The following is a 288,358-nucleotide window of genomic DNA, read 5'->3' as shown; positions in this document are numbered from 1 at the left end:
AACAGTTCAATGAGCTTCTTGATCAGACATTGACCTCTGGCCTTGTAGGCCTCAGCTGGGATAGCATCAGCTCCTGTAGCTTTGCCACTAGACAGGAGTTTGACAGATTTGTCATATCTAATAGCGTGCGAGGGTCATCCATAGTATACTTGATGGTAACCTGTGGCAGCCTGTTGATTGCTTCTTCATTGATGGATGAAGGCTGATTGAGGATGTGGTTAAAGCACTCTGCCCAGCTTTCTAGAATTTGGGCTTTTTCTGTGAGCAGTTTTAACTCATCCGCATTCAGGATTGGTAATGAACCAGTAGACTGATGCACGTGGATAGATTTCAAACATTGTAGGATCTATTCCAGTCTTTGGATTGACATATGATTGAAGTTTGTCTGCTTTCTGATACAGCCAAGTGTCTTGCATCTCTCTGAGCTTGTATTGGACAGTCCTGCGGATGTTTTGATAGGTGTTGCGCTTAGATAGTGATGACTTGTCATTGAGGTAAACCCTGTAGAGATGATGCTTCTCTTCCAGTACTTTCTGGATCACCTTGTTCTTTTCGTCAAACCAATCTTGCTGCTTATAAGAGGTACTGACGAGGGCTTCTAGAGCTGTGGAGTACACTGTATCCCTGAAGTTCGCTTGGTCATCCTCAATGCAGTGGGTGTCCATTTTCACTGTACACAGGCAACTCCTAACTTTCTTTGAGAGAGATTCCTTCATGATTGCCTGCTTGAGCCTTAAGACATTGAAACACTTCTGGACCTTCATGTTTGGGGGCATTGTTGGTGATTAGGAGCTCATTCTTAGCACACGTCCTCAGCATGAGAAGACAATTGCTGTTACAACTGCCAACAGTGTTGTTTCCAATTACCCCTTCCCAAGCTTGGTGATCTGGAACGACTTTTGCATTGAAGTCACCAAGAATGATAAGCTTGTCTGACTCTGGTACATCGGCAATCAAGGAGTGGAGATCATCATGGTATTTACCTTTGACTTCATCAGGATTGATCATGGTAGGGGCATACACACTAATGCAAGTTGCTTGCCTTTTGCCATGCTGGTGAGTTTAAGCACCATCAGGTGATCTTTAGCACTCTTGGGAAGGCAGGTCAATATACTAATGTGATGGTCCACGACAGCAAAGCCTATGCTTGTTTGCACCATTCTTCTTTTCTATGGCTCCTCCATAGGCATGTGTAACCTGCATCCATTTCCTTGCTGTGACCTTCCTCAGGCAGATGAGTCTCACTGAGGGCGGGGATCTGGACATTGTACTCTCTGCCAACAAGAACAGCTCTTCACGCAGGTTTGACGGTTATGGTGTTGTTCATGCGTATGCTCAATGCACCAATGGTTACCAGTGCTTTATCGAGCTGAGACATAAAAACACAGTTCAAAGAACTCAACTCTATCTGACATAGAATACTACCTGATTAATAGCCTCTGTGAATTCTGAGTGCATTTCCAACTGTGCAACATTTGGATAGCTCACCTAACCTGCTATTACAATGATCTCACTGTTTATTCAATTGTTCAGCGTTTGATTGTGTATGTCTGCGTATTTGTGTCCATTGATTCTTCTCTGTTCTGTGTGCTGTTAGTCAAGCCTGTGGGTATGGTTAGAGAAAGAGAAACTGAAGCAAGAAGCTTTAAGTATGAGAGCAGACATTTTAAAAGCATTATAAATAAATCTTCTATTTAGACATAGAAACTGGTGTTATCTCTATGTCATGTCCATAAGACTTGAAAGAGATCACAAATGGTATAAATCAAACCTTACTTTCTGCTTATTTAAAAATAGACTTTGCTGGACCAAAACATGATTGCTACATTCAAGTGGGTTCAGCTGGTTGAAAGCAGGAGTTGCCAAATTCCTTCAAAGATGGGTGATGACGCAGAAACATGAAATTGGTATACCGAGACTTGGTCCACTCTACAGGCGATGGGAAGAATCTTCCAGAGAACCAGGCTTCAAAGAGGTTTAGACTTGAGGCAGGCTTTATTGTCAGCCTGGAGTCCTACTAAATAGCAGACTTCCCTGGGAATCCAGGAATGTAACATTAAAACTTTCCAAAATTCAGAGGAGCTTAGGTCATGTAGTGTTCCAGGTTAACAAACAGTTTCTATGCCTCTGGTCCAAATCCACTGTTCACCTTAGGAGTTACAACAATTGTAAAACTCTTTTCTCTCCTATCTCTTTCTTGTGTGCTTGAGTATGTGTATATAGAAGCTATGACCATTCCCCAGGTTTGAATGAATGAATAAACAATACTTCTGATTTAACCCTAAAGAGAGTTTGTTTAAAAATTGTCCCTTTAGCCCCTTTAATAGTCTCTTTAAAATTGACCTCACAAACTGAGGATTTGGGGGAAAACACGCCACTGTCTCTTCCAAAAGTTAAAACACGTCTACTTGTGGATAGACAGTGAGAAAAGTAGAACAGTTCAGTTTGTCTCTCTCCTCCATCCATAACATCTGCATATTTCTGAGTCATAAAACAAAACAATTAGTGAAGAGATGGAGAACAGTTTAAATTTACTAGCTCCAGCATCTTTCCTTTCTTCACCGGGAGATCCACCCATGCCATGGGATTGATGGATTTCGGAGTTCAAGAACACTTTCTCGCTAGAGGGATGGACAGTCTGGGTATAGCAGTGACTCGCAAGAAGGCAATACTTGTACATTGCCTTTGAGCAGAAGACCAGAGAATATTCGAATAGCTCAAGAATGACACGTCTACGTTTGATATAGCAATGTGTTCTCAAAAAATACTGGGGCCGAAGAAAAGTGTAATGATCAAATGACATTCATTCCACTAGAGATGCCAGGGAAATGGTGAGCCCATAAAACAATATGTGACAGCATTACTGCAGTGGCTTCCACATGTAAATTTGGCACACTAACCAACAACCTAATTTGTGACTTTCACAAATTAGGGAACATCTCAAGAGGATGATGATTTAACCTTTGGGTACTTGTCATGCTCCTTGTAATACATTAACTCTACCAATTTTACAAAATTTGAGATGCGATCCATGCTGAAGTATCATGGGAGCTGAAATGACTTGAAGCAGATGGTATCATTGAGTGAATCACTCAACACCATAAATATTGAACCTAGTCATTGCACAATGCAAAAATGATGAACTTAGACTGTACACTGACTTTAAGGCAGTCAACAAATCAATCACTCCAGACAACAATGTAATTCCTACAATCCAAGAACTATCAGCATTATTTCATGACCTCACAGTATTCGCAAAGCTTGACATGCAACAATGCTATCTTCAGATACCACCAGCACAGCAAAGCCATATCTTATAGCTTTGGTTATTCATGCAGATGTGTTTCAGTACCGCAGAATGTTCAACATCTAGCATGTTCCAGAAGATTATTTCTTCAGTCTTGTTAGACGTCGAGGGGATGCACAATCTGCTTGATAATGTCATTGTCAATGGAAGGGACAAAGCAGAACACAAACAGTAGTTATCAGCAGTGCTCACTTGACTCGCACAACACAATTTGGCACTCAACAAGGACAAAAGCATATTCGTTGCATCTGAGATTGATTTTCTAGGGTACAGAGTGACAGCAGCTGGACTAAAGCCTATACACGACAACATCAAAACCATTCATGCAGTTCTAACCCTGTCTAATGTGAAAGAGTTGGCATTGTTCCTCAGTGCTACCAACTTTTATCACAAATTTGTTCCTAAATATGCAGAGATCGCGGACTGTCTTTGAAAGATGCACATTGGGAATGGACAATCATACAGCAAACAGTATTTGACATGTTAAATGTGAAGATAGCGTTTCCTCCAGTCCTCATGCATTTTAACCCACATATGGAAATGTGGATGCATCAGGAAATACAATAGGAGTTGTGTTTTCACAATACGTTGGAGAAGCAGATGACCAATTGCTTACGCATCACGGTCATTGTCAGAAACCAAATGTAAATACTTTACTAGAGAGTGGAAGCACTAGCCTGCATCAATACTTGTGAACATTGGCACATATTTATCTATGGTAGAAAATTCACTCTACACTAATGAACAGGCGCTGACTATGTTGTTACACATCAGGATCTAGCCATCGACCCCTACATATCTAAAGATGGTCAGAACATCCTCATCAGTACAAGTTCAAGGCTGAGTATTGAAGATGCAGAAAATTTGGATTTATTTTGAAGTGCTTGCCAGGACCAGCAGCTAAGGCACCAAAGCATACACAGGCAATCACAGCCTTACAAGAAAGCTATAAACTTGTACAAAGGGCTCAGCTGTAAATTTGCAATTAGGAAATGGGAGATACACGGGCGGGGACACGGGATAACTTAATCAAGAAATGGGGAAGGCCATTTCGCACCATCTGATAGCCATCTTCAAAAAAGACAATGCTTAGTCTCTGCACTGCAATTACTGTACAAGAACACAATTATCAGCCCACCAGGGGGTCATTGTGCTGTGGCCTTTGTGTAACTAATACCATTAAGTTGTAACTGATAAGAAAAGATATATAAACTCTGCTCATTTGAACCTCAGTGGAGAAGCACCTGGATTGCCCAGTGTTTGCTCCCCGCATGCATAATAAAGGAACCACTTGAATATTGCATCTGGACTCCGAGCGTTGTAATTTTGTACCAGAGTATTCCTTGGGCCTTTCAATTGGCGCTGCGAGCAGGGTACAAAGGACGCAGGACACCGAATGGGAACCGGGACAAGTCACAGTGTGAGTACTTTTTTATTCATACTAAATCCAACTCCGTCTGGACCCCGGAAGTGTCAGGCGCCCCACGTATCCAAAACCTAGGCTCCAGGCAATATTTCAAGGGGTGGTAAGGGTGGGGTAGAAACGCTTGTATTATAGATTGTTATAATTACATCTGGTATAAGTCGCAAGTAACGAGTTCAGTCAGAAAGGACCCAGGAAAGAACCAGGAAAGCTGATGACAACTATACCCCGACTGTCTTACCCAGAGATGGCCAGTAGTGACAAACTCGAGAAGGGACTAAAGGGACCCCTGGCACAGCATTTAGCTGACAAAATAAGAAATTGATAGGCAAGATGATAAAGAACAATTGGAACTCATTTGACTCACCCACTGATCAGAGAAAATGGTGGGATAATTTAAAAAGAAGACAAAGATGATAAAGCATGGATCTTAATGTGAAGGCAACACATAGAGTTAAGTAAGAAAGTAAATAGAATGTTGGCCAAAATGAAGAGCTAGTACAGGCAAAAATTCTCATGTCAGTTTCACCAGCTTTAACACAGCTACCAACAGCTCCACAATACGCAGATAACGTAGATTGGAATGGGCTGGTGGAACAGACAGCAGGATATGAAGAACAACGGGAAGCAGGTTGGGAATCAGCACCCCCATATACCATGGCCCCAATCAAGATAGAGTATGTGCCACTGGTGCTTGGATAACCAGGTAGACCAGGCACAGCAGCAAGCCGATTTCCGAGCCTTTAGAGCAGAAATAGCACAAGCCTTAGGGCAAGCCCCAGTTAATTGGAATATAGTGACTGGTGTAAAACAAGAAAAGGGTGAGGATGCCCTTGAATATGGCAATTGGAAGTTTGAGGCATATTGTAACTATGGGGGTTTAGGTGCTGCACTGAACCGAGACGATGTACAGTTTATGCAATTGTACAAGGATGGCCTAAGCCTGACCCAACAGGCAATCCTAAACACCAGGCTAGTAGACAAGAACACATATGATGAGCTAGAAAGGTGGGCCACCGGGGTAGATAACCACATAGGGAAAACTAAGATAAAGGTGTTGACAATGGAGGTTACAGACCCCACTGAAATGGTGGCCAAGGCGACAGCTGTCCCTAAACCCGAGGTGTGCTTTAATTGTAAAAACCCAAACATAAAATACTTACAGTCTTAGATGTAGCCAATAGATTTTGGTCGATACCACTGGACCAGGGATCCCAAGATAAATTCCCTTTCACAGTGGGAGGGAGACAGTATACATGGGCGAGGCTCCCACAGGGATTCCACAACAACCTGAACATCTTCCATCAGGCCACGAGTGAGAAGCTGAGTCAATGCGACGTACAGTCTTACAACAGTACAATCTTATCATATGTAGATGATATCCTAATAGCGTCAGGATCAGAAAGGGGCCACATCGAAGTCCTCTAGGTAGTCTTAAGGACGCTGAAAAATGCTGGATTTAAGACAAGCCCCAAAAAGGCACAAGTAGGGCAAACACTGGTTAGATACTTAGGACACGAGATCAGTCAGAGAAACATGATTCTACCACAGGACAGGAAAATGGCCCCGAATTGTATACATTACATGCTGTTGAAACTGTATCACGAATCAGACCACAACGGAAGGGGCAGTATGCTCAGTAGACTGCTTCAGAACTGGTGGTGGACTGGCATTGGCAGGGATATAGCCAGTCAGAGATGTATCATTTGCACCGATCAAGGTCTTATCACTCCAGCTGCGCCCCAAGGGCCCATGGGAAAACCTACAGATAGATTTTCCCTTCCCGACAGCAGGGGAAAGAAATACTGCCTGGTCATAATTGACCAGTTCACTAGATGGGTGGAGGCTTTCCCCTTCAGGGACTGCAGCACCACCACAATTGCACAGATCCTCGCTTTTAAAGTAGTACCAAGGTGGGGAATCCCTTTACAGATGGATTCGGATCAAGGAACGCATTTTACAGGCAGTGTTATGAAAAGGACGTGTGAGCTGCTCAGGGTAAAACAGAAATTTCACACACCTTATCATCCACAAAGCTCAGGAATGATAGAACGTATGAGCCGCACATTAAGAAACGCTATTGGAAAGGCAATCACAGCAACTGGTAGGGGATGGGTGGATGTGCTCCCCTGCATATTGATATGACTGTGGGCTACCCCCAACAGGACAACTGGGTTAACCCTTTTATTAGTTAATGAACAGGAGGGCATAGCCACCGGAAGCAAGGATATGGGACCCATCGGAGATAAAATTAAAAACTATATTAAGCAATTGGATAGACAGCTAAAGGAATTACAACAGGAAGTGAAGGACCAACAGGCTATCAGGGATTTAGCAGAGAGACAAAAGGGGGACCCCCGGCACCACTGGCTGAGGTCAGAGACATGGTGTTTGTTCAAATCACCCCTAGCCAACCAGATTTTGCCCCTAAATGGATTGGGCCATACAAAATTATTTTGACCAGTGATTCATGTGCCTGCATCGATATGAAGGGAAAGGGTAGGTGGAAACACTGGTCCCACCTGAAAAGGTATGATGTAAGTAAGAAAGACTGAATTACCGGGCAGTGGGGGGAAAACGGGCAACGTGCAGTTCATACTGTGTTAGCCAAGTGGTTTAGGATTCATTCCCGATCTGGAGGATTGGCCATCCGAAAGGCAAAGGGGGATTCCTCAACTGCGGGGAGGGTGACCGTGGGCTGTGTACAAGGAGGGGTGAAAAGGTGAAAGCTGCCTCATATATACGACCTAACCCCTGGTGATCACCAGCAGTATACTTCATTACAGAAATAGCAATAACCGGGTAACCTCCATGCCAAGATTGAAAAAAGCTGGGGGTCGATGATCATTACCAGGGCCCTGGCTATCACAGCCACCGTAATGCAGAACATAAACCATGAAGCAGCGGCCGATATACTACAAGAATGTCAGCGACGGATATTGCGTGAAAGGAGGTGTGAATATCCCAACGGAAAGGTCAATGCTCTTCAAGTGTGGCACCTGGCTTATGCAACTATCCATTGGAATGGGCGATGGAGAGGGCCCAGGGCAGAGCTCGGACATGGGAATGGAATTCCGATGGAAAAATGAGGGCCCAACATGCTTCCAGATCAGCGATGGTTCGGACGGACCCTGGACATGTGTGAAGGGGGCACAGGTCCAGATACAATGTGTGAGGGATTTTTCGCAATTTACCTTCACATCCCGGGACAACAACAACTGGTGTCACTGCCCCGGGGTGGAGGACTTGGGAATGACAGATACCTGGCATTGGATCTTGAGGCCCAAACATGCAGAGTTGACTACAATGGCGGACCCTGGACCGACACCACCCCGCTATCACAGGACACAACGACACCACAAAGACTATCTTGCCCAGACATGACCCCTGGGCCACAGAATGGACTGGTACTGTATACGGACAGTGAACTATTGTATGATTAACGTTAAAAATGAAATTGTACCGGTAATTGTGAACCTGACAGGTATACAACTGCCTGAGTATTGCAGTAACCAAGTGCCCCTACGAAAACTATACAAATTACTGAGTAAGACTGTGATTAATCAGGCGGCCGATGCCACGGACGCCACTAGATTCAGGGGACATGCTGCTTTCCACAGCCAGAAGAGAGGGTTAGTTAACAATGTACTGACAGGGGTGAACACAGGGACTTCCCTAGTAAACTTTCTCGACATTCAAGGAATCAACTCCAAGGTCACGAATCTTAAAGGGATCATGAGGCAGTTGCTCATAAGAGCTGCGAGGGGCAGAGAAACGGCTGTGGCCCTAGGGGGCAAGACTGTGGCATCTCTATTGGAAAGCATACACATTATAGAGACCCATGCTAAAACCACCAACCAATTAATAGAAAGGGAGCAACGACAAGAGGACAGCACCCAAAAAAGCCAGCTGTGCCACACTTATGGCCAGTGGATGATCAGGCAATTAAGATACAATCTGGCTCAGATCCAAAGGGAGGAGTTACTGGGCTGGATCAACAGTATCCGGTTGCGGGGATGGTCAAGAACCTAGGCGTCATCGACGCCTGTACGTTGAAAGGAATAACCAGGGTGTATCTGGTGATTCAGAAGTGCACCACAAACCAAATGAACGTGATAGGCATGGTATTGGCAAGCCCCTCAGTCACAGCAGACATGGGCCCGTACCCCCAGTACCAAGTGGAGAACATTGGGTTAATCTGAGACAATGACTCCCTCCAGTACAACCCCATAGACATGCATGCCATATGCAAGAATGAGGGCATACACCGGATATCACTGAGTGGGTGCAGGATGAATGGTAGCCTCACGATTTGCCCCCATCCAGTCGGAACGGGGGGGCTGGACGAATGCGGGTACAACCGAACGGAGGGTTGTATGTTAGAAATTACCCACAGAGAAAACATCACACCTGCTCAGGACACAAGGGAATGGGGGAATACTGTGTAACAACTACTGAGCAGTCATACATGTACGGGAGCCTACATTGCAACATCACCACCCCCAACTCCTGCTTTAAACCCTGGCTCCCAGTTACTATTGGACACACGCGAATGGTGTACGTCCAACAAAGGGGTCAGGTCTCAGTCAATGCCTCCGACACACTCCACGATACCCTGGAACAGTATGAGGAACCTAATCAGGCCCCAATTCCCCACCTTTCTGAAAGTATGACAAAGATTAAAGGTGACTTACAAAAGGTGATGAAACAGTATTATGTGTTACAGGCGGTGTTTAAAACGCTAATCAATGATACTGAAGAGCAATTGAGAGATCTGACATGGTGGGAGCAAGTGTGGGACAGGGGGCTGAATGTGGATATACACACTTGGATAAGAATAATCTATCTTATACTCGTTGCTGTGCAGCTAGTGTTAGCATTGGTGTGGGGAATTGCAGCAAGTTGCACCTGTAAGAAGAAAGCCCTTAGACATAGGACAAAAAGTAATGTTAAAGGAGCAACAATGGCTGCTGGGACAGGACACAATATTAATGTCGTAGGGTCCCAGCCTCCCATCTTGGTGGCCGCACACTACCGGAAAGACAGGAGTCACGGACATTAGGAAGATCATCGGATGCAGATTAATTGGCTAGTTTAACTTAATGGTTATGCACCCAAAAGGGGGGACTGAAGATGCAGAAAATTTGGATTTATTTTAAAGTGCTAGCCAGAACCAGCAGCTAAGGCAACAAAGCATACACAGGCAATCACAGCCTTACAAGAAAGCTATAAACTTGTACAAAGGGCTCCGCTGTAAATTTGCAATTAGGAAATGGGAGACACACGGGCGGGGACATAGGATAACTTAATCAAGAAATGGGGAAGGCTATTTTGCACCGTCTGATAGCCATCTTCAAAAAAGACAATGCTTAGTCTCTGCACTACAATTACTGTACAAGAACACAATTATCAGCCCACCGGGGGGGAGGGGGGGGGGGGGGGGGGGGTCATTGTGCTGTGACCTTGTGTAACTAATACCATTAAGTTGTAACTGATAAGAAAAGATATATAAACTCTGCTCATTTGAACCTCGGTGGAGAAGCGCCTGGATTGCCCAGCATTTGCTCCCTGCATGCATAATAAAGGAACCACTTGACTATTGCACCTGGACTCCAAGTGTTGAAATTTTGTACCAGAGTATTCCTCGGACCTTTCAGTATCATGTAGGTTAACACAATCGTGTAGCTGACATGCTTAGCCACAATACTATTGCTGACAGCATTGGTGATAGCGATGACTATGTGACCACAGTGATCTCACACACAACTGCAAATCTTGTCATACAAGAGTTATTGAAGGCAGAATCTGTGACAGATAGTGTATTGCAGAAAGTAAGCCGGTACCTAAAAACTGAGTGGCTTCATGAAATATAGAAAGAACTGGTCCCGTACTATAGAGTATGCAATGAACTCACATCGTTCAGCGACAATTGTATCACATGTGGAACTTGAGCGGTTATTCCAAAAGTACTATAGCAACGTGTTTGCACCTTTCCCATGGAGGACATCTGGGTGTTGTTGAGATGAAACAACAATCTTGTGAAGCAGTCTTGTGATCATCAATAGATCACCACATAGAAGAGTCAATTAGAAACTGCGTAGCTTGTACACTCAAGTGAAAAATCTGTTGAACCATGTCCTGCACCTCTACAACTGACCCCACGGTCAACAAAACCATGGCGACAACTCCATGTAGATGTTTTTGGAGAAATGCAAGCAGCCTCTAGCAATCAACATTCTTTGCTTGATGTTCATGATCTTCATAGAAAATGGCCAGAAAAGCACTACAACACCATAACCACCACTTCAGTCATTGACACTTTAGACAAGTTGCTTGCAGGAGACCATCACTACAGACAATGGACCATAGTTTGTTTACAGTCAGTTCAAGGAGTTCCTTGCAAGCTATGGAATTCACCACATTGTGATACAACCTGCAATCGAATGGTGGCATTGAACGAATCAACAGGGTGATCAAGGAGAATCTGAGAGCTAATATGTCAGAGGAAAAAAATGTTTGAGCAATCCATTCATATCCTACTTCAAACATACTGATCCACCCATGCTCTCTGACCAGAAAGATACCGGCTGAACTTATGACTGGTTCTTACAACGTTACTATGAATGGTGCTTACCATTCTTAAGCCACCGCCACAATCCAACGAGAATGTCAGAGTGAAGATGGACGAAATTGCAAAGTGACAAGGTAAATTGAAAGCATATTTCAACCAGCAGACATGTGCAAGGGAACCACAATTTGATGTTGGAGATTGGATTTGCATCAAGCTGCCAAATTGTGACCTCAACCTTGCATCATCTGGATCAGGACCAAAGCAGATCAAGCGGTTGCTCGGTACCAACGCTTATCTGTTGGATGACAACACAAAGTGGAACATGAGACTCTTGATAGGGAGAAGAGCAGGATATTTTGAGGACAGCGATTATGAGAATATATTTCCTTTTCTAATGAGCTAGGTTGTATCCGATTGTTCACTCAAGTCCAACTGTCATACACTTTGGCCTCTAGTGCCATGTGGTCCTTAAGCTAATCACGCATTCACCTGCCTAGCCTAGCTGCACACTCGCACAATACCATGCCTGATGCCCACATGAAAGACAATCCCATGTCACCATGACACTTATTCAGGCAGATCGAAGGAGGTCATTGACCCTTTTCCAGCACTGTACCCATGATCTTCGGTTGGCACATGGTTGCCAACCTCCTCTGTGATCTCTGTCCAGGCTGCCTTGGTCAGGCAGGAGGGTCTCCTGTTGCCATCACACAGGAAGAGCACTTCCCATTGGAGGAGAATTTGCAGGGAGACATTGCCGAATCATGGGACCAGTCTACGTCTTTGCTCTGACATTTCCAAAGGGACGTGTAAGGGGCTTGTATATGATGGGGGTTGGAGTTCCAGGACAATAAAGATTAATTGGTGGGGGGGGGGGGTGGCAGTGATGGGGAGAAGTTTCAGAGGGGCTGAGGGGGATGAAGGGGTGCACAGAAATATGGCTCAGACTTCTGACAAAAAGGAGGTAGACAAGAAAGTTGGACCCTTGATGCAGAGCCTCCTGACTTGTCCAGGTGGCTCTTTTGTAACGTGCCCAGACCTCCTGAATTGTCACATGACAAAGAGATCCTCCAATGGAAAACTGCCCCTGTCATGCAACTGCATTTGTTTCACCTGCCCCACGCCATTCCCAATACAAAAGCAGAAGTGCCACCCACCTCTGTTTTCGCTATCAGGAATTGCACGTCACTAATGATATTCCGGCCCCAAGCAAGGAGCTATAACCATGAGAGCAGACATTGCAAAAGTATTGGGAATAAATCTCTTGTTTAGACATTGAAACTGGTGTCACCTGTGCATATTTCTGAGGCGTAAAGCACAACATGGGCAGAATCATCTGGTCCCGCTGGCGTCGGGCGTCATGGCGGGCGGGCTTTCAATGCAATGCCAGGACAAGGGCTCCAGTGCGGGTCAAGCCGGGGTTGGGGCGGTAGGGGCAAAGGAACATAGACTGAAGGAAGTACACAAGCACATGCTGAGGGATCGGGGGTAGGAGGCAGTGAGGGAAGCAGTCACGCACTTGGAAAAGCTTGCCAAAAGTGAGCATTCTTACGCAGCTGAGGCTTTCAGCTGCAGCTCCATTGACATGTTTGGAGTCAGGCCTCTGAAGCTATCTGCCTGCTCAGCCAATGCAAAAGCATGAAAGTGCCACCAAATGTTCTAGAACCTTCCCCCCTCAGGCACACACTGCAAATTAATGTGTATTTTATGGGGCAGCAGAGCAATTGGCTGACTGGGCAAGTTGTACAATCCGCTTGCGAAAGATGGCCGATGGCGCAGTCAGTGGTGGAGTCACTCACAGCCCCTTGCAATGTCTTTATTAAGGTTTGGGCCAGTATCCTTCATGGTTCAAGCAAACAGTGCAGCCTTGCAATGCAGGTTAGGAGAATGACTGTGCCTGAGCTGAGAGCACAGCATGCAGTCCAGTGGCCAAAACTGCCGCCAATTGGTCAAGTGGAGTGGGGCAGAGGTGGGTGGGGCTTCGGACAGCCATGAAGCACACTACACACTGGCCATCCAAGTGGTGGCCAGCAAGCTCCTGCATACATGAAGGGGCCTTCAAATTTAACCAAGAGAGATTCTTAAGACACCAATGCTAACTCACGCATCTCTCTCTTTGATCCTGCAGGAGGAGAATCATGGAGCCTGGTGATTTAGCAGCATGTCTCATGGCTTACAGGGAGCAGAGAAGAAGAAGAGAGTGGCAGAGGTGCCTGGCCCGGCAAAGGGAGGAGCACCACCCTCAAGGTGAAGGGGTGGCAGGACCTGTTGCACACACAGCTCATAGGTACCTCACTAGACCCAGGGTCCATAAACGCGTTCGCGGTTCCTGCAAATGACTTAGAACCAGAATTGCTGAAGACTGCACTTGTCTAGGGAACTGTTGGTCACATAGTCTAGCTGCTATAGGATTTGGTGCCACAGGGGCTGGAGGGCATCCACTGCCAGTGGCCGTGAAAGTGACTGTGGCACTCAATTTTTACACCAGTGGCTCCTTCCAGGGCTCCGCAGGTGACCTGTGCAGGATCTCATAAGCCTCCAGGCACAAGTGTATCCAGGAGGTCATGGACGCCATCTTCGCGAAGGCACAGAACTTTATACATTTTGCCTGGGATCAGGAAAGCCAGGAAGCAAGAGCGCTGGGATTTGCGCAGATCTCTGGTTTCCCACAGGTGCAGGGTGCCATTGACTGTACTCATGTGGTGCTTAGATCTCCGTGGTAACAAGCAGTCAACTATGTCAACCACAAGGGCTTCCAATCACTGAGTGTTCATCTGGTGCGCAACCACCACAAACATATCCTGCAGGAGTGTCCATGACTCCTACATCCTCAGCAGGTCTCAGATCCCTGACATCTTCCAGAGTCCTGAGAGACTGCAGGGTTGGCTTCTCAGGGACAAGGGCCACCCACAGAGCATGTGGCTGATGATGCTCGTACAGCGGCTTCAGACTGCAGCACGGCAACGGTACAACAAGTCTTATGCTGTGACCCAGTTTTTGATGGAGCCAACGATAGGCATTTTGAAAATGAGGTTCCATTGCCTCGACAGGTCCAGTGGAGCACTGCAAGACAGTCCACGAAGAGTGTCACGTATCATCATAGTTTGCTGCGCACTCCACAATCTGGCAGAGGAGGAGATGGAAGAGCTGCACGTCTCGTCCAATGAGAAGGATGTCAAGGGGGTGATGGCGATAAGATCCTCGAAGGGGAGGATGCCTGCGATGAAGCCATCGCAGTGGCCTTACGAGACAGGCGTGCTCAGGAGGTCCTCATACCCACAAGATTCATGGAGGTCGATGACAAAATGTAGTAAGGGCAGTCCTAACATCCTCACCTTGCATCTGTGAACATTTGACTCCTGTGTGGCTGATGGCAGCACATATACCCTCAGTGGTCAGGCCCTCATTGGAGGTCCTAATAGTCATCAGATTACAGGAGGTTGAGGACGACATGCGGAGAGGACACTCCATAGATCTTCACATTGCTTCTGTGGACATCTGACTCCTGTGTGGCTGAGGGCAGCTCACTTGTGCTCTGTGAACACAGTCATAAGATAGAAATGCAGTTGTGAAACTTTAAATATACCTGATCCTTTGTCACCTTCAGCACCTGTCCCCTTCAGAAGCACCAGCATCACTGGTACGGATGCTGAAGAGATGGGAACCAGCCCTACCTCAAGGATGCTGAGAGCACACAGAGAGAATGAGGAACTCTGTGCCACCAGCAGCAGGACATTTGGACAGCAACGACAAGCACCATCGAGGTGCAGGTATCACTAATGTGTCCAGTGAGTATGAATCCGGACCGTCATTTTGGTCTGCAGTTACACACTGCAGAGGGAAGAGGCCCAGTACTGAGACACCTGCCTTTGTCTTGTGCAGAATGGTTTCACATCTGAGTGACACAAACACTGCTCATCATAACAAGGAGCCATAGACAAGGAGACATTCTTGGGAGTTTATTTACAATGGCGAACATAATGAACAAGTGATTAAAACCCAGGCTGTGCAACTACATCTCCTTAACCTTCCTAGCCCTGCCGCTACATCTTGGTGCTCCCCCGACATCCACAGCAGAGGTGGAGGCATCCTGCTGTCTGCTGGCCCTATCTGTGATGACATTGGTGGGCGTCTGGAGAGTCCCGACCTGCATTGGGTATCCTGTTGCGGGCCAGCTTTGCCCTCATCAGCCTGTTGAGCTGGAGCTGCGGGGCCACAGGGAGAGGGAATTTGGATCAGCTGGACATTCCCAGAGTCACCGGGATGGATGGTCCGGGGTGTCAAACTGCTGGTCCTCCTCCCTATGGGTGCCTGATGGCACCTGGCTGACTCCTTGATGAGAAAAGGAAGCTGGAGTAAGATTGATCCACCCCGCACCCCTCTTGAGTTGACACTGTTGGAAGCCAACCAAGGTGTCAGCGATAGAGTTCAGCACGTGCAGCAGTGCAGGACCAGTGCCCTGGACCAAAGTCTCGATGGCGGTTGCCATCCTGCAGTGTTGACCTCAATGGGTTGGCATGCCAGCCCTATCATCTCAGCCTGAAAGCAGACAGACCCCTCCATCACACCTTGTACTCTAAGGAGTGCAGTGAACATCCCTTCCTGATGTTCCTGAGCTTGCCCTTACAGCTCCAACAACGGAGGTATGACCAAGTCCAAAGGCTCCTCATCTGACCCAGACTCAGCAGATTTCTGGCCTCCAGAAATCCTCCGAGTGCCAGAAACATGGGCAGTCCCTGCCGCTGCCTGCTGTGGATCAGACAGTGTGATGTGCTCACCAGATTGTAACCCCTAGGGTACTCTAGAACCAAGTCCCACCGAGGTGTGTGTCTCTGCGCTGGTAGAGGGTGGGGGTGAGCGCTGTGATGAGTCTTCATTTAGGGTGTTATCAGATTCTTCTTCGGAGGTGTATTCAGGACTTGGGTCAAGGACCAGGCTTGTGGATCCCCCTCGGCTGCTTCCCAGATATGCCTGCAATGGCAGGGGACTGTAGAACAGGGGAACTCATTCACAGCATGATTGTCTAATGGATGTTGCACTGCTGGACCCTCACTTTGTTGAGCACCGCTGACCTCATCATCAGCACAGAAAAGGCCCGGATCATTGCTGGCCAGCTGGCTGACTCAATTTTCAAAGTCTGTGAGGACCTTGATGTCAGGCTTTCCTCCGCCAGTTTGCGACCTCTCCTTTTTGTTCTGTGCCAGCTTGTCCTGCATGAACAGAAATGGAGAGAATGTAAGCTGGATGCTAGCTAGGCCAGGTGAAGGATGCCTGGCATATGGAAGTGGTGAGTGGCACCATGGACAGGGTGAGGACACAATCCACAGAACAGATGAAGGTGTGTGTGAGAGAGGGAATGGTGATGTCTCTTGAGCTGGCAGTGTGAGATCCCTGTGGATGTTTGATAGGTTTGTGAGTGTGTGATATGACAGTGATGAGGAGAGTGACTTACCCTGGCAGAACAGAAGAGATCGTTTATCCTCTTTCGGCACTGGATGGCTGTCCTCTTTTGAAGGGCGTTGACACTGACCACTGCTGCCACTACCTTCCACGCTGGATTGGTGACCTTGCTCCTTGGTTTTCACCCAGAAAGGGGTTAGAGAAATTCAGAGCAGGCCTCCAATGTATCCTGTAGGTGCCCAAGGGAGGCATCACTAAATTTGTGGGCAGCATGTTTCCTCCCTTTGGCAGCCATGATTTTCCGGCATCTTCCTTAGAGAATGCTGGCTCTGTGCAGGGGCGCCCTTTAAATATCACGCCTTGATTATTGAAGGCCTGAGATGATGGTGGGGTGGATGAATCAGAGGCTGCTCCACCAGCCATCTGCAGTGTTTCCTGTGAATGCATTATTAATGAGGCAGGATTCGCCGGGAATAGGACAATACAGCACGAAAACTTGCCATTGCGGCCGGCGAGTAAAACAACTCTTTTCATGTCCACTACTGCACTTGGTGCAACTCTGGAATGATTTCACCCTCAGCATCTTCAGCAGCCACCGTGCACCCACCCCCCCACCCACCCCCTTAAGAGATGAGGCTGGGTTGAGTGCTAGGCACTCAAGTTATTGGGTCCGTTGCTGATGTGTGTAGCCAATGATCATTGTGGGTAGCGCTGGTTATGTGCAGGAATCACTACAATGAGCATAGAGTTGGCATGTTGTCTGCATTCTACTGAGCAGGTTCCGGTTCATCACACATTTTGGTTCTGTGCCTGTTTTCAGGGGTTAACTAATTTAATCCTCATCAAATCCAAGATTAACATCAAATGAAACATCATAAAAAACTGAATAAGCAAAAATTGTGAAAACAAGAGCATTAGTACACCCTTAAATCAGATGTAGTGAAGCAAATACATCAACAACAAATACTTGTAAGTGCATAATGCTCCCATGTCAGAAAGACATCTCATCAAAAGAGAGCAGGAAATCACTGAAATGCAGTTCAACCCTTGCTGCAAGCCTAAGAATGTCTATCCCCATCCTCAACACCTGGATTCGCAAACATACACTGGTGTGGATCCTTTGCTGCTCTCTCACTCCAACGCAGCCTCCCCATTCTTGAGTAATTTCTCCGGAATAAGTGGGCAGTCATTAACACAAGTAGTTGATCCTGCTTTAATTCCCGTACACGGCACAATGGCTAGCTGGAAGTCCATGGATTACCAACACTTTGGAAAGGTGTGTCTGATAAGTCCTTTACTCTTGGGATTCTCTGATATTTTCAGCTCTTACTTAGTGAAGAGACTACAAGGGCCCTACTTTATGAACAGCAAAGCTAACAAAGATCCAACTGTTGGCTCAGAATGACTGCCAATAAATATAACTCCAAGCCAAATCCAACACCCAAATCTTCCCTGTTTATGAGCCATTTTATGAGCTTTTCATGAAGGAATCCAGTTTTCATTTGCCAGAAAATCTCATACCTGAAAAGCTAAGTAGTAAATTTAAGTAGTGAAAAAGAGATGCAAAAGAGAACATTAAAAAAAAGAGAAGGCAAGAAAACTGGGATAAAAAAGTCTATGCCTGATGGTCATTTATGACTACTATGGGATTTTAAAATTTCTTTCTTGGGATATTGGTGTTGCTCACAATGGTAGTATTTAATGCCCATCCCAAGTTGCCCTTGAGATGTTGGTGGTGAGCCTTCTTCTTAAACTTCTGCAGTTCATATATTGAAGGCACTCCCACACCACTGTTAATTAGGGCTTTCCAGGAATTTGACCAAGTGACAATGAAAAAATAGCAATATATTTTCCAAGTCAGGATGTTGTGTGACTTGCAAGGGAAATTGGAAGTGATGCTGCTCTCATGTACTTGCTGCCCTTGAGCTTCTAGGTGCTGGAGGTCATGAATTTGGGAGTTATCAAAGAAGCCGTGGTGAGTTGTTGCAGCCATCCTATAAGTAGTGCACACACGTTGTATTGGTTGTGGAAGGAGTGAATGTTTAAGATGGTAGATGCATTGCTTATTAAGTCCTGGATTGTGCTGAGCTTCTTGAGTGTTATTGCAGCTGCATTCAGCCATCTCACTCATGACTTGAGATCTGCAGGGATCTGCAATGTTAATGGTTCGATAATTAAATGTGTGCACTAGATGTTGGAAAGCTATAAAGTACCTTGACAACTGGCAGTCTGAAAATAACAACTTTAAACAACTTGGACCAGATCAGGAGGCAATTTCTCTTTTAATAAAAATAGGATGATGCAAGTTTCCACTGCAATAAAGATCTACATAAAACAGTTTTGAAACATTTAACTAAATTGGTGGAATTTTTAGCTATAGAGAAAAGGAATCCCTCCCTAACATGCAGAAAAACAAGAAAATACTAAGTCAATATTTAGTATACAAGTCTCTTTTGTATTTCACTTTAGGAGTATCCAGCCTCTATTTGTGCATTTACTTCTTTGGAGACTTATATTTATGATGCATAGAATTAATAAGCAATCCTGTGTGGAAGGGTCTTGTTTCAAACAAGATGCACAAAGCGGGGTGTTTCAGCATAGTGCTTGTACCCCTTTCCAACTTTCCCAACCATGACCTCACACAAGTGCTTGTTGTGTGAGATTGCTCTGCAAACACAATTGGGCAACTCATTTCTATTCATCAGCCATAAGGATAGAATTGAAATGTCAATGTGATGCCAGAGGCTTTTGCTGTTTGCTAGACTAAGCAACTGAAAAGGATGACATCATTAACAGATTTTGAAAAAAAAAATTCTGTACAGGCTTTTCTTCAAAAAGATTACCACAGAACTTTCCTCAGGTGATGAGGCGGATGTCATGCAAATGAGAAGCAGAAACAGCTGATGAGATGAGATCTGGAACTTTATCTGACGTGAATAATTGCCAGAAAATCACACGTCAGCCCCTACATTTCCTCTAAGTTCTCTCTCCACCCTCTTGATTCTAAGGATTACATTTTGTACAAAAATAGATGCATATAAATAGGGGTGCAAGGCCAGTTAAAAAAAATTGTGACAGACATTTGTCTGTACTGGTGCTCTAGTTTCCAGCTTAAAATAGGTTCAAAAAATAGGTAGAATGGGAGCTTTTTGCATGCTAAGGGTGAGTTAAAGAACAATCATGTGAAATATATGCAGGATTAACAGGGATGCAGGTATGAGGGGGATAAAAAAAAACTAAAATGATTATTGAACTCCAGGTCAAAACGGGTGTTAGTCAGCTAGGAATTATTTGGTCCATGGCTTGGGTGCAGGGGCTATTGTCAGGTATCAATAAGTGTAGTGGGAGAGGGTGGCCTGAGAGCTCAGGGGTCAAATGTGCCACGTTACTCCTATTGCAGACAGCCTTTGTGCCATAACAGAGTCAACTACCTGGGATGAAATGAGAATGGCAGGGCCAATGCAGAAGCTATGGCCAAAGTCATCTATCTGATCCATGGTGCCTTTCAGAGACACCATCTATCTGCACTGCTGTAGTGAAGGCTACTGCCCACAACCTTTACGCCAAAGGATCCTTCTAGACACTTATTAATGTCACTACAGAGCTTTAACTGCTTTTCTGTGTATAATATTCTATTATGAATGTAACTTGAGGCTCTGTTCCATCAAGCTCCAACTCTTATTTATTTCCACCGTGTCCAGCTGCAATAAAAGGGAAATAAGGAATTGGACTAATTTGGTTTCTCATCCAAAGTGCAGTGTATCATTGACTTAAGCACAAAGTGCGGAACTTTTAATTTCCACAGTGGCATAAATTGGGTGTAGTATGTCAGATAGTAAATTGGTGGTAGTGGGTCAGTTGGTAAGTTGGGTGGTAGTGGATTAGTCAGGAAGTGCGATAGTAGCGGTTGGTCGGTAAGTTGGATGGCAGTAGGTCAGTTGGTAAGTTCGATAGTAGTGGTTGGTCGGTAAATTGGATGGCAGTAGGTCACTTGGTAAGTTCGATGGTAGTGGTCAGTCAGTAAGTTGGATAGCAGTAGGTCAGTTGGTAAGTTTGATAGTAGTGGTTGGTCGGTAAGTTGGGTGGTAGTGGGGTCAGTCGGCATATTTCACACCCTGCTTGACTTTCCTTTCCAGTGAAGTCAATGATAAAATTTCTAGCAGCAGACTTTGATTTATTTACCAACAATCCTATAATATGGACATATAACCAAGGGCTATTATTATGTCAATGTATGTCATGTCTTCCCAAAACCATGTAATAATGCACATCAACTGATGCTTCTAACAGAATATGCCTGATATTTATATTCAACCTCCCCCTCATCCCACCATCTCTTCTTATTTACAAGCTGCTGATGGAGTAAGCTTGTACCTCTTGCTTTCCCTGCTTCCCTCACCACAACCCTACCTTTCTGACTTTCTCCTTTCAGATAGCTGAGAGCTGCTTGCTGGTCAGGCAGTGGTACAAGCACAAGAAGTGTGTTATAAAACCCACATTTAATATCAAGAATGACTTTATTTATTGAGTGAGTTGAAACCACCCGATAAGTAACAAAACAACAACAGCATTTCAAATGACTAAACAGCAGCTTCTAAGATGGCTGACCGTTTGCATAATTGTATCCTACAAATACCAAAGCCACTAGAATGAGATCAGGCTCTCTAGAGATAGCCCACCAGAGACAATCAACTTAGATGAGTGTGATTGACCCATCCCTTGACCCATTCACAAAACATTCAGGCATCACCTAGCTGTATTTAGCTGGGTATGGAACAAGCCATTAGACTCAATCATTTTGGACGATGGACCCTGGCTGAGAGAGTAACTGCTTTTCTCCAAGCTAGTCAGAAGAAGAAGAAAGACTGCCTGAGTGTGAGACCAAGTTGGCACTCTCTCTCCAGTGATCCTGCTAGCTCGTGCACTGTTTGTTGTTTGACCAGCCACATGCTATGGGCAGTATCTTCAAAAATCAACTCAGCAGCTGTTGACTCCAGAAGAAAAGATGAAATCAGCTGTCAACTTATTTGAATTGTCTCGATGCAGAGTTAATCAACTATCAACCCAAAATGCAAAACCCTGCTATTGGTTGTCGTATGCCTGGTGGCAAGGGCTGTGTATTTCTGTTGTCAAGGCTGTGCAGCATGGATGGATCTTGACATGCTCTTTGCCAAGTACTGGAGGACACTTCCAGAGCAGTCCAGGCACAGGGAGCATTATTGTCACATTTTGTGAGGCAGAATGGCTCTTGTTATATGCATGCTGCCAATTTGTGTGTGGTTTGTGAATCAGAATCATGCATCAGTAGATGACCCTTGTTGCCGATTCCTCTTTTGCAAGACAGAATGAAATGTATTCAACTCTTACAGAAAACAAAGCCTTGCAGTGACCTCCCTTACGCAACTGTGAATGGCAAACAGGGAGATGTTGCAAATATCACCAGCCTGGAAGAAGTCTGATGCATAAAAGGTCATGGCAATGAACAGATTCACAGCAATTGTTAATGATATCCTTGCCTCACTCTGAGGCTGCAGCTGGTGGCAGATTTCAGTGAGCATCTCCTTAGTGAAGTGGAGATATCTGGCAAACTGTTTCTCACTGAGGTTCTGGTAGGAACATTACTCCTTGAAGACTCTGGTTGCTGGCCTCCAGCTGCCAAACTTTCTCTCCTGACTCCTCCCTTAAGCAGTCACTTTTCCTGCTCTGCGCTGCCTCTGCTCATTTTCTCTGATGTACAATAGGCCAAGACATACTGCAACCATATCCAGAATTTTCCCGTTGGCATTTGGGGGCGGACCCCTCATGCCCACATGTTAAATGATGCATGGTGACGTTGGGCACCGCGCGCCATCGAGATATTTCGTTGGGCGGTCGCGCATTGATCTCCGATGCGCACCTACCATTAATTAACGAGCCACTTAAGGCCCTTGAGGTGCCAATCGACAGTGATTTTTCGGCGCCCATGTGATCTTTGAGTCGGCACGTGGGTGCAATGGACAGGCAGGTAGGACACATTTGCATAAACTTCATCCATGGATGGGATAAGAGGGCTCAGTGGGGTCGTGAGTGTACTCTGTCAAATATTGATTTTTCAAAATTACTGATACTTGCCTGTGTGATCTGCAATACTTCAGAATGCATACCAGCTGCTTGGTCTGGACCCACAACCTTCAGGTCAGCACCCTGCAGTGAGCAATCCTTTTTGGGCCTGCAGGTTTCAGGAAGCCTTCCCTTAGCCTGGGAATGGGAGCTGAACTCTCCACCTGAGACAGTTCCTCTGAGGAGGAAGGGAGGGCTAGAAGGGGGAGGAGACCAAGAGTGCACATTCAGCCTCCAGGGGAGCCACCTTTGGGAGGACAGGCACAGACTCAATGGGTGCAGGGCCAAGAGGTAGCCCAAGGTGGAAGAGGCTGCAGAAGATGCCACTATCCTGCTGCCAGGGTATACAGGCCGCGAAGCAGCTACCTCAATATGTCTGAGGTGCAGTGCCGAAGGAGGCTCCATCTCTCAAGGGAGACAGTCAACTATATCTGTCAGATGATTGGGCCTGACATCTCTGCTAACTGTGTGGGCGGACACCCCATGCCAGTGGCTCTGAAGGTCACAGCTGCCCTCAACTTCTACGCCTCTGGCTCCTTCCAGGGCTCGGTGGATGATCTTCGCGATGTCTCTCAATCAGCTTGTGTCAAGCCGGTTACAGACACTCTGTTCAGGCGTGCATTGACCTTCATCCACTACCGTTGGGATCAGGCCCGGTGGCTTCATCAACAGCAAGGGCTTCCACTCCATGTACGTGCAGATAGTGTGTGATCACAGGATGCAGATTCTACAAGTCTCTGCAAGGGACCCAGGCAGCTCCCACGACGCCTACATCCTCAGGCACTCCCAGGTGCCGGGGCTCCTCAGTACTCCAGCCCAGCTTGATGGATGGCTGCTGGGTGACAAGGGCTATCCCCTCAGAAGGTGGCTCATGATGCCTCTCCGCCATCCAAGATCAGAAGCTAAGCAGTGATACAATTGGAGCCACTTCACCACAAGGGCTGTGGTGGAGAGAGCTATCGGTCTTCTCAAGATGCGTTGCCAATGCCTGGACCGCTCAGGGCGCACACTCCAGTACCCCCACCAGATCGTGTGTCACTGATGGTGGTTGCATGCTGCGCTCTCCACAATCTTGCGCTGGAAAGGGGGTTTCCAGTGGATGATGAAGATGTCATCGCAGTGGCTGCGGCTGTACACAATGAGTCCAGCAGTGAGTCCGAGGATGAGCATGCACAGTGAAATGCTGAGGAGGACCCGGGCATACTCCAAGGAGGCAGGGCCACCCAGGAGGCTTTAATCCAACGAACCTTCAGCTAGCAGACTACATATGGACCTCCCGGACAAGCCTGAGCTATAGGCTCCATAGTCAATACCTAAGTGCAAAACCTGCCTGCATAGGAATATTAACTAAGGGCCTTGTTAATAAAGCTGAATGTCCCACAAATCACTCATAACACTTTTGAAAACCATCCACCTGCAGGAGAAAAGATGGTGACATGTCTGAATTTAATATTACAACCAAAGAAACTTAAGAAAACAAAATGACAAAGGTGCTAAAAATCACACCAACTCAAAGATCTCATTGTGGGCCAACACAAAAGCACCAGTGATAAACCCGTGGTGTGCCTAAGGTGCCTTTTGTTTACATTTTTGGGTGCTACGTCTAGGTGCCGCCCCATCGCTCGGAGTGGCTTATGAGACAGCCTGCTGACTCTGCTGTCCTGTTGGCCTCAATGACTTTGGCGGCCATCCTCTGGCCCATGGAGCCTGTGATGGCACCGCCTGGGAGGGAGCTGCCAGTTCCACAGCTGGCATCTCCCCAGATGTCATAGCCTCACTGGATGCAATGGTCACTGGAAGAGGGGCGGAGGAGCTGCCACCTTCGTCCGGAGCGCCCTGAGAGGAGCCCACAGAGACGACAGGGAGCTGTTGCGCCGACATGAGGTTGCTTCGGACCTCCCTGCTCACCGTGCATGGATGGGCACCGAGCTGGGAAACTTGGTGCCCAGACCATCTCCCACATTGGCAACGATCAGCTGAGGTCAATGCCGATGTGAGGGCTTACTAATCAGAGCACATCCCCAGGAAGTCCTGATTGGTCTCCTGAAGGAGCCTCTCCACGAGACTCGCCACTCTATCCATGGAGGATGCATGGCGCTCAGCCATAAGGCTCATTGCTTTGTCAATAGTCCACGCAGACTCCTCCAACATGGACATCAAACCAAGCATAGACTCATGTATCTCTACCAGGTGCTCCTGCACACCCGGCCACATTTCCTGCGTTTGCTGTGTCGCGGACGACTCCAGAGGCACATCATCAGGCACCAACTGAGCACGTGCCTGGTCCCCTGCAGTCCTCCGACTGCTGGCGCTATGGGCACTCTCTGTCTCCGCCAGCTTCTCCAGCGACTGTGAAGTGCCCTCACCACTGTGCCCCGGGACACTAGCCGATGTTCTAACTCTTGCCGAGGTGCTAGTATCTGCGCTGGTGCCTGCCTGACAGAGATGGTGTGACGCTGGTGAGTCCATGACTTCAGGGCCCTCAGGTGTGGGAGGGGAGACCTGCTGCTCCTCCTCTGATGCTGAAAGGAAGAACAAGGACATTGGATCAGTTAATATGGAGACGATATCAATGTGCATCTCTGTCCCCAGGATTGTTATGCGCTCATCCTTCCATAAGCAATGGTCAAGCAATATTGTAAACTTCAATCACTGAACACTCAGCACTGCCATGGCTGCTGGGAGAACAATGCTGACCTCACTGCTGGGCATACACACCTGCCCATGGCACCCAGCCTCACCGACACTGGTGGACCTGGGCACATGGCATCTCTCCAAATCTAGGGCCTCCTGCTCGAAACGGCTGAGAATCACCAACTGGGCCAGGCCGCCGTCAGTCCTCACCCGCTCGACGGCATAATGTGCATGCTTCTCCTGAAAAGGAGAGAAGAACATTGATTAGTGCTACTTGTATCCGGATTCTCTTCACGTCGGCCCACCCCAACCAGAGTGGGAGATTGCAGGGCCCCAGTGCCTCCTCACCCGGCTGCTGCCAAACACTCACACATAGATGCTAGGCCTGTCCCCAACCCCCCACCCCCTTGGCCAAATGTTGCCTACATCACATTAGGCACCACACTATCCAACCTTCCATAGCAAGGAGGCGCAAACACGTGGAGCGCAGAGGACAGCAGATCGATCGGTGCCATGCCACCCTGAAGCTCCCCTCCCAGCATGTCATCACCTTGACTTGGACATGTCCTGGAGTTCCAGCACTGCGCCTAGGTGCAGCTCCTCCAGGTTGCCCCCAAAACGGTAATGTGGGTCTCAGTGTACCACATGCTGCAGGTGCAGAACCCATCTCTTCACCACCCTCTCGGGGTGACCTCGTCATGGGCAATATCTGCTGGCCCACCCAGTGAAGGACACATGCCGTCAATGATTCGATGCAGTCACTACACTCAGTCTTGGGGGGCTGGTGGTGGTGGTGGGGGGAGGGGGGGGGGGGGGTTGTGGGAGGGAGGGGCAGGGGGGAAAGCCTACCTGCTGGGTTAAGTGACCAATGCCAACATGATACCCACCCTTCCCAAGCACCACAGGTCGTTGAAGCGCTTGTGGCACTGATTCCATGTGCGCTGCACCACGTCTCAGGAGCTCACTACCTCCGCCACATTCTCCCAAGCACATTTGGTCACGTGGGGGGCCTCCTCCTCCTGTCCTGGGGTACAAGGACCTCCCGCTGTGCTGCCATCTCCTCCCGGAGGTCAGCAAGGCAATCATCAGGAAAATGAGGGCACAGTGCCCCCCCCGCCCTACCCTCCTGTCTGGCCTGCTCACTAGTAGCGCTCTGGGGAGCCCTTTCACTGGCCATGATTCTCAGCCTTTGAATGGCTGCAGCAAATTATTAAAACAGACCTTCGGGCCACCATTGGACATTGACCCGGTGGTCATTGCAGTCCCGCTGGCGTCCGCCCACTCTCACTGTCTTCGGGAGCAGCGATTCACGCTGGGTGGGCCTAATTGGCCCGTCCACATAAAATGGCAGCGCGGACCCAATCACGGGCGGCGATCAGGTCCGTGCCTGCTCCCGCACTGCCCACCCGACAGGCAGAAAATTGTGCCCCATGTCTGGGTGCAAGTGATTTGTGCAGGATCCTTGAAATCAGGACAAAATCCTTCAGCATATGCCACACCACTCTCTGTAGAATTTAGCAAATTTAAACAACTCTAGAATCTTCTACAATCAAAGCAAGGATAAGCAGAAATCAGTCAGCAACTAACCTGAAATTAGTTAATGATCACTTTAAATAACGCTGGTGGGGGTTGAGTGGAGTGGTGATGGGGGTCCTTCCTGCTGCTGGATGCAGCTGTGAGAGAGGACATTAGCTAAAGTATTGAGGTCCAAAATATTTGCATTGGCTCCAAATCAGCATTACATGCTGAATGATGTCATGATCCAACTACTCTGCGTACTTCTGGCGAACTCTCCCTTTGTGTGCGCTAACACCCTCACCAAACTGGCATCAAGAGTGGCTAGTACGGGAACTATGCATGCGCACCACTTTGTAGGCATTGTGGCACCCATAATATTGAAAAACTGCCACCTGTAGAACCTAATTTTGTAACCTCTGTGTGTAAGCTGCTTTGTATTTTTAATGTGTAGTTTGAAACTTATATTTTGAACACTATGAACAGCTGTGGGATAAAGCATTACTCTTGTTAGTAACAAAATAAATGCATTCATAAGCAGCTCCTTCAGTCGGGATTTCTAGTAAAATCATACATCTTTTTGCTCATGGAATATCCAACTTGTATATCCTTGGACACAAAAATAATGGGCCAGATCTTGCTGGAAAAATAACAGCGGGCTAACTACATTTTGTAACTAATAAATCGGTCAGCATATTCAGTCAGATTAACATATAAATCTGAATTATGAATCTTCAGAACTTTCTGATTGATTTATGCCACTGTTGCTTTGCAAAAATAGCATCTCACCCTTAGCATCCCTGGGGCAGAATTTTCTGCTTGGTGTGTGGGCACGCGCCTGACACATTCAAGGGTGAAATAGCGTGTGATGACAACGGGCGAGCGTCCCATGTAAAATATGAAAGTTGGTTTGCCCACTGCCTTCCCAGCCATCCTTGACCCATCCTTGACATGTTCAGTGAGTGGGTGCTGAAATCAGCAGCCCTCTGATTAATGCTGCCCATGCTATAGGACAGTTGGTGTGAGTAGGTGTGAGAGCCTAAGACCTCACACTGTTCATTTTTCATGAAATATATATATAAATATATATCCCCATTGCTAGTTCTAAAATTTTAAAATCTGAACAAAGATCTTTAAAAGAGCTATGTCTGTCTGTGGCCCCTGAACAAAAGAATCCACATTGCCATTTCAGGGAAACTCATACCTTGTTAACTCTAAGAAGCGACTAATGACCATCTGTGGACTGCATAGCCCAACTTCAAAGGGAGCTACACAAAAGTGTTGTATTTGATAACCCAGGCTGGCCAGTGGAAATGGAACATCTACTAAAACAATGGCCTCTCAAGAAATACTTTTAACCCATAGTGACTGAGATGTTATCAGTCTGGAACACAAAGCCAATTTCTAGACAATGGATAAACATCCTTTGTTGAAGACATCATGGAGAGGTAAAGTCATGTGACATGGGCCTCTGGCTTATGGTACAAGTAATAATGCCTTGCTGAACTGCATATAGCTCAGCCTGCTGTTTAACATCTAACCAGCAGGCCGCATCGAAGGAGATCTGGCCCAGATTGGACATCTGGCCTCATCTACCCTGCTTCTGCTGGAAGTCTGTGCTATTGCCTACAAGACTGATTCATCTCTGCATGCCTATCTCACTGTGTGAAGTCAACACCACTGGAAAAGTGAATTATCCGGCATTGGTTTTCAACCCACCAACCTCCGTGAAGGAATACCTCATTGGGACTTTGATTCTGGACGCCAGATGAAACAATATTTATTTTCTCGATGGTCTCTGTACAGTATTTTTTTCTTTTCTCTATCCCTCTCGTTACTATCTGAATATGAAGGGGATGTTGCGAACTCTCTTTCACATCTTGAATGTGTGCAAATAAAAAACCCTTTGAATCCATCCTATCTCGAGTTTACTGTGGGGTTATTAATAGAAAATTGGATCACACCAAAACCAAGGGGTTGAGAAATACGCCACTGCTTATAAAGAGGAAAACAAATCAAAACATCTTTCTGTTTACATAAGAGTGGTAAGAAGAGAAATTAATGCTGTTTAAATTAATCCTCCACCCTCCAACCCCCACCCCGTCCAAAACAGTGGGCCATTTTTTAAAGAAAATTGTTACAAGGCGGGATTAAGGGGGCCTACATCCTTTGCGGGGTGCTGCATGCCTATTTGGGCACTCCCCTTCAAGCTGTTGCCCCCACTCTGCTCCTCCCCATCTGGCCTCCAAAATCTGCTTCCCACCCTCTGCCCCTCCCTAGGCTACCCGATTCCTCCCTGTCCAATATTCTCTTCATCCTGGGAACTACGTGCAGTCCCAGCAGCACCCACTACTGAGTTTTAGTGCTGCTGGGACTGCTAAAGCTGATGGCCAATCTGATTGGCCAGCAGTTCTTGACAGCGAGACCTCCTCCCACTAATGAGTGGAAGTCCCATTCTCACCTCATTCGTTCCACCAGCAGCGCTTTATTGCTGCAGGTCAGCCTCATCACATTGGACTGCAATGGTTCAAGAAGATGACTGACTCCACTTTCTCAAGGGCAATAAATGCTGGCCTTGCCAGTAGCGCCCATGTCCTGAAAATGAATTTTTAAAATCCCCTATCGTATTGGTTGATGGTTACAATTAGACATTAACATTCAGAGGTGGCAGCAGATATGAGGCTGATGGAACAACTGGAACAATACTTGAACAGACCATTGAAATCTCAACATCTTAATGTACTCCAATTGACTGCCACTTGCCTACAAAACAACAATGATGTGACTTCAAAAATGACAATTTGACTGTGAATTGCTTATGGTGTTTCTGATGGTGTGAAAGGTGCAAGTTTGTTCTTCATGTGCTAGCATGAAAATGGGCTGAAAAGATGAAAGTTCACTGTTATGACCCTAACAAACAGATTCATCTGAATTTCAACCTGTCAGGGCAGGTGGGTTTCTGTGCAGACAACAGTCTGAAACACTAGAAACTGCTGGTGACCTGTTAACTTCCACATTTAAGTTGAGCGTGTTTGTTCGTGCATAAGAAGCCCCCTTGGGAAGGCGGGTCTGATGTTTACATATGTTAAAAGGCAACTGAGTGGAGTTTTAACCCTGAATTCTGTCTTTAACTGAGTGCCTGGGTTTTTGGCCTTCCTGAATAAGGTGAGAGGACAGAGGGGATTAACGGTGCTGAACAGACAGGCAAGAAAGCCTTTAAATGTTGAGATCTGACAGCTGCTTCTTTGCCTACGTGAAAGGCCTTTGCTTGTAGGACTTGTTCTGACTGTACTTTCACTGCCTAGGAGGTATTTTCCCATATGTTGGAAGTCATTTCTGTTACCTTGGAGTTTTTGACTTTGATCTGCATGTCCTTGCTGTCAGTCCTCTCATCAGCTTGGGAGCAGCTTATGCAGCTGTACCTTGGACCTTAGCAGAGGAATAGAAGGAGCGGCATTAGGAATACCAGCAGTAGCTGCAGCAGCCTTCTCCTCAAACCTCCATGGGGGGATGAGCCAATGGAGCTTTCAAGCTTATGGTTAATAAACATTAAATTTGAAATGTAATAATGTAGCACAGTGGTTAGTGCAACTAAAAATTATTTTTCTTCCTTTTCTTATCACACCTATGTATGACAACACCTGTGGCTTCAGCAGCTAAAATCAGGCTGCTTGTTTCACCAGTTCAACTGCTCAGATGCTCTTGGCTAATGTCCTCTGGGTTTTGGAACCCATGACGGCCTCACCAAAGTCCACCCCACCTTTATGTGAGCAGGGGCAAATTCAGCCATCAGGATAATAAGCAGAATGTGCAGCTCAGACTGAGGAGGGAGTAAGGGATGAGGAGTGGAAACATCCTGAACAGAGGCCCCACTTTCAAGTGTCCTTTCATCATCTTCCTTCTCATGGCCCATCCACATTTCCCTGCTTAACCAAGAGCTGGAGAGCACTTTACTGCTGAATGGCTCAGTTGAGACTAAGGTGGCAGTGAGTGTGTAGGTTATTGGTGAGGGCCAACATGTGCAATGCCTCTGGAAAAGCTGACAGAACCTCACTTTTTTCATCGCTGCTCCATAATAGTCCTCTTTGTCAATGACTCCGGAGGATCAGCATCGGTGTCCAGTTTAGCAGTGCTTGAAGTGTCCTGAGCTCTCCGACTCTCCACAGCTGTACCTGACTCCACTGCTGTACCTGCTGCTGCTCACTTGTGTGATACAGCGTATGATAACCTGTATTAGAGGTCCCACCAAGGTGTGTGTACTTGAGCTGATGGAGCGTACACGTGAATCATGTGACAGTTCTTCTTCAAAGTGAGTGACCTTTGCTGAGCAATCTTCATCCTCCTTTGTGGCAGCTTCTTACAGACATTTGTGGGAGTTCTTTACAGCCTGCAGCATAATGTCCAAGGTATATCTAGAACCTTTGTACACTGAAACTTCATTTGCCCAGTTGCTGGCTCAGTTCTAGCACTTCTAGAATGTTCTCATTCTGACCCCGGAGAGTCCCTTTAAATAGCACAGCTGAAAGAGATTGCAGCGGGTCATCAGATCACACCTATCTGTTCTATTTGGTTGGGAAATCTAAATCAGATGCAAATACTGTGGCTGGGTTAAAAGGCCACTGGCAATTCAGCTGCTGAAACCTCCGAGTTCCCAATGTGCTGTCTGCCTCCCCAGTTGCAAACAGATCACAAAGTAAAAATTCATCCCATCATTACCACTCCTTGCAGCTCATTAGGACTGGTCATGGGCTAATGATTAGCGTGATAACCATCTATATAGTCCCAGTTAAGTACTGAAATCCTTGTGAAATGGTCCTATTAAGTCTATCTCTTTAAGGCACTGAAGTAGTTGTAGCTGCCACACCCAAAACCGCTACTGTCATTAGAAACTTCTGATGATTTGTTATTGCAGATATTTCCTGAACTGTAGAACTGAGCAGATGATTTTCACAGCCTGGCATGCTTCCTGCATAGAGCTGCAGATGTAGGAACTTACTCTTTCAATTTATCCACCAACCACATCTCAACTGGCAACAATTTCCACAGACTGTAAATGAAATCAATACTCACTTATCATAATTTTAAAAATTCTTTCATGAGATGTGAACATCGTTGGCAAGGCCAGCATTTGTTGCCCATCCCTAATTGTCCTTGAGAAGGTGGTGGCTCACCATCACCTCCTTGAACTGCTGCAGTCCATGTGGTGTTGGTACACACACAGTGGAAGCGAGTTCCAGGATTTTGACCCAGCAACAGTGAAGGAATGGCTATATAGACCCAAATCAGGATGGTGCGTGGCTTGGAGGGGAACTTGCAGGTAGTGGTGTTCCTATGCATCTGCTGCCCTTGTCCTTCTAAGTGATAGAGGTCACGAGTTTAGAAGGTGCTTTTGAAGGAGCCTTGGCGAGTTGCTGCGGTGCACCTTATAGATGATGCACACTATTGCCACTGTGTCGTTGGTGGAAGGAGTGGATGTTAAACACGGTGGTTAGGGACCTGCCAAGCAGGCTGCTTTGTCCTGTATGTGTTGCGCTCCTGGAAGATTTGGTCCTGAAAATCTGGGTTCCTACAATTCCTAATATGATGATTGTCCACAGGAGCAATGACTTTCCAATAAAGCTTAGCATTTCTTTCAAAATAACTAAAATTGAACTAAAGAAATGGCCAACAATCTACAGATTATATCGCAACCTGAGTAGCTGCTAAGCACATTCCTGTCAATCAGCAAGACCATTAACAATTAGTCCATTCCTTTAAAGAATTCACTGGTTCTTTCTTAAGATTGGTAATTGTAATAATTGCTGTCACTCAAAGAGGAATGCATTGCAGCTTGTTACAGTTAGTAGAAACATTTACTCAGTCATGTGTGAGGACAAGATTGTTGAAGTTTCCATCTAGTGTGATACTTCAATGTTGAATCATGGGTAATGAGCTATGTTTCCTCTCACTGTGGCAAATGTGTACAAGATATCATTTCATGAATCTGAAATGCTAGCCAGACAACTTAGACCTGATTATAATTTGTTTATGGGCAATAACTTCAAGTCTTCTTTGAAGCTAATTGCTAATGTAAGAGAACATTGTTTAATGCTTCAACTGCAATTCTAAGGCAAAAGAAGTTATTTGCAAAGTACGGCAACAGCATTTCATTAAATATTTACAATACCTGGCCGAGCTGAAAGTTCATATGGTGTTATAAGATATATTTTACGAAGTTTCATGCTATATTGATTTCCCAATTGTTACAAGAAAGATTTTTTAAAATCTGTATTAGACTTTCTACTGGTTCTTTTTTATGCTGTCCACAATATAACTACAGGGTTCATATGGTTTCTGTGAACTACAGGAATACACATTACAATCTTGACAGAAAGAGGATCAATTCAGATGCAGAGGATGTCATAGTTCAATTTGATCAGTGAACAGACAGTGGGAGAGATGTCTTTGTACTTGAATGGTGGCCTGTTTAAGAACAGGCTTTATTATGTTAGCATGTTTAAATGGACAAACTATTTAGTTCATGTTTACTGATTCACAGGAGACCTAGTCTTGGTCCACAGTATTGTCTGTACTTGACGCTTGAAGATATAGGTTAATCTAATGTATTTATGAAGCATACAGTACTTTAACATTCTATCGTTTCTGTGTATTTTAAAGGAATTTGAATGGCTGACTTGTATGCCACATGATTTGAAATACAGTAGCAATATTTCCCTATTTAATTCCTTGATCTTGCTACACTTTATTCAATAGTGCACAAATGAAAACACACTATACAGGACATAAGGTCCACTTACTGGTGGTTACTGATACCGAATTAAATTGAATATTGAAGCTCCAAAATGTATAATCTACACTAACCTTGAATGAGACTCCAATGACAATGTGGAACCTTGCAAAATTCAGCCCAAAATAATACACAAATCTTATAACATGAAATTGATGGAGCTCCGAATCCATCACAATGACACCATTATTACTTTTACATAGGAGACTGAACTTGGTAAAGAAAGATGTCAGCCCTAAGTAAAATGATATGAGGGAAATAATCAGAATGCCACTGACAGAAGATGTAAAATCTTACCTAAAAATTGGCCAGAGAAAAAAGGTGAGCTGTGGCTTGGATTGAGAGTGCTGTAGGCAAATAAATTTCGTAAAGCCTTGAACATATTTGAAAAGTTGATTAAGAGAGAATGCAGATTCCAAATGAATCACAACATGTTGAGAATTGGGGTCTTATGCCAACTAATTTATATTAAGGTTCCAATGAAAAGCACCCTTGACCTCATAAGATACATGATGGTAGCAGCATATGATTTGTTGGATTGACATTAGTCTTGGGTAAGTTGAATGAAGTACCTAAGGAAAAACACTTGCTGAAGAGAAATGCTGACTGCTTCTACCTGAGGTATCTGCAGGTACACGCCTTAGAAAGTCTTCATGTCTTACTCTTAAAACCACAACTTTGACAGAATAGAAAAGGACATGGAAGAACATTGAAGAAAACCAGTAGGGAATGGGAAAGAATTTGATTGTTAAAGTTTTATGTGCACAAAACCTTTTATTTAGAAGATTAAAAAATATAAAGAAAAGAACTAATAATGCATTCTTCTTCTAAGCTTGTTAATAATTTAAGCGGCTGTAGGTTAAGATCCAATTGTTGCAATATGCTTTGATAGCAAATGGTAAGGAGGAGATCAGGTCAATATTTTGTGATGTTAGTAGTTCAATATTTTGTTTGTAGCATATAAAACCTATGTGTGCACAGAGATTAAGGTCAGGTTTTGGAGGTAAAAAAATCTTATTCCTTGAATGTTGACAAATTTTGGATGTTTCTGACCAATTGATGAATGGAATTTCAAAAAGCTCAACTCAAACATTTGCCTTTGATAAATTGAATACTTCAACATTTTGGGAAATACTTGAAATTATTAATCATGGGGGTCTTGTCTGGTTATTTTAGACGCCATAGAACAAAATAAAGCATTTAGACCCTCAAGCATAGTCCTACAGGTCATGTGCAATACTAAATGCATTTAATTTACTGATGAAAAGTTCTACAAAACTCATTAAGCAAAACATCAGAATATTTATCGATCCTCACAGGTCCACTATTCATGTCCCATTGTCACCCCGGACAAAGTTCCCACCACCCCTGTCCCTGGCAGCAAAGTATTATTGTGTCACTCAGAGCATTTGACCATCTCGGTCTGTCCCTATTATGTTCAGCCTCATTCCCAATCAGGTATTTATTTTTCTGCTTCTTGAACAAGTTAATTAATATACTGACAACTGATTTTGCTGGAAGTTAGTTCCTCAAAAAAGAGCTGCTTAGCTGTCATGTTTATAACAACAACCATGAAGTGAAATGTTCTTTGACTCTCATTGTGCCCCTGTTTTAATTTTTAGGAGGACTGATTGCAGCAGTTAACAATTAAGGGAAATAACAGTATACCTGTAACATATATGTGAACCACATGGAACACGTTGATTGTGCTGTGATTGACTTTATATTGTCATGACGATGTGATGTGTGAATGTGGAATATTAATCTTTAATTTCATTGACTGGTCAGATATATATTGAACTTCTTTAACAGGACTTTTTTGTCAAACAAAGATGCTGACTTTAAAATGGCTGCAGAAGTCACCTGACCCACAAATTGGCCAGGTCTGGAAGCTTCTGAACATGGATTTGCCAGTAGAATAACTATAGGCAATTCCCCTGATGGACTTCAGACTTGCCATTGTCTAAAATCTCTACAAAACATAAGGGCAGTGGGCCTCTAGACTTTATGACTATGGAAACTACCAGGAACAGTGAAGGACTAACAAAGCTATTATGCAAGGACGGTGCTGAGAACCCCTATCTGCTTCGATGGCATCATGATAGCTTTGACAATGGGAGATCAAAGCTCTTTCGTTAACATGGGTCACCCTCCATTGTGTATCAATAGCAACTGTCACATGACTGAAACCCCCTTGTAAGAAGCTGTAATTATAAGCTGGTCTGTGGAAGAAGAAGTTTGCAGGATGGACCAGTAACACTATCTCTCTCCCTGCTGTCTCAAGTTTGGAGTACTTTCTCTGTTACATTTTGGAATACATCATAGAGATAGAAAGAGCATTTTAATCGAAAGGAACTCTGCCTGCTTACAACACAGTGGGATATACAGACAGAGAAGTTCTGAAAGAGACTTCAAAGTTCCAAAGCAGCATTTCCAGGGGAAAAAAAAGAAAGGGCCATTGTTTAAAGAACTGACTCAACCACGAACAACAGCGAAGGATTCATTATCAGTGAACTCTATTATTTTTATCATTGTATCTTAATTTGGCCAAAAGTTAACCTCCTCTACTATGTAACTTATAATTTTGCATGTTGTGTGTTTGTGTATGTGTGTGCATGTGTTGTGACAGTTGGGACATGTGCTTACCTTTTTAAATAATTTTATATCTTTACCTGGGTTGTCTTTTTTATACTATGAACTAACCCCTTTTATGTTTAAACTCAAGAAAGCCTGTCAGACTGAGTTCTTTGTAATCAGCAAATAAACGATTAAATACATACACTGAATTGGTGCATTCATCCATATAAATTTCAAAATCCCTATTATGATCAATAAAGGAGTGGAAAGAAAGGACAAGTCCTGAAATTTGCCCTCACCCGGTCGTAACAATATACCTGTGGAAGTAGTATACATTATCAGAGTGCTCAATACTCACTGTTATCTACCAAATTTAATTAGACCACCTTGAAAAGTACATAGCACACAGTTGCACACTATTATGATGCCACAATATAGACAGTATGAAGTTCTGTTGAATAGCCTGTTACACAAATGCACAAACAGCATTGACAGTATGTTAGGTGCTGTGCTTGATATTAGGTGCTAATGGTACAGATCAAGTGAATATAGAACTAGAGGGAATGCTGTTGAAATTTGCAGTCGATACCAAAATAGGACTTCTCTTAATTCTCTACAAGGCCAAGGGAAATTGCAATGCAATAATGATAAGATGATGGTATGGATTAAAAAGTGCTACATGGAATTCAATGTCAGTGAGCATTTTTGTAATTATATTCTAAATGAAGTAGGTTCGATGCTGTGGAAGAGCAGGGGGTCTGCGGTACAAGTTCACAGAGCATTAAAGGCAGCACCTTGGCTTGATAAGGCTGATAGAAAATGCTAATGGAATTCTGGGTTTCATCACAAGAAGTAAGAGACCAGGGAAACTACAAAACAGATGCTTGGAGTGCAAATTCCTTTATTGTAAATGTGGGCAGAAAATAAATTGAACTTGTAAATTTGGGCCATGGTGTTGTTAGTGACCAAAATACAATTGACTCGTGAGATGCTAATTTCGCACATGGACAGTGAGAACGTGTTTATGCTCAGCATTGTGTGAGCGGTGCAGATCAATACTGTTTAATAGAAATTGATATCACAGGTGGGGGCCATGGTGACACCATGTTAGTCACTTGCATTAATTTTAGTAGAATTCTTTTGTATCGCACGCAATGTAGATAAATGTATCTCTCATGTGTATGTTTAGTTACCAAATATCTGCCACCATTCTGCCAGCAAATTAAGCATTCACAACAATCAAAAAACACCCTCACTCTCTGTTTTCACCTTACCGTTTTACCAACGCACAAAAGGGTTAAATTATATGCTCACACACCATGCAAATGTGAGTATTGAAATCACATGTCCAACTACCATGTCTATTATTTATTTTTTATTTATTAATCAGAAATGCAGATGGCCACATCTGGATTCCAAATTAGCCACACGTAGCTACTGAATGGACAACACTGGTATAGATTGCACAGACCAGGCTGTACAAAAAATTAAAAATGAAACAATTCATCCTTTAGAGCTTCGAATGTCTTCTTGCCTTAATCAGAAGTTGTGGGTTCAAGCCCCACTGCAGAACTTGAGTGCATAAACCAGGCTGATACTCCAGTATATTACTGAGTTGATTATCAATAAGATGTTACACTGAGCTCTCAGCTGCCTGTTCCATTGGTTCAAACAGACATTACAAAACAACTGAGATGCTTTGAGGTGTTTCTCAGATTGGATAAGGTGCTAGGTAAATGCAGGTTATTATTTTAACTAACTTAAATAAAGCATATTTAAACCTTGAAATTTAATTAAATAAACTCATCTGCATATTACTCGTTAAAATGGAGGGAAGGGAGTTGTTATGAGAAGTAGTTTCAGTCTTAACAAAAAGAATTTTATTTTCTGAGAATGCTTTTTTGATTGAGTCTTGCAATACTTTGATGCCAGTTGATCTTGTGATTTTTTAAAATATAATTTATTGGTTTTTATTCAAAAACATCACCCGGGAAATTTCTTTCACTTCAATCAATCAATAAAAATTCCAGTTCATTTAAAAGAAAAGAAAATTCCCCAACTGTAGTAAAGTACAGCCAGGATTAGTGTGGTCGACTTGCCACTTTCTAATAGGTTGAGTGCTGACTGGGCCAACAGAGGGGAAAGTGTCGGGAAATGCTCCAGATGAGGTGACTTTCAATTCCACAGCCTCCAGTTTCATGTCAGACATACACAATCGTGATATGAGCAGTGTGGGGCTGTAGGCACGTAGTGTCCCAGAGTGACTGGGGCAGCCCCAGCACTGACTAACAGCATTTCAGCAGCCTTTGAACAACTCAGGGGCTGAACCAGGGGATTTCACCCAGCTACAACTTACGTATTAATAGCTTGACTCAGGGCTGTTCAGAGAGATTGATGTACAGTAGAACAGCAGTCTGGCTAACGGCTGCTTAGAGAGAATGGTATGTAGAAAGACACAAGACAGTATCTCTGTTGCCTCCTGCTCTGTTCTGAATCAGGCTAGCTTGCACCTACTGAATACTCTCTAGCTCCTGCTCTAGGCTTGGAGCTTGCCTGTCACGAGTGAAAGCTCAAGCTACTGCTTCGCTCAGTGTAAGTCCAGATGAGCAGCTCATCACTGGAGTCAAGATTGAAGATGCCATCTCCAGCTGAAGACAACTAATGCTGAACAGGTATATTATAATTCATGGCTAATATTCTTTCGAAATAGCAAAGATGTAAAAATTTACTCCAAGTAAAAAGGCACGCATCCAAGTTTTAGTAAATGGAAGTTTTGCTAAAAATGAATTTGTTCAAGGTGACCTGATCAGTTTTGTTTCATTATTGTCATCTGGTAGGTTATGGTAGACCATTTTTCTATTTGTAATGTATAAATATAATTTTTAGCTTAGCTGCTTCAGATGTATTGCTCGTTCAGTATATATGACTATCTGTGTGACATACTGTTCCGTCTACACAGCTTCCCTGTTCAGTCCAAGACTTCAGTTGCTTGACAGACCTTTCAGTCTGCCTAGTTCTTCAGTGTAATACCTTTTAGTCCATACTGCTTCTTGGTATAAACCATTGTCCAATCTTTACACCTACCTTTCCTATGAGTTTTCCATATGTTTGTGAGCTTAGCTCTGTGTAACAGGAATGGCTCATTACTTATTAAACTGCCCTGATTTAAATTACAGATAATACGGTTAAGAATATTGGTACGATATTAAATCAGAAGAGTAAACATGGGCAGCTGTTTTCTGTTTGTGCAGTAAGTTCAGGAAACAGAGGGGAAGTATTTTCAATGAAGAACTATATTACACGTCTGCCTCAGACAGCCACATAAACCACAAACAGCATCTCGACACCTGCTGACATAAACAAAGCATTCAGCAGGCTAGCTTCATGCCTGGTTAATGAGATGCAGTGCAGTCGTGTATCAAAATAACTAGAATGCAATCCACTGTCCCTTCCGAGCACATGCAATTTCTTTCTGTTTATCAGGCACCTAGCAAGTTTACAATGAAGAAAAATATAGAAATAGCTCCTGGTATACAAATTCATTGATCAAGAAATTTCACGGCATCAGTAGCTATGGTAGTTTATGACTAGTTATTCATCAAAAGTGCCAATTATATTCGTTAGGTGCCAATTAGTGAAGGATAATAAAATGCTAAACTGGCTCCTGAGATGAACAACTATTGGGGATCCATATTGTTTAAGGAAAAAATATGGAAAAAGCTTTTTAATGATGTTGTATCCAATTATTATTTTGCTCCACAATAAGCTCTTTTGATGGAATGATGTAAATGACATTCACGTTTCCAAACACTGGGGAAATATATTGCTTAACAACTGTTTTGAGCAATACTCTCTCTTTTAGAGAGTAAAGTCATTCCATAAATCTTATGTTGATGTGTACTGGGTGCTTTAAAAGAAATAGGTGTTGAATTATATCTTTAGGGCAACAAGATATACTTATGCCAGTTATACTTTCCAGAGTTTCTGCAAATATGAAAAGACTACATTAGTACAAATGTTAACTGGTCAGTAATAGCAGCCATTAAACCCAACACAGTGGCTTAGGACAGCACTCCACATCCATGCCACTAGAGTAAAATTTCATATCTCATTGGGAGACATCTATACAAAAAGATCAATTCCCAAGATCGATCAAACCCATTCACTGCAATAACAATGGGGTGAGGGGAAGACACCCACCTTGTCCTGACCAAATTCTGCACCTTCCTGCACTCTCAGAGATATAGTAAGACAAAGTGACCAGAACAATGCTTTTAGTACTGAAGGGGTTTTGGACGATCTTGCGGAAGGCAGAGAATGGTGGAAGCAGCAGATGGCAGAGGAGGTCTAAGCCTTACTCCCGGTTCCATATGAAAATTTTTTTAAAAACTTACCTGTTTGGACCTCTTCTAGTCTCAGGTCTTATTTTGTCTTCACAACAGTTTTCCTGCACAGGCCACTGTTCAAATTGCAGTTGAGGCTCAATGTTATTATCTGCATATTTGTTGACGGTCTCTACAGGCAGTCATCCTTGCCCCTGCTCAGAAGGCCAGGTTAAAGTCGATGGTGGGATCCATGCGATTTGTCAGTGGTTAAGTCATCTTGATTTTAACTGCCCAGGCAGGTAGGGTTAAACTTGCTCCTGTAATTGATTATTTTCCTCTGCGCCTATCTAACGTATCCATGTAAGGTAACTGTCAGGCTCCGCCACTGCTGGCATCCTGTTTTCATTCTTTTTTTATTGATAGCTTACAAAACATATCTTGTTTTCTAGCTCTCATTCTTTTGATTTGCAGTGGCTCATTACAAATATTGCAGTTATGGCCAGAAAAGTTCCTTTGTAGCATTTGCTGTGGTAAAATCAGTTTCTGCGAATAAACAAGAGCACAAATGTAATAAATAATTTTTTGTTGATTCCCATTGGATTTTACTGGGCTTTCAAAGAAAGTGAGGCAAAAGCTGAGTAAAACTATAAATTAAAGAAGGGAAATGTTGCATTTCAATTTGAACCTGGGAGCTAACAGCTGGTTCAAACTCTCAGGCAATTGCATTAAACTGGCAGAATGGTGCTCTTCTGTGACTGCAGGCTATCTGTGAATGTGACATGTGGTGATATCTTTATGCATCATTCAGGGGTCCAACTTTTGCAGCCTGCATATAAGCTGGTAAATGTTGCATGTGCAATTACATACAGGAACTGCTTTGTAGGCTTATTTTGACAGTGATCTTCCAACATCTGTCTCACTTTGATCCCAGCGGCCTCAGTTAGCCATTTAACTTTGTTACAATCTATTCATTGTTCCTTATGTATTTTCTATTTTTATTACAGAGTTACATGAAACCCCAGCCTGGTTCTGCGGAATGATGATACCTAAAAGATGTCAATCAGTTGCTCAGTAGCTAGTGTAGGATCTGTTCCACAATTACTACAGCTACATCTGGTTACTGGGTCTCTGATGACATTATCAAACTACAAAAATTGTTTATTAGGAATGAGAAGTCAATGGAGATCTCACAACAGTGTTGGGCAAATGGCAGTACCAGTTTTCTAAGTTCAGTTTGAGAGCATTTAACTGCATTTTATTATCTGGCATTCATGCCATGAATCATGAGGTTTGTCTCCTTCTCATTGTAATCAATGGCTTAAACACCAATATGTTCTGACTCGAGTATGCCAAATGTGCAACCTATCCCATGAACATCATTAATTATTAGAAGCTTAAATCTTCTCATTATCATACACAATCTGTCAGATTATGTTACAGTATGAATGCATTAAAGTATAATATAACCAATGAACACTGACAACAAACCTTATAAATAGAATTTAAATATAGTGGAAAACTAAATAGAGAGAAAAGTAAGGAAATGCAGGAAAGGAAGACAGAATAGCAGAAATATTCCAGAAGTGTGAAGACAGTGAATATATTTGCTTCATTCAGTGTTACCTACTTAACTTTTAGGGTGCTGACAAGTCATGATGACCCAGACCTTCATAGAATATTCACAGATGCGGGTTTATGAAACATATACATTTTGTTTGCTATCAGCTGAGGAGCTTTCAACCAAGCCAAAAATAAGTCAAATAGGAAGTGCTATTTAAAATATAAAAACAAAGAACAGGACTGCAAAAATTTTGATGTTAGAAATTTAACATTAAGAATGTTGGAAAATAAGATGATTTGCTAAAGAACAAGATTTATTCAGCTCCTGTGATCCTGCACTGAGCTCACTAACTCCTGTAGAGTCAGTGATTCACTACAATCCTGCACACATTAAACCCCACGGTGTCACATCCTACATCAAGCTCTCTATACACCAAAGGTCAATGTATCAATCTAATATTGTACTAAGCTCCCTAACCAACACAATTATTACCGTATTCTTGCATCAAACTTTCTTAACTCTACAATACCATTATGTTGCAGCAAACCTGCATTAAGGTCTCTAATACCCACATTTTCACTGTATCACTGCAATATTGTACAAAGCTCCCTAACTGCAACACTTAATATGCTATTGCAGTCCTGCAGATAGATAGTAATTTCCCATACAACTTAAGTGATGTTACTGTGCCCAAATATCTTTGCCTTGTGAGCCCAGTAGTGGCCATTAGACCTCGGGAGTATTCCCTGGATAGACTTCTCTGATTCCTCCCCAGTGCTTACTCCTGAGTTCTGATGGGATGACTCTCCATGTTGTTGGGCCACCTCCATGTTTGGCTTATGACACTTCATGTTATTAGACAGACACATCATTTACATACAAACAGGAGAATTTAAAACTCGTATTGCATAACAGGATGTAACATTTACCTAATAACAAAGACACATTCTAGATCATGACAATTCATGTGCGAACAGTCATGGTTTGCTGATATAATCAGAACTCCTCGGTACCAGAGTAAGGAAAACACATCAGTGGGTAAGAGGAGACAAAGTGATAAAGTTTATAAGGAAATATAGTCAGAAATGTTTTAAAATATTATTCCTTAATAAATGTGCTTGGAAACCAAACATGCTTTGTGAAGTTGATCTTATTTGGAATAAATTTTGAAAATTCATAACTTGCAGTGCACATATATACAGTATAAAATTCTTGTTGTCGCTCCATTCTCCCTATTGGCTTCTGTCTCCTTGATGTAATCTCAGTTTCTTTGACTGCCTTCATTTCCCAATTATAACATTGTTGGCAAATAGTGCAAAGGACTATAAAAATACAATGATTCCTGGGTGCACAATATTACTCCAATGTTCACTGGTGCTCCTACATTTTCTAAATGTAGGAAACAAAATGATAGATGCGACCCTTCTCCACAGCTTCATTTCATCATCAGAAACACCAGAATTCTTCACAAGATATATGAAATTATCAAGCCTTTTCATTTTTATTACAGGTCATACAGAGGGGCAAATTGAGTAATGGAGCAGAGATCCGTCTTAAAGGATCCTCCCCTATTTTGAGTCTGACAAGCCTTTTCACTACAGATTTCTGGAAGCACTGATGAATTCAGCCATAAATAGTTAGAAGCTTCATTATAATATTATGTGGTGAATGTGACCTTGTGTAGACATTCATTTATTTTCCAGACTTTATACTCAAGGATACATTATCAAAATTTTGCCTATTAAATTTGGTCATCCAGAAACTCACAGAAGAGATTATTAATAATCTTTAGTTTTGCTGTTTTTTTTGGAATCAAATCTGTTGGTGTAGAAAGTTTGTAGGATGACTTCAGTGCGTCTATTTTTCAAAGCAAACTAATCTTTCAGATATTGGACATATCTAATGAAATCCCTCTTTATCTGTAATAGCTAGATAAAGAAGACTGGGATGAAGGGTGCAATGAAAAAAGCAAGTTAATTAAATCATAGAAGCATTACATCTGTCTGTTATTGCTCTCATAATTGCTTATATAGACAATGGCAGATTTATATGGATTACTGTTCCATGAACCAACCTTCCAGCCATTGGAGTCTAACATTCATCTACGCTTAGGGCTTCGAACCTTGCAGTGATTTGGAGACAGTCTGAAAGTCAGTCAAGGTAACCAACTTCACAACCAAGATCTGCAGGTTATATATTCATCATAGCCAGCTTGTTAGCCACATGTATACAATCAGAAGAATCAATCTTCCACCAGTTGAAATTAGCCAACTGTCAGAAGTTGCATAAGAAATCAATATTTTACTTACTGGAGACAACCAGGATCTAGTGCTAAAGTAATCAATCTTTTACTAAAATCTATTCCCACTTTAGTTGTGTTTCTGTTCAGCTGAGTCAGCTAGAGTAATTGACCATTCACTTGTTGCACAAGGTAGCTGAGATCTATAACCAGAGGGACCAATATTCCAGTTACTGGAGCCACACTTTTATTCTTGATGTACAACTAGAAAACCTGGCTTTCAGGCATTACAGTCAGCTTGAAAATCAGCAGGGCAACTACCCTTCAAGCGAGTCAGTCTTTTGGCTATGATCCACACTGAGCTAATTAATTGCAGTCAGCTTAGTAACTATAACCTAAACTAAAGGAACCAACTAGCTTATAGGATCCACAACCAACCAGAATCTACAACTTTAAGAGCAAAGTTTCCAGCTACTGGAATCAGCCAGGATCAACACCCAGAGGAATTAACTTCACAACCATTACATAGGGCCTACAAATAGGATGGCTAACTTGCTGGTCATTGGCATAAGCCTTACAATAGTTATTAATGCATGTGGAATTACATTTTTAACCAATGAAGTCAGTTAAGATTTTCAACTAAAGTAACCACCTCTCCTAATATTCACTCAGTTCTGTTGAAGGGTCATGAGGACTCAAAACGTCAACTCTTTTCTTCTCCGCCGATGCTGCCAGACCTGCTGAGTTTTTCCAGGTAATTCTGTTTTTGTTTTGGATTTCCAGCATCCGCAGTTTTTTTGTTTTTTTGTTTTTATCTCTATATCTATGGTAATTATCTTTCTATTCATTCCTGATATCTTGTCTTCATATCAATCTTCCATCTATTGAAGCTGCAAGGTAAATGGGGGAGACATTAGAGGAGGATGATGTGGATGGTTTAGGGATGGGCAACAAATTCTGGCCTTGCCAGTGACACCCACATCCCATGCAAAAAATAAAAAAAATCATGTCAAAAACTGCAGAGAGGTTGAGGAGAGATAATGCACCATGGTTGCAGTCATAGTTGAAGAGAATGTAATTTGTGACTTTTAGTAGGGCTGTCTCAGTGCTGTGGACCTGAGAGAATCCGTTTTCCAGTGGGTTTTTAGTGCTTGGACCGGGAGCCCAGTGGCTGGGGTTCAGTTACTTTCTTGACAATTAGTTCATAGGTTTTCAGGTTGGAAAACTTATTTAAGAGGAAGACTTAGTTACTGTGAAGGTTACTGTCTCCCTCCCACGTCAGGTAAAGCAGCAGGAGTAGATGGGATTTACCAAGACTTCCTGAAGAACATTGGATCACAGGGTAGGAGGTTGCTGGCAAAGCTGTTTACCAAAATCCACAACACTGGTACCTTTCCAAACATCTGGCATCAATCCAAGATAGTGGCTAATGCCAAGCCAGAGAAGTCACTTGCTGACCCATGGAGTTACCGCCCCATCGCCCTGCTCTCAATAACATATAAGGTCCTGGAACGCATCCTGCTAAACAGACTGAGCCCCTCCCTGCCACACCCACATCCTCACCCTCCCACAACATAAGGCAAGTTTCTGCACAGGCTGCAACTGCTCCAAGCAGGCCCTGACAATGATGTTACATATTGAGGTCGGTTTCCAGAAGGCCAGAAGACGCCCTTGCTGACTTGTCCTGTGCCTATGACACAGTGTGGCACACAAACATGCTGCTGAAACTCTCCAAAATAATCTGCTGTGTGAAAACACCACAACTAATCAACTTCATGATCAGCAACCAACAGTTCTATGTGCACCTAGGAGATGAAATCAGCTGCCCACACGTAACCAAAAACAGGCTCCCACATTGATTATATACTCACGTATATACACAGTCAAGTTCTTAGACCAAATTTTAGGCAAAAAGTAGGGTTTTACTTATACATGAATAATGTTTTCAAGGGATTGAAATCCATGTATGTTGGAGGAACAATTGTTACCTTAAAACATGAAAAACATTTCCCAATTACAGGTAAACTATGCCATACTTTCAGTAGGCTAAGCAGCAATAGCCATAGCCTCAGTCTCTTCTTGGGCATGACGAGGGCAAAACCACATTCAATTGTCATATTCCATTTTAAATCCAGAAATAAAGGTTTATCTCACATTTACGTTAATTGTAGGGCCATCCTCTCCCATCGTCTCTTGCAGCAGAGGAAAATGTGAGGAAAACATACATAATCCAGAAGAATTAGTAGATACGTTCATAAAAATCAAGAAATTAAAATTACTGGTAATTATTTATCATAGCATTGGCTGGTTTAGAGGGCAGGATTGATAGAAATACAATTTCTGACCTGGCATCTTTGTTGGCAGCATCTGCTGTTGTTTTGCCTCTGAATGGATTCCTATCTGATGGTATTTCTCATCTCAAATAGCTATATAAGATATAACATGGAGCATGGTACCAGGGGATATTGTAATTAAAGTGTAGGTAATCCAATAGTATTGGTAGTATGATAATGACATCAGGTTTTATAATTACTGGTAGTAACTTGTGCTTACACTATTCTGATGTAGCGTCGTAGACCAAAACAATAAAAAGCATATTGCTCTATTATCCATCAAAAACTAGGATCAATGCACACACAAGAAATATGAAAAATTAAGGATTTTTTGGCCAAAAGTCAGGGGTCGTCTTTTGCATGAGACCGACTATTACTCAAGTATATACGGTGGTCCTCGCACTGACTCTCTTCAATGTATACCAGTGACCACTCTCCCATAAATTCATGGTTCTTCACATAACTTGATGACCTAACCCTGGTTTTCCAGACTAAAGAACTTCTGGACGTTGAGGAAATACTGTATGTTCTCTGGAAACCTACTTCAGAAAATAGACATTTTGGCCAAATGCAGCAAGACTATAGTTTCAGCCTTCTACCTGAACAACACAAAGGCCAGGGAAGAATTTCATGTCCAGTTCTGTGGTCGACCACTCACCCAAGACTCAACACCTTGGCATCGGTCTTGACTGTACATTGACCTACCAGCAATGGATCCAGGGCACTGGAACTGAGGTCAAGACAAGAGTGAATCTCATACAAAAACTGGTGGATGCCACCTGGGTACAGTAAAGACAACACACTACACATTGCTTCATTCACCCTGGTCCACCCAACAGCAGAGTACTGCTGCTCAACCTGGCTCAGGAGCCACCACATAAATGAGGTAGATATTCACCTCCAGGAAGTTGTGAGGATTATTTCTGGGAACACATCTCAAGTGACTTCCTGTTCTAGCACATATTGAACCTCTTGACGTTCACACAGACAATATTCTCCTCAAAGAACACCATTAGCTGACAGTTAATGAAGCAATCTTATTGACACAGGACCTCAAAAAAACTCCATCCACTCATCTGAAATCTTATAGTCCCTACAGGAAGACACTCTACACCCTACAAACTGACAACAGCCCCACTTCTCGATGACACACCTCCTGATTGATTGCAAACATCACCAACTGCAACCTAGTAACTGACCCAGCAGTGAAGTCATAGGTTTCAACCTTTCACAGAAAATCTGGACAACTCTCAACCATTTGAGGACAGACCAGGGAAGGTGTAGCCACTTGCTCCACATGAGGAGCAGCTCAGATTGTGACTGTGGCCATACAAGTCAGACCATTGCCAACATACTGAACTTCTACCCTGAGAGATCCATTCCCAGTTCACACTGGGTCAGCTGAAGCTGTTGAATGGATTATTAATCTTGACATTGAACAATAATTGCTTTCCCAGCCATATGAATTTTTAAAGTTTGCCGTGGCAATGGTGGAAAAATAATTAGAAAGATTCAAAGGTGGAATTGTGAAGGCACACTTGGGAGGGGAGTGTAGCTGTGGAGGAGGAATCATCTGCAGCATCAGCGGGCAAGATAGGTAAACATTTTTATTATTGGAATTGTGACTGATCCCCTATTTGTATCACAAATCCTGAGATCAATGAGACTACTTGTTCTTTGCCATATCCACAAATCAATTGTGGCTTGTGAACTTGCAACTGTCCTAAGGCCAGAGGATACCACCACCGTATAACTGGCATTTTTCCAAGGGAACTTTTTTCAACTAGAGCAGAAAATTTGAATTTGTGCCAAATAAACAATAAAATATTTGTATATACCATATCTTCTCCAGTATTAGTGATAGTAAATCAGACAATACAATACTTCTGAACCAAGGCTGTAATGGTTTCTGGAGCCGAGTGGTCCCGGCACCAGTAAGCTGGTTATTGGTGAGTAGATGCAACTTCACAGCTTCATTGATGGCACTTCCGTCACTTTGCTAATGATTGAGAGCAGATTGATGTGGTGGTAATTGGCCAGATTGGATTTGTGCTGATTTTTTTGCGGGATAGGACATACCGAGGCAGTTTTCCACTCTGTGGGGTAGATGCCAGTGGTGTAGCTATACTGGAAAGCTTGGCTATAGGCATGATTAAATCTGGAGCACAAATCTTCAGCTGGACGTTGTCAGGAGTCATAGGCTTTGCAGTATCCAGCTATTTCTTGATATCATGGGCAGGAATCTACTTGGCTGAAGACTGGCCGCCATGAGCATGGGGACCTGAGAAAAAAGCCAATATAGATCATCCCCTTGGCACTTCTGGCTCACGATGGCTGCAGACACTTCAGCCTTGTCTTTTGCACTGACGTGCTGGGCTCTGCCCTCATTGAAGGTGGAGATTGTCCACTACCATTCATGACTGCATGTGCCAGGACTGCAGAGCTTCGATCTGAACCATTGTTGTGGAATCAGTTAGCTCTATTTTTAGCATGTTGCTTCTGCTATTGAGCATGCTTGTAGCCCTGTACTACAGCTTCACCAGGTTGGCACTTCATTTTTAGGTATGCCTGGTCTGTTTCTGGCATGTTCTTCATTGCAGATAGTTGGTCTCTTGTCTTTATGGTAATGGTAGAGTGAGGGATATGCTGAGCCATGCAATTACAGATTGTGGTTAAATACAGTTTTATTGTTGCTGCTGATGGTCCATAGCACTTCATGGATGCCCAGTTTTGAGCTGCTGGACCTGTTCTGAATCAACCTCAGTTAGCATGGCGGTAGTGCCACACAACATGATGGAGGGTGGCCTTAGTGTGGGAATGGGGCTTTGTCTTCTCAAGGACTACTTGGTGGTCACTCTTACAAACACTGTCACTGATAAATGCATCTTTGACAGGTACGTTATTGAGGATGAAGTGAATTGAGTTTTTCCCTTGTGTTGGTCCCTTCACCATCAGTCTGGCAGTCCTTCAGGACCCAGCTAGCTTGGTCAGTATTGGTGCTACTGAGGAAGGAATGTCTTCTTTCTTCCTTAATTGAGGTTTCCCCCAACATTGTTGTTGACAGGTCCCTCAGCCGTGTCAGACCCATCTCCTGCGCCTCTGCCCTCACCCCTTCCCCTCCCTCTCGCAGCCATATTAGGGTCCCCTTGACCTCACTTTTTACCCCAACAGCCTCTGCATTCAAAGAATCATCCTCCACCATTTCCGCCAACTCCAGTATGATGCCACCATCAAACACATCTTCCCTTCGCGCCCCCCCCCCCACCCCTCCATCAGCATTCCATAGGGACTGTTCCCTCCTTGACACCCTGGTCCACTCCTCCATCACTCCCAACATCTCATCCCCTTCCCATGGCACCTTTCCATGCAATCACAAAAGGTGCAACACCTGCTCCTTTACCTCCTCCTTGCTCACCGTCCAAGGGCCCAAACACTCCTTTCAAGTGAAGCACTTCACTTGCACCTCCTTCAATTTGGTCTACTGCATTCGCTGCGCACAATGTGGTCTCCTCTACACTGGAGAGACAAAACGCAGACTGGGTGACTGCTTTGTGGAACACCTTCAGTCTGACCGCAAGCATGACCCAGACCTTCCTGTCACTTGCCATTTCAACACCCCATCCTGCTCTCATGCCCACGTCTGTCCTTGGCCTGCTGCAATGTTCCAGTGAAGCCCAATGCAAACTAGAGGAACAGCACCTCATCTTCCGGTTAAGCATTTTACAGCCTTCGGGATTTAACAGTGAGTTCAACAATTTCAGACCATGAATTCTCTCCTCCATCCTCATCCCCTTTTTCAATATTCATTTTAATTTTTTAATTTTTATTTTTATCCACATTTTTATTTTTATTTATTTTCATTTTTATTCATTATCTTATCCCATCTTTTATATTATTTTCAATCTTTTTTCCCACCACCATCCTCTCCCCCACCCCACCCCTGACAAGGGCCATCTGTCACTTGTTCATGTTGTTAGCTCTGAAGAAGTCATATGGACTCGAAATGTTTCTCTCTCCACAGGTCCTGTCAACTTGCTGAGTTTTTTCAACATTTTCTGTTTTTACTATTATTATTGGTGCTACTGAGCCATTTTTGGGATGGACATTGAATGTCCTCCCCACCCCACCGTGAGTGAATTCTGTGTCCTTGCTGCGCATAGTGCTTTTTCCAAGTGGTATTGCAAATGCTTGAGTACTACTGCACAGGATTGTCCATCATGTTTTTTGTGCACAAGTGGTTAAATAGGTAACTACAGATGATGACTGGTTAGAAAGACAGGTAGATACATTTTCAATAAAACAGATGGTTAGATAGGCAGACCAATAAATACATTGTCAGGTAGACAGAAGGTGCAGGGCCATTTTCCAAAATGGAATTGGCTATGTACAGAAAAAGAAAATAATTTATAGGGCTGTGGTGAAGAGAAAGGAGTGTGAGTGTAAATGGGGGAGGTATTTCAAAAAAACTGGCATAGGTATGATGAGCTGAATGGCCTCTTTTGCTGCACAATGAATCAAAGAATTGCATAGGAATTACCACATGGAAACAGGCTATTCAGCTTTTTGCAACAGGCATTTTAATTATGTGCACATATATCTTATGTAGCATTGTATATCAACAATGTACATCACTAACAATGCTGTATTCTGGTGTTATATATTGTGCATCGCTATCTTTATATATGTATATCTCTCAATTTATATTAACAATCAATGTAACCGATAACTTATGGAGATCTGATTGTTTAATCAAAATGTATAAGATGTAAGAGGAAAATTGCAAGAGCTGTCTCTGTTCTTCACCCACTATCTGCAGCTGCAGACTGACCCTGACGGAGCAGCCCTTAGCAGACTTGACCCTCAACCTGGATGATTAACAGCGCGTGCGCCTGAACGCGAACCAGGGAAAGATTCGATTACATAATTTCCGCTGGCGTGGGTGGACCGTTTCCGGGTGAGAGGGCAGAGCAGGATGGCGGAGGCGAAAGGTGAGAAAGCGGTACGATAGCTGGGTTAGGAAACTGACGTTCGACATGCGGACAGAGAGACCGCAGGGGGGAAATGAGAAACGGCGGGTAAAAATCAGAGGGCAGGAGGCTGACAATGGAGTGAAGTTAAGGTTACACCGGCAATCTCACCATGGACAGGCCTGGTGTGGACTCAGTCATGTCCACTATTAATATATAAAAACTGTACAGTAATGTCAGTTTACATTATAGTGTCTGATACCTTGTAATAGTGTCAGTGATAAACATTATTAATCTACAGACGCTGACATACAGTAATAGTACCTGATCTCCAGTGGGCAGTGTTCTGCGATTAGGCGTTAACTGTTAAACCTGTTGGATGTGACATTAAAGCGAAGCCCTTGTCTGCTATTTCAGGTGGAATTGAAAGATCTCATGGCACTATTTTGAATACGAGCTGGCGAGTCAATCCAGTGTTCTGGCCGATCTTTATCCTCAGTCAACATCACAAAAGACAGAACAAAAACAAAATTACCTGGAAAAACTCAGCAGTTCTGGCAGCATCGGCGGAGAAGAAAAGAGTTGACGTTTCGAGTCCTCATGACCCTTCGACTGAACTAGTTCAAATCAACTCTTTTCTTCTCCGCCGATGCTGCCAGACCTGCTGAGTTTTTCCAGGTAATTTTGTTTTTGTTTTGGATTTCCAGCATCCGCAGATTTTTGTTTTTATCACAAAAGACAGTTTATCTGATCATTATCACATTGCTATTGTGGGAGCTTGCTACGTGTATTGGCTGTTGTGTTTCTTACATTACCACAGTAATCACACTTCAAAAATACTTCATTGGCTATAAAGTGCTTTTGGAATGTCCTGAGATTGTAAAAGACACTAATCAAGTGCAAGTTCTATCTCTCCCTCGCAAATGATGTGTACCATTTAGTATATAGAAGAATTGATTTATTTGGCCAGATAATGTCATCAGTCTTCAAATAATCAATTCAAGATATTGGTGGGGAAAGCCTGAATTATAATGCATGCACCTCTAATTTTTCTTCACTGCTTATTGCACTCTGCAGTCCCTTTGCACAACCATGCACACAAGCATCCTAAATGGAATGTTGATTGTGGGCAGCCTGTTTGTGGCACTGCACCACCCTGGATTACTGTGCAGTTACACTACCATGCAGTTTAGAGAGAATATTGGTTATAACAGATTGGTTGTAATTAGAGAGTTGTGAGCAGCCAAGTGCTGTCTGACCTGTTGTATGTTTCCAATTTCTTTTGATTTTTAATTTCAGCTTTCCAGCCTCTTCAATACCTTGCCTTTTGCCTATGTTCTTTGTTGACTTTACAGGAGGTTGATTGGTCCTTTGTTAGGTTCCTCAGAAAAATTGAGAAAGAAACCTGACTCTTCAGGTCAAACAGAGTTCACTAATTGGGCTATAATTGGCTTTTATAATAGACTGGTTTGCATATGGGTATTTTGCCTGTTTCTATAGTCTGATTCTTTAGGCAATCATTTGTTCTGATTGGTTGCTGAACAAGCTTTTCTTTATAATTTTAGGATAGTTAAATGCTGTTGATCCCGAATAATATATGCTGCTAAACTTTGTAGGCCTGTACTCAGTTTAAGATGAAACCAGTGCTCTTTGTAAGGGAGATGCATCCAGTGGTTAGTACATAGTTGCCTTCATGTCACTTATAATTGCACATCCAAGGTACCAACAGCTAAGTCTTTGTCCTTCCATTTTCCATATTTCTGCAGTGGTCAATCTGCTTAATCAATCCCTCATCTCCATTTATAATGCTCTTGTACCCAATATAACCTTTACTCTCTCCCATTCTGGTTGTTCCAACTACCATTGCCAATATCAACCCCCAGTTCTGTATTGAGAAGATTGAGTCCAATGCCATCAGATCCACCAAAAACTCCATACCCTTAGCAATGACTCTATCACCTTCCTCGACCACTACCTTGAGTTGAACCAGAATGAGTGCAAACTTTCTGCCCTATTAGACAATGAGGTGAGCTTCTAATGCTTTCAAAATTGGCTATTCCAATACTTCCCTCCTATCCTCTCTCCTCTCTAAACTCCATCTCACCCAAAACTTTGTTGCCCATATTGTATCACAGGGGGATGGCAGGAATGTTGCATGAGGAGAGATTGATTCGACTGGGCCTGTGTTCACTAGAGTTTAGAAGAATGAGAGGGAATCTGATTGAAGCGTATAAAATTCTAACAGGGCTAGACAGACCAGATGCAGGGAGGATGTTTCCCCTGGTTGGGGAGCCTAGAATCAGGGGCTACAGTCTCAGGATATGGGGCAGGCCATTTAGCACTGAGATGAGGAAATATTTCTTCACTCAGAGGGGGGTCAACCTGTGGAGTTCTCTACCACAGAAGACTGTGGAGGCTGGGTCACTGTATATTCAAGAAAGAAACTGATTTTTTAGGATATTAGGGGCATCAAGGGGCATGGAGAGAAAGTGAGAATATGATGTTGAGCTAGAGGATCAGCCATGATCATGGTGAATGGCGGAGCAGGCTCGAAGGGCCAAATGGCCTACTTCTGCCCCTAGCTTCTGTTTCTATACATACCAGGTCATATTGTTGATGTCCTTGCTGGCTGACATTGGCTCCTATCTCCCTAAAGAGTTTAATTTAAAATTCTTACCCTTGTATTTAAATCTTTATGTGGCCTCATCCCCCTGCCCTTTCAGTATACCCTCCTTCAGTACCAGCCCCCCTGTCACCACCCCCCTGCTCTCTCGCCCCCACCCCTCTGCTCTCTCGCCCCCACCCCCTTGCTCTCTCGCCCCCACCCCCTTGCTCTCTCGCCCCCACCCCCTTGCTCTCTCGCCCCCACCCCCTTGCTCTCTCGCCCCCACCCCCTTGCTCTCTCGCCCCCACCCCCTTGCTCTCTCGCCCCCACCCCCTTGCTCTCTCGCCCCCACCCCTTTGCTCTCTCGCCCCCACCCCTTTGCTCTCTCGCCCCCACCCCCCTGCTCTCTCGCCCCCACCCCCCTGCTCTCTCGCCCCCACCCCCCTGCTCTCTCGCCCCCACCCCCCTGCTCTCTCGCCCCCACCCCCCTGCTCTCTCGCCCCCACCCCCCTGCTCTCTCGCCCCCACCCCCCTGCTCTCTCGCACCCACCCCCCTGCTCTCTCGCCCCCACCCCCCTGCTCTCTCGCCCCCAACCCCCTGCTCTCTCTCTCTCTCTCTCTCTCTCTCTCCCCCTCCCTCCCTCCCCCCGCCTCCCCTGCCCCCCTCGCTCTGTAACCCCACACCACCCCCTGCTCTCCACCCCACCCCACACCACCCCCTGCTCTCCACCCCCTCCACACCACCCCCTGCTCTCCACCTCCCCCACACCACCCCCTGCTCTCCACCCCCCCCCCCCACACCACCCCCTTCTCTCCCCCACCACCACCACCCTCTTCTCTCCCCCACCACCACCACCCCCTTCTCTCCCACCCCCACCCCACCACCTCCTGCTCTCCCCCCCCCCCCCCCCCCCACCCCACCACCCCCAGCTCTCCCCCACCCTCCCCCACTGCCCCCCCTGTTCTCCTCCCCACCCCACCACCCCCTGCTTCTTCCCCTTCCCCCCCACCACCACCACCACCACCACCACCACCACCCCCGCTCCCCTCCCCCCACCACCCCTGGCTCTCCATACCACCCCCCCCACCCCACCACCCCCTGCTCTCCCCTCACCACCACCACCACCCCCTGCTCTCCCCCCGCACCCCACCACCCCCTGCTCTTCGCCCCCCCCAACTCTCTGTTCCTTCAATTCTGACCTCTTGTAGACCTGTGCCATCAGTTATGTAGGCTCCATGCTATACAATTTCTCCCTAAATGCTTCACTCTTTCATCAAACTTTTGATCGCCTCCTTAATATGTCCTAATTTGGCTCAGGATCCATTTTTGTCTGATCACAATTCTGTTAGTGCTCTGGCCTAAGGGAGAAAAGTCAGCTGAGGTTACTGATCTTGATTGTCAGATGATTTGTACTATAAAGTGTAAAGGATTAGGCTTGGTTTTCATCTCTTCATTTTCTTGCTTACTAACACTTATCTTTCTCATCTGCTTTAAAAATGGGCACATGGGGAGATGCTGGATTCTAGCATAAAGGGATCATTGGTTTGGAAATAAATGGAGCACTTCTTTTTGTAGCTTTTTTGGAAGGAATTCTGGAGCTGACCCAAGAATGTCCCAAGAAATATTTTCACCCTACTCCCATCCCTACATTTGATAACATACAAACCTACTTGGTGCATATGTTCAAAAAGCAGCTGCGAATGTCTGTCACTTTACAGTTGCTGGATTGAAATCCTGCAAGCATTCCTTTCATGGTATGTGCGTGCTGAAGTGACGGCTAATGTGGGTGCAAATCTTGGATCCTGATTTATGATCTTTCCCTTCAGTAGACCGAAATGATTTGAGACAGCTGTTTGGTTTGTGAACTTTTAGAAGTGGAATGGATGACATGCAGACTGTAGGGTCAGTGCACCTCAGGCTCACTCAGTTGGTATCCTGTCTCTAAAATGTAAATGTTAGCAGCTGATCAATAAGTATAATTGCCTCGTTATTTTTGTTTTCCTTGTTCAGTAATTTTACTGAATAACAATTTTCCACATCTGTTGCAACCTCGTTTCTTTTTTGTTGTCCTACTGTTCAATTGCAATGTTACGTAGTGTCATGGTATGATACCCTAGCTGTGTCTGTGTGCTCAAACTGCAAGAAGAATTTAAGAAAAATTAGCAAGTATCCCAGCTGATAACCCATCAGCACTTCTAAACTGAGATCCACAATATGACTGCCACCAAGCTGGCCTTTGTGGCTATTTGTTTCTCTTTTGATGTAATTTTGTGTTTGCTTTCTTAACTTTGAAAAGCTCAGAGTTAAAAATATGAGACTGAAAATGAATTCTTGTGAAGTGTATTAATATCTCTGGTTTTATTCCATGATTGTGCTGTCCTGGATTCAATAACCTGTGACTCTATTGTGATGACCATGGTGCAGTATTATAGTAGTTATGGCTCAACATGGGGAAGTTGTTTAGAGCGGGCATACCCACTAAGGTTTGGGGGTTTATTGGCTTTAAATTATCAAACATTCAACTAAAAAGAAAAATTGGTTTGCTGTGCATGTAAATGCCACAGAGTTTCTGTCACATATTCCACTGAGCACTGAACCATGACTCAACCATATTCTACGACGCAAACACTTCTCAAACCAAAATTATTATGTAGTTATTTTGGCAACACTGGAAGTTAAAAATGTGCTTCTTGTATCTCCTCAAATTTATATATTGGGATGTTGCACCTTCAATGTTCCCAACACTTTTTGGGTATAGGAGAAAATGTGCCTTTAGGCCTGTTTGTAGTGACTTTGTACAATGTACCATGACGGAGAAAAGGTCAGACACATAATATTAGAAGGGGAGAAATGTACAGTTTTTAAAATTCTTTTGAGGGATGTGGGCGTCACTGGCTAGACCAGCATTTTTACTACCCATCCGTACTGGCCCTTGAGAAGGTGGCCGTGAGCCTGCCTCTTGAACCATTGCAGTCCTTCTGGTGTAGGTACAAACACAATGCTTTAGGGAGGAAGTTCTAGGGATTTCACAGTGACAGTGAAGGAATGGTGATAAAGTCCCAAGTCATGATGGTGTGTGGCTTGGACGGGGACTGGCAGTTGGTGGTGTTCCCATACATCATCTGCCCTTGTGCTCCTAGGTGGTAGGGGTCGCTGATTTGGAAGGTGCTGTCAAAGGAGCCATGGTGAGTTGCTGCAGTGCATCTTGTAGATGTGACACACTGGTGCCACTGTGCGTCAGTGGTGGAGGGAGTGGATGTTGAAGGTGGCGGATGGGATGCCAATCAAGCAGGCTGCAATGTGCTGGATGATGTCAAGCTTCTCGAGTGCTGTTAGAGCTTCACTCATCCAGTGAGTATTCCATCACACTCCTGAGTTGTATCAAGTAGATGGTGGTTGGGCTTTGGAGAGTCAGGAGGGGAGTTACTCTCTGCAGAATTCCCAGCCTCTGACCTGCTCTTGTAGCCACAGTATTTATATGGCTGCTGCAGCACGGTTTCTGGTGAATGGTAACCCCCAGGATGTTGATAGTTACTGTGTTCTTTGTTCCCTTCTAAGGGAACATTCACTAGGTCAAATGATCTTACAGGCATTTTGTAAATTTACAAACCAAAATGCATTTTTTCCAGGAAGTATTAAATCTGAACACCATGCCATAATAATTAAGGATGTGTCTGTTGACCTGAGGAGTAACAACATTTCTTTCCATTGTTCAGAATGATTGGCAGAATGTGCAGTGCTGCTATCTGTACCAATGAGAAGACTGTCCATTCAATAATGCATGTGAGAGGATAGCAACTATCAGAGTTGCTATGTTCATTCATCATTGTAATGGATAACTGTGCAAGCCTTGAAGAATATACCACAGATAGTGGATGACATATCTGGATGTGCTCTGCAAAAAAAACCTAAGGTCTCCTTGTTTCTTTTCAGATCAGGGCAACGATAATGGACAGTTTGAAGTGTTGGATTTAGCTGAATATGCCAAAAGACAAAGATGGTGGAATCGATTCTTTGGAAGAAACTCTGGGCCAATTGCTGAGAAATATACAGTAGCAACACAGCTGATGATTGGAGGAGCCAGTGGTTGGTGAGCTTTCCATTTTTAATATTGGCCTTAAGCAGAGGGTATTGTTTTGCTCATTGCATATTGCATTAACAATTTGAGCAAGGAAGTAGGCAGAAGTTGTTTTGTTGCTGATTGTATTAGAAAACCGATGTTGCCTGGTAGTAGATTAGTGTACAATAATTGTAAAGAAGTATCATTGTTGCCAGATGAGGTTGCTTACTTTTCAAGAAACATTGAGACAGAACGTATGTAAATTCATTCTGATGGTGAAGTGAAATGAGAGATTTCCTTTCCACTGCAATGTCCCAGTGAATGGATTGCAAGTGTAATGAAGTATTAAATCTGAACACCATGCCATAATAACTAAGGATGTACCTGTTGACCTGAGGAGTAACATTATCACATAGGATAATTGGCAGAATGTGCAGTGGTGCTATCTGTACCAACGAGAAGACTGTCCATCCAATAATGCATCTGAGAGGATAGCAACTATCAGAGTTGCTACATTCATTCATCATTCCAATTGGTAATTGTGCAGCCTTGAAGAATATACCTCAGGTATTTCCTCTTAAGTCTACATATATTAAAGAAAGTGCCGAGAGTATCATATCCATTGTGATCTGCACCAATAGAAATGAAGATCAAGGCAGCTCAAACAGCTATTGGCTAGTGAATAGAATGGAAAGCTATTTTAATGAAACTGAGAACTGCACATCCCCATTTGAGTTCCTTGCTGTTCCTTAAACCACTTCTAAAAACTGGTGTGTTCCCAGCAGATTTCATTGGTGTAAGCATTTAGAACAGATTCCGAATTTCTAGTTGAAGAGGAGTGGTTTCAATACTTTTCGTGTTTAGTACAAACATGAAGTACTCTCAGGTCAAATGACCAACCTCAATCACCTCCTGTAGCAGCCTTCCTTATTACCTCTGAGTAAAGCTTCAAATTTGTGCCAACCTTTGGATAGTTGGTGTAGGTCCATAGTGTTATGATCCCCAGCTGAGGTTATCACTGGACAAGCCTGAACCCAGGACGGAAGCCAGCTTGAGAGATCCTAATGTTTATTTGTTTGTTTAGATGCGTGTAGAGTAGCTACTGAACTGTCACAGAAGTCAGCTGATGAATTCTTAACAAAAGAGTAAAACATTTATTCAACAAGAAAAGATGAACTATATTACAATACTCCTTCACCCATAACTATACCTTTACAGATATATACAGATTTGTAAGGATTACACAAGTTACAAAAGCTATCTTATACTTTAATCTTCACAGTAAATATACAGTCCATGTTAACCTATGGCACCCTGTGGTCAGACACACCACACTCTGAAACCAAGTGACAGATGCCACCTCTGCCAGATGCTATGGATATCTCCTCAACTCCCCCTAGACGCTTGTTACACCGTGAGCCAACCGGTCTTGCTGCACTCCAATTTTCACATGGGGTTTCCAATCTCCACTCTCCAAGACTTTGCCTTGGAATCTTCTCCCAAACCAATGTTTTCTCTCAGGTGCTTTCCGCAAGAGTTCACCTCCAGTGTTTTGAACTCTCTTTCTGATATTCCTCTTCCCTGGGCCATCACAAGTGTTCAAGCTGTCTTCCACACACACTCTCCCATCGACTCAGCTGTCCATAGTACCACTGCTTCATATGCCCATAGCAAAGAGTTACCGACCTTCAGCTGTCTTCTTGAGCTTTCTTGCCTTTTGCGAGCTGTTCTGGCTTTAAATCTGTTTTCTGCAGTTTTTGTCTCTCTAAATTTGAAGCTTGGAGCCTTTCTCTCTGCCTCTCAGTCTTAACTTCACTTAGCAGGACCTTTTCTAGGTTCCTGTCCTTTTGACTAGAAGGTCTGCTTGGGACTTTCCCCTGTTCCAATCCCCTGGATTTTGGGGTCTTTTCTTTAGCCTGGGACTGGCTATCAGTCCCCTTTGCTCTAGTCACTCCTGGCAGCTACTTTCAGAAGCAACTGATCTCAAACAGCTTCCAAAACAAACTGCTATTTCTCTTCTTCTGTGTCTCTGTGAGAGGGACCTGTCACTCTGGACCCCTGTTGCTAGGCAACAGCACTTGTTTTCTACTCTTGTTTGCGTAACTTAGCTTACAGTCGTAAAACTCTCACTGGAAATGCAAGCTCCTTTTAAAGTGAAACTAAAACTCCCATTTGACCTTTCTTAACACACAGATACAGAAATGCAAATCAAAGTTAAATTTTAAAGCTAAAACTCATTCCTAACACCCACAACTACCAAAACAACTTAAAAGCTATCTCCATTTCCTAACAATAGGAACTAGGCTGTTTCTATTCAATTCATTTCATTTTGGGTCCTTGTAGCTGTTGGCTAACCCTTTCATACTATTGGTCTAAGCTGCATTCAGACTCATTTTCAATTTTGTGTCCAATTGTAATACACAGAACTGTATTTCCTTGACTTCTTTGTTAGTTACCCTCTTCCTGTAACTTGTAAATGTCCAGTTATTTTACAAGAAGCCCTCCATTGTCAACTGAATCTAAAATATAATGCAACTTCTTTTAGGAAGAGATGAATGTGTCTGTCATTTCCTCCATCTGCTTGTAATTTTTAATAATGAATTTCTGCCACTTCTCTTTTGCAGGTGTGCGGGGTTCCTATTTCAGAAGGTTGGAAAATTAGCTGCAACAGCAGTTGGTGGAGGCTTCTTCCTGCTCCAGGTGAGACTTGGTTGTTGAAATGGTAAATCAAGAATCTTCTGAGAGTGGCGGAATGAGAAACTTCAGGAAGAGCATACAACTGTGGAGAGGGCCTGAAAAGCTGAGTCAATACTCAAACTGGTGGTGGTCCATCATGATCCATGCACTGAGTGCATGCATATTTTGGGCTTTATAAGTATTAGTTGGTCTAGAAATTTAATCCCATAGAAAAATAAGTAATTTTAATGCTTCGATAGTTTTTTTTGGCGGAGGAGGTGCTAGAAGTTGGATTTGGACTGATATTTAACAAATATGTAAACATAAAACATGCACCAATTAAAGCATATTCATTAGTTCATCTCTGGCTGGCTGTGTATGAAAAGAATGCAATTCATTCACCTGTCTTTAAAAGATGCCTCGACTATTCCTCCTCACCCCTGCTTCCTGTAAGGGCTATATTCCATTCTCCCAGTTCTCCGTCTCATTCCCATTTGTTCTGATGATGCTACCTTCCACAGCGGCACTTCCGACATGTATTCCTTTTACCTTAATTGAGAATTCCCCCTCAACTGTGTCTGACCCATTTCTTGCACTTCTGCCCTCATCCCTTCCCCCTCTCAGAATCACGATAAGGTGCCCCTTGTCCTCACTTTCCACCCTATGAGCCTCTGCCATTTATGCCAACTCCATCATGATGCCATGACCAAACACATATTCCCCTCCCCTCCCCTGCCAGCATTCCGAAATGACCATTCCCTCCGTGACACCATTGTCCACTCCCCTATGACCCCACAACTCATCCCTTTCTCATGGCACCTTTCAATGCAATCGCAAGAGATGTAAAACCTGCCCCTTTACCTCCTCCCCCCTCATTGTCCAAGGCCCTAAACACTCCTTCCAGGTGAAGCAGTGATTGACTTGTACTTCTTTCAATTTAATCTACTGTATTTGCTGCTCACAATGCGGTCTCCTCTAAGTTGGAAGACCAAATGCAGACTGGGTGACCGCTTGGCAGAACACCTTCACTCAGTTCTCAACCTTCCAGTCACTTGCCATTGCTTGTTCTCATTCTCATGTTTCTGTCCTCGGCCTGCTACAATGTTCCTGTGAAGCCCAATATAAGCTGGAGGAACAGCACTTCATTTCCCGATTAGGCACCGTACAGCCTTCTGGAGTTAACATCGAATTCGACAACTTTGGACCATGCACTCTGTCCTCCGTTTTGAATGTTTTCCTGCCAACTGCCAGACTGTATCTGGTTATCATGATTTTGCTTTCAGACAGCACTGACCTTTTAGTCTGCTAGTCACAGTTACTCTGGATGAATTCTTTGTTTCTTTAATACTATCATTACCTTTGCCCTTGGTTCCATGATATCTTTGTCATTTAATCTCCCAAACCCTCTAACCTATCCCTGCCTTCTCTTCTGCTCCACCTGCCCCTTCTCCCTTTTCAACAGCATAAAACCCATCCGATCCCAACCTCTGTCCAGTTCTGAAGAAGTTGTATTGGACTCAAAATGTTAATCCTGTTTCTTTCTCCATAGATGCTGCCAGACCTGCTGAGTTTTTCCAGCATTTGTTTTTATTTCAGATCTCCAGCATCTGCAGTATTTTTGCTTTTATTTTAGCTTTGGTCCAAACGTGAACGAAAGAGCTGACTGCCCATGATGTCTTGGCAGCATTTGATTGAGCATGGCATCAAAATTGAAGTGAATGAGCATTGGGGAAAATGCCTTCTGGCTGTATGGAGTGTAACCTAGCACGAAGAAAGGATGTTGGAGGCCAGTCTTCTGAGCCCCAAACACTGTTGCAGAAGTTTCTCAGGGCAGAGTCCTAGGCCCAACCAATCCTCAACTGCTTCATCGATGATCGTCCAACTCTACAACACCAGGAGCTTTGGAACACCGCCACCTACATGTTCTCCCAAGTCGCACACTATCCTGACCTGGAAATATATCACTGTTCCTTCATTATCACTGAGTCAAAATCCTGGAACTCCCTCCCTCACAGCACTGTGGGAGCACTTTCACCGTCACTTTCTCAAGGGCAGTTGTGGATGGGCAATTAATGCTGGTCTTGTCCAAGTCTCATGAATGTCTTGATATGTTGTGACTTTACATGCCTGCATTTATCAATCTGTACACCTGTGTATACTGTTTATGCTATTCCCTCTCCCAAGGGGAGAGGACAGATTGAGAGCTGTTGAGCAAAGAAATTAATCCAGTTTTCAGAATGCAAGTGAAAACGGGCCCACTTTCGCTTCTGCTATGGGAATGGTGAAAACCAGCTTCCTAAGAACATGTCCTTGTTTTCACTTGGCAGGGGGAGGAAGAGAAAAACCATTTTGACAATAGTGTATAGCAAGAAAAAAGCATACAATCACATTTCAAATGATTCAGAACTAAATTGTGCATTCATCCTCTAGGAAAATCTTAAAACTGAACCCTGTGAGAAGTAATGCTTATTAAAGCCTCCCCAAAGATGGATGTGGTGATACTCTAGCTTTTTTTTTCCAGATTGCCAATCACACAGGATACATCACTATTGACTGGAAGCGAGTGGAGAGGGATGTGAACAAGGCAAAGAAACAGTTGAAAATTGGCAAGAATAAGGTTGCTCCAGAAGTACATGGTGCAATTGATGAGGTAGGGAGATGATGACAGAGTGGAGTACTTAGGTTATTACAATACAGTTTCATTAACCAAATAAATCTGCAGTGGCAAAAAACAAGTGATTCTCTTGGCACTTGTTTTATTTTCAGTTGCACCATATGAAGTTGCGTGCTTTAATTTTGGTTTAAGTGAGACCTTTGAACTAAAGATGAGAAAAACTATAGGTTGCTGTAATTGCACTATACCTAGCAGCAATGACATTGTTTAGGTTCCTGATTCCAAAATGGTGGCTTTGCCAAAGCTGGGCAGCTAGTTTATTTTGTTTCTGTTAATAGTGTGATTTCTTTAAATTATTGCCTGAATATCTAAGTTTTGTTTCAGCATTAAGCTTTAATTATGTAATCTTTCCCAAGAGCACTCTGCCTTGTTAGTTCTCTCCTCTCGACCTTGTTTTAAAAAAAATCATTCCTAATCTGTCAGTCAAGCTCCCATCAAACAGTCCCTGATTATTTTTAATCTCTCCTGTCTAGTGTCCCACCACAATAAGTGCTGTGATGTTTTTGTGTATGCGAGAAGCAATTATATAAAAGGAAATTTGCTGTCAATTTTTTTTCTGCAGAGAAGGAAAAGCTGGAAAATGTGATGCTATATTTGTGGTGTAAATGGATTCGGTCACAGTCAGTGTTGAGAGGGAGAGCTATAAACGTTTCATGTATAATATGGATACAGAAACCACAGTGAGGATATTTATCCTGTGGGAAGACTTGAATAGATTGCTATAATGTATTGAATATGTTTTAAATTCAAAAATCTGGAACAAATGTAGTTAAGGTGCAAGCACTGATGTGTGCGCAACTTTTGTTTCAAACTTGATGACATCGTGTTGACAGACAATTAGTTAACAGTAATTCAAGCTCCTTTTTCAAAACACTCCCTCCTACACCACAGTAATTGTGGACAATAGAGATTTAACTTTTTATTTTTTCTAGTTTCATTTTCTCTTGACTGATTTCATGCTAGAGTACTTATTGACATGTATTGCCAGTCCTCCAGTAATGTGTCCTTTTGCACTTTCACATTCACTTTTCAATAGTCTTGAAATTTCTACTTCCTGAAGTCTGTTACTATCCTCACTGTTTACATTTCTGAGTTCTGTGTCATCTGCAAACTTTGAAATTATAAGAACATAAGAAATAGGAACAGGGGTAGACCATTCGGCCCTTCAAGCCTCCTCCACCATTCAATAAGATCATGGCTGATTGTCTTGTGTTTCGATTTCCACATTCCCATCTACCCCTGATAACCTTTGATTTCCTTGCCTAACAAGAATCTTTGCCTTAAAAATATTCAATGACCCCACCTCCACTGCCTTCTGAGGCGGGGTATTCCTAAGTTACACAACCCTCTGAGAGAAAAAAATTCTCCTCATCTCTGTCCTAAAAGGGTGACCCCTAATTTTAAAACAGTGCCCTCTAGTTCTGGACTCACCCACAAGAGGAAACATCCTTTTGATGTACACCTTGTCAAGGCCGTTCAGGATCTTGTATACTTCAATCAAATCACTGCTCACTCTTCTGAAGTCCAGTAGAAACAAGCCCAGTCTGTCCAATCTTTCCTCATAAGATATCCCATTCATTCCAGGTATCAATCTAGTAAACCTCCTCTGAACTTCCGCTAATGATTTACATCCTTCTATAAATAAGGGACCAAAATTATACCCAAGTTCAGGTGATTAATGTGCATCAAAAAGATCAGTGACTCTAATACTGACCCCTAGGGGACACCACTGTCTACTTTGCTCTAGTCTGGAAAAACAACCATTCACTACTGCAGTACTCTGCTTTCTGTCCCTTAACCAGTTTTGTATCCACACAGCCACTACTCCTTTAATGCAATGGGTTTCAAATTTGCTAACAAGTCTATTATGTATGTTGTCAAAGGCGTCTGTGAAAGTTCAGATACACATCAACAGCCCTCCACAACCCCTTCTAGTTCATCAAAGAACTCAGTCAATTTTGTCAGACCTCATTTGTCTTTAACAAATCCATACAGGCTGTCATTTATCAACCCATTTCTTTCCAGATGACAATTTTGTCTTGGAGTATTGTCTTTAGAAGTTTCCCTACTGCCAAAAAGTGGGATAACTGGCCTAAAGTGGTCAGATGCAATCCTCCAGTCTTCTGACACCACTCCATATCCAAGGAGGGTTGAAAAATTATGGTCAGAGCCTTTGCCATTTCCCCCTTTACTTCCCTTAGCATGCATTCCATCCGGACCAAGTGACTTACACTTTGAGCTCTGCTAACCTTTTATGTACCCATGAGGAAATTATGCATCTAGGTCGGATGTTGACTGGGCAATTCTGTTTCCCAGCATGAACAGCCTGTCAGTCAGTCTGATTGCTGTCATTGCTGCCACCAGCACACCAGATACAAAACTAAACAGCCACTGCATCAACACCTTCTGTCCCAATATCTGACAGCCAACTGATCCCACCTCTGCACAAGCTTGAAAATAATTAACAGGTCAATAAGTGATTGTTAAAATGGTGCTTATTTTTTGCAATAGAAGGGATTTTCACAGGACGAATGATCTGTATATGACTGAGTAGAGAGCACAGCCACTGCAACAGAGGTGTAAAAACAACTGTTGGATTTGTTTACAACAGGTCTAGGGGGCATAGTTTAAGAATAAGAGGTCTACCTTTTAAGACAGAGATGAGGAGAATTTTTTTCTGAGGGTCATTGGTCTGTGGAATTCTTTTCCCCAGAAAGTAGTGGAGGCTGGGTCTTTAAATTTATTCAAGGCTGAGTTAGACAGATTCTTGTTAGACAGCGGAATCAAGGGAGGCAGACAGGAAAGTGGAGCTTAGACCATCAACGGATCAGCCATGATCTTATTGAATGATCGAGCAGGCTTGAAGGGCCAAATGGCCTACTCCTGCTCCTAAGTCCTATGTTTCCTTTATCTATTCTTATCCTATCCAATTTTTCTACCTCCTCATTTACTGTGATTTCGCCAACATCCTCTTCTTTTGTGAAGACAGGTGCAAAGTACCCATTTAGTACCTCAACCTTGCCCTCTGCCTTCCTTTTACTCTTATGTTTCTTCTGTGCCTGAATTATGTCCTCTTTGAAAGTTAATGCTCAGTTAATGTTTTACCCATTAATCTTTGTTTCCAATCCACTTGGGCCATATCCTTTTTGAGTTCACTAAATTAGCTCTCTTCCAATTAAGTATCACCTTTGTTCCTTGTTCCTTTCTGAAACTACTTCAAACCAATTGATATTTGGGGGATTTATTTTTAATTTAAACTTGATTGCTAAGTTTTGCTTGATTAAATACTGCCAAAACAATTTAACAGTCTGGCATTGAAAAATAAATCAAGTGTGTACTCGTTACACCTCTAGACAACGTCAATCTGATAGATTTATGGTTTGCACTGTTAGAAATCACTGTTTTTGAAACAGTTTAAACATGGAACTCTGTTGCATAAGGTAGGGTGCCCTGAGCTCTCTGTTGATGCTGTGAAATGTTAAAAATGCTAATCATTCTATCCTTTCGTTCTCCCCCACAGGTGACTGTGTTTGTTAAGAAGAACATCGTCCTCACCGGGGGTTTTATTGGTGGATTCCTACTTGGACTTGCTTCATGAGGATTAGTTGAAGATTTTACTTCAGTTGAAGAACTACACTCCATTATTACTTCCCTCTCTGCCCCTGAAACCATTGATAGATTTATGTGCTTGTTATGTAGGGTATGAGCACCCCATAGACAGTGCTGAGTTAGTAACTTCAATATACTGGACTGGAGGGGATTTGCATTACTGAATTGACTCTGTGGCCTCAATATTCTTAATATGTGACTCAGAAGATTATCAACATTTGCTTTTGCCCTGGTTTATGACCATAATCAAAATTGTGGTACAATATTTTAAAATGGTTGGTTGCACTGATTGAGGAATGAGACTCACATTTTAACTTGACTTGTTACATAGTATAATCACAGATCCAAGTGATCTTTCCCTACCAAATAAAAACCTTTTCACACTTCATACTTGACATCTTGCACATTTTATCACCATGTGTAAGATCTGAACTGACATTGCCCCTATATTTTGCATGCTTGTTGGGCTATATGCTGCACATTGCTAACAGTATGTATTTTCTAAATGTGGGGATGTTTACGAAGGCTGCATACTCCGCATAATGACACTTTAGAAGGACTGGAACCTCTGCCACTTGTTTGTGTTACATCACCTGCTGTAGTTGCCAACATGACACAGGTATAACAACAAATTCAATGTAATGTTAAGTTTCAAAATTGGATTCTTGAGAGTATTTCAAGGTTAAAACAATATCTTAAGAGTTCAGGTGACTTTTTATAAGCACTCTTGTTTTGCTATGTCCTTTGAGCATCTTGATTATATTCTAGCTATTAAAATCATTCCTGGATGTCTTTTCTCTCAATTGCTTTGCTACAATTGTTTTCAGATCATGTTGCTTATAAGCAAAACCTGAATCATCATATGCCTTTCTAGCAATTGATGTTTATGGTTCAATTGCTGCAGTGCAACTAGGGGTTAGAACTTTTGGCTTCAGCAGTAGGCAATAAAAGATTTGTGATGCTTTGACCTCAAGAGCCTGGTGTCATGGTAAAAGGAAAAGTACTTTAATATATTTACTCTGGAGCTATGATTATCATAATACTGGTTTTTATGATGTCTTGCCTTATCCACACTTATACTGCTACATTATCGCTTTTAAAATTAAGACTTACTTTTGAATCAGAAGGTCATATGCTCATGTCCCACTCCAGGAACTTCAACATAAAACCCAAGTTGACACAATGTGGTACTGAGGGAGTGATGCACTAGTGGAGGTGGTGTCTTTCAGATGAGATATTAAATTGAGGCCCTGTATTTCTTTGGATAGATGTAAAAGATCCAGTGGTAGTTTTCAAAAAAGAGCAGGTGAGTTCTGGTGTCCTGGCCCATATTTATCTCTCAACCATAATCATTTAAACATCTGGTCACGATGGGACCTTGTGTGCAAATTTGGCTTCTTGTGTTTGACTCCTTCAAATTTTATCTTTTGTTTTTGCAGTTTCCTTTTAAGGGGTTGCCTTTTAATTTGTCCCTGAATTGTTAATTTAGTTTGTTTGATTTGGACTCAAAAGAGTTACAACAGTGACTACATTTCAAAAGTACTTCATCGGATGTGAAGAGCTTGGGACATCCTGGGAACATGAAAGGTGCTTTATAAATGCAAGTTTATCTTAAAAAGTAACATTAAAAAGTGAGCTAAATGGAAATTTCCATTTGCTACTTGTGAAAATGGAACAGTAACGTGTATTTTTGGTGCAGGCCTATAAAATCAGTACTCCTTTTATACATTTACACGCCTAATCTTTGGGTGAACTAGTGAATTTGTTCCTAAAACAAAAACCCTGCTATCTCCTTACAGCAGATAATAGCTTTTGCCTGCACTATTCAAAATATATCCCAAACATAATTATTTACGATCTAAATTCTTCAGGTCTGTTTTACTGAATATCTATGAACTTCTAGTATTTAATTTCTCGTTATTTGACAAAAAGTTAGATGGTCACTTTTATCATAATGGGCATAATACATTTTTCTGTCCTCGGTTAATTGTTTGTGTCCCACCCTTGCCACCAACCACCACCCTTTTCAGAACTTGGATTGAAATGCAAGTTCTGTCATGGGAGCTTGATTGTTTGCATCATTAATTTATTACCTGTCTGGGAATTGTATCTTCAATTTGAGGAAATTAAGTAAACATTTAAGGCCACAAGACAGCTATATCTGCACCTTCTGCTCACCAAACAAAAATTGCTGACTGCAATTACAATTCTTAAGTTGAAGACCTTAACCTACTAGAGAAATGAGAAGATTTGCTAATAATATTTTTGAAGATGCTTATCATTTAGTCACTGTGATACATGATCTGAGATGGGGAGTCTTTTTCTTTAAAATTGATGCACCTATTGTCCTAATTCTTTGACAAAAACCCAGAGAAAGGGAAGGATCACTACAGTAAGAGTGCAGAATGTGTCCTAGTCTTCAATCACTGATTCTAAAAAAAAATCTGATGTCTTTCAAATTAATGTTAAAAATTTGTGTAAAAAAAAAGTTGTTTATTTCCTCTCCTACATCTACACTAGTTAAATTTCTGTCCGATTCACTCATTCAGTAAAAATACAATATAGTTTTCTTTCATTTTTAAACTGGTATTTGCTTGCCTTTTTAGCCAAAAGGCAATATTTTTAGAGGCAGTTTTTTGCTTGAAAAATTAATGCATTAGAGATTTTTAGATTTGTCTCCCTGATTTGAATTTAAGAATGCAGCTGAAGGACATATATAATAAAATAGTGTACTATATTTAAATGCATTTATAAGTGTGCCAAGGTGAAGGCAGTACTGTGGCCTGCAATCTGATATGTGTACGAGAAACTGCATTAAATTCTCATGTATGTAAAGATTTATTTTTAAATGTACACAGTTGCTTCATTTGCTTAGTACAGATATCTGTTTTACTGAGTATTTTGCCACTTTGTGCCTATTTACATTATGTTCACTTTATTTTATGATTGTACTTTAAGTATTGTATTGTTTCTTGAAAAAGAATGCACTACTCTGATAACTTGATGTGGAGAAAGTGCTGCATAAAGAAGTTTTACCAAATGTTGTGTATCTCATTGCCTTTTGTATTGATCCCCATCTACAGTGAGATCTCATGAAAAGAACCCTTGTCCATTCATAAAGACAAGCTAGTGCCAGGTTTTACCAATTTAGGTTCTACACCTAACCAGGTAACACCTAATAGCTAATGTGGATATTAACCAAGCTGTGAAGTTATTGCGGTGGTGCTGCATGAAGTTTTTGGACTGTGATATATTAGGATATTCTGATGGGGTTGCCACTGAATGGGAGATGTGCTTATTTCAGCCTCATTTTACAGAGGGCCCGGTGAGCTATAAGAAGTGCCAGTAAGTGCAGCCAATCCCTGGGATGGTAACAGGGTGGTTTAAACAAAGTCAATACCAATTATAGTTAAAAACACAGTCATACTTCCCTCCTGTGGAGGAATTATAGAATGATACAGCACAGAAGGTGGCCATTTAGCTGATCATGCCTGTGCAGGCTCTTTGATACAGCTATCTAAATACCAGTAATCTCTTTCCCCATAGCTCTCTTTAACTTTCAAGTATTTATCCAATGTGCTTGGGGATCCAAACATCTTTGTTTGGAAGGCTGGCAGGGGCACTTTTCCCTGATGAGCTCCTGTTTTTTCACTCACTCTTAGAACCTCCTTAGTTGGACAGGATGTCTCCATTTCACTGGTCCTTTTCTCCAATTCAAAGTGATTGTTTTCTTTGGCTAAAGATAATTCACAGGAACTACTTTGTGACAAGACGTTGGTCGTTGTGGATATTGGAGAGGTTTGATCAGACCTAGAGGTTTTCTTTGTAAATCAAAAGCACCACGGTGCACAAAACACTCATGTAGATAGGATAGTTTTGGCAATCTGCAATTCTTGAATTTTCTTTAAAGGATATTTGGATAAAGCCATTACATGAGATTAGATCCTACTGATTTCAGGTATAATGATCCTCTGGAGTTCCAAGCAGCTTTAGTCCATTCTTGGGACTAGGTATTTGCTGGCCATGCCAGCATTTGTTACCCTAAGAAGGTGATGGCAGACGTGCTTAAAAGTACAAAAGGTGGTGCAAGTGCTCTCAAAATGCTGTTGGGTAGTGAAATCCAAGATTTCGAACAAGAGGAGAAACATCCATACGTATCAGATTACGTATGGTGTGTGGCTTAAAGGTAGTGGAGTTCCCATGCACTTGTCTTTCCAGGTGGTACAGGTTATGGGTTTGAGAGGTGCATCTGAAGAAACCTTGGTGAGTTTCTGCCTTATGAACATGACATAATTCTTGCAATATTTGTCTTCAGTGCTGTTGGCCTTTCATCCTTGGTGGAAAGAGGACGAGAAATGTAGTTTGAGATGGAATAGATGGAAATAATGTGCTCCGAGGCAGCTGTCTATTTGGATCTTGGATTTCACTACCCAACAGCATTTTGAGAGCACTTACACCACCTTTTGTACTTTAAAATTCATTGTCTGACAGTATTTCCTGACAGTACCACAGGTTACTGTCACAAAATTCACAGAGCAAAATGCCACATGCAGTGGGTTCTGTATAATATAGTAGAGGCAAAAGACTTTGAGCCATTTGAGAACCAGCTGGAAGCTGTGATGGCAAGATAGAGAAGATAGACCAAATAGCCTTCCACATATCTTAAGCCTCCTGCAAAGAAGATATAGGAAACTGAAAAAGAAAACCTGTTTTGAAGACAGGTCTATGGTAATATGGAGTCTGTTCTACAAAATACTGTCCAACAGGAGGTTTGCACATAAAGCTGTAGATTTAGCTTTTCACAATTGTAGCAATGACAATCAGACACATGACCCTTCATATTTCCAAGAATCTTAAGCTCTGTTACTTTTGCTTCACTACAAGACCCTATTTAGTGCTTGAACATACATCAAGGTATTCATGGAATGCTTCCATTCTCATTTCATGCTATGTCCTATACAGAAACAAATATTCAGTGCTGACCATAGACAGTGTTCCAGTGCACCTTAATGATGATTTTCTTTGCATATAGAGAGATGGTACCAGCAAAGCAAATGCTGGTGGTGTCCCTGGTAGTTGAGTTTTTCTATCATCACTAAAAAGCATACTTTAATAATATAGGTACAATGTTTCAATTCCAGCAATGTCTGAAAAACACATTTTTTAAAGCTGTCCTGCATAAATTTTTATTATTAGGTGAATAAAATAACTTACCAGCTTGTTGGGCTAGATGCTGTATTGGCACAGTGGAGTGCCGACTAGTTTTTGACTTCACGTGCTTGCCTATATGATGAGCCTAGCAGATTCAAATGGATAAATCTAGTGACATAATAATAGTGCTTATTATTCTGTGTGGGTTGGGAACAAGAGACTGGCATTGGAATCAAGACACATCCAAACAATGATGTCTAGTCGGGTATAGATATGTAATTGCTATATTGTATCTGTGACAAACACAGACAGCCCAGGAAAGGAGTGTGTAGGACTATGGCAAATTTGAAATATCAAGCTATACCAGGTGTTAATCTTGGGAAAGGTATGATCCCAAAGTGAAGGTTAGCAGTCATGACACTTCTAATGTAATAATTTCTTAGGCAGGGTGAAGAAGGTTCCTATCAAGAATTCCTTGTAAGAAAGCAATCTATGGAAGCATTTTTACGAAGCAGGACTGAGTGGCCTGGTAGAGATCAATGTTTCAAAATCTTGCTCTAAGTTCATATTGTCATGGGACTTTAGGAAGTGATGGCTATTTTATGAGAGAGCTGGTGAAGCTGTCTTTCTGTGCACTTAATGCCTCTGGAGGGGGCCAAGAAGCAAATACCTCTTTGCTAGTAAATGCCATTATAGACATTCTGACCAGGGAGCAAATTATATTAATTATAGAATCATAGAATGCTTGAAGCACAAATGGAGGCCATTTGGCTCTTCACATTCATGCCAACTCTCTAAGAGCTACTCAGTTAGTCCCACTTCCTCTGTCTTTTCCCCATAGTCATGAAAACCTTTTCAGATAATTAAATAATTCAAATATGGGAATTACACAATTCCCTTTTGAAAGCCAATTGATTCTGCCTCCAGCACATTCTAGATCCTAACCACACTGCATAAAAAGGTTTCTTCTCATGTTCTCACTGCTTCCTTTGCCAATCGCCTTAAATCAGTGTCCTCTGGTTCTTGACCCTACCACCAACTGAAGCAGTTTCTTCCTATCTATTCTGTCCAGACCCCTCATGATTTTGAACGCATATTAAATCTCTTCTCAATCTTCTCTAAGGAGAACAGCCTCAACTTTGCCAATCTACCCCTGAAACCATTCTTGTAAATCTTTTAGAGCACCCGCTCTAAAGCCATCACATTTTTCTTAAATGAGGTGCCCAGAACTTGTCACAATTCTCCAGCTGAGGCTGAACCAGTGTTTTATAAAGGTTTGCTATACCTCCTTGCTTTTGTACTCTATGCCTCTGATTATAAAGCCCAGAATCACATATGCCTTATTAACTACTTTCAACTGGTCTTCAATAATTTATGCACAAATACCCCTAAGGTGCTGCTTCTACTTCTGTTTAAATCCTACACAGAGAGTTTGCCTTCGTCATTAGGATGCTCATATTTCAAAATGATATTCACATTCTAAGGTTAAATAACTGTGATACCATTAATGACAGTTTACCAAGAAATAATGTACAGTTGAAGGCCAGAAAATTGTCATGTAAAGCTTTAATACATTAATTCATTTTTGTGCCATTCTGTACACTTCTGATTTAACATTTGACTGATTTAAGGACATCATTGCGCTTGTTACATCCTCTTTCCAATTCCTCATGGTCAGTAGCGATATGACTTAGAGTCAAAGTCTTATGCTATGGCATGACAATTTCTAAAGATGAGGCATGAGCAAAGGGTTTGCACTCACTGGCAACTGGTGGATATCTGTAGGCTATTCTTTTCTTCTTCTTTCAAAAAACCTGAACAGCAAACAGATGTCTTTGCATATATCTTACAGCACTTATGCATTTCTTGGATCACGTGCTGACATTTGCTCTCCTGATAATTATGAGCTGTAAAAGAGACATGGAAAAGTACGAATCATCCCAAAATCATAGGTGTTCATCCAATTCAGCTTTCATACAGGAGCTTCTACCACTGACCCTGGCTGGTCCTCTCTGGCAGCATGGAATGGAGGGGGAAAACATTGTTCCTCCAGGAGTTACTCTAGATTATTGGTTTAACTTCTCGGGAAGTAGAATTAATGAACTGAACAATGTGTTGGAGGTGAAACTGCAGCACTCACGTATATTTTTTTTTGCCCACCAGTTTCCTTTTGCTCTTATGAAGGCACTGACTCATGGTTCTGTGGATTCAAGCGGCCAGTCTTCTTATTGAATCTAGGTATTCCAGGCCATTGGATTGTGGAAATGTTAGGAAATAGAGATAATTTAAGTAAGTTATATTTGTAATTGTGGGTGTTAGGAATGAGTTTTAGCTTTAAAGTTTAAGGTTGATTGGTATTTCTGTATTAGTCTGTTAAGGAAAGGTCAAGTTGAGTTTTAGTTTCACTTTAAAGGGTGCCTGCATTTCTAATGAGAGTTTTATGACTGTTGTAGCTAAATTAAACAAACAAGAGTCGAGAAACTGGGCTGTTGCTCAGAAGCAAGAGGTCCAGAGAGGCAGGTCCAGAGAGGCAGGTCCCTCCTACAGACACACACAGAGAAAACTAGAAAACTAGAAGCTGTTTGAGTCCAGTTGGTTTTGAAGACAATTGCCAGGAGATAATGGAGCAAAGACGCCAAAATTCAGGGAACAGGAGAAAAAGTCCCAAGCAGACCTTCTAGTCAAAGGAAGGACAGGAATCTGAAAAAAATCCTAGTAAGTGAAGTTAAGAGTGAAGGGCAGAGAGAAAGGCTTCAAGCTTTAGATTTAAAGAGGCAAAAGCTACAGAAAGCAGATTTAAAGCGAGAACAGCTTGCAAGAGGCAAAAAGGCTCAAGGAGATGGCTGAAGATCCGTAACTGTTTGCTATGGGCATGTGAAGCAGTGGTGTTCTGTTGATAGCTGAGTCAGTGAGAGAGAATACGTGGAAGAAAGCTTGAATGCATGTGGTGACCCAGGGGACAGGAACATCGGAAGGAGAGTTCCCTGGAGGTGATCCCTTGTGGAAGGCGCCTGAGGGAAAGCGTCAGTTTGGGAGAAGATTCCAAAGCAAGTGCTTTGAGAGTGGAGATTGGAAACCCTTGTGTGAAAAACGAAGTTCAGTGAATCTGATTGGCTCATGGTGTGACAAGCTGAGGAGAGATCCATAGCATCTGGTTGAGGTGGCACCCGTTGCTTGGTTTCAGAGTGTGGCTTGCCCGACTACAGCCAATTGGTTTACATGGACTGTGTACTTACTGTGAACATGAGAATATAAGATAGCTTTTGTAATTTGTGTAATCCTTACAAATCTGTATACAACTGTCAAGGTATAGTTGTGAGTGAAGGAGTATTGTAATATAGTTCATCTTTTCTTGTTAAATAAATGGTTTATTCTTTTGTTAAAAGTTCATCAGTTGATTTCTATGCCTCTGTTCAGTAGCTACTCTCCACGTATCTAAACAAACAAATTAAAAATTAAGATCTATCAAGCTGGGTTACACTCTGGGATCAGGCTTGTCCAGGGGTAACCTCCAGTGGAATCATAAAAAAGTATTACAGCAAAGCTTGAGCCTGTTCTCAGCCAATATGCACATGCACAAGTTCCAGCAAGAGGCACGGGAAAATGATTGGAACAAGACTACCCTTTTCTTTGTAGGCAATGGGTGCTGAGATTGATGGCACTGTCCCAAAAACTGCCTCAATTAAGTCACTTTATACTGATGATAACATAGCCCACTTTACTACATTATCAGGCCCAATAACTTCTCCAAGCTATTGACCTGGAATTACGTCTCAGTTACAGGGCATTTGCAGCTTGATAAAGAGTAGAAAGGAGGAAAAACTAGCTGAATATGGAGGACAGAATAAAGATGACACCCTATAGAAGACATAAAATTCTCACATTTACACTGTGTAATACAGGATTTGCCAAATAGCTGGTACAATGGATCAAATCCTTCCATGTCCTTGCCCCTCCCCATCTCTATAAATTCCATCAATCCCACAACTCTCATATTTTTGTCATGTCCTAATATATAATGAAGTTTCAGTCAATACTTTCTAAACTGGTCACACACAGACTATTAACATAGCTGCTATAAATCATGTGACCTTTGGCATTTTGAGCTTCAGACAGTCCTAAGTCTCATGTAAATACCTAATTAAAGATGCACATTGACAGTCATCCAGGGCATTCACACATCCCTTTGTTTAAGGATGGATCAACACAAAAGGGCTATAGAGTTCCAGCCCACCTGACTCTCTGTTTTATCCTGGAGTAGACATTGAAGCTCAATGTATGTAAGACAAATGTGAATGGATCCTACCAACCTTCCATTGTATTATGATAGTTTCCCTCATCCAAAACTAGACTTGGTGAATCTCACGGTGTTCAATGTTTTTCTTTATTCTTTCATGGGATGTGGCTGTTACTGGCAAGGCCAGCATTGGTTGCTGATTCCTAATTGCCCTTGAACTGAATGGCTTGCGAGGCCATTTCAGAGGGCAGTTAAGAGTCAAGTGCATTGCTGTGGGTCTGGAGTCACATGTAGGCTAGACCAGGTAATGGTAGCAGATTTCCTTCCCCAAAGGACATTATTGAATGAGATGGGTTTTTACAACAATCAATGATAGTTTCACGGTCACCATTACTGAGACTAGCTTTCAATTCCAGAATTGTTAACTGAATTTAAATTCCACAAGCTACCTTGATGGGATTTGAACCCATGTCCACAGAGCATTAGCCTGGGCCTCTGGATTACTAGTTCCAGTGACAACATATGAAGATTGGAATCAACATATACATCTGCCTTTGTTTGGAAAAAGGGCTTTGCACTTGTGGAAGTCACAAAACATTTTGTTGTCTGTTTTTAGAATCAGCAAGAAGCTGCTTGCAGACAAGGAGTTCCACCAAAAGCCATCAAATTAACTGTAAGTCATCAAACAGCCAAAGTAATCAACAGCAATATCTCATATTTGGGGAATCCCAAGAGAAGGACTCCCCCAACCTGTTCCAACATTGAGTTCACCTAAGAACCAACCTCTTAGAAATTTGATTACAAGAAACCTCACAGCCTGCTGAGAACTCTACACTTTACAAGGCCTTCATTTCAATTTAAGTATCAACTTCATCAAAGAAACTATAGGCCTGCCATGAAAGAGATTGAAATAATTATAAACTGTAACAGTGTAATACCTTCATCTGTATCTAATCGTTGTGTGTGTGACAGTGTGTGTGAAAAACCTTGCCTTTTTCCAGGTTGAATGAGAATAACTAACCTTTATTTTAAACTCACAAAAGCTTGCTGCTGAATTATTTAATTGTGACACACAAATCAAGGGTATGAAAAACACACCCCATTTACACAAACATATTGATCACGGCAGTAAAAGGAAAATCATAAATTCCGTCCATGACATTTTGCTCTTCAGTTTTTTGGAAAGGAAATGAATAAAAGGGTGAAGTTATTTTTTAGTGTGGGTAGGTGGACTTCACAACAGACCAGTGTTGCAGAGTACATCTCAATTTATTTTATATTCTACCATTTATATAGTCACCATCGCTGTCATTGGCTGTCCCTCCATCGGAGGATGACGTCTACTCAGGATTATGGGTTTCTGCCATGAGTCTTCATGTAACTGAACATGCTGTTTTTGACCCGCAGATCTTTGGGCATATGGGGCAGGACATCCCACACTATAGCGGGATCCAGAATGCAGGATTTGCATCCTTTTCTTTCCTTCTCTGCTGCTGCTCTGTCTCATCATTAAGGCACTTGGACTCAAAGCTTCATGCAGCTTGCTGGACAATTCATTGCTATTTTGAACGATTAGTAGCAAGCTCCTCTCCATCATTAATTTGAATGCTGGCGTGCTTCAAGGAGAGCTTCAGAGTATCTTTGTAGCGTTTTCTTTGTCCACCCCTGGAACGTTGGCCATTTGAGGGTTAAGAAAACAGGACCTGGTGGGGAGACGCTTTTTGGCCATCCGGACACAGTGTCCAGTCCATTGTAGTTGATTTTGTGGGAGTTTTGCCTGAATGCTTGTGGAGCTGGCTTCAAGAAGATCACTAGTGTTTGTTCGATCATCTTTCCAATGAGTCCTGAGAATGTGGAAGAATCAGAGGAAACTTCGTCACAATCCTGCAACTGCTTCATGATGCTATGACTGCAACAGACTTGAGTGAGAGATCTTGAAACAGACACCTTCAAAATCCAGACAATGTCAAGTAAGGCCCATACTATTTACAATCTACCTGACGTGACTATTCACTTCATCAGAGAGCAATTGCCCTCTGGTGTGAGTGTTAATTACCAGCTACATGGCAAACTCCTTAATCTCAGTCGCCTCCATGCCAAAACTAAACTGACTGCCATTGACATGTATGATCTACAGATCATGTGGATGACTGCAGTGTCGTTGCCTACTCTGCATCAGATTTGCAAGCCACTCTCAATCTCTTCAATTCTGCATACAAGACACTAGGCCTGTTCTTAAACCTAGCTGAAATAAAACTTCTGTATCAACCCAGAGCTGGTCAATCAAATATTCCATTCTCATATTATCGAAGGAGAGACTCTGGAATATGTTGAGCACTTTCCATTCTTTGACAGCCACCTCTCTCAAAAGACCACAATTGATGAGGAGGTCCAACACTGGATCAGCTACGCCAGCTCAGCCTTCTGCAAACTATGACAGTGAACATTTGACAGCAAAGACCATTGCAAGTCAACAAAAATCCTAATGTACAGTGCACTTGTCATCACCACACATCTGTGCTGCAGTGAGGCCTGGACTGTGTATCAGCGACACTTAAGAGTGCTAGAGAAAATTATATATTGTATAGTAGTGCCACTGCTACAATTTCACTCGGTGAATGTTCTGGAACCCAGTTACGATGCCTGTTTTTCACCCGGCAAACACCATGTGAAGCCTAGTTGCATTACCTTGGTGTCTCAATAAAATTAAACTAATTTATGACAGATGATACAGATAAAAAATGAGTGTCAGACTGAGATACTTCAAACTTAAGTACACTGAAGAAAATGGGAAATTTTACCTTGTAAGCACTTCTGTATTTCACAGGCCTGTTTCTGGCAGGGGTCTTTGGTAGACATAGCAATGTGGCTGAAAAAGAAAAGGACATATATATGACATTTTTTTTTTTGCACTTTTATACAGTTGTCTCACTTTCCTTGGATACTCTAAAAGGAAAGCTTGATCCATATGGAAGTAATCTGTTTATCAAATCTATGTTAGACAACAGACACAAACATAATTATAGATACCAGTATGCCCAGCTTATTAAACTGGCCAATGCATCTGTAGAACATGCTTTTGAGACCAGTCCAAACTGAGTTGAAACTCTCCTCTGTTAGCAGACAGGATTCTGGCACCTTACTGAGAGGGTTTAAAAGTCTTATTGAGAGAGTTTACAAGAACTATTGAAGGGATAAGTGATAATTTGTGTATCAGAGGGTTTTTTTTTTGTTCTTGCAGTAAAGCTATGTTGTTGGAAAATAGAGAGAACTTCATCCTACAGCTAACCTGTGAATACATGGTCTAAGTGGAACAATAACCCTCTTTTAATTTTTACAATTGCAAATATTGATATCCAAATCATAAATTATCTTGTATGATATTTGAGGTAATCAGCTGCAAGTTGTGACTCATATTTTGCTTGTCTAACATTTTCATATGTGACATTTTGAGTTGCGATGGCTACATGCAAAATGCAAGACTTTTACCCAGATATTTAGAGAAACAATAACTATCCGCAAGATGATAAGAAATTGGTTTACTTCATTTGTAACTAAATAAGTTCATGACCAGCGCTGCAGCGCCAGCTGCAACAAAGTTACCAGTGCTGAAGCCAGATTTCTTGTTTACATTAGAAATAAGAGAGTTGCAATTAGCAATTGGTTTAGTCATTTCCACATTCTGTTTAACTCTAAAAAAAAGCGTAAGTTGCATTTATACTACAACTTCTTCATTTTTGTTTCACAGACATGCTGAAGTCTCTACATCATTTGAGAGGTGAGGCATGAACTGACTCTGATATGGGACTCCCCAGATAAGGTACTTTATGATGAAATTTTTTTGAAAATTTTAAGAACTGGTGTCTTCATCATCATACCACACAAGTTGGGAAGTTCTGTTTCAAGAAGTGAATTTTGGGTACCTATGTTATATTTTCAAAATTTCCAGACAAAATTCAAAAACCTTAAAATTCAAAAAATGAACAGTTTTGTTCCAAGCTTGAAAGCTATAGTGTAATTACCAGTTCCAATCTGTTTACACTGCCTAGCAGGAACTTTGTTCCCTTTTCTGACAGTAGTTAAACATTTAAATTAGCTGCATATAGCTTTAAAAAGTGCCCCATTGGTTTGACACCAATTTCACTCCATGTAGTGTCTACAAGGTTAACAGTAAAACCCTAATTGACCTTATCCCTGCCCACTATTGGCTTTGGAAATGGCAAGAAGTGTCAACTCTATCTTGAACCAGTTTCGAAATCTTTATAAAAGCAAAAAATTGCGAATGCTGGAAATCCAAAACAAAAACAAAAATACCCGGAAAAACTCAATAGGTCTGGCAGCATCTGCGGAGAGGAGCACAGTTAACATTTCGAGTCCTTATGACTCTTCAACAGAACTAAGGAAAAATAGAAAAGAGATGAAATATAAGCTGGTTTGGGGGGGTGGGGGGTGGAACAAGAAGAGAACAAGGCAAAAGGGAGATACGAAAATCCTGACGGAGAGAAGAGCAAAACTTCTTCATGGTGGGCATTCCTTGAAGTGAAGTGGCAGTCAATTAAACACTAAGATAAAAGCAAAAAACTGCAGATGCTGGAAATCCAAAACAAAAACAAAAATACCTGGAAAAACTCAGCAGGTCTGGCAGCATCTGCGGAGAGGAGTACAGTTAACGTTTCGAGTCTGTATGACTCTTCAACAGAACTAAGGAAAAATAGAAAAGAAGTGTTTAATTGACTGCCACTTCTCTTCAAGAAATGCCTACCTTGAAGAAGTTTTGCTCTTCTCTCCAACAGGATTTTCATATCTCTCTTTTGCCTTGTTCTCTTCTTATCCCACCCACCTCCCCCCTTAAACCAGCTTATATTTCACCTCTTTTCTATTTTTCCTTAGTTCTGTTGAAGAGTCATACGGACTTGAAACGTTAACTGTGCTCCTCTCTACAGATGCTGCCAGACCTGCTGAGTTTTTCCAAGTATTTTTGTTTTTGTTTTGAAATCTTTATGACAGGTCTGCTGATGCCTTTCAAATTCTCACCACCCAAGATATTTTCTATCCCAAACACACAAGTCTAGATGCCTTTAGTTTAAAGATAGCCACTTTGGTGTATCTCTCATCTATATAAATACAATCTTTGTGTTTGCACTCAGTTTATTTCTTTGGTTACAGACTCACAAACTTTAATCACCAATCACCAAAATTAATATTTTTGTTCGACTTTATTTCTACTTCTGGTTGGGGGCGGTTTATGCAAAAGCAGCTTCCTTGAATGTCAAGTTGCAAAAGTTAATACGATATAAAAACAAAAAGAGGATGCTGGAAATCCAAAACAAAAACAGAATTACCTGGAAAAACTCAGCAGGTCTGGCAGCATCGGCGGAGAAGAAAATAGTTGACGTTTCGAGTCCTCCTGACCCCCAGTTGTGTTGAAGGGTCAGGAGGACTCGAAACGTCAACTCTTCTCCGCCGATGCTGTCAGACCTGCTGAGTTTTTCCAGGTAATTCTGTTTTTGTAAAAGTTAATACGATCTCATCAGGAGTCTGATTAAAAACCACTACAATTAGCCATTTGAACTGTGATGTATTTTCTCACTAGGCTAACTTCACTCAGACACATCTCCTCCTGCCCTTTACCTGCTGGAGAGCCGGTGTCACCTTATAATCTGCTCGGGTTCAGCTCAGAATAAACCGATGAGAAGTAAATATTAACATCTTCCCGAACCTACGTTACAACGATCGGTGCGAATAATGCGGATTCCGTCTACCTTAAACTTCAAACGCATTGTGTTTTCACTCGCTTTTTCTGCCACTGCTACAATTTCACTCGGTGAATGTTCCGGAACCCAGTTGCGACGCCCGCTTTTCACCCGGCACCGATTGTTGTCCATGTTGTCGGGAAGTGGGGAGGATCCGGTTTGGTTAAATCGAGTTTACATTTGATTCCGAGAATAGGCCGGGCGGACATGGCGGTGTGTGGGGTTCATGTGGATTCGGACGCGTTCCTCGTCTGTTTAAATCACGCTTTGTCCACGGAGAAAGAGGAAGTGATGGGACTCTGTATTGGAGAGGTACTCGAACCCTTCCCTTGGCAACCGGGCCGGGAGGCCGTCACCCTGGCAACTGTCGCCCCCCCCAACCAGGGTCACCCTGGCAACCGTCGCGCCCCCCCCCCCCCCCCCCCCCCCCCAGCCAGGGTTATCTTAGTTAACGGGACGGGAGACCGTCACCCTGGCAACCGTCGCCCACCCTCAACCCAAGGTCATCTCAGCAACCGGACAGGGCACTGCTCGGTCTTTGCCCCCGCGGGCCGAGGGCCATAATTCTTAAGGCTGTCCCACCCTATCATCAGGACAAACCAGCTGGCATTGCCTGATTTTCTACAGGAATCCGTCGCTCCTTCAATGGGATGCTCCTTACAAATTCATAGAGCATAGCAAGAGGCCATTCTCCCTATCCTTGTCTGTGCTGGGGTTTTGCAAGCGTTTCTACAAATAACCCCTCCAAATTAATGTGCAAGGATTAATTATTGAGGCTATTGATACCTCAACAGAGCAAATCTCAGAACTCAAGCCACAAACCCAATCTCTGCGGAAATAATATACACGTTCCAACAGGTTCCCTAGAGAGATGGCGGAAGCTATTATTGTTTCATTCAACTACAAATTAAATAGGCTTTTTTCCCCAGAAAATAATGTTTTGGTATACGGGATGAGTTATTTAATGTGGTAAGTGTAGCTTGCTTGGGAAGAACAAGTGAAGTTGGATCTATACTTCCCCCAGCTCTCTACTACTTGAGTTTTGCTCACATCATGTTGTAGAGTAAATCACAGAATTGTTACAGCGCAGAAGAAAGCCGTTCAGCTGTTTAGGATGTTTTATTAATTGCTCTCTTTCAACATGTCTTGCCACCTCCAGTGATTTATGCTCATACATACTGGGGCTTGTCTGCTCCTGCGTCCCTTTTAGAATTATACCCTTTACTTTATATTGTGACTGTGTTCTTCCCACCAGAATGAATTAGTTCACACCTCTCCATTAGATTTCATCTGCCATTTGTCTGCCTATTCTGCCAACCTGCCTATGTCCTTTTGAAGTTGCATACTATCCTCCATACAGTTCACAATGCTTCCAAGTTTTGTATCATCTGCAAATTTTGAAATTGTGCCCCGTACCCCAAGTCTAGGTCACTAATATATTACCGGAAAGTGCAGGGGTCCTAACACTGACGCTAGGGAACTCCACTGTAAAACTTCCCCCAGCCTGTAAAAAATCCATTAATCACTACCCTCTGTTTCCTGTCACTCAGCCAATTTTGTATCCATGTTGCTACTGTCCCTTTTATTCCATGAGCTAATTGATAAAGAGTGATTGCTATGATTATAGTCAATGACTCCACCATAATTGTATTATGCATCTACCAGGATGATAGATGGCTAACTAGATGGATCATTTATCTTTCTTCATCTGGCAATTCCTATGTTCCCACCCTGGTTTGCTGTTCAGTTTGTGACTTGGGAAAGGTGGCGATCCTTGTACCATCACCTCTTAATAGCTGCCTTATCCCAATAGCAGGATTCCTAGGTCTTGATGGATTCTTAGCAAAATGTACTTGTGTAGTTAGTTTTGCACTTTTTTTTCCCTCCAAGCTATTTTTCTGTGCAATGTCAAAAACAAAATGCAACCATAAAATTAAGTTTGGAAATGCTGGAAAAGTGGTGCTGTTTTGCTAAGCACTATATCAATTTTGTACTTAATTATTCATTGTTCATTTGTATTGGAAAGTCATCCAATGCTTTTGAGTTAGAGTGATTGTATGTGCTTAAAAAGGATTGACTTAAACTGTAGGGGAAATGTTTGAATGGTATTTTTCTGTGTATAGAGAAATCTGTGATATCTGCGAGCCCCACCACAATGCATAGATCAAGGATTATATAGAATTACATTGGATATACAGCATATACAGACGTAGTGGTACTGTCACTGCTGTCGTAGGGTACCACAGGATTCAAACTCCAGAATTCAATTCAATAAATGAATTCAATAAAAATCTGGATTTAAAACTCTGCCGATGACCATGGGACTATTGTCGATTGTTGTTCAGTAATGTCCTTTAGGGAAGGAAATCTGTTGCCCTTAATTGGTTTGGCCCACATAATATGGTTGACTCTTAAATGCCCTCTGAAATGGCCTAGCAAGCCACTCAGTGTAACAAACCGCTACAAAGTCACAAAACTTGACAGACCTAGGCACCGGAAACGACAACGGCAATCTCAGCCCTGTCGACCCTGCAAAGTCCTCCTTGCTAACATCTAGGGGGTAGTGCCAAAATTGGGAGAACTGTCTCACAGACTAGTCAAGCAACAGCCTGACATAGTCATCCTCATGGGAATCATTCCTTACAGATAATGCCCCAGATACCACCATCACCATCCTTGAGTATGTCCTGTCCCACTGGTAGGAAAGAGCCTGCAGAGGTGGCAGCATAGTGGTATACAGTTGGGAGGGAATTGCCCTGGGAGTCCTCAACATCGGCCCTGGACCCCATGAAGTCTTATGGCATCAGGTCAAACATGGGCAAGGAAACCTCCTGTTGATTACTACGTACTGCCCTCCCTCAGCTGATGAATCAGTCTCCTCCATGTTGAACTCCACTTGGAGGAAGTACTGAGGGTGGCAAGGGCGCAGAATGTACTCTGGATGTAGGACTTCAATGTCTATCATTAAGAATGGCTCAGTAGCACCACCACTGACTGAGCTTGGTGAGTCCTAAAGGGCATAGCTGCTAGACTGGGACTGCAGCAGGCGGTGAGGGAACCAATAAGAGGGAAAAACATACTTGACCTCATCCTCACCAACCTGCCTGCCGCAGATGCATCTTTCCACGACAGTATTGGTAGGAGTGACCACCACACAGTCATTGTGGAGATGACATCCCACCATTGAGGATTCCCTCCATTGTGTTGTGTGGCACTATCGCCATGCTAAATGGGATAGATTTCGAACAGATCTAGTACCTCAAGACTAGGCATCCATGAGGTGCTGTGGGCCATCAGCAGCAGCAGAATTGTACTCGAACATAATTTGTAACCGCATGGCCTGGCATATCCCCAGTCTACCATTACCATCAAGCCTGGGGATCAACCTTGGTTCAATGAAGAGTGCAGGAGGGCAAGCCAGGAGCAGCATCAGGCATACCTAAAAATGAGGTGTCAACCTGGTGAAGCTATAACACAGGGCTACTTGCATGCCAAACAGCATAAGCAGCAAGGGCTAAGCGACCTCACAATCAACGGATCAGATCTAAGCTCTGTAGTCCTGCCACATCCAGTCGTGAATGTTGGTGGACAGTTAAACAACTCATTGAGGATGGGGATATTTGTGGAGCTTCCTCCTCGAATGATGGAGGAGCCAAGCATATCAGTGCAAAAGATAAGGCTGAAGCATTTGCTACAATCTTCAGCCAGAAGTGTCAAGTGGGTGATCCATCTCGGCTTCCTCCGGAGGTCCCCAGCATCACACGTGCCAATTTTCAGCCAATTCAATTCACTTAGTGTGGCATCAAGAAATGGCTGAAGGCACTGGATACTGCAAAGGCTATGAGCCCTGACAATATTCCGGCAATAGTACTGAAGACTTGTGTTCCAGAACTTGCCAGGCCCCTTGCCAAGCTGTTCCAGTACAGCTACAACACTGGCATCTACCCAGCTATGTGGAAAATTGCCCATGCATGTCCTGTACACAAGAAGCAGGACAAATCTGACCCGGCCAGTTAGCACCCCATTGTTCTACTCTCTATTATCAGTAATGGAAGGGGTCATCAACAGTGCTATAAAGCGGCATTTGCTTGGCAATAACCTGCTCACTGATGCCCAGTTTGAGTTCCGCCAGGGCCACTCAGCTCCTGACCTCATTACAGCCTTGTTTCAAACATGGACAAAAGAGCTGAACTCCTGGGGTGAGGTGAGAGTGACTGCCCTTGACACCAAGGCTGCATTTGACAGAGTGTGGTATCAAGGAGCCCTAGCAAAACTGGAGTCAATGGGAATCGGGGGAGAATTCTCCACTGGTTGGAGTCATACCTAGCACAAAGGAAGATGGTTCTGGTTGTTAGAGGCCAGTCATCTCAGCTCCTGGACATCACTGCAGGGGTTCCTCAGTGTGGTGTCCTCAGCCCAACCATCTTCAGCTGCTTCATCAATGACTTTCCTTCCATTCATAAGATCAGAAGTGGGGATGTTCGCTGATGATTGCACAATGTTCAGCACCATTTGCCACTCTTCAGATACTGAAGCAGTCCATATCCAAATGCAGCAAGACCTGAACAATATCCAGGCTTGGGCTGACAAGTGCCAAGTAATATTCATGCCACACAAGTGTCAGGCAATGACCGTCTCCCACAAGAGAGAATCCAGCCATCCTCCCTTGATGTTCAATGGCATTACAGCACTGAGGCCCCCACTATCAACATCTTGGGAGTTACCATTGACCAGAAACTGAACTGGACTAGCCATATTAATACTGTGGTCTAAGAGCAGGTCAGAGGCTAGGAATTGTGCAACGAGTAACTCACCTCCTGATTCTCCAAAGCCTGTCCGCCATCTACAAGGCACAAGTCAGGAGTGTGGTGGAATACTCCCCACTTGCCTGGATGAGTGCAGCTCCCAAAACACTCAAGAAGGTTGACATTGTCAAGGACAAAGCAGCCCGTTTGATTGGCACCACATCCACAAACATTCACCCCTCCACCACCGACGCACAGTAGCATCAATGTCCTTCCTTCTGTACCAACTACAAGATGCATTGCAGGAATTCACCAAGATCCCTTCGACAACACCTTCCAAAACCATGACCAGTACCATCTAGAAGGACAAGGGCAGCTGATCGATGGGAACACCACCGCCTGGAAGTTCCTCTCCAAGTCACTCATCATTCCAACTTGGAAATATATCGCCACTCCTTCACTGTCGCTGGGTCAAAAGCCTGGAACTCCCTTCCTAACAGCACTGTGGGTGTACCTACACCACATGGACTGCAACGGTTCAAGAAAGTAGCTCACCACCACCTCCTCAAGGTCAACAAGGGATGATCAATAAATGCTGGCCCAGCCAACGAAGCCCACATCCCATGAATGAATGAAAAAAAGAGAAACAGACTCTACAGTCCAACCAATCTATGCTAGTGATTATGCTCCGTCTGAGCTTCCCATTCCTTCCTCATCTATCAGTATAATCCTTTTATTTCCTTCTTCCTCATATGCTTATTTAGTTTACCTTTTAAGTACAAGAAAATTGAAGTTAAGAGGTTAAAGGAATGGAGGAACTTAAAACAAACACCATCACCAGGGAAAGGTGCTGGGAAAACAATTGGGCCTAAAACCCGACAAGTCCCCATAATCAGATGGGCTGCATCCTAGATCTTAAAAGAAGTAGCTGCACATCATAACAGGATCAGGCAGCGTAAACATGGTTTAGTGAAAGGGAAATTGTGTTTAACTAATTTATTAGAGTTCCTTGAGGAAGTAACAAGGAAGGTGGATAGAGGGAGACCTGTAGAAATGGTGTACTTGGATTTCCAAAAAGACATCTGATAAGGTGTAACATCAAATATTATTAGACAAGATAAGAGGACACGATGTAGGGAGTAACACGTTAGCATGGGTAAAGGATTGGCTAAAGGATGTAATAGCAAAGCATTTAGAAATACATAATATAATCGAGCAGAGTCAGCACGGCTTCATGAAGGGGAAATCATTCCTGACAAATTTATTAGAATTCTTTGAGGAGGTAATAAGCAGAATAGATAAAAGGGAACCAGTAGATTTAATATATTTGGATTTAAAATAGACGTTTGATAAGGTACCGCAAGTATGGCTACTTAATAAGATAAGAGCCCATGGTGTTGGGGGTAATATATTAGCATGGATAGAGGATTGGCTAACTAATGGAAGACAGAGAGTTGGGATAAGGGAGGCATTTTCAGGATGGCATCTTGTAACTATTGGAGTACCTGGGGCCACAATTATTTACAATATATATTAATGATTTGGATGAGGGAAATGAATGTACTATCGCCAAGTTTGCAGATGACAAAAAAGTAGATGGGAAGGCAAGTAGTGAGGATGACACAAAGAGTCTACAGAGGGATATAGACAGGTTAAGTGAGTGGGCAAAGATTTGGCAGATGGAATATAATGTGGGAAAATGTGAGGTTATGCACTTTGGCAGGAAGAACAGAAGAGCTGAATATTATTTAAATGGAGAAAGACTGCAGAAAGTTGCAGCACAGAGGGACTTGGGGGTCCTCGTGCATGAATCCCAAAAAGCTGGCATACAAGTTCAGCAGGTAATAGGGAAGGCAAACGGAATGTTGGCCTTCATTTCAAAGGGAATGGAGTATTAAAAACAGGGAAGCTATACAAAGCATTAGTTAGACCACACCTGGAACAGTTTTTGTCCCCTTGCCTAAGGAAAGATATACAGGCATTGAGGGCAGTCCAGAGAAGGTTCACTAGGTTGATCCTGCGTATGGAGGGATTTTCTTATGAGGAGAGGTTGAGTAGGTTGGGCCTGTACTCATTGGAGTTTAGAAGAATGAGAGGGGTGGGGCGTGCAGACAAGAAAGTGGAGTTGAGACCACAAGCAGATCAGCCATGATCTTATCAAATGGTGGACCAAGCTTGAAGGGCCGAATGGCCTACCCCTGCTCCTGAGCCCTGTATTCCTATATCTGTACTATTTGTTTTAACTACTCCTTGAGGAGGGGAGAAACAGTGGAATAGTGATAATATCATTGGACTAGTAATCCAGAGGCCCAGTCTAATGATCTGGTGACATGGGTTCAAATCCCACCATGACAGCTGGTGGAATTTAAATTCAATTAATAAATCTGGACTGTAAAGATAGTTTCATACTATCATTGATTGTTCAGAGAAAGAAATCTACTTGTGACTCCAGATCCACAGCAATGTTGTTGACTCTTAACTACCTTCTGAAATGGCCTAGCAAGCCCCTCAGTAAAGGACAATTAGGGGTGGGCAACAAATGCTGGCCTTTCCCATGAGACAATAAAGGAAAAAATGAAATTTCTTCCAAATTCTCTATTAGCCACATTGCACTGCACCTTTGGAGCTGGGGTGCCTGTTTTATGCCATTTTGTACTATTTGTGATTAGTCAGTAATAATGTATTAAAGTTCCAAGGAATGTTTGAATATAGCATTACCTCCAACAATGGGACTTGAGCCACCATCATCACAGCAACAGGCCAAAGTGTTTGTTCTACTACTGACTGAACTCAGCCACTGATTAACTCAGCCCAGAAACTAGCTGTTAGCCATCATAGTTCATAACGAGGGGAGGGGAGAATGGGGTCAGTCACCTAGTTACCAACCAAGCCTCAGTTTCAGTTCCGTGAATCACTTGGAGCTCATTGTTCCTTAGCAGTTGGCAATTCAGTACTTGTATTGGTAGTTTCGTTTGTGAAAATATTCAGATATTTGACAAGAAAATATGTCGAATTGACTGTGGAAAGTGCGTCTTTTAAAGATGAGAAATGAGGGTGTTAGTCATGTCTTGCTGTCCAACAGAATCATACGAAGATGCAAATTAGGTGCAGGAGTAGGCCAGTCGGCCTCTCGAATCTGCTCCGTCCGCCATTCAATAAGAAATAACAGAATCATTACGGTGCAGAAGCAGGCCACTTGGCCCAGCAAGTCTGCACTTGCTCTCTGAAAGAGCATTCCACCTAGTCCCACTTTCCTGCCTTATCCCTGTAACCTTGCACATTATTTCTTTTCAGGTAGCAATCTAATTCCCTTTCGAATATCTTGATTGAAACTGCCTCCACTGCCCTTTCAGGAAGCTCGTTCCAAACTCCAACCACCCTCTGGGTGAAAAAAACTTTCCTCACATCACGTTTACTCCTTTTGCCAATTATTTTGAATCTGTGCCCTCTAGTACTTGATGCTGTCTTGAGTGGGAACAGTTTCTCACTATTTACCCTGTCCATACCCCTCAGGATCTTGAATACCTCCATCAAGTCTCCTCGCAGCCTTCTTTTCTCCAAGGAAAAGAGTCCCAACCTCTCCCATCTATCATCATAGCTACAGTTCTTTATGTCTGGAATCATTCTTGTGATCCTTCTCTGTACTCTCCAATGCCTTCACATCCTTCCTCTAGTACGGCGCCCACAACTGGGCGCAGTACTCCAGATGAGGCATAACTAGTGTCTTACACAAGTTCAACATGACCTCCTTACTCTCGTACTCAATGCCCCTATTATAAAACCTAAGATACTATATGCTTTATTAACTGCTCTCTTAACATGCCCTATCATCTTCAAAATCCTATGTACATGTACATCGAGGTCCCTCTGTTCCTGCACCACCTTCAGAGTCTCTCCCTTTATTTTATACTATCTCTCCATATTCTTCCTGCCAAAATGGGTCACTTCACGCTTCTCTGCATTGAGCTTCATCTGCCACTTGTCTGCCCAATCCATCAACATGTCTATGTCCTTTTGAAGTTCAAGACTATCCTCATCACAATTGGCAATATTTCCAATCTTTGTATCATCTGCAAATTTTGAAACCATGCCCTGCACACCACAGCCTAAGAAGAGCAAGGGTCCCAATGCTGACGCCAGGGAACTCCACTACAAACCTTCCTCCAATCTGAAAAACAACCATTTATCATTACTTTTTGTTTTCTGTCACTCAGCCTATTTCTTATCCAAGTGCTTACTTTCCCTTTTATTTCATGACCTAGAATTTTGCTCATATCTATTGTGTGGCACTGTATCAAATGCCTTTTGAAAATCTGTATACACCACATCAACAACGTTTCCTTTATCAACATTCTCTGTTATCTCCTCAAAAAAACTTCAGCAAGTTAGTTAAACATGATTATTCCTTAATGAATCCATGCTGGCTTTCTTAATTATCCTGCACTTGTCTAAGTGACTATTGATTTTATCCCGAACTATAGTTTCCAGAACATTCCCTGCCAATGAGGTCAAACTAACTGGCCTGTAGTTGCCAGTTTTATCCTTGCACCCTTTTTTGAGCAAGGGTGTAACATTCTCAATTCTCCAGTCCTCTGGCACCTTGCCTGTGTCTAAGGAAGACTGGAAGATTTTTACTAGTGCCTCTGCAATTTCCACTCACTTTCCTCAGTACCCTTGGATGCATCTCATCTGGTCCTGGTACCTTATCTATTTTAAGTAAAGATAGCCTTTTTAACACCTCCTCCTTCTCAACTGTAAATTCTTCTAGTTTACCAGTTACCTCCCCTCTCACCTCGATCTGGGTAGCATCTTCTTCCTTTGTAAAGACAGATGCAAAGTACTCGTTCAATACTTCTGCTATTTCTTCATCATCCGCATGCAAGTCCCCTTTTTTTGTCCCTAATCAGCCCTAATCTTTCTTTTACCACCCTTTTATTATTTACATGCTTATAGAATATCTTGGGATTCCCTTTTATATTAGCTGCCAGCCTCTTTTCACGTTCTCTCTCCTTGCTTTTCTTATTAGTTTGGTCCTTCTATATTCTCCATTATATTTTCTACCTGACATCGGTTGTACGCACACTTCTTCCTTTTTGTCTTCACCTCTGTCTTTCTCGTCATCCAGGGCACTCTGGATTTATTTGTCCTACTTTTTCCCCCTTCAAGGGAATATACCTTGACATTGCCTGCAATACCTTTTCTTTGAAGGTGCCCCATTGTTCAACCACTGTCCTTTCTGCCAACATTTGATTCCAACTCACTTGACTCAGATGCACTGTCATCCCATCAAAGTTGGCTTTACCCCAATTAATCATCCCTGCTCTGGATTGTGCCTGTCATTTTTCCATGACCAACCTAAACCTTATGATATAATGGCCACTGTCACCTAGAGGCTCTCCCACTGATATTTGATCCAGTTGGGCCAATGCATTCCACAGAATCAGTTCCAAAAGTGCACATCCTCTTGTTGGACTGGAAATATACTGCTGCAGAAAATTATCTTGAATACATTCCAACCAAGAACTCCCACCCTCTTGTCCCTTTGTGCTATTCCTATCCCAGTCTATGTTTGGATAATTGAAATCCCCCATTATGATTGTTGTATAATTCTTGCACCTCTCTATAATTTCTTTGCAAACTTGTTTTTCCACATCCCTTCCACTAGCTGTGGTCTATATGCTACACTGATCAATGTTATTGCACCTGTTTCATTCCTTACCTCTAGCCAGAGAGGTTCTGTCCTTAACCCATCTAGAACATTCTCTCTCTCCAGTGCTGTAATACCATCTTTTATCAACATTGCCACTATCTCCCCCCCCACCCGACACACACTTTCCTTCCTTTCCTGTCCCTCCTAAACACCTTGTACCCGGGAATATATAACACTCAGTCCTGCCCTTCTTTGAACCAGGTCTCCCTTATAGCAATAATATCATAATTCCATTTGTTAGCCTGTGCCTGAAGTTCACCAATTGTATTAACCACATTGCGTGCATTCAGATACATGCACATTACCCTGATTTAGGTTTTTTATCTTCCCCCTTATTCTGACCCCATCTAAAGACTTACTATTGCCTACTCTAATTCTATCGAACTCTTTAAGTATTCTATCTACCTTGATACTGCTCTCTGATATATCCTCATTATCAGTTAATACTTCTCTACTTCCCACTGCCAGTTTTTCTCCCCATCACTCTGAATTTCCCCTCAGCTTTCCATCCCCCTGTCAATCTAGTTTAAATCCTCCCCAACAGCACTAGGAAACCACCTCTCGAGGACATTAGTCCCAGTCCTGTTAAGGTGTAACCATACTTCTTGTACAGGTCCCACCTACCCCAGAACCGGCCCCAGTGTCTCAGAAATCTAAAGCCCTCCTTCCTACTCCATTTCTCCAGCCATGTGTTGAATTGTTCAATCTTCTTATTCCTATGCTCACTAGCACCTGGCACTGGGAGTAATTCTGAGATTACTGCTCTTGAGGTCCTGCTTTTTAATTCACTTCCTAACTCCCTAAAATCTGCTTTCAGGACCTTGTCCCTTTTCCTAACTATGTCATTGGTACCAATGTGGACCACGACCACTGGCTGCTCTCCCACCCCTGAAAGAATGTCTTGTAGCCACTCTGTGACATCCTTGACCCTGGCACCAGGGTTTCTTTTAGATACTGTGGCGTTCACCCATTCTCTCTCTGCCTGTGTACCTCTCAGATGCGGTGTGACCACCTCTCTAAATGTACTATCCACATAATCCTCAGCTTTGCAGATGCACCACAGTGACTCCAGCCGCCACTTGAACTCCGCAACTCAGAGCTCAAGTTTCTGCAGCTGGTGACACTTCCATCAGGTGTAGTCATTGAGAGCACTTTGTCCCTGCATGACATTCCACATCCTGCAGGATGCATATTCCACTTGGCCAAGCTGCACTGACATACCTTAATACTACAGTATTTATTTACTAATTTATTTTAAATATTTTCTTACTTAATTTAGAATAATTCCTATGCATCCTACAGTTTACTGTGCTTATAAAGTGCTAGTATCACCCACAAATACAACTAAAAGTTATCTGTTTCTTAATTATGTAGGTATGTGTTTTAGGACTCGTGCTGTTTTCAATCTCCTGACTTCCTCTCCTCTCATGCTGATTTCAGTCTCCCGACTATCTCTCCTATCATGCTGTTTTCACACTCGTGACTGCTGCTCCTCTCGTGCAGTTTTCAATCTCCTGACTGTCTTCATTCACACTGTTTTCAATCTCCCTACTGCCTCTGCTCTCGCGCTGTTTCCAGTCTCCCAACTGCCTCTCTTCTCATGTTGTTTTCAATCTCCTGACTGCCTCTCCTCTCGCACTGTTTTCAATCCCCTGACTACCTTTCCAGTCGCGCTGTTTTCAGTCTCCCGACTGCCTCTCCACTCGCGCTGTTTTCAATCTCCCAACTCAGAATAGGACAACAAGAAATTAATTCAGGTATTAGTATCAAATAAGAAGGTTTAGGATTAAGGTTGGAGGGAGGCCGGTGGAGGAGGAAGAAAATTAGTGATTGCATTTAGCTTCACTTGAGATTGCACCAACAATTTGATTCATGGTTGGGTATCAAGACAAGTGCCACCTGTCAAAAAAACTTGATCAAATTAGTTAAAACGCAGTTTGCCTTTAAAAATCTATGCTAGCTTTCCTTAATTAATCTGTCCGAATCCAAGTGATTGTTAATTTTATCCCAGATTATAATTTCTAAAAGCATTCCCACCACTATGGCTAAGCTGATTACCTTCACATCCTTAAACTGTAGGGTAACCACCGGTTGAAATGTGCTATCCGTGAAAATCTTAGTCTTGCGATTGCATCACACTGATTCCAACCGCCATGCCAGCTCCGAAACCTGGAGCTCGAGTTCTTTTAGCTGATGACACTTCCTGCACATGTGGTTGTCCAGGACATGAGAATTTTCCTGGAGTTCCCAAGTGAAACAGGATGTGCTCCTGACTGGACTGAGGTGCCCTTTATATCTTGGACTACAAACTAAAATTATAAGAAAGAAAATTTAAGATTTAATAATTCTAGTTCCATGCCTTAGTTCTGAAATCCTTACCTCAGTACTTGTCCTTGATACTGATCTTAGTTCCCTCATGTTAAGCCGTTCATGGCTCCCTGCACTGACTCTGACCTCACTCACCCCATTTTCGCTTGTGCTGCTCCTGGCTGTACCTTTGCTCTGCCATCATGACTTTTAGCAAGCTACGCTCCCGCTTCTGCTCTGCTCTCGCTCAGCTCCCACTCCTCCTGCTCTCAGGCCTGATCTTTCCACTGCACCTTATATCTTGCTCAGCTGCTCTCCTCTTGTTTACTGCTGTAGATATATTACCAGGCATTGCAAGATAACAATAGTATCCAGATTCAATCCGAAAGGGACAAACTATTTTCAGTATTTCTTAAGAGATTCTTTCAATCTCAGCTTCAAGAGTTCTCCCTCCCTGACTTACTGGCACCATTGAACTGCTATTCTGGTTCAGGCAGTTCAGGGTGCATAGGGTGACAAGGTAGTGCCAAAAGCAAACAAATGAATGGGCTACCCCAGGGGCCTGTCTTATCCCCAACTCTGTTCAACTCCTACACCAACAACTTACCCCCAACCCAGCCCTGGAAGTTTATCTATGCAGATGATGTTTGCAGTGGCATACAGGCTCAAGACTTACCCTGAGCTGAAAGGCAAAACGGGCCAATTACTGCAAGACATTGTGCCTAAAACCGAGCACCAGTAAAACAGTCTCTAGCACATTCCACCTTCACAATGCCAATGTTAAGAGGGAATTGAACATCAACCTGAATGGCCAGAGACTGAAGCATGATCCCCACCCTGTTTATCCAGGTGTCACCCTTGACAGAACTCTCACATACAAACAGCACATTCAAGACCGCAGAAAAAATTAAAACCTGTGATTACCTTCTCAGTAAACTGGCTGATACTTCATGGGGATCACAGATTAAGACCTCTGCTCTTGCCATCATGTACTCAACTGTAGAATACTACACAGCAATATGGTACTACCCTTGCCCACACCAAATTTATTGATGTGCAACTCAACAATGTGCATCAGGACAGGTACCCTTTGACCTACTCCCCTCTCCTGGCTCCCAGTCCTGAGCAACATTGCCTCCCCACATGAGTGGGGTAATTGAAGCAGGCAAGCTACTGGGGAAGGTCTACTCCAACCCAAGACTGCCCTTAATCAATGACATCTTCAACCCACAAGTAATCTGCCTTCCCTCACACCTCCCCATATGGTTAAACCCACCATACCGAGGAGTAACAGTTGAGGACCTGTTGCAGGAGGAAACACCCACCAGAAACTACTCTCATCATAGCGTCCCTGCTTGTCCATCCTGCTTTGATCTTTAACAGTGACAGTGGGCCATTTTAAACCATTTCTGGACTGACCAAGGCCTCTGTGCAGCCACCCAACATCAGTGGATCACCAAGACCATTCAGGCTACAGCTGTGGTACAGTCCGAACAATAGTGTCTACTAAATAAACTTGAAGGTGGGCTTAAAGAACTCCATTTAGCCACTGAGAATACTATGCACACACTGAATAAATAAACTTCAAGATTTGCAGGAACCCACTTTTTGCCACATGAGCAGCGCATTTGCCAAATGATTGATTGGAAGAACACCGAGAAAATTCCCAGCATCTATCAGTGTTTTTGTGTTATGTTTTATTCAGTTTTGTTTTAGCAAGGTGAAGCATGTTACCACTAGGAACATAGAACATTTTCCATTTTAATTACTCAGTGTCAGCATTATGTATTCTCAGGTATAACATGAATGGGATGCAAAGGTCTCTTTATCTTGCTCCAATTAATTGGAATCTTAGTAGATCATATTAATCCACAATAGTGGATCACTATTGCACAATAGTCTCCAGTTTGATTGAAATTGCAAATTCACACAGTTAGCAAAGAGAGAGAGATTTTCATCTGTTCTTTCTGGCTGGATGTGAGACCAGGTTCAAGGGAGAGCGATAATGTCCTATTCCAGTGTGCTACCAGTTCCATTTGATAAGCTAGGAATGAAATAGAAGATAATTAACCTCTTCATTTTTGCTATAGGTTGACACAAGCAGAATTGTTCATATTCATTCTGTCATTATTCTTCGCCGCTCGGACAAGCGCAAGGATCGGGTGGAAATTTCTCCAGAGCAACTTTCTGCAGCCTCTACTGAAGCTGAGATATCCTTTCCATAGAGATTACTTTCAATACAGACTCTTGGACTCATATACAATCACGTTTTTGTTGGCGAGCAGTTGCAATGTTACCATAAGTTTAAAAAATATTTTATCAGTATGAGGCATCTAAACACTGGGAAATAGGTTCTTTTGGAGTCAGTGTGTCCTCCTTTGGCAGCCCAAGATTGGATATAACATGGGCTAATTGGAGAGTATAGCTTCCTCCACTGTTATCTTTTGAAGCAGTCCGAGGTCAGTTAACAGTATTTGTTACTATATTTATTCACGTATGAGGATATGAACAATTTCCATTCCAAAAAAATGCATGACTTCCCTATAAATTGAACACTGAAATGACAAAGCTTTTGATACCCTAAATTTGCCGTTTCATGTAGGCTGACAGATCCACAAATACACCGTCCCTCACTTTTAGTTCATACAGTGCATTCCCATTAGCTAATTGCTCTACTTTACTATTGTTGTGATATTTCACTGACAGTTTTGATTTCAGTGCTGGCTCCTGTTGCTGAATTTTCATTTTTCCCTGCATCTACCCTGCTTACTTCTAGAAAATCAGAATCAGAAGTCTGGACAGGAGGGAGAGGGAAAAATGCTATTTAAATATCAGCACTGGAGCAGTAGAGCAACAGCTGACAGTAGTAGCTGAAAGGAATGCATTAGTAAACTGCTGCTGGATCCATTGTCCCTAGAGAAGTAGCTCCACTAGTAGGAATAAAAACAAAAAACTGCGGATGCTGGAAATCCAAAACAAAAACAGAATTAACTGGAAAAACTCAGCAGGTCTGGCAGCATCGGCGGAGAAGAAAAGAGTTGATGTTTCGAGTCCTCATGACCTTTCAACAGAACTTCATGAGGACTCGAAACGTCAAGTCTTTTCTTTTCCGCCAATGCTGCCAGACCTGCTGAGTTTTTCCAGGTAATTCTGTTTTCCACTAGAAGGAAACCTGAGGAAGGATGTGATTTTCTTCATAATGATCATCCCCTTCCCCACATCTGCCACCCCACATTCTTAGTTCTAAATAAGGACGTAAAATGTTAGTCTTATACATGAGTTTTGAAGTTGAATGCAGAATAAAATTGCTTGGAGGTGAAGAGTAAATCTCCCTCTGTTATATTTAAAATATGAAACAGACAAATTTAAACTTTGTTTACCTATTTAACTGGAAGGTACTGGGATGAGACTGAATTTTTTTTTTCCTCATAATATTCCTTCACAAACTTATTTTCTGTATTCCTATTTAGATTAGGAAAAGTTCACCTTTTTTTGGTGTGCTTTGATGTCATAGGATTCTAGGGAGGATTAAATTATATAAAGTTTGTGGGTTTGCAGGATTCTGGGAAAGATGCACTGCCCAAAGCTTATGCGATAAAGGTTTCATTTACAATCTTTGACAACTCGCACAGGTTAGCTGAAATGACTGGTCGCCCAATGAGAGTGGTGGGATGGTATCATTCCCACCCTCATATCACCGTATGGCCTTCACATGTGGGTAAGTACATGACTGAACTGGGCATCATGTAACAATGGAGCTAAGGTGACCTATGGGAGCAATTTAGAGAGTAGGTTGCTCTTGTTCACAATGAATTTTCTCCCCTTTGCTCCTTACTGCCAAAGTTGTTGACCTTGCTCAAATAGATTATTTTTACGACTGAGCTAAGTTCCTGTGAGATAGACTTTAACTTTCACTGGCAGATGTTGAAGTTGCCGTTGTAGATTGACTGCTCCTTGTGCACACCATCTGATTTTTCCCACCAACTTCAATGAAAAGAAAAATCTGTAGAGTGTGTAATAAATGGCCAATCCACAATGCCGACTTTACTGCCCGGATGGGAAAGCTATTAAAGAGACGTATGGATGCTTTGACAGGGGACTGTAGGCTTCCATTTAAAGATAAACTTGATAAACCAAAAGGCCTTTCATATTTGTACTAAGCCAGGCTTGCCCAACCTTTTCACTTGTGGGTGCGGTGGGGGGGCGGTGGGGGTTTGGGGGGGTGGTGGGGGGGGGCGTCTACATTTCCATTTTTTTTCTCATTCAAGGGGTCAATGAGCAAATTTTGGAAAGATAAGGTTTGGCACAGCATTAAACTTAATTTCAAAAAGAAGGATGTGGTATTAAGAAAAGAAACAACTTGCTGAACAAAAATAATGCAATGTCATACCATTAAATTGTTAAGTTTCAAAAAGAGTAATTAATCAAAACGATGAGTGTGTGTGTGTGTGTGTGTGTGTGTGTGTGTGTGTGTGTGTGTGTGTGTGTGTGTGTGTGTGTGTGTGTGTGTGTGTGTGTGTGTGTGTGTGTGTGTGTGTGTGTGTGTGTGTGTGTGTGTGTGTGTGTGTGTGTGTGTGTGTGTGTGTGTGTGTCCAGCTCACTCCTAGGCTCAGGGTGCTCACGCACTCACCCTCACCCACTGTGTGAGTGAGTGAGAGTATGTGTTGGTGTGTGGTGGTGAGAGCAAGTGAAAAACCTGAGACTGGGAGTAAGGCAGACACACACTCGCTCACTCTCCCTCATTCGCTCTTGCTCTCCTGCTCGCTATTACGCGCTCCCTTGCTTGCTCGCTATTACACACTCACTCTCTAATTCGCTTGCTCGCTCCCGCTCTGTCCCCTGCTCTGCCCCTCGTTCTGTCCCCGGAAAACTTACCACGGCTGGTGTTCGCTGCTGCTGCAATCACAGACTGTTTCTGAGCAAACGTGGAGAGGAAGCAGCCTATGATTGGAGGAGTATCTCCTTGTGGAATCTTCCACTCCAGCTTACCTGTTGAGCCAGCATTTTGAAAACTGGCTCTGGAGACCGCAGAGACGGCGGGCAGATGCAGGCCGCAGGTTGGGCAACCCTGTACTAAACATTTGGATGGTTTTGCTTTTACCCTTAAGTCATCAGCAAGCTTTACCCAGTGTCTTTAATTTGTTACACGTTTTGTTATCTAACATTTTCTTGCAGCATGAGCACCTGTGATCTCTCAATATTTTATTTGAGTTTGCTAAAAAGAGAAAAAATAATTCTTTGCTATTCACTTAGCAGGCAGTAGATATTTTCACTTAAGGGTTTTTTTTTACAGTAACTCTACAGGAGGGCTATCTCCTTGTTATGCTACCTCTTTTGATATTATGCACTAGATCACAATAAGAGTGGACCTTGCTAGTGAAATTTGTGTTCTGCCTCCTAATATACCAGTGCAGATCCTAACTATGTTAATGTTTTTTTGCTGGAATGGTTTGGGGTCCTTTTAGTTTCCTTGCCAGTTCAGTTTGCACATGAGTGATTTGTTCAAGAAGCAAAATGTGATCAATTACTTTGTAACTTCTCTGTTATCTCTGACAGATGTCCGTACTCAGGCCATGTACCAGATGATGGACCAGGGCTTCGTGGGGCTGATCTTCTCCTGTTTCATTGAGGACAAGAACACCAAGGTCAAAACCACCTCTTTCCAATCTATATTTGCCCCTTTGGTGGCAGTCAGTGATGGCTTACTGCTTCTGAAGAAGAGTCATATTGGACTGTTAAATGTTAACTCTGTTTCTCTCCCCACAGATGTTGCCAGAGCTGCTGAGTTTTTCCAGCACTTTCTATTTTTATTTCAGATCTCCAATATCTGCAACATTTTGCTTTTATTTTAGTGGTTTACTGCTTTGTCAGAGGATGGGAGAGAAAATCATAAGACCTATTTTAGCCCTTTAATGGCTGTTAACAAATGACATTAAGGCGGCCCTCGTTGATACCGGATAGACCAAAATGAAAGTTTACTGAAGCAAAATCTCTGTTAGCCAACGAGATTCTGGAGGGAGACAGAAAACGGAAAACTACAGGCCAGTTAGCTTAACATCTATCATAGGGAAAATGTTAGAAGCTATTGTTAAAGAAGTTATAGCAGGGCACTTGGAAAAAGTCAAGGTGTTCAGGCAGAGTCTTGTGAAAGGGAAATTGTATTTAACCAACTTATTGGAGTTCTTTGAGGAAGTAACATGTGCTGTGGAAAAAGGGGATCTGGTGAATATACTGTATTTAGATTTCCAGAAGGCATTTTATAAAGTGCCACATCAAAGGCAATTGCGGAAAATAAAAGCTCATGGCGTAGATGGTAATATATTGGCATGGATAGAAGATTGGCTGCATAACAGGAAGCAGAGAGTGGGCATAATGGGTTGTTTTCAGGTTTGCAAGATGTAACGTGTGGTGTGCCACAGGGATCAGTGCTGGGACCTCAACTGTTTACAATTTATATAAAAGACTTGGATGAAGGGATTGAAGGGATGGTTGCCAAATTTGCTGATGACACAAAGATAGACAGGAAAGTAAGTTGTGAAGGGGACAGAAGGAGGCTACAAACAGACAAGTGAGTGGGCAAAGATTTGGCAGGTGGAGTATAATGTTGGAAAATGTGAAATTATCCATTTTGGCAGGAAGAATAAAAGAGAAGCATATTATCTAAATGGTGAGAGATTGCAGAGCTCCGAGGTGCAGAGGGATCTGGGTGTCCTAGTGCATGAATCACAAGGCTAGTATGCAAGTACAGCAAGTAATTAGGAAAGCTAATAGAACATTATCATTTATTGTGAGGGGAATTGAATACAAAAGTGGTGAGGTTATGCTTCAGTTGTACAGTGCACTAGTGAGATCACACTTGGAGTACTGTGTACAGTATTGGGTCATCTTTTTTAAGGAAGGATGTAAATGTGTTGGAAGCAGTTCAGAGAAGTTTTACCAGACTAATACCTGGAATGGGTGGGTTGTCTTATGAGCAAAGGTTGGACAGACTAGGCTTGTATCTACTGGGGTTTAGAAGAGTAAGAGGTGACTTAATTGAAACATATAAGATCCTGAGGGGTCTTGACAGGGTGAATGTAAAGAGTATGTTTCCTCTTGTGGAAGATTCTAGAACTGGGGTCACTGTTTAAAAATAAGGGCTTGCCCATTTAAAACAGAGATGAGGTGAAATTGTTTTCTCTGAGGGTTGGAACTCTTCCTGAAAAGGTGGTGGAAGCAGAGTCTTTTAATATTTTTAAGGCAGAAATGGATAAATTCTTGGTAAGCAAGGGGGTGATTGATTATCAGCGGTAGGTGGAATGCATATTTCAGGTTACAGTCAGATCAGCCATGATCTTATTAAATGGCGGAGCAGGCTCGAGGGGCTGAAAGGCTCCTGCTCCTTGTTCGTATGTTGGAATCATATTGGAATTTCTTCGTCATCACTGGAACCACCTTCCTGACAGCAACATGGGAGTACTTTCACCACACAAACTGAGTTAGTTTAAGGCAGCGAATCACCATCACCTTTTCAAGGACACCTTGGGGATGGGCAATAAATGCAGTCAATGCCAGTAATGTTATAATATTTTGAATGAATTTTTAAAAGTCCAAACTAAAAAAAGAGCTGCAACAAAATAACATGTTCATTTCCAAAACAAATCCTCCTTTTTGCCTTGATGAGTGTGATTGCCAACTTGTAAAGAGTCGCCAATAGTTTTGTGCTGTAGGCTTAGGTTGATACTGATCCAAACTCATTTTACATCCATAACTTTGCAACCATAAAAGGGTAAGTCACATTTATCACTTCAATCTGTCTTAGATTTGAATACATGACCATAGAGAAAGGGTGACTTACTAACTAATTTTATGGCTACTTTCAAAGCAAGGTTAATTGAGGTATTGGTGCTCTTCTACAAAATTATGATGATTCTAAGAAGTAGCATGTTTATGTGAATAGTTAATGATTGAATTCCACCCAGATTTTTCTGGTAGCTCTTGCGGTTAAAAACTACCAGCTTGATGGACTTATTGGCTAAATTAAGAAGACATTAGAAAATTAGGTGGCAGGATTAAACAGTATATTTTGCCTTTTTACATATTTTTTTTAGACTGGCCGAGTTCTCTATACCTGTTTCCAGTCAATTCAGGCACAGAAAGGTTCTGAGTAAGTATAATGCAGCGTATGTTATTCTGTTGAAAATAATATAAACTAAGGGCCTTAGTTTTAATATGAGGTGATTAATCTGGTAATTATGGGAAAATGCTAAGTGGAAGTAATGGAAAAATTGGACAGTTGGCCCATGCATGCATATATCCCCGCAGTAGTTTCAGAATACTTTTCACATAGGCTGGGAGCTGATTGCTTGCCTTCTCTGACAGGGTTTGAACTTTGTGTGAGATAACCAATTAGTGGAGGAAACAATTTCAAGTTAGAGACTTGTGCTTAAAATGCATAGAAGTTAGTAGGGCTGTAATTTAACCTGGTGTCATACAAATATAAAGTACTTGAACTAAGCTTATAGGCTAGGATGTCATCAGAACAGCATTAACCTTTTGATAACTTGCTTACAGATATGAACGCATAGAAATCCCTATCCACGTGGTGCCCCATGAAACTATTGGTAAAGTGTGCCTGGAGTCTGCTGTGGAACTTCCAAAAATTCTTTGTCAAGAGGAGCAGGATGCTTACAGAAGAATTCACAGGTAGAGCAAGAAATGTGATGTAGCTTTTAGTATCTGACATTATTCAAATAGTGACAAATATTCAGATATTCAAATCGAAATAGTGGAGACTAAGCACTAAAGAGACTAGTGCTTCCATGTACACATCATTAAAATGTCATGAACAGATGCAGAAAATAATCAAAAAAACTAATGGAATGTTGGCCTTTGTATCTGGAGCAGTGGGATACAAGAGGGTAAAAGTCATGTTTCAGCTATACAAAGCTCTGGTTAGATCACACCTGGAATGCTGCGAGCATTTCTGGGCATCACATCTTAGGAAGGATATATTGGTCTTGGAGAGAGTGCAATATATTAAAATGATACCTGGACTGTAAGGATTAAATTATGAGGAAAGATTACACAAAGTAGGTTGTGTTCCCTAGAATTTAGAAAATTGAGGGTTAATTTGATCAAAGTTTTCAAGATATTAAGAGGACCAGATAGGATAGATCGGGAAAAACAATTTCTGCTAGTTAGGGAGTCTAGAACTGGGGGCATTAGTCAAAAGATTAGAGCCATACCTTTTAGGAGTGAAATTGGGAAGCACTTCCTCATGTAAAGAGTGGTAGAAATTTGGAACTTTCTTCCACAAACTGCAGTTGATGGTAGTTCAGATAAGGTAATTAGCCATTGTCTATGAGGGACCATGGGCATCTCTCTGTTGGGTTGAGAGGCACCACTCCGCATCAAGCATGGGACAAAGCAAAGAGACAGGCTCCTATAATCTACTACAACCAGTATGGGGATTGTACGTGTCCTGTTGGCATCATTCTACACAACACCCTAGCCATTTAGCTAACTGAGCTAACCAACCCCCATAGATCAAGTATTAATTTTAAATCTGCAGTTGATAGATTTTTGTTAACCAAAGACATGAAGGGATATGAGGCAAAGATTGGTATATGGAGTTAAGTCACAGATCGCCATGATCTAACTGAATAGTGTAACAGGCTCGAGAGGCTAAATGACCTACTCGTGTTCCTATGTTTTTGTTGTGTAAAAAAAAATATAGATTGTCAGTGAAGTCCTGGAGTTCTGTTGCAACCATTTTATCCTTTTAAGTAGACACATGATCACTATGGAGAGAAAACACTGAGGTCAGTGCTGTAAGGGAATCTGCATTATAGTGTAAACTAAAGGACTGCACTTTGTTCCCTCCTGCATGTCATAAAAATGGTTATGGTTTTGTCAATTGCATTATGATTCTGTTGATTTATTTTTTATATATACATTTGCATTTTACCTATCAAATGGATGGTGCTAATGCTGAAATGTTAATGCTTCTCCCTTTTTGCAGAGAGCATCACCAAATACAACTTGATAACCAAGTATGACATGGATCACCTATAGATACCTTGCCACAACACTGTGCCAATCCAAATTTTTAAGGAGCACCCTGTATGTCATTTTCTCACATCAGTCGTCAATATGATCTATCTTAAACTGAAATTAGTGCTGAATTAAATTTAAATCTGCATCAGATTTATGTTTGAATGTTAGAACCCGAGTTAAATATTTTTTCCTAAAGATTCAAGCTCACACGTATGAGGTTGAGACTGCCAAGCCCCGTTCACTTGAGACTTTTAATAGCCTTCAGACAGAGTGAACTTTGACTCCCTCTGAGAGTGAAAGAGCAGCCAGCAGCCTGACTACCTAGTCTTTCCCTTCTTCACAATAATCAAATGTTGTGATCCTGGTTCAGTTACACCTATTTTTTTCTTAATTGATTCCATCAAAACTAGTATATGTTCCAGAGGTAATACATGATGGTAACTAACTCATTGCTGTTCACATCAACAAAACAGTTCTCACTCTGAAATTCCATTGTTTTTGAACAGAATACTTATGTTGAAACCATTATTTAGAAGCATTTGATTACACTAACGCCACCGTAACTGGCATGAGCATCAGTTTTATCCATCATCTCTTATACAAACAATCATGAGACATTCCTCCTCCCTGTAGCAGGAGGCTCAGTTAGTATGCTTTCTCTTCCCCTGGCTTATATTTACTTTTAGTTTATTGGCATTTATATTATTGGAAACTGAATAATCATTTTCTGGTGGCTCAATAGATTATACTGCTCTCTTGCCTGTTTCTTGTATCGTTAAAGTTTATTAATCTAGTTCACTTTCTTGCTGTCAATAGATGTTGGTATCCAACAGAAAGTTCTCCATAAGCTGTAACCCTCTATCATTTGTTTCAGCCTGACACACCTGGACCCTATAACCAAGATTCACAATGGATCAGGTAGATGATGGCTCAATGTCTGCAAAACCTTATTTTTAAAAAAATAAATTGCACACTGAGTAACATAATTGAAGAGCATAGTTGGAGACTTGCATCTTTGATCCTGATGATTGCTGGGGAAGCAGAAAGAGTTGAAGAAGCTATAATAAGGTGGAGGGAACTTTGTGGAAATAAAAGGGAGCAATTTACAGATGGGTTCTTTTCTCCCCCCTCCCCCTCAGCTTACAAGGGTTTTCTGCAGGAAGAATGATTAAGTATTTGCTTAAATGTCTAATCCTTCTTAGTGTCCATTATGCCACAAGACCTCCAAACTTCTATATAGAAGACACAAAATTACAGAGAACAGCACTGAGAGAGGTGACATTTGAAGCTTTGCCATTGGTATTCTTTGAGTACTCATGCAGTGTTCAGAAAAATGTTCAGCTTTATGTTCAAGTGCACCTTGAAGAATTACTGCTGCCATAAGCAGACATGTTTTTTAAATTGAGGAAATGTTTAAGATGCTTCTGTGAGTTGCCTGATTTTCAGTGATATTGAAAATGTTATAGTGTTTGCAATATGCTTGGAGCATGTCTGGAGCTATGCCACAGATTGATTACAGATTACACAAGAGTGCATGTCATATTATAGTTGTGGAATTATACTTGATCGGTAGAACTGATGGCACAAGGTTAAATGTGGAGTGTCTTATGAAATTGCTACCCTGAATTGGAGCTCTATGTTACCCGTGTGTGTGTGTGTGTGCACTTCTTGCTCATTATTGGATATGCATTCTTCACTGTTGATTAACGTCTTATCTGAGTACAGCTGTTGATGTAAAGTAATTATAGTGAACAAAGCTAATCCTTTCTTTGAATGCTCAGTATTTTTAAATGGGGGAAAAGGGAAGAGTGCTGTTGTACTGAGGGTGGTGGGAAAAATAGTGCCAGCATTCTGTACGGAATACAGCAATATAATTTCTAAGTGGAAGAGAAAAGATGATTATTAAGATAGTTTCAAAAGTTCAAAATTTACTAGGTTATTGTCCCTCAGGACCCCAGCAACTCCAGCCCCAACCCACCCCACAAATGCATAGGCCAATAGCTGACCACATGTGGAAGGAATATGCACAATTCTGAATTTTTTGTATACAGTTCTGAGTGAATTGCAATTTGTCAAGCTTGTACAATGTTCGAGAAGTTGAGAGCCTAGAGTTAATAAAGACATGAAAGGGGGTTTCATTGGCAATCAGGGCAATGAGATAGGGACAGAAGTAGGTAATGTTACCTGGATTTAAATAGATGATTTTAGTAATGGGTGAATGTAGAATGTGTGAGATTTCTGAGATTTTGTATCATAGGGTGCATGACTTGTGAGTTGTGAAATGTATGATTATTTTCTCCACAAACAAATTGATTATTTGCTTTTAAAGGGCAATATTACAGAAATTACCTTTGAGTTAATTTAAAACAGAGAAAAAGGTTGCAAATCGGCTTGAAAAATCTGACATCTAACTAACCTTCTCGCTCTCTGTAGTTAGATATATGCTATGATGCATCTTAAACTGGAAGTCACCTGCTCAGAAGCAATCCTATTATTAAATAAATCCCAACAGGTGAATTAAAAGAGAATAAAAGGGTGAGGAAGAGGTACCTTAATGTAATATTCCCATTTAATATGTAAAATTATGGATCCAATTAAAAATAAATGGTACAAACTGTGAATGAGCTCTTTGACTTCACATTTGCTAGATGTGAGCAAATCACTGGGTATGTGTAATTCTGAGTACTTTTTAATAAGGATGGGTTAACTTCAGGGTGTGACATACTTTAGAGTTTCATTTGTAGTACTTGCTTGCTCTGAATCAGTTACATGTTTCTTAGGATTCAACTGTTTTATCTTTTGGATACAAAAATATCCACCCATGTGGAATATACCCAATATGGTTTTAAAATTCCTTGACTGACAATATTTGTGTTTCATCTTTTATTTCTCTAGTTTTCACAAAGAATCTATGTAGCCAGATGTCATCCATTAGTGGTCCTCTGCTACAGTGGCTGGAGGATCGCCTAGATCAGAACAAACAGCATATTCTGGAACTTCAGCGGGAAAAGGAACAGCTCCTCCAGGAACTAGTGGCCTTAAAGTGAAAGGAATTGTAGGAACTGTTGGAAGAGGGACAGGAAATTGCCCACAAATTATTCTTCTGTTACTGATGAGCAAGGAAGCTGTTGGACTGCAACCAAGATGTGTAGCAAAGCTTTAATGTCATGTTTAAGACCCCATTCCTTTTATTGCCCTTCGTCTTACCTGCTTATCAACCCAGTCCAATGCCCAAACAAATGGAAGCAGACACATTACAGCTTTGGTTGGCTTTTGTGTCAAAGGGGGATTGTTCCAGTCATTACTGGACCTAGGTGTCCACATTTCAGGGGTCCAGCACTGGAATTGATGGCTCTATTTACGTGAAGTTGTTGCATAGACAAGTTTTCTATCAATGTTTTAATTAATAATTTTTTCAGTTGCACAATGTGGTGGTAGAAGTTGGTTTAATCAATATTATTTCTCAAAACCAGGAAAAAATTTGTTGACTATGTGATAAATTTGTCAACAAAACAATGGCTGCTTGTGTTTTTATTTGTGACCTGCATATCGGACAGCTGTTAGCCAACAGATGCTCTGATTTTTCTTATGCATGCCAGATGTTGGAACATTTTAGAACTGGCGGATATTGGAGAACAAATCTTTCAATGCCACAAGACTTCAGATATATCGAAAGAGGTTAGACAGTTTATTTCTCACAGTTCTCACTGTGAATGGATTTAGTGAGTAAAGTGGAGAAAATTCTGTGCATAAACAATTTTCTTCTCAACTCCAGATATATTTCGGATGCTTTGAGAGCTGGAGCAGAGTGTTAGCACATCACCAATCTGCATTATATTGACTAATTCAACATTTTGGACCCTTTCTTTGACATCTGAGTGGATCATTAACTTAGGCAAACAGCATATCCTGGAACTTCAACAAGAGAAGGACCAGCTTTTTCAGCAGCTCTAAAAGAAAGTAATTACAGGAGCTATGGGAAAAGGGACAGGGAATTTGCACGTGGACTATTCTTCTGTCACTGGTGAGATGGGAAACCATTGCCCTGCCACAAAGCTACATAGCTTGGCTTAATTGAATACATGTGACAGACCCACTTTGCAATCTATTATGTTGTCTATCTAGTGCTTAAACAACCTTGAGTGTGCCTTTTATTTCTTAGTCTAAGGCATAGTTTGAATTACCACTTTCATTTAGTTTTGTTTTTTGGTATCCAAGCTATATCTGAATACATTTAGTTTTTAATGTGCATTTGGTGAACTATTAGACTGGTACAGTAAACAATTCAGTCTGAAATGCACTGAGATTCTCCATAGGGTTTGAATTAATACATTGGATAAATAGTTCAACCATATCCCACAATGACTGGTGCTGCACTTGCCAAACTGTAGTTTCCATGGATAATAAAAGTTTTGGCTTGCTTACTATAACTGCACTAACTGCCCATTTGTGACTTCTGGTAAACTATAGTGACCTCTGAAAATAAACCAAAGCAGTCTAGTAGACTTCAGCCTAGATATGCACTGATGTGGGTATGGGTTAAATTGGATATTTGTATTTAAAATGTAATTTGTAATTAAAAAGTATTAAGAATAAAATCTGTTTTCTACTAATCTGAATTAAGATATCAAAGCATTTTCTGCCTTAAATATTTTCCATTTGTACATGTTCATTGAATCCTAAAAAGACTTCTGACTAAGGTGTGTTTAAAAAAAATCATAATTTGACTTGTTCATCATAAATCACTTGCCTTGATGCTATTTTGTAGTTTATAACTGATCCCTTGTGAGCAATAATGCTTGAGATCTATCTGTAACATAAAAACATACCAATGTATGCACTATTCACCACACATCAGACTTAATGTTACAGTTTCTAAACATACAAAAAGAGTAATTTGTTAAGAATAGAAAATGGCTGCAGAAACAGAAAAAAAGCAGAGACTGAAGACTCTTGATTGGCCTTTCCACAAGCTAAGCCAGGATGCTGAATTCCAGCCTGAGTAAAAATTAACCTTTGTTTACTTAACATCAGTTAGACTTTATAGCCAGAAAGGGACACACACACATCTAAACTTTAGTAAATGCATAAAACTTTGTGTTTTATTTGGTGTGATCCTATCTTTATCAAACAAAAAATCCACTGTCATAACCTGGGGAACTATGCTAGTAATTCAGAAATCTTCCATCTTAATGTGTGCAAAGTTTTATGATATTTGAAGCTGATTATGATCAAATTAGATCATAAAGATTAGGAATTATACTGATTAATAAGGAATATACCAATCAAAAGCAGGAATGAAAACTACCAATTAAACTATACAAATGGATTACTCATTTTAATTAGTAGATCTCGAGCCTAGCAATAAAACAATAGCAAGAAGGTGAATGGAAACAGGAAAAATGGTTTTTCCTGCTGTCTTGCTTTTTTAAAATTAAACTAGGACTTTATATTGAAAATAAAATTTCTACCATGATAAAAATATAAATTAGATACAAAAACATGCAAAGAAGCAAAGTAAATGTGAAGTTGGGAATTTGGTGAGAAAGGGAATTCAGTGCAGTGAGGGAGGGAAGAAGCAGGTAAGTGGTGAATAATTTGCTCATTTATCTTTCAAAACCCGGGTAATTTATTAGTAATTGTGAGGTTTTATTAGTATAGTTTACCAGCAGTAGTAAAATTCATTGGGAGCAGTAAGGTTTATTTATCATAAATTACAAAATAAAGATGGCAGGGCAGGTGATGTGTTGCAATTGCTGAATGTGGGAGTTCCTAAACACCAGTGTGATCCAGAGCAAACATGCCTGTAGTAAATGTCAGTGGCTTGAGGAGCTTCGGCTCAGAGTCATTGAGCTGGAGGCCGAGCAGCAGACACTCTGATGCATCAGGCAGGGGCAAGTTACCTGGACACTTTGTGGAAGCGGTCACACCCCTTGGGTTAGGATGTTATGATTTCATCAGTGGTCAAGGACATGACCGTGAGCCTGCGAGTGAAGCAGGTAAGGGGATTGAGAAGAATTGGAGGAGTCTCAGCCCTTGAAATTGTCCAATAGGTTTGAGGGCCTATGAGACAATGGTTGTTTGTAATCCTCGTGTTCTCTTTTCCCCATCAACCCTGGTGTAGTAATGGGAAGGGAGTAAATGCGCACACAAAACTAACAATCCATCATCAGGAGCAGTGAGAGTACCTGTAACTGATTTTCTTTGCATGAAAACATCAAAATAAAGCAAAACGTTAACTTTTGAACTTAACCAAAATAACTGACTTGAAAAACAATGAATTAACTATGTATATTGTAGTATTATGGCTGAAAGAGTTAATGTGTAGAACTGTGTAAATAGCACCACCCATAATGATAATGTAAAAGACACATGACCAAGAGTTGAGAGGGAGAAAGTTTCTAGCTTTAGCAGAGTAACACCTAGTCATGTATATCTGTATATATTTCTTTGTATCTAATAAATCGGTTATTGTTTAGACATACTAATATCTCAGCAATCATTCCTCAGCCAGTCCAACCAGCATACAACATGGTGGCAGCTGTGAAGAACCCCAAAACCACAATACAATACTACAATATACATAGCTTTAAAGAAGTTTGCAAGTCTGACTGGAAAAGTGATGTCAAAATTGCAGAACTTGGTAAGGCATGGTTGAAGAACTCCAAGGTTGCTCCATAGATGCAACGGAGGTAGAAAGAGTCAGAAAATCAACTGTTCAATTCATTAAGGGCTGCACCACAGTATGGTGGTTGTCCATGAAGAAAATCCTGATCCAGCAATAGAGTCAGAGAACTAAGCAAGATCGTGGAACTGGTGAGCAGCCCTTAAAAAGGGTAAAAGCTTCATTTTGACAGCACACTAGACAGGCAACACTGGGCAAATTGCATCCCTAACAGGTACAGGTTTCGATACACCCTGCAGTCCAGGTCTGAGGTTGGCGCCAAAACACAAGGAGCAAATTAATAAAATAAAGTCTCAAATACCCAAAGTTCCATGGGAGGGGAGAGAAGAGAGTATTGCAATAACTTCAAGCAAAGAGTTAAAAGGCTTTGCAGAGTCTAAGAAATAAATACCGAATAGAGATTGTGACTGCAGCGGGTCTCAGGGAAAGGCTGATCAGCACAGGAAAGCAGCAATTACAAGAAAAGTTTAAAACTCAGGGCAAAGCATCTCAAAGCTTACATTACCTATGGGAGGACTAAATCAGCCTCAAATTGGGCCCTTTGGAGAAAAAGATTTATGAGGTTCTGATCTGCTTCAGGGTTGGACAATAAGTCTGAAGATGAACAAGTCAATACATTACTCCATAGGAACAATAGGAGATGATATTGCAAGACAGCACATTAATGAGACCTCAGATAAATTAATTTACTCTTCCAGGCAAGTGGAGAGCATTCCATCACGCTCTTGACTTGTGCCTTGGAGATGGTGGACAGGCTTTGGGGAGTCAGGTGAGTTACTTGCCACAGGATTCCTAGAGTCTGACCTGCTCCTGTAGCCACAGTATTTATATGGCTAGTCCTGTTCAGTTTCTAGTTAATGGTAACCCCCCAGAATGTTGATAGTGGGGGATTCAGTGATGGAAATGACATTGAATATCAATGGGCAAATGATAGATTCTCTCTTGTTGGAGATGGACATTGCCTGGCACTTGTGTGGCATGAATGTTACTTGCCACTTGTCAGCCCAAGCCTGGATATTGTGCAGATCTTGTTGCATTTGGACATGGACTGCTTCAGTATGTAAGGAGTTGCGAATGGTGCTGAACATTGTGCAATCATCAGCGAACATCCCCACTTCTGATCTTATGATGGAAGGAAGGTCATTGATGAAACAATGAAGATGGTTGGGCCCAGGAAACTACCCTGCAGAATTCCTGCAGTGATGTCCTGGAACTGAGATGATTGACCTCCAACAATCACAGCCATTTGCTTTGTGCTATGTACGACTCCAACCAGTGGAGAGTTTCCCCTCAATTCCTATTGACTCCAGTTTTGCTAGGGTTCCTTGATGTCACACTTGATCAATGCTGCCTTGATGTCAAGGGCAGTCATTCTCACCTCGCCTCTGTGGTTCAGCTGTTTTGTCCATGTTTGAACCAAGGCTGTAATGAAGTCAGGGGCTGAGTGGCGAAACCCAAGCTGAGTGTTAATGAGCAGGTTATTGCTAAGCAAGTGCTGCCTGATAGCTAGCACTGTTGATGACCCCTTCCATCTTTTTACTGAAGATCGAGAGTAGACGGGATGGTAATTGAACGGGTTGCATTTGTCCTGCTTTTCATGTTCAGGGCATACCTGGGTAATTTTCTGGGTAGATGCCAGTAGCTGTACTGCAACAGCTTGGCTGAGGAGTCTCAAGTTCTGAAGCACAAGTCTTCAGTACTATTGCCGGAATATTGTCAGGACCCATAACATTTGCAGTATCCAGTGCCTTCAGGTGTTTCTTGAGATCACATGGAGTGAATTGAATTGGCTGAAGACTGGCATCTGTGATGCTGGGGACCTTTGGAGGAGGCCGAGATGGATCATCCACTTGGCACTTTTGGCTGAAGATTGTTGCAAATACTTCAGCTTTATCTTTTGCACTGATGTGCTGAGCTCCCCCATCACTGAGGATGGAGCTATTTGTGGAGGCTCCTCCTCCAGTTAGTTGTTTAATTGTTTACCATCATTCATGCCTGGATGTGGCAGGACTGCAGATCTTAGTAGTGATCTGTCTATCGCTTGCTGCTTATGCTGTTTGGCACACAAGCAGTCATATGTTGTAGCTTCACCAGATTGACACCTCATTTTTAGGTAAGCCTGGTGCTGCTCTTGGCATGCCTTCCTGCACTCTTCATTGAGCATGGATTGATCGTCTGGCTTGGTGGTAATGGTAGAGTGGGGGATATGCCAGGCAATGAGGTTACAGATTGTGGTTGAGTACAATTCTGTTGCTGCTGATGGCCCACAGTGCCTCATGGTTGCCCAGTTTTGAGTTATTTGATCTGCTTAAAATCTATCTCACTTATTAAGGTGGTAGTACCACACAACGGAATGTGGGTATCCTCAATGTAAAGATGGAATTTCATCTCCACAAGGACTCTGTAGTGGTCACTCCTACTGACACTGTCATGGACAATGCATCTGCAGCAGTCAGGTTGGTGAGGATGAGGTCAGCTATGTTTTTCCCTCTTGTTGGTTCCCTCACCACCTGCTGTAGACCCAGTATAGCAGCTATGTCCTTTAGGACTTGGCCAGCTCGGCCTGTAGTGGTGCTACTGATCCTCTCTTGGTGACCGACATTGAAGTCCCCCCCAGCCAGACTACATTCTGTGCCCTTGTCACCCTCAGTGCTTCCTCCAAATGGTATTCAACATCAACTGACAGCAGGTGAGGCGGGGGGTGCGGCAGCATTACTTGATAATCAGCAGGATGTTCCCATGCCCATATTTAACCTGAGGCCATGAGACTTCATGAGGCCAGGAGTTGATGATGAGGACTCCCGACTGTATACCACTGTGCTGCCACCAGTCAGAATGGTGATGGTGGTGTCTGGGGCCATCTGATTCCATGAGCATGATAATGTTGCTCTCCCAATTTTGAGAAAGCCTCCAGATATTAGTAAGGAGGACTTTGAAGGTTGACAGGGCTGTTGTCGTTTCTGTTGCCTGGGTCAATGCCAGGTGGTCCATCTGGTTCCATTCCATTTAGGCTTTGAGTGGCTTGCTAGGCCATTTCAGAGGGCACTTTAAGAGTCAACCACATTGTGGGTTGTGGGTCTGGAGCCACATGTAGGCCAGACCAGGTACACATTAGTGAACCAGATTGGGTTTTATGACCATCAACAATGGTTTCATGGTTAACTTTTAATTCCAGGTTTGATTCAAATTCCATCATCTGCTGTGGTGGGATTTGAACCTGCGCCCCCAGAGCATTATCCTGGGTCTCTGGATTATCTATTCAGTGACATTACCACCATGCCACTCCCTGACCTATGGGGCAGGTGTGTTGCCTTTATCAGACACAATGCCTGGAGCCAACAGAAACCCACCTATATGGTCCAGGAGGTATCAAACTACAAGTCATGGGAACATTACACGTTATACTCCGGCACAGGGGAAAGCTGATACCGGACATATTGCATGTTCTACAGAATCAGGAATTCCCTATTTTAAGTCGAAGTGCCTGCAAAGACCTTAATCTTATAAGGAAAGTGGGTGAAGTCAGCCAACAAACATCCAAGGATGACTTCAGAACTGAATACCTGAAACTCTCCAACTGCACTGGAGATCTGGATTGGGATTTCAGCACTGATTTTTTTGACACCTGTTCACAGAGATTGATGATCCAGCCAGTTTTCAGGAAGATGTCCCGGAGAGGGTGAGTGGACTGGCTCACACCGAAGACACTGTGAACCATCTAGACCAGAGAATACATGAATAAGCCAATGATCATTCATTACTTTGTACTACTGCTTGGTGACTCTGTTCCAATACCACATTCATCCAACAGCGGTGATCTTTTGAAAGTACACCTGCACCTATCCATCCATCAAAAGTGGTAGTCAAGAATGCTAGTAGCCAAACAAGTCCAAAACTAGACACAGAACCAAGACATGCAATGTCCGCCTTTTCTACTTTGGAAGACGTTATTGCTACACCACGCCTGCTGGGTTTTGAGGGAAACCAAGATATTGATCCTCACAGTTTCCCATTCTACCTAAACAATTATTTCCAGAGGTAGCTGTCCAGGATTATCTGAGAGTTTGAGAATGAACTACAAGGAGTCATTATCGCTCCAGAAGTTAAGTAAGAAAAGACCATTCAAATGAACTAGGGCCACCTGAACGCAAAGAGAGGGAAAACCTACAAAATCCAATCATGAGAGAGAGACAAGTCAAGAACTGTATAACAGCAAAGAGAGGAAGAAAAGGATCAAGTCTAGATCCAGAAGCCATTATAAAGCAAAGGAGTAATAATCCAGAGAGATGATAATTAGCAGGGATCTTATTTTGCACATACTTCAGAAGTTACTATATGAAGAAACAGGAGGAACATTATCTTTATTCCTCAAAGATGCCAATCAGCCATACACTTGGAAGAACCAGATGTTGAGTCAGAAATTGACTAAAAAACAAATACTGCAACTCTCAACAAAGGCCAACCAAATCAAGAAAAAGAAGTTCAAAGGCAGACTGCTGATCTTACAAGTCTGACAAGAACATGATCAGGGAGAGTCATGAAGCCTCCCGATAGATTGAATCTATGAAGTCAGACACTTGGTGGGGAGATCGGGTAGTATGTAAATACGAATGTAAAAAATAATTGGACAAAGACTTGGGGAGAGATGTAGTATTAGAGTTGAAAGGGTTAATGTGTGGGAGTGTGTAAGCAGCACCGCCCATAATGATGATGTAAGAGACACATGACCAAGAGTTGAGAGGGAAGATGTTTCTAGCTTTCACAGAGTAACATTTAGTTATGAATACCTATATAGTTCTGTTATATCTAATAAACCAGTTATTGTTTAGACATACCAATGTCTCAGCAACTACTCATCAGCCATTCCAACTAACATATAACATATATGGAATTGTTTATGCAACTACATCATGTTACATGCATACATTGAACTTATTCATTTTTTTACAACTACAATATGTAAGGGAAAACGAGAACAAATGTATATTTCCATAACATATCAGCTTCCAAAGGACTTCACAACTGGCTAATTGATTTTGAAATGTAATCATTACTGCAGAATATGTCAGTTAACTTGCGTAAAACAGGGTCACACAAAGGGCAGAGTATGACCTGATAATTACTTTTGATGGTGGGAATGAGGGAGGATTTGTATTTGCACGATGACTCCCTGATCTTCTTTTAATAGCACCATAGATTCATTAATAACCGTGTGCTCAGGCAGAGGGACATTGGCTTATGAATAAATTTAAGAAGAACTGGTGCCTTTCGCAACCTCAGGATGTCCCAAAGAGTTTTATAGTCAATGAAGTACTTATAAAGTATTGTTGCCGTTATTGTATAAGCAAATGTAGCAAGCAATTCATACACAGCAAGATACCACAAAGAGCAATGAGGTAAATGACCAGGTAATCTATCCTCCTAAATAATGTTGACTCAGAGATAAATGTTGTTCAGGACACCAGGAGAACTCCTTTGTTCTTTTTAAATAGTGCCATGAGGCCTTTAATGTCAAGCTGACTGGATCAGGATTTAATCTCTCATTGAAAAGACAGCACCTATACCATTCCCTTGTTGCCTCACTGGAATGTCTGCTTAGATTTTGGCCTGATTTTGCAGTGGTAATGGCAGTGAATCTGTCAGCATTTATCATCATTACTTCTCTGAAACTGGTAACAACTTCTGGAGACTGCAGATGCACAGTTAAACTTAATGCTTCTCCTGTTGAATTCCCTCCAGAATGTAATTAATTGGATACCATTGAACTGACTTGAAATTCCATCTTAGACTCACTGAAGAATCCTTGATAAAATTAATCTTGTTGAGTGAAGTGTGTTAGGTTTTAACAGCGTACTTTAATAATTACTACCAAACAGCCTCATTGACCCCGAAAGAGTATTTTGTTATATTTGTTGAATGTCAGTTTTCTCCAATATGATAAGAAATTCCATTTTTAAAATATGTTGTTTTAGAGGTTTATTTCTGATATTTTAATTTCTAATTTAATCCTAACGCTGTGTCCCCTAATTTAACCCCAACTCTGTGTCCCAATTTTTTATTTTGCTGTCTAAAAATTAAAAGTGAAGGGATTCAATGATTTTTACATCCTGGTTTGCTGTCTGTGAGAATACTTGGCTACTCACCCTGCTTGATGACATAATTGATGCGGGATGCCTGGAGATCCCCTTGACTTGGCACAAGCTTCAAACTGACGTTGGGCAAGGGGAAGTCTGTGCCACTGAGATTTCTTGATCTTAGTGGACAGTTTCTTTAGGGTCAGCGGTGAGTGCCACTGCTACACTTGTTGACTGCAAAATCCAGCTCAGAATGTTTCTGGTGTATCCCGCTGGGCCTGATTTTAAATCACTCAAAACCCATTCACATACACAGAGTTAAAATTGGGCCCAGATTGTCCTGTGATTTATTTCATTTGCATTTTGTAGGACATTGCTACATGAAAATTGGCTGCTTTGTTTGTCTACAGCACAACTGTGACTGCACTTAAAAAGTATTCAGTTGATTGTAAAGTACTTTCGGATGAGATGAGCGCATAATAAGGTCCTATAAACTAATTCATTCATTATTTTTCTTTGTTTTTTTTTTAACTTCCTTCCTTCTCTCAAAGTGCTCCTCTCAAGAATATTTTTGATTCCAAGTTGGACACAGCAGTAAAAAATGAAGGACATTGATTTTGAAAATTTCAGTGTCAATGAATGCTTTCTCAAATCATAATATGAATTGGTAAAGCTGCACTGTAACATCTTCTGTAACATGTTCATTGGATGTACAAACTGGTTCCCTCTGAAAAGAAAAATGTTTTTACAATAGCTAATTCCCTGTCCCCAGAGGAATAAAAATCATCCTGAGAAGTTAAAATGGCAGTGTTATTATACATGGTCTAAGCAGTGTAGCCAGAATACAATTATCGTGTGCTCTCAACCATGTAACTTTTGAGGCATATGTTGATTCTCACCAGTAAAACATAAATATGCCTGGTTTCTGTCTCTAAAATAGATCAGTTACCTTAGATAATAATAACAAAATGTTAATTTGCTTAACACTGATCTGAAATGCTGGTCTCTAAAGAACCTTAGGATATGGTTTAATTAACAGCTCTGAACAAGGTAATTCAATATTTCTGTTAGTGTCTGGTTCTAGTTTTTCTCTGTTTTAGCCTTTCTCTGTTTTTTAAATGTGATGCTCTGTTTTGTATATATCCGCATTAGATTTCCATTTTTGATTCTTCACTTGAAGCATTAAATGCATAACCTATAACAATGTTGTCAATAGTCCCTCCTCTTGATCAGGAGACAACACACACAGATAAAAGAGGTACATCCGTGTCAGGCAGCCTAAAGCATGAACAGGTGCAGCTCAGACCATGCAAATGAACACTGGTTGATTTAGTTACAGCCTAGAACCAAAAACCAACAAGTTGTCCAGAGACAGCAGAAATCACCAAACAGCCACATCCAGGTCAGTCTGCACAAAAGACAGGTGTAAACAGACATAGTGAAAATGTCCAGTGGAAAAAAAGACGTGATAATCATTGGCGGGGGCTTGTCGGGTGAGTTTCTTCATTGTTTTTCAGTTTCATGCTTCTTCCCCTAAGTTGTCAGCAGAATGGGTTCAGAGCTGAAGTTATTAAAATGAAAAACAGCTTATGCTTTATGAATGAATGGGTATTATGCTTTAGGACAATAATTCATTAATACTTTTACGAATATGTTAGAATTTATTCATCATTTCTGAAAAAAAGTTCTTTTTCCAATTTATCCAAAGATTAGTAAAGCAGAAAATGTTTTGTTTTTTATGAACACTGATTTAGTTCTTATTTAAAATTCAGACTTCATGTTTGTGCAAGCTGCACGTATCATTGTACTGAGCTGTCTGTTACGCAGAAGACATTTATATGCAATCTTTTTGCAGAGCTGTGAATGATTGGTGTGATGTCAGGGCCTGTTACAATGAGGGTGCTTTTTACTGCAGGCGTTCTATATAGTTTTATTAGTCATAATTCCATTTATAATGTGTATTTTTGTTGAGTCTACAGACCTTCTGACTAATCCATGGTATGAGCCAATTTCCCATTTCCCTAGTAAGGCAACCAGCTCTCATTGTTCAAACAGGCATTTTCAAAAATATAATCAACAGATGACTGGAAATAAACAAAGGGATGTAAAACATAATGAGACAAATTTTGTTGGACTGGGGCATCTAGCGGGAGTGCCCTGTTAGTTAGATCTTTTCCTGCAATCTTTAGCTCAAAAATATTTTACTCCATAGGTTGCTGAAAATGCGGGCTGATAAATGGCTTAGTGAGGCAATGGGGGATCTCGAAACTTAGTGAATGACAGGATTGACGACTTAGGTCCTTAACTAATGAGGATTGAGAAAGAAACAGAAACAAAAGAGAAGAATGGTGAATTAGATTCAAATCAAGTACAAGAAGAAAAATAATGAGAGGGAAAGAAAGATTGGACTGAGAGAAAAAAAAGGGCCAGAGAGGAAAAGAAAAATTAAATATAACATTTCTATGAAGGCTTTACTGCTGAGACTAAGCAATTTAAATCATTCCCTTTCTCTGTAAGATTGATTTGTATTGTATTAACCAAAGATCATGCTGTTGAAAGAGCACTTACACGATTAATTATGAACCTAACATTCTGTGGTGAGTTAAAGGGAAATTAATGTGCAAATGCATTTATTTCTTCAAATATTGGGAGTGTTGAGAAGGAGAAGCTGTTTCAACAAAGCAAACAGCAGAGCAGTGTAAATCAACCAGCAAATTATGAAGATTTGCAACTCACACTGTATCTATTCATTCCCTGAACCTGGTTGCCAATTTGCAGGTTAATAATGGCATATGTCATGAACACACTGCTATTCTTCCAGGAGGAATTGGCCCAATATATTTTAATAATGGGTTAAATTTTAACGGATTTTTTTGTTGTTTAAAGCAGAGATAATAGAACTAATTTTGTAATCCTTTGAGCAAGATGCTTGGAACAAGCTGTGTGTTGGTGTGGAGCTTAATAGGGTTGGTGGTGGTGAGCACATATAACATGGTGGAAACTTGGACACCTCCACTCACTCAACACATTGGACGTCAACATAAATGCCCCAAATGAGAATTGCTGAGTCCTTACCATTATGGCATCACAGATGTGATACACACTCATTTTGGGCCTAATATTTAATGGTAGGGCAAGTTGATAAAGGTGTTAAAAATGCATATAGGATCCTTAGGTTTATAAGCAGAGGCATGAATACAGAAGTAAAGAATTCATTGCAAACTTTTATAAATTGCTGTTTGGCCTTAGATGATATATTGTATCCATATCTGGGCACCACACATTAGGAAGGATGTAAAGACCTTGGAGAAACTACAGAGGAGATTTACTGGGATGGTGTCAGGTTGGGGTGGATTCAAGTTCCTTAGAGCAGGGAAGGTTAAGCAGAGATTTGGGGAATTCAACATTATGTTGGGGAGCTTGAAGAGCTGGTACGGAGAGAATGTGCCAAATTGCCTCCTTCTTAGGAAATTTTAAGGGTTTTTCACAAAAAATTGGGAGGAAGAGATTTTGCCAATTTTATAATGGAAACATCTGGAAATTTATTGGCGGTAGTGAATTAAAACTATATAATTTGAAGTTACATGGTTGTCTTTATGACCTTAGCACATCCTAAAGAACTTCACAGCCAATTCATTACTTTTTGAAGTCTAGTGACTTTTGTCATGTGGGGAAAGACAGCAGGAGATTTGCAAACTGCAAGATCACATAAAAAACAAGAGAAAATGATGAAAATCTCTGATGTTTGTTGAAAGGTAAATGGTGATCCTGATACTTCTCTTGCTCTTCTATGAATAGAGCATTGGGATCTCTTACACTCCTATGAGATAGCAGAAAGGGCTTCTCTTTAACATTGCAGCTGAAAGGCAGCACCTCTGAAACTGCAGCACCCTATCAGCTTGGACTGAAGTGTCAGCTTAGAATATAGGCTCAAGTCTCTAGAGTGGAGCTTAAATCCAGTTTTCTAACTCAGATGCAAGACTGCCACCACTAAGCCAAGACTGACATGATAGATTAACTCTGATTTTGTGGTCTGCGACAAAGCATTGTCACTTGTTGCTGGTTTTGAAGAAATCTGTTCACAAAATCAAGGAATCTCTGTGACTTGGATACCCCTTTCCTGACATCAGTTTGATTCTGGCATCAAGTCAAGGGGATCTTCTGCCATCCAACAACAGTGATGTCATGAAGCAGGGTAAGTAGCCAATTACATTGAAGCATTCTCACAATCAGGCATGCCAGAGATTAAAATGCACTGAGTATGCTTCACTTTTAATTACATTTTACAGAATATAAAATAAATGATTGGGACATTCACACAGGATTAAGGTAGAAACTGAACTATCATAAACAAGTCTCTATAAAAAGTATTTTAAAAATTCATAAAATTTATCATAAAAGATAAAGGTGACATTCCACAAATATAGAATTAGTTTTCCAGGGCTAGAGAGGTTTTTCATCAGCAGTCATGATCTTAGTACGTTTGTTTAAAACCTAGCCCTGAATTTTTCCCGCATCGGGTGGACTCTTTGGGGGTGGGCGTGGGCAGCCGTGGAGCCAACAGCCACCCGCGATCGGCTCCGCACCGCCACTTAAACTGGGGAGGCCAATTAAGGCCGATCTAGTGGACTACATGAGCGGTAGCATTCAGCACTACCTGTGTGGGCGGGGGCAGGAGGGAGAGTCGGGGCCAGCTTCAATCTCCTTAAGGCACGGAGCTTCCTGAGAGAGATTGAAGCACTTTTGAAATAAATAACTAAATGGAATAAAAACTTAATGAAACATGTCCCCTCATGTGACTGTGTCACATGAGATGGGATATGTTTTTATATTTCAGAAATTTTTTTTATTCAATTGGTTAAGGCTTTAGGAAACCTCATCCCGCTTGACCTTTTTGCCTGCCCGCCGACCGTTAGGTTGGACAGGCAGTGTAAGTTTGAAATTAATTAGTTCCTTAATGGCCTTAAAGGCCTTGTAACTATTGGTGACCGCCGAGCGAAACATCGCGAGACAATGCGATGACATCGGGACACATGCCTAGAGTCATCACACATCACTTTACGTGCCGGTGTGTCGGGCCTGCCCCTGCACGTTGACTGAAAAATCCTGGCCCTGGTTACACTTCATTCAACAAGATGTAACACTTCCAAGGGTTTTTACAGCAAGTAAAAGGTCAAGTTCTTGTCAATTAAGTGATTTCTGCTTGATTGCAGTCTGAGAGGATCTTAAACAACGCACCCTTTGGAGAAACAACTTCTGGATTTCCATGTTTAACTGAGCATGAGCAGACTCCAGTAGTTTCTATCAGTTTACAGTTTACAGTTTTACCATCATTACTACCACAAAATTCTGACCAATATATTTCCTTATGATTGGTTGACCATGATATCATTGTATAAGACACCATAAATTGAAATAATTTGCAGACCTCCTAAGACTTTAATGGGAAATGCCCAAAGGGAAAAATTATAGTAATAAACCTTTTCTAGTCACCTTTAAAAGTATGAAATATTCATTGTTTATTGTTCATGGGGCTTTGTGAGGTTGGTAGCAGCTTGTTTATTCTGTTTCAATTCTACTATGTATTCTGCAAACCGTCTGATTAAAACCCTACCCCATCTTGTCCAGCCTCACCTCTAACAATAAGTATGAGGGGCTAATGAGTTTCTTAGTCACTAAGATTGGGACCGTCGATCTGTTGCCTCTGCCACACCCACCATTCCAATAGCCCACTGGGCCAAATTTCCTTTAAAGCTCTCCCATTCCCTATCTATGAACCCACATCTTTCTCTAGTTTCACTCCCATCTCCCTTTATGCCCTCTCTGAGCTCATTTTGTCCACGTCCTGTTCCTTTGATTTTATTCCCACTAAACTGCAGATAACTCAACTTCTCCTGGTTCCCATATTAGCTGATATTGTAAATGGTTCCTTTCTTCAGATGTTGCCCCTCTCTCCTTTAAATCTACCATCATCACCCCTCTCCTCAAAAAAACACACTTTGTCTCCACTGCCCTTGCAACCCACCATTCCATTTCCAATCCAACCTCCCCTTCAAGTCCAAAGTCCTTGAATATGTTGTTGCCTCCCAAATCTGTGCCCATCTTTCCTGGAATTTCATGTTTGAATCCATCCAATTGGGTTTCTACCCTGGCACATAACCAGAACAGGTCATATCAGCATCACAAATGACAACCTAACTGACTGACTGTGCAAAGTTTCCCTCCTTGTCCTTTACGACCTGTCTGCAGCCTTCAACATGGTTGACCACACCATCATCTTCCAATGCCTCTCCACTCGTCCAGCTGGGTGGGAATATCCTCCCTAGTTCATTCTTATCTATCTAACTATAACCAGAGGATCAGTTGCAGTGGCTTCCCTTCCTCCTCCCACACCATTATCTCTGGTACCCCCTAAGGATCTATTCTTGGCTCCCTATTTCATGCTGCCCCTTGGCAACATCATCTGAAAGTACAGTTAGTTTCCACAAGTTCTATCTCACCACCACATCTGTTGACTCCTCCACTGTTGCTAAATTATCAGACTGCTTATTCGACATCCAGTACTGGATGAGCAGAAATTCCCTCCAATTAAATATTGGAAGGCTGAGCCACTGTTTTTGAACCCTTCTCCACATTCCGTTCCCTAGCTATTGACTCCACCCCTCTCCCTGACAACAGTCTGATATTAAATCAGTCTGTTCGCAACTTTGGTGTTATATTTGACCCTGAGATTAGCTTCCAGCCACACATTTGTGCTATCACTAAGACTGCCTATTACATCACCCAATTCCACTCTTGTCTGAGTTTATCTAATGCTGGAACCCTCATTTGTGCCTTTGTTATCTCTAGACTCGACTATTCCAATGCACCCCTGGCTTGTCTCCCATATTCTACCTCCTAAAATTAACTCATTCAGAACTCTGCTGCCTGTGCCTTAACTCACAGCAGGTCCCATTCCCTTATCACCCCTGTGCTCGCTGACCTATGCTGGCTCCTGATCAAGCAATGTCTTGATTTTAAAATGTTCATCCTTGATTTCAAATTCCTTCATGGCCTTGCCCCTCCCAATCTCTGTAATCTCCTCCAGCAACACAACCTTCTGAGATATCTGTGTTTATCTAATTCTGGCCTGCTCAAGCATCTATGATTTTAAACCCTCCAACATTGGTGGCTGTGCCTTCAGGTGCCTAGGACCTAAGCCTCTCTACCTCATTTTCAACCTTTAAGACATTCCTTAAAACCTACCACTTTGACCAATCTTTTGGTCATCTGATCTAATATCTGCTTATGTAACTGTGTCATACTTTGTCTTTTAAAGCTCCTGTGAATTGTCTCGGGACATTTTATTACATTAAAAGGTGCTATGTAAATATAAGCTGTTGTTGTTAATTTTGGAATTTAAAAACATATTTTTAGGAGCTGCAAGCCTTGGCTTTAGCTTGCAGCTTCTGTGTAAAAGAAAGATGCGAAGAGAGCACTGAGAAAATGGGACAGCACACATACTCCAGAAGGGCTGATAGTGGCCAAGGAACCAGCCAGTGGAGAGTTGCTACTGTCTTTCTAGCTAGGATCATGAAAATTTTATATGGCATGTGGAAAATGTCAACATTTGTACTGGACCATTGTAGATAGATGGATTTATAATTCTTAACTTCATTGCATATGTAACAAAGTTTAAAAAATTTCTACCTTTTGCTCTTGAATTGATGATGTATTATCTTGCTGTGGAGAGCAGGGAGATACAATATTATAACTTTCAGGTATTAAAGTATAGCCTAGATTGTTTCTCAAAGGTATCAGCTTGATTTGTTATACAGTGCGAAGGGGCAGGGCTGTCGAATGCGACGAGCCATTCAAAAGTCCACTAACATCAGAGGGACCGTAAAATCCCGCCGACATAAAATTCTGCCCCAAGGAGTATCTTAATTAAAACTGTGACCAAAATATTTCTTGGGCTAGAATAATAAAAAGTTGCTCAGGTTTCTGATGAGATGGGATGAGCCAAATATGAAATCATGTTTTTCTCCTTGATGTTTTGCGCTAAATTATTTCACAGAAATCTCAGAGGAGATTTTTACAGGCATTGTTCCAAAGAACTAGTTCAAAGGTGTCAAAACATTTCCTGGTCAAGAGAGTGGACTCTGACAATGCCATTGTTGGGCTAGTCACAAGGAGTGCACAAGAAACACAAAGTGAGTTGCCTGCCAATTTTCCTTCATCCATTTAAATGAGCACTTGGGCCTTTGCCCTGATGCCCAGCCTAACACTGAGAACTTGCATGTGAGAAAACATATCTTGCTACTCTGTAGCACAGTATATCAGTATAACGTATTACATGGCTATGTACAAAGAGGAGGTTGGGGAGATCTGAGGTAAATCTTTTTTCTTGAAGGTATATTTGGCATGTGAGGGGGAGACCATGTGATGTGCCCACCCAAGCGCATCAGCATCTATGCTATTATTGTGGTCAGGCCTCATTTACATTTCCCCAGATAACTGCGAGTATGGCACGTGTTCCCTAAGGCAGCTCACTGATCTGGGGGTGGGTATTCCAGCAGGGTGGCCAATTTTAAAGCTTCTGCAACAACACTATAAAGGAGACGTTTGGAAGCATTAGGAGTAAAAGGAAGAGGAAGCTTTGAAGAGCCAGCAAAGATTTTGCAGCCCATAAACCAGCAAGGACACTAAATGTAGAAACCTTTAAGCCTCAAAATCCACAAGTGACTGGCATAAAAATGTTTGCCAAACCTGCATCTAGCTTCCTTTGCAAACTTTTCACTTCCCCATCTCCCTCCTGTGAGATGCTGCTTAAAACCTACCTCTTTAACTGAGTGTTTGGTCCTCTATATCTCCTTCTTTGGCTTGTTGTTAGTTTTTGTCTGGTTATGCTCCTGTCAAGTGCCTTGGGACATTTTACTACTCTAAAGGTGCTATATAAATACATGTTGTTGTTGACGTTGTGACACATTATACGTCAGTATCTGGAGCTCATAAGTCTGTAGCATCATCAGAAATGAGAAAAGAAGGCATTGCGAAACATCATGCCCAGGCCATGACCATACTGCAGTAGGTATCGCAGCTACAGTGAGAAGATTTCCTTGCAGTGAATGTGACAGTATGGACATGTAAAAGAGCATGTTTCAGTATTAGAGCATGGCTCAAAACTCCTAAGCACTCCATTAAAGGAGGCCACTGAAATTACTTATAAGGGTAGAAGTTATGTACAAAATATATTTGATCATATTTTACATTTTTGTTAACTTCTTCACTTGCATTTTACCAAATGACAACACAAGCTTTCGACAATGCATAAGCAAATTTACTTTTGAAAGTTTTAATTATAATTGAGCTACTGAAACTGGATATTGCATTCGTAAAATGAATCAAATTAAACAAGTTGCATGATGTGTAGGTTCAGCAACAACAGCTGGTGTTCTGAAATCATTCCTGTTTAGTTGTTTACAATCCACTCTCCAAGGCGTGTAATTTCCTGCTCTACTGCTGTACTTTGACATATATTGATTTACACCTCAATAGCTTGAAGAGATCATCTCAGAAACCTTTATTGTACTGTCAGTATATCGGAAATGAGTGGGAGGCAAGCGCTATACTGAATGCAGATGGATGACTTTGAATTGATTTATATCAGTGAAAGATCATTAAGCTCTCAGGTTTACCGGTAGTGGAAGTGAAAGGTGCTTGCAATGCAGACAGATTTATTTTGTAATTTTTGGAACTGAATTTGCTGGTGTTTTGAAAGAAAAACATTTTAACATGCAGCTTTGAAAAAGGAGAGAGAGTTAGCAGGACCAGTGGGTGGAGTCACAAAGCGACAGGATGTGCATACTAATTCCTTCCTCTCAATGATATATCTAAATTGTCCTATTTTAATAAGAATGTCCTTGCATTATCCAATCAAGCTTATGGAAGACCAGCTATCACCAGCTATCTTCCACACTATACACTTCCTAGATGATGCCCATTGACCAGATTGTCCCAGTCTGTTATCACAAATAAAACTTTCCTGTGTGGTTCTAGGCTTGCTACAAAGGATCACAAATGCCCTGAGCCTGATTCTAAGTGTGCCCATTTTAAGTTGATCAACAGCATTTTGTTTTGTTGTGACTATCATGCAGAGAAGCTGATGAATCTGAAGAATTAACATGGGGTGACTTTTAATGCAAAATTATTTAGTTTTGATGCAACTTTATTTTCTGGTCCACGTCCAGGCTTTCCCTTGGCATACAGATCCTGGTTCCTATCTTATCCTGTTGTCTTCATTCTCTAGGTCTATCAGCTGCCAAACTCCTAACAGAGAGGGGCCTGAAAGTGGTGGTTTTGGAGGCTAGAGATCGTGTTGGTGGAAGAACATACACTATTCAAGTAAGTCATGAAAATTACTCCAACTTCTACGTTTCAGGAGTTGCAGATATTCCAGAAATTAATTTGGGAGTTGGGTTACAGGAATCAAAAGGACCCAGGACATATTCTGTGGAGGAGTAGTTCAGTATCTGGGCCGTGTTCTGTGGAGGATTAGGTTATACACTGGCTAATGTGAAGGATGTTTGGTTAGCAATGTGGCCCATGAAAAGTACTTGCAACACATGCTTCAGAAGGACTGATGCAAATTCTAATACTTTTATGCAAGGTTGAGGTTGGAACTAGAGGGAAGTGAGTATTGGAACTACTAAGAGTGCAGTCACTTGCATGTTTGAACAATAGCACAACCTATTTGCCCAGTTTGTCAGCCATGCAGGCAGTAATAGAGCAGTTCCTTGAAAACCAGATTTCGGGAGACGAGATTGAAACCCTGGGAGGTGTGCCGTCATTGAGGCAGTTCGAGTTGGAGCAGCTTTGAAGGAATTCAGAGGCTTGATATTGAAATTCAAGACACTTGCTTCGAGAATAAAGCCACAAGATTGCATGGGTTTTGGACAAACAAAATTAAGCTTTACCATATAAGGTCAAAAAGATAAAATAATTTACAATATCTATGTTATGCTCTAACATTCAGGGCTAATATGAGGTACATGTGAATTAACAGGCAAATCGTGGTTGAACATATGACACTATACAATACATAGTAAATGCAACCAAGACAGTTCCCACAGACTTCTCATCAACCCACCCAGATATCAGCAAATACTGAGTCAAACAAGCTCGTTGAAACTCTGTGTCCCTCATGCAGGACTCCAAACTTTTCACTTTCAAATATCAAGCCTCTGAATTCCTTCAAAGCTGCTCCAACTCGGACGGCATCAATAACTGCACACTTCCAGGGTTTCAATCTCGTCTCCCAAAACTCCATCCCTTGGATTACTGAGGCTGCACCCCAGCCTCTATTTATTCGTGCAATTTCAGCTCTTTAATAGCCGGCTGGCACTGCCCTGAATTTCACCAAGTTCCAATAACCCCAGTTCCACCAAGCTATAAGTGGCTCCCAGGCTTCTTCTGAACCCTAACCCTTTCTAGCAAGGAGGCAGTGACCTTCTGCCACCTTAGCTCCCCTGAGCCCCAGCTGCACAAAGCCAGCCAACAGCAACACTTTTGCTGCCAGGAGCCTGTGAACAACAGCATATTTTTGGTGTGGCCTTTTCCCCTGCTGCAGAATATTCATTCCCCCAGTAAACACACAGATAAATTGAAACCATAGAATTTGATTAAGCTCCACCGATCTCCATGAAGACAAAGCCCTCGAGAGCTCACTGAATGCTTTTAAATTAATGGTAACTTTAACTCCCAAAGCAACACAACTCTCTCGGCTGCATTTCTTTGCAAGCAGTGTCGACACCTTGTTTCCACTTCTCCAGCTAAGTAAGCCTATCTGCTGTTTCGTGATCTTAACCTTTCCAGCTGTTAACCCCTTAAGTCAACATGACCCCAACCTTTTTGATGTAGCAGTCTTCAAGTTGCTTTAGTTACATTTATCTCATTTTCTACAGTTAAACTTTAATCATCCAAGAACTAAAAATTACCTCTAAAATATTACTATGAACTATTAACTGGGTATTTATAACACAAGTGCCAGGTAATGACCATCTCCAACAAGACAGAATCTAACTATCGCACTTGACATTCAATGGCATTACCATCACTGATTCCCTCACTAGAACAATCCCGGGTTACCATTGACCAGAAACTAAACTAGACTAGCCATATAAATACTGTGGCTACAAGAGGCAAGTAACTTATCTCCTGACTCTGCAAATCTTGCTGACCATCTACAAGCCGTAAGTCAGGAGCATGATGGGATATTCTCCACTTGCCTGGGTGAGTCCACTTCCAACAACACAAAAGAAGCTCTACACCATCCAGAACAAAGCAGCCTGCTTGATTGGCATCCCATCCACCACCTTAAATATTCACTCCCTCCACCACCAACACACATTGGCAGCAGCAATTATCATCTACAAGATGCACTGCAGCAGCTCAACAAGGCTTCTTCAACAGCACCTTCCAAACCCACTACCTCTACCATCTAGAAGGACAACAGCAGCAGACGTAGGGGAACTCCGCCACTTGCAAGTTTCCCTCCAATTCACACACCATCCTGTCTCAGAACTACATCACTGTTCCTTCACTGTCTCTGGATCAAATTGTGGAACTCCCTTCCTAACAGCACTGTGGGAGCGCCTACACCACAGGGGCTGCAGCGGTTCAAGAAGTGACCTCACCACCACCTTCTCGGGGGCAATTAAGGATGGGCAAAATATGCTGGCCTAGTCAGTGATGCCCACATCCAATGAATTAATAAAAATTCTGTTCTCAGTGTGCTAGCACCATCACTGTGCTCTGGGCCTCCTTCCCTTGATTTCTTTCTTGTCATCTCTCCCTGCTTTAACAAACCTTCCCAAGCATGCCTTTTCAGCCAAATTCTCTTTATTCTCCCTTACTCCCTCCTGCTAAGGCCTGCCTCCTCAATGTAAAGCTCCTTGTGGTATTTCTCTGCATCTCAGGAGAGAAACAGGAATGCAAATGATTATTGTTACATTAGCTGATTTGCAGCTTTCAAAGCTGGTCTCAGTGTCATTGAACTGAAGAAGATTCCCGATTATGCTGGAAAGCATATATGTGCAAATATCATGCAACAGAATCTGTCCTGCCTGTGATGCCCACACTGTAAATAGCTTGTCAACAAATATTGCCTAGATAAAAACAAAAAAACTGCGGATGCTGGAAATCCAAAACAAAAACAAAAACAAAAACAGAATTACATGGAAAAACTCAGCAGGTCTGGCAGCATCGGCGGAGAAGAAAAGAGTTGACGCTTCGAGTCCTCATGACCCTTCGACAGAACTTGAGTTCGAGTCCAAGAAAGAGTTGAAATATAAGCTGCTTTAAGGTGTGTGTGTGGGGGGCAGAGAGAGAGAGAGAGAGAGAGGTGGAGTGGGGGTGTGGTTGTAGGGACAAACAAGCAGTGATGGAAGCAGATCATCAAAAGATGTCAACAACAATAGTACAAAAGAACACATAGGTGTTAAAGTTAAAGTTGGTGATATTATCTAAATGAATGTGCTAATTAAGAATGGATGGTAGGGCACTCAAGGTATAGCTCTAGTGGGGGTGGGGAGAGCATAAAAGATGTAAAAAAAAACATTTTTTTTTTCTTTTTCTCTTTTTATAATGGAAATAGGTGGGAAAAGGAAAATCTATATAATTTATTGGAAAAAAAAGAAAAGGAAGGGGGAAACAGAAAGGGGGTGGGGATGGGGGAGGGAGCTCACGACCTAAAGTTGTTGAATTCAATATTCAGTCCGGATGGCTGTAAAGTGCCTAGTCGGAAGATGAGGTGTTGTTCCTCCAGTTTGCGTTGGGCTTCACTGGAACAATGCAGCAAGCCAAGGACAGACATGTGGGCAAGAGAGCAGGGTGGAGTGTTAAAATGACAGGGCCCTCAACCGTGTCTGGCCCATCTCCCGCGCATCTGCCCTCATGCCTTCTCCTCCCTCCCAGAAACATGATAGGGTCCCCCTTGTCCTCACTTATCACCCCACCAGCCTCCGCATTCAAAGGATCATCCTCCGCCATTTCCGCCAACTCCAGCATGATGCCACCACCAAACACATCTTCCCTTCACCCCCCCTATCAGCATTCCGTAAGGATCGCTCCCTCCGGGACACCCTGGTCCACTCCTCCATCACCCTCTACTCCTCAACCCCCTCCTATGGCACCACCCCATGCCCACGCAAAAGATGCAATAACTGCCCCTTCACTTCCTCTCTCCTCACCGTCCAAGGACCCAAACACTCCTTTCAAGTGAAGCAGCATTTCACTTGCATTTCCCCCAACTTAGTCTACTGCATTCGTTGCTCCCAATGTGGTCTCCTCTACATTGGAGAGACCAAACGTAAACTGGGCGACCGCTTTGCAGAACACCTGCGGTCTGTCCGCAAGAATGACCCAAACCTCCCTGTCGCTTGCCATTTTAACACTCCACCCTGCTCTCTTGCCCACATGTCTGTCCTTGGCTTGCTGCATAGTTCCAGTGAAGCCCAACGCAAACTGGAGGAACAACACCTCATCTTCCGACTAGGCACTTTACAGCCTTCCGGACTGAATATTGAATTCAACAACTTTAGGTCGTGAGCTCCCTCCCCCATCCCCACCCCCTTTCTGTTTCCCCCTTCCTTTTCTTTTTTTTCCAATAAATTATATAGATTTTCCTTTTCCCACCTATTTCCATTATAAAAAGAGAAAAAGAAAAAAAAAAAATTTTTATTTTACATCTTTTATGCTCTCCCCACCCCCACTAGTGCTATACCTTGAGTGCCCTACCATCCATTCTTAATTAGCACATTCGTTTAGATAATATCACCAACTTTAACTTTAACACCTATGTGTTCTTTTGTACTATTGTTGTTGACATCTTTTGATGATCTGCTTCTATCACTGCTTGTTTGTCCCTACAACCACACCCCCACTCCACCTCTCTCTCTCTCTCTCTCTCCGCCCCCCACACACACACCTTAAAGCAGCTTATATTTCAACTCTTTCTTGGACTTGAACTCAAGTTCTGTCGAAGGGTCATGAGGACTTGAAACGTCAACTCTATTCTTCTCCGCCAATGCTGCCAAATATTGCCTAGACTTGCACTTGCAAAATAGCAATTCAATGTAGCAGAGTGATACTGACACCGAGATCAGCAGGAGTCTTTGCCATCAGGATAGCAGACAAACTAAGAAGAAAAATGCTACAGATCATAATGTTATTGATATTATTATTCCTTATAGGGTCCAGAGTTCCAGTACGTTGACTTAGGAGGAGCATACGTTGGACCCACTCAAAATCGTATTTTGCGATTAGCAAAGGAGCTGGGAATAAATACATACCAAGTAAATGAAAAAGAACAACTGATTCATTTTGTGAAGGTAAAATATTCTACTTCATACTAATTTTTATAAATATGATGTTGAAAAGAAGAGATGTAGTTCTTGAGATTGAAGTTGTTTTGCATGTTTTTTTGTCACTGGTGCTGCAACACGTAGACATTAAGTATAGCATATGGTGGACATTTCAACCTTCCAGACTGCGTGCCTTCACAGCTTCACAGCTTTGGGGAGTCAGGAGGTGAGTTACTGCAGAATTCCTAGCCTCTGACCTGCACTTATTTGCCTTCACCAAAGCCAAAGAGGCAGTAATCGGATAGCCTTTGTATGCAGGTGGCTATACCCTAGCTGTGCACATCAAGCTTAAGGCACCTAGGCTATGGCAAACAAATTCGTGAGTGCTGCTAAAAACTTTTAGTGTTTTAGCAAATTAGTATGTTCAAGACTGAGGTTATGTTTCAACCAGCACCAGATACATGTTATGAAGCACCAATCAACCATTGATGACATCTGCTTTAAGGCTGTAGAAAAATTCTCATATTGGTAGTGTGCTGTCTAGGGATACCACTGTATATCTTTGCATGCATCCAGAAAGCAAGTTCTGCCTATGGCTGACTCCATGATAGTGTCTGGAAGCAGCATGGCATTAAGCCGAAGACTAAATCAAACTCTGCCAGAACATTGTCCTTGTCACCCTGATGTATGGTGCAGAACCCTGGGTCTGCTAAAGGTGCCACATCAAAGCTCTGGAACCCTTCACCAAAGACACTTGAGGTCCACAATGACAATTCGATATAGGTAATGTCCTCCTTTGGTGGACTCCTCGTTTGTTCGAATATGCCCAAGCAGTAAGTGACTTCATCATCCTATAGCAGATTGTGAACATATTACCCATATCAGATTGCAGTTAAGGACAATGACTGGTAGAGTTCGATTTTAGTCTCCAGCTCAATGCTTCCAGATACTATCATGGAGTCAGTCATTGGCAGAATGTGCTTTCTTGATGTGTGCATGGACATTTAGTGGCATCTGTAGACAGCACACCACCTAAAGCAAATTATAGACTTTAGGGGCAGGATTTTCAGCTCGGTGTGCGAGTGCGCACCCAACACGTGTGAGTGTGAAATAACGCATGATGATGTTGGGCGAGCATCCCGAGGTCATCACGCACTCGCGCGATATTTCGGCTGGCAAGCACGCATGGGAGTCGATAGCATGTCTACCGACAATTAACAGGGTTGTTAAGATCATTAATCAATTAATTAAAGTGAAATTTTCCCTGCCTGTCCAACCTTATGGCTGGCGGGCGAATAGGCGAAGCAGCCTTTGCATTTTTTGTGAAACCTCATTCAAGGGCAGGATGAGGTTTCGAACAGTGATTAAAAAAACAATAAAAAAATTTTAAACTCATTTTTAACATGCCCCTGCTCATGTGACAGAGGGGACATGTATTCCTTATTTTTGAAATCTTTATTTTTAATGTCAAAAATCTTCAGCTCCCTGAGGCAGCTCTGTGCCTTCAGGGAGCTTTCACTGAGTGCACCCCCGCATATGCGCACACTTCCACACTTATGCTCCCCCCACCCCTACCCAGGCAGCGTTGAGGTTATCAGCACATATTTCACACTGGCTGGCCATTAATAGGTTCTGATCATGGGTGGTGGACCGTTGCGCAGCCACTCCTGAGCCTGTCTGCCATGCCCACCTGACTAGGTAAAAATTCTGCCCTAGGTGTAGCAGATATGGACATTGCCAAGATATCCTGTCCACATCCCAGCCTGCTGCAGAGGAATAACTTAAACTGAACTAAGGTGACATTACCTTGTGTTCGCATGGCAGAAGTCTTAAGCCTCTCAACGAAATTCTAAACTATACTTGAGAGTGCCCCCGATTGGCCTGAGTTGCCTTCAGTAATCTAGAAGCTAGTGTTACACTGCTGGAACACAAATTGTTGGCGGTCTTAAAAACCTTTCACTAAGATAAATCCTCCGGGGTAAAATTTCAACGGCAGGATCTTCCGATGTCCTACCGTAACTTCAGGGGAGATTGACAGGAATACCAGAGAAATGGCATAAATGGCCATTAAATATTGACAGCCTAGAACGTCCTTGTTCAACAGCACATGAATCCAGATTGGCGAAACTGAAGAAATTAAAAGATGTAATTAATTAAGAAGCAGTAAAAAAGGAAGTGGGAGAATTCTTTGTGTCTCTGAGGATTTTTTACTACGTTCCCTACCCCTCCTTGACACAGCCAAAGTATTTTTGTCAGACTTGTTTTTAAGTGTGCAATCTGCAAATCTCTAAAATGTAGTAGAACAGCAAAAGCCTAGTTTACAAATCAGTGCATTTTATTACTAATTTCTCTAACTTATGATGTTGTGACATTAATTCTAAAAGTTATTGATGAATTTTCAAAGGTAGAAAAAGCATTGGCATTCAAGCCAGGATCCACTCCCAGGCCTGGTACATCCTACACTGCTAGAGTTGGTAAAAGGTGAAAATCTTATTTTAAATTGTAACACCTGGATTTTCACCATGATGGAGAGCATCTCCATTGTGGTGAAAATGGCAGAAGTGCCCACAAATTGTTAGTCCCGCTGCCGAACATGGCACATCCCATTTTCATGGGGATAGGAATGGGGTGGTTCACATTTCATGCCTGCATGATTCACAGAAGCAGCTGACCATTTAAAGCATCAACTGCCTCCACTGAAGTCAGAATTTGGTAGCCCAGGAGTGTGAAACTTGAAGTGTGCAGAGCTGTAAAAGTAGGTCTGAACTTTATGCATTTCTTTGGAGAGGCAAGGTAACCCTTTGGATCTGGCCCTGGGACAGCTTTGGGGAAGGCCAGCTGCCCTTTGGAATTGTGAAAATTAGGCATGAATGTGCGTAAAAATTGCATAAGCTCATTAACTGTCAAGCTCACTGGAACTGTTAGCAGACTTCTCAAAATGAACTGTCAAGATTGTCAAAAGGACCTATTAAGGTGACTTGTCAAGAGGACCTATCAAGAGGACCTGTCAAAAGTATCAAGAGGAACTGTCAAAAGCTCTTGTCAAAGGGAGCTGTCAAGCTGTCAAGGCATGTAAAAGTCCTGCCATTTTAATCTTTGAAAAGAATGTCTGGAGTGTTTAAAAAAAATCATTGCTTGGTATTTCACTCTGTTGACATAAACCTGTCGTTCATTGATAACTTGTTGCTTACTTAAAAAAACTCCCTTTTACTACAGCCCAATAAAAGTGTCAACCATCTAGACCCTTTAAAGCATCAATAGCAGAAACTACATGCTCTTGAAACCTCTTTATTGTGTGTAAGTGAACATTGTGAAATTGACAGCATTGACCAGAGAACCAGAGCTGTCAATCAAGTAATGTTTTCTCTGGGGCTCAGGAGTTTCAACAGACTAATGGATTTCTGTACTCTCGGCCAAGTTTCATTAAGTATTCTTGGGAGTGGGCATAATTTTGCATAGGGGAAATGAAGGGCTGTAGGGGTTGTTTGGGGGCATAGCTTGGCATGGGAACATGAGGGTCCATAGAGAATGTTTGGGATGGCATAGCTCAGCAACTTCCCTTTCAAAAGGTCCCATCCTGCAGATTATGGTTTACATCACCTCTGAGGTGCAATGAACTGCGACCCTTTGATAAGCTGGACCAACTCCATGAAAATTGTGGAGCACTAGGACAGGATTATCTTCACAATGAAGCTGGCAAGATCGGGAGTCCAGGTTGGGGGCTTTTGACTTGAACCAGCCCGCACCCTTAAAAGACTTCCTGGAAATCAGAAACTGTGGGAATAGGGTCGGGAATTGGATCACGGCTGCTTTTTTTAAAGGGCTCCCAACTCGGTGAAAATCCAGCCCTTAAAGCCAGGTTTGCGGAGCTGGGAATTCTCCCAACTCTGAGCACCCAACTCACAGGCAAAAATACAGGCCTAGAACTTTGCAGTAGAGACAAAATGTTAATCTTTATGTTAAACAGTGGCAATGAGCTATTGTTAATGTGACAGCAGCTATCAGCCTATTAAACCCAGCAGGAAATTTTCTTATATTCTACTTTTGCCTGCTTTTAGTATTCTTCATTTTAACTATTGATAAAATGCTTAGTATTTTCATCTTCTTTTGATATAAATGGCAATGTGCTTCTATTACGGTTTTCCAAAGAGAGATTGCCCTTTTTGGCTTGTATTTTGCTTTTGTTGTCATAGATACACCGCAAAAGCAAAGCTCCTGAAGGTAGGCTGTCATCTTTAATACATCTGTTTGGGCGTACTGATATCAGGCTATAAACTTTAGAAGTTACTGATTGCATTTACTGGCTCTTACAGGATTATCTATTTGAGTAATACCTGCCCCAAAATACATCTAGGTCTGAGTGTATATCAGTACACAAGAGATGATCATATAACACCAGCTGATCTCACATGTAATTTGACAATGCGCTAACACAATTGCTACTTTCTTATGTGTATTGCATGTTTTTATATGTTCTCCTCATAAATGATGCTTTTACCTGCCCTGTAATGAACACTTGGGGCAGGGTTTTCGGGTTGTTGGGCAGGCACAGTGGGCAGGCCCGGGAGAGGCCGGGATAATGGGCCGGCAGCCGCCATCAGCCGCCCACTGCGATTTCACACTGGCTGGCCAAGTAACGGCCAGCTAGCATGAAACGTGCGCTGAAAGGCTCAGCGCTGTCGGGATGGGGGTGGGAGGAGGGTGAGCACTGAAGTCAGTGCGGGGCACAGGGGAGTGTGGAAGGAAAGCTCCCTGAAGGCAGAGAACTGCCTCAGGGAGCTGTAGAATTTTAAACCATGAAATAAAGATTTATAAATGCAGGAAAAAATGTCCACACATCAGACTTCTTCACATGAACATATAGATTATAAAAATCCAGGCAAAACATTTTTTTAAATGATTATCGGAAACCTCATCTCGCCTGTGGATGAGGTTTCCTCAAAGCTCCAAAGGCTGCTTGGCAGATTCGCCCGCCCGCCCACCATAACGTTGGACGGGCAATGAAAAATCGCACTTAATTAACCCATTAACGGCCTTAATAGGCCTCTTAATTGTTGGCGGGTGTGCTGCTGACTCATGCAAGCGCCCGCAATGACGAGTGCGCAATGACATCGGGACACTTGTCTGATGTCATCGCGTGCTATTTTACGCCTGATCGGGTCAGGCACACACCTGCCCGTGGGTCGTAAAATTCTGCCTTTGGTGTATTGCACTATTTTATAAGCATGGAATTTAGGTTTTATACGATATAGTTCCGATATACAATATAGTGACTGACCGGTTGTTCATGATAACAGTCTGTTATGGCATGATTGATTGAATCCTACACTACTCAAGCTCCTTGCTGTGACTGAACCTTATGAAAGTGTAGTTTCTTGTGTGAATGATTCAATGTATGCCTTGATAGTACTATCCTACTGCATACATGCCTACTGTCAATGTTTCGTGCAGCATTTTGAAGCATTTTAGTCCATGCATCAGTACCTGCTGACAAAAATTAGTGCATCTCTCCCCCTACCTCCTGTACCCAAGTCCCACAGCTGAGTAAATTCAGTGATAAAGATACCAGAGTGTGTTTCTGTCTCCTCTACATGCTGTGTTCAATGCTACTCGCCAGGATTGTGACCTCTGTGTACTGAATATAGTAGTATAATATACTAACGTACAATATGGCTATCAGCACTGACAACAAAGAGGGGAGGTTACAAATGCCTATTATAAGGTATCAAACATGGCCTGTGTGTACTGCTAAAATCCAAATAATGCCTTTACATATTACATAAAACATATTAAGTGTGAATTATAAGTGCTTAAAATGTACCAGAAAGCATTCATTAATGTAAAACATTGACGTTTTCTGGGGTATTATGCTCCCAAACACCCCTAGAAATGCAGCATCAATTTCATGTCATCAGCATTTACAATTCCCTTCAATCTTTCAAGTACTAATATTTTTTCTCATTGATACAAGTGAATATCTAACTCTTAAGTTTTAAACCTGTGTAACCTCTTGATTTCACAAAGCATGTCAGGCTGTTCTTGACTTCTCAGCTTTTTTTGATGCTGTTGCTCAGCCCTCGCCTGTTGTTCTAGTTTACACCACTGCTGTCAAAATAACCAAAATCTACAATAGTCTGTGACTGACCATCTGAGCCCTATAAAATGTCTGTCACTATGTGACTGGCTGGCTGAACCCTGAAGCCCTGACACTGTGTCAACGACTGTGATAACGTGGCATCAGTGAAAACTTGTTTATATGTTTTCTATGCATGAACATGAATAAAAAACACAATACAGAAGTAAAATTAGCGCAAGCGACATTATGGCCCCTCCGTGATGAATAGTTAGGATGTAAACCATGGACAGTAGCTATATTGGGATGTGGAGTTATATTACAGCAGTGAAAACAGGAGTTGATCTCCTTTCTGAGCTGCTGTTTCCCTGCTGTGTATTATAGAGTCTCATGTTTCCAGGCAGGCTCATGGTGTGTTCGCCAAGGAGCTGGAGACTTCCTGCTCACTGTATCCACTGATAAGATGCTACAGCTGATGCCACGTCATGTACGGTGACATTTATGATGATAACATTGTTGAAATTTCTGATTGATTAGCGTCTGTATCCTGTTGCCTTTGGAATTGGCCTTTGTTCCTGTTTGAGAGAGAGCACAAGCATAGATTTGTTTGACCAGTGTTCCAGTGCTACCAAGGATTCATTTCACAAACAATAAATGTCATCCTTGCATTTTCTTACATTATTGTACAAATTACAAAACGATAACAGAAAAAATGTTTATGTTTCCAATGTTTCCATATTTTAGATGCAGGGATGAATTATAATCTCTCCGACCCAGCGAAAACCAGGCCAAACCTGTTAGGCAGTGAATTCTGCTGGGTCAGAAGAGGCCTAGAAAGGCAAGCTGCATAAAAAAAAACTATTGGTTTCTTTATGGGTCAGGAGGAACGTGAATGTTCTTCTGTGTTGCAGAGGGAAACCTGAAGCCTCCCCTGCCCCAGGCTTCCCTCCACTTTTAAACAACATCCCAAACATTTACTGCTGGGGACTGTTCATTCAGATACCTGGAAATGGCCTTTTGACATGTGAAATCCCATTCCCAGCCACTGGCCACCCAGATCTTCCTGACGGCTTAGGTGGGAGACTTCCTCTGATTTTATAAATGAGATTTGAAAGTTGCAGAGGGACGGAGAGCTTCCTGTCTGCCTTCGTTCTCAATTGCACTGATCCCGGTCATCTTTAAAATCACCTTAATACTGATCGCTGGACTTGATTATCGTTGTGAGAACTCAGGAGGTAGTTTGTTTTCAAATTATATTATATAGGATCAGAAAGGATACATGGCACAGAAATAGGCCATTCAGCTCAACCTCCCATCTTTCCTTATCTGAATTTATCATCATAACCCTTTATTCCCTTTTCCCTAATATGCTTGTCTAGATTCTCCTTAAATGCATTTATACTATTCATCTCAACCACTCCCTGTGGTAGCAAGTTTCACATTCCCACCACCCTTTGAGTACAGAACTTTCTTCTGAATTTCCTGTTGGATTCCTTGGTGACTGCACTTCCCCACAAGAGAAAACATTTCCTCTGTATTCACTCTATCAAAACCTTCATTAAATTTAAAGACCTCCTTATTTTCACCCCTTAACCCTTTTTCAAGAGAAAAGAGACCCAACCTGTCGATTCTTTCTTGATGGTATACCCACACATTTCTGACATAATCCTTGTAAATCTTCCCTGCACCTTCTCCTGTGCCTCCAGAAGCCTTTAATAATATGGTGATCAGAACTGCATTCAGTCCTCTAAATGTGGTCTAACCAAGGTTTGATGCAGATTTAGTATAACTCCCCTACTATTCAATTCTATCTCTCTAGAAAGCTTAGTGCTTGGCTTGTCCTTTTATGGTCTTGCTGACCTGTGGTGCAACTGGTGTTTTGGACTTTGAGACCCCTTTGTTCCTCTACCCCATCTAGACTTGTACCTTCCAAGTATTAAGTGACCTCCCTATTCTTCCTGCCAAAATGTGCTACCTCACATTTGTCTGTGTTGAACTTCATTTGCCAAATATTTGCTCATTTTGCAAATTTATTAATGTCCTCCTGTAACTTGTTGCAGCCCTCCTCAATATTGCCTATCCTCCCACAACTTGGAGTCATCTGCAAATTTAGAAATTATGTTTTTGATTCTGATGTACAAATCATTAAAATGCAAACTGTAAACAGCAGTGGTTCCAGCACTGATCCTTGTGGAGCACCACTCCCTATTTTCTGCAATTCTGAATAACTGCCCTTTACTCCAACTCTCTGTTTTCTGTCTTGTAGCCAGCTAGCAATCCATCCTGCCAGTTGTCCCCTGATTTGACATTATCTGACCTTATTCAATCGTCTATTATGGGGCACCTTATTGAAGGTGCTAATTGTCGGTGGGCGCGCTGCTGACTCCCACATGCACCCGCCAACCGAAATATCGTGTGTCATTTTACGCTCGAACAGGTTGGGTGCGTACCGGCCACTCGGCTAACAATTCTGCCCCTGTTTTTTTATCATACTTATGTCCTTTTCTTATACATCCCTTGTATTACCATTGTCTATTATCTCTGTACCTCTTCAAAAAATTTAATAAGATTGGTCAAGCAAGTTTTTCACTTTTGAAACCTATGCTGATTTTGATTTTTATATTTCTGATTTCTGGATGTTCTTCTATTCTCTCTTCTGGCAAGTACTCCATTATTTTTCCAACCACTGATTTTAAGCTGGCCAGTCTGGGTATGTTCTGTCCCAATTCTTAAATAAAGAAATTACTTTATCTATTCACTAATCCTCTGGCACTGCACCTTTTATCTAATGAATTATTAAATATGTTTAATAATTTAATAATGCCTCAGCTATCTCTTACCTAGATTCTTTTAAAATTTATGGATGCATTCTTTTTATTTTAAACCCTATGAGTTTATTCAATGCACCCCCTTTTTTATTTTAACTGCACTTATCTAATTTCTCAGGAAGGACATAATAGCTCTGGAGAGAGTGCAGAGGAGGTTTACATGAATGTTGCCAGGGTTAGAAAAGTGTAGCTATGAGGAAAGATTGGATAGGTTGGGGTTGTTTTCCTTAGAACAAAGAAGGCTGAGAGGTGACTTGATTGAGGTGTACAAAATTATGAGGGGAATAGATAGAGTGGACAGGATAAAATTGTTTCCCTTGCTGGAGAATTCTAGAACCAGGGGACATAGATTCAAGATAAGTGGCAGAATGTGTAGGGGGGACATGAGGAAGAACTTTTTTACGCAGAGGGTAGTGGGTGTCTGGAATTCGCTGCCCAAGTTGGTAGTAGAGGCAGAAACACTAAGCTCTTTTAAAAAGTACCTAGATCTGCACCTTAAGTGCTGTAAACTACAGAGCTGTGGGCCGGGTGCAGGAAGGTGGGATTAGGAATGGCACCTGGGTGTCCTCGGGCTGGCATGGACAAGATGGGCCGAATGGCCTCCTTCTGTGCTGTAACTTTTCTATGGTTCTATGGTTCTATGGTTCTCATCTCATTATTCTATGTTGTAATGGGAAATGAACTAGATTAGATAAGGGAATAAAAAATAGGGGAACATCTAGGCAATACAGACCATGATATAATATTCTTATTCTCTCTCCCTGGTAAATATCAAAGTGAAATAATTATTTAATATTTCTGCTATCTATCATTACCTGTGGCATTATGTTCCTATTCCCATCACAGCCTTCCTTTGTTTTATTGATGCGCCTGTAAAATATTTTACCATTTTGCTTTATGTCCTTTGATAATGTAATTTCATAGATTCTATTTTTTTTTAAACTTTTCTCCTAATCTCTTCATCTTCTCTTTTATTTTGCACTTGTCTGCTATTTATGTACTTAACATATGCCTCTTTCCTAATCCTCTAATGTTCCTTTAGATCTTTATTCATCCATGGAGTCCCTTGGGTGTTTAGTTTGTTTTTCTCCCTTTTAGTGGAATATATTTTTCCAGCACTCTGTTGGACACTTTTTTAAATGTTTCCCATGGTTGTTCTACATTGTTGTTTACCAATATTGTTGCCCATTTTATTTTCCCAAGTTCTATTCTCAGCTCCTCAAAATCATCTTTTCTCCAATCTAGTAATCTGGGGCAGGATTTTTACCTCATTGGCGGGTGCAGTGAGTGGGCCCAGGAGCAGTCGCGAAGGTTGGACAGGCAGTGAAAACTCCCATTTAATTATTACTTTAATGGCCTTAATAGACCTGCTAATTATCGGTGGGTGTGCTGCTGACTCCCACATGTGCCCGCCGACTGAAATATCGTGCGTCATTTTACGCTCGAACAGGTTGGGCACACACCCACCAGCTCGGCTAAAAGTTCTGCCCCTGGTTTTCATCGTACTTATATTCTTCTCTAGCATCATCTTAAAAAATATTATATCATGGTCAGTATTGCCTAGATGTTCCCCTATTTTTTATTCCCTTATCTAATCCAGTTCATTTCCCATTACTAGATCTAATAGCAAATCTTCCCTTGTTGGACTCTTTATGTATTGGGTTAGAAAAGAGTCCTATACAATTTGTGGGAACTCCATCCCCTTATCCCCTTTACCTACCTTTTCTATCCAATTAATATCAGAGTAGTTGAAAATCCCCATGAAAATGCTGTCACCTGAGAGAGGTCCATGCTTCATGAAAACACTTGCACTCCCCTGGTGTGGTGCCTCGATAGTCCTAGTAATCTCTTGGAGGACAGATTGTTGGATAGCTGTGAGCACCTGAAAGCCCCTTTGAGCATTGAGATGCGCAGCCATAATGACAGAAATCTGAGCCTTCATGGCAGCACAGCCTGAGCTTTCCCTGCAGCATTGAAATGTTGGGTGTCTTTTTCCTGTACTGACACCCTGGTGCCCCTGAAGCCTGCAATGCAACAGGCGACCTTGGCGAGCTCTGCAGAACGTTGTTTGTGCTCAACCCCCGCCCACCACCGTTCACCCAAAATGCAGGCCACTAAGTGCATGTCGTCCGTGTGCTGTTGTGAAACATGTCGGTGTGCTTTCCCACCAATGTGGACGGATGATCCAGCGGGGGAGCAAGAGCCTGGCGGGATAGCCTGATAATGATATGCTGATGTATAACAATTGATGGAGATCCTGACGACTGATAGTGGGAAACGTGGCCCGCCATTAGCGGGCTGAGCGGACATTCGCGACCTGCCTTCCCACCGTCATGAAACCGATCGCGTCATATTGTCAAATCATGCCACCTATCATGCCCATGCTAGCGGGCAAAGAAAATTCTGCCCTGAGTGTAGGATAATTGCACATCCTGACCCAGGCTCCCAAAAAGAGGAGCAATTCAATTTTTAGCCTGTTGACTCTTGCTGTAAGTGGAAATGTTGACTTCACTCCACCCCTCCATAACCCAAGGGCACTAAAGTGAATTACAGTTCACCGTTGTCCTGAAGATATGGTACCTCAACTCAGACTGCAAATAAAACCTGGGGCTTTCTAGTCTTTGTGGCTTTGTAATATATCATGTGTTCAATTTACCCATTAAGCCTTTGGAGGAATGCAAGTTCCATTTTATGAGCATGTATTAGCATGGATCAGAAACAGTTAAAAGTTGATATGAATAGGACACTGAAAAATACTGTATCTCAGAGTAATGAATACATTTCCAGTGCTGTAGTGAGATCCTCTGAGCAGCAGGTACATATCCAGTGCAATACTCTGAATCCCTGAGTAATAGGTACATATCTGATGTTATATTCTGCATCTTTGAATAATAATTACATATCCAGTGCTGTAACGAGAATCTCTGAACAATAAATATATTATGTACTGGGTCTCTCTGATAACAAGTATATATCCAGCAGAGTACTGTGTATCTCTTGCATAATGGATACACATAGCGATGCTATATCTGAGGGTTGGGTACATAATCAGTGCTTCATGGTGTATTCTTGAATAACAAGTATCCATCCAACATAATAATGGATAAATTGGTATGTAACCAGCACAATACTTTATATCCCTGAGTATCATACACATATTCAATGCAAACAGGGTATGTCTAAGTAATAGATGCATATCCAGTACAATACAGGGTATATCTGAGTAATGGATATATATCCAACACATTGAATTGAAGTTTCTGTTGCATTTGCCATCATTTTTTGCAGGGAAGGTCTTACCCGTTTAATGGGCCATTTCCTCCTGTGTGGAACCCTATTGCTTACTTGGATTACAACAACCTCTGGAGAACTTTGGATGAAATGGGAAAGAAGGTGACAAGCTTGCTTCTTTCTGAAAGTATTCTTTGTTGGAAAGGTCACATACATTTATTTTCCTGTCTGTCAGTGCCACATTTCCCCTTCTTGTCTTTCATGTGGATATGTAGTTAGTGAGATCAGAAGACGTGCTCTTCTAACCTGTGCTGGTCATTAAACAGATACTTGGCTCATCTTGTAGCTGATTGAAATTTTTCTGATTGATATAAATCTGGGATTTACATCTGGGGAACACAGTGACATAAGGATGCAATCAACAGCCCTGACAATCCTGGGGAATCTGGCAATTCTGAAACATTTGAGGGCCCACTGAGTCATCTGTTTGGGGACAGTATCAAATTGAATGGACTGAAACACCCTGGCATTGTTGTCATGTTTTACAGGGGAAGGCACAACAAATTCACTGAACTGATGGAATTTAAGTCAAAAATCCTCTTGTGATTCCCTGGGATGAACTAGTGGCATAAAATTCAACAGCTGTGGTCATGTTCTGTACCACAGTGAGAGCTGTCTGCACTGTGATTGAAATGCAGCCACATGAGGCAGAGCTCCTGAGAAGTGTGTTGGGACGCACAGATTGATATATGGGTCCTACTGGATGGATAGTGTTAGGATGATCAGGCTCTTGCCTGGTGCTACCTGGTTTCCTTTATGGCCTCCAACTCCTCTTTCCCCTTCAGTGTATAGATTAAGGTTGCCAATCTTCCAGGGTTAGCCCGGAGTTTCCAGGAATTGAAATTCAATCTCCAGGACACTGCTATATACAACCCTGGAGAAAATCATAGCGACATTAAAATAGGTTGTCTTTTTTCGTAATTTTCTTTTTACCGGATCGAAACATTGAAAATGGGGGGAAAGATGTTGTTTGGCATCAAGCATCATCCAATTGGGTAATGCATCTTTTTGCTTTCCAGCTGGTGTGGGAAGGCATTGGGCCATAAGTTAGAGGTGTTGGGGGACTAATGGCTGGAGCATGGGGGAAAGACATGTGATGAAACCTTCAGGAATACATTTAATCACAGATGGCAACTCTAGTACAGATCCTGTAAATTGTGATTCCCATTCAGAAGTCTATCATACAGCCCTCAGATCCTAGCTCAGTGATTGCGAAATTGAATAATTTCCAAGAGTAATGAAGGCTTCCTGAGCATAAACTGAGTAAAATTTTCCAAAGCTTGCTGCAGGCCCCAAGAGATGGTCATAAACAATCTCAGTTCCCTTTAATCAATTCCAATTGCCTTGATGAAATGGTCCTGCCAAATTGAGCCTGTTAAACAGTTGCATACATTCTCAAAGGGAAATGGATAAGCAGAGGTTATACAATGTTCTCCTAGCTCCATCATTTGCCTGTGGCTGCTATTGTGAAGACAGGCACCTCAGTCTGTCTGAACCAGAACAGAGTTTAGACCAGTACACTTCTCCAGCAGAATCTTGGCTCTGCCAGAAATTCCTGGCCCACAAAAGCTTTATTTCTGACTTCTGCCCCCCTGCACTGCTGCAGTTTTGAGGCCAGTTGCTTTCTGTCTTGGCAGGATTTATATCCCTGAGAAGAATGTTATAACATGAATAATATACCAAAGTTGGAGGTCTTTGTTCATTTCTCACTAAGCAAATTTTAGAAGTGAAGAGACAGTTTGCTGACTCAACCCCCTGTTGTCTGCATATTGTAATGATTTTAAATTTAATACTTTTAGATTCCTGCAGATGCACCATGGAGTGCTGAACTTGCAATGGAGTGGGATAACATGACCATGAAAGAGTTAATTGACAAACTTTGCTGGACAAGGTACGTTGCTCCTGATGGCCTAGGTGGCTAACAGTTAGTGACAATGATCCCCTGATCCCTCAAGGGTCTACAGTTTCAAGAAGTTGAATTCAGGATCATCCTGAAGATAGCCAAGCATAACTGACCTGAATTGTAACTATCTTCTGTAAACAGCCTGTATCTTATTTTTTTCATGAGCTTTGTACCTGTTGAGATAAAAGATATCAGAATGCCAATCAGGATCATGGAATCACATTACCAGGAATAACAAAGATTTTATAGGAACTTAAGAAATAGGAGCAGGAGTAGACTGTATAGCCCCTCGAGCCTGCCCCACCATTCAATATGATCATGGCTGACCCTCTGCTTCAACTCCACTTCCCTGCCTGTTCCCCCCTATCCCTTGATATGCTGAGAGATTGAAAATCCATCTATCCCAGCCTGAAGTACATTCAGCAATGGAGCATCCACAACCCTATGGGGCAGAGAATTCCAAAGACTCACAACCCTTTGAGTGAAGAAATTTCTCCTCATTTCAGTCCTAAATAATTGACCTCTTATCTTGAGATTACCTCGTGTTCTAGATTCCCCGGCCAGGGGAAACAACCTCTCAGTGTCTAACTTATTAAGCCCCTCCAGAAGAGATCACCTCTTATTCTTCTAAACTCCAGAGAGTAGAGGGCCAGTTTACTCAATCCCTCATCATATAAATGACTTGGATGAAGGGACCGAAGGAATGGTTGCTAAATTTGCTGACGACACAAAGATAGGTAGAAAAGTAAATTGTGAAGATGATGTAAGGAGGCTACGAAGTGACATAGATGGGTTAAGTGAGTAGGTAAAAATCTGGCAAATGGAGTATAATGTGGGCAAGTGTGAAAATGTTCATTTTGGCAGGAAGAATAAAAAAGAAGCTTATTACCAAAATGGTGAGAGACTGCAGTGGTCTAAGATTCAGAGGGATCTGGGTGTCCTTGTGCATGAATCACAAAACGTTAATATGCAGGTACGACAGGTAAATAGGAAAGCTAACTGACATTATCATTTATTGTGAGGGGAATTGATTACAAAAGTAGGGAGGTTATGCTTCAGTTGTACAGGGCATTGGTGAGACCACATCTGGAGTACTGTAATACAGTATCGGTCTCCTTATTTAAAGAAAGATGCAAACCCATAGGAAGCAGTTCAGAGAAGGTTTACTAGGCTAATACCATGAATGGGCGGGTTGTCTTACAAGGAAAGGCTGGACAGGGTTAGGCTTGTATCTGCTGGAATTTAGAAGAGTTAGAGGTGACTTAATTGAAACCTTTAAGATCCTGAGGGGTCCTGACAGGGTGGATATGGAGAAGGTGTTTCCTCTTGTGGGAGAATCTAGAACTAGGGGTCACTGTTTAAAAATAAGGAGTTGCTTATTTAAGACAGGGATGAGGAGATTTTGTTTTCTCTCAGAGGGTTGTGTCTTTGGAACTCTCTTCCTCAAAAGGAGGTGGAAGCAGAGCTCTTGAATATTTTTAAGGCAGGGCCTGATTAACAAGGGAGTGAAAGGTTATTGGGGGTAGACAGGAATGTAGGGCTGAGGTCACATTCAGATCAGCCATGATCTTATTGAATGGCAGAACAGGCTCAAGGGGCTGAGTGGCCTACTCCTGCTCCTAATTCCTATGTTCGTATCATAGGACAACGCTCTCATCCCAGGAACCAATCTAGTGGTGCTTCTTCAAAACTATTTTATTGAATTATTCCACATTAGGTATCTTGATCAGTCTCCAGAAGAGAAAAAAAGCACCAATCCATATTCTTTTAAAACACATGTGGGACCTTCCACTTGAGATTGAACGCCAGGGCTCTTGGTGTGGGGTGATAATAATGGCCTTCTCTGAAGATGCAGGAGTTTTATAGGTAAAACTGTTGGTAATAAAAAATGGGGAGGGAATTAATTTTCTTTAAATTGCCTCTTTTATTTCTACCACACATTTGGTCCTGTTTAAGATAGGATGGTGTAAACAGTAAAGTGCAGTGGAAGGTTATTGCATACTTTAACCAGGAGCCTTTACCCTATGTGTTTAAATGCAGGGTGGCGAGAGACTTTGCAACACTCTTTGTCAACGTCAATGTCACTTCCGAGCCTTATGAAGTCTCTGCTCTTTGGTTTCTGTGGTATGTGAGACAGTGTGGAGGGACAAAGAGGATATTTTCTACCACCAATGGAGGCCAGGTTTGAGATGTTCCTTAGAGTTTCAGGGGCTGTCACTTAAGACAATTAATACCGCACAGAAAATCCTGTCAGATTCACTTGATTAATTTTATGAATTGATATTTTCAATCCAATAAAGGTATTTGGTGGCCACTTTCAAAACAGAATTGTGACAATTCCTTAGCTTCGAACTTTAAATTCTTTACCGAGATTGAATAAAAATGTAATCACTTTATAATTCCACATCACTTTAAGGTTCATTCACCTGATTTATGCTCCACTTTTAGCATCATTTCAAAGCGGGTTTGACTTTACACTGACACTAACCTTCTCGAGTGTGTTACAGATTCAAACCAATGTGAAACATTAACCTAGTAATTATTATTGGTGATAATATCATACAAGTAATTAACACAAAACATTCTAGTTTAAGATCATTAAATGTTTGACTATTAAATGTTTGACGACTTGTATTGCCGACAATAATTTCTAGACTATTGATAATTCCTGAAGTTGAGTGTGACAAATGCTCACATTATAAGAACCATCTAAATAGAAATCCTTGCAATTTTGGTCAAGAAGGTCAGGAAACGATGTTTGAGTTGCTGAAATGTTGACTATTAGATCGCTCACATACACCTAGGGAGGTAAGTGTTGATTTTGTGCAATAGTGTAACACAAATAAGAGCGAGTGCCAATTGGAGTGAATGGAAATAAAAATTGGGATGTAAAACAGGCTGCCAATCCATTATGACCTGTTTTACTCCACACCACAAAGTCAAGGTGTACCCAGGATCTTATGTTGCCATAATGCTTTGGGTATGACAGTGTATTACTGCATCTTGGCATCCTTTTACATAGAATTTATAAAGGTTTACAACATGGAAATGGGTTTCTTGGCCCAATCAACCCATTGTGGTATTTATTGTCCAGGCAAGGAATAGTCCTAATCCCATCTATCTACCTTATTTCCAGCCCTTTATCATCGTTCCACCTATATAAAGTGTTGTTACATGTAGTGCATTCCATAGCCTCACAATCCTCTATGTGAAAAATGTTTCCTCTGTTCTCTGATGCTGAGCGTAGCAATATCTTAGCTGTTTTGTTTGCATTTAATGCTACTGCTTTTACCTTGATTTTTCTTTGAAGATGCAGCACATTGAACTTAGCCTTTAATTTCATCAGGAAAGGAAATTTATTGGTGGTTCGGGGCAAATTAGTGAGCGTCTGGCTGAGAGAATGAAGGATAATGTGAAGCTGAACAGGCCAGTGGTGAGAGTGGAACAAATTGAGGGGACCATCCGTGTGGAGACATTGCAAGGAGAGGAATATGAGGTGTGTGAGCAAATGATTACATGTGAATGTTGTACTGAAGAACACCAGTTGTGTCAATCAAGTTCTTTGATTTATTGTAAAAAATATTAATGGCACAGTCAATCTGATAGCTTTAGTTGTTTAATTAAAGTCAGGATTTGTCCATTAATACCCTTAACACAAATTAATCATTTAAATAGCGACATCCCATCTTTCCACTAAGCTCCAAAACCAATGCTTCTTCCAGTAGTTCAGACAGATGCTCCCAATCCCTTGGTACTATTCAAAAAGGAACAGGGAGTCTTCCCAGCTACCTGACCAACATTCTGCCCTTAACCTATACTGACAAATTCTTTTAACTGGTTATTCATGGCACTACTTTGTAGGATCTTGTTATATGAAAAATGGCTGCTGTATTTGGCTATGTAACAAATAACTTGTAAAATATTTGGGACATTTTTGAGAAATGTGCTGATGAACCATTTATGAACACAATGCTTTTATAAGTAATAATTTTTAAAATCACATTAAAGGGATAATAAATGACGTTTTTTTCCTCAACTTGGAGAACCAATATCAGCTTTGCACTCTTCGGAAAAGCATTGTTTTACTTATGAGCTGTCTTGTGACCTCTTTTAGTTTGATGATGTTGGTGCCAAACGAAGGGCAGTTTTCTGCTGTGTGTTTAGACTGATTCGGTAATAAATTGAGATTTTCCAACAATTCATTTCACAGCCAGCAGATATAGAAAGTTCCAACTATTTATTGGAAACTCAGATTCTTAAGCTGGCAGTATATTGCACCAAGCAACAAAGCTACCCAGTCTCCTTAATGAAAAATTGTTATGAAAAGCAATCACCATCATTAAAAAATGGAGTATAAAGTGATTTTATTAATGTTATTAAAGTTCCTGACCATGAGAGCTTTTCTTTAAGAAGAACAGTGATGTTAAGTGAACGTTTGAGGGAGGGAATGGAAAGAGTCTAAGGCTTGAGCATTCTGAGCTGGAAATCACTGCTCTTCTAGGATTTTCCAGTTACTGCAACATTTAGAAGACCAGTTATTGACTTCAGCACCCATCACAAGCTCTGCTCTATTCCCTTCCTGGTAACTCAACTTGAACCAGTTTGCTACAGTCTCAACATCCCAGTCAACCCTGAAGTTGAGCTTCAGACCCCATATTCTCTCCACCACATAGACTGCTTCCTTCTGCCTCCACAACATTGCCCTCTCACTCTACTTCAGCCCTTCTGCTACTGAAAACCTTAGCTATGCCTTGGTCACCTCTAGGCTTGATTACTCTAACTCTCTTACTCCTAGTCTCTCATTCTTCCTCCATGAATTCCAATTGGTCCAATACTCTGCTACCTATTACTTAGCCTTGCAATGTCCTCCAATCCTATACCATGAAAACTGAAGCAGTCCATGTCCAATTGCAGCAAGGCCTGGACAATATCCAGCTTGGGCTGACAAGTGACAAGCAACATTCGTGCCACACAAGTGCCAGGCAATGACCTTGTCCAATAAGAGAGAATCTAACAAGGCCCCTTGATATTCAATGGGATTACCATCACTGAATCCCCCACTATCAACATCCTGGGGGTTACCATTGACCAGAAACTGAATTGGACTAGCCACATAAATACTGTAGCTACAAGAGCAGGTCAGAGGCTAGGAATCGTGCGATGAGTAACTCATCTCCTGACTCCCCAAAGCTTGTCCACCATCTCCAAGGCACAAGGCAGGAGTGTGATGGAATACCCTCCACTTGCTTGGATGAGTGAAGCTCCAACAACATTCAAGAAACTTGACACCATTCAGGACAAAGCAGTCCGCTTGACTGGCATCCCTTACACAAATATTCATTCCCATCACCACCGAGGAACAGTGGCAGCAATGTGTACCATCTACAAAACGTACTACAGGAACTCACCAAGGCACCTTAGACAGCACCTTCCTAACCCAAAATTGCTACTATCCAGAAGGACAATGGCAGAAGACACATGGGAACACCACTAGCTGGATGCTCCCCTCCAAGTCACTCACCATCCTGACTTGGGAATATATTGCTGTTCCTTCACTGTCGCTGGGTCAAAATCCTGGAACTCCCTTCCTAACAGCACTGTGGGCATACCTACACCACAAGGACTGCAGCAGTTCAAGAAGACAGCTCACCATCCCCTTTTCAAGGGTAATTAGGGATGGGCAATAAATGCTGGCCCAGCCAGCAATGCCCACTTCCCGTAAATGAATAAAAAAATATTGGTAAAGTGCTGCTCTATCAACATATCATTGAGGCCCATTAGGGAAATGGCACCTTAGTATTCAAATACAATAACGTTATTGGCAGTATCATTTTGGACACCCTGGCACGACCATGTCATTTTTGGTATAGTGAAGCTGAATATAGCAAGAACACAATGAACTTTGCTCCTTTTTCTTTTATCATTTGCAGATTCTTTCTTCGCTCCTGCAATAATTTATCAATTATTCTAGAGCAATCCCTACAGTCTTCTCTGTAGTTGTTAATATGTTCTCATTAATTTCCTTTGTACTGCTTCTAGGCTGATTATGTCATCAGTGCTATCCCACCTGCCCTAACTCAGCAAGTTCACTACAGCCCTCCACTGCCTCCATTGCGAAACCAGTTGATCCAGCGCGTGCCAATGGGATCCATCATTAAGTGTATGGTTTACTACAGCCGAGCTTTCTGGAGGGAGAAAGGTCTGTATCTGTTGAGAGATGCCCAGTAATCAGAGGCAGAGAGAGTCCATACACAAAGCATGTGCTGAAATTAGAAAAGATCTTGCATTTATTCACATTCATTGGATATCCCAAGGATGCATAGCTAAAAGATTACTTCTGAAGTGTAACCGCGGATATTACAAATAGCAACTGAATAATTAACCAGACAATGTGTTTTTGGTGCGGCAGCTTGAAGGGGGAATGTTGATCACTATACTGGGAAAGCTTGACTCTTCCTTGAAAACTGCTTTAGGATCTTTTAGATTCATCCGAGCAGTAGATGGGGTTTCAGTTTAATATGAAATAGATAGATTTCAGGACAGAAATTGGTCATTGTTTACATATTGACTATACTTTGTTTCTTGTGCTATAAACCCGCTTGAATATTTTATCATGTTTAGTGGCAATGCATCATCTTTATAACACCTGGGGCAGAATTTTCTACCTGTCAGGTGGGCAGGTCCGGTCCAATCTCCGGCGGGCGGAGAGCTGATCCCTGCCGGAGAAGTGGGCCCCGCTGCCATTTTAATTGGCCCGCCCAGCGTGAAGTCCAGTGGGAAGTACTATGCACTTCCTGTGCAAGTAGGGGGGATTCCCCAAAAGCAAGACTGCGTTCTTCCACGCATGTGCACGAAAGAACACACATCTCCCTGAGGCTAAGGGAGATGTGCTCAGGGAGATCGCTGACAGTTTGAAAAAGATTGAAAATAGAAAAAATAATCTTTAACATGTCCCCCTCATGTCACAATATCACATGAATGGGACATGTTCATAATTTACACAATAACTTTATTAAACTGTTTAAAACCCTGCATGAAACCTCATCCCGCCGCTGGATGAGGTTTCATGTTTTTTCTAGTTGCCGCTGGGGCTCCTGGCCTGTCGCCAAGCTTAAGGTTGGACAGGCAGGTCCTTTAGTTGTTTTAATGATCATGTCAATGGCCTCATTTGGCCATTGACAGGTCGGCTGGTGGACAGCTGATCGTGCTGCGCCCCCGCCTACCTGAAAATTTAAAGGGGGCGCAGTGACATCGGCGGTTCCGCCTGACGTCATCCTGCGTCGGTGAGTGGGCTCCGCCCCCCTGCTCGCCAACGGCAAAATTCTGCCCCTGGTGAGTAAAGCTGGAGGGCAAGAGAAGGGCTGTCAGCAACAGTAATGTAACTTCACAGGCACTTTTACTAAATGCAAGGCCCCCTCATACCTGACTGCCATGATCTCAGGTGACTAGAATTCCATCCTGTCGAGCAAGTTAGTTCAGCTGTTTTGAAGAATTTTTTTTCTCTAAAACAAATGCACTGCCCAATATGCTGTTAATGGCTTTTTAAAGCACTTAACATTGCAACAATTTTTGCTATCAGAAATGAGTGACAACACTTCCCTGTTTAGCATAACGTGGCCACCCATTGGCAAGCTCTTACTGCTCAGGTGGGTGCTTGGCCAAAAATGGCATACATGGACAGAGAGTGGGTAACACAATAGGCAAAGGCAACATTAAGGCTCTAAAAGTTCCAATGTCATTCCGATCCTTGCAGAATAATAACTAAAATTCTGGGGTTTTCATCTTCACCAATCAGCCCTCTAACATCACTTGATGTCGGATTGGTTGACTAATAGCGCCACCTACTGGACACAGAGTAAAAGGGTCCACAATTGTATGATTGTGTTTGTACCAGTCCAACTGATGTGGCATTTTCCTGCTTTTGCTGGTGCTGTGGCCATTGATTGTTTGGCTGTGGCTGTGTAGAATAAGGCTATAAGGAATAGCATTCCAAAATGCGTGCATGGTTTGAGTATTTTTATATTTGTGGCAGACTTATTGATTTGACCTTGTTCGTCACACTGAAGTGTTGAACCTATGGAAACTAAGCATCAGCCATTGTAAAGTGGAGCGCATGGGTGAACTGCAACAACTGCTTATTCCTGTCTGGCGCAAAAGTAAAACAGGAAAGGTGGCCAAACCATGGCTTACAAGGGAACTTAGAGATAGTATTAGATCCAAGGAAGAGGCATACAAATTGGTCAGTAAAAACAACAGACCTGAGGATTGGGAGCAGTTTAGAATTCAGCAAAGGAGAACCAAAGGATTGATTAAGAAGGAGAAAATAGATTACGAGAGTAAGCTTGTGAGGAACGTAAAAACTGACTGTAAAAGTTTCTATAGGTATGTGAAGAGAAAAAGATTGGTGAAGACAAATGTAGGTCCCTTACAGTCAGAAATTGGGAACAAAGAAATGGCTGACCAAATAAATACACACTTTGGTTCTGTCTTCGCAAAGGAGGACACAAATAATACACCAGAAACGTTGGGGAACACAGGGTTTAGTGAGAAGGAGGAACTGAAAGAAATCAGTCTTAGTCGGGAAATGGTGTTGGGGAAATTGATGGGATTGAAGGCCGATAAATCCCCAGGGCCTGATAATCTACATCCCAGAGTACTTCAGGAAGTGGCCCCTAGAAATACTGGATGCATTGGTGGTCATCTTCTGAGATTCTATAGACTCTGGAACAGTTCCTACAGATTGAAGAGTAGCTAATGTAACCCCACTATTTAAAAAACGAGGTAAAGAGAAAATGGAATTATAGACCAGTCAGCCTGACGTTGGTAGTGGGGAAAATTCTTGAGTCCATTATAAAAGATTTAATAGCTGAGCACATGGAAAACAGTGGCAGAATCAGACAGTCAGCATGGATTTACAAAAGGGAAACCATACTTGACAAATCTACTGGAATTTTTTGAGAATGTAATTAGCAGAGTTGATGAGGGGGAGCCAGTGGATGTGGTTTATTTGGACTTTCAGAAGGCTTTCAACGAAGTCCCACATAAGAGATTAGCATGTAAAATTAAAGTACATGGGATTGGGGGTAGTGTATTGTGATGGATAGAAAACTGGTTGACAGACAGGAAACAAAGAGGAAGAATAAATGGGTCTTTTTTCGGAATGGCAGGCAGTGACTAGTGGGGTGCCGCAGGGATCGGTGCTGGGACCCCCAGCTATTCACAATATATATTAATGATTTAGATGAGGGAACCAAATGTAATATCTCCAAATTTGCAGATGACACAAAGCTGGATGGGAGGGTGAGCTGTGAAGAGGATGCAGAGACGCTTCAGTGTGATTAGGACTAACTGAGTGAGTGGGCAAATGCATGGTAGATGCAAAATAATGTGGATAAATGTGAGGTTATTCACTTTGGTAGCAAAAACAGGAAGATAGATTATTATATGAATGGCTATAAATTGAGAGAGGGGAATGTGCAATGAGACCTGGGTGTCCTCATACACCAGTCATTGAAGGTAATCATGCAGGTGCAGCAAGTGGTAAAGAAGGCAAATGGTATGTTGGCCTTCATAGCGAGAGGATTCGAGAATAGGAGCAGGGATGTCTCGCTGCAATTATACAGGGCCTTGGTGAGACCACACCTGGAACATTGTGTGCTGTTTTTGTCTCCTTATCTGAGGAAGGATTTTCTTGCTATAGAGGGAGTGCAGCTAAGGTTTACCAGACTGATTCCTGGGATGGCGGGACTGACATATGAGGAGAAATTGAGTCAGTTATGATTATATTCGCTGGAGTTCAGAAGAATGAGGAGGGATCCCAAAGAAACCTATAAAATTCTAACAGGACTAGACAGGGTAAATGCAGGAAAGGTGTTCCCGATGGTTGGGGAGTCCAGAACCAGGGGTCACAGTCTGAGGATATGGGGTAGACCATTTAGGACTGAGATGAGGAGAAAATTCTTCACCCAGGGAGTGGGGAACCTGTGGAATTCGCTACCACAGAAAGTAGCTGAGGCCAAAACATTGTATGTTTTCAAGAAGGAGTTAGATAATTTGATTTGTGTTCTGAAGAGGAATCATTGGACTTGAAATATGAACTCTGTTTCTGTCTCCACAGATGCTATCAGACCTGGTGAGCAATTGTAGCTTCACCACTGACATTCTGGCTAGAATCAGCTAACTCAGCTCAGACTTGGGATTGCATCTGAGGCCTTCCAGTCTGTTTGGCTCAGCTCCACATTGTGCAATTTTGATTTTAGATTGCACCTTCCACTTCCAGGGTAGCAGGAAATGGCTCCGCTCTTAACCTCACATAACAAATATGTAATTACTAGCTAATAGGAGTGATCCCAAACAAGGATATTGTCATATTAGATCACTCTCACATCAATCTGGCACCACATCCACAAACATTCACTCCCTCCACCACCAGCAGCAGTGTGTACCATCTACAAGATGCACTGCAATTCACCAAGTCTCCTTCGACAGCACCTTCCAAACCTACAACCACTACCATCTAGAAGGACAAGGGCAGCAGATAGATGGAAACACCACAACCTGGAAGTTCCCCTCCAAGTCACTCACCACCCTGACTTGGAAATATATCGCTGTTCCTTCATTGTCGCTGGGTCAAAATCCTGGAACTCCCTTCCTAACAACACTATGGGTATACCTGCACCACATGGACTGCAGCTGTTCAAGAAGGCAGCTCACCACCAACTAGGGATAGGCAATAAATACTGGCCCAGCCAGCGACACCCACATCGTGCAAATGAATGACAAAAATCTCTTTATGAGCAATAACTCCATTGTATCAGTAGATGCTTAGGATCAGACTACCTGTTTGTCCCTTTGGCTAAAGGAAAGAGAATAGATCATGGGAGTGAGGTACTCATTTTCAGGACAATCATTGCCACTCAATTATTGTCTTCGTGTCTAATTCATTTTTTTTTCAGTATAACACTTTGAAATGATACATTCTATATCAGTGATATTTTCTATACCATTAATAGGAGGGCACAGAGTATGGTCAGAGGGCTCAGAGTAAGGTAATTGACAAAAGAACTAGAGATGACCTGAGGAAAACCTTTTTCATGGAATGAGTTAATAGGATTTGGAATAGGATGGACACAGATCTAATAGTGGCTTTCAAAAGGGAATTGATAAATACCCGAGGAAGAAAAGATTTGCAGGGATATGGGGAAGGAGTGAAAGGGTGAGGCTAAGACCATCTTTCTGCTTACAGGTTATTGTGGTACGATGATGATTGAAGATGAGGAATCACCTATTTCCCTGACATTGGATGACACCAAGCCCGATGGTTCCCACCCTGCAATTATGGGGTATAGTTCACAGAGCTAAAGAAATACACACCACCAATATCCTATGTGATGTTAAAAAGATCAAAATTAGCACAGGGAAACTTTGAAAGGTACCTGGAGGCAATCTTAGACTCTCCACTTTCATTGTCAAGACGATATGGAGAAGTAAGTAAAGAGCAGATAAAATGCTGGGATATGTTGCCAGAGCAGTGGAATTTAAGTTTGCAAAGTTATGCCAAATATTTATAACACACGAGTCAGGTACCATTTGCAATGTGGAGTTCAATTCTGGTTGTCACAAAAGGAAGATACATACATTGGATAGGCTACAGAGAAGAGCAACGAGAGTGATTCTAAGTATACCAGGAATGAGCTACATATAAAGATGAGAGATGCTTTCCAGCCTAGACTAAAAGCCAATGGGCAACTTCATTGTGATACAAAAGGTACAGTTTTATGCAGTCGTGCTTTTGGTATAGCCTTGTCTGCTGGCCTCATATACTAGGGAACCTACTCATAATTTCCCAATATTTTCTCATGGTGAGTGCAGTTCTATGGCAGCAGCAAGCATGCTTAAATCATTCATATAAAGTACTATATAGGACAAATAAGATATAAACAAAAACAACTACTTGCATTTATATAGCACCCTTAATATAGGAAAACGTCCTAACACACTTCACAGGAGCATTATCAGACAAATTTTGACACTGAATCATACAAGGAGATATTAGAACATAGGGCCATAACCTTGGTCAAATAGGTAGGTTTTAAGGAATGTTTTTTAAAAAAGAGGGAGGTGGAGAGGTTTAGGGAGGAAATTCCAGAGCTTAGGGCCTAGCCAGCTCAAGGACAATAAAATGTAAGGACATAAATGTAAATTGGTGAAAATAAAATTTTAAACACATCTTAGAAAAAAAAAATCAATGCCCAATGTCTTGGTTCTTGGTTGAAATGGACGACCACATAAAGTAGTTGAATCAATGGCATTAGGGCCTTCAAAATGCAATTACATTCTAGGCAAGGTGAGCTGACATACTGGAGGGATGAGAATGATGGGCAATTGACCTTTTCTCATTCTTGACTTTTCCTGATGTTTCTTTTCTTACAGCATTTTGATTTCAGTATTGTCTCAACCTACTGTGCTCTAGAATCCCACCGTAAACTGTGAACTGTGAATTAGTTAATCGCAGAACCAGCACAAATCCAGTAGACCCTGAGCTTTGTCCTGGATCAATCCCAGAGTCAGTGAGAATCTGGCTGCACATCACCCTCCCTGTCATTAAACAGCTGAAGAACATTGAGTAGAAATTTTAAAATAATCTTTCATTCTGCCTGGAGCACCAAACTGTGCTATAGGAAATATAATCCAGCTACATTTATTATCTGGAGTGCCAGGATATCCTGTGATAAAGTATATAGCTCTTCAGATTTACGGCCATACTGTCACATTACATTCTACAGATGAAGATTTCCCACCAACTTAATACAGGAAATGAGTTGGCCATTGATAGTGCAAGAAGCTGTGCTAGTGATGAGAAAGGCAGTGTTTTAGACCTTGGCCAAGCTTCACATGGAGGTAATGGTTATTCATCTATATCCCTGTTATTAATTCAGATGCTCCTGTAACTGGACCCCATGCCCCTTATGTGCTAGAGTTGGCTCACACTGCCCAATATCTACTTGTACAATAGCATTTCAAGGGAAATAATCAAACTTTGACATACAAGCTGGATGCTGCATCTTTTACATGTGCCCACACACACGCTTCTTCAATCTTTTCAAACGTTGACCGAGAAAATACATCACGGGCAGAATTTTCCTGATTGTGTGGGGGGGGGGCCGGGACCCGCACACACGGCAATAAAATTACACGCAGCGACATTGGGCAAGTGTCCCGATGTCACCGTGCACCATCGCGATATTTTGTTGGCTGAGCATGCAATGATGTCCGATACACGCCCGACATTAATTAAAGGGCCACTTAAGGCCCTTGACTCACCAATCGATGCCGATTGGTGTCTGTGCGATCTTCGAGTCGGCGCATGGGCACAACAGGCAGGCGGTTAGGAGATATTTGTATAAACCTCATTCACAGGTAGGATAAGAGGGCTCAGTGGGGTTGTGAGTTTGCTCTGTCAAATATTTATTTTTCAAAATTATTGAAACTTGCCTGTGTGATCTGCAATACTTCAAAATGCACACCAGCTGCTTTGTCTGGACTCTTAACCCTAAAGTCAGCACTCTGCAGTGAGGAATCTTTTCTGGGCCTTCCCATAGCCTGGGAATGGGAGCTGATCTGTCCACTGGAGGAAGCTCCCCTGTGGAGGAAGGGAGGGCTAGAAGGGGGGAGGAGGCCAGGAGTGGACATTCAGCCTCCAGGGGAGCCACCTTTGGGAGGACAGGCGCAGGCACAAGGGGTGCAGGGCCAAGTGGTGGACCAAGGTGGAAGGGGCCACAGAAGATGCCACTATCCTGCTGCCAGGATGTACAGGCAGTGAAGCAGCTACCTCAATAAGTCTGAGGTGCAGTGCCGAAGGAGGCTCCATCTCTCAGGGGAGACAGTCAACTATATCTGTCAGATGATTGGGCCTGACATCTCTGCTAACTGTGTGGGCGGACACCCCATGCCAGCGGCTCTGAAGGTCACAGCTGCTCTCAACTCCTATGCCTCTGGCTCCTTCCAGGGGTCAGTGGGTGATCTTTGCGGTGTCTCCCAATCAGCTGTGCACACTTGTGTCAAGCAGGTTACAGATGCTCTGTTCGGATGTGCATTGACTTTTATCCACTTCTGTTGGGACCAGGCAAGTCAGATACAGCGAGCCAGAAACTTTGCGACCATTGCTGGCTTCCCCCGCGTCCAGGGTGCTATAGACTGTACACATGTGGCCATCAAGGTGCCAGCAGGTGAGCCCGGTGTCTTCGTCAACAGGAAGGGCTTCCACTTCATGAATGTGCAGATAGTGTGTGATCACAGGACACTGATTGTACAAGTCAGTGCAAGGTACCCAGGCAGCTCCCATGATGCCTACATCCTCAGACACTCCCAGGTGCTGGGGCTGTTCAGTGCTCCAGCCCAGCTGGATGGATGGCTGCTGGGTGACAAGAGCTATCCCCTCAGAAGGTGGCTCATGACACCACTCCGCTATCCAAGAACAGAAGCTGAGCAGCGCTACAATAGGAGCCATGCCTCCACAAGGGCTATGGTGGAGAGAACCATTGGTCTTCTCAAGATGCGCTTCTGATGCCTGCACCGCACAGGGGGCGCACTCCAGTACCCCCCAGATTGTGTCTTGGTGATAGTGGTTGCATGCTGCGCTCTCCACAATCTTGCGCTAGAAAGGGGCGACACTATGGCCGATGAAGACGTCGATGCAGTGGCTGCTGCTGCACACGATGAGTCCAGCAGTGAGTCTGAGGATGAGCACGCACAGGGAAATGTTGAAAGCGCTGACCTGGGCATACTTCAGGGAGGCAGGGACCCCGGGAGGCTTTCATCCAATGAACTTCAGCTAGCACAACACAGATGGACCTCCAGGACAAGCCTGGGCTGTAGGCTCCATACTCGTCACCTAAGTGCAAAATCTGCCAGGTTAGGAACAGTCACTAAGGGCCTTGTTAATAAAGCTGAATGTTCACCAAAGCACTCATTACAGTTTTGGAAACCTTACACATACAGAAGAAAAGAGGCAAACTCAGCCATGGTCACAAATCTGAATTTAATCTGTCAAGCAATCCAATTTATTCCAAAAAAAAGAGAATCGTATTACCAATCCAAACAAATCATAAGGACCTCATCTCGGGCCAACACAAAATCACCAGTGAGAAACCCATGGTGTGCCTAAGGTGCCTTATTTTTTTGTTTCCGGGTGCTACGTCTTGGTGCAGCCCCATTGCTCGGAGTGGCATCTGAGACATCCTGTTGACTCTGCTGTCCTATTGGCCTTGATGACCTTGGTGGTCATCCTCTGGCCTGTGGAGACTGTGCTGGCCCCACCTGGGAAGGATCTGCCATTTCCACAGCTGGCATCTCCCCAGTCGTTGCAGCCTCACCGGATTCTACAGTCACTGGGAGAGGGGCAGAGGAGCTGCCACCCTCATCGGATCACCCTGAGAGGTGCCTGCAGAGATGACAGGCAGCTGCTGCGCTGGTGTGAGGTCGTTTCGGACCTCCCTGCTCACCATGGATGGATGGGCACTGAACTGGAAAACTTGATGTTCAAACCATCTCCCACACTGGCACTGGCCAGCTGAGGTCAATGCCGATGTGAGGGCTTGCTGGTCAGAGTGCATCCCCAGGAAGCCCTGATGGGTCTCCTGGGGGAGCCTCTCTCCATGGAGGACGCTTGGCGCTCAGACATGAGACTCATTGCTACGGCGATCATCCACGTAGACTCCTCCACCACAGAGGCCAAGCCAAGCATAGACTCATGTATCTCGCCCAGATGCTCCCGCACACCCGGCCGCACCTCCTGCCCCTACTGCGTCGCAGACGACTCCAGAGGCACATCATCAGGCACTGACTGAGCATGTGCCTGGTCCCCTGCAGTCCTCTGACTGCAGGCGCCATGGGCACTCTCTGTCTCTGCAAGCTCCTCTGGTGACTGTGAAGTGTCCTCACCGCTGTGCCCCGGGACACTAGCCGATGTTCGAATTCCCACCGAGGTGTTAGTATCTGCGCTGGTGTCTGCCTGGCAGAAATGATGTGACCCTGGTCAAGCCCCTCAAGTGTGAGATGGGGCCTCTGCTGCTGCTCCTCCCAGCCCTGCTCTGCTGATGCTGAAAGGAAGAACAAGGACAGTAAATCAGTTAACATGGAGAAAATGGCAAAGTTCATCCCAGGCCCCAGATCATTATGTGCTTATCCTTCCATAACCAATGGTCAAACCATCTTGCAAAATTAAATCAACTAACATTGTTATGGCTGTTGGGAGAACAATGCTGACCTCACTGTTGGGCATAAATACCTGGCTGTGGCACCCCAGCCTCACTGACGCCATGGCACCTTTCCAGATCCAGGGCCTCCTGCTCAAACCAGATAAGAATGGTGATCTGTGCCTGGTCGCCTCCAGTCCTCACATGGTGTGCCACATTATGAGCATTCTTCTCCTGAAAATGAGAGACAAACATTGATTTATGTAAATTGCACATGGACTCTCTTCGCACATGGCCCACCCCAACCAGAGTGGGACATATCAGGGCTCCAGAGCCTCCTCACCCTGCTGCTGCCGAACACTCACAAAAAGATGTGAGGCCTGTTCCCCAACCTCCCCACCCCCCTCCCTTGGACACATGCTACCTATATCACATTAGGCACCACGCGGTCTGTCCTTCCATAGCAAGGAGGCTCAAGCACATGGAGTGCAGAGTGCAGCAGATGGTTTGTTGCCACGCCACCTTGAAGCTTCCCTCCCAGCATGTCATCACCCTGACTTGGACATATCCTGGAGTTTAAACACAGCGCCTAGGTGCAACTCCACCAGGTTGCCCCCAAACCAGTCATGTGGGACTTAGTGTAACACATGCTGCGGGAGCAAAACACATCTCTTCATCACCTTCTCAGGCTGACCTCAGCGTGGGCAGTATCTGCTTGCCCCCTCAGCAAAGGACAAATGCTGTCAATGATTCAATGCAGTCATTACACTCAGACTTGGGGTGAGTGGCGGGCAGCAGGGGGGTAAGCTGACCTGCTGGGTTAAATGACCAATGCCAACATTGTCCTCACCCCACCAGAGTGCAACAAGTCATTGAAGCGCTTGTGACACTGGATCCAGGTGCTCTGTACCACGTCGCGGGAGCTCACCACCTCCTCCCAGGCACGTTTCTTCATGTGGGGGGGTGCTTTCTCCTCCCATCCTGGGGAAGTAGCAGCTCCCGCTATGCTGCCACCTCCTCAAGGAGGGCAGCAAGGCAGTCATCTGAAAAACGAGGGGCACACTGGCATCCCTCTCAACCATCTGGCCTGGCCTATCTCACTGCCCTACCTTCCAGCCTGGCCTGCTCCGCTGCCCTGCCCTCCGACCTGGCCTGCTCACCAGAAGCAAGTGGTCTTGCACTTGCCATTGTGAGCAGCCTTGCAAAGCCTGCCAGCACTTCATTTAAACAGGCTGCCGGGCCTTAGTTGGACCCGGCGGTTAGTGCACTCCTGCCGCCGCCCGCCCACTCCCGCTATCCTCGGGAATTGCGCATTACGCTGGGTGGGCCCTAATCGGCCCAACTGTGTAAAATGGCAGCGCGGACCTGATTGCAGGTGGTGATCAGGTCCGCGCCTGCTCTTGCACCACCCTCCCGCCAACCAGAAAATTCAGCCCCATGTGTTTTTGCAGCCATATGCATATAATTAAGCTGTTTAATTTTGCAAACGGCAAATGAACAAATAAAGAAACAGTTATGCTTGACCTCCCATATTTATTTCAGTACAATTCATCTTTGTGCAATAATACAAAGTAGTGAAGTCACTATACTTTCCCAAATTAATGGGCTGCCTTGCTTCGCTTAAATAAAATAACTTCTACCATCCTGTAACCTAAAATTCTAGGCTTGTTGCGAGCTTACTTGCTTAGCCATCTGTTCATAAGCCTTATTCACATTGTGTGTCTCAGTCTGTATAGTTTATTTTGCTGCATTCACAACCCTCGGAAAGGTTCAATACTAGAGAACCTCTGCCAACCCTTGTGAACTTCCCAGTATTGATTACAGTCTTTAGTGAAGCAACTTCAAAACTTGCTCATTAACTACCTTTGATCTGTATTTTCTTTTAAATGTGTGAATACACTTCGCTTTAAACAAACTGTTAAATGTAACTCTTTTTCCCCAAATCTTGGATAGGGTCAGTCCCAAATGCCATACATGTCCTATGGATCAGTAACGAGATTATTAAATTACATGTCATGAGATTATCTAAGGTATAATTGAGTATTACTATTACTTTCTAGGTTTATATTGGCAAGGAAAGCGCGACTCTTACTTAGTCTCACCAAAGCAGAGAGGTGGGTATTGTGATGTTTGGCTGATATTCTGTGATCTTATCTATGATAAATTTTATAATTACCTGACATGTAAAAGTGGGAGTGTGTTTGCAATTTTCCTGCAGCTGTGTTTAATATGGGGAAACCTCAACATAAACCTGTGCCCTCAGCACCCCTTAGCACATTTGACAGGAGTCTGTAATTAAATAGAACTCAGAGTCAAATATGGGAAACAGTAAATGTCACTAATACACCATGCTATCTGCTTCTAACCCTTTTCCCTAAATGGCTGCGATTTTGAAATGGTCATGTTTTCACATTGTTTCAGAGTTAATTCTGTGAATGGTGAATTGAGTTGACCTACCAGATAATAATGTGACTAGAGCTTCATCCACTGGGAGTGCAATGTTCAAGAGTTACCCCATAAAACTTGTATTCAATCATAGAATGGTTTCAACACAGAAGGAGGCCATTTGGCCCATTGTGTCCATGCCTGCTCTCTGCAAGAGCAACTCAGCTAGTCCCATTTGCCTTTTCCCTGTAGCTTTGAGAATTTTAATTGTCAGATAATTATCCAATACCTTTTTAAAGCCACAATTGAGTCTGCCTCCCCTAGTAGTCTTGATACCACCCCTTGGATACCCAACTATATACCGTCCTCCAGTCTGAAAATAAACTGTTCATCTCTATTCTCTGTTTATGGTCACTCAGCCAACTCAATAGAAATAAAAATTGGGAGAGATAGAAGCCAGGCTGCCGATCCACTCTGCCCTATTTTGCACTACATCCCAAAGTTAAGATATACCCCATTGTCCCTTCATTGCTGTAATATTAGTTTATAATTAGTCTGAACTGATATGTAAAAGTCTCCATTCTTTATTGGCTCTAAAGGTCTAATGTTTAATGAAGTTAGGATTGTCTCACCTCAATTCACATTAATGTACATTTATACCACAGAATTGTCCAATGTAATTTGTCACTAAATTGTCAGTCTGCCCAAAAGGGAAATTTAGAATTGCTAAGGTGGGAAATGGAAGTGCTACACTGTTTTAATTTGAAACTTTTGTTGAGATTAGAGGGAACTGTAGTGTGTTTTCAACTCAATGATATTCACCACATGGACCACACTTGTGTTTCCTGTGACCTGCATGTTGGCTCTCCTACTCACTGCCTCTCTCCCACTCATTGACCCTTCCACTCGCCACCTCTCTCCTGCTCATCGACCCTCCTGCTTGCCATATTTCTTCTGCCTGCCAAACCCCCACTTGCCAACATCCCCATTTGCCAACCCCCCCACTTGCTGACCCTCCCGCTCGCTGCCTCGCTCCTGCTTGTCAACCCTCCCGCTTGTTGACCTTTTCCTGTTTGGCAACCCTGAAGCAACAAACGGGAGGATCAGCGAGCGGGAGAAAGGTGGTAAGCAAGAGGATTGGGAGAAGCTATGAATAAAGGGTCGTTGAGCGAGAGGTTCATGGAGAGAAGCAGCGAGTGGGAGAGGCAGTGAGTGGGAGGTAAGTAGAAAAAGTTAGTAGGTTATTAAGAAGTTGGTAAGTTATTAAACACAAAAGTAACTTTACATGTGGCTTCCTGTGTATAGTTACTAATCTGTTATCTTTTATAATCATTTTCTCTGCTTGATGTACCAGCATACCTTTTTGAAGAAATAAATCATAATGAATCTAGAAATATTTTTAAAATCCTACTTGTGGCCTGATTAAAATTTTCCAATATCCCAATTGATCCTCACTATTTTTCTGGTGAATACCACTGACCAAACCAATATTGCACCTACATCGAATTCCATAGAATCTGCAGCACAGGCTTTTTGGGCGGTGTTTATCCTCTCCAAGAGCTTCCTCCTACTCTAATTGCCATTTCCTACCCTGCCCCATCCTTCTGTCCTTTCTTCCTCATATATGCATCAATCCTCCTTAACTGTTTCAACCACCCAATGTGACAAAGAGTTCCATACTCACACCACTCTCTGTGTAAAGAAAGTGGTTGATGGAGCAATGTAAATAGAGCTTAATTTGCAACTAATCCATAACACCTCTGTGTGATACAGCATGTGATGTCACAGTATAATACGCCATGCAGGAGACTATGCTAGCACATTATGTGTCTCAATATTAAACTATCCACATTCCTGGGTGGAATGAAAAAAAAATCTTGTTTTTCAGGAAGCAAAGAATTTGCCAGATTTATGCACGAGTCCTGGAGACAGAAGAAGCCCTGTATGTAAGCACCTTTTAATACAAGACTCCACGACATTCAATTATCTTTCATTTGTAGTGAGGATGTGAGTTAATGGAATAAAAATATTTCTGGGCCCATGCCTCATTTCATTAATTTGGCAAAGCTGTAAGAGACTGTCACAGACAAGCGGAAAACAAATTTCAGACTGTTGGCTTCATTGACAGTGGTTCTCAGGTACATGCCAGGAATGGTGGCTGGAGAGGAGAAGAGAAAGGGGTCATCTGCAACTGACAGCAGCTTTCAGAAGTGGCACATAGCTGAGGGATAGACTCCTACTCCTCCTGGTTCCACTTGAAATACTTACTGTTTTGGTGACGGCTGCTAGTCAGGCTGCATCCAACCCTGGAAAACCTAAGCAGATCTGGTACGCACCCACTGCTTCACACAGTTTGGCGGAGTAATTTTTCTATTCATTCAAGGGATGTGGGCCTCGCTGGCTGGGCCAGCATTTATTGCCTATCCCTAATTGCCCTTGAGAAGGTGGTGGTGAGCTACCTTCCTGAACCGCTGCAGTCCATGTGATGCAGATACACCCTCAGTGCTGTTAGGAAGGGAGTTCCAGGATTTTGACCTGGCGACAGTGAAGGAGCAGCGATATATTTCCAAGTCAGGATGGTGAGTGGCTTGGAGGGGAATTTTCAGGTGGTGGTGTTCCCATCTATATGCTGCCCTTGTCTTTCCGGATAGTAGTAGTCATGGGTTTGGAAGGTGCTGTCTAAGGAGCCTTGGTGAATTCCTGCAGTGCATCTTGTAATTGGTACACACTACTGCTACTGTGCATCAGTGGTGGAGGGAGTGAATGTTTGTGGATGGGGTCCCAATCAAGCGGGCTGCTTTGTCCTGGATGGTGTCAAGTCTCTTGAATGTTGTTGGAGCTGCACTCATCCAGGCAAGTGGGGAGTATTTCATCACACTCCTGACTTGTGTCTTGTAGATGGTGAACAGGCTTTGGGGAGTCAGGAGGTGAGTCACTCGCCACAGGATTCCTAGCCTCTGACCTGCTCTTGTAGCCACAGTATTTATATGGCTGGTCCAGTTCAGTTTCTTGTCAATGGTAACCCCCAGGATGTTGATAGTGGGGAATTCAGTGATGGTAATTCCATTGAATGTCTATACAGACATTAGGCCTTTAGTAATGGGAAGGGAGGAGGAAATGTGTCACTTTGCTGCATGCAATGTGCAATTATGAAGGGGAAGGATACAAGTTGTTGAAAGCGAGATATGCCTTTTTTCCCCAGTAATCTTTTCTTTTCTCCTGAATACACTGACCTGTGTAGCCAACCTTCTGATAGTAAATGTTGACAGGTTATTAGATACAGAAATTTGATGTCTAAGCTTTACTCTGTTTGTGCCCAATATCTACAAACATCATGTCACTATTTGAAGAATACTCTATTCTCCAATGTCAGATGTCACCACAGGACAGATTAATTGGTCAAACATCTTAGTGCTGAATGTGGGATGTTGGCAATGCTGAATTACTGGGACATTTCTTCATATTACTTCAAGAGTGATTCACTGAGAAATGTCAAAGAGCTTCCAATGTGGAATCCCCCTAAAATCAAACTTACTCCATGCCTAATATCATAAGCTCTTGGGTATACCAATAGGCAGCAGCTAGGAGCCTGCATTCTGGTGTGCACAAAGGTCATCGAAGCCTCACATTTCATGTAAATTAGGGCACACCAAACACCATTACTAAGGGACCCTTAAATACAGTCATTCTAGAAATGATAAATTTTAATCCTAGTTGACCTTCTTACTGAAAAAGAGCCATCCTTTCTTTCTGCTCCAGTTGTTCATTGACATTCAATAGACAGCTCTACAAAGGAGACTGTGGCTACAACACTTAGCTCTGTAACTCCAGTGGTTTTGACACTATGGGTAGCAAAATGGTATCTGTGCTGCTACTACTCACTTCCAGTGTGTCTAATGCTGAACACCATCTTGGTGATGTTCTTAGCGCCAGCATTGCAAGCATGTGACAGAAGTATGTAGAGTAGGCAGATTGTGACATCAGTCAGTGTTTAGTGAGGATTTGATGTCAGCACTGCCATTTTGGACATTGCCACTCTAGTTAATGCCCTTTCTTAAACACACAGCTAAACAAGAACTCAACTACACAAAGGATGCCAGCAACACCATTTAAATGATCAGTTTAATTGCTGATTACCTTCTACTTGTTTTGTTTGAGATGGTGGCAGTGCTGGGTGTTTTGAGGAGTTGTTTACAGTTGGTAAAAACTGCAGGGAATGGTGCTACACATGAGGAAGGCAATGCTTGTAGCTGGAAGGGCTCTGAGCACACCACTTGCTCCCAGTCATGAGGGCTACAGTAACAGTCCCCTTGAACTACAGCATGTGAGGACAGTGATGCAGAGGCAATAAATAAGAGGACAAGTTGCTTGCAGAGGGAGGAAAAGAGCTGTTAGGAGGAGGCCTTACTCATTAAGGCTCTTTAGGGGGCACTTAACCTCCACCGTTTTAAAAATGTATTCATGAGATGTGGGCATTGCTGGCTAGGCCAGCATTTATTGCCCATCCCTAATTGCTCTTGAGAACTGAGTGGCCTGCTGGGCCATTTCAGAGTCAACCAGATTACTTGTGGGTTTGGAGACACAAGAAGGCCAGACCAGTTAAGGACAGCAGATTTCCTTCCCTAAAGGACTTGAGTGAACCAGATGGGTTTTTACAACAATTGACAATGGTTTCAAAGTCATCATTAGACTTTTAATTCCAGATTTCCAATGATTGAATTCAAATTTCACCATCTGCCTTGGTTGGATTCAAACCCAGGTCCTCAGAGCATTACCCTGGGCCTCTGCATTACTAGTCCAGTGACAATACCACTAAGCCACCATCTCCCCCCATGAGCAGAGTGATTGTCAGTGATTCACATGATTTCCACAGAACTCTTTCAGCTCTTGAAACCAGCCACAGAGCCGGCTGAAGATGGAGCTGTGAATGGCTGTGTAGGTGACCATGGCCTTTAACTTCTTTGTATTGAGATCCCTTCAGGCTGGACAAAGCCACATGACTAACATCTGCCCTTTTGCTGCTCATTGCTGCATCAGAGAGATGACAGAGGCTCTGTACAGGGACTTCATTGTCTTCTCCCTGAACAGAGAGAAACATTGAGTGCGCACATGGTTTTGCCAAAATAATGGGCTTCCTCACGGCACATTTCATGGGAGCCAAAGGTAATATTTCCAAGTTAGCTGACAGCACAAAACTAGGTTAGAATGTAAGTAGTGAGGAATTTGTTAAGAGGCTTCAAGGTGATTTAGACAAGTTGAGTGAGTGGACAAATACATGGCAGATGCAGTATAAAGTGGATAAGTGTGAAGTTATCCACTTCAGTAGAAAAAACAGAATGGCAGAGTGTTATTTAAATGGTGATAGATTGGGAAATTTTGATATACAAAGGGACCTGGGTGTCCTTGAACACTAGTCACTTAAAGCAAGCATGCAGATACAGCAAGCAGTTAAGAAAGCAAATGGTGTGTTGGCCTTCATTGCAGTAGGATTTCAGTACAGGAGCAAAGATGTCTTACTGCAACTGTACAGGGCCTTTGTGAGACCTCACCTGGAGTATTGTGTGCAAATTTCATCTACTTACTCAAGAAAGGATATACTTGCCCTAGAGGGAGTGCAGTGAAGGTTCACCACGCAGTTTCCTGGGATGGCAGGATTGCCATATGAGGAGAGATTGGGCCGATGAGGCCTGTATGCACTGGAGTTTAGAAGAATGTGAGTGGATCTCATTGAAACATATAAAATTCTGACGGAGCTGGACAGACTATTTGTAGGGATGTTGTTTCCTCTGGCTGGGGTCCTAGAACAAGGGGTCACAATCTCAGGATATGGATAGGCCATTTAGGAGTGAGATGAGAAGAAACTTCTTCACTCAGAGGATGGTGAAACTGTGGAATTCCCGACCACAGAAGGCCGTTGAGGCCCAGTCACTGAATGTATTAAGAAGGAAACAGATAGATTTCTGGACTCTAAAAGCATAAAGGGCTATGGGGAGAGAGCAGGAGTATGGCATTGAAATAGAGGATCAGCCGTGATCATATCGAATAGCGAAGCAGGCTTGGAGGGCCAAATGACCTACTCCTGCTCCTATGTATCTATATTTCTACGGGCTGCTTTGCTGCACCTCAATGATGAGATGTATCCAAACTGCATAGGTTACCACACAATGTGTAGTTAATGTCTGACCATGCTCAGCTCACGCTGAATTAGCTAGCCTCGCAGCAACTATGATGTGGGTAAATGTAAGGTTATCCATTTTGGTAGCAAAAACAGGAAGGCAGATTATTATCTGAATGGCTATAAATTGAGAGAGGGGAATGTGCAACGAGACCTGGGTGTCCTTGCACACCAGTCGCTGAAGGTAAGCATGCAGGTGCAGCAAGCGGTAAAGAAGGCAAATGGTATGTTGGTCTTCATAGCCAGAGGATTTGAGTATAGGAACAGGGATATCTTGCTGTAATTATACAGGGCCTTGGTGCGACCACACCTGGAATATTGTGTGCAGTTTTGGTCTCCTTATCTGAGGAAGGATGTTCTTGCTATAGAGGGAGTGCAGCGAAGGTTTACCTGATTGGTTCCTGGGATGGCGGCACTGACATATGAGGCGAGATTGAGTCGATTAGGATTATATTCGCTGGAGTTCAGAAGAATGAGGAGGGATCTCATAGAAATCTATAAAATTCTAACAGGACTAGATAGGGTAAATGCAGGAAGGATGTTCCCGATGGTGGGGGAGTCCAGAACCCAGGGTCACAGTCTAAGGATATGGGGTAGACCATTTAGGATTGAGATGAGAAATTTCTTCACCCGGAGTGGTGAGCCTGTGGAATTTGTTACCACAGAAAGTAATTGAGACCAAAACATTGTATGTTTTCAAGAAGGAGTTAGATATAGCTCTTGGCGTGAAAGGGATCAAAGGATATGGGGAGAAAGCGGGAGCAGGCTATTGAGTTGGATGATCAGCCATGATCATAATGAATGGCAGAGCAGGCTCAAAGGGCCAAATGACGTACTAATGTTCCTATTTTCTATGTTTCTATGATTCTATGATGTATTCATTCTTCACCAATCCACTGATCCTGCACTTTTTCAGCTACGAAGTCAAATCAGATGGTAACTGCTGGACAAAAAGGCTATCCGCCCTATAACTGGCTAATGGCTCAGCACAACAACCTACTACACTGGCCAACATTAAATTGTGAGCCATGCTGCCACGATAAACATCTTCGAGCAGATCATTGGGAATGGTGCTGTTGCTTCAACCACTGTGGAGGAGCCGTCCAGTGGTTGTCCATTGTATCCTCTGCCACCTGGCCATCATGAGGGCACAACCCATTCTACCAGGTTGAGGAAGAAGGGAGGAGACAGCCAGCACATCCACATCCCTGAGTTAGAGTTGGGGACTTTGAACAGTTCCAAATAGTTACTCATGAATATCAGACAGAAAAATCCTAGTCTAACTCCGGGTAACTATACAACTAATGCTCCTGGACTCCCCGCCCCCCACCCCCAATTGACCTGACTAGCCCCCACCATCCAACTCCCTACCACCCCCAACTCCCCTGACCTAAATGGACTAGCTCCTGACCTGAAAAACCCTCCCATTGCATCCCAATTACTCCCTAACTCATCGACCCTACCCACCTGCCACCCTACCACCTCACCCACCTCCCTCACCCACCCTACTCACTTACCCACTTACCTCACCCACCTCTACCCAGCCTACCACCCTACACATTAATTCACTCTTCCATTCATCCATTTACTAACATTCACACTGAACATTTAAACTTACTGTATGGCAACTAGTGCAACAAAAGCTATCCTTTACACATCCATACAGTAAAAAGGGGATGTTGTTTCTGTGCTGATTCTCTTCACTGCTATCTGCGTGGATTCCTGTGCTGAAAGATTCCTTCTGTATCGTGGGTTGGAAGTCAGAGATTTTCAACATAGTCAGGGAAGTGGGTTCTGTGTGATCAGCATCGGACACAAGGGTTCCGACTTTGATCGGAAGTTTTGGGCCAATTAAAACATACAATCCGAGATTGTCTGAGTTCCCACTGTGGCATTTTGGTGTTGGGTGTTTCTGCTGCTGCTGCAATGGAGACTGAGAAATCGGAAATCACATGCTGCACCATGGTCGGGTCTTCAAGCGCTCTCATGGAGTTGGCCACCACTTCCATGCTAGAAAGGATGGGCTGCACGCTCCACGCAAAACCCTGTGCTGAGTTGGAGCTGAACTGCTTAACAGTGAAATCAGGATTTCTGGCAGGCTTGCCAATGGGTGAAATATTTCTGAGTGCATGCTATTAGCCTTTGTCTATATGTCAAGTATCCCATCAAAGCCTTCATTTGAGCCCTCGACAGCAGAACTCGTGGACGAACTAAGGCTATGGAGCTGCCACCCACACTATCCTTTCCCTCTGACTTGGTTGTAGCCCATTAGGGCCCGGTGACTCACCATGGCTGGGGTTCCTAGAATAAGGGGCCACTTCTAAGCTGCCCTCTAATGCTCACACAGAGTCTGTATCAGAGCTGGTGGCTGCATGTATGAGATCAAGTGACGATACTTCTTCATCAGTCTCTTATTCTTCGAGGACTTCAACCGCCTGCCCCACTGGGCCTGGTCAAGCCCTTGATTACCTGTAAGAATAAAGAAAGAGGGTGAGTCACTGGGCATCAGCGGACTACAACAAAGCCAGTTGGAAAGGATAGCATGGGTGCCAGCTCCATAGAGTCTGAGGCTCACATGAGTTGGGTTGAGGGACATGAGGGGAAAGCAACTTTAAGAGTTCCAGTTTGGCTTAAAGTAGTGCAAGCTAGCTTTAAGTGGCGCTAGCCTTTTACGTATTTGTGTCCTCTGTGGGGGCAGGGGGCCAGTCAAATGTGCATTTAGTGCTGAACTGCATTCCACAATCATTATCATTAGCAAGCAGTGCGAATTTGTGAGATGCCTACGTTAATTTGAATGGGCACTTCCTGATCCCTCAGCCTGAGTTTGGGAGCTATCCACTTTTGCTCCTTGTGTCCCATTACCTTGGAAAAAAATTGATAATGCTTAAAGATTTATTCAGGTATAACTAATGATAAATTCTGTTACCATTATCACTTGTCATTAAAACACAAATTTTTCTTGTTGTCAGGCTGTTCATTATGAAGAGAAAGACTGGTGTGAGGAACAGTACTCGGGTGGCTGCTATACTGCATACTTCCCACCTGGGATGTTTATTCAGTTTGGCAGGTATGTGCCTGTGAATATTTGCTATCTGCATCATAGCACATGGTGTCTCTTGCTGAATGGTGAGAGCTGTACTTTGTCTCTGCTCTCATATGTACTACAGTGCCAACTAATTGGGGTCAATACCCTGCTTCCGTTTCACTGGACTTCAGTAGATGGTATAACCTGGGTATGCTTAATTATCAGCTACAACTGTGATGGAGCATAAAACTCACACTGTCAGTCCTACAACTGCCGGGCTTAATGTTTGCACTATCATCCCTTTTGCCATTTAATCTCTCCTGCCTTCCATTTGTCATGTTCTTATAATGACATAATACCTTGGGCATATTTACATATTTACTGTACAAGGCACAAGGCAGCAATCACTCGCAAGGGATTGGGTAAACACCTTCTGGGCTCATTTATTAAGGCTAGGCACACAAGAACGGTTATACATAGGCATAAAGCTTGAAGACACCAGAGCTGTGTGTGTGCTCTGCTCAAGGCAAAAGTGAAACTAAGACTGGATCACATGACAGATTTGCCTTCCAGTGATGTCATGTAGATATCCCTTACAGGCATCTTACAACATCATCCAATCATAAACCTTTCCTTTTGGCCTTTCCTCCCTTCCTTCTTTGCCTGCCACTGTATTTGCTTAAAATCTATTGTATCTCTAAATATTTCCAGTTTTAATGAAAGTTCATCAATCTGAAATATTACATTTGTTAAAAGCAAAATACTGCAGATGTTGGAAATCTGAAATAAAAACAGAAAATGCTGGAAAAACTCAGCAGATCTGACAGCATCTGTCAAAAGTTATTCTTTCACAGAGTGCTTACCCTTGTTCTGCTATTAACACATTCTGCTTTCTTACCTTTATGTCACTATCAGCACCTTCTTTAGCCCTTACCACTACTATTAACACCCCCTTTGTCCTTTTGTTCATGACATCTTTGTCAACCTCTCCTTAGCCCCCATCTATTGCTGGTCTTCTTTCCAGCTTCACCTGCCCCACCCCCCTTAAACATTACAAATGCCATCACATTTCTACTTCTCTTTAGTTCTGAAGAAGGGTCATACAGACTCGAAACGTTAACTCTGTTTCTCTCTGCACAGATGCTGTCAGACCTGCTAAGTTTTTCCAGCATTTTCTGTTTTTATTTCACATTACATTTGTTTCTCTCTCCACAGATGCTGATTGGCCTGCTGAATATTTGCAGAATTTTCTGTTTTATTTTATTTTGGATCAGGTGATTTTGTTTGAGGGGATTGACTCACACAGGTTGCTTTTAATTTTTGTTCAGAGTTCTGCGAGAGCCCTTTGGGAGAATGTATTTTGCTGGGACCGAGACAGCCACCAAGTGGAGTGGTTATATGGATGGAGCAGTACAGGCTGGGGAACGTGCTGCTAGAGAGGTACCACTGGAGCAAAATGTTAATTCAATCCCCCCTCCTCCCTCCCCACGGGTACACTGCATTTTAGCTTCTGTACATTTCTCTGTTAGTGTTAAGTGTCTATTGCAGCTTTAAAGCCTGAGTGGAAGCAGGTAGTGTGTCTAGAGATGTTGGAATAAAGTTCTAGGTGATTGTGCTGGTGAAAAGAAGCTGATTTGTTGGTGATGCTATAAAGTATATGTAGACACTACTGAACTGCCAAAAAAATTACCATTGCAAAAGGCAAAATATTGCTGATGCTGAGAATTTGAAATATAAATAGAAATTGGTGGAAAAGGCCAGGCAGAATCTGTGGAGAGAGAAAAAGAGATAAGGTTTCAGGTTTGTGATGAAATGTCGCAGATCTGAAATATTAACTCTGTTTCTCTTTCTACAGATGCTGCCTTGCCTGCTGAGTATTTCTACAATTTTCTAATCACCGGTGTGTACATATAATCACCAATGTTCTGTTAAGTAAAAAGTGCAGCTGGTATTGAAGGGTACCATTGGAGTTACAACATGAAGATTCAAATTTAAAAATCTTACTTTCTAAGTGCTGTGATGCATTGAAATTGTAATCCAACATCTGTTGCCTGCTCCTGAAATAAGAAATGTGCAGTATGTGTCATTGTTTATGGACTGGCTGTGATTTAGACATCTGGTGATAGTATAATAAGAGCATTTTTTTAATATACATTCACTTGGGCATCACTGGCTGGGCCAGCATTTATTGCCCATTCCTAGTTCCCCTTGAGAAGGTGGTGGTGAGCTGTTTAATTGAACCGCTGCAGTCTATGTGGTGTAGGTGCACCCACAGGAAGAGAGGGAGGAAAGGGAGTTCCAGGATTTTGACCCACCGGCAGTGAAGGAACAGTGATACATTTCCAAGTCAGGGTGGTGAGTGACTTGGAAGGGAACTTCCAGGTGGTGGTGCTCCCATCTATCTGCTGCCCTTGTCCTTCTGGATGGTAGTAGTCATGGGTTTGGAAGGTGTTGTCTAAGGAACCTTGGTGAATTCCTGCAGTGCATCTTGTAGATGGTACATACTGTTGCTACTGTGTGTCAGTGGTGGAGGGAGTGAAGGTTTGTGGATATGGTGCCAGTCAAGTGGGCTGCTTTGTCCTGGACAGTGTCAAGCTTCTTGAGTGTTATTAGAACTGCACTCATCCAGGCAAGTGGGGGATATTCCATCAAATTCCTGACTTGTGCCTTGTAGATTGTGGATAGGCTTTGGGGAGTCAGGAGGTGAGTTATTCACTGTAGGATTCCTAGCCTCCGACCTGATCTTGTAGCTATTGCATTTAAATGGCTAATCTAGTTCATTTTCTGGTCAATGGTAACCCCCAGGATGTTGATAGTGGGAGATTCAGTGATGGTAATGCCATTGAATGTCAAGGGGTGATAGTTAGATTCTTCCTTGTTGGAGATGGTCATTGCCTGACACTTGTGTGACATGAATGTTACTAGCCACTTGTCAGTCCAAGCCTAGATATTGCCCAGGTCTTGCTGTATTTGGACACGGACTGCTGCAGTATCTGAGGAGTCAGAAATGGTGCTGAACATTGTGCAATCATCAGCGAACATCCCCACATCTGACCTTATGATGGAAGGAAGGTCATTGATGAAGCAGCTGAAGATGGTTGGGCCGAGGACACTATCCTGAGGAACTCCTGCAGTGATGTCCTGGGGCTGAGATGACTGACCTCCAACAACCACAACCATCTTCCTTTGTGTTAGGTATGACTCCAATCAGTGGAGAGTTTTCCCTTGATTCCCATTGACTCCAGTTTTGCCAGGGCTCCTTGATGCCACACTCTGTCAAATGAGGCCTTGATGTCAAGGGCAGTCACTCTCAGCTTGCCTCAGGAGCTCAGCTCTTTTATCCATGTTTGAACCAAGGCTGTAATGAGGTCAGGAGCTGAGTGGCCCTGGTGGAACTCAAACTGGGCATCAGTGAGCACATTGCTGCTAAGCAAGTGCAGCCTGATAGCACTGTTGATGACCACTTCCATTACTTTACCGATGGGGCGCTAACTGCCTGGGTTGGATTTGTCCTATTTTTTGTGTACAGGACATACCTGGGCAATTTTTCACATAGCCGGGTAGATGCCAGTGTTGTGGCTGTGCTGGAACAACTGAGCTAGGGGCACGGCAAATGCTGGAGCACAAATCTTCAGTATTATTGTTAGAATATTGTCAGGGCCCATAGCCTTTGCAGTATCCAGTGACTTCAGCCATTTCTTGATATCACGTGGAATGAATTAAATTGGCTGAAGACTGGCATCTGTGATGCTGGGGAGCTCCGGAGGAGGCTGAGATGGATCATCCACTTGGCACTACTGGCTGAAGATTGTTGCAAATGCTTCAGCCTTATCTTTTGCACTGATGTGCTGGGCTCCCTCATCATTGAGGATGGGGATATTTGTGGAGCTTCCTCCTCCGGTGAGTTGTTTAATTGTCCACCACCATTCACGACTGCAGAGCTTAGATCTGATCTGTTGGATGTGGGATCGCTTAGCTCTGTCTATCACTTGCTGCTTATGTTGTTTGGCATGGAACTAGTCCTGTGTTATAGCTTCACCAGGTTGATACCTCATTTTTAAGAATGCCTGGTTCTGCTCCTGGCATAACCTCTTGCACTCTTCAATGAACCAAGGTTGATCCCCTGGCTTGATGGTAATGGTAGAGTGGGGGATATGCTGGACCATGAGGTTACAGATTGTGTTCGAGTACAATTCTGCAGCTGCTGATGGACCATAGCACCTTATGGATTCCCAATCTTGAGTTGCTAGATCTGTTCAAAATCTATCCCATTTAGCACTCTGGTCGTGCCACACAACATGATGGAGGGTATCCTCAAGGCGGGGCTTGGTCTCCACAACAACTGTGCTGTGGTCACTCCTACCGATACTGTCATGAGCAGATGCATCTGTGGCAGGGAGGTTGATGAGGATGATGTCAAGTATGTTTTTCCCTCTTGTTGGTTCCCTCACCACTTGCTGCGGACCCAGTCTAGCAGCTATGCCCTTTAGGACTCAGTGAGCTCAGTCAGCAGTGATGCTACCGAGCCACTCTTGGTGATGGACAATGAAGTCCCCCAACCAGAGTATATTCTGTGCCCTTGCCACCCTCAGTGCTTCCTCCAAGTGATGTTCAATATGGAAGAGCACTGATTCATCAGTTGAGGGAGGGCAGTGCGTGGTAATCAGCAGGAGGTTTCCTTGCCCATATTTGACCTGATGCCATGAGACTTCATGGGGTCCAGAGCCAGTGTTGAGGACTCCCAGGGCACATCCCTCCTGACTGCATACCACTGTGCCACCACCTCTGCTGGGATGGTGATCTGTAAGATATGGTTCCGTAAGGATGATTATGTTAGGCTTTTTCTTGACTAGCCTGTGAGTCAGCTCTCCCAATTTTGGCACTAGCCTCCAGATGTTAGTGAGGAGGACTTCGCAGGGTCGACAGAACTGAGTTTGCCATTGTCATTTCTGGTACCTAGGTCCATGCCGGTTGGTCCATCCGCCCGGTTTCATTCCTTTTTGAGACTTTGTAGCAGTTTGATACAACTGAGTGATTTGCTCAGCTATTTCAGAGGGCTGTTAAGAGTCAGTCACATTGCTGTGGGTCTGGAGTCATATGTACGCCAGACCAGGTAAGGGTGGCAGATTTCCTTCCCTAAAGGGACATTAGTGGCAATGATTTTAATTCCAGATTTTTATTGAATTTTATTGATTTGAAATTGGGTCCCCAAGGTATTACCTGGGTTTCTGGATTACTAGTCCAGCGACAATGCCACTGCACCATCGCCTCTCCTTATGAGTTGAGGAGTTTATGAATGATGTCAATGGAATTGAAAATTAGGAAAAATGTTTAACGAGTGCCTGAGTTGTTATCTCCCATTTTACATTCGCGCTTGGGGTAGCAGTCAAAACTGTCTTCATTTGTACTTTGGGTCTGTTTGATATATCTATCTGTGTATATGACTAATTTGCTCAATGCTGCCCTTAATTAGCCTGTGTTCTTTCTGTAGGTAATGTGTGCCATAGGAATTATTCCGGAGACGGCAATCTGGACCCTCGAGCCCGAGGTTCAGGTAAGCGGTGAACAGATTAAATTAAAATCTTAAAGCTACCCATTTCAATGTCAGCTTGATGATTGAATAATAAGATGGTTTGGTGGTGAATGTTTAAACCCTTTGAGATCCATTAGTAAATCTGAAGTGACACTGGAGAATATGTTCACTAAAGCAAATATATATTGTGATCAGCAGTGTTGATAAATTGAATAAAGATCAGTCTGTTGTATTGATAGCTCTGCCTGGTTAATCACTCCCACAGGAATGATTTGAAATTGATGATGTATTCAAACAGGACGCGAGCAATGTCTGAGTGACTAGCCTCTCCTGGGCCCAGATTTATGTGATCAATGTACTAGAGTACAGTATTTCATGTTTACATATTGTGTACATCAAGAACTTTGATCAAGGTTAAATGAACTAATCCATTGCAGTTATATATAATGGGAATGAAGGGATGTAGATCATTGTGTGGGAATTCAGTGCTCAAATCATGATCATTGATTTGGAGTTGATGCCAGATCTGCTTGGATCAGCTAAGGCACTATCAGGTCCTGCTCCCCTTTGCCAAACCTGTTCACTATTCAAGGATCATCCAGGAATGCAAAGATAACTTTGGCACTCTTCTCGACTGCAAACCATCTTCTTAAAACACCCTACCCTCAGATTTGACAATAAGTGCATGGAGCTCAGGGACATTTTTGTCACAAAAATTGATGTTATCCCTTCAGCTGCCTCTGTTTCTATCCTCTCATCCATTAGTCCATCTGGCCAAAATTCTCTGAAGATTCATCTCTATCTCCCCTTATCTCAAATCTTTTTCTAGATTCTCTTCTATCTGCCCTCATGCTCCCTCTATGCTCACCTTGTCAATTAGACCCTCCTCCTGCTCCCTTTGACCCCATTCCTCATCAAACTGCTGACTACCCAACTTCTCTTCCTAGCTCCTGCATTAGTGGATGTAGTTAACTGTTCTCTCTCTCTTCGATACTGGTGCCTCCCTCTTCATCACCCATCTCCTCAACAAAAAACAGCCTTGAGCCCTCTCTCCTTGCAAACTATGATGCCATCCCCAATCACCCTTTTCTCTCCAAAGTCCTTGAACATGTTGTTGCCTTGCAAATCCAAATCCATGCCCACCCTGCCCACAATTCCGAGCTTGATTCCCCCAATTAGATTTCTGCCCTGTCACAGAACCGAAACGACTCTTATCAAAGTCACAGATGACACTCTGACTGTGACAATGGTAAACTAATCCTCCCTCATCCTTCTCAATCAGCCTGCAGTATTCAACAGTGTTGAAAAGCTGCTCTATATGCTTGTTATTGTCGTTACTCCTTTTGTTTCTCCAAGGTGAACTGATTTTGAAATTCTGGATTGGGAATGGATTCAAATCATCACAGCTATACCTCTGGAATCTGGATGATAAACAATCCTTTGACTTGAGGAAGGTTTAATGGCCCTGAGCCTCCCTAGAAGGGAGCATGGGTCAAAGAAGCATGGTAATAAGGTTATAGGCCTATCTTGGACTCATACGCCAGCCTACTGCAACTCCAGTCTGGGAGTGCAGCCTCACTGAATTTGCTGCTTAGCGCTGATCATGTGACTGCACAAATGAGTAAATAAAAACAGCGAGGGTGAGCTACCTAACAGAAAATGTTGCATCTAACAGCTTTTAATGTAAATTAGATGTGTGTCAATTTGGTTCAATTAGCAGTGCTCTTCCATTTGTTCATAAATGTGGGTTCAAAGCCCAACTATAGATTTCAGTATTCCAACCACACAGATACTTTAAAGGGGTACTGAGAAAATTCTATATTGTCGATGGTGCAATCTTTTGGATGCAAGGTTAAACCTAATTTCCTTCTGCCTACTCAACTGACAAGGATCTCAAAGCACAATTCAAAGAGCAGGGAGACACCTCAGAACCCTGACCGATATTTCTCACACAACTAATATTCCCAAAATCCAGATTATCTGGTTATTTATTACTGTGGGATGTGAATAGAAAACCTTCAGACTTAAAGTAAGTTCAGAAAGGGTGTGTTCACAGAGTGGAGAGTAACTAGATGGAAGTGAGCTTTGGAGAATTATGGCTCTATGGTTGCAGTTTTAGTACCTTGCTGTCAAATTTACTGAAAAAAGAACAGCTACTACACATTAAAAACAATCTATTGGTTGTAATGTGCCTTGGGAGGGCTTGTAGATGTGAAAAGCACTACATAAATTCAAATTCTTTATGTTCAATTTGTGTGCTTTATAACTTTCTTGGTTATCATTGACATTTACTGAAAGAAAGTTATCTCCACCTTTGTCATACCAGCTTTCAGCCACAACTGTGGAGTGGTGCTGGCCGTGGTGGCAATGGTAATGTTACTGGACTAGTAATCCAGAGGCCCAGGCTAATGCTCTGGGGTCATGGGTTCAAATCCCACCGTGGCAGTTGGTTGAATTTAAATTCAATTAATAAACCTGGAATCAGTCATAGTGACCATGAAGCCATTGTCAATTGTTGTAAAAACCCACCTGGTTCACTAATGTCCTTTAGGGAAGGAAATATGCCATCTTTACCTAGACTGGAGACCCACAGCAAAGTGGTTGACTATTAAATGTCCTCTGAAATGGCCTAGCAAGCCATGCGGTTGTATCAAACTGCTACAGAAAAGTTGATAAGGAATGAAACCAGATGGGCCACCTGGCACCGGAAATGACAACGGTAAACCCATTCCTGTTGACCATGCAAAGACCTCCTCACTAATGTCTGAGAAATTATGCCAAATTGGGACAGTTGTTCCAAAGACTAGTCAAGCAACAGCCTGAAATAGTCATACTCACAGAATCATACCTTACAGACCATGTCCCAGACACCACCATCACCACCCCTGGGTATATGTCCAGTTCTAGATACAGGACTGACCCACCAGAAGTGGCAGCACAGTGATATACATTTGGAAGGGAGTTTCCCTGAGAGTCCTCGTCATTGACTCTGGAACTTATGAAGTCTCATGGCATCGGGTCATACATGGGCAAGGAAACCTCCTGCTGATTACCATGCACCGCGCCCCCATCCCTCACCTCACCATCCCCTCAGCTGATGAATCAGTTCTTCTCCATGTTGAACACCACTTGGAAGATGCACTGCAAATGACAAGGGCACAGAATGTACTCTGGTTTGGGGACTTCATTGTCCATCACCAAGAGTGGCTCAGTAGCACCACTACTGACCGATCTGGCCAAGTCCTAAAGGACATAGCTGCTAGACTGGGTCTGTGGCAGGTGGTGAGGGAACCAACAAGACAGAAAAACATACTTGACCTCATTCTCATCAATCTGCTTGTTGCAGATCCACCGGTCCATGACAGTATTTGTAGGAGTGACCACCACACAGTCCTTGTGGAGATAACGTCCCATCTTCACATTGAGGATACCCCCCATCATGTTGTGTGGCACTACCACCATGCTAAATGGCTTAGATTTCGAGCAGAACTAACAACTCAAAACTGGGCATCCATGAAGTGCTGTGGGTTATCAGCAGAGTAGGATTGTATTCAACCTCAACCTGTAACCTCATGGCCCGGCATATCCTTCACTTTTCCATTGCTATCAAGCCAGTGGATCAACTGGTTCAATGAAGAGTGCAGGAAGGCACACCAGGATCAGCACCAGGCATACCTAAAAATGAAGTGTCAACCTGGTGAAGCTATAACACAGGACTACCTGCATGCCAAACAATGGAAGCAGCATGCGATAGACAGAGCTAAGCGACCTCATAATCAATGGATCAGATCTAAACTCTGCAATCCTGCCACATCTAGTTGTGAATGGTTGTGGATGATTAAACAACTCACTGGAGGAGGAGGCTCCACAAATACCCCCATCCTCAATGAGGTGGGGGGGGTGGGGGGGGTGGGTGGTGGGGGGGCGGGGGGGCAGCCCATCAGTGCAAAAGATATGTCTGAAGCATTTGCAGTCATCTTCAGCCAAAAGTGCCAAGTGAATGATCCATCTTAGCCTCCTCCTGGGGCCCCCAGTGTCATAGAAGTCAGCCTGCAGCCAGTTCGATTCTCTCAATGTGATATCAAGAAATGGCTGAAGGCACTGGATACTGCAAAGGCTATGGGCCCTGACAATATTCCAGCAATAGTACTGAAGACTTGTGCTCCAGAACTTGCCATGCCCCTAGCCAGCTGTTCCAGTACAGCTACAACACTGGTATCTACCCGGCTATGTGGAAAATTGCCCAGGTATGTCCTGTACACAAAAAGTAGGACAAATCCAATCCAGCCAGTTAGTGCCCCATCAGTCTACTCTTGACCATCAGCAAAGTTATGGAAGGGGTCATCAACAATGCTATCAAATGGCACTTGCTTAGCAATAACCTGTTCACTGACGCTCAATTCAGGTTCCGCAAGGGTCACTCAGCACCTGACCACAATACAGCCTTGGTCTAAACATGGACAAAAGAGCCAAACTCAAGGGGTGAGACAAGAGTCACTGCCCTTGACATCAAGTTAATGTTTGACTGAATGTGCCATCAAGGAGCACTAGCAAAACTGGAGTCAATGGGAATCTGGAGGAAAACTCTCCACTGGTTGGAGTCATACCTAGCACAAAGGAAGATAGTTGTGGTTGTTAGAGGTCAGTCATCTCAGCTTCAGGGCATCACTGCAGGAGTTCCTCAGGGTAGTGCCCTATGTCCAACCATCTTTAGCTGCTTCATCAATGACCTTCCTTCCATCATTAGGTTAGAAATGGGGATGTTTGCTGATGATTGCACAATGTTTAGCACCATTTGTGACTCCTCAGATACTGAGACAATTCGTGTCCATTTGCAGCAAGACCTGGATAATATTCAGGCTTGGGCTGATATGTGGCAAATAACGTTCATGCCAAATGAGTTCCAGGCAATGACTATCTCAAGCAAGAGATAATCTAATCATCTCCCCTTGAAATTCAATGGCATTACCATCGCTGAATCCTTCACTAGCAACATCCTGGGCGTGACCATTGGCCAGAAACTGAACTGGACTAGCCATGTAAATAACATGGCTAGAGGAACAGTTCAGACGCTGGGAATTCTATGGTAATGTAACTCACCTCCTGATTTCCCAAAATCTGCCTATCATTTACAAGGCTCAATTCAGGATTGTGATGGAATATTCTCTTGCCTGGATGAGGGCAGCTCCAACAACACTCAAGAAGCTTGATACCATCCAGGACAAAGCAGGCGGCTTGATTGACACAACATCCACAAATATTGACACCCTCCACCACTGACACGCATTGGCAGCAGTGTGTACCAATTGCAAGATGTACTGCAGCAACCCGCCAAGGCTTCTTCGAAAGCACCTTCCAAAACTGTGACCTTTACCACCATCTGCAAGTTCCCCTCCAAGCCACACAGCATCCTGCCTTGGAACTATTTCGCTGTTCCTTCATTGTCACTGGATCAAAATCCTGGAACTCCCTTCCTAACAGCATTGTGGGTGTACCCACACCACATGGACTGCTGCGGTTCAGGAAGGTGGCTCACCACCACCTTCTCAAGGGCAATAAATGCTGGCTTAGCTAGCGTCACCCACATCCCATGAAAGAATAAATTTAAAAAATATGGTTGAAGCTATATTTCTTAAAATAAAAGCATAGGACACTGCCCTGAGGAACTCCTGCATTGATGTCCTGAGACCTCCAACAACCACAACCACCTTCCTTTGTGCTAGGTATGACTCCGACCAGCGGAGAGTTTTCCCCCTGATTCCCATTGACTCCAGTTTTGCTAGGGCTCCTTGATGCAGTCAAATGCTAACTTGATGTCAAGGGCAGTCATTCTTGCCTCACCTCGTGAGTTCAGCTCTTTTGTCCATATTTGAACCAAGAACACTACACTATATTGCTGAACAGGAAATACTCAAGCTCTTTTTTTCCCTTTATTCAGGAAGTTCCAGGTCGACCAATTATCACAACATTCTGGGAGCGACACCTACCCTCTGTGCCAGTATTCTTGATGGTGCTCAGCTTTTCCACTTGTCTGGCAGTTGCTGGTGTCATCATGTCCAGGAAAATTTGTCTGCACAGGGCTTGAGGAGTAACTTTGTGGCTGTGCAGTGGATGGAAACTTCTTGTTGCAAAGATCACCTGTTAGAATTCATCAATGGTGCCATTTTGGAGCTGAGGTCAGAATTTGAACCAGGGCAGCTGAGAGCAGGGTCATTTGGGAGTACATTAGACAGATCACAGCCAATCTTGTGGAGCCATCAGTTCTTTTATTAGCTGAGGGTTAGGGGAGGGTTGGAATTTATCACATTATATGAATTTCTCATGCATTTCTCAGGCATTCAAGAACATTGAAACTCATAGAGTTTACTGAATCCCTTAATTTGTTTTCTTCTCAACATAGTCCCAAAGGTCTCAACTGTGATGAATCGCTGTAAAGATAAGAAAAAATATCAGGCAGTGAGATTCAGGAGCTACTTTACTGAGACTGAACAACTTGTAAGTCAACTCCCTGCAATGACATCCATCACTGGCAAAAAGTAAAGGACAATAATTCTCCCAACCCTTGAGTCAGTGGCTTGAATAATGCAGCTTCAGGCTTACTTCTTTCTTCAAACCACAGTCTATATATAAGGTAGTATATTATGGGATCATGAAATTCTCTTTTACAAATTCACTACATGATTCTAAACCACTGAATGCCACCATCCTAGTAAACGCACCATCTAAATTGGCCAATTAGATTTAGTGAGTAATCTGTGTATTGGACAGTTTGGGTCTCAGCATCCCTGCTTTAGTGGGGGGACAATCAGTCAGGATTTACACTGTCCAGTAACCCTATCTCTGCTGGAAAATGCATATATCTGGACATCAGGTCAGAGCAAAGTCAAATAAAAGCAAAATACTGAGGATGTTGGAAATCTGAAATAAAAACAGAAAATGCTGGAAAAACTGAGCAGGTCTGACAGCAACTATGAAGAGAGAATGTTAACGTTAACTCTGTTTCTCTCTCCATAGATTCTGTCAGACCTGCTGAGTTTTTCCAGCATTTTCTGTTTTTATTCAAGCTTGTCAATGTCTCTGCTCACACGTGCAAAATGCCAACATCTGTGGATTTGTAGCTCTGAATTGTCAGGAACAAAGGGAAGAAAACAGGAGCAAACTAATCAGAAAAATATTCTGAAAAATAAATAAAAACTCCCTAACTGTAAAATTAAGTGGTTGAAATGCTTTAATTTGAGATGCCAAATTTGCCTTGATTTACTGACAGAAAATTTCTCCATTGGACTCTTGTACTTTTGTGTCTTCACTAGTGGCCAATCCCAAGGCTCTGCTGGATTAAGCGCATCTGATAATTGTGTGCAAACCGAAGAAATTAAAGATGGTGATGTAACTTGCAAGCCAGCTCTCAGAATAGGGTTAAGTCGTGTTTGTCTGAATAATGAAGGTGTCTATCCATGTTCACCCGCTTCAACCTTTTATCGGTGGTTGCTGTTTTGCAAAATAAATACATTTTGGTGTCTTACATTTTCTTGAAGTGATATCCATTTCCTAGCTGAAAGCTATAGAGTCCTTGTTCATATTTTAAAGAAATCACTGACGTACTGTGTGTATTGTATCACTGCTGAGATCTTAAAATAAAAGTATCAGTGCAATCCACTTTGTGTTTTATTTCAATAATTCACCATACCTCTACTTTAATCTGTTCTTGGATTCATAGAAGCACAGAATGGTTACAGCACAGAAGGAGGCCATTCGGCACATCATGTCTGTGCTGGCCCTCTGAAGAGGCAATTCACTCACTTGCCACTTGCCTTTTCCCATAGTCTTGCAAATTTTCCTTTTCAGATAATGATCCAATTACCGTTTGAAAGCCTCAGTTGACCCAGCCTCCACCATACTCTCAGGCATTCAAATCCTAACCACTCACTGCATGATAAAATTTTTCCTCATGTCACCATTGCTTCTTTTGCCAATTACCTTAAGGGCAAAATTTTTAGCTCAGTGGGTGGGCACACGCCCGACCTGCTTGAGCGCGAAATGACGTGCATTGACGTATGGGCGAGCGTCCCGACATCAACACGCAGTTGCGCGATTGTTTGGCAATTAAAAGGCCTGTTAAGGCCATAAAGAAATCAATTAAGTTAAGTTTTTCGCTGCCCGTCCAACCTTACAGTTGGCGGGCAGGCAAAAAGGCCAAGCAGCCTTTGCATTTTTTCAAAAGCATCATCCAAGGGTGGCATGAGGTTTCCAAGAGCAAATAAAAATAAAATAAAAGTTTTAAAATTTAATTAATAACATGTCCCTGCTCATGTGACAGATCACAGGAGGGGACATGTTTTATTGCATTTTTCAATTCTTTATTTATTTTAAAAAACTTTTCATCTCCTTGATGCAGCTCCGTGCCTCAGGGAGATTCTGAAGCGCGCACTCGCGCACATGCACCAAGTTTGTGATCGCCCTGCTTGCCCTCCTTCCCCGCCCCCACAGGTAGCGCTCAGTGCTGCCGCTCGCATTTCACGCTGGGTGGGCCTTAATTGGCCCACCAGCATGAAATCGCCTTCCGGCCTCAATCGTGGACAGTGGTCAGCTTCCCAATTGCCCTCGCCCGCCCTCCTTGAGCCCACCCGACAAAGGCAAGATTCTGCCCTAAATCTGTGCCCTCTGATTATTGATCATTTCACCAATGGGAACAGTTTCTCCGTATCTACTCCGACCGGAGCCCTCATGATTTTGAATACTTCTATCAAATGTCTTCTCAACCTTCTCTTCTCCAAGGAAAACAGTCCCAAATTCTCCAGTTTCTCTACTTAACTGAAGCTCCTCATCCAACGAATCATTCTTGTGAATCTTTGCTGCACCCTCTTTAAAACTGTTACATTCTTCCTATAGTGTGGTGCCCAGATCTGGATGCAATACTTCAGTTGAGTCTGAACCAGCCTTTTATACTGGGTTAATAGAGCTTCCTTGCTCTAGACTCTATGCCCCTATTGATAAAGCCCAGGACGCGATAAGCTTTATTGACCATTCTCCCAACCTCTCCTACCACCTTCAATGTTTTATACACATATACACTCAGATCCTTCTACTCCTGCACTCCCTTTAGAATTGTACCCTTTATTTTATATTGTCTCTCTGCATTCTTTCCATCAAAATGAATCACTTCTCCACTTTTCTGCATTAAATTTAATCTGTTACTTGTCCACCAACTTTTCCATATCCTTTTGAGGGTCTACATTATTTTCCTCTTAGTCCACAATATGTCCAAATTTTATTTCATCCGCAAATTTTGAAATTGAACCCTGTACACCAAGGTATGTGTCATTAATATATATCAGGAAAAGCAGGGATCCTAACACCAATCCCCAGGGAATGCCACTATAAACCTTCCTCCCGTCCAAAAAGCAACCATTCACCGGCACTTCTTTTTCACTCAGTAAATTTTGTATGCATGTAGCTATGTGACTTCTAACTTTGCTCAGAAGTCTGTTTTGCGGCACTTTATCAAATGCCTTTGGAATTCCATGTACACCCTCATCAACCCTCACTGTTACTTGATCAAAAACCTCAAGCAAGTTAGTTCAACACAATTTGTCCAGAACCACTCCATGTTTTCCTTCATTAACCTGTATTTGCCAAAGTCAATGTTAATTTTGCCCCGAATTATCATTTCTAAAAGCTTTCTCACCACTGAAGTTAAAGTGACTGGCCTGTGGTTCTTGGGCTTATCTTTACATGCTTTTTTGAATGAGGGTGTAACACTTGCAATTCTCCAGTCCTCTGCCACCACCCCTGAGTTTAAGGAAGATTGGGAAATTATGGCCAGTGCCTCTGCAATTTCCACTCTCATTTCCTTCAGTATCCTTGGATGCATCTCATTTGGTCCTGGTGTTTGATCAACTTTAAGTACAGCCAGCCTATTCAATACCTTCTCCTTATCAATTTTAAACCCTTCAAGTATCTGAACTAAATCCTTTTTCACCATGACCTAGGCAGCATTGGTAAAGACCTTGGTAAAGACAAATGCAAATATTAATTTAATACCTCAATTATCCCCCCTGACTCCATGCATAAATCCCCTTTTTTGTTTCCTAATCAGCCCTGCTCCTCCTCTTACCACCCTTTTACTATTTATATGCTTAATGAAGACTATTGGATTCCCTTTTATGTGAGCTGCCAGTCTCTTCTCATACTCTCTCTTTGCTTCTTTTATTTGCTTTTTCAATTCCCTCTGAACCTGCTATATTCAACTTGGTTTATTCACCTGACATCTGTCATGCTCACACTTTTTCTGTTTCATCATAATCTCTAACTCTTTCATCATCCAGGGAGCTCTGGATTTGTTTGCACTACCTTTCCCATTCATGAGAATATTCCTTGACTGTACTCAAACTGCCTCTTCTTTAAGGGCAGCTCATTGTTCAGTTACAGTTTTTCCTGCTAATTTTTGATTCCACTTTATCTGGGCCAGATCCATTCTTATCCTGCTGAAGTTAGTTTTCCCTAGTTAATTATTCTTACTCTCGATTGCTTATTGTCCTTTTCTATAGCCAACCGAAGCCTTATGAGACAACGATCACTGTTGCCTAAATGTTCCCCTACTGATACTTGATCCACTTGGCCCATCTCATTCCCAAGAACCCAATCTAGCAATGTCTCCTTTCTTATTGAACTGGAAGCATCCAGCTGTAGAAAATTCTCCTGAACAGACTTGAGGGATTCTTGACCCTCACTGCCCTTTACGTTACTACTATCCCAGTCCATATTCGGATGATTAAAATTCCCCATGATAACTATTCTATAATTCTTGCACATCTCTGTAATTCCCTTGAAAATTTGTTCCTCTATATCTTTCCCTCTAGGTGGTAGCCTATAGACGGCACCAAAAAATGTCATTGCATCTTTTTTGTTCCTTAGCCCTAGCCAAATAGATTCTGTCCTTAACTCCTCTTGGACACCATCTCTCTCCAGCACTGCAATGCTTTCTTTAATCATTACTGCTGCCCCTCCTTCTTTCCTTCCTTTCTTATCTTTCCTGAACACCTTGTATCCAGGAATGTTTAATATCTAGTCCTGCCCTTCTTTGCGCCAGGTCTCTGTTATAGCCACAGCATCAATTTCCACATGGCTGTCTGCACCTGCAACTCACCAATCTTATTTACCACATTCCTTGCATACTATGCATTCACATACATGCACTGTAACCCAAATTTAGACTTCTTACTTTTCCCCTTTTGCTGAACCCCACCTAATACCTTACTACTTCCTACTCTAGTACTGTCCCTCCCAGTATTCCTTACACCTTGGTATCCCTCTCTAGTATTACTTCCTGGTTCCCACACCCCTGCCAAGTTAGTTTAAATCCTCCCCAGTAGCAATCGTTCCACAAGGAAATCGATCCCATCTCCCCCAGAACTGATTCCAATATCCCAAGAATCTAAAGCCCTGTCTCCTGCATCATCTCTCCCGCTACAAATTCATCCACTATATCCTCCTATTTCTATACTCACTTGCATGTGCTATTGGGAATAATCTGGAGATTACTGCATTTGAGGTCTTGCTTGCTAATTTCCTACCTAGCTCTCTAAATTCTGTCTGCAGATCACATCTCTCTTTCTACCTATGTTGTTGGAATTGAGTGCTCTGCAGCCATTCAGTGACATCCTTGACCCTGACAGCAGGGAGACAACATACCATCCTGGATTCACATCTGTGGCCGCAGAAACACTTGTCTGTTTCTCTGACTATCAAGTCTCCTATCACTACGGCTCCTCCAGTCTTTTTCTTGCTCCCTTGAGTCAGTTGTGGTGCCAAGGACTTGGATCTGGCTGCACTCCCCATGTGTTTCATCAATTTCATCAGTATTCAGAACTGAAAGCTGGTTGGAGAGTGAGATGCACCAGGGGCTCCTGCATTACCTGCCTACTTTTTTTGACTGCCTCATGGTCACCCCATTACATCTCCCCCTGCATAGTCATAAGCTGCAGGGTGACCACGTCTGTAAACCTGCTATCCACAAAACTCTCAACCTCGTGGATGTGCCGCATTGACACCAGATGTTGTTTCAGGGTGTTCATCGAGTGGAGTCCCTTCCCATTGATGAAGGCACCCAGTTGACTCACTGGTGCCTTGATGGCCACATATGTGCAGTCAATGGTGCCCTGGATTCGAGGGAAACCAGCAATTGCTGAAAGCCCTCTGGCTTGCTCAGCCTGGCTGGCGTTGTCAATACAGAAATGAATGAAAGTCAATTGCCGCCTGAACAGAGCTCCTGTCACCAGCTTGATGCAACTGTGGACAGCTGATTGGGTGGCCCAACACAGATCCCCCACTGAGCCCTGGAAAGAGCTGGAAGCATAGAAGTTGAGGGTCGTGACCTTCAGAGCCACTGGCACAGGTGTCCACACAGTTGGAGGTGATCTCAGACCCAATGAGAAATGGAGGTCGCTGTCTCCCCGGAGAGGTGGAGCCTCCTTTGGCATTGTACCTTGGACATATTGAGGTAGCTGCATCATCGCCTGTAAACCCTCGCAGCAGCATAGTAGCATCCTCTTCTGCCCTTTATGTCTTGGACTACCTGCTGGCCCTGCATCCCTTGTGCCTGCGCCTCTCCTCCCACAGGTTGCTCCCCTAAAAACTGCTTGGAGGTAGCTGGCCTCCTCTCCCTTCTGCCCCTCTCTTCCTCCTTCGAGGAGGTACCTCCAGCAGAGAGCACAATCCCCATTACCAGTGTTACAGAAGATTGTCTGATATCTGGAAGGATCCACATGGTCAAAATTCTCTGGGAGCCTTGGAGACACCAATGAGTCCTGAAATGAAGCCCAGAAATACTAAGATTGAAGCTCAGACCAGAGATGAAGCTGTCAGGTTCAAATAAGCAACCAGCAGCAAACTATCTCCTAAACTCCTCGCTACTCACACTGGCAATGCTGCTGACCCTTTTTATCCCAACCTTGGATATCCCAGGCTTTGCAAAAAGTAGCTGCCTGCCTGCTCATTTTGCCTGTGCAATGAGCGTGAAATTGCTTGGGCAACATAAAATTGGGATCAATCGCCTTACTAATGGCTTTAAGTGGCATTTTAATTGATGGCGGGCATGCCGCCCACACCTGCGCACGCCTGCTGAAGATTGCTAGCATACGAGATGACGTCAGGACGCTCACCCAACGTCATCTCCCGCAATTTCACTCCCGATCAGGTTGGGTGCATGTCTACTCTAGGTGTCTCTTAGAAAGTTGATCCCAAGTTCAATGGGAATGAGATATGAGGAATACTTGCAGTAGTATGCTGTAATAGGACAGCTAGGGTTCGGGGAGGGTGGGGGTGGCGAATGAGCTTCAATCAGCTAATGTCTTTTCAAGTCCTTGATTGTTTTCTAACATTTATGTGCTTTAGGACAAGTGTTAACATTTGAATGCAGCAAAACACAAGCAGAATTGGTTTAGCAAACAAATCAGTGCTCACCATTAGCATTGATGATTGAAATTTATGCTGACTGCCCACTGGAACCAGTGAGGATTCCCATGCTTAGTGGGAAATGTAGCTGTTGATGATAGTCTCCTTTGCCATTCTTATGACGTGCTGCTGACAGGGTGGAAATCTGTAGCTGTAATAACATTTTCAGCCAGCCGAGGGAGCTGAATGATAGTTCAATTAATTATCCTATGGAGTGAAACATTAGCTAACAGGAGAACCTGTTCTGAAAGTACAAGAAGGGTGGTTCTTGAAATAGTGATGAAAGGACGATTAACCTGGTCACAAAGCAATACAGAATCAGTCCCAAGGATCCTGTAGTTGTCGTGTCTCTGGCACCGAGGCTGGACCCTCAGCTCAGAAAGGAGGGGAGGGAAAAGGGGAGAACAGTAGTGATAGGGGATTCGATAGTTAGGGGGACAGATAGGAGGTTCTGTGGGAGAGATCAAGAATCCTGGATGGTCTGTTGCCTCCCTGGTGCCAGGGTCCGCGATATCTCGGATTGAGTTCTCAGTATTCTCAGGAGGGAGGGTGAGCAGCCAGATGTTGTGGTCCATGTAGGGACCAAAGACGTAGATAGGAAGGAGGAGGAGGTCCTGCAAAGTGAGTTTAGGGAGTTAGGTGCTAAGTTGAAGGACAGGACCTCCAGGGTTACGATCTCAGGAGTGCTACCCGTGCCACGTGCTAGTGAGGCTAGAAATAGGAGGATAAAGCTGCTAAATACGTGGCTAAGGAGATGGTACAGGAGGGAAGGCTTCATGTTTCTTGACAATTGGGCTCTGTTCCAGGGAAGGTGGGACCTGGTCCGATGGGACGGGTTGCACCTGAACTGGAGGGGGACTAACATCCTTGTGGGTAGGTTTGCTGGTGCTGCTCCGGGGAGTTTAAACTAGATTTGCAGGGGGAGGGGAACCAGAGTGTTAGAGCAGATAGTGAGGTGGGGAAGGATAAAGGTCAAGCGAGGAATGCATGTAGAGACAGAAATCAATTACGTGATAGAAATGTTCTCAGGTGCATCTATTTCAATGCAAGGAGTATTGTCGGAAAGGCAGATGTGCTTAGGGCGTGGATTGGCACATGGGATTACAATATTATTGCTATTAGTGAGATTTGGTTGCAGGTGGGGCAGGACTGGCAGCTCAATGTTCTGGAGTTCCGTCGTTTAAGACGTGATAGCGGGGGAGGGACGAAAGGGGGAGGAGTGGCATTACTAGTCAAGGAAAATATCACAGCTGTGCATAAGCAGGACGGCCCGGAGAGCTCGTCTACAGAGGCCATATGGGTGGAGCTGAGGAATGGGAAAGGTGTGACCACACTAATAGGGTTGTATTATAGACCGCCGAATAGTCAGAGAATTGGAGGAGCAAATCTGTAGAGAGATAGCAGACCGATGTGAGAAACAGAAAGTTGTGATAAAAGGAGATCTTAACTTTCCACATATTGACTGGGATTCCCATACTGTAAAAGGGCTGGATGGCTTGGAGTTTGTCAAATGTGTTCAGGAAAGTTTTCTAAATCAATATATAGAGGTACCAACGAGAGAGGATGCAATACTTGATCTCCTATTAGGGAACCAGACAGGTCAGCTGACAGAAGTATGTGTAGGTGAACATTTTGGGTCCAGTGACCACAATGTCATTAGTTTTAAGCTAATTACGGATAAGGATAGGTCTGGTCCTCGAGTTGAGATTCTAAATTGGAGAAAGGCCAATTTTGTGGAAATGAGAAAGGATCTAGGAAGAGTGGATTGGCTTATGTTGTTTTCTGGCAAGGATGAGTTCAGTAAGTGGAAGGCATTCAAAGGCAAAATTTTGAGAGTGCAGAGTTTGCATGTTCCTGTCAGGATTAAAGGCAAAGTTAACAGGCATAGGGAACCTTGGTTTTCAAGGGATATTGGCGATCTGGTTAAGAAGAAGAGAGAGGTGTATAGCAGGTATAGGCAACAAGAAGCAAATAAGGTATTTGTAGAGTAGAGAAAATGTAAGAAAATACTAAAAAAGGAAATCAGGAAGGCAAAAAGAAGACATGAGGTTGCTTTGGCAGATAATGTGAAGGTAAACCCGAAGGGTTTCTACAAGTTTATTAAGAGTAAAAGGATAGTAAGGGACACAATTGGTCCCCTTGAAGATCAGAGTGGTCGTCTATGTGTGGAGCCTCACGAGATGGGGGAGATCTTAAACAGTTTTTTTGCATCAGTATTTACTCAGGAAACTGGCATAGTGTATAAGGAAGGAAGGGAAACAAGTAGTAGTTTCATGGAACATATAGAGATTAAAGAGGAGGAGGTGCTTGCTGCCTTACAGCGAATAAAGGTAGATAAATCCCCCAGGCCTGACATGATATTCCCTTGGATCTTGAGGGAGACTAGTGTAGAAATTGCAGGGGCCCTGGCAGAAATAATTAAAATGTCCTTAGCCAAGGGTGAGGTGCCAGAGGATTGGAGGGTAGCTCATGTTGTTCCGTTGTTTAAAAAAGGCTCCAAAAGTAAACCAGGTAATTACAGGCCAGTGAGCCTGACATCAGTAATAGATAAATTATTGGAAGGTGTTCTGAGAGATCGGATATATAATTATTTGGACAGCCAAGGGCTGATTAAGGATAGTTGGCAATGGCTTTGTGCGTGGTAGGTCGTGTGTAACGAACCTTGTAGAGTTTTTCGAGGAGGTTACCAGGAAAGTAGATGAAGGAAAGGCTGTGGATGTTGTCTACATGGACTTTAGTAAGGCCTTTGACAAGGTCCCAGATGGGAAGTTAGTTCAGAAGGTTCAGACACTTGGTATCCATGGAGAGGTTGTAAACTGGATTCGAATTGGCTGTGTGGGAGAAGACAGAGAGTGGTAGTGGATGATTGCTTCTCAGACTGGAGGTCTGTGACTAGTGGTGTGCCTCTTGGATCTGTGCTGGGACCATTGTTGTTTGTTGTCTATATCAATGATTTGGATGATAATGTGATGAATTGGATCAGCAAGTTTGCTGATGACACTAAGATTGGAGGCGTTGTGGACAGTGAGGAAGGCTTTCAAAGCTTGAAGAGAGATCTGGACCAACTGAAAAAATGAGCCAGAAAATGGCAGATGGAATTTAATGTGGGAAAGTGTGAGGTGTTACATTTTGGAAGGTCAAACCAAGGTAGGACATACACAGTAAATGGTAGGGCACTGAGGAGTGCGGAGGAACAAAGGGATCTGGGAATTCAGATACATAGTTGCCTGAAAGTGGCGTCAGAGGTAGACAAAGTTGTAAAGAAAGGTTTTGGCATACTGGCCTTCATAAATCAAATTATTGAGTGTAGGAGTTGGGATGTTATGGTGAGGTTGAATAAGACATTGGTGAGGCCAACTTTGGAGTATTGTGTGCAGTTCTGGTTGCCTAACTACAGGAAGGATATCAGTAAGATTGAGAGAGTGCAGAGAAGATTTACTAGGATGTTGCCGGGTCTTAAGGAGTTGAGTTACAGGGAAAGATTAAACAAGTTAGGACTTTATTCCTTGGAGCGTAGAAGAATGAGGGGAGATATGATAGAAGTTTACAAAATTATGAGGGGTATAAACAGAGTAAATGCGAGTAGGCTCTTTCCACTTAGATTAGGAGAAATAAACAGAGGGGACATGGCTTTAGGGTGAAAGTGGAAAGGTTTAGGGGGAACATTAGGGGGAACTTCTTCACTCAGAGAGTGGTGAGAGTGTGGAACGAGCTACCATCTGACGTGGTAAATGCGAGCTCACTCTTAAGTTTTAAGAATAAATTAGATAGATACATGGATGGGAGAGGTCTGGAGGGTTATGGATTAGGTGCAGGTCAATGGGACTAGCGGAATAATATTTTGGCACAGACTAGAAGGGCCGAATGGCCTGTTTTCTGTGCTGTAGTGTTCTATGGTTCTATGGTTCTATCCTGCCATCACAAATTTGCATATTTTTTGTAATGTTTCATCTATCCTTGCTGCTAGCAATAAAAACATAGGAAATAGGAGCTGGAGTAAACCAAACAGCCCCTCGAGCCTGCTACAACATTCAATATGTTCATGACTGATCTTCTATCTCATCTCAACTTTTCCACCCTATCCCCATATCCATTGCTTCCCTTAATATCCAAAAATCTATTGATCTGAATCTTTATGTTCACGGACAGAACATCCACAGTCCTCTGGGGTAGAGTGAAGAAATTTTACCCTATCTCAGTCGGAAATGGCTAACCCCTTACCCTGAGACAATAGATGGTAAGTAGACAGATGGAATAGCAATTTTTAAGTGATTTTCAAATCTTCTGCTGAGGGGACTTCCTGTAATTATGGCGCACATCCAGTGAATCCCCCTAATTTCTGTTACTGAAAGGGATATGGGGAACAAACGTAAAAGTTAAATTGAAGCCAAGAATCAACCTTGATCATATTGAATGGCAGAGCAGGCTCGATGGGCCATCTGGCCTACTCCTGCTCCTACTTCTTAAATTCTTATGAAAGGAAAAGGCATTATCGTTGCAGAAAATATTTTTATTTACAGAGAAATAGAAAAATGATTGTAACACAATAAAGACAGGAAAATACATAAATTGAATTCCTTAGGGTCAATGGGAACCAGTTAAATAAAACTAACAGGCTGAGGAGGCAGTGCTTAATTTGCTAAGAATTAGTGGATAATTGGAATATCCTAGCCACTTGTGGGCACTGCACTTACAAAATTGCATGCAGGTATACAAGAAAATTCAAAGAATGGCTGTAAAAGTTATGTGCTATAAAAGCTGTAAGGAGATTTCATCATTTTGTTTCCAATGCTCATCCCATCCTCATATTCACATGGACCATCTCCAACTCTTCCCTTCCTCGTCTTCTGTATCTCCATTTCTGAGGATGGACTATCAACCAATAGCCATTCACTGACTCCCACACCTACATTGATTACACTTGCTCCCACCCCCTGTAAGGTCTGCATTCCATTCTTTCAGTTTCTCTGGCTTCGCCACATCTGTCTTGACAGTGCCATCTTCCGTACCCAAGCTTCCAACGTGTCTAATATAAAATAAAAGCTAAAAATCCTAGAAATGCTCAGAAAGTCTGGCAGCATCTGTGGAGATAAAACAGAGTTAAAGCTTCAGGTCTGTGACCTATCATCAGCTTTCTGACTTTTCTGATTAAGGTCACAGATCTGAAACGTTATTAACTCTGTTTTTCTACAGATGCTGCCAGACCTGCTGAGTATTTCCACGATTTTCTGTTTTTATTTCAGATTTCTAGCATCAGCAATGTTTTGCTTGCAATCTGTCTTCCTTTATTTCTCAAACAAGAATTTCCTTCCATCATGATTGACAGGGCCATTGATTGTATCTATCCCATTTACCATATTTCTGCTCTCTCTCTCTCCTTCCTTTCCCTCTGGGAATCATGATATGGTTCCAGGGCTGTCCTCACTTTCCACCCACCAACGGTTTGTCATTTTAATTCCTTGTCCCACTCCCACTCAGACCTCTCTGCCCTGGGCCTCCTGCACTGTTCCAATTCACACATAAACAATAAAATAAAAGCAAAATACTGTGGATGCTGGAGATCTGACACAAAAACAGAAAGCAGTGGAAAAACTCAACAGGTCTGGCAGCATCTGTGGAGAGGGAAACAGAGTTAACATTTCGAGTCCAGTATGACTCTTCTTCAGAACTGAAGAGAGATAGAATTACCTCAACATCAATCACGCCAAATGGGAAACTCTAGCTGATGATCAATGCAAAGTGTGATGGGTTTTATGCTGTGGAAAAGGGGGGAGGCTCAGGCAAAGCAAAAGAGAAATGTGAGCAGGAGAGCAAGATAATTACCCATTTCCTGTACTTTTGCTCTTACTCCTTCTCTTCCCTCCCAGAAGCACACTTTCCACTCCACCAGCCTTCACATTCAAAGGATCTGCCTCCACTTTTCCACCAACTCCAATATGATGCCATCATCAAACACTTCCTCCCCCCCCCCCTTTATCAGCATTCCAAAGGGACCATCCCCTCCGCCATACCCTGATCCACTCCTCTATCACCCCCTCCCAAGACCTCGTCCCCTACCTATCTGTGCAATCCCATGCAATTCCCTGCAATCGCAGGAGGTGTAACACCTGCTCCTTTACCTTCTTTGTCCTTATTGTCAAAGTCCTAAACACTTTCTGTTTTATCACACATAAACAATGCTGTGTGATTGGTACAGTTTCTATACAATGCATCTACCGCCCGACGCATCTACCGCCCAACCTTGGCATCACATGGAAGGACAAAGTCACCAATGAATCAGCCATTTCTAGAGCAAACATGCCAAGCATGCTAGCGCTAATCAAGCAAACAAGGTTTTGCTGGCTTGGGCATGTGCACAGGATGGAAGATAGCCATATCACCAAGGATATAAAGAGAAGCAGCCTGTGCCAAGAGACCAGCAGCGTGACCTGATTTGAGGATGCTGTCAAAAGAGGTATGAAAGCCCTCAACATCAGTCATGTCAAGTGGGAAACTCTAGCTGACTATTGATGCAAATGGTGACACCAGCTGTGGGCAGGAATTCGCCAGCACGATGACATGTGCTTTCAGAAGCTCCAAAGCAGACTCCAGCCCTGAAAACAAGGTGTCAGCAGAGATCATCCTGCACCACCGGCAAGGGACAACTTCATGTGTGGCACTTATGGCAGACTTTGCCTTTCCAGAATCGGCTTGTTCAGCCATCAAAAGAAGTGTAGCAGATGATCTCATCTGACCTGACCAAAGTCCTGAGGCTGCATGCCCATCATCTCTCACAGATTGAAGGAGGCCAACCAACAATACAATTAAAAAATATCAATGGTCATATATTCAAAATCAGGAAGTCCCAGTAGCTCTATCCTGGGGTATTGTATTTAAAGTGAAACTTAAACCAGTGCTTTATTGAAATAAGGAACCAGTCAGTTTGAAACTCTCGAAAGAAAGAACAATCAGTTTGAAATTTCCAAAAGGCAGTTTGGTTTATTATAAACTCCCACTGTGAAAAGTTGAATCATTTTGTGGGCCAGAAAGATAGTTATAAACAATTAGTTTCATTCTTAGACCTGTGATCTGAATATTATTTTGTTGAGAAGTCCATTAATATACGTACTTTTGTACATACATAATGATTGCTTTACAGTTTTAAATGTAAAACAAGCCTGAATGTGTGATATTATACTTGCTCCTTAAAGGTGAGCGAGATACTATGAAGGCACAGAATTGAGTCCAGTAGCTAAACACGCCAACAGTTTGTGCTTTGTTATTACAGGCATGTTAGGGAAAGCCAGCTCTTAAAACAAAGATAGACATTTCAAAGAAATGGGGAGTTGTGACTTGCCCGCGAGAGTGCTCTTAGTATGAGTGTTGAATTAATTCAGAAAAAGAACATAAGAACATAAGAAATATGAGCAGGAGTAGCCATTAGGTTCATCGAGCCTGCTTAGCCATTCAATAAGATCGAAGCTGATCTGACTGTGGCCTCAACTCCACTTTCCTACCTGCCCCCCCTCCCCACCCCCATTACACTTGACTCCATTGTCAACCAAAAATCTTTCTAACTCAGCCTCCCCTGCTTGCTGGGAATGCAAGCTTTCGAAGCGCATTCAATGTTGGGAAACGTGGTAGACAATTTGTGCACAACAAGGTCCTACAAACAACATTGCCATAAGAACATATGTACAGAAGATAGAAAAGACCCAAAATCATAATTAACCAGTCCAGCCCAAGCTGCAGACTGAGTAACACCCTTTCAATGAATTTCTGGTTGAGAAAGCTGCTATAAGGAGTGACTAGCCTTATCTGCAGTTGGAATAAATTGCCAATCAGAGCAATAAATGATCGTGAACTTGGTTTAAAAGTTCAAAAGGGAAATGGACATATTCCTGGTGACACAAGGGAAAAGAGGATATAGGTTTTGTCCCTGAGGCACCAGGAAGGTGCAGGCGATCGGGTCAAGCCGTAAATAAGGTTGGGCTGGGAGGGCTAAAAGTTCCTTTCATTAAGCCTGTGAGCCCCATCTGCAGCACACTTGATACACCAATTTATTTCGGTGAAGCTTCATGCTCTCGTCGGGACTTGGAAAAATTTATTAATTTTGCTTCCAATCTCCACCCCTCCATCATTTTCACGTGGTCCATCTCTGACACTTCCCTTCCCTTCCTTGACCTCTCTGTCTCAATCTCTGGGGATAGACTGTCCACCAATATCCATTACAAGCCTACCGACTCCCACAACTACCTCGACTACAGCTCCTCACACCCCGCTTCCTGTAAGGACTCCATCCCATTCTCTCAGTTCCTTCGCCTCCATCGCATCTGTTCCGATGGTGCTACCTTCAAAAACAGTTCCTCTGACATGTCCTCCTTTTTCCTTAACCGAGGTTTTCCACCCACGGTCACTGACAGGGCCCTCAACCGTGTCCAGCCCATCTCCCGCGCATCCGCCCTCATGCCTTCCCCTCCCTCCCAGAAACATGATAGGGTCCCCCTTGTCCTCACATCACCCCACCAGCCTCTGCATTCAAAGGATAATCCTCCGCCATTTCCGCCAACTCCAGCATGATGCCACCACCAAACACATCTTCCCTTCACCCCCACTGTCGGCATTCCGTAGGGATCATTCCCTCTGGGACACCCTGGTTCACTCCTCCATCACCCCCTACTCCTCAACCCCCTCCTATAGCACCACCCCATGCCCACGCAAAAGATGTAACACCTGCCCCTTCACTTCCTCTCTCCTCACCGTTCAAGGGCCCAAACACTCCTTTCAAGTGAAGCAACATTTCACTTGCATTTCCCCCAACTTAATCTATTGCATTCGTTGCTCCCAATGTGGTCTCCTCTACATTGGAGAGACCAAACGTAAACTGGGCGACCGCTTTGCAGAACACCTGCTGTCTGTCCGCAAGAATGACCCAAACCTCCCTGTCGCTTGCCATTTCAACACTCCACCCTGCTCTCTTGCCCACATGTCTGTCCTTGGCTTGCTGCATTGTTCCAGTGAAGCCCAACGCAAACTGGAGGAACAACACCTCATCTTCCGACTAGGCACTTTACAGCCTTCCGGACTGAATATTGAATTCAACAATTTTAGGTCTTGAGCTCCCTCCTCCACCCCCACCCCCTTTTTGTTTCTACCCCCTTCCTTTTGTTTTTTCCAATAAATTATATAGATTTTTTTTTCCCACCTATTTCCATTATTTTTAAATATTTTTAAATCTTTTATGCTCCCCCCTTCCCAACTAGAGCTATACCTTGAGTGCCCTACCATCCATTCTTAATTAGCACATTCGTTTAGATAATATCACCAACTTCAACACCTATGTGTTCTTTTGTTCTGTTGTCTGTGACATCTTTTGATGATCTGCTTCTATCACTGCTTGTTTGTCTCTGCAACCACACCAATCCCCTCCACTTCTCTCCCCCCACCCAAACCCCCCCCACCCACACACCTTAAACCAGCTTATATTTCACCCCTTCCTTGGATTCACCTAGTTCTGTTGAAGGGTCACGAGGACTCGAAACGTCAACTCTTTTCTTCTCCGCCGATGCTGCCAGACCTGCTGAGTTTTTCCAGGTAATTCTGTTTTTGTTTTGGATTTCCAGCATCCGCAGTTTTTTTGTTTTTATCTCTAATTTATTTCAAAGACCTTGCAGGAACACACACTTCATGGCCCTCTGTGTCAGAGAGACGAAATTCTGTCTCTCAGCTGTGTTTAGAGGATGAAATTTTGTTCTTTTAAGGTTGAGATTTATCACAATGGTAACCATAAGTCATTCTTACCATAGGTTTTACATTTAGTTGCCATAATTTACACCCTTAGCTTTGGCTGGGATTTTCTGTGCCCGCCAGCGTCGGGCGTGTTCAGTGGTGTGAGCGGACAATATGGTGTGATTGGTTTCACACCGGCGTGAAATCAGTTCGCAATCGTCCGCTCAGCCTGCTGATGGCAGGCCGCGTTCCCCACCTGCTGACATCTGGAATCTCATTGTAATATATCAGCATATTATTATTAGGCCTTCCTGCCCGAATCGCACCCCTCTGCTGGATCATCCGCCCACGTCGGTGGGAAAGCACACCAGTGTAGAACACATCTTGACAAGTGTGATGTGCAGAAATTGGGACTTATTGCCAGAGCTTTGTTTACATTGAGGGAAAAACATACTTGACCTCATCCTCACCAACCTCCCTGCCGCAGATGCATCTGTCCATGACAGTATTGGAAGGAGTGACCACCGCACAGTCATTGAGAAGACAAAGCCCCACCTTCGCTTTGAGGATACCCTCCATCCTGTTGTGTGGCACTACCACCGTGCTAAATGGGATAGATTTCGAACAGATCTAGCAACTCAAGACTGGGCATCCATAAGGCGCTCTGGACCATCAGCTGCAGAAGAATTGTACTCAAACACAATCTGTAACCTCATGGCCCAGCATATCCCCCACTCTACCAGTACCATCAAGCCAGGGGATCAACACTGGTTCAATGAAGACTGCAGGAGGGCATGCCAGGAGCAGCACCAGGCAAACCTAAAAATGAGGTGACAACCTGGTGAAGCTATAAAACAGGCTACTTACATGTCAAACAACATAAGCTGCAAGTGATAGACAGAGCTAAGTGATCCTACAACCAACAGATCAGATCTAAGCTCTGCAGTCCTGCCACATCCAGTCATGAATAGTGGTGGACAATTAAACAACTCACTGGAAGAGGTGTCTCCACAAGTATCCCCATCCTCAATGATGGAGGAGTCCAGCACATCAGTGCAAAAGATAAGGCTGAAGAATTCGCAACCATCTTCAGCCCGGAGTGCCGAATGGATGATCCATCTTGGCTTCCTCCAGCGGTCCCGAGCATCACAGATGCCAGTCTTCAGCCAATTCGATTCATTCCATGTGATATCAAGAAATGGCTGAAGGCATTGGATACTGCAAAGCCTATAGGCCCTGACAACATTCCGGAAATAGTATTGAAGACTTGTGCTCCAAAACTTGCCACGCCCCTAGCCAAGCTGGTCCAGTACAGCTATAACACTGACATCTACCTGACTACGTGGAAAATTGTTCAGGTATGTCCTGTACACAAAAAGCAGGACAAGTTCAACTCAGCCAATTACCGCCTCAGCAGTCTACTCTCCATCTTCAGTAAAGTAATGGAAGAGGTCACCAATTGTGCTATCAAGCAGCACTTGCTTAGCAATAACCTGCTCACTGATGCCCAGTTTGGGGTCCGCCAGGGCCACTCAGCTCCTACCTCATTACAGCCTTGGTTCAAACATGGACAAAAGAGCTGAACTCCCAAGGTGAGGTAAGAGTAACTGCCATTGACATCAAGCCAGCATTTGACTGAGTGTGTTATCAAGGAGCCCTAGCAAAACTGAAGTCAATGGGAATCAGGGGGAAACCTCTCCACTGGTTGGACTCATACCTAACACAAAGGAAGATGCTTGTGGTTGTTGGAGGCCAGTCATCTCAGCTGAAGGACATCACTGCAGCAGTTCCTTAGGGCAGTGTCCTCAACCCAACCATCTTCAGCTGCTTCATCAATGACCTTCCTTCCATCATAAGATCAGAAGTGGGGATGTTCGCTGATGATTGCACAATGTTCAGCACCATTCACAACTCCTCAGTTACTGAACAGTCCATGTCCAAATGCAGCAAGACCTGGACAATATCCAGGCTTGGGCTGACAATTGGCAAGTAACAGCTGTGCCACACATGTGTCAGGCAATGACCATCTCCAACAAGAGGGAATCTAACGATTGCCCTTTGATGTTCAGTGGCATTACCATCACTGAATCCCCCAATGTCAATATTGTGGGGGTTACCATTGACCAGAAACTGAAGTGGACTAGCCATATAAATACTGTGGTTGCAAGAGCAGGTCAGAGGCTAGGAATCGTGCAACGAGTAACTCACTTCCTGACTCCCCAAAGCCTGTCCACCATCTACAAGGCACAAGTCAGGAGTGTGATGGAATACTCCCCACTTGCCTGGATGAGTGCAACCCCTATAACACTGATGAAGCTTGGACACCGTCTAGGACAAAGCAGTCCGCTTGATTGGCACCACATCCACAAACATATACTCCCTCCACCACCGACGTACAGTAGCAGCAGTGTGTACCATCTACAAGATGCACTGCAGGAATTCACCGAGGCTCCATAGGCAGCATCTTCCAAACCCACTACCACTACCATCTAGAAGAACAGGACAGCAGATAGATGGGAGCACCACCACCTGGAAGTTCCCTTCCAAGTCACCCACCATCCTGACTTGGAAATATACAGTCGGTGGGTCAAAATCCTGGAACTCCCTTTCTAACAGCAGTGTGGGTGTACCTACACCACATGGACTGCAGTGGTTCAAGAAGGCAGCTCACCACCACCTTCTCAAGGACAACTAGGGATGGACAATAAATTTTGGCCTAGCCAGCGACATCCACATCCCATGAATGAATAAAAAAGAAATTGGGGTGAAGATCACAACTGGAGGAGTGGGGGTGGTGGTGGTGGTGGAAGGTGCAAGTGAAGGAGTGCGGAGAGGGGAAAGTGTCCCTGGAGAGGAAGTGGTGTGAAGTGATGGGTATGTCCAGGGGGAGGAAGGGTTGTGGAGAGGTTAGGGTGTTCGGGGGGGAGGAAGGACTGCGGAGAGGGAAGGGTGTCCGTGGGGAGGAAGGAATGCGGAGAGGGGAGCAAGTAAGGGTTGAGGAAGAAGTAAGAGTGGAGGAAGGAGCCAGAAAAGGGGTAGGAATAAGGCTGGAGGAAGAAATGAGGCTGGAGGAAGAAGTGAGGCTGGAGGAAGACGTAAGGGTAGAGGAAGGAGTCAGGAAGGGGGAGGGACTAAGCAGGGGGTGAGTCCTTGGGTGGTGGGGGAGTAGGGTGGGGAGGGTTTCTAGGGGGAAGGGATTCCTTGGAGGAAGGGGTGCAGAGGGGGGAAGGGGGTCTCAGGTGGATGGGGTTCCACGGTAGATGGGTTCCTGGGGAATAGGGGTACGGAGGGCAGGAAGTGGTGCGGAGGGGGGAAGGAGTTCTGGGGGGGGAAGAAGTGCGGAGCAGGGAGGAGTCAGAAGGGGGGAAATGGTGCAGAGTGGGGAACAGGTTCTGTGGTGGAAGTGGTGCAGAAGGGATAAGGGGTGTGGAGGGAGGATGTGTAGGTGAACATGCAAAGGAGGAATCTGATGGGTCCACATCTGCCTCCTGGGGAGTTAGCTGAGGGTGGGTGTGGTATGGAGGAAGGGTGAGAATGACCGAGGACAGAGTGAGGTGGTAGGGTGGGAGGGTGAGGGTGCGACAGTTTGATAGGAGGTAAAGCGAGGGTGGTTGGTGGCGACCCTGAGGCAGATACGGACCCTGGGGGTGGGAAGGAGGAGGTCGGGGAAGTGAATGTGGATGGGGCTGGGATTTTCAGGAAGAAAGGGAACATGCACATCAACGAAGGAAAAGGTTTGTGGCTGGTATGTCATGGAGGGGAGGTGGAAGGTGATGCCTGGGGTATTAACTGTGATGGGGGAGAGGAAATGGGTGACTGGGGAGGGTAAAGGCTGGGGGAGTGAAAGTAAAACCAAATTAGCACCATGCTGTCCAAATCGAAAGTGAAATGAGAGTCGTGGTTGGTGAGATCATGTGCTGAATGGAGGTGTGATCAGTAGGTGGGCAGAGATGCAGGTCAGCTTAGATGGACAACTGAAATCGAACCCCAGCAGACAGCATTGAAAATGCTCAGGACATTGAGATGAGTGTGAATCGTGATGGATCCGCATGCGTGGGAGAGGCTCCAAAAGGCCCTGCCACACACACACTTTTCCCTCCAGAATCATTCGTGGACCAGCTGCTCCCTCTGTGGTGACGAGTCTTTAGGGCTGCTTATTTCCACCTCTTCACTGGAGGCAGAGTTCTCTTAGCTGCAGATGAGGACATGGATGGAGTTGAGGGACTGGCTGGCTGAGGGTGTCAGTCTCTTGGCAGAGTTCTCTGTGAACCAAAGTAGAGAAAAGTAGTGCATGGCAGCAGAGTCAAAAGCAGGGGAGTAAGCACTCACAGTTGCCTTGAGGGAGGGATGATGTGGTGCAGGATCCTCAGGTGGGTGTTTGCCACCAGCCTCACCATCGCCACAGGCATGGTCCACATCCTCACCAGTCAACACAATGACATGCTCCTCAAAGTGAGTGAGGGTCCTACTGGGCTACCCCACCACCAGTCTGGGACCTCTCCCTGCTGATGTGAACAGGCTTCTCCTGCATTAAAACAGATGGAGAGAATGTGAGCAGGACACATGACAATGTGTGGAATGTTTGTGCACCATGGACAGAAATGAGGATGTGAGCTCGAGAGGATATGAGCCTGATGGAGATGTGAGGGTGTGTATGAGAGTTAGTGGTGCTGTCCCTTAAGGTGTGAGATCCCTGTGGATGTGTGATGGGTTTGTGAGTATGTGAGTTGAGAGTGATGAGAAGAGTGAGTTACCCTGGCAGAACAGATGAGACCATTCATCTTGTAGTGACGCTGGGTGGCTGTCCTCTTTTGCAGGGCATTGGCGCTGATCACCGCCTCCCAAGCTTGGTTGGTCATGCTGCTGCCCATCCTGCGGTCAGAGCGGGAGTAGAGTACATCGCGATGGGCCTTCACAGCATCCAAAACGCGTTCCAGTGACATGTCATTAAACCTGGGGGCTGGAGTCCTTTTGCCTTTCATGGGCATCTTCCCTGCAGTAGTTGTGGCCTGGAAGCATTGAGATGTGTGTGTTTGTGTGGCTGGACTTTAAATATGGCACCTGACGTGATGAAATGGCAAGGTGGTGGTGCGCGGGCAAATGAGAGCCCGCTCGCCATCAAAACAACGTATTTCCTAGGAATGCATAAGTAACTTGGTGGGAGTGGGATGGTACAACGTGAAAGCCTGTCATTGTGGCCGGCAGGTAAAACGTCATTTTACCCTCCCGCTACTACACATGGTGCAAATCTGGAACGATTCTGCCCTTTGTCTCTGAAATCCATCCACAAGAGCTAATTGCTGAGGAGATAAGGCACTAACTCCAGTCACCTAGGCTCTAAGGTATGGAATTTTCTCCCTAAGCTTCTTCGTCTCACTCTCTCCCCCCTCCTTTAAGATGTTCCTTAAAACCTACCTCTGACCAATTTTGATTACCTGCCCCAATACCTCCTTATGCGACTCAGCATCAAATTTTGTTTAATAATCACTCCTGTGAAGTGCCTTGGGACATTTGAGGACAGTATATAAATGGCAATTGTTGTTGATGGTGATGAAGTAGGTGGGAGGATGTTCAATTATCATAAACACTGGCATAGACCAGTTGGCTTGAATGGCATCTGTGCTTTAAATTGGATATACTTAGAAGAAGGAATTGTGGCTTTTATTTCGATGGTCATCAAAGTGACCATCTTCATAAAAGCCACAATCCCTTCCTCTAATTTAAAGCACAGGTGCCATTCAGGCCACCTGGTTTGTGCCAAGGTTTATGATAATTTCAAAATTTTGAGCCTGTAAAATGGATGAAATTAGCATCACATCCTAGAATGTGGAGAGAAAATAACATAAGGCAGGGACTGAGCAGTGCTTGTCACACTGTTTCAGGGTCTCCTGGTTCAGGAACTCTCAACCAGGGTTCAGGACATAACATGTAATTGGCAATTTATGTATAATGGAGATCTATCTCTCCAGTTAATTGCATTCTCTGCTGCACTGGTAAATGTGGAGAAAAGTTGCCTTATGCAGTGGCCACTGGGCCAACACATTCATCTTGGAGGATGATGTGGAGAGCACAATGTGTCACGAGCTGGGAGACGCTTGGAGGCAGTATTGAGGTGTGGAACTTGCAGGAATAGCTGTGTTGTGAGCTGGGAATTCCAATGGGGAACTAAGTAGTGTGCTGCGAACTGTATAGTGTGCTGGGATGTCCTTAGCTGGCAGTATGCAGTATGTTGGGAGCTCCACTGGGGTTATCTGTGCAGTGTTCTGGGAACTCCACAGCGCACTGAGCAATGTACTGGAAACTCCACAGGGAACTCTGTATGGAAGGCTGTGTGGTGCAGCAATTGGTGCTGTAGTGAACTGATAGAACTTTATTACAAGAGCAAGTTTCTTTGTGGAAAATATTGTGTGTGCGCTGTGAAAACATTTTAGTAAATTGTGCACAATCTCAGAGAGCAGAGTTTCTTTTATATAAAAGGGCAAAACCAGAATTAGTAATAAAAATAATATATTTAATCTGTACAAAAAAGACCTTTTTCACTAGATGCTAAAGTGCTGGTAAAACATAGTTCACATAATTCGTGCTTTGTGATTTAAAGTTTCTATTTTCATTTTACATCTAGTTACAGTCTAATAATCCAAATTTTTCACAGTTGACTGGGCCCATTTAAGGGACAATTATTTATAAAACATTTAAAATAACTTTCACATCTAACATTCAGTGAGTCTTTAAAGCCACAACAAGATATTGGAACCAATTCGTCCTTTATTCAGCACAATACTTTATGTTTTTATACAAATTATGCTGGCTTTACTCACTGAAAAATGAACTTGCTATAAATAGAAGAGTTTGGTCATCCTCAGAGTCAGATGTGACTGACAAGACCAAAGGTGGTGTTTTATTTTTGAACGTCCTATACAGGGAGATTGATTCTTTATAAAAAATACAAATTTGTTTCTTCGCAAAGTGTCCACTATGCTTTTAGCTCTTCTAAAAAAACTCTTGTGCACCACAAGGAGTGAAAACTTTGGAAAACTGACTTGCCTATCCTAGAGGACCAACACTTCCTGGTGTCCACACAAGTTGGCGAAAGAGAAATTACCAGGCTCGCACAGGTACTATTACTGTGGTTTTGAGCTTGTGCTGGAAGAAAATGTATCTTGCTGCATTTTAAAATGCTTTTACCTGCAATGATCTGGTGGAGTATTTCCAGTGCTGTGATATTGGGAGTGTTATGTTTAATTAGATTTTGCATCTTCTTTGCGAATTGTCAGTAAGTCATGTTGGAAAGCATACACACTGGGACCAGCTGGAAATAACTCCATGATGGTATCAGAAGTTCTTGCTGTGATTCTATGTTACTGCAGCTTCTACAAGTTCCAACACTGCAGTAAGATGCATCAAACTCAACAAAACTGTAGCTTCACTCTCTTATTGCTGAGCTTTCCTTGTCACAACCAGAAACATATATTTGAAACAGGGCATATCATGAGTATTTGACATGCCCTCCTATATATATGAATGGCGATCTCTGCTGTACCTAGGATGGCTGCTGTTATTCATAGGAACATACTGATGCAAAACCTTGCCTAAAATTCCGCAACTCCATGCATCGCCTTCGGCCAAGATGGCCACTGCAATTGTGCTCCCCTGATGGACATGCATCCTGCTTCTATTCCATTACCTCAATATTTGCAGCTCCGAACTTCAGATGTCTGTGATGGATTTGAAACTGTTCCTGGCCCCACTAGTTTTGGGGAAGGTTTTGTTGAATCTTCCTTTAATGGTGTAAATGATAGTCCTGCGAAAAGAGTTGGATAGGAAGAAATAGATGACCGGATCCAGACAGCTGTTTAGGGCAGATAGACACAGAACCAGTTCATTGGCTATGTGTAGAGACTGCTTTGATTGGCAACTGGAGATTATCTGTATCTGAGAGAGGACATAAGGGACTCGAACAATGTGATAAGGCATGAAGCACACAATGTAGATGGCAAGAACAATAAAAGTCTTTATGATGGCTCTGGTGCTCACTTTCCTGATCTCCTGCTTTTTTTTCCCTTTGGATATGTTGTAGAGTTTGACTGCAATCTTGGCATAGGACACTAGAAATAGCAAGGAGAGGATAAAAATAAACATGACAGCTGCCAGGTTCATTGCACCCACTAACACACTCTGATTCTTGTAATGGAAGCATTTTGTCTCATTTGACTTTAAGCTGCTCAACACAAAAAAGGGTAGCATGAATAGTACAGTGACCAGCCACACAGCCTTGGATATGCCTGAACTCCATTTCACACTGTGGATCCTGAACTTGCGGAGAGGCTTTGTGATCTTTAAATAGCGGTCCAGGCTGATCAACCCTAGGAATAAAATGCTGGAATACATGTTGACGTAGAAAAATGTCCCAATGATCTTACAAAAGTAGCACTTAACCATCCACTTGTACTGTCCGATATGGTAGGCGATCCTGAATGGAAGGCAAAGTAATAACAGGAGGTCGGCCATAGCCAGGTGCTTCATGTAAATAGAAATAGATGTTGGCTTCCGCTGGTTGAAGAAAAACACCCATAAGGCCAATAAGTTACCTAAGAGCCCAATCACACATATAATGATATAGAAAATAGGCAGACCAATTTGGAGGAAACCATTTTCAATGGTACAGTTAATGTCTCTGGATGTTGCAGTGTAGTCCATTGCTGGCTGGGAAACATTGATATCAGGAGATGGCGAAGACAGCAAATTAGCCATGGTTACAACCTAAATCATGGAAAGAAAGGAGAAACATGAGTTCTGACTTGAAAATTAAACACTGTACTATAATAACACTTAATTCTTTAAGGCAAGCTTTTTCTATGATGTCCCACTTCCAGGAATGGGACGCTTTTGTGTATTATTCCAGGGCAATAATGTCCAACATTCACAAGACAGGTCAATTTGTCGTTCTGCTGTTGAACTTTTGTAGCAATGACAGATCTTGGTTTTCCAGGTATTAAACTCTCCTTGACAAGAAAACTAACATCGTCTGGCCCTCACTGTCAAGAATTTTTCAGACTAAAGTGAACCTAAACTTCAGCCACCAATGAATCAGACTATTAAGAAACCCAATAGCTCTGTTGGGACGTGTTTATGTTTGCGCACTTTCAATTAAATTGAAATATATTTCAAATCAATTAAGATATCACATCTAGGTTTTTGGTTGGGGGTTAAGCCCCCACGCATCAATAAAAACCTTAAAATGCCCAAACAAAGTCTTCCTCCTGTACAAGTTTTTTCTGACTGGCACAATGCCCCATGTTCAGGTGAACAACTGATTCTGGTGGCAAGTTTGTGACAACCTGTGAGTCCTTCAAAGTTACCATTCAATCCTTTAAACTCTGCAATAGGTCAGGCATTTGCACTATAACAACATCATTACACTGCTGGTGTATATCTGTTAGGCTGTGGAAAGCACGAGGGGCTTGCTGCAAATAAAAAACAGGTAAAATAAATACTAAAATTAGGACAAGCAAACAACAAAATTTTAGAAAATCTGCATGGAATGTTAATGTGTAATTGCAACTGATTTCAACTGCTATTTAGTATTTTAAGAACAATTTGACTACTTCTGTTAATGGTGCTTCTCAGAAAAGAACCAAACCTGCCTTCAAAAGGGAGATCCTGTATGACCAACTTACTTCATCGGCTTTAAGGAACTGAAGAATACAGCTCAGAAGTTACAGAATGAATTGGGCTGAACAGTTTAATGCAGATAAAACTGTATGTAGGAGAAAAAATGTCAATAAGCAAACTATATGGATGACGTTGAGAAAGCTGAGGTTGAAAGCGATCTAGACATCTTAGTTTACCATGCTCTGGTCAGATTGCACCTTGACTATTGTGTCCAGTTTTGGCCAGTGAGAAACAAAATGAAGATTCAAGAGCTGGAGGTAATGCAGAGAAGAGTCATGAGGCTGATCTCTAATGTCAGGGGTCTGAGTGATATGACCAAAAGAAAAGGCTTTGAAATTGGAGTGTGCACAAACATGGGCGTGCAATGGGTGCAGAGATCGACTCCCTCACAGTCTGACTCATACGTTACATTGAACCTCGAGCCTCAGTATCATCAAACACTTGATGGGCCTTCACAGGCACTTTGTCTCTAACTTTTAGTACACTATTCAATAACACCTCTACTTGCACAAGTGAAAATGACTGTAAAATTACTCCAAAAAGAAATTGTCCTACAATGTATGGAATCTGCAGAGAGACACAAATCATCCCTCATAAGCCAATTGTAAACTTTCCTGCCCACTCCTATTTACTGATCAGTAATAATGACAGCAAGATCCGACTTCTGAGCATGTTTAAAATTTCAAAGTCATCTCAAATGAGGGCCATGGTAAGCAGTAGTGTATGATTTTCATTAAATGTTACCTTCACATTATTGAACACCCTACCAATGCATAACAACTGATTGCAAAAAGCATTTAGCTGGGGCTTCACTGACAATGAAGTATTGGGTCAGATGGAGCAATTAAGCATGGTGTAGATGCGCTTCATTGACACCAGCAACAAATTGCTCAGATTTTATAAATTAATATTTAAACACTGATATGACAGAGAAAAATAAGGTAAATCAGAAACCATAGCTCCCACAGCTTGTACACCCACTCTGCCTGTCCAACCATATTGATCAGACCTTTGCTGTGCCCTTCGCATATTACACAATATTGTGGTCTGTACCAAACACAGTGGTGGTACTCTCTTACTGCTCATACACATGCTATTTTGTACTATCACTGATTATTGCTGCCTCCGCCTAACACACCAACTACTTTTTACTGCCTGCACCTCCATATCAATTGCGTTCTCTTACTTCCCGTACCACCATCCGTGCTTTGTACACGTGTGTAAGGTAAGTTTCCATCAGCTTCAATGCATTTCATAAACTTTCAAAATACAAATAACTCATCACACATACACCCAAACATGATATGGATCACCAAGTTCTTCATATTCACCAAAATTCCCAGGGTTTAAGCTGTAAAAATTAAACACCAGAAACGCTAATGAAGCTTCAGTTGCTGCAGTAATCCAATCATAGTTTTGCAAAGCAAATAGTTTGTGTTCTGACCTGTAATTGAAGACATGAGTTATATTGTTTTGGAGCCTCTTACCTCCTCTGTACTGTTTCGTGCTTGTGCTTCAATGAAAATGTGGCTAGCTCATGCAGATTGTTTTTATTCCTCTGTCAGTGGAAATTCCATTGACAGGAATACGTAGGCTTTGCTCCCCAACTCAATGCATGGGTTTCTGCTTCCTGACGTAATCTGTCTCGGTGATTTTAAACAAACGCCTTCTTCCGTGACTCATCACTTCAAAGAGAAAACCAGCAGCAAAACCTATCAGAATCATTCTGGACAAGAGCAGACAGTCATTTGGGAGCCAGACAAGATTTGTGCTTTTAATACAGGCAATTTAAAATCTTTCATAGCCGCAAAATCTTTGACAGAACAGTAGTTTACTGTGTTTTAAGTCTGATAAATTGGGTGGCAGTTAACACCGATCACCATCATGTGACTTCTTCTTTCCCCTTTGAGGAACACTTTTACTCAGTAACACTTGGGCAGTCTCATGATAATGGGTAGATTAGAAACCACATCTGTGACGTTGTGTGTGATGCTATATAATCACTATTAAAAATGTTCCTAAAGGCATCATGTGCGCACAACCCTTTTCCTGTGGCCATAATATTTAAAAGCCAAAATAAAAAGTACTTGAGAAAGAGTTTTATACATTTTTCACCAAGCAGTGCGATGCCAGACCTTAAGTCAGACAAATAGTATGTTCATTTTATTGTTCCTATTAGGCAGAGTCCAGGGTATGCTCAAACAGCCCACACTTGCAAAACCCAGAATAAACTGTTAGCTGTGATTCCGTGTTTGGACAGCACTTGCTGGACAATCCTGAGTATGCTAACACTACACTATCCACCAATTTAAGATAATCAGTGGAGCTCATAATGTGGCTCATTTATACTAGCTAGTAGTGACAAACGTTCATATGCAGGGAGCTGTTCTCTGCAAACAGAAGGAATATGTTCAAGCTTTGTGCCTTTTTGAGGAAGATTGGGGAGCCTATAGTTTCCTGTTGCTATCTCCATAGGAATGCCTCAGCCAGTCAGGACTGACTTGCCAACCGATCAGCACCTTTTTTCTCCTGTAGTATAATTTGCTGCGATTGTTTGAAATTTGGCATTCTTGCGTTTGTGATAGTGCAAGAAAAAAAGCTTCAGCAACATGTGTCTCTTTTCAGCAATATTCATGTTCTAATATTAATATTCAGGGATCTGCCTTTTAGTTAACACTGCAGTTTTAAAAATTAATTGTGGTTGATTTCTGAGGAATGAAAGTTTAGTTGTAACTCCATTAAATTGATAGTTTTGTTATTTATGCTCAAATCCTTTGTTTAAGAAATCGATCTGGCAATTTACTGGCTTTTAAAAATTTGTTCAAGGGGTGTGGACATCGCTGGCAACTCCAGCATTTATTGCCCATTCCTAATTGCTCTTGAGAAGGTGGTGGTAATCCACATTCTTGAACCACCACTGTCCTTGTGGACTTGTGGCTCACCCACGATGCAATTTTGGAGGGAGTGCCAGGAAATTGACCCAGTGATATTGTAGGAGTTACAATATATTTCCAAGACAGACTGGCGCCTGTCTTGGAAGAGAACTTGCAGGTGGTGGTGTTCCCATGCACTTGCTGTCCTTGTCTTAGGTGGGGTAGATGTCATGGGTTTGGAAGGTGATGTCAAAGCTTGATGAATTGCTTCAGAGCATCTTGTAGATGGTGCACACTTCTGCCACTGTGGCCGGGATTTTCCGGCCCTGTCATGGGTGGGACCCGCCGTGGGTGAGGCGGCGCCCCAGCTGGAAGTCCATTGACTTGCGGCGGGACTGGAAGATCCCGGCAGCGGGCGGATGCAGAAAATCCCGTCCTGTGCGTCGGTTGTGGAAGGAGTTAAGGAAAGTTTATTTTACCACCACTCAATTGAAAGAGTAATATGAGCAGCAAGATAAAAAACAATAAAAACATTTTTCTCTTTCGTCTTCTGGGCTCCCCACCAATATAACCTGTGATTTGTTTTGGAGTGCACATGATTGATTTAAGTGTACAGCTCCTTTCAGTATTTTGTGCAGTCATGCACACAGTAATTTAAAGGGGCTGATTTCTGTGTGGCCTGCGCAGGGACTTTTGAATTGGGCAGCTTAGAGGGAACATTGCCGTCAACACATTGCCCAATGATTGACATATGTGAAGTGTGGTATTATAGGAAAACCTAGGGCTGTGTTTTCATCCTAGAGGCGGGTATCGGGAGTGAAGTAATTCCCCAGCTTGACCTGCCCACCTTGGAAGAAAGTACTAGCAAAAGTGGGATTTCATCCTGGTGTGGGAGGGTGGTGACAGGAGTGGGACCCACTGCCTCCCGGAAAGAGTTTGGAAACAGCCACAGGTGCTTTGTCCCAGTTGTAATAATGACAGCAAAACAAAGCCCTCACCTTTCACACCCCCTAACCCCCCACACACTCCCCCATGCCAACTCATACCATCTCATACCTTGCACCCAGTACCTTGCTTTATAGAAAGCCACCTCCCAAGATAGCCCTCGAGTTATTTGCAGGCAGTCATGGTAACTTATTTATGTTACAGTATTTGCTTTTGCAGGTTAGGCCAGTGTCAGCCATTTTAATATAAAAGCACCATTTTAATACAAATTTAGATTCACAAATCCTGCACTTCATTATTTTACAGTTATGAAGTTAAACTCTACATTAGACTGTCAGCAAATTCTCATCAAGAATGACTCTAGATTGGAAGGCATTTGATTCTGTTTTTTTAATGCAGGGAATAGATGTGAATGCCTTCAAAAGCATAGTGAGAAATCCTAATTGTCAGCCTTACAGGCGCAAAACATCTTTGGCTATTGTATCAGTACATCAGTATTCTATGGCTAGTTGTAATGGTCTAGATAAAATCTATGACTAAACCCTTAAAATGCTGTGCAATCTGAATTGTCCTTTTTTCAAACATCTAACAGTGTTTGGCATTTCATTGATGTATGTCAGAGATGTATGGTGTTACCAGCATTTTTAGTCACACAATGCATTCCGGACTGTGCTTCTAGAATGATAATTCATTACTGTCTGCAACAACATTGGATGGCTGCATTTGTGTGAGTAACTTGATCACTGTCCTGTTATATCAACTTTCGAAGTTTTGTTCTCATTTACTTTGTTTCAGCTGTGCTTCTCTCTTTGTTCTGTATCCCACAGTCTTCAGCCCGCATGCATGATTTTACATGTTTGATGGAGGAGTTTCTGAGAAAATGCATATTGCAAATCCTCATCAACACTGGTTCATTTTTACTACCACAGGCTGACCACATCAAGGTATTTTCAGTTCTGCACAAGTTTTGTTCTGTGACATCAGCCCAGGGAATTGAACAAGTTGCCAGAAAACTACAGGTATATTTTAACTGCTACAAAGGACATTTTCTCACATACTGCTTTTTATCTTTCATTTTGTGCAGCAACATATTTGCAAAAGTTTAACCCAAACTCTGTGCTTTTTATTGTGTAACACTTTAAGTGTTACTCCTGCGCTAGCCCTTATTGTATAGGCTGTATGCATTACAAGAGTCTTGAATTGAGTGGCGTGCCATGTTGTGGGCCTCTCCTCCTGGACTGGCCTGATGTGTTTGAGGTTTGTTTGTGTGTTGGGAATGGGGGTGAGAGATTGTTGGTGTTGTGTGTGTGTGTGTGTAGTTGGTGGAGGGGTGTATGTGGAGTTGGTAGGGGGTGGGGCTTTGTGTGTGTGTGTGTGTGTAGTTGGTGGAGGGGTGTATGTGGAGTTGGTAGGGGGTGGGGCTTTGTGTTTGTGTGTGTAGGTGGAATGGTGCTGGTATGTGGTGTTTGTGTGTGATTGGGATAATTGTGTGTTCTTATGTGTCACAGGGGCTGTCTGTGTTGGGGTTGTCTGTGTTTCGGGGTTTTTGTGTGCTTGTGTGTGAGGGTGTATACGGGGAGCTTGTGGAGTTGTGCATGCATGTTTGTACATATACATACATGAGGAGCTCTCACATAAAGGGTCTCTGTGTTTCTGAATTCACACTTTGCTTGGGCTGTCACACATTCTGATTCCCTGTTTCCTGCCTGTGTGGTCATGTCACTATTACAATATCACCCATCATAAAACCTGAATAAACTCATGAAGGTCATGGCATTATCAGTGCCTCGAATTATGTTCTACTCTGTAACTCACTCCTGGGTACCTGCTGTTGAGCTGATTTTGTGTCCACAGCTAAAAAGCTAGCAAAGCCACTGTCCAAGGTTCAAATCATGTGCCTGTAGAATGATGAGCTGACTTGCTGGATGCCATCAGGGCAGCACATATATATCATTGTCATATGTTCCCCTAAAGGGCTGCAGCACAAAATTATAGAGAAGCAACCATGTAAGTGCAAATGGCCCTTTCAAAGGATGACAGAATTGTTGGAGTCATTTCAAAAGCTTGAAAATGATTTTGAGCAGTTGCTTGACTTTACACTGACCCCAGTTTGATGCCTGGCTAAGTGACCATGTTGCTACGGAGGATGGATGTGAAGAGGATTGTCCTGTGCATACTCCAGGACATTCTTTTCAGAGGAAAACAGTGTTCTTCTCTGGCAGAAGTTGATAGTTTTCAGATTCTGGGGAAATCCTTACATTGGGTTTACTTGCTAAGGCTGATTTATTGTAAATTACAGTTTTCGTTGGACTCATGTACTCATAACAAAAACAGAATTACCTGGAAAAACTCAGCAGGTCTGGCAGCATCGGCGGAGAAGAAAAGAGTTGACGTTTCGAGTCCTCATGACCCTTCGACAGAACTCTAAGGGTCATGAGGACTCGAAACGTCAACTCTTTTCTTCTCCGCCGATGCTGCCAGACCTGCTGAGTTTTTCCAGGTAATTCTGTTTTTGTTTTGGATTTCCAGCATCCGCAGTTTTTTTGTTTTTTTCATGTACTCATAGACGTTTACAGCACAGAAGGAAGCCATTCAGCCCATCATATCCATGCCAATCAACAAAGATCTAACCACGCTAATCCCATTTTCCAGCACTTGGCCCTTAGCCCTGGATGCTATGGCAACGCAAGTGAATCAAGTGAATACCTAAATACTTCTTAAAGGTTACAAGAGTTTCTGACTCAGCCACCCTTTCAGGTGAGTTTCAGACTCCCACCACCCTCTGGGTGAAAAAAAAATTCTCAACTCCTCTCTTAGCCTTCTAGCTCTTACATTAAATCTATGCTCCCTGGTTATTGACCCCTCTACTAATAGAAAAAGTGCCTTCCTATCCACCTTATCTATGTCCCTCATAATCTTATACAGCTCTACCAGGTCCCCTCTCAAACCTTTGCTGTTCCAAGGAAAACAACCTCAGCCTATCCAATCATTCCTCATAGCTCAGACCCTCCAACGAGGCAGCATCTCGTAAATCTCCTCTGCACCCTCTCCAGTGTAATCACATCCTTCCTATAATGTGGTGACCAGAACTGCATGCAGTACTCCAGTTGTGACCTAACCAGCATTTTATACAGTTCCAGCATAACCTCCGTGCTCTTGTATTCTATTCCTTGGCTAATAAAGGCAAGTTTCCCACATGCCTTCCTAACCACCTTATCTACCTGCCCTGCTACCTTCAGGGATCTGTGGATAAGCACACTGCTCTTCTGTACTTTCCAGGTCCCTACCATTCATAATGTAATCCCTCGCTTTGTTAGCCCTCCCCAAGTGCATTACCTCACACTTTTCTGGGCTGAATTCCATTTGCCACTGCTCTGCCCATCTGACCAGTCCATTGATATCCTCCTCCCTATTTACCACCCTACCAATTTTCATGTCATCCGTGAACTTCTTGTTCATACCCCCTATGTTTAAGTCCAAATCATTGTAATCCTCACTTTTCATTCCTCACTGACACATTGCAATTCTTACTTTATAATCCTCACTGCCAAATTTGAGTCGTCACTTTGTAGTCCTCACTGACACATTGTAATCGTCACTTTATAATCCTCACTGACACATTGTAATCCTCACTTTACAACTTTCACTAACACATTGTATTCTTCACTTTATATTCCTCAATGACACATTTTAATCCTCATTTACACCACAAACATCAAGGGCCATAGGATCGAGCCCTGTGGAACCCCACTGGAAACAGGTTTCCAGTCACAGAGACATCCCTCTACCATCACCCTCTGTTTCCTGCCTCTCAGCCAATTTTGGATCCAATGTGCCACTTTGCCTTGGATCCCATGGGCTCTTACTTTCTTGACCAGTCTGCCATGAGGGACCTTATCAAAAACCGTCCTAAAGTCCATGTAGACCACATCAAATGCATTAATCTCATCAAAAAATTCTATCAAATTTGTCAAACACGACCTTCCTTTAACAAATCCATGCTGACTATCCCTGATTAATCTATGTCTCTCCAAGTGCAGATATATTCTGTCCCTCAGAATTCTTTCTAGTAACTTCCCCAACACCGAGGTTAGACTGACTGGCCTGTAATTTCCTGGTCTATCCCTTCCTCCCTTTTTTAATAATGGGACAATTTTAGCAGTCCTCCAGACCTCTAGCACCTCACCTGTAGCCAGAGAGGATTTGAAAATTATTGCCAGGGCCCCTGATGTCTCTTCACTTGCCTCCCTCAACAGCTTGCGGTACATCTCATCTGGACCTGCTGATTCATCCACTTTTAAGGCCGTTAAACCCGCTAGTACCTCCTCTCCCTCTATGTTAAGCTCCTCTAATATTTCACAGCCTCCACTCTGATGTCTATGCCTGCGTTGTCACTTACCATTGTGAAGACTGACACAAAGTGTTCATTGAGGACTGTACCCATGTTTTCCAGGTCCACGCACAGGTTACCTCTATGATCCCTAATTGGTCCTACTCTTTCCCTAGTTCTACTCTTGCTCTTTATATATTTAAAAAACTCCTTTGGGTTTTCCTTTATACTACCCAACAATGTTTTCTCATGCAGTTTCTTAGCTTTCCCAATTTCTTTTTTAAGTTCCCCCCTGCGCTTTTTATACTCCTTTAGGGGCTCTGCTATATTGAGCCCTCAGTATCTGCCAGAAGTTTCTCTTTTTTCCTTAATCCTAACCTTTATGTCCCTTGACATCCAGGGCTCTCCGAACTTGTCTTTGTCTTTACAGGAACATATTTGCCCTGTACTCTCGCTATTTCCTCCTTGAATGCCTCCTACTGCTTTGACACAGATTTATCTGCAAGTAGCTGCTCCCAGCCCACTTGGGTCAAATTGCATTTCATCTTAGTAAAATTAGCCTTTCCTTAATTTAGAACTTTTATTCCCAGCCCAACCTTATCCTTTTCCATAACTATCCTAAATCTAACTGAGTTATGGTCACTATTTCCAAAATTCTCCCCTACTGATATGCCTTCCACCTGCCCAGGCTCATATCCGAATATTAGGTCCAGAACTGCACCCTCCCTTGTTAGGCTTTCTACGTACTGGCTAAAAAAGTTCTCCTGGATGCAATGTTTGCTCCCTCCCTATCTTGCACCTTAAAATTTTCCCAGTTAATATTTGAGTGATTAAAATCCCCTACTATTACTGCCTTATTATTCTTACACTTCTCTGAAATTTGATTACATATTTGATCCTCTATCTCTCCCTGACTGTTTGGGAGCCTATAGAACACACCCAACAGCATGTCTGCCCCTTTTGTTTTTTACTTCTACTAATATGGCCTCATTTGATGTTCCTTCCAGGATATCATCACTCCTCACTGCTATAATTGATTCCTTGGCCAATATTGCGACCAGCAACCGCCCCCCCCAAATCCTCTCCTATCCCCCTCTCTATTTTGTCTGAATACCCTATAACCAGAAATGTTGAGCTGCCAATCTTATCCTTCTTTTAGCTAAATCTCGGTCATAGCTATGATATCATACTCCTATCTGTGCTCTCAGCTCATCTGTCTTATTCCTTGCATTAAAATATATTCTATTTAGCCTTGCTAAACACACTTCTTTCTTATCTAGCCTATGTTTCCTCTGCCTTCCAGACTCTTTACTAGCATTTTAATTTCTAATTCCAACTCAGCTTCTCTCCCCTCTGAACTACTTTTCAGGGTCCTATCGCCCCACTAATTTAGTTTAAATCCTCCCCAACAGCATTAGCAAACCTCCCTGCGAGGGTGTTGGTCCTGTTCCTGTTCAGATGTAACCCGTCCAACTTGTATAGGTCCCACCTCCTTGAGAAATGGTCCCAATGCCCCAGGAACCTAAAGCCCTCCCTCCTACACCATCTCTCCAGCCACACATTCATTTGCTCTATCCTTCTGTTCCTATACTCACTGCTGCGTGGCACCAGGAGTAATCCGGAGATTACTACCTTTGAAGTCCTGCTTTTCAATTTCCTATCTAACTCCCTGAAGGCTGCTTGCAGGGCTTCATTTCCCTTTCTTTCTAGGTCATTGGTCCCAACATGGACCATGACCTCTGGCTGTTCAACCTCCCGCTTCAGAATGCCCTGGAGCCATTCTGTAACATCCATGGCCCTGGCACCCGGGAGGCAACATACCATCCTGGAATTACATCTACAGCTACAAAAACGCCTGCCTACTCACCTCACTAATGAATCCCCTACCACTATTTCCCTTCCACACTCCTTCCTACCCCTCTGAGCAGCTGGACAATGCACAGTGCCATGGAAGATGTGGGTACAGTCCTCACCAACCTGCCTGCCGCAGATGCATCTGTCCATGGCAGTATCAGTAGGAGTGACCACTGCACAGTCATTGTGGAGACAAAGTCCCTTCTTCACATTGAGGATATCCTCCATCCTGTTGTGTGGCACTACCACCGTGCTAAATGGGATAGATTTCGAACAGATCTAGCAACTCAAGACTGGGCATCCATAAGGTGCTCTGGACCATCAGCAGCAGCTGAATTGTACTCGAACACAATCTGTAACCTCATGACCCAGCATAACCCCCACTCTACCATTAACATCAAGCCAGGGAGTCAATCCTGGTTCAATGAAGAGTGCAGGAGAGCATGCCAGGAGTAGTACCAGGTAGACTTAAAATTGAGGTGTCAACCTGGTGGAGCTATAAAACAGGATTACTTGCATGCTAAACAGCATAAAAAACAAATAATAGACAGAGCTAAGCGATCCCACAACCAACGGATCAGATCTAAGCTCTGCAGTCCTGCCACACCCAGTCGTGAATGGCAGTGGACAATTAAACAACTCACTGGAGGAGGAGGCTCCACAAATATCCCCATCCTCAATGATGGAGGAGCCCAGCACAGCAGTGTAAAAGATAAGGCTGAAGCATTTGCAACAATCTTCAGGAGAAGTGCCAAGTGGATGATCCATCTCAGCCTCCTCCGGAGGTCCCCAGGATCATAGATGCCAGTATTCAGCCAATTAGATTCATTCCATGTGATATCAAGAAACAGCTGAAGGCACTGGATACAGCAAAGCCTATGGGCCCTGACAATATTATGGCAATAGTACTGAAGACTTGTGCTCCAGAACTTGTTGCGCCCCTAGCAAAGCTGTTTCAGTACAGCTACAACACTGGCATCTACCCGACTATGTGGAAAATTTCCCAGGTATGTCCTGTACACTAAAAGCAGGACAAATCCAACCCAGCCAATTACTGCCCCATCAGTCTACTCTTGATCATCAGTAAAGTAATGGAGGGGGGTCATCAACAGTGCTATCAAGCAGCGCATACTTAGCAATAACCTGCTCACTGGCATCCAGTTTGGGTTCTGCCAGGGCCACTCAGCTCCTGACCTCATTACAGCCTTAGCTCAAACGTGGACAAAAGAGCTGAACTCCCGAAGTGAGGTGAGAGTGACTGCCATTGACATCAAGCCAGCATTTGACTGAGTGTGACATAAAGGGGCCCTAGGAAAACTGGAGTCAATGGGAATCAGGGGGAAAACTCTCCGCTGGTTGGAGTCATACCTAGCACAAAGGAAGATGGTTGTGAATGTTGGAGGTCAGTCATCTCAGCTCCAGGACATCACTGCAGGAGTTCCTCAGGGTTGTGTCCTAGGCCCAACCATCTTCAGCTGATTCATCAATGACCTTCCTTCCATCATTAGGTCAGAAGTAGGGATGTTCGCTGATGATTGCACAATGTTCAGCCCCATTCGTGACTCCTTGGATACTGAAGCAGTCCATGTCCAAATGCAGCAAGACCTGGATAATATCCAGACTTGGGCTGACAAGTGGCAAGTAACAAGTGTCAGGCAATGACCATCTCCAACAAGAGAAAAATGAACCATCGCCCCTTGATGTTCAATGGCAATACCATCACTGAATCCCCCACTATCAACATCCTGGGGCTTACCATTGACCCGAAACTGAACTGGACTAGCCATATAAATACTGTGGCTACAAGAGCAGGTCAGAGGCTAGGAAATGTGCAACAAGTAACTCACCTCCTGATTTCTTATAGCCTGTCCACCATCTACAAAGCACAAGTCAGGAATGTGATGAGATACTCCCCACTTGCCTGAATGAGTGCAGCTCCTACAACACTGATGAAGCTTGGACACCATCCAGGACAAAACAGTCCACTTCATTGGCATCACATCCACAAACATTCACTCCCTCCACCACTGACGCACAGTAGCAGCAGTGTGTACCATCTACAAGATGCACTGCAGGAATTCACCAAGGCTCCTTAGACAGCATCTTCCAAACCCATGACGACTACCACCTAGAAGGACAAAGACAGCAGATAAATGGGAACACTACCACCTGGAAGTTCCCCTCCAAGTCACTCACCATCCTGTCTTGAAAATATATCGCCGTTCCTTCACTGTCGCTGGGTCAAAATCCTGGAACTCCCTTCTTAACAGCACTGTGAGTGTACCTACTCCACATGGACTGCAGTGGCTCAACAAGGCAGCTCACCACCACCTTCTCAAGGGCAATGAAAGATGGGCAATAAATGCTGGCCCAGCCAGCGAAGCCCACATCCTACCCTGCTACTTTTTCCCCATAGCCCAGAATTTATTTTTCCTTTTCAAGTACATATCCAATTCACTTTGAAAACTATTTGGAATCTGCTTCCACCACCCTTTCAGGCATTTCAAATCATAACAACTCACTGCATAACATTTTCCCCACAGTTTAGTCATGCTATTCAGTGGGAAAAGAGATGAAAGTCCTGACCATAGTGACCACAGCATGTATACTGCGTGGGCAGTATGTTAGCTGATATTGTACAGCTGGCCAGGACTGGGCCTCGGCTATCACAATTGAGGATGATGATGATCTTGCCAATCACTGCTTGTGCTCTTTAGCCTGAGACAGTTGGCTTTGATTGTTGGCCAAGGTCTGCATAGTCTGGTGTCTGCTGCTATCCTGACATGTCTTCTTTCATTTTGGATTTTAAACAAACATAACTTGTGGTATAAAAAATTTACAAAGTTAAGAGCCCCTTCTTCCCGATCTGCTCCCATTCTAAAAAGACACAAAAGTCTCAAAGGGAAAGTAAATCCAACTGAATTCTTCCATTATCCTAAATATCACAAATTTTTATATAGCTACCTGTGTTATTCAATTCCTCCTTGCTGCCTTTCCCCCAGACCTCCAACAACACCCTTCACATATTCTTCCTGAGTTCTATCTTGCAGAAACTCCAAGTGCCGAATGGCCTCCTTCTGTGTGATTCTGTGATTCATCCAAAATTCCACATTCTGCTCTGTAAAAGTCCTGCTCGCCCATTAGCCTTCTCTTTGCATTGCAAGAAGTGAATTCTAAATCCACGCATGGTCCCACCTCACTCTATTTGTCTGCATCCCTACCATGTCCTTTGTTCCTCTGGTTGGGACCTCTTGTACATCCCTGCTCCTTTCAGCTGCAGAGCCTTTCAGCTATCTTGCCCCTACTTTCTGGAAATCTCGCTCAAACCCTCTTCACTTTGTTACTTCTCTTCATGCTTTTAAAGTTCTCAAAAATTATTTTTGAACAATTATATTGCTCAAATTAACCCAACTCTTCCAATACAGGCTGTTTGCTTCTTCTCTAAGAATTGCCTTGGAATATTATATATTAAATCTGCTCCAAAAATAAATGCTGTTGTCTCTTTTATCTTTTATTCCTATTAGTCAAAAGTAGCCTAAAAACAAGCATAAAGCATGATAACATGGCACCACTCATGGTGTCATTTATTTCCCTTTAACATTTACAACTGCTGATGCAGGGGAATGGGAATAGATGGTGGCATGGGCAGGAGAAATAGTTTTCTTCTTCAACCCTATCTTATCTATCAGCTAGAATTCTAGTCCTGTTCCTTTATCAGATGATCTAAGATAAGTCGTATTGAGATGACAGCTCCCAGTTTTTCACTGCTGACAGATAACAGTTATGCACCCAACTTACATTCTGCCTGTTCAATCCCCTCCCCCCACCCCAACCCCACTAGGGCCATCTATCACTTGCTCATCCTGCTTTCTACTCTTAATGTCACCATTAGCACATCCTTTAGTTAATATCACTACCATCAATACTCCTTTGACCTTTTGTTTATGACATCTTTGGTAATCTCTCCTTTGCCTCCAACTATCACTGGCCCTCTATCCAGCTTCACCAGTCCAACCCCCCTTAAACAGCTTATATTTCACCACAGTTCTATTTCTCTTTAGTTCTGATGAAGAGCCACACGGACTTGAAATGTTAACTCTGTCTTCCTCTCCACAGATGCTGCCAGACCTGCTGAGTATTTCCAGCAATTTTTGTTTTTGTTACATTCTGCCTGCATTGCCAGTAACTGCCATTTACTGTCACAGGTGAAACAATGCATATACGTAGGTCATGATCTCATGGCGCAGAGTTTAGCTCTAGGTTCAACACGACCCTTCATCAGGTTTGCATGGACTTATCATTTTTCTCCCCCGAAAGTGGTAACTCTCGTTGGGATACAGTTTCGTAAGTAATGTTGTCGTTCCAATAAGACAGCAGAGTGGCCATTCTTCAACAAGTGGATATTACTGAATTCTGAACATTCAGTGTGAGAGTTGCAAGCTATCATTTGGAAGAGAGTGGAAAATCTCAGCCAATCCCAAGTTGTTTCCTCAGCTGAAGTCCAAAAGCATGCACTTTCCAGCGAGGGTCACTGGCTAGCTAGTAAGAACATTAGCTGACTTATCCCTTCCCTCTCCAGGCAACACTCCAACTGAGATAAAAACAAAAAATTGCGGATGCTGGAAATCCAAAACAAAAACAGAATTACCAGGAAAAACTGAGCAGGTCTGACAGCATCGGCAGAGAAGAAAAGAGTTGACATTTCGAGTCCCCATGACCCTTCAACTGTGATGTTAGCTGAGATTGATTAACTCACCATAGACTAGGAATCAAATCCAGGCCCACTCTTCTCTTAGTTGGCCAATACCATGTTAGATGGTGCATTTACGAGCTGAGACAATTGGACAGTTTATATAACTTTTAGTTTTGTTAATCACTTTTATTAACTGCTGGGGAAGTGGTGGCGTAGTGTTAATGTCACTGGACAAGTAACCCAGAGGCCCAGTCTAATACTCTTGGGGCGAGGGGGACATGGGTTCAAATCCCACTATGGCAGCTAGTGGAATTTAAATTCAATTAATATGCCTGGAGTTAAAAGCTAGTCTAATGGTGACCTTGAAACCATTGTTAATTGTTGTAGAAACCCATCTGGTTCACTATGTCCTTTTGGGAAGGAAATCTGCTATCCAAACCTGGTCTGGCCCACGGCAGTGTAGTTGATGCTGAGATGGCCGAGTAAGCCACTCAGTTGTATCAAACCGCTACAGAAAAGTTACAAAGGAATGAAACTGGATGGACCACCTGGCATCAACCTAAGCACTGGAATGACAGCAGCACACCCAGCCCTGTTGACCCTGCAAAGTCCTCCTTACTAACATTTGAGGGTTTGCACCAGAATTATTAGAGCTGTCCCACAGACCAGTCAAGCAACAACCTGACATAGTCATACGAACAGAATGTTACCTTACAAACAATGTTTCAGATACAACCATCACCATCCCTCATAGAGTCATAGAGGTCTATAGCACAGAAAAAGGCCCTTCGGGCCATCGAGTCTGTGCCGGTCAAACAAGTACCTAACTATTCTAATCCCATTTTCCAGCACTAGGCCCATAGCCTTGTATGCCATGGCATCGCAAGTGCACATCCAAATACTTCCTAAATGCTGTGAGGGTTTCTACCTTTACCACCCTTTCAGGCAGTGAATTCCAGATTCCCACCACCTTCTGGGTGAAAAAATTCTTCCTCACGTTCCCTCTAAACCGATTATCTTAAATTTATGCCCTCTGGTTATTGATCCCTCGACCAGAGGGAAATGTTCCTTCCTGTCTACCCTATCTATGCCCCTCATAATTTTATACATCTCAATCATGTCCCCTTCAATTTCCTCTGCTCCAGGGAAAATAACCCCAGTCTATCCAATCTCTCCTCATAACTAAAACTCTCCAGCCCAGGCAACATCCTGGTAAATCTCCTCTGCACTCTCTCTGGTGCAATCACATCCTTCCTATAATGTGGATTCCAGAACTGCACACAATACTCTAGCTGTGGCCTAACCAGCATTTTATACAGTTTCAGCATAACCTCCCTGCTCTTATATTCTATGCCTCGGCTAATAAAGGCAAGTATCCCATATGCCTTCTTAACCATCTTATCTACCTGTCCCGCTACCTTAAGAGACTGATGGACATGTACACCAAAGTCCCTCCGATCCTCGGTACTTCCCAGGGTCCTACCATTCATCGTGTATTCCCATGCCTTGTTTGTCCTGCCCAAGTGCACCACCTCACATTTATCTGGATTAAATTCCATTTGCCACTGATCAGCCCATCTATATCCTCCTGTAATCTAAGGCTATCCTCCTCACTATTTACCACCCCACCAATTTTTGTGTCATCCATGAACTTACTGATCAACCTTCCTACATTCAAGTCTAAATCATCTACATATACCACAAACAGCAAGGGACCCAACACCGATCCCTGTGAAACCCCACTGGACACAGGCATCCAGTCATAAAAACACCCCTCGACCATCACCCTCTGCTTCCTACCATTCAGCCAATTCTGGATCCAATTTGCCAAATTGCCTTGGATCCCATGGGCTCTTACCTTCGTTATCAGTCTCCCATGCGGGACCTTATCAAAAGCCTTGCTGAAGTCCAAGTAGACTACGTCAAATGCATTGCCCTCATCTACACACCTGGTCACCTCTTCAAAAAATTCAATCAAATTGGTCAGACATGATCTCCTCTTAACAAAAACATGCTGACTGTCCTTGATTAATCCCTGCCTCTCCAGGTGCAGATTAGTTCTGTCCCTCAGAATTGCTTCCAATAGTTTCCCCACCACTGAGATTAGACTGACTGGCCTGTAGTTCCCTGGTTTATCCCTTCCTCCCTTCCTGAATAACTGTACCACATTGACTGTCCTCCAGTCCTCTGGCACCTCTCCTGCGGCCAGAGAGATATTGAAAATTATTGCCAGTGCCCCTACTATCTCCTCCCTTGCCTCACTCAACAGCCTGGGATACATTTCATCCGGACCTGGAGATTTATCTACTTTTAAGCCTGCCAGACCACTTAGAACCTCCTCCCTTTCTATGCTAATTCCTTTAATTATATCACAGTCCTTCTGCCTGATTTCCATACCCACGTCATCCCTCTCAATTGTGAACACCGATACAAAGTATTCATCTAGAACTCTATCTACATCTTCTGGCTCCAGACACAAATTACCACTATGGTCCTTAATGGGCTCTACTCGTTCCCTAGCTATCCTCTTACTCTTAATGTACTTGTAAAATAACTTTGGATTTTCATTTATTTTACCTGCCAATGTTTTCTCATGCCCCCTTTTTGTTCTCCTAATTTCCATTTTAAGATCCCCCCTACATATTCTATACTCCTCTAGGCTTCCGCTGTTTTGAGCCCTCAGTATCTGCCATAAGCCTCCCTTTTTCTCTTTATGCAATCCTGTATATCCCTCGACACCCAGGGTTCCTTGGATTTGTTGGTCCCACTCTTTGTCTTTACTGGAATATGCTGGCCCTGTACTCTCCTTGTTTTCTTCTTGAATGAATCCCACTGCTCAGACACAGATTTACCTAAAAGTAGCTGCTGCCAGTCCACTCTGGCCAAATCATATCTGATCTTATTAACATTGGCCTTCCCCCAATTTAGAACTCTGATTTCTGGCCCATCCTTGTCCTTTTCCATAACAACCTTGAATCTAATGAAGTTATGATTCTGCTAATTTTCTGTCTCACTGACAGGACAGAAGCACCAGAGGTGGCAACACAGTGGTGTACAGTCAGGAGAGAGTTGCCATGAGAGTCCTCAACATTGACTCTGGGTCCCATGAAGTCTCATGACATCAAAGAAACCTCCTGCTGGTTACCACTACTGCACCCCCTCAGCTGATGAATCAAAACTCCTCTATGTTGAATGCCGCTTGGAGGAAGCACTGATGGTTGCTAGGGCACAGAATGCACACTGAGTGTGGGACTTCAAGGTCCATCATGAAGAGTGGCTTGGTAGCACCACTACTGACTGAGCTAGCTAAGTTCTAAAGGACATAGCTGCTAGACTCGGCCTGCAGCAGGTGGTAAGGGAACCAAAAAGAGGGAAAACCTGTTTGACCTTCTCCTCATCAATTTACCTGTCACAGAGCCATCTGTCAATGACAGTATTGGTAGGAGTGACCACCACACAGTCCTAGTGGAGACAAGTCCCAAGTTCACATTGAAGATACCCCCCACCATCGTGTGGTGTCGCACTACCACCATGCTAAGTGGGATAGATATTGATCAGGTCTAGCAATTCAAGGCTGGACATCCATGAGGCACTGTGGACCCTTTGCAGCAGAATTGTATTCAACCACAATCTGTAACCTCATGGCTCAGAATATTCCCCACTCTAACATTACCATCAAGCTGGGGGAATCAACCCTGGTTCAATGAAAAGTGCAAGAGGACATGCCAAGAGCAGCACCAGGCATACCTAGAAATGAGGCGGCAACCTGGTGAAGCTATAACAAACAACTCTTGCTTGCCAAACAGTGGAAGCAGCGAGTGATAGACAGAGCTAACCAGCAACTAAAGGATTAGATCTAAGCTCTGCAATCCTGCCACATCCAGTCGAGAATGATGGTGGACAATTAACAACTAATGGAAGGAGGACTATCCTCATCCTCAATGATGGGGGAGCCAAACATATCAGTGTAAAAGATAAGGCTGAAGCATTTGCAACCATCTTCAAACAGAAGTGCCAAATGGATCATCCATCTCAGCCTCCTCTGGAGGTCTCCAGCATCATAGATGTCAGTCTTCAGCCAATTCAATTCACTCATCATGATATCAAGAAACGGCTGAAGGCCCTGAATACAGCAAAGGCTAAGAACTGTGACAACATTCTGGCAATAGTGCTGAAGATTTGTGCTCCAGAACTAGCCAAGCTATTCCAGTACATCCACAACACTGACATTTATTTGGCTATGTGGAAGATTGCCCAGGTATGTCCTGTACACAAAAAGCAGGACAAATCAAACCCGGCCAATTACAACTCCATCAGCCTACTCTCAATCATCAACAAAGTGATGGGAGGGGTCATCGACAGTACTATCAAGGGGCACTTGTTCAGCAATAACCTGCTTGCTGATGCTCAGTTTGGGTTCCTCCAAGGCTACCCAGCTCCTGACTTTATTACAGCCTTGGTCCAAAGATATACCAAAGAGCTGAACTTCAGAGGTGAGCTGAGAGTGACTGCCATTGACATCAAGGCAGCATTTGACCGAGTGTGGCATCAAAGAGCTCTAGCAAAACTAAAGTCAATGGGAATCAAGGAGAAAGCTCTCCAATGGTTGGAGTCATACATAGCACAAAGGAAGATGATTGTGGTCGTTGGAGATCAATCAGCTCTGTCCCAGGACATCGCTGCAGGATTTCATAGGAACATGGGACTTAGGAGCAGGAGTAGGCCATTTGGCTCTTTGAGCCTGCTTCACCATTCAATAAGATCATGGCTAATCTGGTTGTGGTCTCAACTCAACTTCCTTGTTTGACCCCCATAACCCTTGACCCCCTTGTAAATCTAACGCAGCCTTGACTAAAATCAATGATCCAGTCTCCACTGCTTTCTGGGGAAGACAATGCCACAGGCAACCCTCAAAGAAAATATTTCTCCTCATCTCTTTCTTAAATGGGAGGCCCCTTATTTTTGAATTATGTCCCTTGATTTTGATCTCCCCCCCACAGAGGAAACATCCTCCCAGTATCCACCCTATCAAGTTCCCCAGGATCTTATATTTTTCAATAAAATCCCCTCTCATTCTTCTAAACCCCAGTGGGTATAGGCGCAACATGTTCAGCCTTTATCAAGAGCGTGGCCACTGATGGGGCTGCACTTGGAGGACGAGGGCAACAGCAATGGGCATACGCCCTCACAACCAGGTAAATGGGATTTGTGGGTGCTGGGGCCGGTCAGAGAGGCCCCATCAAGGAAGGGGGAAAGAAGGCCCAATCATCTTCAGTTGCTTCAACAATGGCCTTCCCTGAATCATAAGATCAGAAGTGGGGATGCTCGTTGATGATTGCACAATGTTCAGCACCATTTACGACTCCTCAGATACTGAAGCAGTCCATGTCCAAATGCAGCAAGATCTGGACAATATTCAGGCTTGGGCTGCTAAGTGGCAAGTAGCATTCATGTCACCCAAGTGCCAGGCAATGACCCTCTCCACAAAAGAGATTCTAACCACCTCCCCTTGACATTCAATGGTATTAGCATCACTGAATCCCTACTATCGACATTCTGGGGCTTACCATTGACCAGAAACTGAACTGGACCAGCCATGTAAATACTGTGGTCACAAAAGCAGGTCAAAGACTGGGAATTCGATGGTGAGTAACTCACTTCCTGACTCCCCAAAGCCTGTCCACCATCTACAAGGCACAAGTCAGGAGTGTGATGGATTACTCTCCACTTGCCAGAATGAGTGCAGCTCCAACAACACTCAAGAAGCTTGACACCATCTAGGACAAAGCAACTTGCTTGATTGTCACCCCATCCACCACCTTAAACATTCATTCCCTCTGCTACCGATGCACAGTGGCAGCAGTGTATACCATTTACAAGATGCACTGCTACAACATTCCAAAGCTCCCTCGACAGCACTTTTCAAACTCGTGACCTCTATCACCTAGAAGGACAAAATCTGCAGATGCATGGGAACACCACCGTCTGCAAGTTCCCCTCCAAGCCACATACCATCCTGACTTGGAACTATATCGTTATTCCTTCACTGTTATTAGGTCAAAATCCTGGTAATCCCTTCCTAACAGCTGTGTGAGTGTTCCTATACACCACATGAACAGTAGTTCAAGAAGGCTCACTAGCACCTTCTCAAGGGCAATTAGAGATGGGCACTAAATGTTTGGCTAGCCAGCAATGCCTACATCCCTTGAATGAATAAAAAGAAACATACACTGTGGAAGATTAAAGGGCTGCATGGTCAATATTGCATGAGCTAATTATAATGAATTACATTGAATAATATCAACTTTATGACATAGAACCAGACAATGTCAGCTCTACATGAGCCTCCTCCAATTTGATTTATTTTATTCCACCTATCAACATATCTTTCTAATCATTCTTTCTCATATATCTATGTACCTTGCTTCCCCATATATTATTCATCTCACTCACTCCATGTGATGTTGATTTCCACTCTCTAATCAAAGAAGTTTTCCGTAAATTCCCTTTTGGATTTGTTAGTAACTATCTTGTTATGACCCTCAGTTTTGGACTCTCCACAATTGGAATTGAGATTCTAGTATCAGATATGAGACTACATTCTATTTTTGGGGAATTGGGAACTGTGGTTTCTAATTCACTCTGATTCACTTGTTTACGTGGTCTGGATTTTTCTATGTGTTGGTAGTAAGGGTACATAATTGTTGGACACACAGTAAAGGTCACTATAGTAAAGGCCACAATGCTGGTATTCCCCATGATGTAGTAATTCCATTTCTGAAATGTTCTGTGCTCGCTTCTTTTGGAGGGGATTTTTTTCTGTTTATCAACCTAATGGATGTCAGTGCTGGATTCCAGCAAATGGAATTTCTTCCCCTTTTTGTTGTTGCACCCAGTTTTAGTCTCCAACATACCTTGATTATGACTAGTGAGTGTGAGACTCAGAAAGATCACCCCACTCTATTAAGCACCCACAGATCATGTATAGCACTCCTTGGCTCTTCTGTTCCTGTTCTGACATATTTAAATGCTTTCCAATTAGACCCACTTCTCTGTTGTCTCCCCATAGCCCCACATTTATTTTCAAATATTTATCCAGTTACTTGTTTGGAGGTGACGACTGAATTTGCTTCCACCACCCTTTCAGGCCAGGCGTTCCAGGAATAGGGCAGAATTTTCTGCCTGTCGGGTGGGTGGTGCAGGAGCAGGTGGGGCAGGCGCAGACCCGATTGCCGCCTGTGAACGGGTTCGCGCACCATTTTAAGCTGGCAGGCCAATTAAGGCCTGCCCAGCATGAAACACAGCTCCCGAGGACAGCGAGAGTGGGCAGGCGGTGGCGGGACTGCAATGACCACCGGGTCAAATGGTGACCTGGTGGCCTATTTTAAAAAGCTGCTGCAGCCTTTCAAAGGCTGTGAATTATGAGCAGTGGAAGGGCTCCCCAGAGCGCTGCTGGTGAGCAGGCCAGACAGGAGGATAGGGCAGCAGGGCACTGTGCCCCTTGTTTGTCTGATGATTGCCTTGCTGCCCTCCTCGAGGAGTTGACAGCATGGCTGGAGATGCTCGTACCCCAGGATGGGAGGATGAGGTGCCCCCACATGACCAAATGTGTCTGGGAGGAGGTAGCGGAGATTGTGAGCTTCATAAGCAATAGTCAAGCCATGTTGCAAACTTCAGTTACTGAACATTCAGCACTGCCACAGCTGTTGGGAGAACAATGGTGACCTCACTGCTGGGCAAACATACCTGCCCATGGAACGCCAGCCTCACTGACACCGGTGGACTTGGGCAGGTGCCTCTCCAAATCTAGAGCCTCCTGCTTGAACTGGCTGGGAATCACCAACTGGGCCAGCTCTCCACCAGTCCTCACCTGCTCGGCGACATTATGTGCATTCTTCTCCTGAAATGGAGAGAAGAGCATTGATTAGTGCTACTTGTACCTGGACTCTCTTCGCACACGGCCCACCCCAACCAGAGTGGGACATTGCAGGGCTCCATTGCCTCCTTACCCTGCTGCTGCCGAACACTCACACAAAGATGCCAGGCCTGTCCACACCACCCCTTGGCCAGATGCTGGTGTGACACACCTGGATCCAGTATTGCAAGTGTTTCAGTGACCTTTTGCACTCAGGAAGGGTGAGTACCATGTTGGCATTGGTCACTTAACCCAGCAGGTAGACTTTCCCCCCTGGCGCACCACCCCCTGCCCCAAGGCTGAGTGTAGTGACTGCATCGAATCATTGATGGCGTGTGTCCTTTGCTGGGTAGGCCAGCAGATATTGTCCATGCCAAGGTCACCCCGAGAGGGTGGTGAAGAGATGGGTTCTGCACCCGCAGCATGTGGTATACTGAGACCACATTACTCCAGGGCACAACCTGGAGGAGCTGCACCTAGGCGCAGTGCTGGAACTCCAAGACATGTCCAAGTCAAGGTGATGACATGCTGGGAGGGGAGCTTCAAGGTGGCATGGCACTGATCGATCTGCTGTCCTCTGCGCTCCATGCGTTTGTGCCTCTTTGCTGTAGAAGGTTAGACAGTGTGGTGCCTAATGTGATGTAGGCAGCATTTGGCCAAGGGGGTGGGGGGTTGGGGGACAGACTTGCATGTTTGGCAGCAGCGGGGTGAGGAGGTACTGGAGCCTTGCTATGTCCCACTCTGGTTGGGGTGGGCCGTCCACGAAGAGAGTCCAGGTACAAGTAGCACTAATCAATGCTCACGGACTTATCAGCATCACACCATCTCTGCCAGGCAGGCAACAGCACAGATACTAGCACATCAGTAGGAATTAAAACATCGGTTAGTGTGCTGGGGCACAGCGGTGAGGGTACTTCACAGTCACCAGAGGAGCTTGCAGAGACAGAGAGTGCCCATGGCGCCAGCAGTCGGAGGACTGCAGGGGACCAGGCATATGCTCAGTTGGTGCCTGATGATGTGCCTCTGGAGTCGACCGCGATGCAGCAAATGCAGGAAATGTGGCCAGGTGGCGGGAGCGTCTGGGGGAGATACATGAGGCTATGCTGGGCTTGGTCTCCGTGGTGGAGGAGTCTACGCGGACTATCACTGATGCAATGAGCCTCATGTCCGGGAGCCAAGCGTCCTCCATGGAGAGAGTGGTGACTTTCATGGAGAGGCTCCTCCAGGAGACCTGTCAGGGCTTCCTGGGAATGCACTTAGACCAGCAAGCCTTCACAATGGCATTGACCTCATCTGGTCAGTGCCAGTGTGGGAGATGGTCTGGGCACCAAGTTTCCCAGCTCAGTGGCACGGTGAGCAGGGAGGTCTGAAACAACTTCACGTCAGCGCAGCAGCTGCCTGTCTTCTGCGGGCAATTCTCAGGGCACTCTGGATGAGGGCAGCAGCTCCTCCGCCCCTCGGTCAGTGGCCGTTGCATCCGGTGAGGCTGTGACATCTGGGGAGATGCCAGCTGTGGAACTGGCAGCTCCCTCCCAGGCGGGGCCAGCGCTGGCTCCATGGGCCAGAGGACGACTGCCAAGGTCATTGAGGCCAACAGGACAGCGGAGTCAGCAGGCTGTCTCAGATGTCACTCCCAGCGAGGGGGCAGCACCAAGACGTAGCACCCCAAAACGTAAACAAACATAAGGCACCTTAGGCAAATCACGGGTTTATCACTGGTGCCTAAGGTACTGGCCCGCAATGAGGTCTTTATGAGTTGGTGTGATTTTTAACACCTTTGTCATTTTGTTTTCTTAAGTTCCTTTGGTTGTAATATTAAATTCAGACATGTCACCATGGCTAAGGGTGCCTCTTTTCTTCTGCAGGTTAGGAGTGATTTGTGGGACACAAATTCAGCTTTACTAACAAGGCCCTTAGTTAATGTTCCTATCCAGTCAGATTTTGCACTTAGGTATCGAATATGGAGCCTGCAGCCCAGGCTTGTCCTGGAGGTTCATATGTGCTGTGCTAGCTGAAGGTTCGTTGTATTAAACCCTCCCGGACGTCCCTGCCTCCCTGGAGTATGCCCGGGTCAGTGTCTCCCCCTCAGCATTTCACTGTGCATGGTCATCCTCGGACTCACTGCTGGATTCATCGTGTACAGCCACAGCCACAGCGTCGTCATCTTCATTGTCCACTGCATCCCCCTTTCCAGTGCAAGATTATTTAAAGTGCAGCATGCAACCACTATCAGTGACACACGACGTGGAGGGTACTGGAGTGCACCGGCTGAGCGGTCCAGGCATCGGAAGCGCATCTTGAGAAGACCAATGACTTTCTCTCCACCCCAGCCCTTGTGGAGGTGTGGCTCAGCTTCTGTTCTTGGATGGCGGAGAGGCGTCATGAGCCACCTTCTGAGGGGATAGCCCTTGTCACCCAGCAGCCATTCATCCAGCCGGCTTGGAGCACTGAAGAGCCCCGGCACCTGGCAGTGTCTGAGGATGTAGGCATTGTGGGAGCTTCCTGGGTACCTTGCACAGACTTGCAGAATCTGCATCCTGTGATCACACACTATCTGCATGTTCATGGAGTGGAAGCCCTTCCTGTTGACGAAGGCACCAGGCTCACCTGCTGGCACCTTGATGGCCACATGTGTACAGTCTATAGCACCCTGGACGCGGGGGAAGCCACCAATGGCCGCAAAGCCTCTGGATCGCTGTATCTGGCTTGCCTGGTCCCAACGGGTAGTGGATGAATGTCAATGCATGCCTGAACAGAGCATCTGTAACCTGCTTGACACAAGTATGGACAGCTGATTGGGAGACACCGCAAAGATCACCCATCGACCCCTGGAAGGAGCCAGAGGCATAGAGGTTGAAGGCAGCTGTGATCTTTAGAGCCACTGGCATGGGGTGTCCACCCACACAGTTTGCAGAGATCTCAGGCACAATATAGTTGACTGTCTCCCTTGAGAGACGGAGCCTCCTTCGGCACTGCACCTCAGACATATTGAGGTAGCTGCTTCACCACCTGTATACCCTGGCAGCAGGATATTGGCATCTTCTGCCACCCCTTCTGCCTTGGACTACCTCTTGGTCCAGCAGCTCTTGTGCTTGCACCTGTCCTCCCAAAGGTGGCTCCCTTGGAGGCAGAATGTGCACTCCTGGCCTCCTTCCCTTTCTCGCCCTCCCTTCCTCCTCAGAGGAGGTGCCTCCAGTGGAGAGTTCAGCTCCCATTCCCAGGCTAAGGGAAGGCTTCCTGAAACCTGCAGGCCCAAAAAAGATTCCTCACTGCAGAGTGCTGACCTGAACGTTGTGGATCCAGTCCAAGCAGCTGGTATGTGTTTTGCAAATCACCCAGGCAAGTTTCAGCAAATTTTAAAAAATCAATATTTAACAGAGCACACTCACAACCCTACTGAGCCCTCTTATCCCACCGATAGATGAGGTTTATACAAAAGTGTCCTACCTGCCTGCCCGTTGTGCCCGGGCGTCGACCCGAAGATTGCACGGGTGCCGAAAAATTGCTGTCGATTGGTGCCTCATGGGTGTTAAGTGGCCGGTTAGCTAATGGCTGGTGCGCATCGGAGATCATCGCACGCCCGCCGAGCAAAATATCGCGATGGCGTGTGGTGACATCGGGACACTCGCCCAACGTCACCGTGCGTCATTTTATGCTTCGGTGTGTGGGTCCCACCCTCGCATGCCAACAGGAAAATTCTGCCCATAAATAATTGGATGGGGAAAATATTGTAATGCTTTGAGAAAAGAGCAGGAGAATGGGACTAAATAGATAGCTGCTTCAAAGAGCTGACACAGACATGGAGGGTTGAATGGCCTCCACAACTGCTTTCTGATATTATGATCCTTTTTCTATTTGTGAAGCACCTTGGACATTTTGTGACTTAAAGTCACAATACAAATGTAAGGTTTTCTTTTATGTTTCTCTTCTTTACTGGCAACTCTCTTATTTATAGTTCCTCCCATCTTTTGCAGTTTTGAGTTCTCTTTTATTCCTTTGCCGCTTTCAGCCTTTGTCCTTCAGTTTCAGATATTGTTGTAAATCTCTTCTAGAGTTGCACAATCTTAGAATCAACACACCATAGCAGGAGGCCACTCTGCCCATCGAGTCCATGCCAACTCTTCGTAGAGCATTCCAGTCAGTGCATTCCCCTGCTGTATCCCCACAGTCCTGAAAATTCACCTCCATCAAATACCCACCCAATTTTCTTTTGAAATCATTGATCGTCTGCTTCCATCACTGTTGTAGGCCACAAATCCTAGGTCATTACCACTCTCTGCATTAAAAAGCTCTTTCTCATATCACCCTGCACCTCATGCCTGAAACTTTAAATATGTGTCTCTTAGTCCTTGTGCCATCAACTAATGGGAACAGCTTTTCCTTGACTACTTTATCTAAACCTGTCATAATCTTGTACACCTCTCAAAATTTTCAAATTTCCTCTTTGAGGGTTGTCCATTTTAGCCTATAGTGAACATATATCTGAGTTTGAAAAGGACTCTACCTGTTTTGGTTTTCAAATAATTTCAGGAAAGCTCAAATTGCAGACTTTAATTTCCATTGAAACACATTGTTTATTTATTTCCTTTCCTTTCTACTGAGGTCATCTCAAGGGCAATTAGGAATGGGCAATAAATACTTGCCTAGCCAACAACCCTCACACCCCGTGAAAGAATACATTTTAAAAAAATCCCCCTCTGATCCTTCCTGATCCATATCTCCATTTAGGAAGACAGTAATTGCTGCTCAAAACTGTTTTTCCAATAAGATTGCCACTGATCCCTCCACCTCTTCCACCTTATTGAAAATGGCCTATAACTTTTACAAAGTGAATATTTTTCTCTTGCTTGCGCTCTCTACCTCCAAAACTCTGATTTGGAATGAGCAGCAACATGAGCCCAATCCTATCAAGCCACCCTTAAGAAGTTGGAACCTCACATCTGTAGGTTGCTAATCAACATGAACAGCTGCTTTTGTGAAAATTACATATGCCTCGTCTACGGAAGTCCAGTGTTGCTCAAGGCCTGCGCTGCTTCACTGGTAAATGCTACTCCAGCACTTTCCTTGGCACATTAAGAATTACTAACCTCACTATACAGGTCAGTCTGGGTCGATCCTATACACTTTCTCCTAGAACCTGGCTCACACACAGGACTGACACAGGCCTGCCGTCTCTTCTGTGACATGAAGGAAAGGCAAAGTGAGAAAGAGTTGATAACATAACCACATTCAAATTCAGAATATATAAATTGACACTTAATATCAACCACCTCTCCAACACTGCTAATGTTCTAATCACTGTATACCCTGCTACTATTGGAATTAGGTTTAGTTGCAGCTGAGAAATGGACATTACAGACTATTTAAAACAAAACCCTTTTAGATTTAATTCTAGTTTGTGTACATTTTGGGCAGTACCTGTTATGAGATAAAGCTGTCTTGGGTGAAACATTGCATTCTACAGATCTAATCATTTAAGTAGTTGTTTATGTCTGAGACCATTTTCTTCACTTTTAGGAGAGCTGCTTTAAATAGTTGTGGTACAGCCACAGTCTTCACAGTGTTTTTTGAGGTTGTACTAATTGAAAAATATTCAAAAATGTTCTGAATGGCCATTATAATTATGTGCTACAACATCACTCATAGGAATAGTGAAAAAAACTGGTGTGCGGGGCAGGGGTGGGTGGGGGGTGCGGGTGGAATTGGGTACCTTGAATTAAGAAAATAAAAATAAAATCACTTGTTGCTTGGCCGCCCAAGTCCAATAAAATTTTCAGACAAGCCTAGGTGGTCAGTGATCCTGTTCAAAGCAGGCAGGAGCCTGCTTTAGTATGAGAAAGTTTTGCACAAATACTTCCTAATCTCCCAAAATAATCTAGTAAAACAGCAGAGTCTTCATCTATCCTACTCAACGATACTATGCTGACTTTAAGACCCTGTCAACAATATTTCGTACCAACGAGGCAGACTGTGCTTGGGATCTTAAAGGGGCCTCTGAGGCAGCGCATGAATCAGCCTCTAAATTTCAGTGTATTTTTATGAAGCAAAACTGCTTCTCCTAGTCTCATAAGAGTACTGTGAGCTGGTGCCAGCGATCGAGCAGGCTGTCTGGAGTGCCGCTCCTCCCCTTTTTAGTTCCTTTTCCGGTTGAGTTCTGCTGTGAAGTTGGAACCACTGGATTTTCTGCCCTTTGTAACAGCAAACTGTCCATCAACACTCCCAATTAATGTCCAGTAGCTCACCGGTCCAATACCAAAGAGGCCAGAATATTTGCCACTGGTATCAGGTGGGCAGTGTGTTTGCTCTGCTCACTGCTCACATTAACATTTGGTCAATGTTGAAGATTGGTCCTGGATGTTGGTGGATATGAGGTTCCCCAGTCCATCTTCTCTGCAGCTTGCTATTGCATAACTTGCCCTTTTTGCACAATACGCATTCTGCTTTTAGGCATGTGGACTCACTATTCTGCTGTTGCCCAGCATACTTTGTACTCTTGCTGATCCCCAGTGTGTACATAAGAATATGGGAAATGGAATAGGTTATTCAACCATAAAACTTACTCCTTCCACAGATCTCCTTGAAGCTGCATGATGGACTCAGTTCCATAATAGTTTAAATGATTAAATTATTTATTCTCCTGAGAAAGTTTTGCACAAATACTTCTTGATCCCCCAAAATAATCCAGTAAACAGCAGAGTCTTCATCTATCCTCACATCTGCACAAGTCAACTTGGCCTTTTACTGTTCACAAATAACCTTCCCCCGCCAGCAGCACAGGGAGCCTATCTGCTCCTATCATTATAAATCAAACTCACATTTGAGGAGAGTTAAACATTTTATTTATTCACTCTAGGAATGACAATATCATGAGCAAGGCAAGCATTTATTGCCCATTTCCTAGTTGCCCTTGAGAAGGTGGTAGTGAGCTGCCTTCTTGAATTGCAGACCATGTGGTGTAGGTCCATTCATGCCACTGTTAAACACACAGATCCAGGATTTTGACCCAGTAATGATGAAGGAAGGCAATGTGTGTTCAAATCAGAGTCGTGTGTGTGTAAGAGGGAAACTTGGAGGTGATGGTATTCTCTTGGTATCTGCTGTTCTTGTATTTTAGGTGGTTGAGACCAGGGGTTTTGGAAGTACTGTCGAGGAAACATTGGTGAGTTACTGCTGTTATAGAGTTGATTTTCCAGGCAACTTTTCTTGGTGAAAACATTGAACTTAATTTACAAGACAGCAGCAGCAGCTACATGAGTGCATCAAACTCTATAACTAAAGAAGAATTCTCTCCTAGATGTTCCCCGTGCTGCAAACTGATTGGTTTACACAGATCATGTGAGCTTACAACACAGGATTATTCTTAAAGTTATAGCCCTACATTTATCTAAACTATAATTACTACATTCTTCCCCATTTAATTTCTCTGTACATTTTCTGTTTACAAGGGTATTTATCTCATTACATTACGTAGTTACACAGGTCATGAAATTATAAGTTCAGTCTTTCAGGTAACTTCCTGATCTGTGTGTAACATTGTAGCTCTATGACTTCCGAATCTTTGGCAAGAACCACATTCTCTGGAACTGCAATAATGTCAGGTATCTCATTAGGCACAGGTCCGTTAGATGATGGATGGTATGGTGCAGTCTTCATGTGTTTGATACCATCGAGGCTGACAAATATCTGAAACTTAGCGCTCGTAAACACAGTACCATTATCTGAGACGATTACTTCTGGCAATCCATGAATAGAAAAACTTTGGTGTAGTTTTTCTATTTTTGCGCCTGACGTTGGTGACTTAACCTGATAAATGTCTAACCACTTGGAATGAGTATCCCTAATCAGTAGAAACGTGGTACTAAGGAAAGGACCGACATAATCTATGTGCAATCTCACCCAGGGTCTACCAGGCCACTCCCATGGGTGTAATGGGGCTGCCACCAGCAACTTCTGTAGTTGCTGGCATTGCACAGTGTTTAATCACCTTTTCAATATCGCCATCCATTTCCAGCCACCAAATATAACTTCGCATGATCATCTTCATTCTTAAGATTCCTGATGGGCACAGTGTAGCTCTACTAAGAGCGGTTCCCTTCCTTGTGAAGGAACTACTACTCGTGCACCCCATAATAGATTACCATCTTGACTGCTCATTTTGTGTCTGTGGTTGAAAAATGGCTTCAATTTATCAGGGACTGGTTCCTGGGACCATCCATTTAACACTTGGTCTCTCACTCGAGACAGGACTGGATCACAATTCATCCAGTTTCTTATCTGTCTGGCACAGACCAGTGAGGAATCCAGGAAATTCATCACTAACACGATCTCTTGGGGAATTGGGACATGGTCATTGTTCTTTTGCAAAGGAAGGTGACTTAGGGCATCGGCATTGGTTATATGAATCCCTGGTCTATGCACGAAAGTGTATTCATATGCTGCTAAAATTAGGGCCCATCTTTGAATTTGTGCAGAAATTATGGGAGGGATAGCCTTTTCCTCACTAGAAGGGTGATTTGTGATCTGATACTATTCTGAAGTGCCGCCCATGCACACATTGGTGGAATGTTTTTACACCAAAAGTAATCAACAGTCCTTCCTTTTCTATTTGAGAATATCTTTTTCGGCTATGGTAAGTATTCTGGATACATAGCCTATCGGCCTATCGGTACCCTCGTCCATCTTGGGAGACAGTAGCACTCCCACTCCATAGGGGGACACATCGCAGGTTAGCACCAATTCCTTTGTTGGGTTCACTAACAAATTTTAAGAGTGCAAGAGCTATTTGACTTTCATGAAGGCTTCTTCATGGGGTGACTTCCAAACCCAACACTGGTTTTTCTTTAGCAGCAAATGTATATGGGCTAGGACCATTGATAAGTTTGGTAGAAATCGGCCATAATAATTTACCATCCCTAAAAATAATTTAAGTTCAGAGACGTTCCTAGGTACAGATGTCTTTCTGATTGCTTTAACCTTCTCTTCAACAGGATGTTACCCCTGGGTATCTACCCGGTGGCCCAAATAAATGACTTTATTTGTCTGAGAAGTACATTTTTCCTTCTTAACGCGCACTTCTGCTTCTAAGAATCGTTTCAGGACTTCCTCTAGATTAGCCCAGTGTTCCTTTTCTGTGAATTTCGTTTTCAGTTCATCATCTAGGTAGACCACAACTTGAAGTAGTCCTTGTAGTAAGCTCTCCATTGTCCTCTGAAAAATGGCACAAGCTGAAGAAACACCAAAGAGCAGGCATGTGTATTGATATAACGTTTTGTGGGCGTTCATGATTACAAATTCTCTGGAAACATCATCCAGTTCCAGTTGTTGATACACGTGACTCATATGAAACTTCGTGTACGTTGTCCCTCCTGCTAGTTTGGCATAGAGGTCTTCAATCTTGGGAATAGGATACCTGTTCACTTTGGTTGCCTTGTTGACTGTTAGCTTCTAGTCCCCACAGATCTGGACGATCTGATCTGGTTTTAGGACAGGGACTATGGGTGCTCCCCATTCTGAGAACTGAACCACTTTTATGACCACCCAGCCTCTCTAGCCGGTTCAACTCAGCTTCAACCTTCTCTCTCAGGGCGTATGGCACCAGTCTTGCTTTCAAGAAGTGAGGAGTTGCTTCTGGGTCCACCTAAATCTTGGCATGTTGGCCTTTGATTTTCCTCAGTTCATCCCAGAAAATGATGTCATATATTTTTAGCAGCGCTGGCAGTCCTCCTGCTCGCAACTGGAAGATTTTGGACCAGTTTAATTTAATCTTTTTCAACCAATCACAACATAGAAGGCTTGGTCCTTCATCTTATACCACCATCATCAGTAGCTGTGCTGTTTGGTGTCTATAATAAACAGGTACTCTGGTAATACCGTTTACTGGGATTTTTTCGCCTGTGTACATTTTCAACCTGACTGAGGACTTGGGTTGAAAATGTCCCTTAATGAGGTCTATTAATTCACTGAATCAGTGGCATTGGGGACCATCAAGCTTCGAATTAAACTGTAGGTTTTGCTCCCACGAATGCTTAGGAGAATCATTCTTCTCTTTGCCTGCTCCGTGATTTCATTGGCTTGAAAGTAGAACCGAAGACATTCTATATATTGAGACCAGTCATCTGTGGCTGGCTCAAAGGGATTGATTCTGCCAAATTGTGGCATCTCGGATGAATATGTCTTCCTTTCTTTCTTAACATCTTAGATGCTCATAATTGCTGGGCGAAGGACAGCACTGGATCTGATTTATTCCTATCGCCAGTTTGTTATAGAGTTGATTTTCCAGGCAACTTTTCCTGGTGGAAACATTGAACTTTATTTACAAGAGAGCAGCAGCTATATGAGTGCATCTAACTTTATAGCTAAAGAAGAACTGTCTCCTGGATGTTCCCCGCACTGCAAATTGATTTGTTTACACAGATCGTGTGATCTTACAACACAGGATTATTCTTAAGATTACAGTCCTATGTTTACCAAAACTATAATTACTACATTACAATGTTTCCTGTGGATTGTGCGCACTGCAGTCACAATATGCTAGTGGCTGAGGGGGTGAATATTTAACGTGGTGGATGGGGTGTTGATCAAGTGGACTGCTTTGTTCTTTATGGTGTTGAGCTTCTTGAGTGTTGTTGGAGCTGCACTCACCCAGGCAAGTGGAGAATATTCTGTCAGGCTCCTGACTTGTGCCTTGTAGATGGTGGACAAACTTTGAGGAGTCAGAAGATGAGTCACTTGCCACAGAATTCCTAGCCTCTGACCTGTTTTTGTGGTGTATGTGGCTGGTCCAATTGAATTTTTAATCAATGACAATCCATTGGATTCCACATTGATAATGTGGCTGAATTTCATGGGGAGGGGGATAGACATTTTCTTGATGGACTGCATCAACTGCTTCAGATAGGGGAGTGATCTATGTTATTGCCTAATCTCTCCTGCCATCTTTTTCTTGTGTAAATTGCTTAATAACATACATCACTATATAAAGTGAAACCTGCAACATTCACTTTCTATTGCATAGAGTTAGTGTAGCCCTGACTGAAGAATACATGGAAGGGATCTGATTTAACGCTCATGCTACCTTTGGAGCTGGGGAAGGTTGCAGGGAGAAGGGCTCAATGAACGCAGATCAGTAATTTATGTGTAAACAGCTATGTGTTTATTCACTAATATATCTATCTACAAAACAACAGTGACTACATTTCAACAGTGATTAATTGACTGTGAATTACTTTGAGATCTTCTGATAAGTTATTCCCCTTTGCTTCTATCATCCTATTTATGAATAAAAGAGGACATAAGGAAGAAACTACACAGCACAATATTTGTGGAATTGTAATCAGTTCAAAAAGGGTGAATTTTTTTTACAGAGCTAGAATAGAACAGCTTCTTTGAATGAATCAGTTAATTATTCCCTTTCTCTTTGGTACATTTATGAGACTCCATGTTAAATTTTGTTTGATAAAACTCCAGTGAAGGACAATGCAGCATTTTACTACATTAAAGGTGCTATATAAATGCAAATTATTTGTGTTGTTGGTTCATATCCCACAATCTTGAAAGGTAACTTTGAGATTGAAATACTGTTGGAAGAATAAATAAGCCTCAAAACAGCTACAGAACTGATGTATTCTCACCAGAACTGTCAGCATTTTACATTTTAATGCTGCATTTTCCTTTGGAAGGCAGTACTGTTAATTATTTGCAATAAGAGGAATAGCATGGTGATGATAATTATATGGAACCGAGAGGTACAGATTATGGTCAATTTTAGACTTTCAACGTGAAGCTGTTGGAAGGCGGATGAGATTAGAGCAATCTGAAGAGTTCCAGTTCCTGGTTCATCCCTAATTTGCATGTGCTAGGTGAGCTGCCAGTGCAGGGTGTGCTCTCCATGGGCAGGTCACTCATTAGCAGACAGGACATAGCTTTTGCTGCAGCTTAGAGAGGGAAGTGTATTGTTTTGTGACTAAAGCAGAGAAACACCGTGATGGTGTAGGAAGATGTCTGGTGTCAAGAACAGCTCCAGTGGGATCTGAAGCTTTCGGATACAGCCATGGAGATTGTGGTTCAGGACTTTGACGAGGAAAGGGAGGTCCTTTTTTCCCATACGGGTACCTAGATAAGTTGGTGAATGGATTTGATGACGCAGGCAGCATTTTCTCCAGGACCTGGCTGTCATGCAAAAAGAAACATAAATGTCCCATGATGAGTACCAAGGCAAGGCTACCCTTCACATCTGTTACCAGGTCAATAGCTGCACTATGCCTAGAGGTGAGTGAAGGCATGACTGACAGTTATGCTGACAACCCAGTTGTAACAAATCCTCCATAGTGGAACAAGGCAAATTTGTAGTCTAGTAGGGGCTTTCAACTCTTTCCATGTATAAACCAGTTTACCACAGTGTACATGGTGGCAGGGAGAAGTAGTAAGTTTGGCCAAAGGGCAAAGCAGTTGTCAAGGAAGTAACAGCTTTTGCAAATTCCAGTGAAAGCAGAAAAGAGGTGTGGTGATATTTTCCCTGCTCACTACGTGGGATCTCACAATCCACCACCCACAAATACATCCATGAGGTCACGGATGCCATCTTCTCCAATGCACACAACCTTGTGCATTTCACCCGGGACAGGGACAGCCAGGATGCAAGGGCCATTGGATTCGCCTAGATCTCAGGATTCCCACAGGTGCAGGGTGCGATTGACTGCACCCATGTGGCGCTCAGGTCTCTATCACTACACAAGGTAGACTACATCAACAGCAAAGGCTTCCACTCACTGAACGTGCAGCTGGTGAGCAACCACCAGAAACACATCCTGCAGGTGTATGCACGGTTTCCAGGGAGTGTGCACGATGTCTACATCCTCAGTCGCTTGCAGATCCCTGCAGTCTTCCAGAGTCCACAGAGGCTGCAGGGTTGGCCCCTTGGGGGCAAGGGCTACCTGCAGAGGCCGTGGCTGATGACACCCGTGCGGTGGCCTCAGACTGCAGCAAAGCGACGCTATAATGAAGCTCATGCAGCAACTCACAACTTGGTGGAACAGATCATCGGCATGCTGAAGATGCGGTTCTGATGCCTGGACCAGTCTGGTGGTGCCCTGCAATACAGTCCACAGAGGGTGTCACGCATCACCATCATCTACTGCGCCCTTTACAACCTGGTACTCCAACAGGGAGACGAACTGGCTGTGGAGCAGATTGAGGAACTGGAGGCCTCCTCAGATGAGGAGGATGGCAGCGGGGATGAGAGTGAGAGGGTCCTCGGTGATGCTGATGATGGGGATGAGTCTCTCGCACTGGTTAGACAAGGTAGACATGCTTGGGAGGCCCTCATTGCTGGCAGATTTGTAGAGAATGATGACGTCATGCAGTGAGTTGTCCCCATAGATCCTCACATCGCAGTTGTGAACATTTGAATCCAGTCTGGCTTACGGCAGTGCCAAAAGCCTCTGTGAGAATGCTCCTGTCATGGAGACACAGTTTGCAGGAGGATGATGACAGCACGTAGTGAGGACACTCCATGAATCTTCACATAGCCTCTGTGAACATCTGACTCCTGCCTGGCTGAGGGCAGCTCGCTTGTGTTCCATGACTGGGGCCCTCTCATAGAGATAAAAGCAAAATACTGCGGATGCTGGAAATCTGAAACAAAAACAAAAATTGCTAGAAAAACTCAGCAGGTCTGACAACATCTGTGGAGAGAAAGACAGAGTTAATGTCTCGAGTCCGTTTGACTCTTCTCCTCCATCTTATAGAGACGTAGCCATGAAACTTCAGACGTCTGGTGTTGTGTCTGCCTTCACCACCTGAGGCCTTCAGGAACTGGTGCACAGCATTAATGGTCACGGATGCTGGTGTGATGGGAGCCAGCCCCACCTTTAATGTCCTTGGAGCACACAGAGAGAATGAAAGAACCAAGCGGCACCTGCCCACTACATTCTAGCAGCAATGACCAGCGCCACCTAGGAACAGGCATCAGTAATGTTTCTGGGCAGCATGAGGCTAGACCATCACTGTGGCCTGAAGGCTGCACAAAACACAGGGAAGAGGCCCTGGACTGAGTCACCGGCCTTTTATCTTGTGCAGAAAGGTTTCACTTCTGAGTGACAAGAACACTGCTCATCAGAACAAGGAGCACACACAGGGAGACATTCTGAGGAGTTTATTGACAATAATGGACAATATGTACAAGTGACCAACACCTGTGCCCAGGCAACTAATTCTCTTTGACTGTCCTAACCCTGCCGCTACATCTTGGTGCTCTCCAGACATCCACAGCAGAAGTGGAGGCAGCCTGTTGACTGCCATGCCCTGTCTGTGATGACTTTGGCGGGCATCCTCTGGAGGGCGAAACTTGGAGGGCCCTGTCCTGCTTTTGGGGCCCTGCTGTGTGGCAGCGGCACCCTCCTCGGTCTGTGAAGCTGGAGCTGCGGAAATCACAGGAAGTGGGGATTTGGATGGGCTGACACTCCTGGAGACACCTGGGTGGATAACCCTGGGGTGTGCCTATGATGATCTTCCTCCCTATGGGTGCCCAAGGGCCCCTGGCTGACTCAAACAGGGGTAGCTGGAGTGATATTGAGCTGCCTAGCACTCCTCTCATGTACACACTGTTGGAGGACAACTATGGCATCAGTGATGGAGTTAAGCCAATGCAGCAGTGCAGGAGCAGCATCCTGGGCTAAGGACTCCATGGCGGCAGCCATCCTGCCAGTGTTGACCTCAGCGTGTTGCAATGCTGGCGCTATCACCTCAGCCTGAAGACAGAAGGACTTTTCCATTGTGCTTCGCAACCTGAGGAGTGCAGCGGACGTCCCTTCCTGTTGTTCCCTAGCTTGCCTTTGCAGTTCCAGCAACTATGACATGATCGAAGCCAGAGGATCGTTATCTGACTTGGACTCAACAGGTTCCTGGCCTCCAGCAGTCCTCCGAATGCCGGGACCTGGGAAGTTCCTGCCGCTGCCTGCTGTGGATCAGATTGTGCAATGTGCTCACCAGATTGTGATCTTGTGCCTATTCTAGAGATAGGTCCCACTGAAGTCTGTGTCTCTGTACTGGTGGAGGGTGTGGCTGAGCACTGTGACGGGACTTCAGGGAAGGTGCCTTCAGATTCCCCTTCGGAGGTTTCTTCGGGGCTTGAGTGGAGGCCCTGGGTCATGGACTCTGTTGGCTGTTTGGCAGAAGTGCCTGTGAAAGCAAGGGGAGATAATTAGTGCATGGCAGTGGCCTGTGAATCAGGACACATCACTGAGATGGTTGTCTGATGGATGTTGCACTGCTGGATCCTTACTTGGTGGAGCAGCACCGACCTCACCGTCAGCACAGGACCAGTCCTGGTCATCGCCGGCCAGCTGGATAGCTCTGTTTTCAAAGTCCATGAGGACCTTGATTTTGGACATTCTGCCACCTGTCTGCAACCTCACTCTCTCTCTTGTTGTGTGCCAGATTGTCCTGCATGAATAGAGGTGAAGAAAATATAGGCAGGACTCCTGCTGGGCCAGTTAATAGATATGGGTGGCGAGTGGTCGCATGGACAGGCTGAGGACAATGAAGGTGTGTGAGAGAGAGTGAATAGTGATATCCTTTGAACTGGCAGTGAGTGAGATCCCTGTGGATGTGTGCAGGGTTTGTGAGTGTGTGAATTGGGAGTAATGAAAAAAGTGATTTACCCTGGCGGAACGGAGGAGATCATTCATCCTCTTGCAGGACTGGGTGGCTGTCCTCTCCTGAAGGGCATTGGCGCTGACCACCACTGCCACTGCCTCCCAAGCTGGATTGGTCACGCTGCTGCCCACCCTGCGGCCAAAGCGTGAGTACAGGACATCCCAGCGGGCCTCTATGGCAGCTGCTCGAGGGACCCGTCATGAAACCGGTGGGTTGTGGTCTTTTTTCCTTTGCTGGCCATATCTCCCAGGCAATGGTCATGAGCTGGTAGCGATGAGCTGTGCGCTGGGGGCTACCTTTTAAACATGGCGGATGGTGTGATGCATCGGTGGGGTAATGGCGAGAGGGCAAATGAGAGCCTGCCCACCATGGAAACAGCATGTTTCCCAGGAATGCATAAATGATGAGGTGGGTTTGGGAGAATACGGCGTGAAAACCCGCCATCGTGGCCGGCGGGTGAAACATTGTTTTACCAAACCGTTACCACACAATGCAAATCTGGGAAAGTTTGGCCAGCATCTCAAAACTGCCAAGATAGGGACTGAGTCCATGCCAGATTTCAGGTCTTGCCAGTTTTTGGTGAAAAAAAATTGGAACCTTAGTTCAATTAATGGGAGGCACATGGATCAAGCAAATACATTTCTTTATGTGAAAGTGTGAAAAAACATATGTAATAGTGAAGAAATAGTACTTGAAAAAAATTAAATAATACAGCAAGCAAGGCTGATTTACAAGCTAGGCTGGATTCGGTGGGAGCAAGGGCCTCTTGGACCACTCGGAGATTGGGACTGATGCTGAAACCGATAACTAGTCTGGTGCGTCACCGTATCAATGCAGCACCTAGCTGAATTGTCTGGGCAAGTTATTTTACTCATTTAATAACAATTAAAATTGATGGATGGCAGCTTATGAAACGTCTGGGTTTCGGACAACTCCAGTTTTCAGATAGCTGAATTTGAGACACTGTATCTGCATACCCTTCCTTGATTGTGCAGAGGTGATGTCACCTTGCAGTGCTGTATTATAAGGTTCTTCTCCCACTAATCTTTTCCCAAGTCGATCAATGGTCACGCTATTCAACAATGAGTATTCTGACAGGCGTCCGCCCAGTACTTAAAGACCACATTCTAGTTTTCACTTACTGGGGCTGTCTGGAGTTGGGCTCAGAACTTTTGCTCTCTGACTCAGATTTGGAAATGCTAGTGTTAAACCAATGGCACTTTCCTCATATAGACCTTTCTGTATGCCAATCAATCACAATGCTCTCGTGTGCAGAATGTTCCTGTAATAGCTGGTGATCTTATATATGATGTGATGAATATCAATTTTGATATTTGAGGAGATGCTTTGATCGCAGGCCTAAAAGATTGGAAAATATATTGGAAATGACCGTGGATTTTTCAACTGAAATTTTTCTCAATGGGTTGCTGGCGAACAGTTCCAGTTGCAATTGGGCCTCTTTGCTGTACTCACCATTCTCTATGTCATTTGAATTCTCTCCCTTAATGCTGATGGACTCCTTCAATGTTGGCAACATGAGTTGTGTTTGTTTCAGAGCAAAGTTATGCATCATTTGATGCAGCACATTGCAATTATACATGAAACATCTTATGGGCTGTACTGCTCGAGGCTACCAGACTTGGTCACGTGTCTCAATCATTGTTTGAGTGATTTCATTGCTCTGTTCGATGAGGAGATAACCCACGTATCTGATTGTAGTGCAGTTCTGTTGCTCATCTTAATGTCTTAAGAGGTAGTACATACCGGGTATGCCGGGACTTTCCTCCAAGGAGCTAAGATGCTTTGCAAGTTCAATGAGGGACCAATGCAATTTAAAAGCATCATTGCAGCTGCCAGAAGAGTGGGCATAGACCTGCATGATGCACTGCTGGTCATCATACACCAGCTGAACGTTAATAGACTGGGGCCCTATGTGATTCATGAGAGTGCTTGTATTATGTGAAGGAGCCAATGGAGTGATGTGGGCTTAGCCAATGATACGCCGATCTTGAGGGAATTCTGCACTCAGTGGGAACTCCAGAGCTCTGTGCTGTATGTCTATGAACGATGGATCTGTTTGCTTGAACAAAAGCCATCAGTCACCTGTTCAAAGCAAGCTGAGCTGTAGTCTGACTGTTATCTTCTGTAGTAGCCCGGAAAGAGCCAGAGGCAATAAAAAAATGTTCTAGGCTGCAGTGATCTTGATTGTGGCAGGAAATACTGAACTATTTCTAACAGCTGATTGGAAGTCTTTTTGCAGAGCTGACATAGCCTCTCCAGCGAAACACCCTCATGCACTGTTCCTGAAAGAACCACAGATCTCCTACTCTGGGCTTAAATCTGTTGGGAATGTAACGATTTCTCTAAGTGATTTTTGCTTGGCCTTCAGCTGCATCTCTGTTTATTCCTTCCTCCTGTTCCTCTAACTTAAAAGAGTGGAATTCCTAGAGGCAGCTCCATTATAAACCGATTACAATGTCAGCAGCCCCTTCTATGCGTGGAGCCTATAATGGTGAACTTTTATAACTGGAATGTCAAAATATCCATAAGCTAATGAAAGAACGTGTTCACTTTCTATATCAGTTCTTTCCAGGGTTCACCCTCTGTACCAGCAGTTCTCAGGTTCACTCTTTGTGTAATGGAGTGATACAACGATCTTTCTGCATATTACATTGTTACCAGGGGAACTTCCTGTATCACATGGTTACCCAGTTGTCATTTTCTGTTGTGCTGATGTGCATTTCCACCCTTCCCATTGCACTGTTGCATTGCACACATCTTGGTGCAATGTATGTTTATATTGATGGCTGTTGCAGGGAATGTGCTAGATACTTTTGAGTGTGGTTAATATTTGTGTGATGTTTGGTTTGGGTTGGTTCAATGAGTCTGACTCAATCTCATTTTGTTTGCTCTTATTAAACATTGAGTTCAGCTGAGCTTCAGGGCAGGGTCTTACTGAAGCCTATTCGATGAAGCAGAACAACAGAATGTGGAATTGCTGAAAGGGGAAACACAATATCCCCATGGGTCACACTTTAAATGGATTCCAAGCTGATCAAATCCCATTCAAAGCAACTTTATTTTCAATATACACTATGATTAAACCAAAGATCAATTTATCTGCATCCCCACTCCCAAATCCACTTGACAAAAGCCTTATTTTTAACCTTGATCTTTGTGATTTTTCACATATAACACAGTGATTTCTATTTTCTTTACTCTTATAGAAACCTACTCTGATACAATAAGACAAAGGCCATCTTTATATAGCAGGTTATTTATGGTTTAAAGACAAACAGGCCCTTCAATAGGGATAAAAACAAAAAAACTGCAGATGCTGGAAATCCAAAACAAAAACAAAAACAGAATTACCTGGAAAAACTCAGCAGGTCTGGCAGCATCAGCGGAGAAGAAAAGAGTTCCCATGGTGATCTGTGCCAGCCCCTGACATGTCTCAACAAAGCTCTAATTTTGTTTATTTTAAGCTGCTTATTTCTGTAGACTTTTTTGATGTTCAATGATGACTCAGTTCTAACGTAATCCTATGTTAGAATGTTTTGTTGGTACATGCAGTATCGAGTTGAATTCTTTCTCTGTCATTTTCTCTATTAAAATGTGCTGACTCGCACAGGGATGCAGTTCCATAGGGGACTGCATCCCTCGATGCCTTATCCATTGACTATTCTTCATGTATGAGACTTCCTGGATGTAGAATTGAGATTACTACCTCTACCTGTGCTCTATTTCATGGGACTAACTGAGTTAGATTCTTGGTCTATTATTGAGATTAGTGACTCTCACTCTGCATTAAAGTTTATGGAAGTTGGGATATTGGATCACAAAATAATAATGGATGAGGAAGGTAATTTGGCCCAATCCAAGCAGAGAGATCCTAACATCCACCTCCCCTCCCTTCACTAATGATTATTAAGTGATTTCAATTATCCACTCCAATTAACTCAGTTATTCACTCCACTCCTCTTTCTGAAAGTTTATTACTCTGTGTGAAGAAAAGTTCCTTAGGGCTGGATTTTATGGAAGCATTGGCATTCTCGATTGCCAGCTGAAGAGCCAGCAAGAGACCTGCCTTGTCTCCTCTCGGAAAGCACATTGGCATTAAGTGCCACTCAGGCAATTGACAGGCCACCGGTGGGCCTTTCCCAGGATTAAAGACCCCAGGGACATAGGTCTCACTGTCCAAGAGCTGCTGTCTAATCAGAGGCTGGAAGCTCTTTTGAACGGCGGCACCATTAGGAGGTTGTGGCTGCTGCCAGAACGACATCCACTGATCTACTGAAGGCCCAGGATTGAGGAGTGACTCAGGCCACAGGTAAGTAAAGGCAGGAGGGGTTTCACAGGGTGGAGGCCATGGGGAGAATGCTGTAGGGGATCAGCAGCAAGGAAAGGGTCTCAATTGGCAGTGGATGGAAAGTGGTTATTAATTATCCATTTAAGGGTCTCAATTGGCAGTGGGTGGAAAGTCTTACCACAGGCCTTCCTACCCCTGACTTAATTCTGGTTGAGAAGCGAAGGCAGCAGCCAGGCACGCTACCATCCTGCCTAATTAAATATCCGTGCCACCTCAAAACATGATATGAGAGAAGCCATAAAATTCCCCCCATGTCTGTCCTGAAGGTGCCCTTGAACCTGTATCCCTGTGTTATGTTCCTGCAGTTTAATTTGAAGTAATATTAAGTTAACTTTCTCTATGCCTTTGACAATCTTATATCTCTATTCGATCTCCCTTTTCCAGGCTGAAAAGCCCCAGCTTCTCCTGTCTTCTCTCATAAATCATGCCTTAGATTCTGATCTCGAAGCTCCTCTCTGCATTGCCTCCTGCACTAGAATAGCTCTCCTGTTTCCTGATAACCAGAAAGCAATACAGTATTCAAAACATTGTCTTACTAGGCCACCTCTGACCTATATTCTACTGTTTTAACTATGGAGTTCAACACCCTATTGGATTTGTTGATGGATTGGAAGTGTTTAGCATCAAATCTGCAAAGACTCCTTGGACTCTTTCCGGCTTCATCCTTAACCAATTCAACACTATTGATTGAGTGCAGATCATTTATTTTTTATTCCGATGTGTAGCACATTACCCAGTTATATATCATGTCCAACTTATTCTGCAATTTCAAAGCTTCCACTTCTGACTCCATTGTCACTAACTTTGCTGTCTGCAAATTTGACCAGTTTTCACTGAGTTTCTAAATCCAGATTGTTTTGTAAATTAGGAACAGCAATCGTCCTGGTACAGGGGTTTCAGGCACCCATACAATGTTTCCTACTTGCAACTAGTTTCTTATCTGTTGGCTAGTCTGTGTCACCACAATTTGAGTTTATTGAGCTCATTGCTTCTCCCTGTGCTCTGTACTGTACAGGACAAATGAGCTGCATTAATCAAACACTGCCTATTAGTTATAGGTGAGTTTAAACCAGCCAAAAGTGAGTGACAGGGCTCAAAATTGATAGTAGCAACACTATAGAGATTTTGCACTGCCTTTGTGGTATCTCCCCACCAGCCACTTCCTGTGCAGCACACATGGCGTTCTGCCAAGATAGGGGCCATGATGGTGTGACTCCTTTGTGTGGTGCAAGTCTGGCACTATCCTGAGGTCACATAGCCCAACGGACTGCATAGACGCCAGGGTCCCAAATTTGGATACTGAATGGCAAGACAGAGTCTTTGCTAATTACTCAACAAAAACTAATGTGAAACAGCAAGATGAGCTCTGCAGTAGAGTTGTTTAAAAAGTCAGGCATCCTGATTGTAAGTAAGTTTAAATTATGGAACTTTTTTGATTGCAAAGTATCTGGAAGTATCATGAGTGTTTTAGAGTTGCTGTGATGAGCTCCTGCATTTTCCAGGGAGTGCTAATGCATCCTTATGGGAGTGTGCAAGAGGAGTAGGTGACCTGTCCACACAAAGGCTACAACAGGAATAGGGGCAACAGTTCCAGTGCCCTAGGGTCTGCAGCAACACATGGGGATGGAGCAGAGGCTAGAAAGCGGATAAGCTCCCCAACATCCCTCCATGCTGCATCCGCCACAATGGATCCCTCTGACCAGGTGTTTACTTTGCAATAATTTACACTGCAGCATTATTTTTGTGCAGTTTCCCTTTAAGATACAGCCAGCCCTTAGGAATAGCAAAACAAAAACAGAAATACCTGGAAAAACTCAGCAGGTCTGGCAGCATCAGCGGAGAAGAGCAACGTTGACATTGAGTCCTCATGACCCTTCAACAGAACTAAGTAGAAATAGGAAAGGGTATAAAGCAGTTTGCTGCACCACATAATCTGCAAACAATGTTGCTGGGCCCTCCTATTGTGTGCAGGGCTGCAGGTAGCTTGCAGGAGCAAATAGCAATGCTGGAGCTGATTAGGCCAACACCACAATCATTCAGATGAGGTGGGTACATGAAGATTACATGTTACCAGCCTCAATCTAATCAGGCATGGGCAAGTCTCAAATCATGACTACCCCACAGCTGAAAAATGGGGCAACTCAAATTATAGCCCACAGAGTTCAACCTAAGGCTATCCATTGGAAAGAGGGAAGGCGTCAATTAATCTACAAGGAAGTTCATTATTATCAGTTAATTAACAGGTGTTAAGTTTTCCTCTTTCATCAATGAAGAAAGAAATATAATTTAACCTCATCCTTTCTTCTCTGAAAAAGTAATCATTGTGGTTCATATGTTCAGCTTGTCTATGCATTAGAAATGCTGTTTCCTGTTGCATGTGGTTGGGTTAAGTAAATGTTAATAGAAACAATATAAAAAACCCTAACTCTTTCAGTAAACCCAAACCACAAGAGTTTATAAAATTAATTCACATGCTAGATATTAATTCAAGGTGCATGGTGTCATGTGGAAAACAGTTTGATTTCCTTAGTTACACAATGATTGTGTTGAAAGGCTTTGTCCTGTTATTTACAATCTCAGAGCAAAAATGACAATTCTTCCCTCTTATTGCAAATAGAAAGTTTGCAAAGTACATTTTCCTGCAGACATTGCCACTTCCAGACATTGTTAATAATCATCCCACCAATCACATTAAAAGAACCAGGCAAAAATATATCTATGCTGCTCTAAACTGTCAAAAAAAGACTTTGGGTTGCAGTAAGTATAACATTGTAACTAGGGAGAAGGGCTATGTATTTTTAGTTACAACCAGAAATATTAAGCAATTCAGTGCAAGTACTCAAAACCTAGCTATCAGCAAGCCTCTTCAAACACTCCCTCTGTGGGAACAAAATGCACCTTTTTCCCCCAACCTCTCTTTTCTGTATGTTCCAAGCACCCAACCATCCCATAAATCAACGTTGCCCTAAAGATCTTACAAAGCAGATGCAAACACTTCAGTTTTCCAATCCCTTTGATTCATCATGTGTAACTGTGATTGGAGAAAGTCAATGTTACCCAATCAGATCAGTTAGAGGAGGAGTGGAGTTGGTCAGAATTAGCACATTTGAGGTTGTTGTGATTTGCTGTCTATTTGAATAACTGTTAGGAGATTAGCTACAATATGACTTAAGTTTCTTCAAAAACAACTGTTTCCTTGTCTGAGCACATGATAGTTATTTATCAGGCAATTCCCTGATCACCAAATGGCTCTAAAGGATCATTCATTTCATTGTGGAAGTCAAGAATGAAGGCTATTAGACAATCATAAGATAATACTGATAAGGAAGGCCCTTTGGTTTGTCTTTGTTCATTCATCTGGTAAAATAACAATATCTTCCCCTTCCTCCTGTCCCCATCTAATTGATTTGTAAATGATTTCAGGGTTTTGCCTTCATGACTCTTTATGTGAAGAACTTGCTGATGTCAGTCCTAAATTTTTTGAGCTTGAAACTTTGTGTTGCCCAGAATTTAGTTTCAAGTATTAATCTAGGGTTATTTTCCATATCCTGCTATCATATATACTTTCAATAAAGTTATCTTTCAATCTGTTCCTTTCAAGGCAAAAATGCCTAAGTCATTTTTTCCTTATGACCCAATCTCTGATGGTGTCTCCTGTGGCTCTTCTTCAAAGCTTGATACTTACTTCTTTTCTGTTTTAGTGACCAAACTGGTCACAGTGCTGAAGATGTGGTCTGACTGCTGCACAATACTGTTTCAGCATGACTCTACACTCCTGTTTTTGTTATGCAGATCAGTATTCTATTTACTTTATATAGAAGCAAAATACTGCAGATGCTGGAAATCTGAAATAAAAATAGCTGGAAAAACTCAGCAGGTCTGACAGCATCTACGGAGAGGAATACAGTTAACATTTTGAGTCCGTATGAGTCTTCATCGGGACTGAGAAAATATAGAAATGAGGTGAAATATAAGCTGGTTGTGGGGGGTGGGACAGGTAGAGGGCCAGGGATTGGTGGAGGCAAAGAAGAGATTGCCAAAGATGTCATAGGCAAAAGGACAAAGGGGTGTTGACGGTGGTGATATTAGCTAAGGAATGTGCGAATGGTGACATTAAGGATAGAAAGCAGGACGAGCAAGTGACAGATAGCCCTCATGAGGGTGGGGTGGGGGGAAGGGTTCAAAATAGGCTGAAAGGTGGAGATAAAACAATGGACGGAAATGCATTTAAAAATAATGGAAATAGGTGGGAAAATAAAAATATATTTAAAAAATTATAAATTATTGTAAAAAGGGGGATTGGAAAGGGGGTGGGGATGGAGGAGAGTTCATGATCTGAAGTTGTTGAACTCAATGTTAAGTCCGGCAGGCTGTAAAATGCCTAGTCAGAAGATGAGGTGCTGTTCCTCCAGTTTGCGTTGAGCTTCACTGGAACATTGCAGCAGGCCAAGGACGGGCATGTGGGCATGAGAGCAGGGTGGAGTGTTGAAATGGCAAGCGACAGAGAGGTCTGGGTCATGCTTGCGGAAATGTATTTACTTTGTTGTTCTCTGCACTGCCCACTAGCCAAATACACTAAGACTCTAGGATTCTTTTAACTTTATCCTGAGCTAACACAATGCATTTAATAGATTATATGGCATGGAAAATCCATGGCACTTCTGGCACAATCGTGCCATAGTCCAATGGGAGTGTGGGAGAAGTGTCACAAAGTAGCTCAGGGCCCAGCTTTCTCCAAGAGTTTCTGCAAGGCCCTGTTTGGTGTGGAGCCTCCACCTACCAATAAACATGATTCCCAACATCAGAGTGGATGCGGCAGGGGGCGAGACTCACACACTTAGTTTTGTCATCGTAGCCCGGTAGAAGAACAATGGGCCAGTAAGACAAGTGACAGCAGGCATACCACTGTCTAGTGGAAGTGAGGCCTACCTGGGATCCAAATCTGTATCATGACCTAGAACCTCGATTTGTTGACAATTTAAAGATTTTTTTGGGGGCGCTGATGAGACATTGGTGACATTTTTCCAATGAAGGAACCCAGTCCCCTATAACAAATTGGGGCCCCGATCCATGGAATTTCCAGCCTCATTAGGTGGGTAAGTGCCCAAACTACATCCTTCATGGAACAACCAGAATAGACTAATTATGTGATTTTCCTCTGTCTCTGAAGCAGATTAGTGATATGTTGACTTTCAGCAGAACTGTTGCTCAATTTATCTTCCTGTTAACCCCATCTGAGTTAAATTTGACTTGTTATTGCCCAGGTGTATTTTGTCCAACTCATGTTAGATTTCATGAGCTCCCTACTTAGAATTGGTTGCCTCCCCAGTTTGATATCATCTCAAATTTCACCAAATTGCATTAAGTTGTTGAATTCAGGTTGTTCATCAAAATTAGAAACAGTAGTATCTGTGGCAGCCAGACTGCACCTCACCTTTAAGAGTTGCAGCTAATTTTAAATGGTGCAGTCTAGGTTTAACTGCAGCTATAGCCTCACACAAACTTGGGCCCCCTGTGGAAGCATGTAGCCAGTTTAGTGCTGGCTGCCATTGCATTCCTCTATGAAAGCCTCATTGCTCCCTTACATTTGTGCGGCTGGATTCTTTCATTCTGCAGTCTAAGTCCAGTGGCAGGAGTGGAAATCAGAGCGATTTCCGCTTGTTGGGGTTGGGGGGGGGTGTTGCCGGATAGGACAGCTGACCATGTGTGGTCTTGCACTAGCCAGCTCATTACCTATGCATCCATAAGGAGCTCAGAGAATCACATGGCATGGGAGGGCAGCAAGTTGCCCTCCCTGCTGTTACCTCATGGGGTCAAATGTCCGGGCGCCATATTTAGAGGGTCCTGGTCAACCTGCACTATCCCTTCCACCTTTCCCCAGCCACTGCTCCACCCTTCCCTGCTAACCTTTCCTTCCACCTTGGTCATCCTCCACTCAACTTGCACTGCCACAACCCAGCCTCAAGCATAGTCTGGCATTTACAGATGCTCCCTAAAGACAATGCGGCACTAGTTCACCATTAATCTTGAAAGAAGTCTAACTTGCCAGGTCTTGCCACTTATTGCAGGAGTAAAAGTGGACATTCTAATTTCTTGCTGGCAGGAACTTAATTTGGAGAGGGAACTTAATTCAGGCGAGGTGGCCTTCTAATCAGCATGACTTACTAATACATGCATAAGGGCTTCCTGACAACGTTTGTTGGGAAGCTCAAACTGCCTTTAAAATCCCAAGAACATAATTGCTAAAGTTCAACCCGCCGTCAGGAAACAGATTTTTGGCTTCACGCCAAAATAACTTCCCCCGCCCGCCTGCCAAGCTTCTCACTGCTGGCAGGACTGGATGATTCCACGCTGCCTGTCAGGATTTGACAGGCCCCCCCTTAAATTCAGTGAAAAAAGCCCTCCTCTAGTTTTTTATTTTATTTTTTATTTTTACTCCTTGTCCTTCTCCATAATTAGTCTAAGTCTTAAAATACTATGATCACTATTCCTGAGATGCTCCCCAACTGTGATATTGTCTACTTGACCCATTTTATTTCCCAGTACCAGCAATGCCTCCCCACTCCTTAGGTAGGAAAGTTACTGATTTAGAAAACTCTCCTGACACAGTTCAAAAATTGTTCCCCTTCTGAGGCCTTTAACGCACTCATTGCTCCATTCAGAATAAGGTAGTTAAAGAATATCGCTGCAATATGGTTGGTGCACCTTGCAGGCATTTTTTTGCAAATCTGCTCTGCTATTTCCTCCCACTAATTGGTGGCCTGTATAGATTCTTTGAACCCTCCAAGAACATTATTCCTGGCATTCTAATATAACCTAATCATTGTAATATTTTCCTTAATCTAAACTGCTATCCCTCCATTTTTTTTCTTCTTTCCCTATCCTTCCCAAATAACCTTTAGCGAGGAATATTAAGCATTCAATTCTACCCTATTTTGATCCAGGTCTCAGTTAGCACCATTGCATCATATTTCCATGTTGTATTTGCGCCTGCCGTTCATCAAGTTTATTAACCACATCCTTGTGCTTACCCACAAGCGCTCCAAATCTCACTTAGATCACTTTGTATTTTCAATGATCCCATGTAATTTCTCATTTGTAACTCTAATTCTCTCTCCCAAGCAATTGTACACCTTGTTTCTACCTTATAATACTAATTGTGGATGCCCAAACCTCAGCACTATCTAAGATTTTAGGGTTACTAGGTATAAAACTTTTCTATTTAAAATCTCTAAGTTCCACATTCTTAATTTCTAACACTAGGGTCCTCAGTTGTGCCTGACCTAATGAGGTACGAATAACTAACATTTATGAATCAAGTAGAATTTATTGAGCGAGACTTTACACATACTCAGTAAAAAATAGTGAAGACAACATGGAAGTTCCTCATCCCTCACGTTCCTAGAATTCCTTGAGCATTGCCAGCACAGGTGATGACTTTCTCTTCTACCTCTGAAGTGATGTTGAACTGTGTCCAGAAGAATCATATCCCCAAAGCCATGGTAATGCTGTGCCAACAAAGACTCCAATTTTCCAACTTTTATTCCAACTCCTCATTATTCCTGTATCCCTTATTTGGGAATAGTCCAAATTCACCTCTTCCATTGGCAGGGGGTGCGGGCCATCTCGTGTCACCCCACTTCTACAATTAGAGTCATGTGGACTAAAAACAAATGTCCATCCCTTTTCCCCGGGCCATTGCCAACAAATAACACATTTCCTTTAGGTATAAAGCCATTAAGAACAAATATTAAAAACACTTCCGACCATAATGTCAGAAAAGAAAGAAAAGTTTCCCCTAATATAGATGTTCTGCCCAGAAAGATGGGCTAGGACTTTATGGCCTCTCTCGCCCGGCGGGATATTACAGTCCCGCCGAACTGAATGGAGATTTAAATGGCTCGCTGCACCTGCCGGTGGTGGGGGGTGGGAGACACACCACAGCAGGGCCGTAAAACCCTGGCCATAGTTATTCAATGAAATCAATGCATGGGTTTTGTTTAAAGATACAGTGTCAAGCTAAACTTAAAACTACTTTTCAGCCATTTCTTCAAACACAGAGCTGCTGAATCCAGGCCCTCAGGCAACTTAAAGTCACAAAACCATTTGGTGTAGTTTCTGACAAGCAACAGCTGCCATCCTGTAAAGCATTCCAGCTGCCTTAACTGCCCATCATCTCACTAACAGAAATTCAAATTGAACTGTTTAAAAAGTTTTAAAAATAAAATCTAGAGGCCAGAATCATCCCAAATTTGCACCGGTGCAGTAACAGGTGGGAAAAAAATGTCATTTTACCCGCCAGTCGCAATTCTGGGTTTTTGCGCCATATCGTCTCATTCCTGACGTGTCCCACCTCATTAATAATGCATTCCCAGGAAACACGCTGGGTCGTTGGCAGGGTAGCCTCTGATTCACCCCAGGCCTTCAGTAATCTGGGCGTCATATTTAAAGTGTGCTCCTGCACAGAGCTAGCACTCCCTAAGGGATAGGAAGTTGCTGCAAACTGATGGATGTCAAAAGGACATGCTGCCCCCAGATTTAGCGACGCCTCCCTCAGGCACCTACTGGATGCAGTGGAGGCCCACTGTGAAGTCCTCTACCCCTGCTCTGGGCAAAGACCAGCAAGTAATGTCACCAATCCAGCATGGGAGGTGGTGGCAGCGGTGGTCAGTGCCAATGCCCTGCAAAAGAGGACTGCAACCCAGTGCCGAAAGAGGATGAATGATCCCTTCCATTTCACCAGGGTAAGTCATTCTTCTCATCACTCTCATCTCTCACACACACAAACCCATCACACATCCACAGAGATCTCACTCACTGCCAGTTCAAGGGACATCGCCACTCACTCTCTCACACACACCTTTGTCTGCCCTGTGGATCATGTGCTTATCCCATCCATGGCATCACTTACCACCCACACACGCCAGGCATTCTTCTCATCTGGCCTGGCAGGTGTCCTGCTTACAATCTCTCCATCTGTATTCAGGCAGGAAAAGCTGGCACACAACAAAAGGGAGAGGTCGCAGACTGGTGGAAGAATGCCCAAGATCAAGGCCCTCATAGACTTTGAGAATACAGTCATCCAGCTGGCTGGTGACAATCTGGACAGTTCCAGTGCTGATGGTGATGTCGGCAGTGCTCCATCAAGTAAGGATTCAGCAGTGCAACATCCATCAGACAACCATGCCGTGACTGATGTGCCCTGATTCACAGGCCATGCACTAATTACCTCTCCTTCCTTTCACTGGCACATCTGGGAAGCAGCCGAGGGGGGTCCACGAGCCAAGTCCTCGACTCAGACCCCAAAGACACCTCAGAAGAAGAATCTGATGACGACCTAATTGAAGACCCATCACGGCGCTCACCCACACTCTCTACCAGCGCAGAGGCACACACCTCGGTGGGACCTAGTTCTAGAGTAGCTTTGGGGCCACAATCTGGTGAGCACATCGCATTGTCTGATCCACAGCAGGCAGAGGCATCGATTTCTCAGGTTTCTGGCACTCAGAGGACTACTGGAGGCCAGAAATCTGCTGAATCCGAGTCAGATGAGGAGCCTCTGGACTCGGTCATACTTCAGTTGCTGGAGCTGCAAAGGCAAGCTCAGGAACATCGGAGTGATGCCTGCTGCACTCCCCAGATTGCAAGGCACAATGGAGGAGTCCGTATGCCTTCAGTCTGAGGTGATAGTGGCTGCCGTGGAGATCTTGGTCCAGGACATTGGTCCTGCATTGCTGATACCATAGTTGGCCTCCAGCAGTGTCAATGTGAGGGTGGGGGGCACTCAATCACACTCCAGCTTTCCCTTCTCCTCAAGGAGTCAGCCAGGGGCCCATGGGCACTCATAGGGAGGAGAATCAGCAGGTGCATGGTCCAGGGCCATCCATCCAGGTGACCCTGGGAGCATCTGGCCCATCCAAACCCCTTCTTACTGTGACCTCAGCAGCTCCAGCTCCACAGGTTGAGGAGGGTGCCACTGCCACACAGCAGGACCCCAAAAACAGGCCGGGGCCCTCCAGGTCTTGGCTTTCCACAAGATGCCTGCCAAGGTCAGCAGGCTGCCTCCACCTCTGCTCTGGATGTTGGAGAGCACCAAGACATGGCGGCAGGGATAGGAAGGCGAAGAAGATGTTGTTGCACAGTCTGGGCACAGGCATTAATCACTTGTTCTTTATGTTTACTATTGTATATAAACTCCCAAGAATGACTCCCTGCCTATGGCTCCTTGTAATGACGAGCAGTGTTCGTGTCATTCAGATGTGAAATCTTGGTTCTTGCACAAGATAAGGGCAGGTGTCTCAGTCCAGGGCCTCATCCCCGTGCAGTGTGTAACCTTCAGACAAAAGTGAGGGTCCAGCTTCCCACTCTGAGTGTTCTCAGCACCTTTGAGGTAGGGCTGGCCTTCATCTCTTCAGCTGTGAACGTTGACACTGTGCTCCTGAAGTGGTCAGATGCTGAAGGCTGACAAAGGATCAGGTGCATTTAAAGTTTCAGAGCTGCATCTCCATGATATGATCTTGATCACAGAGCACAAGCGAGCTGCCCTCAGCTAGACAGGAGTCAGACATTCACAGAGGCTATGTGAAGATTATGGAGTGTCCTCACTGCATGTCATCATCATCCTCCTGGAATCTAACAACTGTAAGGGCCTTGACTGTGTCTCTATGACATGAGCCTGAGCACTGAGGGTATGTGCGCTGCCATTGGCCACACAGGAGGCAAACATTCACAGATGCAAGGTGAAGATGTCAGGACTGTCCTCACTGCATTTCGTCATCATCATCCACAAATCATGCAGCTATGAAGGCCTCCCAAATGCACCTACCCCATCTGGCCACCTTCAAGGACCTCATCACCGTCTCATCCCCTTCGACGTCCTCCTCATCGGAGGATATGTGCAGCTCCTCCATCTCCTCCTCAGCCAGGTCCTCTGCCTGTTGACCTGTCGAGGCACCGGAACCTCATTTTCAAAATGCCTATCATTTGCTCCACCAAAGCCCGTGTCACGGCATGAGTCCTGTTATGCCATCACTCTTCTGCAGTCTGAGGCCACCGCATGAGTGTCATCAGCCACGTCCTTTGTGGTAGCTCTTGTCCCCAAGAAGCCAACCCTGCAGCTTCTCTGGACCCTGGAAGATGTCAAGGATCTGAGACTTCCTAAGGATGTAAGATTCATGGACGCTCCCTGGGAATTGTGCGCAGACCTATAGGATGCGTTTGTGGTGGTTGCACACCAGCTGAACATTCGACGAGTGGAAGCCTTTGTGGTTGATGTAGTTGACTGCTTGTTGCCATGGAGATCTAAGGGCCTCATGAGTGCAGTCAATGGCACCCTGCCCCTGTGGGAAACCTGAGATCTGCGCAAAACCCAGCACTTTTGCTTCCTGGCTTTCCTGATCCCACATGAAATGCACAAAATTCTGTGCATTCGCGAAGATGGTGTCCGTGACCTCCTGGATACGCTTGCACCTGGAGGCTTGCGAGATCCTGCACAGGTCACCTGTGGAGCCCTGGAAGGAGCCACTGGTGTAAAAATTGAGTGCAGCGGTCACTTTCACAACCACTGGCAGTGAATATCCTCCATGTCCTCATGGTGCCAAATCCTGCAGCAGATGCATATGTGAAAGATCAGTTCCCTAGACATACACAATCTTCAGCAACACTGGTTCTCAGTCATCTGCAGGAATAAGAAGCGCCATCATTAGACCCTGGGCCTAGCGAGGCACCTACGGGTGACGGCTCTCGGTGGATCTTCAGCTGTGTGCGCAGCAGGGCCTGCTTCCCCTTCATCTTGAGGGAGGTACTCTTCTTTTTGCTGAGCCAAGAGCCTCTGCCACTCCCTTCTTCTTCTCTGCTCCCTGTAATCCATGAGACATAACGCTAAATCACCAGGCTCCAGGATCCTGATTTTCTCCTCCTGCAGGATCAAAGAGACACATGGGTTAGCATGGGTGTACTAAGAACCTCTCTTGGTTAAGCCTGAAGGCCCCTTCATGCATTCAGGAGAGTGCTGGATGGGCAGTGTGTAGTGCGCTCATTGGCTGTCTGAAACCCCACCCACCTCCGCCCTACTCCACATGACCAATTGGCGGCAGCTACGGCCACTGGACTGCATGCTGTGCTCTCAGCACGGGCACAGTCATTCTCCTAATCTGCACTTCAAGGCTGCGCTGTTAGCTTGAACCATGAGGGATTCTGGTCCAAACCTTAATAAAGACATCGCAAGGGGCTTGGACAACTTGCCAGTTGGTTAATTGTTCTGCTGCCCCCTAAAATGTGCATCAGTTGCCGTCTGCGCCTGAGGGGTTAAAAGTTCTGGAGCATTTGGTGGCACATTCATGCTTTTGCGTTGCTTGAGTGGACAGAAAAGCTTCAGAGGCCCGAATCCAAGCATGTCAACGCAACTGCAACTGAACAGTCTGTACTTCCTTTAGTCTGTGCTGCCTTGCCGCCATCACCCTCCCACCCCAGACATGTGCTTGTTTACTTCCTTCAGTCTGTGCTGCATTGGCCCCTACACCACCCCCATCCTGCACCCTTCTCCATCCACCCTCCCCCAGTCTGAAGCCCTTGCCCCGGCACCGCACTGAAAGCCAGCTGGGTAAAAGCGACTTGCCTGTGCCCCCTGTGAATGTGCGGCGCCTCTTCCTTGATGTCCTATGGGTGATGCTCATGAGCGCTGGGCAAGGTTGAGTGCACTCACCTCCGGGTTCACCTCGAAATTCAGGCTGCCAGGTGTTTAAAGGCAGTTGTGAAGCACACCGTTCTGAAGTCACACTGATGTAGGCGATAAATTAGATGTGGGGGGAGGGTGATTCCGGCGAGCGGGATGAAGTGCTAAAGCATTGAAATGAGGTTCCCAATGTGCGGTGGAGGGAACCCAGTCTGCCACTGACAAGTGGAGCGGACAATCGCAAATTGGTTTCACGACGGCGTGAAGCCGATTTTTTACTTTCTTGCCATATCGCACCACCGCCCTGCCCCCACCTGCCATGACAACCAACGCCAACAGGGCTGGAAAATTCCAGCCATGGATGTTATGCCAGACTAACAGCAAAGCCTAAAAATTAGTAGTATTATCAAAAGCTTACAACTAGTTAACCTGCCCACAAGGCTATTGGCCCCAGATCTGTTCTGGTGCAATCTATAATCCTGAACAGGTTCCTCCTGAGCCATGTCTCTAGCTACTTATGAACCTGCCATATCCTCCAATTTCTTTACTCACTGGCACTGAGATCTTGCTTTTTAACTTCCTCCCAGCACCTTAAGCTTTGACTATGAGACCTCAATCCTTTTCTATGGACCTTTGTCATTGTTTTTGATATGAACCACATCTTCTGACTCTTCCTCTTCTTCCCACAGAATGTTTTACACCTTCTCCCTTACCCTGCTACCAGGGAGGTAACATTCTCACTGAGTTCCATGTCAATGGTAGCAGAACAACCTGCCCGTCCCCCTGACTATCAAATCGAGGATTACTATTGCATTCCTACACTTTGCTGTAAACCCTTATGGAGTCCTTTGCCTCATGTTACCAGCCTTGGAACTGCACTCCTTCGAGGTGGCATCACTCTCAACAGTATTCAGTGCTGAATATCGATTTGAGTGTACCCCACTCACATAGGATTCCTACACTGCCTGCCTCTTCCTCCTGTTACAGGTGTCCACCCACTTCATGTTCTATATTCTATGTGACCGTGGGGTGCCCGCCTCCCAGAACTCACGATCCAGAAAACATTCAGCCACTCATATCCCCTACAGTGAATCCGGCTGCCCCAAAAACTCAGAAGCCCTCAACATGAGTTTGAAGAGCTGGAGGCACTTTCTGCAAAACTGAGCCTCCGGGAGACATGAAGTATCCTGAAGTCTCCATATGGTGCAGGACTTTCAGGATATGGGTTGCAACCACCCATTCATTCTAATCAGAAACTTCAAATAAACTCCTTAGATACAAGATTATTTATATAATTGATGTTAATTAGGTCTAAACTACACTTTCACCTTTCTACTTGCTCTACAAAGCAAGCAAACCAAGGACCAAATTATTTACTCAAGCTTAATAAGAACCATTGGAATACTAAACACAGGAAACTATATACCAGATATCTAGATACTTAACCTAGATACTTAACTTAGAATCCTTGGGTTCTGCATTCCACTCCTTTTGAGTTGAACTTGAGCAAAGACGATTCTCCTCTCACCTGAATTCTTACTATGCTAATCCAACTCAACATCTGTTCTGTTTGTGATCCACTATGATAAAACTCAATATCAAATTTGAGACGCAAAGATTGATATTTAGATTGTCTGTCTTACTAACTCCCTCAACTCATTGACTAACACAGACAGAAGGCCCATAAAGTTGCAGAAGTTGGTAGAGCAAGATCATAAATTGTACTTTCAATGATTGTCTTGCAGGAAAGCACTTGATTAAATGGTAAAATTACATGACTGATTCCATGATCCAATGCTCTGTTTAACAGCAGCACTCACAGGGTGCATGTCAAGGGCAATTGCGCTGTAATTTGCATTAATTAAAATGAATGGATGCAAAATCACAGGCTGTGCACCTGGATTACACTTTCTGTGAACATTGCTGTCTACTGGAAGTGACAACTAATGCTGCAGCAATGACTTAGCACTGCAGATGCAGGTGGGAATTCCAGACAGTAAGGCCAAGACAGCTGAAACCCAGGAAAAAGAGACAAATCCCTCCATAGCCTCACCCCTCCCTATCTCTAGTCTAACAACCCTCTGAAATCTATGTGCTTCTTCAATTCTGGCTGCTTGCACATCCCCAACTATCATTACTCCAACACTGACAGGCAGCCTGGTCTTCAGCTACCAAACTCTGGAATCCCCTTTCTAAACTGCTCTACCTTTCTCCTCCTTTAAAAATCTCCTTCAAACGTATTTATGTGCAAGTTGTTATTATTGGAGGAGGGAGTTGGCCAGTGACCTCGCCTGATGTTCACACCTGCTCACAATCCAGAAAACTTGTGTTTTTTCTCCAATTGCACTATTGAATATTCATATTGACATCCCAGCTGAGAGCAGCTAACTGAAGACCAATAGTCAAACCTGCAGCCTCCCAGTCTATGTGATTCAGTGCTACACTGGGTCGTGCCTTTATACGTTATTGGAGGTGTCAATGGTTCTAATATCTTTACCCCCCGGCAAGGTATTCCCATGAATTTATTGCTAGCTTAGAATCTCAACTGAAAGAAATTTCCAAGCATTAAAGAAACATAGTCTTAAACTGGGTCCTCAAACAAAAAGTCCTCTCCCTCAGGAGTCTCTAATTTAACAAAGTTATCTTAGGGCAGAACATACCTGGAGCTATGTTACAGCAGCATGAATTATTGTGGAATTTCCCAATATCAGCTCGTAGAATCCTAGAATATTGTTATTTTTATGTGGGCATTAGAGAGAATATAGATTTGAGGCTATAACTCATATATACTTATTTAATACATATTTATTATTCAGTCCAATTACAGATTAGAGCTCACACATTAGGGTTATAGGCAGTAAATAAAGCTAATCATAACATGCTAATAATATTTAAAATACATGAAATTTTTAGATCCACTGTGATAAACAGTTCTTTTGGATAAATAAATAAATATTGACTAAAGATAATTACACTCACAATCCAGTATAATTTTTCCCTAATTTGAAGTATCTTTGTTTCAAATATAGGGAATCCTAGCTAGACTAGGAATCAACCCATATCTGTAAAGATGGTTGACTAATGGCTGACTAACTGCCTAAGCTAATAGTCAAACATTTTAAAGAGAATTTCAGCAGAGATCAAAAACGACTTCCATTACGAATTGTTCGTTGTCTTTCAAAAAAAACTTCTTATCAAATTTTAAAATGTTTTCGGACTGTCTTGTTTGGGTGTCTGGAAATGCAGGCGGCTGGGTGGCTGCTTCCCCACTCACAGAAACTCAAGGCTGTCTTGTTTACACTTGGCAGCCTGGCAATGACCCAAATACTGGCAGCCATATTTCTAACTTTATATGTCATGCTGTATGTTTTTAACTTCTTAAATCGAGCTGCATATCTAATTATTTGTTTGATAATGCTAATTAAGATTTTAAATTTTCTATTAATTGCGTTAGTTTCTTCACAGAGGGAGATCGGTGTGCAGGTAATTTCCTCAGTTCCTTCCAGAATTCACGGTATTGTATTGTATCCACTTCTTTTTTAATTAAATGGAACCACGTCCAAAACTGGAATAATAAGGGAGATGCAGATGAATGAAAATTCTACACAAATGTGTTTGTGATATGTTTGAGCTGCTGGAAACTTTGTTGGTCCAATTCAGAGTGTGTAATAACACATGAAGCAGCTGTACATTGATTGCATTATCTTCTCTTCTAAAATATATTTTTCCTTCACTAATATGGGTCTCTTGCATAAATACCAAATCTATTCACCCATATGCAGCTTTTCAGAAGGTGGGGTGTACTCAGCTGTACAGCTGTGTATAAAAAGCTTAAGTGCACAGCATGCTTACACTCCCTCAAAGCACCCTAGAGGAACAAGTCCAACCAGGGTCTGCTCTTTGGCAAGAATATTTGCTCGCTGATGGATTCTGGAGCAAAAATGTTGCTGCTTATGGCCCACCTTTGGGACCTACGAGGTAGGTAGAACATATGGGTTTGAATCTGGCCATTTTCTCATACCCTTCACTCCTTCTTTCTTGCTCTCCCCTTCTTCTGAGTCTTTCCTGGCCTCTTTGCCTCTTACCTTCTTCATTTTACATACACTGTTACCTCTCCCATTTTGCTTCTACAAACACATGAATTAGGAGCAGGAGTAGGCCACTCGGCCCTTTAAGCCTGTTCCGCCATTGAATAAGATCATGGCTGATCTGAATTTAACCTCATATTCTTGCCTACGCCCAATCACTTTTAAGCCCCCCCTTGCTTATCAAGAATCTATCTACCTTGGCCATAAAGATATTCAAGGACTCTGCCTCAACCACCTTTTGAGGAAGAGAATTCCAAAGCCTCACAACCCTCTGAGAGAAATTTGTTTTCCTCATCTTTGTCCTAAATGGGCGACCCCTTATTTTGAAACAGTGACCCCGAGTTTAAGATTCTCCCACAAGAGAAAACATCCTTTCCATGTTCACCCTGTCAAATCCCCTTAGGATCTTATATGTTTTAATCAAGTTGCCACTTACTCTTCTAAACTCCAATGGATACAAGCCTAGCCTGTCCAGCCTTTTCTTATAAGACAACCTGCCCATTCCAGGTATTAACCTAGTAAACTTCCTATCTCCCTTTCTGCCTCACCCTTTTTCTTTCCATTGGAAAGAGAATAGATGAGAGAGAGTGCAAAGTTTTATATGTTTCTCAGCAACTGTGGAAAGAACCACTGCTTTGTTCATTACATTGTACTATGGCATTAAAAGAGCACTCCATGCTCAATCCAGCTATCCATTTTATCTTGCAATATCCCCTTAGTATTGAAACATGCCAGTAATGGTACTCTGCATGTATTGTGCTCTAAAATTAACATGGGAATATTGTGCATTATAAACTGCATTTCCAAAAGTTATTTGGCACTGGTGGATATTTTCACACATGACAATCAGTGTTATGGTTTAACCTTTTCTTGAGTAAACTAATCAAAACAACATCAAGATAATTGAAATTTCTACATTTGGGTATTTATTAAAGTTCAGTTAAGTGTGCAAGAAACCTCAGAGGCGTATTCATTTTATTTTAATTACAGCTCAGGCTGAACCTGAGATACATATTGCTGAGCTGAAGATCAAAAGCCAGGGTGAGCATGGGCACGTGAAGCGAGAACAGTTCTGCCAAGTGTTGTGCCTTCCATACTGGACACTGTACAATTACACCTGTTATCTACCTTTAACAAATAGTCACACCTGGATTGATGCTGAGGTAGGACAGGATGCAGAATTACTTTTGTTATGCTTTTGTTTGGATGAAGGTGGGGGTTCAAAGGGGTGAAGGAAAATATCTACATACAGGACCAACAAAGTTATGTACAATTGAATCCCATAACAACAGCAGCAGGAACTTCAATCAAATTGCCTCAGTCTTAGGCTAGGATTTTCCATGCCCACAGGCATTGGGCGTGCTCGGCGGCATGAGCAGACAATATGGCGAGAAGGCTAAAAATTGGTTTCAAGACGTCATGAAACCAGTTTGCAATCATCTGCTCAGCCAGTTGCTGGCGGGCCACGTTTCTCATCATTAGACGTCGGGAACCTCATTTTAACACATCAGCATATCATTATAAGGCCAGACCATTGGACTTATTCCCCACCCCCGCTGGATCGTCCACTCACGTCAGCAGGAAAACACGCTGGTGCAGAACACGTTTTGACAGCTGTGACGTACAGATGTTGGGACTTCGCCAGGGCCTTGTTCACATCATGGACACCAGAGGAGCAGAAAATGTTGGAGTTCGACAACAACAGGATCCTGGAGGGATGTCCATGGCTGGGTAGATTCTCATGGACATGTCTCTGCTGAGAAGCAGCTCACGGAAGTTGGAAAGTCACCATTGATGCTCATAATAGACGATGATAGAGGGGGTGGGAGAGGAAGGTCTAGGATCGACTGGGAGAGGAAGATGTGTCGGGGTGTGAGGTAGCAAGGGGGTTTGAAGGTATTGGAGCGGGGGAAACAAAGTTGTTGAGGGATGAAGTTGGGAGGAGGGAGGGAGTATTGGGGGAGGAGGGGATAATGGGGGAGAAAATGACAACAAGAAAGATAGGTGTCGGGGAGGTGGAGGGTATAAGGGAAGTAGCTTGGAGTGGGGAAGAAGTCCAGGGGGAGGAAGGAGTCTGGAGAGGGGCGGGTGTAAGGGTGGAGGAAGAAGTAAGATTGGAGGAAGGAGTTGGGAAGGGGGAAGGAATAAAGCTAGAGAGAAGTGAGGCTGGAGGAGGAGGTAAGGCTAGAGGAAGGGATCGGGATAGGGGAAGGACTAAGGTTGGTGGAAGAAGTAAGGTTGTCTGAATGAGTCAGGAAGGGGGAAGGACTAAGTGGGGAGGAAGTCTGGTGAATGTGGAAGGGAGGGGTCTGAAGCATCTATGACTGCCACCTGGGGAGTGAACTGAGGGTGGGCATGGTATGAGGGAATGGTGAGAATGACTGAGGGCAGAGTAAGGCAGTTTGGTGGAAGGGTCAGGGTTCGACTACAGTGGTTGAAAGGAAGATGAGGGTGGTTGGTTGGGTCCTGGATGCAGACATGGACCCTGGGGTTGGGAAGGAGGAGGTCGGGGAGGTTAATGTGAGTGAGATTTTCGGGAAGGAAGGGAACGTGCACATTCACCAGATCATCCCCAAAGGAAAAGGGTTGTGGCTGCTAGGTCACAGAGGGGAGGTGGAAGGTGATGCCAGAGAGGCCAACTGTAATGGAGAAAAGGAAATGGGTGACTGGAGGAGGGTAAAGGATTGGGGAGCGAAAGTAGAACCAAATCCAGACCATGCTGTCCAAATCAAAAGTGAAATGAGAGTTGTGGTGGGCGGGAACAGGTGCTGCATGGGAGTGTGATCATTGGGTGGGCTGAGATGCAAGTCAGTTCAGATGGACAACTGAAAGCGACTCCCAGCAGACAGCATCGAAAATGCTCAGGACTTTGAGGTGTGAATGATAAATGAAGGATCTGCGTGCGTGGGAGCGTGCTTGCATGAGGTTCTGAAAGGTCCTGCCTCACACGCACTTCTTCCTCCAGAATCACTGATGGGCCGGCTGCTCTCTTTGCAGTGACAGAGGACGAGGTTGAGGGGCTCACAGGGAAAGGGGATTCGGAGGGAGTGGACAGCCTCTGAGATTCCTGAGTGGATGATCCAATGCTGTCCAGCTGCTGCTCCTCCTCTCTTTGTGTACCCCGGGGCCCTGGCCGGACTCCTTGAGGGGAAGGAGCACCTGGAAGGATGTTGAGATGCCCCGTTTTCCCCCTCGTGTTGCCACTGCAGGAACTCACCTATGGCTCCCATGATGGCGTGCAGGTCTACACATATCTCCGTGTTCTGCTGGACCATGGTCTCCATGGCATCCGCCATCCTCCCCATGGAGATTTCCATACACGCACATGTGGGTACCACTTCATCAGAGTGCAGGCGGCCACACTCCTCCAACTCGCATGCCACTCTGTTGAGGGCATCCAACAGCTCTGCGTGATGTTCCCACACCTTCTGCTGATTCTCCAGGATGAGTTGGAATACCAAATCCCGAGGCTCGTTCTCTGACTTGGATCTCACAGATGTCTGATCCCCAGCAGTCCTCAGAGTGCCGGGGAGCTCGTACGAACCTGCCTCCTGCTGCTGCGGACATGTGTCCGTGTGGTGGGCACCAGGTTGTGAACCCAAACCTGCTCCAGTTCTAGGTTCCAACGAGGTTTGTGTCTCTGAGCTGGTGGAGAGGGTGGGCAAGCACTGTGATGGGTCTTCCAGGCTGCTTATTTCCAGTTCTTTAATGGAGGAGGTGGCCCCTTGGCTGGAGGTGAGGACATGAATGGAGCTGAGAGACTGGCTGGCTGGGGGTGTCGGTCACTTGGCAGAGCTCTCTGGACCACAGTAGAGATAAGTAGTGCATGGCTGCAGAGTCAAAAGCAGGATTTAGACACTCACATTTGCTTTGAGAAAGGGATGATGTGGTGCAGAAATCTCAGGTGGGTATTCGCTGCCGGCCTCACCCGTCACCACAGGCACGGTCCACATCCTCACCAGTCAGCGCGATGGCACACTCCTCAAAGTGAGTGAGAGGCCTAATCTGGGCCACTCCATCCCGGTCTGGGCCTCTTCCCTCTGATGTGAGCAGGCTTCTCCTGCATGAAAATAGAAGGAGAGAGTGTGAGCAGGACACATGGCACTGCTTGGAATGTTTGTGTGGTGATGTGAGGATGTGAGCTCGAGAGGATATGAGGCTGATGGAGATGTGAGTGTGTGTGTGAGATTCAGTGGTGTTGTCCCTTGAGGAGTGAGATCCCTGTGGATGTGTGATGGGTGTGTGAGTGTGTGAGTTGAGAGTGATGAGAAGAGTGACTTACGCTGGCAGAACAGATGAAACCATTCATCCCCTTGCAGCACTGGATGGCTGTCCTCTTTTACAGGTCATTGGGGCAGACCACCGCTGCCACCGCCTCCCAAACCGGATTGGTGACGTTGCTGCCCATCCTGCAGCCAGAGCGGGGTAGAGGACATCACGTAGGCCTCCACGGCAACCACATGACACTTGAGGGACGTGTCACTAAATCTGGGGGCTGCAGTCTTTTTGCCTTTCGGGGCCATCCTGTCTTCCCTGCAGCAGCGCTGGAGTGGAAGCACTGAGGTGTGTGCATGGCTGGAATTTAAATATTACGCCCAGCATGATGAAGTGGCGAGTTGATGGCATAGCAGGAAAATAGGAGCCTGCCTGCCATGGAAACGGCGTGTTTCCCAGGAATGCATAATTAATGCGGCAGGTTTGGGATGATATGGCGCCATTGCAGCCGGCGGGTAAAACATCATTTTACCCACCCGCCACTGTACTAAGTGCAAATAAGGATGATTCCACACTTAGTGACAAAGAGGCCCATGAGTTCCTTGCACTTGTGTTGGAGGCAAGGGTGCAGGGGACAAGGGAGAGGGATTTAAGAAGACGGTTTGCAGTAGAGAGAAAAAGTTGGCAGTTAACTTTGCATTCATGTATTATCTGGAAATAGTGAGCAGTTTTAGCAATTGAGTGCAGGACCAACAATGTTTCAAATGGTGTAGCTGGAGCTGGCAGTGAATGGCTAAACTAGTTGTCCATCATATTCTTTCAAGCCTGTGCCCCTTGGTCTTAAGGAAGTGGAGATGAGGCCCGTACCACGGGGAATGGCCAGGGTGAGAGAGGGTAATGGCTTTATTGTGGACTAGGATATCAAAAGTGGAGGTGACAGTGCAGTTGAGTAAATCGGTAGCTGCAGGAATGCTGTGGCACACAGAGGGCTAACAAATAATATAAAATAGTGATTGGGAATGACAATTCAGGTGGAATTTTCTCCTTGAGTTGCCCTGAGGAACAGAGGGTGGGATGTGATGTTTGCTGTGCTAACTGAAGCATGGATACTGCTGCTGCAACTGAGATCAGCCACCAGAAAGATAGCCTGTATAGTTCAGTATTACATTGTGAGTCCATTTGCTGGGGAGGTCCATACTTTAAAGGTGCATTGAAAGATGTGCAACTCTGCTTAGCTAAAAATTTGCTACACTGTACAAGCTCCCATTTTTCTACTCACTAGTATTTCTGTTTCACACTAGTTTTACATTAAGGGCTCTAAACTGTGTAGACACTTTTAAGGATGTGGAGGGACAGGAAGGGAACTTGCCCATATCTTTGGTTTGCCCTTGATCTTGTTCCAAATAGTGAAATGTGGTAATTAAATGGTTGGGGAAGGTGGCCCATTCCAGTACAGGTGCAACAGAAGTGCTCACCCTGACATGCTGGGGAAAATCACAGACGCACCCTGCCATTCCAAGTGAGGGAACTAAAGGCGCTCTTCCAGCTGAATATTTAAATGTAAATAAGTTTTATCTGCCTTGGTAACCAATTACCTTTGGTCCAGATTTTCTTTAGGAGGTCTAGGGCAAAATCTATCTTGCTCTCAGCAGATGTGGGCTGTTCTGCTCCCAACAGGAATGATCCAGCAAGATTCCTGAAACAGCTGAGGAATGCCCCAAGATACATCTCCAGATTGCTGCTCATTGGAGATGAAGATGTTATGTGTAACATGTCTTCCTCCCCTCTCCTAATTGGTATACCCTAAGCCAGTGTGACCCTAAACTTTGTCTTGTGACCCCACTGAGGGGTGTGACCAATAGTTTGGGAAGCCCCATCCTAAGCACAAGAATTGGAGTGGTAATATGTTGGAGTTTGACTACTCGCCTAATTGTGCCCCTACTCCATTAACAGAATCACATTATTTTTCTGTCTTCATATGCCCTCAGAATTTTGAGCCCAAAGTCTTTTGCATTTCACATGAACTTTTTGTTATCTCTCAAAACCTTTTCCCAGTCCCTTCAGATTTTTGACTTCTCAAGGAGACAATACCTTTGCATTTAATTGCTCTATGAATTTGACTCGATGCTGTTTATCACAATGGCGTTCATTTCTCCAGGCTGGTCTGAGGATTGCATATTTGACAATTGTCTCTCTCAATTGGTCTGATGAACACTGATATGCATATTTCTCTCCTTTCTCAGATACGCTGTCAGAAATTGATTCCCGGTGGGCATCTTGCCTCACTTCACAGTTTGGAGACAAGTGAGTTTCTTGTGATTCTGGCAAACAGAAATTTGAATGTTCTTCATATTTGGGTTGGTGCCTCTGAGAGCTACAAGGTAAATACAATTACTTAGCCACTACAATAGTTTGTTTCTTATTTCATATATCATTGCACAACACTTGACATTTTTCTCTTTTGACATTCACCCTAATTTAGCCAGGTACCTACATCTGGACAAATGGATCTCAGTGGGATTATTCCAAATGGCATAGATTTCATCCCAGTGTACGAGAAATGAATCACTACTGTGCTCAACTCATCTGTGAGGGTGCAAGTATGTTTTTTTCCCCATTGAAATATTGGGACGTAAACTTTTCTTCCTTTATGGGCTGATATTATGAATGTGCAACAATAGTGGGAAACCTAATTGCTGGTAGCTCACGATTTTCCATACATAATGATTAGTAACCTGTATTCGTAAAATTAGCCATATAACAAAATAATAGCTGAGCTTGCTATATTTGCATGAGGCACTGGGTCTTTCCACATGTTAAACTCAGCCCATTCACTCTCTATTGTGCAGCTTTCTCCCTTATTCCTCATCACTTGGTCGTTATCTTATAGGCACCATACTCATTCTGAATCCTATAAACATTAGGGTTCTCTCCCAGACCCTCAGATTCACTCTTTTTTCTACACATCTTTGGCTTTGCTATCTATCCAACACACTTTGGGATTTGTTCTCAATTTCACAGGCTTTTCACAGAATCCTTACTCTGCAGGTCCTCAGAACAGTTTCTTTATCTTTATAGACTCTTTGAACAGATCTTCATTCTGCAGCCTTCCAATTCTATAGTCTCTTAATGATGGCAGTAACAGGGACAATGCTTGAGGCAATCATCAGTAATACATTGACTACTTAGACAGTAAAGAACATGTCAGGAACACCCAACATGGCTTCAGAAAAGGAGTTCTTATTAATTTGATCGTATTTTTTGAACAAGTTACCAAGATAGTCTCAGAGTTGGATCCTTACACAAGGGTTACCAACTCTAGTTGGAGGCATTCCTGAGGTTTGATCATTTGACATTCAGGCCATGAAACATCTACAAATATTATTTCATTTACCTTATAAAGGTTGGGTCCCCTGTAATTGTGTATCTTTGTTCATGGTGCTGCGCTAGCAGCTGTTGTGCAAGACATTCCAAGAATCAAGAGGCTACCTAGGTGCAGGCAAAGCACAGAAAACAAAAGTAGGGGAGCGACTGACAGAGGGAAAATCAGAAGTGGGAAGAAATTTGATTCCACCAGTAACTAATAGTAACTCACTGAAATTACAATACTAGTTAATAGCAAGACTGATACCACTCAGAAACTCCTCATATTCAATAGTAATCTAAAAACTCATTGATAATCTATATGTAATTGGTAGTTGGTTATAGGTGTAATGCCACAATATTCTACCTGTAATTAGTGTTAATCCTTTAATCTACTGATATTCACCCTGAATGTGCAATTGGAAACCCCAGGCACTGAACAAGCTGCAGTCAGGTTGCCCAACCAACACAACTTTTAATGGGTCAATCTACTGCCTATTTCCATGGACTCTGGTTTGGACTTAGATTCCATGTGAAAGTGACAACACTGAAGTAGGAACCTCAGTCAGTGCCAAACTGTATTTGGGCTTCACACATCAAAACCAGCTGGCACAAACCAACCTGAACTAATTCCAGAGATCACACAAAGGGCAGTGGTTTCAGTATTTGGGGCTCTTCTCACAGGTCACATCATTCAAAGCTCAGCTCAGCACCAACATTTCTAAACCACCTCCTGGGCTTGGACTCAATGAAGGAAAGTTTTCATAGAATGATAGAAATTGTAGCATGGGGGAAGACCATCTGACCAACAATGCCTGTGCTAGCATTGACGTTCCCTCCTGTAACATCATTTCCCTCATATCCTTTTATATTCCTACCTTTAATTGATATTTTAGTCTCTACCTCAATAATGAAGGATCTCCTGGTCTGATCGCCTTTAGGAACAAACCCACTTAGTTCTTCCAGTGATAATCTTCCTACAATCTTTGACGCACTGACTGATCTTTTGTGCAACTCCTCATTTCTTCAGATGTCTATTGGTGGAAGAGCCAACAGCTGCCCTATTTGTTGAAACTCCTTAAACTACTTTGGCACTGTTTGTCTCGACTGACCTTTATAAACCTTCCTAAAATCCATCTTTTCAACCATGTTTCCCTCTATGGATTGAGATCCTTTCCCTTAGCTATTTCCATCTAGTTTCCTCTCCATAAAGTACTTTGAAATGGCTTTTTGTTTGGAAAACATTATATAAATAGATGTAATTGTGTGTTTGTGCTTGGCGTGTGTTTGTGTGTGCTATTGTTCATGTCTGCCAGTGTGAGTCTTGCCTGCCTGTTTCATTGTATGTCTGTCTAGCTGATAGCAAAAACAATAAACTAGTGATCATTAATTGCAAATGGACTAACCAAAGTTGTCAGATGTCTTTTGTTTCATGGCCCTTTCTAGGTATGTACAGAATAAAAAGTTGGCATTGTGCAGGAAAATTCACTGCTGTTTGCCAGTACAAGCCTGACTTTGATTAGTCTGCCTCTCTGAGAGCTAAGTGGATCTCTGCTGACCAGGGAAGCCTCAGCTCAAAGGCTCATCACACTTTTTTATTTGTTACAGTTTCATCTCTGATAAGAACCTACACCATGTAAAGCATTTTGCCATCTGTATAAGCATGTAATGGCTATCAAAATGTTTTGCTGCCTAGATAATGATGATTCTAGCCATGCACAATCAGAGCTGTGCAACATATGTAACTTCCAAAGCTGGGTATCCACCAGACCTCTACAAAATCCCAACACCAAAACTACCCTAGTCCTTCACCCCCATTCAATATAATCAACCAGAACAGAAGAGAAACAAGTATCTTTCTCATCTAAAAGAAGGCTAAAACCTGTTGAATGACATTTATGTAGCACCTTTAAACATGTCAAAGGGTGATTTACCTGCTATTCTGCAGAATCTGACCAACATATTTGCACTATATCTTTTGGGTCTGTTTGCTAGTTTTAGCAAAAAGGTAAAAGCAAACATAAAACATGGAAACCCATTATCAACCCCTTTCATCTCAGGCCCAAACATGACATCCTGATCTGAGAGATTCCAAGCATTTCTGGAATGTAATATAGAACAGAATAAACTGAAGAAAAATGGATCATGTAGGTTGATGCCATTGAGTCTGCAACCACACTTCAAGAGACTCCCATGGACATGGACCCACTAAATAGGGGTGTGTATAAATTCCAACCACTGAAATATTTGCAAAGCAAACTTTCAGCAGTGCTCAGATTTGCCTGTTGCTAACGACTAAGCACACACATCATGCTGCATTTCTGCAGAGTCAGAAGATTCTGTAGCCATTTAATTATGGTGGGCAGGACCTGGTTTCAGAATTCCCACTCACAATCATTGTATGCTTAATGAGGCTTGGCTGAGAGCCCAGACTCTCATAAAAGGATTAACTCTATCGGAACCTTGTTTTGAGGTTAAAGTAAATTATTTTTTCTGTGATCTCTTTTGTCAATCACTCAATGTTTATTTGTACAAGATTAAGAGGTGTGAAGTGATTAAAGCTTCTGTTATTGATACTTCAACAGTCTGGTTGATTGGCACTTTGATAGGGTTGAAGAAACACCAGTTTTCTTTTAAAAAAAATTATGAATGGGGGTTTTTTAAAGCAGTTCCACACATGCCATTGTTACTGTAGGGTTCATTAATTCTGTACATAGTGTATACTGGGTGAATGAGCATTGAAGGGTCATGAGTTGGCATGGAGGGTATGAGGGATCATTGGAGGTTGGTGAGGTCATGAGTTGGCATTGAGTTGGTAGGGGAGCATGGAGGTGGCATGGAAAGTGGGTGGAGGAATGAAGGAGTGTGAGGGGTCAGGGCTAGAAGGCCTAAAATGTATCCAAACAACTGGGATGAGGCCCCAGAGAACTGAGGCGGGCCTTCTAAGCAGCCCAGCTCAGCATTCAGCTGCCCCTGTGGGCACCACCCATCTGTGTCTTGGGGCGCCTGGCCCAACCCCATCTTGCACCTGCCTCCTTGCACTGAAAATAGTTCATCACACGAGCATATGAATTAGTAGCAGGGGTAGGTCATTCAGCCTCTCTTAAGCCTGCTCCATCATTCAATAGAATCATGGCTGATCTGATTATGGCCTCAACTCCACGTTCCCCCTACACCCAATAACCTTCGACTCCCTTGTTGGTCAAGAATCTATCTACCTCTGCCTTAAAAATATTCAATGACCTTGCCTCCATCACTCTTCGGGGAAGAGAGTTCCAAAGACTTATGACCCTCTAAAAGAAAATAATTTCTTCTCATCCCTGTCTTAAATGGAAGACCCCTTATTTATAAATAGTGCACCCTCGTGTAGTCTCTCCCACAAGGGAAAACATTATTTCAGCATCCACCCTGTCGAGTCAATTCAGGATCTTATGGTCAGGATTTTACGGCCCCACCCTGGCATGTCTCCCCCCCCTGCCCAGCAGACGTGGCGAGACATTTAAATCTCTATTCAGTTTGATGGGACTGTAATATCCTGCCGGGTGGGAGGGGCAATAACATCCTAGCCTATGCGTTTTAATAAGACCACCTCTCAACCTTCTAAACTCCAATGGATACAGGCCTAGCCTGTCCAACCTTTCCTCATAAAATAACTCCCCATCCCAGATATCAGTCGAATGAGCTTTCTCTGAACTGCATCTCATGCATTTATATCCTTTCTTAAGTAAGGAGGCTAAACAGTACACAGTAATCTAGGGGCAGAATCTTCGGCTCAGTGAGCAGGGGCGGGGCCAGCTCACCGAGGTGTAAAATGATGCGCAGTGATGTCGAGCGTGTGTCCCAACGTCACCGCGCGTCATTTAGATTTTCAGTTCGGCGGGCATGCAGCCAAGTTGAACTGTCAAAGGCCTATTAAGGCCATTTAAAAAGTCAATAAAGCAACTAGCTGAGCTGCCCGTCTAACCTTAAGGTTGGCGGGCAGGCGGAGAGCTCAGGCGGCCTTTGCATTTATCATGAAACCTCATCCATGGGCGGGATGAGGTTTCATGACATTTTTAAAGTGTTTGAAAAACTTTTAATAAAATTAATGGACATGTCCCAGCTCATGTGACAGATTCACATGACAATTTCCCATGAGGTGGCATGTCCTTAAAGTTTTTTTTACCTTTCTTCAATGTTTTATAAGTGAAAGTAATCTCTCTGAGGCATCTCTGTGCCCCATGGAGATTTCTGCACTCTTTCATGTGCATGCCAACCCCCTGCCCCCCACCCACACAGGGAGTGATCAGCGCTTCCAGGCACACGTCACCCTGGGCAGGGTTCATGTAAAATGGCGGCACTCAGCTGATCCGGGGCGCCAATCAGCTGCATGCCCACCCCTGCACAACCCCCCCGATGGGGAGAAAATTCTCCCCCAGATGTGGTCTCATGAAAGTCCTGTATAACTGTAGTAAAACATCCCAGCTTTTATATTCCATTCCCCTTGTTATAAACAACAACTTTCCATCTGCCTTCCTATTCACTTGCTGTACCTGCATACTAACTTTTCTGTGATTCATGTACCAGAACACCCAAGTCCCTTTGTACTCAGAGTTCACCCATTTCTCTCTATTTAAATAATATGCTGCTTTTTTATTCTTCCCAGCAAAGTGGACAAGTTCATATTTTCCCACATTATCCTCCATCTGCCAATTTTTTGTCACTCACTTAACCTATGTCCCTTTGTAGGCACCTTATGTCCTCTTCACAACTTAACCTTCCTACCTATCTTTCTGTCATCAGCAAATTTAGCTACCATGCATTTTGCCTCTTCATCCAAGTCATTGATATAAATTGTAAATAGTTGAGGCCCCAGCACTGATCCCTGTGGCACTCCACTCATCACATATTATCAATCCAAGAATGACCCATTTATGTCTACTTGCTGTTTTCTGTTGGCTAACCAATCCTCTATCCATCCTATTATATTACCACCTCCACCATGACCTCTTATTTTACAAAGTAATCTTTGAAGTGGCACCTTGTCAAATACCTTCTGGAAATCTAAGTACAGCACACCACAGGTCCCCCTTTATCCACGTTGCCTGCTACTTCCTCAAAGAACTTGAATAAATTAGTCAAACATGATTTCCCTTTCACAAAACCATGTTGACTCTGCCTGGTTGCACTGAGATTTTCTAAGTACCCTGCTATAACCTCCTTCATAATAGATCCTAGCAATTTCCCTACAACAGATGTTAAGCTATTGCCCTGAATTTTCCAGCCTTCTGTCTCCCTCTTTTCTTGATTAGAGGAGTCACATTTGCTATTTTCCAAACTAATGGGACCTTTCCAGAATCTAGACAATTTTTGAAAATTAAAACTGATGGGCGTTCCGACCAGTTCCCCCGCCCATAGGTTTATTGGTGAGGCGGTCAGGGTGAGGGGGGGACAATGTGGCAGGAGCTGAAAAATCCATTTCCCACCAATGTAAAATGACAGTGGGAACTTGCATTCCTGCCTGCCGTAGCAGGTTGCCATTTCTGCCAGAGGCTGGCATGAAACCGATTTACATCCTGTTACTGGGATTCAGATGAAGACCCAACCTGAATTGTTTCCCAACCCAATCAATCATGCTGCCAGTGGGAAATCAAGCTGGGCCAGAACATATCTGAACAAACGTGGCGTGTAAATTTCAGACTTACCTGCAAGAAGGCCTGGGACAACTTGCAGAGATGAGAAAGAAGGTGGAGGCCTTCAGTGACCAGACCCTGGAACACACCATGCAGCAGTGGGTGGGTGGAGATTCAACTCATGGATCTTCTTGGTGCAGCAGCTTTCAGAAGGTGGGTGTCCTCAGAGCAAGCTTCTTCCAGGAGGTGGATCTTTGAGCAGCAGATGGACTGCTGCCTTTATGACTCCTAGAGAGAGATCAAGGTGTCTATTCCCTTTCTTGCATAGCCACTGCAAAAGCTCATCCATGGCTACAGTGATGCCTTGCAGGTCTGTGTACATCTCTGGCCGGACCAGGGTCCCCACCTTCCCCAGGGAGATATCCATGCATGAACAGGTCAGCATCACTTCATCAGAGAGAAGGCGAAGGGACTTCTCCACCTCACGTGCTGCTCTTTGAAGGCATCCGACATCTCTGCCTGATGAACCCCACTTCTTGCTGCCTCCCCAGCATCTCATGGAAGGCTGATTCCAGAGGCTGGTCATCAGACTCGAACCTCACAGAGGCCTCTTTCTCAGTAGTCCTCCAAGTGTCGGTGAGCTTGGCTGACCCTGCCTCCTCATTCTGCAGACACATATCAATGCAATGACCACCAGAATGTGAGACTCTTCCTAAACTAGATGTGATACCCACTGAGGTGTGTGTCTGTGGGCTGGTGGAGGGTGCAGGTTACTGCTGTGACTCCTCTACAGGTGCATTTTCTTCCACCGTAATGTCCTCGGTCCTATCCTGGCTCGTCTGAGTGCAGGACTGGGCTTTGTCACTTCCAGGCCTTACCCTCATCCTGCTGGTACCTGTGAGTGAGAGAGCGAGTGACTGCGTGAGCTGCTTCTAACATGGAGGAAAGCGTGACCCTTAGGCTTCTATGACATACATGGATCTTTACTGGATGGAGGCTGCGAGCCCATCTCTACATCTCCACATGCTCTGACCCGCTCCACCCCTGCCAGCTATGCTGCTCGCTCCTCGAAGTCTTTAATGCGTGGCTGTCCTCCCCATCCCATCTTCTTCCTCTCTCTCCTATTATGGCTTACTTTTTCCTGCACAAAGAGAGAAGACGGTGTTGAGAGCAATTGGGCTTCATGTATTTTAGTCATCCAGTCTCACAAATAATCCAGTAGATTGTGTGCCATGTGATTGGTGCACTGCAGGTTGTCCACAAGGGTTCTGGGGCACACCCTCCAGAGGGCTGAGCCCATGCACATAGAAGGATAAGGCTCACAGAGATATGTTATTAGCGGTGCTTGCTGGTGCCCTCAAAGCCTGACCCCCTTGTCCTCCCACCTCCCATGTGAGCTCTCTGTGTGGAAGGGTTAGTGGCCTCTCCACCTGCAGTGTAGATGGACTGCAGTGGGGCTATCAATTTATCATGTTGCCACTGAGGCCCATGTCCTTTTTACCATTCAGTGCAGTAAGTGTGAGCAGTTGAGGGTTCACTTACCCTGGTAGAGCAGATGAGTTCATTCATCTGCTTCCTGCACTGCAAGGCAGTCCTCCATTGCACAGCTTGGGAACCGACTGCCTTGGAGACTGCTTTCCATGCTGGGTTCATCTCCCACATCGGTCTCCTCTTCCTCTGGATAGAGGACATCCCTCCTGGCCTCCACTTCATTGAGCACGACACTGAGGGAGGCATCGCTGAATTTGGACACCAGGGTCCAGTCTCCTCTTCTGGCCATCTCCTCCTTCAATGTTTGGCAGGTTGCTGCCCAGACCCATCTTAAAAATGGTGCCCAGGTATGACGATGCAGCATGCGCCATCTAGCCTGCCCTGCCACGTGATACATCGGGAAACCCCCAACTGCATAATTAATGAGGTCATGCAATAGGGTACCAATTCCCAGTGGCCTCCGCGGCGGGAAGCACTCCCGGTCCCTGTCCCCACCCCCACCCCCGCCATGTGTCTTAGTCCCGGAATTGAAAATTTCACCCCATGGATCTGCTATCTCAACAGCCATTTCATTTAAGACTCTAGGATTAGCCCATTAGGACCTGGGGACTTGTCAGCTTTTAGTTCTAATAATTTTC

At 43.5% G+C, this 288,358-nt stretch overlaps 5 protein-coding genes across 15 annotated transcripts; 3 read left to right on the top strand and 2 right to left on the bottom strand.

The window, feature by feature from the left end:
- The first annotated feature begins 51,676 nt into the window (after window positions 1–51,676).
- fundc2 (fun14 domain containing 2) lies at window positions 51,677–70,403 on the top strand. The gene is made up of 5 exons (XM_041195658.1): window positions 51,677–51,759; window positions 58,278–58,434; window positions 61,029–61,104; window positions 63,602–63,730; window positions 67,275–70,403. The coding sequence occupies exons 1-5, from the start codon at window positions 51,744–51,746 to the stop codon at window positions 67,350–67,352; spliced, it is 456 nt and encodes a 151-aa protein (XP_041051592.1). The 5' UTR covers window positions 51,677–51,743; the 3' UTR covers window positions 67,353–70,403.
- A 3,660-nt stretch (window positions 70,404–74,063) lies between these two features.
- Window positions 74,064–82,761, bottom strand: cmc4 (C-x(9)-C motif containing 4 homolog (S. cerevisiae)). 9 transcript variants are annotated; one of them, XM_041195441.1, is made up of 3 exons: window positions 82,514–82,648; window positions 79,553–79,620; window positions 74,064–74,421 (listed from the first exon to the last, which is right to left on the bottom strand). In XM_041195441.1, exons 2-3 carry the CDS (start codon window positions 79,608–79,610, stop codon window positions 74,273–74,275), a joined length of 207 nt encoding a protein of 68 aa, XP_041051375.1. In that variant the 5' UTR covers window positions 79,611–79,620; window positions 82,514–82,648; the 3' UTR covers window positions 74,064–74,272. The 9 variants fall into 9 exon arrangements, 7 of the variants coding, with proteins under 7 accessions (XP_041051375.1, XP_041051377.1, XP_041051374.1 ...); XM_041195443.1 differs by lacking the exon at window positions 82,514–82,648 and adding an exon at window positions 82,383–82,503; XM_041195440.1 differs by lacking the exon at window positions 82,514–82,648 and adding an exon at window positions 82,094–82,152.
- Window positions 82,641–109,923, top strand: brcc3 (BRCA1/BRCA2-containing complex, subunit 3). Its single transcript, XM_041195435.1, has 8 exons — window positions 82,641–82,816; window positions 97,357–97,476; window positions 98,897–98,984; window positions 100,823–100,911; window positions 103,357–103,412; window positions 103,820–103,951; window positions 106,179–106,222; window positions 108,200–109,923. The coding sequence occupies exons 1-8, from the start codon at window positions 82,712–82,714 to the stop codon at window positions 108,349–108,351; spliced, it is 786 nt and encodes a 261-aa protein (XP_041051369.1). The 5' UTR covers window positions 82,641–82,711; the 3' UTR covers window positions 108,352–109,923.
- Window positions 109,924–111,835: 1,912 nt separating this feature from the next.
- LOC121282452 (amine oxidase [flavin-containing]-like) lies at window positions 111,836–187,732 on the top strand. Its single transcript, XM_041196158.1, has 15 exons — window positions 111,836–111,947; window positions 128,352–128,446; window positions 133,294–133,431; window positions 145,594–145,698; window positions 147,396–147,487; window positions 149,540–149,681; window positions 150,846–150,995; window positions 153,539–153,698; window positions 158,745–158,841; window positions 165,756–165,809; window positions 167,969–168,026; window positions 175,225–175,322; window positions 176,609–176,720; window positions 180,772–180,834; window positions 186,752–187,732. The coding sequence occupies exons 1-15, from the start codon at window positions 111,836–111,838 to the stop codon at window positions 186,896–186,898; spliced, it is 1,623 nt and encodes a 540-aa protein (XP_041052092.1). The 3' UTR covers window positions 186,899–187,732.
- Window positions 187,733–210,463: 22,731 nt separating this feature from the next.
- gpr34l (G protein-coupled receptor 34 like) lies at window positions 210,464–225,863 on the bottom strand. 3 transcript variants are annotated; one of them, XM_041194679.1, is made up of 2 exons: window positions 225,844–225,863; window positions 210,464–212,733 (listed from the first exon to the last, which is right to left on the bottom strand). In XM_041194679.1, the coding sequence occupies exons 1-2, from the start codon at window positions 225,844–225,846 to the stop codon at window positions 211,681–211,683; spliced, it is 1,056 nt and encodes a 351-aa protein (XP_041050613.1). In that variant the 5' UTR covers window positions 225,847–225,863; the 3' UTR covers window positions 210,464–211,680. The 3 variants fall into 3 exon arrangements, with proteins under 3 accessions (XP_041050613.1, XP_041050614.1, XP_041050615.1); XM_041194680.1 differs by lacking the exon at window positions 225,844–225,863 and adding an exon at window positions 215,133–215,304; XM_041194681.1 differs by lacking the exon at window positions 225,844–225,863 and adding an exon at window positions 215,090–215,286.
- Window positions 225,864–288,358: the final 62,495 nt, after the last annotated feature.

This window comes from Carcharodon carcharias, chromosome 9 (assembly GCF_017639515.1).
Source record: "Carcharodon carcharias isolate sCarCar2 chromosome 9, sCarCar2.pri, whole genome shotgun sequence".
Taxonomy (NCBI): Eukaryota; Metazoa; Chordata; class Chondrichthyes; order Lamniformes; family Lamnidae; genus Carcharodon; species Carcharodon carcharias.
Note: the sequence above shows the minus strand (reverse complement) of the source record. Positions and strands in the feature narration are given on the sequence as shown.

Bases quoted from the DNA above. Each gene is read 5' to 3' on its own strand.
- fundc2 (XM_041195658.1), top strand. The intron at 58,435-61,028 runs GTGAGCTTTCCA...TCTCTTTTGCAG, and splicing joins ATTGGAGGAGCCAGTGGTTG to GTGTGCGGGGTTCCTATTTC. The intron at 61,105-63,601 runs GTGAGACTTGGT...TTTTTTTTCCAG, and splicing joins GAGGCTTCTTCCTGCTCCAG to ATTGCCAATCACACAGGATA.
- cmc4 (XM_041195437.1), bottom strand. From the start codon at position 82,122: ATGCTGCCAGACCTGCTGAGTTTTTCCAG. The intron at 79,621-82,093 runs GTAATTCTGTTT...TTTCTTTTTCAG, and splicing joins GACCTGCTGAGTTTTTCCAG to CCACATTGCTATGTCTACCA. The intron at 78,596-79,552 runs GTAAAATTTCCC...CCACATTCTCAG, and splicing joins AATACAGAAGTGCTTACAAG to GACTCATTGGAAAGATGATC.
- brcc3 (XM_041195435.1), top strand. From the start codon at position 82,712: ATGGCGGTGTGTGGGGTTCATGTGGATTCGGACGCGTTCCTCGTCTGT. The intron at 82,817-97,356 runs GTACTCGAACCC...TTTTTGCTATAG, and splicing joins TGGGACTCTGTATTGGAGAG to GTTGACACAAGCAGAATTGT. The intron at 103,413-103,819 runs GTAAGTATAATG...ACTTGCTTACAG, and splicing joins CAGGCACAGAAAGGTTCTGA to ATATGAACGCATAGAAATCC.
- LOC121282452 (XM_041196158.1), top strand. From the start codon at position 111,836: ATGGTGGCAGCTGTGAAGAACCCCAAAACCACAATACAATACTACAAT. The intron at 133,432-145,593 runs GTAAAATATTCT...CATTTTTTGCAG, and splicing joins AACTGATTCATTTTGTGAAG to GGAAGGTCTTACCCGTTTAA. The intron at 176,721-180,771 runs GTACCACTGGAG...TTCTTTCTGTAG, and splicing joins GGGAACGTGCTGCTAGAGAG to GTAATGTGTGCCATAGGAAT.